This window comes from Coregonus clupeaformis, chromosome 9, assembly GCF_020615455.1.
Source record: "Coregonus clupeaformis isolate EN_2021a chromosome 9, ASM2061545v1, whole genome shotgun sequence".
Taxonomy (NCBI): domain Eukaryota; kingdom Metazoa; phylum Chordata; class Actinopteri; order Salmoniformes; family Salmonidae; genus Coregonus; species Coregonus clupeaformis.
Genome location: NC_059200.1, coordinates 41,750,054 through 42,038,411, shown reverse-complemented (window position 1 = coordinate 42,038,411; position 288,358 = coordinate 41,750,054). Strand labels below are relative to the sequence as shown.

At 43.8% G+C, this 288,358-nt stretch overlaps 8 protein-coding genes and 1 long non-coding RNA gene across 17 annotated transcripts in view; 6 read left to right on the top strand and 3 right to left on the bottom strand.

Annotated features, from left to right (window-relative positions):
* Nucleotides 1-45,891, bottom strand: part of LOC121573854 (nipped-B-like protein) — a 70,042-nt gene extending 24,151 nt beyond the window's left edge. Inside the window, exons 1-13 of one of the 3 annotated variants that reach the window (XM_041886197.2) lie at nt 45,552-45,891; nt 30,877-31,026; nt 26,384-26,549; nt 26,153-26,253; nt 5,583-5,694; nt 5,290-5,444; nt 4,933-5,022; nt 4,384-4,529; nt 4,110-4,200; nt 3,420-3,944; nt 1,968-3,278; nt 1,424-1,546; nt 1,106-1,261 (exon numbers count right to left, since the gene is read on the bottom strand). In XM_041886197.2, the coding sequence (XP_041742131.1) occupies nt 1,106-1,261; nt 1,424-1,546; nt 1,968-3,278; nt 3,420-3,944; nt 4,110-4,200; nt 4,384-4,529; nt 4,933-5,022; nt 5,290-5,444; nt 5,583-5,694; nt 26,153-26,253; nt 26,384-26,549; nt 30,877-31,026; nt 45,552-45,582 (3,157 nt within the window). In that variant the 5' untranslated portion in view covers nt 45,583-45,891. Of the gene's footprint in view, nt 1-1,105; nt 1,262-1,423; nt 1,547-1,967; nt 3,279-3,419; nt 3,945-4,109; nt 4,201-4,383; nt 4,530-4,932; nt 5,023-5,289; nt 5,445-5,582; nt 5,695-26,152; nt 26,254-26,383; nt 26,550-30,876; nt 31,027-32,159; nt 32,240-39,796; nt 40,151-45,551 lie in introns of those variants that run through there. The other 2 variants (XM_041886198.2, XM_041886199.2) reach the window with 2 other exon arrangements.
* Nucleotides 45,892-46,804: 913 nt separating this feature from the next.
* LOC121573855 (excitatory amino acid transporter 1) lies at nt 46,805-68,982 on the bottom strand. 2 transcript variants are annotated; one of them, XM_041886200.2, is made up of 10 exons: nt 68,745-68,982; nt 67,437-67,716; nt 67,018-67,155; nt 64,405-64,609; nt 64,239-64,281; nt 50,827-51,098; nt 49,888-50,121; nt 49,397-49,591; nt 48,973-49,107; nt 46,805-48,259 (listed from the first exon to the last, which is right to left on the bottom strand). In XM_041886200.2, exons 2-10 carry the CDS (start codon nt 67,621-67,623, stop codon nt 48,055-48,057), a joined length of 1,614 nt encoding a protein of 537 aa, XP_041742134.1. In that variant the 5' UTR covers nt 67,624-67,716; nt 68,745-68,982; the 3' UTR covers nt 46,805-48,054. The 2 variants fall into 2 exon arrangements, with proteins under 2 accessions (XP_041742134.1, XP_041742135.1); XM_041886201.2 differs by having other exon boundaries at nt 67,437-67,576.
* A 20,470-nt stretch (nt 68,983-89,452) lies between these two features.
* On the top strand, nt 89,453-115,944 carry LOC121573857 (ran-binding protein 3). Of its 2 annotated transcripts, none has more exons than XM_041886202.2 (14): nt 89,453-90,765; nt 96,674-96,735; nt 96,900-96,930; nt 97,060-97,131; nt 97,383-97,445; nt 98,464-98,529; nt 98,739-98,893; nt 99,404-99,501; nt 99,866-99,938; nt 101,341-101,422; nt 101,767-101,888; nt 102,153-102,273; nt 102,393-102,755; nt 114,995-115,944. In XM_041886202.2, the coding sequence occupies exons 1-14, from the start codon at nt 90,492-90,494 to the stop codon at nt 115,039-115,041; spliced, it is 1,629 nt and encodes a 542-aa protein (XP_041742136.1). In that variant the 5' UTR covers nt 89,453-90,491; the 3' UTR covers nt 115,042-115,944. The 2 variants fall into 2 exon arrangements, with proteins under 2 accessions (XP_041742136.1, XP_041742137.1); XM_041886203.2 differs by having other exon boundaries at nt 89,454-90,765; nt 98,739-98,836.
* A 710-nt stretch (nt 115,945-116,654) lies between these two features.
* Nucleotides 116,655-122,950, top strand: LOC121573858 (NAD kinase 2, mitochondrial). Its single transcript, XM_041886205.2, has 12 exons — nt 116,655-117,624; nt 117,942-118,030; nt 118,145-118,233; nt 118,447-118,528; nt 118,763-118,846; nt 119,485-119,624; nt 119,882-119,966; nt 120,167-120,262; nt 120,667-120,722; nt 120,896-120,949; nt 121,046-121,169; nt 121,264-122,950. The coding sequence occupies exons 1-12, from the start codon at nt 117,388-117,390 to the stop codon at nt 121,400-121,402; spliced, it is 1,275 nt and encodes a 424-aa protein (XP_041742139.1). The 5' UTR covers nt 116,655-117,387; the 3' UTR covers nt 121,403-122,950.
* A 35-nt stretch (nt 122,951-122,985) lies between these two features.
* On the bottom strand, nt 122,986-132,493 carry LOC121573859 (S-phase kinase-associated protein 2). Its single transcript, XM_041886206.2, has 10 exons — nt 132,357-132,493; nt 131,452-131,696; nt 131,194-131,305; nt 130,730-130,873; nt 130,467-130,601; nt 125,391-125,489; nt 125,081-125,208; nt 124,922-124,973; nt 124,680-124,787; nt 122,986-124,497 (listed from the first exon to the last, which is right to left on the bottom strand). The coding sequence occupies exons 1-10, from the start codon at nt 132,368-132,370 to the stop codon at nt 124,296-124,298; spliced, it is 1,239 nt and encodes a 412-aa protein (XP_041742140.1). The 5' UTR covers nt 132,371-132,493; the 3' UTR covers nt 122,986-124,295.
* A 6,531-nt stretch (nt 132,494-139,024) lies between these two features.
* LOC121573860 (rapamycin-insensitive companion of mTOR) lies at nt 139,025-157,439 on the top strand. 2 transcript variants are annotated; one of them, XM_041886208.1, is made up of 37 exons: nt 139,025-139,083; nt 139,218-139,265; nt 140,484-140,581; nt 141,016-141,080; nt 141,438-141,569; nt 141,661-141,724; nt 141,888-142,014; nt 142,101-142,270; nt 142,382-142,449; nt 142,573-142,640; nt 142,786-142,868; nt 143,146-143,233; nt 143,354-143,444; nt 143,537-143,603; nt 143,749-143,829; nt 143,992-144,092; nt 144,859-145,024; nt 145,116-145,217; nt 145,326-145,372; nt 145,848-145,983; nt 146,204-146,403; nt 146,648-146,774; nt 146,988-147,152; nt 147,311-147,387; nt 147,474-147,552; nt 147,663-147,860; nt 147,954-148,046; nt 148,193-148,299; nt 148,432-148,670; nt 148,801-149,905; nt 152,026-152,203; nt 152,965-153,049; nt 153,229-153,423; nt 153,579-153,737; nt 153,860-153,983; nt 154,100-154,238; nt 154,316-157,439. In XM_041886208.1, exons 1-37 carry the CDS (start codon nt 139,035-139,037, stop codon nt 154,388-154,390), a joined length of 5,196 nt encoding a protein of 1,731 aa, XP_041742142.1. In that variant the 5' UTR covers nt 139,025-139,034; the 3' UTR covers nt 154,391-157,439. The 2 variants fall into 2 exon arrangements, with proteins under 2 accessions (XP_041742142.1, XP_041742141.1); XM_041886207.1 differs by having other exon boundaries at nt 148,801-149,908.
* A 3,102-nt stretch (nt 157,440-160,541) lies between these two features.
* On the top strand, nt 160,542-168,009 carry LOC121574393. Of its 2 annotated transcripts, XR_006002185.1 has the most exons (10): nt 160,542-160,622; nt 160,753-161,005; nt 161,346-161,472; nt 162,022-162,668; nt 163,041-163,493; nt 163,590-163,691; nt 163,795-163,968; nt 164,093-164,396; nt 164,527-164,593; nt 167,411-168,009. It is a non-coding gene; the product is annotated as an uncharacterized LOC121574393 (long non-coding RNA). The 2 variants fall into 2 exon arrangements; XR_006002184.1 differs by having other exon boundaries at nt 163,590-163,968.
* Nucleotides 168,010-168,275: 266 nt separating this feature from the next.
* LOC121574394 (cilia- and flagella-associated protein 53-like) lies at nt 168,276-177,095 on the top strand. 3 transcript variants are annotated; one of them, XR_006661449.1, is made up of 4 exons: nt 168,386-168,458; nt 176,211-176,281; nt 176,399-176,602; nt 176,727-177,095. XR_006661449.1 is itself a non-coding variant. In XM_041887012.1 (3 exons), the coding sequence occupies exons 1-3, from the start codon at nt 168,384-168,386 to the stop codon at nt 176,793-176,795; spliced, it is 348 nt and encodes a 115-aa protein (XP_041742946.1). In that variant the 5' UTR covers nt 168,276-168,383; the 3' UTR covers nt 176,796-177,095. The 3 variants fall into 3 exon arrangements, 1 of the variants encoding a protein (XP_041742946.1); XR_006661450.1 differs by lacking the exon at nt 168,386-168,458 and adding an exon at nt 172,709-172,749; XM_041887012.1 differs by lacking the exon at nt 176,211-176,281 and having other exon boundaries at nt 168,276-168,458.
* A 3,922-nt stretch (nt 177,096-181,017) lies between these two features.
* LOC121573861 (unconventional myosin-Vb-like) lies at nt 181,018-270,128 on the top strand. Its single transcript, XM_045222639.1, is given in 43 exon segments — nt 181,018-181,232; nt 213,636-213,746; nt 214,394-214,565; nt 215,345-215,489; nt 216,073-216,229; nt 218,252-218,395; nt 219,088-219,169; nt 219,508-219,537; nt 219,540-219,611; nt 219,787-219,896; nt 225,022-225,170; nt 225,172-225,285; nt 226,567-226,648; nt 226,845-226,985; nt 229,367-229,489; nt 234,862-234,945; nt 237,096-237,248; nt 237,457-237,499; nt 237,502-237,553; nt 239,275-239,361; nt 243,322-243,433; nt 244,635-244,846; nt 245,128-245,284; nt 245,875-246,114; nt 246,547-246,783; nt 247,696-247,789; nt 255,345-255,478; nt 255,583-255,702; nt 255,810-255,944; nt 256,211-256,273; nt 259,368-259,610; nt 260,984-261,078; nt 262,923-263,000; nt 263,297-263,495; nt 263,678-263,786; nt 263,942-264,076; nt 264,327-264,478; nt 264,645-264,734; nt 264,975-265,125; nt 265,424-265,712; nt 266,155-266,329; nt 266,471-266,551; nt 266,657-270,128. Coding segments are annotated over 43 exon segments (5,583 nt in total). The 5' UTR covers nt 181,018-181,154; the 3' UTR covers nt 266,810-270,128.
* The last annotated feature ends 18,230 nt before the right edge of the window (nt 270,129-288,358 follow it).

Below are 288,358 nucleotides of genomic sequence, written 5' to 3'. Positions count from 1 at the left end.
GCTTTCCATAAATAACAAAGGGGTTGAATACACAATTGACTCAAGACATTTCAGCTTTCCATTTTTAATTAATTTGTAACAAATTCTTATAACCGAATTCCACTTTGACATTATGGGGTATTATGTGTAGGCCAGTGACACACAATCTCAATTTAATCCATTTAAAATGCAGGCTGTAACGCAACAAAATGTGGAAAAGGTCAAGGGGTATGAATATTGTTTGCCAAAAGGCACCTAAAGTACTCTCAGACCATGAGAAACAAGATTCTCTGGTCTGATGAAACCAAGATTGAACTCTTTGGCCTGAATGCCAAGCGTCACGTCTGGAGGAAACCTGGCACCATCCCTACGGTGAAACATGGTGGCAGCATCCGGCTGTGGGAATTATTTTCAGCGGCAGAGACCGGGAGACAAGTCAGGATTGAGGGAAAGATGAACGGAGCAAAGTACAGAAAGATCCTTAATGAAAACCTGCTCCAGAGCACTCAGGACATCAGACTGGGGCGAAGGTTCACCTTACAACAGGACAACGACCCTAAGCACACAGCCAAGACAACACAAGAGTGGCTTCAGGACAAGTCTCTGAATGTCCTTGAGTGGCCCAGCCAGAGCCCGAACGTGAACCCGATCAAACATCTCTGGAGAGACCTGAAAATAGCTGTGCAGCGATGCTCCCCATCCAACCTGACAGAGCTTGAGAAGATCTGCAGAGAAGAATGGGAGAAACTCCCCAAATACAGGTGTGCCAAGCTTGTAGCGTCATACCCAAGAAGGTATGAGGCTGTAATCGCTGCCAAAGATGCTTCAACAAAGTACTGAGTAAAGGGTCTGAATACTTTTGTAAATGTGATTTTTCAGTTGTTTCTTTTTTTATACATTTGCAAAGATTTCTAAAAACCTGTTTTTGCTTTGTCATTATGGGGTATTGTGTGTAGATTGATGAGGGAAAAAAAACAATTTTATCAATTAAGAATAAGGCTGTAAAGTAACAAAATATGGAAAAAGTCAAGGGGTCTGAATAGTTTCCGAATGCACTGTATATAGAGCGAGAGACAACCATCGATGCTCATGCTGGATGGTCAGTTAAAGACAGTGCCAGACTTACGGTCACTCATGCTGGGTGGTGGGGACTCATTGTCTGAATCCTCTGGGCTGCGTTCACGGTGACGGCTGCCGGACCCCCTGCGCCCTGAGCCTCTCCTCTCCCGCTCATCAGGCTCCCACGTCTTTTCCCGCTCCTTCTTGTGACGCTTCCGTGTAGCTGTAGGGAGAGAGAGAAGGAGCAAAAAGTTAAAGGATGAAGCTTTGATCATAAACACCAGAGGTTTGTTATTAACCATTAGCCCGCCCCCAACTACTGGGATTGGAATGAACATTGTTTTGGATATGGCTGTGCAAAAAAAGCTATATGTGTGGTACTTACACTCCGTCACAGAGTCGTCGTCATCATCATCGGAGTTGACCTCGGCGTACTTGGGCTTCTCCTTGATGGTGCTGCGCTTGCGTTTGTTCATCTTCACCCTCTCACACAGTGGCATGGTGGACTCTATCTCAGCAATCAGATGAGGAGGCAGTTCTTTCAACACTGATTCATCAAGACCTCACAGAGAGACGTCACCCAATCATCGTTTAGCCCTTGTACGAAAGGGCTAAATACACTAACAATGACACATTATGTGCCACAACTAAAACCAATAGTATCTTGTTTTCAGGATCTTTAGCTAGGCCTCATGACCAAATCAAATAATCCCCGCAATAAATCGTAATCCTTTCAAGGGGAGTAAAATACAGTACGTGATTCTGTGCTGCTAGTGGATTAATGTGCAAAGTAATTAGAACTCTCAAAGTTCTCAAAGCAATAAGTCAAAAGCACATGTCAATACAGGTTACCATAGTTAAACCTTAAGTTCACCCACACAACAAGCTGACCCAGTCTGTCATGCAGACAGCAGGATGTCTCCGCTTACCTTTCTCAGAATTCCAATGAGAGGGCCTGCTCTTGGAGGACTTGGAACTGCTTCTATCTTTCCTCTCCCTGATGATTTTCTGCACCTCATCGATGCTGAGTTTCTGCAGCACCACAACAGGTTTGGCTGCTGTCTTCATCTTCTCTACCAGCCCCAGTCGCTCCAGCTTGACCCGGGGCTCCTTCCAGCCCTCCACTACAGACCCCAGAGAAGGCTTCCTCATCTCAGCTGCCAATACATGCCCATCCTTATCCCGCTTCACCTTGGGAATCACAAAGTTCTTAAAGCCTCCAGACTTTATGCCCCCAAGCAGGTAAGCAGGGAACTCCTGTTTGTTTTCAGCAGGCTGCTGTTGCTGCTTGGAGTCCTGTCGGTTCCTGCTGCCGTCCCCACTCCTCCTCTCCTCCCCACTCCTCTTCTCCTCCCCACTCCTCCTCTCCTCTTTATTGGGAGATTTGAGGTTTGGGCCTGGCCTGTCAGTCCTCTGGCGCCCACTGGGGTCCACCCCCACTCGGCCTTCCTGCTTAACCCGCGGGCTCTCTGGCCTGGAGCGCTGCTCTGGAGATCGTCGGTCCCGTGGTTCCCCTGCCTCTGTCCTGTGTTTCCTCTCCCTGTCCTTATCCCCCCGCACCCGGTCTCTGTCCCGTCCATGTTTGGAGTCATGTTCCCCCCTGCTGGACTTGCTGGGGGTCTCTGGCCTGCGGATGCGGGATGGGTCACTGTCCCGGGACCTGTCCTCCCTGTGACCAGAGTCTGAGCGACCCTCGTGCCGTTGTCGTGGCGTGTCAGGCGTCCTGCCCTCAGAGCGGGCCTTACTGTTGTCAGGTTTGCTATCGTGTCGGTGTTTGGACGAGTCTCGTCTGTTTTCGTGCTTGTGTTTGGGGGTCTCTGGTCGGACGTCAGGGCCCAGCTTCTTGGGGGTGTCGGCACGCTGCTTGATGAACTCTGGCCGGACATCTGCAGTCTGTAGTGTGTCTCCTTCTGTCTTGGAGTTTAGCCGCAGGACTCCAGTGGAGTCGGAGCCGTCCCCAGGACCCAGGCGTTCCTCAGGCCAGCGCTGGGCCTCCAGGGCAGGGGTGGGGGTGCCTATGTTCACCTCTGGCTGCCCGTCAGCTCTGCCTGCTTGCTGCAGGTCGATGCTGACCATTAGGGCAGGCCGGCTGGCACCATTACTGGCAGCACTAGCCTCCTGGGGTGCCAGCTTGCTGCCAGCATTGCCCCCTCCCACGCCAGGCTGAGTTGCCCCTGCTGTACCTCCAGCTCCAGGCTCTTGGGGATACGAGTCCTGCTTCCGCTTCTTCAGTGGCTTGTCTGCAGTGAGGAAACCATTGCTCAGAAAATATTCTGACATAGGACTTATTTTTATCAGCAAGTTATTTCTCCTATTTCTCAGCACACTGAAAAATATTTTTTATGATAGATTTTTAAGTGCAATAGTGAATGTAAACTCACCTTTATCCTGAACCTCTTTGGAGCAGCGCTCCCTTTCTATGAGCGTCTCCCGTTCTATCCTCTCGATCTCAGCGAGCGCGTCCATCTCAGCATCGTCGTACACAGCTCCGCTGATCACCCCTCCAGCCTGCTTAGTGTTCTGGAGCACAGGGACCTGCTGGTAGCCTGACTGCTCCCCCTGGCCTGGCCCTAACCTGTGGGCAGGGTCCTGCTGCGTCCGGGAGAACTGCAGGCTGTTGTAGGCCAGGTCAGTGTCCTGGTCCTCTGCGCCAGGTAGGAGCTCTCCGGACTGGTCCATCTCGGAGGACTTCACCCGGGACAGTTTGAGCGTCAGCTTGGTAGAGTCTTTAGAGGGAGAGCTGACGATGTCGTACATAGCAGCTTTATCCAACTGCTCCTTCTCCTCTTTAGTTAGCTTCTTCTGCTTCTTCTTGCAGTCAGGAGAGTCCAGGAGGAGGTCGGGAGCGCCTTCACGGGGGGAAGCGTAAGGGTGTGGGGACTGAAGGATGAGGCTAGGTCGTGACCCTGCAGAAACCAAAAAAATTAATACAAATAAATTGTGTGTGGTTTTTTACAAATATGAACATGAATATGATCCAGGCATGAACACTTGGCATAGAATAAGTAGGTTTACTCATGATTTCCAGTCCACAGCATGATCATGCATATTAGCGGTCTCTGTTGGTATACCTTTTGGGGTCCCTTCGCTGCCAGCAGGGGAACAAACAGACTGGGGCGAACGGAGTGCGAAGGAGGCATTTCTCATGGAAGGATCACTCTCCTGGGAAAAACATGAATCAGATATATATAACTAAAGCAGCACTGGTGGATACAACTCCACACAACAAATACATTCAGGCAGTGTACCAGCAATGAGGATCCAAGAGAGGAAATTGTATTTCATGTCAAAATGGTATCTTTGCTTGGTAGTTTCATCTTGGTATGAATAATTTCTTGTGTTTACCTCATTCCCTAGTCTATGGACTATGTTCATGTAGTCTTCATTGGAGCCATGTCTGGCATTGTGATTGGCTGAGTTGCTTGAAATTTGCCCAGAGACCTTGTTGTCGTGGATGTTCCGCATGCCGCCAGGAACCATGGGACTGGCAACTGAACAGACACCAAAATAAATCCCAGATACAATCAATCAACCTTCATTCAATTACCTTGCAGCTACGCAAAAGCCATACTAAACACTGGTTCACCTGTTAATCATCTTATTCAACAGGTAGAATGAATGCAAATAAACAAGTAATAAAACAAAAACACCAAAGAAAGGAGACCTGACAAATTATGCCAATCCACAGGAATCTTGCAGCGAGCAAGTGTGCACTGCAAACCAACACTGCATCCTCTATTGTTATAAATACAGTTTGCAATTGCATAGACAGAGCATGGATATTTTGTGATGCAAATAATACGTCACAGAGACACAAGCCGATGGGTCACAGCTTTGAGGTGATGGGGCTGGAGAGTGGATATTTGATATGATGTCCCCAGGGTTTTCCCGTACCTAAGGTTGGGGTGGAGGGGTTCTGGTGGGGGGAGGCCTGGGGCTGGGTCTGCACCTCTAGGCAGGGCTGCACAGGCCTCTGGGGGCTTCCTGAAAAAGAGGATGCAGGTGAAAGGACAGGGGAAGAATGAAGCTCTACGACCACAGAACATCAACACAACACACCTGGGTAAACTGTGTTGGTTTATAATGCATGGAGCCCTTCTGTCCATATGTACAAATTCTACACGGTCTTCAGCAGAGAATCAACATCATGACATGCATAATAGTTAGTTACAGTATGGTTATTTGAGAATCAGTTGGTAGGTTCCCCATCATGTATCATGTTCCTATACAAAAGCAGAAGTGCAGCCCCACCTTGCTGGATCTGTTGGTGCTGAGAGTAGCTGGGTGGGTGAGGGTACTGCTGCATGTAAGCAGCAGGGCTTTGGGGGGCGTAGGGGCTGGGCACAGGGCTGTTCTGCTGGGGCGTGAACCTGGCACCTGACCCCATCTGTGGAGGGGCAAAGCGACTGTAGAGGAAGAGGATGAGAAGAACATGTCAATTCCAAGGGAATCTGCATCTCTCAGAAGTTGACAGAAGTATTGAATGAACTAGCAGAGGACTCACTAACATTACAGCATATTGAATGAGCAATTTATTGTCATACCTAGAAGGGCTGTGTGAAATAGTGGTTTGCTGGTAGTTTGTCGACGCCGGACTCCCATGCATGGAATTCTGGGACATCTTGTACTGCGGCATCATTGGCTGCTGCATTATATCTTTGAGAGGAAAATAAGAGACATAATTAAGGAGGAGTAGAGAAGGCCAGTGCACAGCACCAGTACTGAGGGGCAGTTCCACAGTAACAGTGGCACAGACTCAGATTCTTCACACAAAATGTATGTCAAACAAAAAACAATGATTGCAAAGTTAAACACTCCATGGGAGTCCAGCACAAACTGTCATTCTGTTACCAAACTTCAAGTAAATGTGTTTTTGGAAAAATGTTTGTGGAAATTGTTCAAAGTAGTCCTTGTTAGGGCTGGCCAGTAAAACGTATTTTACTATTGATGCACGGACCGGTTTGGATTTTTACCTTACCTTACATAACGGTATTACAATGTTTGGTTTGTTAAATGTAATAATTGAGTGATTAAACTCTAACAATGATGGAAATCATCCGTTCTTACCGCCAGTAAAAGACTGCTAACAGCGGAGATCGTCAAGAGCTTCTAGAGCGCATTCTAGGTACTTTTTTGCCATGAATCATGCCTGTGAGGCAGTGAAGGCGCCGAAAGAGCGCACATGTAGTTTTTTGTTGTGAAACTTGCCTGTGAGGCAGCGTCGGTGTCAAAATAACCTTAGATATCTGCACACTGCTACTTGTGGCGAAAGTAAAACTGCCATTAAATGCATTGAAAATACATGGTCATTAACCAGGTTTCCATCCAACCATTTCATGTGGATGAATTACATGACGCATGAAAAAAGTCACGACTGGGCTGATGGAAACAGGATATGTCGGTACAACTTTATAAATGCCGACAGACAATTAGTTTGTTCGACATGGTGGGATCTTTTTGTTTCTGTAAAATGAATTATGCAAAAAATAGCAGCGGAAGCGCCTTTATGCAGCAAATATTCATATAATAACCATAATATTGAAGTAAACTTGGAGTCACGCGATGATATGTTGTGTGGTCCTTCCACTACGACTCGGAAAACCATGCAGTTTATTAGGCTACAGATGAAATAAGTTATGACGAACTTCACAGGGTGGTGAAAGCGCACGAGCTTGATGCTCCTTTCCAATAAATATCTTATTCTGGTGACATGATGATGCTTGGCTGCCGTTTGACCAAAAAAATAAAAATTGCTCTTATCCATAATAATCTCATTATGCAGGTAGCCTACCCGCACTGTATGCACGAGATGTTGGCTAGAGCACACGTGCCAAGACCAGAGTGGGCATGTTTGCTATATAATGCAACAGTTTGTGACAAAACCATCAGTAGAGTTGAAAATGCGATGGAAACCCATTTAACTTGTATTTTTCATTCGGTACATGGGAATTTAACCTCAAACGTTATTTTTATGTGCACTACGTCACTTTTATCCGTAATGAGTCAGTTTGATGGAAACATCTCTGGAGGGAAAATGTGCATATTGTTTTATGCAGATTTTAGAATATTCGCATGGAAATCTGTCGCAAATTGGATGGAAAACTAGCTATAGAGGAGAATAGCTATTCGGATAAAGGAACACTTAAGTGCAGGAAACGCAGTAATTGATAAAAATTCTGAAAATAATTTTTGGTTGAAGTTTGAAACAATCAGAAGAGAATTAAAACAATTTAATTAAAAAAGTATATACACTGCTCAAAAAAATAAAGGGAACACTTAAACCACACAATGTAACTCCAAGTCAATCACACTTCTGTGAAATCAAACTGTCCACTTAGGAAGCAACACTGATTGACAATACATTTCACATGCTGTTGTGCAAATGGAATTGACAACAGGTGGAAATTATAGGCAATTAGCAAGACACCCCCCAATAAAGGACTGGTTTTGCAGGTGGTGACCACAGACCACTTCTCAGTTCCTATGCTTCCTGGCTGATGTTTTGGTCACTTTTGAATGCTGGCGGTGCTTTCACTCTAGTGGTAGCATGAGACGGAGTCTACAACCCACACAAGTGGCTCAGGTAGTGCAGCTCATCCAGGATGGCACATCAATGCGAGCTGTGGCAAGAAGGTTTGCTGTGTCTGTCAGCGTAGTGTCCAGAGCATGGAGGCGCTACCAGGAGACAGGCCAGTACACCAGGAGACGTGGAGGAGGCCGTAGGAGGGCAACAACCCAGCAGCAGGACTGCTACCTCCGCCTTTGTGCAAGGAGGAGCAGGAGGAGCATGCTAGAGCCCTGCAAAATGACCTCCAGCAGGCCACAAATGTGCATGTGTCTGCTCAAACGGTCAGAAACAGACTCCATGAGGGTGGTATGAGGGCCCGACGTCCACAGGTGGGGGTTGTGCTTACAGCCCAACACCGTGCAGGATGTTTGGCATTTGCCAGAGAACACCAAGATTGGCAAATTCACCACTGGTGCCCTGTGCTCTTCACAGATGAAAGCAGGTTCACACTGAGCACGTGACAGACGTGACAGAGTCTGGAGACGCCGTGGAGAACGTTCTGCTGCCTGCAACATCCACCAGCATGACCGGTTTGACGTGGGTCAGTCATGGTGTGGGGTAGCATTTCTTTGTGGGCCGCACAGCCCTCCATGTTGATGAGATCCTCAGACCCCTTGTGAGACCATATGCTGGTGCGGTTGGCCCTGGGTTCCTCCTAATGCAAGACAATGCTAGACCTCATGTGGCTGGAGTGTGTCAGCAGTTCCTGCAAGAGGAAGGCATTGATGCTATGGACTGGCCCGCCCGTTCCCCAGACCTGAATCCAATTGAGCACATCTGGGACATCATGTCTCGCTCCATCCACCAACGCCACGTTGCACCACAGACTGTCCAGGAGTTGGCGGATGCTTTAGTCCAGGTCTGGGAGGAGATCCCTCAGGAGACCATCCGCCACCTCATCAGGAGCATGCCCAGGCGTTGTAGGGAGGTCATACAGGCACGTGGAGGCCATACACACTACTGAGTCTCATTTTGACTTGTTTTAAGGACATTACATCAAAGTTGGATCAGCCTGTAGTGTGGTTTTTCACTTTAATTTTGAGGGTGACTCCAAATCCAGACCTCCATGGGTTGATACATTTGATTTCCATTGATCATTTTTGTGTGATTTTGTTGTCAGCACATTCAACTATGTAAATAAAAAAGTATTTAATAAGATTATTTGATTCATTCAGATCTAGGATGTGTTATTTTAGTGTTCCCTTAATTTTTTTGAGCAGTGTATATCCACCCTAGGGTCATGTACTACACATGAAGCATATTTATAACTTGTATTATTCAAAAACATAAAATACCATTAAAAAAATTGACAAATATTGTGATATGATATTTTGGCCATATCGCCCAACTCTAGTCCTTGGGCATAGAGTACTATGGTTTGTTTAACTTTGCAATCATTGGTTTTTGTTTGACATACATTTGAAAGTGAAAAATCGGACTATCAGCGTCACTCCGTTAGCATGGAATTGCCCTGAGGCAACCTCCAGACCAAGACAGAGGGGGGTCCTGTTTATGTCAGTAGGCGATAGAAGACATCACTCAGAACTATTAGGTAGGGATGTGCATCTTTCCTTTTCAAGACAATTCAATACGTATCTAAATACATTACATCCCTACCAATAGGCTATTCCAGCAGCGACACTGCATGAGATCCTTTCTGATCCTCACTCAATTATCTGAGTGGTTTGTGCCCGGAGACTTCCAGTCTTTGCTTTATGCTAATGCTAGTTAGAATTGGCTCACGAAACATCCTCTAACTTCCTTCGTACGGGAGGTAGAGACATAAAAATGGTATCCACGAGTTCATCCGACTCTGGGGAAGTAGGGCTTCATTGCCAAAACCCTGAAGTATCCCTTTAAGAGTTCAGGGGAATGCAGGAGGTTATAGTAACAGAACAGTTTTGCAGTGTACAAGAAAGTACAATTCACATATTGCTTGATTCATTGTTGAGTACAACTGCACAGCAGCAGGAGCACAGTGTCAGGCCATAGCTTGTGAGACTTTTCACTGGAGAAGATGCAAATGTCCTGGGTCATTCAGACAGAAGAGATGACACAGGATACAGGCACCAAGTCTGTCATCATCATAATACACTTAGCTTGCCTAATTATGGTCCTTAACCAAAAATCACACACACACAAATAACTGTTTGGAAAAACAGATCACGAGAGAGACAGTGATGAGCTATTTAAATTATCCCGATGATGACAAATGCAACAGAAGCTAGGGAACAGAGGTTATAAAACTAATACGCATGACTGTGGATGACAAACCGTCTCAGACATGATGAGGTGCCAAGATGCAGTAACGCCTTCAGAGGATTCAGTCTTGCTCTGTATCCCAATCTCAGCACAGTACAGTACAGTACAGGGGGATCCCTACTGGCACAGTGTTTTCCATAAGTACATGGAGTAGCCATCCAAATCAAAAAAGTAGCCAGCCAGGTAGTTCCGGGCTGGGTGCACTTAGGGTAAGGAAACCAGTGTCATTTTGTTATTTAGGTGAACTATCCCTGTAACATTTTGGCCTGTCAATCAATCACTGTCGGTGGGATTGTCAGGGGAGGGGCAGGATGTTTGTGAGTCACAGAGTCGGTAGGGTTTAAGACCTGTCAATCAATCACTGTGGAGGAACTTTGAGGGAAGGCTGTAGATAGGTAATCTAGTCAGAAAAACGAGTAGTCTACTCTTTCGATTTAATGTATTGTGGCAAAAATTAAATCTGAAACAATATATTTATCCTGTCTTCAATGAAAAGGTCATATTCAGCAATCTCTCAAAATAAATGTGATCTCTGACGAGAGACAGGCTCTCCTCCATCTTGCGTTACAAACACTACACTTGTCCATATATTAGCGGAGCAAGACTCTGTGAAGATGACATACGGCGGAATGAAATACGTCACAATGTGTACAGGGCATTAGTCGCATGTGAAATCTCAGAAAGCACTGGCCCGATTTTGCCGAAACTTGGGTGAATGATGCGTCTTGCCATAGCGATGTAGCATTTATGAAATTATATAGTATTCAGACCCCTTCCCCTTTTCCACATTTTGTTATGTTACAGCCTTATTCTAAAATGGATTTTTTAAAATCCTCATCAATCTACACACAATACCCCATAATGACAAAGCGAAAACAGGTCTTTAGAAATGTTTGTCTATATAAGGTCCCACGGGGTTGACAGTGCATGTCAGTGCAAAAACCAAGCCATGAGGTCGAAGAAATTGTCCGTAGAGCTCAGAGACAGGATTGTGTCGAGGCACAGATCTGGGGAAGGATACCAAAACATTTCTGCAGCATTGAAGGTCCCCAAGAATACAGTGGCCTCCATCATTCTTAAATGGAAGAAGTTTGGAACCACCAAGACTCTTCTTAGAGCTGGCTGCCTGGCCAAACTGAGCAATCGGGGGGGAAGAAGGGCCTTGGTCAGGGAGGTGACCAAGAACCCGATGGTCACTCTGACAGAGCTTCAGAGTTCCTTTGTGGAGATGGGAGAACCTTCCAGAAAGACAACCATCTCTGCAGCACTCCACCAAATCAGGCCTTTATGGTAGAGTGGCCAGACGGAAGCCACTCCTCAGTAAAAGACACATGACAGCCTGCTTGGAGTTTGCCAAAATGCACCTAAAGGACTCTCTGACCATGAGAAACAAGATTCTCTGGTCTGATGAAACCAAGATTGAACTCTTTGGCCTAATGCCAAGCGCCACGTTTGGAGGAAAGATGAACGGAGCAAAGTACAGAGAGATCCTTGCTGAAAACCTGCTCCAGAGTGCTCAGGACCTCAAACTGGGGCGAAGGTTAACCTTCCAACAGGACAACGACCCTAAGCACACAGCCAAGACAATGCAGGAGTGGCTTCAGGACAAGTCTCTGAATGTCCTTGAGTGGCCCAGCCAGAGCCCGGACTTGAACCCGATCGAACATCTCTCGAGAGACCTGAAAATAGCTGTGCAGCGACGCTCCCCATCCAACCTGACAGAGCTTGAGAGGATCTGCCGAGAAGAATGGGAGAAACTCCCCAAATACAGGTGTGCCAAGCTCGTAGTGTCATACCCAAGAAGACTCGAGGCTGTAATCGCTGCCAAATGTGCTTCAACAAAGTACTGAGTAAAGGGTCTGAATACTTATGTAAATGTGATATCAGTTTTTATTTTCAATAAATTTGCTAAAATGTCTAAAAACCAGTTTTTGCTTTGTCATTATAGGGTAGTGTGCGTAGATTGATGAGAGAAAAATTATTTAATCAATTTTAGAATAAGGCTGTAACGTAACAAAATGTGGAAAAAGTCAAGGGGTCTGAATACTTTCCGAATGCACTGTAGGTCCAAATTTGCCTCTGGGACCAATAAGGTCCGCCATGATGGATTTTCTGCTATTTTGAATTTTACGAAACACACTTAAAATGCTACACTTCTTGCACTGAATGACCGATCTGCACGAGACTTGATATGTGGCATCTATGGCCAAAGGTCTCTCTCTCTCTCAGCGCAATATTTTCCAGACTAGTACATAAAACAATATGGCCGATATTGACCAATGAACATTCACATGGGCGTGGTCTAACACATAATTGCATATAAATCAGTCAAGGACATTCGTATTGTAACAAGATTTGGTACACATTGCAAACACTGTCAAGAATCAACATATGCAAGAACAGTCATATCGACCACACGGTGGTGATATAACGGGTACATGTTTATGTCTCTTGATCTGTTTGACTCAGAGTGATTAAATTTGGCACATATACTCAGGGATGAGTATAGCTAACCCACACAATATCTCAGACACCACTGGCTCGATTTTGACGAAACTTGGGTAAATTATGAGTCTTGCCAAAGAGATCCACTGAATAGCCCAAGGGGGCGGCTGCTGCATCATTTGTGGGGAACAACATATTTACTGTTGCCTTAATTTATGAAGTGGAAAAAGTAGCTGTCTGATAATGAGTCTTATCGACAGCCGGCGCTTATGGAAAACACTGATGGCACCAGCCTCAACTGTCTGTGCAGACACCACTCCCCCCCACCCCCCACCAGCAGCAACCAGTGCAGACAACACTATTCTCCCATAGCACCAGCAACAAGACACCAGTTTGTCACCAGATTCTCTCTCGCTCTCAGGACCACTGGTATCGCTGTCTGAAATCGCTTCTTGCACTGTCCAATAGGGTTGGGCAATATTACGATAGAATCGTAAATCAACTATGCTTGTCAGCCATCGTCGATGGTGACGACATCGTGATGTGAGAGATGATAGTTTAGCCTATTTGATCTTGACTGGCACCGTGCAGTAAAGTGCGCACAACAGGGCAGCGCAGAGCCAGACGACATACCAAATGGCCTATTCCTATTTGCCATAGCCTATTTCAATAAATATGTGGTCGATAGACTATTAACATAATGCAAGAGGACAATGTAGATCGTAGACAGAAGGGAGAGCACCAAAGCTGAAGGTCAAATAGGCCTAAAGTTTTTGGGCAATTCCACGATAACGGAATTACGCTTTGACTCAGTTTTTTCCACTTTAAAATGTATGCCAAACAAAAAACATTGATTTCAAAGTTTAACAAACCATACAACTCAATGCACAAGGACTACTTAAAACAATTTCCACAGACAAATTTACAAAAACTAATTCAGTGGAAGAACTGTGCAGATGCAAACTTTGGTAACATAATTACGGTAAAATCTCCATCAGGTTTTTATGCGACCACATTTCCCAAAAACTCTTTAAATATCTGCTCCGAATTAAGATTCAAAGATGTTTGCAGAAGGAATGGGGTTTCAGCTATGACATGGCACGTTGAGTTTGAACAAATATTTTTGTTATTGAACTACAGTAAGTGAAGTGGATTTACACCCGGTAATGGAATTACAGTACATCATGGGTCTAAACCAGGGTTCTTCAATTCCGGTCCTGGAGGGCCGAAACGCTTCTGTTTTTTTATTTCTACCTGGTAGTTAATTGCACTCACCTGGTGTCCCAGGTCTGAATTAGCCCCTGATTAGAAGGAGAGGATGAAAAACAGAGGTGTTTCGGACCGGAATTGAAGATCCCTGGTCTAAACACTAAACAGAAATGCATAATTATGGATATGAATGTCATTCTCCTCATGTTTCACAAGTTTGGACATCAGAGCAGAGTACAGTAGAGCAACGATTCTCAACTGGCGGGTCGTGACCCGAGGTCTTGAATGCATCGCGGGTGTCTGAGTAAAAAAATATATAAATATACACATATAGCTCTGGAAAAAATTAAGAGACCACTGCAAAATGATCAGTTTCTCTGGTTATACTATTTATATGTATGTGTTTGTGTAAAATAAACATTTTTGTTTTATTCTATAAACTACTGACAACATTTCTCCCAAATTCCAAATAAAAATAGTCATTTAGAGCATTTATTTGCAGAAAATGACAACTGGTCAAAATTACAAAAAATATGCAGTGTTGTCAGACCTCGAATAATGCAAAGAAAATAAGTTACTGATCATTTTTAAACAACACAATACTAATGTTTAATTTAGGAAGAGTTCAGAAATCAATATTTGGTGGAATAACCCTGATTTAATCACAGCTTTCATGCGTCTTGGCATGCTCTCCACCAGTCTTTCACATTGATGTTTGGTGACTTTATGCCACTCCTGGCGCAAAAACTCAAGCAGCTCGGCTTTGTTTGATGGCTTGTGACCATCAATCTTCCTCTTGATCACATTCCAGAAATGTTCAATGGGGTTCAGGTCTGGAGATTGGGCTGGTCATGACAGGGTCTTGATCTGGTGGTCCTCCATCCACCCCTTGATTGACCTGGCTGTGTGGCATGGTGCATTGTCCTGCTGGAAAAACCAATCCTCAGAGTTGGGGAACAATGTCAGAGCAAAAGGAAGCAATTTTTCTTCCAGGACAACCTTGTACGTGGATTGATTAATGCGTCCTTCACAAAGACAAATCTGCCCGATTCCATCCTTGCTGAAGCACCCCCAGATTATCACCGATCCTCCACCAAATTTCACAGTGGGTGCGAGACTCTGTGGCTTGTAGGCCTCTCCAGGTCTCCGTCTAACCATTAGACAACCAGGTGTTGGGCAAAGCTGAAAATTGGACTCATCAGAGAAGATGACCTTACTCCAGTCCTCTACGGTCCAATCCTTATAGTCTTTTGCAAACCTCAGCCTGGCTCTTCTTTGCTTCTCATTGATGAAGGGCTTTTTTCTAGCTTTGCACGACTTCAGCCCTGCCCCTAGGAGCCTGTTTCGAACCGTCCTCGCCGTGCACTTCACCCCAGCTGCCGTTTGCCATTCTTTTTGTAGGTCACTTGATGTCATCCTACAGTTGTTGAGTGACATTCAAATGAGTTGGCGGTCATCCCGGTCAGTAGAGAGTCATTTTCGCCCTCTGCCGGTCTGTAGCTTTGTTGTCCCCAATGTCTGCTGCTTGACCTTGTTCTTATGAACCGCCGTCTTTGAAATTTTAAGGATGGAAGCAACCTGACGCTCACTGTATCCCTCTGCCAGTAAAGCCAGAATTGAACCCTTCTTTTTCTCACTTAAAACTTTCCTTTTCAACTCTTTTGGCATGGTCAATAGTTATTTTTGTATTAATATTACTTTTGAGGTACTTTTAGCACTGTTTTTGCCATCCAGCTGGTCCTATTGCAAGAGAATAGTGATGACCACAGCAGTGGTTTTTATACTTTTCCTCGTTAAATAAGATTTGGTTCAGGTGATCACCTAATCAGTACCTAATTCAGTAGAATGAGGTGTGCCTGTGTTGGAATTCAACAGACACTGGAATGGAATGTCTGTCATACATGTAGAGATGCTGATTTAATAAAAAATTGCAGTGGTCTCTTAATTTTTTCCAGAGCTGTATATATATATATTTTTTACAATGAATAAATACTCCAGCCTGGACTTAAATAACTTAAACCAGGTAGAAAGTGTGTTTAAATGATAATGAACTTACATTTTCAAATAATGTAATTTCTGGAGAAAAAAATATTCAATCACAGTATTTTCAAATCAAATCTAATTGTATTTGTCACATACACGTGTTTAGCAGATGTTATAGCGGGTGTAACTAAATGCTTGTGCTTCTAGCTCCGACAGTGCAGTAATATCTAACAATATCACAACATATACCCAATACACACAAAAAAGTAAGGAATGGGATTTAATAATATATACATATATAGACAAGCAATGGCAGAGCGGCATGGACTAAGATACAGAATCATATTTTAGAATAGAATGCAGTATATACAGTTGAAGTCGGAAGTTTACATACACCTTAGCCAAATACATTTAAACTCAGTTTTTCACAATTCCTGACATTTAATCCTAGTAAAAATTCCCTGTCTTAGGTCAGTTAGGATCACCACTTTATTTTAAGAATGTGAAATGTCAGAATAATAGTAGAGAGAATGATTTATTTCAGCTTTTATTTCTTTCATCACATTCCCAGTGGGTCAGAAGTTTACATACACTCAATTAGTATTTGGTAGCATTGCCTTCAAATTGTTTAACTTGGGTCAATCGTTTTGGGTAGCCTTCCACAAGCTTCCCACAATATGTTGGGTGAATTTAGGCCCATTCCTCCTGACAGAGCTGGTGTAACTGAGTCAAGTTTGTAGGCCTCCTTAATAAATAAATAAATAAATAAATTGGTCATTTAGCAGACGCTCTTATCCAGAGTGACTTACAGGAGCAATTAGGGTTAAGTGCCTTGCTCAAGGGCACAGACAGATTTTTCACCTAGTCGGCTTGGGGATTAGAACCAGCGACCTTTCGGTTACTGGCACAACGCTCTTAACAACTAAGCTACCCGCCGCCCCATTACAAAAAGTATCTATCCTTGCTCGCACACGCTTTTTCAGTTCTGCCCACACATTTTCTATAGGATTGAGGTCAGGGCTTTGTGGTGGCCACTCCAATACCTTGACTTTGTTGTCCTTAAGTCATTTTGCCACAACTTTGGAAGTATGCTTGGGGTCATTGTCCATTTGGAAGACCCATTTACGACCAAGCTTTAACTTCCTGACTGATGTCTTGAGATGTTGCTTCAATATATCCACATAATTTTCCTTCCTCATGATGCCATCTATTTTGTGAAGTGCACCAGTCCCTCCTGAAGCAAAGCACCCCCACAGCATGATGCTGACACCCCCGTGCATCACGGTTGGGATGGTGTTTTTCGGCTTGCAAGCTATCCCCTTTTTCCTCCAAACACAACGATGGTCATTATGGCCAAACAGTTCTATTTTTGTTTCATCAGACCAGAGGACATTCCTCCAAAAACTGCGATCTTTGTCCCCATGTGCAGTTGCAAAGCATAGTCTGGCTTTTTTATGGCGGTTTTGGAGCAGTGGCTACTTCCTTGCTGAGCGGCCTTTCAGGTTCTGTCGATATAGGACTTGTTTTACTGTGGATATACAGTGGGGAGAACAAGTATTTGATACACTGCCGATTTTGCAGGTTTTCCTACTTACAAAGCACGTAGAGGTCTTTACTTTTTATCATAGGTACACTTCAACTGTGAGAGACTGAATATAAAACAAAAATCCAGAAAATGACATTGTTTGATTTTTAAGTATTTAATTACCATTTTATTGCATGACATAAGTATTTGATCACCTACCAACCAGTAAGAATTCCGGATCTCACAGACCTGTTCGTTTTTCTTTAAGAAGCCCTCCTGTTCTCCACTCATTACCTGTATTAACTGCACCTGTTTGAACTCGTTACCTGTATAAAAGACACCTGTCCACACACTCAATCAAACAGACTCCAACCTCTCCACAATGGCCAAGACCAGAGAGCTGTGTAAGGACATCAGGGATAAAATTGTAGACCTGCACAAGGCTGGGATGGGCTACAGGACAATAGGCAAGCAGCCTGGTGAGAAGGCAACAACTGTTGGCGCAATTATTAGAAAATGGAAGAAGTTCAAGATGACGGTCAATCACCCTCAGTCTGGGGCTCCATGCAAGATCTCACCTCGTGGGGCATCAATGATCATGAGGATGGTGAGGGATCAGCCCAGAACTACACGGCAGGACCTGGTCAATGACCTGAAGAGAGCTGGGACCACAGTCTCAAAGAAAACCATTAGTAACACACTACGCCGTCATGGATTAAAATCCTGCAGCGCACGCAAGGTCCCCCTGCTCAAGCCAGCGCATGTCCAGGCCCGTCTGAAGTTTGCCAATGACCATCTTGATGATCCAGAGGAGGAATGGGAGAAGGTCATGTGGTCTGATGAGACAAAAATAGAGCTTTTTGGTCTAAACTCCACTCGCCGTGTTTGGAGGAAGAATAAGGATGAGTACAACCCCAAGAACACCATCACAACCGTGAAGCATGGAGGTGGAAACATCATTCTTTGGGGATGCTTTTCTGCAAAGGGGACAGGACGACTGCACCGTATTGAGGGGAGGATGGATGGAGCCATGTGTGGCCAACAACCTCCTTCCCTCAGTAAGAGCATTGAAGATGGGTCGTGGCTGGGTCTTCCAGCATGACAACGACCCGAAACACATAGCCAGGGCAACTAAGGAGTGGCTCCGTAAGAAGCATCTCAAGGTCCTGGAGTGGCCTAGCCAGTCTCCAGACCTGAACCCAATAGAACATCTTTGGAGGGAGCTGAAAGTCTGTATTGCCCAGCGACAGCCCCGAAACCTGAAGGATCTGGAGAAGGTCTGTATGGAGGAGTGGGCCAAAATCCCTGTTCAAGACCTACAGGAAACGTATGATCTCTGTAATTGCAAACAAAGGTTTCTGTACCAAATATTAAGTTCTGCTTTTCTGATGTATCAAATACTTATGTCATGCAATAAAATGCAAATTAATTACTTATAAATCATACAATGTGATTTTCTGGATTTTTGTTTTAGATTCCGTCTCTCACAGTTTAAGTGTACCTATGATAAAAATTACAGACCTCTACATGCTTTGTAAGTAGGAAAACCTGCAAAATCGGCAGTGTATCAAATACTTGTTCTCCCCACTGTAGATACTTTTGTACCTGTTTCCTCCAGCATCTTCACAAGGTCCTTTGCTGTTGTTCTGGGATAGATTTTCACTTTTCGCACCAAAATACGTTCATCTCTAGGAGACAGAACGCGTCTCCTTCCTGAGCGGTATGACGGCTGCGTGGTCCCATGGTGTTTATACTTGCGTACTATTGTTTGTACAGATGAACGTGGTACCTTCAGGCATTTGGAAATTGCTCCCAAGGATGAACCAGACTTGTGGAGGTCTATAATTATTTTTCTGAGGTCTTGGCTGATTTCTTTTGATTTTCCCATGATGTCAAGCAAAGAGGCACTGAGTTTGAAGGTAGGCCTTGAAATAAATCCACAGATACACTTCCAATTGACTCAAATGATGTCAATTAGCCTATCAGAAGCTTCTAAAGCCATGACATTATTTTCTGGAATTTTCCAAGCTGTTTAAAGGCACAGTCAACTTAGTGTATGTAAACTTCTGACCCACTGGAATTGTGATACAGTGAATTATAAGTGAAATAATCTGTCTGTAAACAATTGTTGGAAAAATTACCTAACCGACTTGCCAAAACTATAGTTTGTTAACAAGAAATTTGTGGAGTGGTTGAAAAACAAGTTTTAATTACTCCAACCTAAGTGTATGTAAACTTTCGACTTCAACTGTACATATGAGATGAGTAGTGCAAGATATGTAAACATTATTAAAGTGACTAGTGTTCCATTTCTTAAAGTGGCCAGTGATTTCAATAGGCAGCAGCAGCCTCTAATGTGCTAGTGATGGCTATTTAACAGTCTGATGGCCTTGAGATAGAAGCTGTTTTTCATTCTCTCGGTCCCAGCTTTGATGCACCTGTACTGAGCTCGCCTTCTGGATGATAGCGGGGTGAACAGCCAGTGGCTCGGGTGGTTGATGTCCTTGATTATCTTTTTGGCCTTCCTGTGACATCGGGTGCTGTATGTGCCTTGGAGGGCGGGAAGTTTGCCCCCAGTAATGCGTTCGGCAGACCGCACCACCCTCTGGAGAGCCCTGCGGTTATGGGCGGTGCAGTTGCCGTACCAGGCGGTGATACAGCCCGACAGGATGCTCTCAATTGTGCATCTGTAAAGGTTTGTGAGGGTTTTAGGTGATAAGCCACATTTCTTCAGCCTCCTGAGGTTGAAGAGGCTCTGTTGTGCCTTCTTCACCACACTGTCTGCGTGGGTGGACCATTTCAGTTTGTCGGTGATGTGTACACCAAGGAACTTGAAGCTTTCCACCTTCTCCACTGCGGTCACGTCGATGTGGATAGGGGGGTGCACCCTCTGCTGTTTCCTGAAGTCCACAATCATCTCCTTTGTTTTGTTGATGTTGAGTGAGAGGTTATTTTCCTGGCACCACACTCCCAGAGCCCTCACCTCCTCCCTGTAGGCGGTCTCATCATTGTTGGTAATCAAGCCTACTACTGTTGTGTCGTCTGCAAACTTGATGATTGAGTTGGAGGCGTGCTTGGCCACGCAGTCATGGGTGAACAGGGAGTACAGGAGGGGGCTGAGCACGCACCCTTGTAGGGCCCCAGTGTTGAGGATCAGCGAAGTGGAGATGTTGTTTACTACCTTCACCACCTGGGGGCGGCCCGTCAGGAAGTCCAGGACCCAGTTGCACAGGGCGGGGTTCAGACCCAGGGCCTCGAGCTTAATGATGAGCTTGGATGGTACTATGGTGTTGAATGCTGAGCTATAGTCAATGAACAGCATTCTTACATAGGTATTCCTCTTGTCCAGATGGGATAGGGCAGTGTGCAGTGTGATGGCAATTGCATCGTCTGTGGATCTATTGGGGCGGTAAGCAAATTGAAGTGGGTCTAGGGTGACAGGTAAGGTAGAGGTGATATGATCCTTGACTAGTCTCTCAAAGCACTTCATGATGACAGAGGTGAGTGCTACAGGGCGATAGACATTTAGTTCAGTTACCTTTGCTTTCTTGGGTACAGGAACAATTGTGGCCATCTTGAAGCATGTGGGGACAGCAGGTTGGGAAAGGGAGAGATTGAATATGTCCCTGAACACACCAGCCAGCTGGTCTGCGCATGGTCTGAGGATGCGGCTAGGGATGCCGTCTGGGCCGGCAGCCTTGCGGGGGTTAACATGCTTAAATGTCTTAATCACGTCGGCCATGGAGAAGAAGAGGCCACAGTCCTTGGTAGCGGGCCTCGTCAGTGGCACTGTGTTATCCTCAAAGCGGGCGAAGAAGGTGTTTCGCTTGTCTGGAAGCGAGACATCAGTGTCGGCGACGTGGCTGGTTTTCTTTTTGTAGTCCGTGATTGTCTGTAGACCCTGCCACATACGTCTCGTGTCTGAGCCGCTGAATTGCCACTCCACTTTGTCTCTATACTGATGTGTTGCCAGTTTAATTGCCTTGCGGAGTAAGTAGCTACACTGTTTGTATTCGGCCATATTCCCAGTCACCTTGCCATGGTTGAATGCAGTGGTTCGCGCTTTCAGATTTGCGCAAATGCTGGCGTCTATCCACGGTTTCTGGTTAGGGTAGGTTTTAATAGTCACAGTGGGCACAACATCACCTATACACTTCCTGATAAACTCAGTCACTGTTTCAGTGTATATGTCAAAATTATTTTCGAAAGCTACCCGGAACATATCCCAGTCCGCGTGATCAAAACAATCTTGAAGCGTGGATTCCGATTGGTCAGACCTGCGTTGAATAGTCCTTAGCACGGGTACTTCCTGTTTGAGTTTCTGCCTATAGGAAGGGAGAAGCAAAATGGAGTCGTGGTCAGATTTGCCGAAAGGAGGGCTGGGGAGTTCCTTTTAACCATCCCGGAAGTTTGAATAGCAATGGTCGAGGATTTTAGCAGCCCGAGTACAACAGTCGATATGTTGATAGAACTTCGGCAGCCTAGTCCTCAAATTTGCTTTATTAAAATCCCTGGCTACAATAAATGCAGCCTCAGGATATGTGGTTTCCAGTTTGCATAAGGTCCAGTGAAGTTCTTTGAGGGCCGTCGTGGTATCGGCTTGAGGGGGGATATACACGGCCGTGACTATAACCGAAGAAAATTCTCTTGGGAGATAATACGGTCGGCATTTGATTGTGAGATATTCTAGGTCAGGTGAACAGAAGGACTCGAGTTCCTCTATGTTACCACAATTACACCACAAGTTGTTAATCATGAAATCACACACCTCCGCCCTTCTGCTTCCCGGAGAGATATTTATTCCTGTCTGCGCAATGAACTGAGAACCCATCTGGCTGGACCGATTCCGACAGAATATCCCAAGAGAGCCATGTTTCCGTGAAACAGAGTATGTTACAGGCCTTGATGTCTCTCTGGAAAGAAATCCTTGCCCATAGTTTGTCGACTTTGTTAACCAAAGATTGAACATTAGCGAGTAGGATACTTGGAAGCGGTGGGTGGTGTGCGCGCATCCAAAGTCGGACCAGCAGGCCGCTCCGAGTGCCTCTCCTCCGCCGGCGATGTTTTGGGTCAGCCGCTGGAATCAGTTCAGTTGCCCTGGGGAGAGCAAACAAAGGATCTGCTTCGGGAAAGTCGTATTCCTGGACGTAATGCTGGTGAGTTACCGCCGCTCTGATATCCAATAGTTTTTCCCGGCTGTATGTAATGATGCAAAACACTTTGAGCTAATAATGTTAAAAAAAATACATAAAAAAACTAAATACTGCAAAGTTTCCTAAGAGCTAGTCGCGAGGCCGCCATCTTCGTCGGCGCCAGTATTGAGCTATTAGCAGTGCTATTTTTGTGGTCTCAAACCAGTGAGCTTACTAACAATTCTTCATCAAGAATATTGGCAAAATGTTATTATTGACAATGAAAGAGGTGGGAATGTTCCCTTGTCATATACAGTGGGGGAAAAAAGTATTTAGTCAGCCACCAATTGTGCAAGTTCTCCCACTTAAAAAGATGAGAGGCCTGTAATTTTCATTATAGGTACACGTCAACTATGACAGACAAATTGAGAAGAAAAAAATCCAGAAAATCACATTGTAGGATTTCTAATGAATTTATTTGCAAATTATGGTGGAAAATAAGTATTTGGTCACCTACAAACAAGCAAGATTTCTGGCTCTCACAGACCTGTAACTTCTTCTTTAAGAGGCTCCTCTGTCCTCCACTCGTTACCTGTATTAATGGCACCTGTTTGAACTTGTTATCAGTATAAAAAGACACCTGTCCACAACCTCAAACAGTCACACTCCAAACTCCACTATGGCCAAGACCAAAGAGCTGTCAAAGGACACCAGAAACAAAATTGTAGACCTGCACCAGGCTGGGAAGACTGAATCTGCAATAGGTAAGCAGCTTGGTTTGAAGAAATCAACTGTGGGAGTTAGAATCACTTAATAATTCCTAAACAAAAATGATATCAGTAATCGGTAGGTCTACCATTACTTTTTACTTCATTATCCTCCCTCCTCATGAGGGAGAGAAATTAGAAAATATCTTAAAGATAAATGAATTTGGTCGGGTCACCCAAAAAGTGACATATTGCAGCTTTAAACTTACACTTAAACAATTTCTCCAAAACTAAATATGTGTTGATATTAGTTGGCAGGGGTCTTTATGTCAACATCATTGTGTTTTGATGTATTTGTGATACCTTTTAATACATTTTCTGGTAGATGTTTTCTAAGACCCCTTTTTCATCTGTTTATCCAGAAATCAAAGCCTTTACTTATGCCAAGATGGAAAATGATTAAAACATTTATCTATGCCTTAATTTCCCCAAAATATAGACTCTTAGCTTTCATTTGACACCCAATTTGGTATGCTCCTATGAACTTCACATGTTGCTGCTCATGGGTCCTTTTCGATGGAAATGCCCTTTTTTCTCTCTCGCTCTCACCTCTCCAATGTTGGACGATGACGGGCCTTTTGCAGTGGACAGTCTGTTCTCTGGCTTGTTATTTTAAAAGCTTAATTTCCCTTTTTGTCCCAAACCCCATTTGATTTGAATTGGCCAAGGAATATAGCCTACTCTTTCATGTCTAGTAGACAGAGCAGAGAATTCCACCAAAGCAGCACAAAAAAATATTGTTTCCCTCTCTAATGTTGGATGCATGGGCCTTTGCCTATAGCGTAAAGCTAGGCTATTCATTTCTTTTTTACGGACACTCCTTAACTATCTTGTGTCTAGCTGTTTAAAAAAATCGTAGGCTGATAACCTATCCTTCTACCACAGGAGGTTGGTGGCACCTTAATTGGGGAGGACGGGCTCGTGGTAATGGCTGGAGCGGAATAGGTGGAATCGTATCAAATACATCAAACATGGTTTCCATGTGTTTGATGCCATTCCATTTACGCCGTTCCGGCCAGTATTATGAGCCGTCCTCCCATCAGCAGCCTCTACTGCCTCCTACTAGGCCTATCATAAAAGCTTTAGGACAAATGAAAGTTATGAACAGTAGCCTATTACCCAAAAATTCTAATAGCCTAAGAAGGTACTGTTGTCCTAAAGTTGCCACTTTCAAAAAGAACAAGAACGAAAGTCGGAGTCTATAGGCCTAGGCTATTCTCAATCACAGCTTTATGAGAGGTAGAACAAACAATAGCACAGAGTGTGGTCAAAGACGTAGTAACTTAGTTGTAGTCGTGATCTGGTTACCTATAACTACAAACATAGTTATGTTTTTGGGTTATTCGATTTTTATTAACTTATTTCTGGATATCTTCTGAACTACCCACAATGCACTATTTTTCAACGTCATATGTTAGTTTGTATGCTAGCTTAGTAACTAGCTCAAGCTAGCTAACATTAGCATTCTCATGCTCTTCACAGACTTTGTGCCTGTGTTATCTAGTGGGAACCCGTTAGCACGGCAGGCTCTGGTGCCTTCTTGCCGTGGGCTCAAAACAAAAGAGAAAATCATACCTGCTTGCTCTAACTGTGTATGTAGTACCTCGTCTGTTTTCCTTTTGTCAACTTTTTGACATGTTCTCTGTGAAGTAGGCTATGCAAGTTTTGTAACATTTTCCACCTTGGCCTAGTGCGCTAGCTGACATCAAATCTATTTTGGATTTTTCTCGCTATAGCTATATGATTTATAATATAATAATAATATGCCATTTAGCAGACGCTTTTATCCAAAGCGACTTACAGTCATGAGTGCATAAATTATTATTTTTTGTGTATTGGTGGTCCCGGGGATCGAACCCACTACCTTGGCGTTACAAGCGCCGTGCTCTACCAGCTGAGCTACAGAGGACCACGATTTCCCTCACTGACTCTCCCATATTACATCACACCCTGGAAAAACATTTTCCGACATGTCTTCGGAATTCTGATCGGTTTTATGTCATAACTCGATAAATTGAAAAGTGAGGTGTAACTTTGCATTGGGACTTTTGATGTGTATACAAATACAAATCCATATGTTACATGTGGTTACGTTTATGCTACCTATCCTTTAAGAGAGGAGGATGAGGCAAATAAAGCAATTATTATCTAGATCTGAAGATGGTAGACTTTGCTTCTATCCAGCCTAAGATTTATAACCTAACTCACTACGGTAAGACAGTCCGTTCCTCATCAGTTGACTGTCACTTTGCTCCATCATGTGCCTCTGCCTTTCAACAACATTATATTTCATTATGATTCTTCCAGTTGTAGTAGTGATGGGGCAAAAAAACATTATATCAATACTGTAAAAAATAATATATATATATATATATATATATATATATATATATATATAAATATAATTTGTTTTACTTGGTAGCGTTAGCTAGCGCTAGTCGGCTGTACCTGCACTAAAACTATTTTTCATCCTATAGCTTTTTCTCCATCTTCTTAAAAAATGAGCCAACATGTTTTCAGGACATTAATTTCCATGACCAAAACAAATTTTCTCATGCTCTCTCGTCTCTCTGCAGCAGACATATAGTTAACAATATGTTTGCAACATCAAATCACTATAAAACCGCAATACATATAGAATCATGAGAATTGCAATACATATTGGCATCTAAGTATCATGATAATATCGTGTCGTGAGGTCCCTGGCAATTCCCAGCCCTAAATAGTAGCATGCGATTTCACGCTATTAGCCCAATGGTGGTTTTAGCAGATGTTTCTTATATTTTATATACATTCTGGTTGGCCAATAGGGGGCCATACCATTGTGTATCACAATGTTTTATGAGTACATAATCACGATAGGATAAAGGTTGACATCGTCCAACCCTATTGTCCAACAGTGCTATATATCACAAAGCAATTAAATGTCTATCAAGTATACTCAAGGCAATCAAGATGCCAACTAAATCCACCACAAGCTCTTTTCAAGCTACAAGTACGGCGCCAACTAAAAAAATCATAAAGACAGCAAAGCTTGCCTTGCAACGCCTCAAGAAGCGGTTTTGACTCACAAAACGCATTAGACCCAGGAAATGTTTTTAGGACAACAAATCAAGGCCCTAAGAAGTAGGGACACAGTCAGCACTGTGTTAGGCCATACACTGTGCTCCAATACAGAGTCAGAGGCACTCTCTCCTTATCACCCTGAATCGGGCTAACTTACTTTTCTCCCTGAAGATGTTGGGGTTCCTAGACAGCACTGTCTGCAGCAGCACAGGCACGTCTCCCTCCGGGTCATCACTGCCCAGGTTGTCCTTCAGCTCTCTGCAATGGGAGGGGGGGGGGAATCAACTAATGCAACTGTGGCACATAATAAGAGAGAACTGTTCACACTCTCTCTTATCAGCTGTTGTGACCACTAGCGTTGAAAGGTGTGGGGTGATGAGGTACTCACATGTGCTCTGTGGAAACCTGGTTGAGGCTGTGAGCCAGCTGGGACACCAGGTTCTCATCCCGGCAGGCCAGCAGACAGTTGACCTCCTCCGCGATCCTCCCATTGTACAGCAGACTCTTAGTGGTGGTGGCGGGGAGAGGGGATGGCAGGGGCAGCTGGTTTAACACTGCAAAGAGGAAGAGCAGACCGGTTAAGTGTAATTCAGAGGCCAGAGCCTTGATAGTCCGGCAGCCCATTGTGACAAAGCTCAGAGACCACCGTCCGCGTACAGCCCCCTCCGCGCACCCCCCTAAAATTCCCAACCAATGCGGCTCCGCGTACGCGGCTCCTATTGATTTGAATGTGGCGACGGTTGGAGCAATTGCTTGAGCTGTGCTGAGAATTCGAAAAGTATGAAAGCCAATGGTCCAATATTCTAGAAAACTATTGTGCAGACGCATAGATGTTTTGGACTCTGATAAGCGCTTTAGCCTGATGGGTGGCTGGGTGACTAATAAAACACCTACAGGGTTAAATCGCTGAGATGGGAAAAATAGTGGATGGATGGATCAACATCCAAGCTGCTCCCCGATATTGGCTTGAGTGACAATAAGGAAGCCTATACTGAAAAGCCTCCTTCCAAATAAAATTTCAAACACATACATTGTATAACTTAAATGCAAAGTATTAAGTTAGGGGTAAATTCAATACTACCCATCAATGCATAAAACCATCCATATTTTTAAGCATGAACAATAATAGAGGAAATCCTGCTTCCATCTGCTAAAGACCTTACACCTGGAGAGAAATGCACCTTTTGGCAGGACAATAACCTACAAGAAGGGGTTGCGTTAACGCAGAATTATGCGTTTTTCCACGCAGAAAGAAATATATAAAAAACGCATAAGAAATATCTTGCTGTGTTTTGTAAACATAGATCTAAAATGCTTCTTATTGTAATTTCTGCTCGACATCATACTAATTTTGTGCTTCAGTTGCACTTCTCCACACGGATGAGAATTCACGAATGGGCATTTTATTGATTTCTGAACTAACGCGACCCCTGTAAAAGTGAAATGCACATCTAGGGATTGCTTAGCAGGTGGATAGGAAATGTTGAATAATAATTCCAAAGAAAATATGTTCTCACACACTGTACTTGCAAAGTCACTTGTTTATTTTGTGCCAACGTTTCAGCCTCATGGCTCTTCGTCAGAGGTCATATTTGTATTCAAGCTACCTAAGCTATTGGATAACTAAGCTTGTTTATATTTGTGAATTGTCAAGCTCAGGATACCTGCCACAAACATTTTAAACAACGCGCGGCACACGTGCACATGCACAGAACATTTGCCTGAAAATTGTAACCAAGACAAATTGCCAACACTTGGCCACTGTGTAATTTATTGCATTGAAAGTCCAGGCACTAAGGCAACAAAATGTGCACAGGTGGATACTTTCTACCAGCACTATACATCACATTACCCATGCAACTCTAAAGCAAAGGCTATAGAAAAGTACCATCAATAACAGTGTGTCCTAAATATCAAGACTGCAATATTCATGTAGAGTACATTCATGTTTTATTACAACAGGAAACACAGGAGCAATCAAACCAGCTCAATCTTGCCAATTTAGTAAATTAATAATCTAAATACCAAGAAATTAGCTTTGCGACTGGCAGCACTGACCATAAAGCAAGCCAAATGGTCCCAACTTTTTTTTTAGAGGATTGTATACATTTTGAAACCCGCTTTGTATACTATAACTTTGCATACTATACAGGGCGGGACAAGTAAAACAAATTGTCAGACAAGAAGAATATCATTTTAAGTTGTTAGAATGGACAAGTAAAAAAAAAAATCACTAAAAGCAAAGCCGCGTGTGCACGTTGATATTCTGTGATAGAAGTGAGTTATTTTCCCAGTTCTAGCTTATTTTTGGTCAGCAGACAGAGTTCGTATGATCATGAAAATCCCGGAAAAATCATGGTGTGTGAATCTGCGTATGTGCCCGTGCCGAGGAGAGAGAGAGAGAGAGAGAGAGAGAGAGACATTGTAGAAACAGGTAGCCTATATAATAATAAGACAGACTAATAACAATAGATAGCCAATTCAAAACATATCATGTAGCCTGACTAGTTATCTTGGTAGGCATATTTAACCATTTAGCTATTATTAGTATCTATTAATGTCATTTTCATCTCAGATGTCCTAAAAAACCTTTCCGCAAATTGATAGACGGGTGCGTTAATTAACCACTGATAAATACGGTTGTAAAACCGCCTCTCAAATGCTCAATATTGGTAGATGAGAAAATTCTGACTGTTGGAAAACTGGGATTCCCCTCTATTCATCATTGGCCATGTCATTCTGACAACGTTAGAAATATTGTTAGAATGGTCAAATTGACTCCCATGCTGTCAATAGATCTCCCCTGAAACCCGACTATTTTAGGTTGTAGATAAACATGCCGTAGTTACCTTTGAAGTAGTGTAAGCCATGCTATACTTAAGCAATAAGGCCCGAGATGTGGTATATGGCCAATATCCCACAGCTAAGAGCTGTTCTTAGGCATGAAGCAACGCGGAGTGTCTGGACACAGCCCTTAGCCGTGGTATATTGGCCAAAAATCACAAATCCCGAGGAGCCTTATTGCTATTATAAACTGGATACCAACGTAATTAGAGCAGTAAAAATAAATATTTTGTCATTCCCGTGGTATACGGTCTGATACCACGGACAATCAGCAGTCAGGGCTCGAACCACCCAGTTTATAAATGTACTTTGCCAATGTATCATCAAAGCTTGCAGCTGGTCTAAATGTCAGTAGACTCAGTTCTGAAAAATAGCCTGGCCCCGCTATCATCTTTTCACTTGCTTTCCAGGTATCCGTAAGAAGAGCCTTTGTTAAAAATGTATTAAATGTAGCTACAGGGCATTCGGAAAGTATTCAGACCCCTTCACCTTTTCCACATTTTGTTACGTTGCAGCCTTATTCTAAAATTTATTAAATAATTTTTTCCCCTCAATCTACACATAATACCCCATAATGACAAAGCGAAACAGGTCAATTTTTTTCTCTCAAATGTATTAAAAATAAAAAACAGAAATACCTTATTTACAAAAGTATTCAGTCCTTTTGCTATGAGACTCAAAATAGAGCTCAGGTACATCCTGCTTCCATTGATCATCCTTGAGATGTTTCTACAACTTGGAGTCCACCTGTGGTAAATTCAATTGATTGGACATGATTTGGAAAGGCACACACCGGTCTCACAGTTGACAGTGCATGTCAGAGCAAAGACCAAGCCATGAGGTCGAAGGAATTGTCCGTAGAGCTCCGAGACAGGATTGTGTCAAGGCACAGATCTGGGGAAGGGTACCAAAACATTTCTGCAGCATTGAAGGTCCCCAAGAACACAGTGGCCTCAATCATTCTTAAATGTAAGAAGTTTGGAACCACCAAGACTCTTCCTAGAGCTGGCCACCCGGCCAAACTGAGCAATCGGAGGAGAAGGGCCTTGGAAAGGGAGGTGACCAAGAACCCGATGGTCACTCTGACAGAGCTCTAGAGTTCCTCTGTGGAGATGGGAGGACCTTCCAGAAGGACAACCATCTCTGCAGCACTCCACCAATCAGGCCTTTATGGTAGAGTGACCAGACGGAAGCCACTCCTCAGTAAAAGGCACATGACACCCCGCTTGGAGTTTGCCAAAAGGCACCTAAAGGACTCAGCGACCATGAGAAACAAGATTATCTGGTCTGATGAAACCAAGATTGAACTCTTTGGCCTGAATGCCAAGTGTCACCTCTGGAGGACACCTGGCACCATCCCTACGGTGAAGCATGGTGGTGGCAGCATCATGCTGTGGGGATGTTTTTCAGCGGCAGGGACTGGGAGACTGACTAGTCAGGGTCGAGGGAAAGATTAACAGAGCAAAGTACAGAGAGATCCTTGCTGAAAACCTGCTGCAGAGTGCTCAGGACCTCAGACTGGGGCGAAGGTTAACCTTCCAACAGGACAACGACCCTAAGTACACAGCCAAGACAACGCAGGAGTGGCTTCGGGACAAGTCTCTGAATGTCCTTGAGTGGCCCAGCCAGAGCCCGGACTTGAACCCGATCGAACATCTCTGGAGAGACCTTAAAATAGCTGTGCAGTGACGCTCCCCATCCAATCTGACAGACCTTGAGAGGATCTGCAGAGAATAAATGGGAGAAACTCCCCAAATACAGGTGTGCCAAGCTTGTAGCGTCATACCCAAGAAGACTCAAAGCTGTAATCGCTGCAAAAGGTGCTTCAACAAAGTAAATTTTGCAAACATTTCTAAAGACCTGTTTTTGCTTTGTCATTATGGGGTATTGTGCGTAGATTGATGAGGGGAAAAAACAATTGAATAAATTTTAGAATAAGGCTGTAACGTAATTTTTTTTTGGAAAAGTCAGGGGGTCTGAATACTTTCCGAATGCACTGTATATCAGTGAATGTGTGAGTGGCAGTGTAATACTTACAGTCAGTAAGGCTAGCGATCCCAGCAAGAGTAGTGATGGGAACATGAGGCATATCCCCATTCATGCTGAAGATGGGGGTGTGGGGGTCGTGTCGATGCACAGGTTGCTCAATGTCGTCGCCCTCCGACTGTTCCTCACATCTCCCAACCGCTGCAGAATAGAGAGGACTTCATTAGAACAGCCACTGGCAGTGAGAGCTGGCCTATTCAGAATATCACACGACACTCCTCAATTTGCAACACTGTGCTCAAGAGGTGCAAGAGCATGTTAAAGGGATAGTTAGCATTGGCTCACTAAACTACCTCTTAACTTCCTTCATACTGGACACAGAGACATAAAAATGGTATCCACAAGTTTATCTGACTCTGGGGAAGTAGATCAAGGACTTCATTGCCAAAATCCAGAACTATCCCTTTAAACCAAAGTCTTGTTGAAAACAGAATTAAGGGGCTTTCATATCAAAAACCAAAGTGATGTTGGGGAAGAATCATCAGTAATCAGAGATGAACTAATGGGTTTACATTAATTAGGTACTATAATTCAGCCAGGGCTGAGGGGATTGCACAGAGTAGAGTAGTGCAACAGCACTAGGGTAGCAACATCTGCAGAGGGTTAAACTGGTAATTACAAGGTTATTAAGCTCATGAGCTTTATTTGAATATAGCCTAGCAATTACTGACAACTTTCACACAGGCAGCACCTTGAGGTTTTTGCATGATAAACATGACCTTGCATATTCCATTATGAAGCAGGAGCAATAGAATCATTAATTCATGAAATCTCATACTGAGTAAAAAAGGCTACTTGTTGTACACATGGGGAAAGTGGTCGATGGATGGCAGAGCAAACACACTACTAGTACAGCACTTTTGCAGACATGCATGTGCATATTACTGGTGGTGCTTGCCCTGAAAAGTTCCAGGGGTGTCATCAAAGCATCCCATACGAAATACAGTCAGCTCTTTTCCTACTAATAATGCAATGGCTTTGGGACAGTTCCGAATTAATGCGCTAAACTTAACTGAAGCATGCAGATGTATGTTTTTTATCAGGACTGAACTGCAGTCCATTTAAAGAGTATGCACTTATCTTCGTGCATTTGGACTGAACACCTCATTATCATTCCCTACTATTTTCCTTGGAGCCACTGTCAGAGGAGAAGACAACCAGAGGAGTAATTCTCCCACTATAGCATGATCAACACGAGACTGACAGTAGAGACAAGGTTCGGCAACACATAGCAATAGGTACAGCTCCGTTATCAGTGGTTACTGGGGTAGTACCTTGATAATCCTAGAATGAGGTGTGTGCCCATGCGTGTTTAAATGAAAACTGCCACCCCTTTCTGGATGCAAATGCTTATGGTCACTCTGGGGCTGTGCTGGTTGGGTAAGAGGGTGGGCGAGCAAGCAGCACAAAGGATTATCTGATGGAAAGAAAGAATGCAATTCCTCTTTTAATGTGTTTCTTTCTGGTAAATAACCATCATTCAAGCAGTAACATTCAGGCATTGCCATTGTACTTTGATAGCTACTTTCATACAAATACATTTGCCATGAATATAGCAAACCTGCAGCTTGTATGTGTAGGCTAAAATGTGTTGGTCAATGACAATCCAACACGGTAAACTAATTCAGTCATATGGGATAGCCACAACATTTTCCACAGATAAATGGGCCATTTAGCTTGCTCATGCAAGCAGAAGCTAATGTACTAGCTAGCTGAATTCAATAACATTGAAAAAGTAGCTACACTGGCCATTTAACTAGCTAAAGGCAAGTCAAGCTAGGCACTGCATCTGTGCATAAAGTGCTAGCTAGTCCTCTTCCCTGTAGATACGTGGCAGCATAACAGACGGGTGATCTTTGCCATAATTTGCAATACGCTACTTAGTAAACATGTTTCATAAATAATTAGGTTGTTAATTTAGCTAACATGTGCACGCAACCTTTATTAGCCAACTACGGGGACCAGTATGAAAACGCATGCACTCACTAACTGTAAGTCGCTCTGGATAAGAGCGTCTGCTAAATGACTAAAATGTAAATGTAATAGTTGAATGGTATTTCTGCTTTATCCCATTGCTGCTCAGCCATCTAGCCAGTTAGCTAGCTAGTTACCACCTAACCTAGTCAGGTAGCTACCTCATTCACCAGCACCAATTTCAAGGGTATTGCAAAATAGTGGCTCAATCCCCCCCAAAAAACTTTGGCATGATCCTGTGAGTCGTAGTGGTATTCCAATTCAACTTTGAGCGAGTTGTAGTGCCTTTTCAGCCCACTAATTGGCCCTCTAAACGAAGCGAATCGAGATGCAGACTTTCTATTGAGTGTTTCCCAAAACTCCCATGAAGCTCTGCGACCCAACCCTGTAGAGTTGCTGGGTTGTTCCATTTCATTTCAGCATGCCATGACACCCACCATCTCAGATTGTTCTGAAATAATTTCTGTAGTTAGAAACAGATAAGATAAGCATTCCGGAAGCATTCTTTGGTAAAAATATATATTTTTTAATTGATCTCTGAGAAATTAAGCTAATTGATTGCACCCAAATTGGCCATTTTAATTTATAGGATTCATATAATATTCAATAATTATAGTACCCAACATCCGACATGGACCAAACTTTTTTTTTAACAATGAGCAAGACATGAGGAATCCAAAGTGGTCAAAAGTAATCCACGGGCCACGACGAGTTTATAGTGTCAGTTCTGTTTGACAAGTAGTATGGAGTTGCAGCTCTGAGTATTGTTTCTTCATCCTATGTAATGTATTCTCAGTGAATTTGGTGATGTTTTTTTCCACCTGTTCAGAGAAATTAGTAATTGAAGTTGTTGGGTTTACGTCCCATCCTACATCATGATATTACCAGGTTCTGATCACTAAATGGTGCTATTCCTGCTATTAGGCGATTTTTTTTTTTTTTATAATCTCTCCCCCCCCAGCAACCCATGCTTTGGTTTAGTTTATTTGGCCACTGTTTTAAATGTTAACTTTTTTAGCATTTGTGGCACAAATCCAATGCAAGTCAATGGTACCTAGATTAGCATTTTCGCGATTCATATCCAAATCATCTGTAAGTAACATCATTGCGTTCCACAATCCATTTTTTGATACTTTAGGATGATTTGGACACTAAGAGTGAAAATTGTAATATAGACTTGCATTTGATTTGTGACACAAATGCTAAAAAGTTAGCATTTGAAACAGTGGCCAGGTAAACCAAACCAAAGTATGGGTTGCTGTCATACCAGAGGGGTATCCTACGAAACAAGCTAGATCTACTCAGGGTTTTCTAAAGCTAACCAGCCTCACATTCCAGCTCAGGCTTCATCCACACTAGAACGGTGGATATTGCTTGTCCGCCTGCCACTAATCTAGCAGGCTTGTAACTGTGCGTGCATGTCGCACATGGCTAGTCGAACGCCAAACTCTTCATTGAGACGACAGTGCCACATTTTCATTTGTTCTGAAATCAAAACGAAAGAAAAGTTATCTTGCAAATTCAGCAGGCTGTGGTGTGAAATAGTGCTGTCTTCATTTCATTACATATCGTTAATTCCAACTTTGGCGTGCTTTTCAATGCACAACCACAAGCACCTTTTTTCCCACTCTTATTGATAAAATAATTGGATTTTGTCATACAAAAGTGTTACTGTGCGTGAAGTTTAAAATGCATTCTGTCATTACTAAATTTGTAATATGATATATTATAACATGACAATTTTTTTTACACACAAAAAAACATTTGATTAATTAAATATTTGATCAGTTGTCTTCCTCAAATGAACAGGACGATGACGCAAGATGGTGGGGGGGGATCTGATTTCATTGGTCCTCAACTCGTGGCTCAGTAATTTCATTCAGGGTAAGTGGCGTAAGCCTGCCCCGGAGCAGGTTAGTTCTGAAGGATTCGTTACCATAGAAATGTTCTTCAAAAAATAATCACCTAATAACGGGAACAGCACCATCTAGGGGTCATAACCTGGTAATATCAGGATGTAGGATGGGACGTAAACCCAACAACTTCAATTACTAATTCTCTGAATGGGGGGGGAACATAAAATTCACTGAGAATACATTACATAGGATGAATACACAATACTCCGAGCCGCAGCTCCATACTACTTATGAAACATAAGAGAACTGACACTATATACTCATTATTGGGGTGGGGTGTGTATGGGTCTGTGGGTGGCTTTTGACCATTTATTTGGATTCCTCATGTCTAACCCATTGTTAGAACATTTTTGGGTCAAGATCAGATGTTAGGTACTATATTTATTAAATATGATAATAATCCTATAAATTAAAATGGCCAATTTACAGTACCAGTCAAAAGTTTGGACACACCTACTCATTCAAGGGTTTTTCTTTATTTTTACTATTTTCTACATTGTAGATTAATAGTGAAGACATCAAAACTATGAAATAACACATATGGAATCATGTAGTAACCAAAAAAGTGTTAAACAAATCAAATTGTATTTTATATTTTAGATTCTTCAAAGTAGCCACCCTTTTACCTTGATGACAACTTTGCACACTCTTGGCATTCTCTCAACTAGCTTCATGAGGTAGTCACCTGGAATGCATTTCAATTAACAGGTGTGCCTTGTTAAAAGTTAATTTGTCTAATGTCTTTCCTTCTTAATGCGTTTGAGCCAATCAGTTGTGTTGTGACAAGGTAGGGGTGGTATACAAAAGATAGCCCTATTTGGTAAAAGACCAAGTCCATATTATGGCAAGAACAGCTCAAATAAGCAAAGAGAAACAACAGTCCATCATTACTTTATGACATGAAGGTCAGTCAATCCGGAAAATGTCAAGAACTTTGAAAGTTTCTTCAAGTGCAGTCGCAAAAACCATCAAGCGCTATGATGAAACTGGCTCTCATGAGGACCGCCACAGGAAAGGAAGACCCAGAGTTACCTCTGCTGCAGAGGATAAGTTCATTAGAGTTACCAGCCTCAGAAATTGGCAATTAACTGCACCTCAGATTGCAGCCCAAATAAATGCTTCACAGAGTTCAAGTAACAGACGCATCTCAACATCAACAGTTCAGAGACTGCGTGAATCAAGCCTTCATGGTCGAATTGCTGCAAAGAAACCACTGCTAAAGGACACCAATAAGAAGAAGAGACTTGCTTGGGCCAAGAAACATGAGCAATGGACATTAGACCGGTGGAAATCTGTCCTTTGGACTTATGAGTCCAAAGTTGAGATTTTTTGGTTCCAACCGCCGTGTCTTTGTGAGACTCAGAGTAGGTGAACGGATGATCTCCGCATGTGTGGTTCCTACCGTGAAGCATGGAGGAGGAGGTGTGATTGTGTGGGGGTGCTTTGCTGGTGACACTGTCAGTGATTTACTTAGAATTCAAGGCACACTTAACCAGCATGGCTACCACAGCATTCTGCAGCGATACAACATCCCATCTGGTTTGCGCTTAGTGGGACTATCATTTGTTTTTCAACAGGACAATGACCCAAAACACACCTCCAGGCTGTGTAAGGGGCTATATGACCAAGAAGGAGAGTGATGGAGTGCTGCATCAGATGACCTGGCTTCCACAATCACCCGACCTCAACCCAATTGAGATGGTTTGGGATGAGTTGAACCGCAGAGTGAAGGAAAAGCAGCCAACAAGTGCTCAGCATATGTGGAAACTCCTTCAAGACTGTTGGAAAAGCATTCCAGGCGACTACCCTGATTTGTTTAACACTTTTTTTGGTTACTACATGATTCCATATGTGTTATTTCATAGTTTTAATGTCTTCACTATTATTCTACAATGTAGAAAATAGTAAAAATAAAGACCCTTAGATGAGTAGGAGTGTCCAAACTTTTGACTGGTACTGTAGGTGCAATCAATTAGGTTATTTTCTCAGATTAAATTATATTGCAACAAAATAATGTTGTAGGAATGCAAATCTTATCTGTTTCTAACAACAGAAACGATTTCAGAACAATCAAATGGTGGGTGTCGAAATCCTCTTCCTTGTGCTTTTTGAGGTGGAATGACCCTGCTTCACAGAATAATGGCTGACAAAAATACTAGGATGGAAGCAAATGTAAGTAATTATAACTTCATAACAAATCATGCAAAACATGTACAGTTCAGACGAATATGTTAGTTCATGTAGAGACAAATGATTATGCATTTTTGTTTGTCATAAAGTACATTTACGTTTATTGCTATTTAAAAAGCTATCTGAATAACTAACATTAGCCAGCTAGTTATACATTTAGCTTGCTATATGGCTGTTTGACATTTGTATGAATTGTAATTCGTGTTGATTAATGCTTTAGAGACTCCTGAGCAAACCAGGCTGTAATCTTGTGAAACCTAGTGGATGTAAAGAATCTAGCTAAAGCATTTAACTTCACTGCAAACTGAATAAACCATTTTGTAAGCTTGCCTTGCTGTTCATAAAAAATAATTTAAAATTCTGACGTGTCATTGTTCTTTATTGTAGTAGTAACGTTAGAGATTTAAGATATTTGTCATGCAATGCAGCTGAAGTAACGTAGCTAGCTAACTATTTTCTTGCTTACTGTGAGTGGAGGATAAAAAATACCTGTATGTCTATGGATGCGTAGCTATATAGCCGATCTGTGTATAGACCCAAAAACGATTGGTATAAATATTAGTTCAGAACATTGGTTTTAATGTTTAATTGCTTCCCCTGGTTAATTGCAGAAAATGACTGAGTGAAGGAAATGTGACTGTTACATGTCAAACTGCTATTATGGAAAGGAGCGTTAGGTAGCCTAAAGGTTAGAGAGGCGAGCCAGCAATTGAAGGGTTGCCAGTTCAAATCCCGGGTCCAACTGGAGAAATTGGGTGGGATGTGAGCTGGTAACCGAAGTGTAGCTGGTATCAAATCCTAGATGCCATTGTCTGCTGTTGTGCCCTTGAGCAAGGCACTTAACCCCCCACAAGAACAGGCGCCAAGTGTGGCAGCCGCCCGCACCTCTCCAAAAAACCTGTATGTGTGCCTTTCAGAGGGGATGGGTTAAAAGCGAAAGTAACATTTTGGTTGGACCTCGTGTGCAATTGACCAATAAAGTGATCTTAATCTTAAATCATGCTGCTTCAGTACTATTCCACATTGAACTACAGCCAGAGGAGGGGTACATTACTGGCACATTGTTGTTTTGCAGTTCTCATATGTTGCTCATATGGTAAGTACGTATTTGCGGCATGAGAAATATAAGTAAAGCTATTGCTGCCGCCAGTACAGGCATTGTGAAAAAACACAAGGCTTTTCGTCAATGAACTGCATGGTAGGCTATCCTTTGGTGGCTTCTGCTGTTCGTGATGTCCCATGCCATAGGGTTATTTCTCTCTCCCTACCACTAGTTGCTCCATTTGAGGGACACTCCCCCAACAAGGGGCACTCGAAAACGAGAGGGAGGGCTAAGGGGGGGTATTGGGATTGATCCAGTGAGGGCCTTCTAAGCATAATTTGCTAGCCAGGAGGCTAACCATTGTTAGCAACTGAGACTCACTCCTTGAGTAACATTAGCTAGCCCTGTACATAGTTATAGTTAGCTCATCTAGCTATACCTGGATGCCAATAATTTGCTATGATCACCCAGATTGGATGAGAACCGTTTGACGGCAAGCTGGTTTCATGATTACGGACTCTTGATTTTACTCTCTGCTGCTCTGGCTGACAACATTGCCGCACATCGGCCTCTCTCCCTCTCTGGCAACACAATAATGTTAATCAGTCAGATACAGTAGCGAGTAGGTTACTAATTGCACAGCCCAAAACCAATTAGGGTCCAATGTATTTCATCAACTTTCTTATCATCTACTAGGCAATAGTCTAACATAGCCCTGATTTATTACTGCCAAGGTTTTTTTTTTATACAAGAACCCAGTGTTGCACATCACTTTTCCTGAAGATCTTTTAAGATTTCCATGCAAGGTAGCTATATTTATTTGCTTTATCAAGTTAGATTAATATCTACATTGATATGTTGCTAATTTCCCTGTAAACAAATGAATCAACTTTGTTTGAAATAACCGATCCAGTGCAAAGGGAATAGCTATAGGTATATTTAACATGTCATCAACTAGAAAAGACATGTTAAATCTCTGTGGTGTATCTGATTCCATTTGATAAATTGTAACTAGATAACTTGGTGAATAAAGCTGCATCTATAATTGTATAAGTGAAGAGGTAAGTTATGCTGAATGTGTACAATTTGGTAGCCTCTAAACTGTGAAAAGGAAGCTTGCCCAGCTTGTTAGGCAAACGTTTCAACCAGTTTAGTTGCCATCGTTGCAAAAATCTACTAGCCACTACCACTAGCTTGTGTGTAACATTAGATAACTAGCTAAAGCCTATTTCTCAGCACATCTGGCTCCACCATAAACGTCAGCAAACATTAAACTAATGAGAAAATCATGTAGTTGCATTTGTTAGTTTTGTCTAAATAGCTAACAACTAGCTAGTTAGGTTACGCACCTAGCTAGCTATAATATTCCAAACCTCGCTAGATAGCTAACAAAAGTTAGCTATCTAGCTAAGGCTAGCTAACGTTAGCTAACTACGGAGACTGCAACCGAAACCATGCTTGCTTTGACTCGCCCACACAGTCGTTCCTTTGCGACGGTAAGGCCATCCCTTTTGGTTTGTTATCATGATTGTTCGTGTGGATAAGGATTTTATTTTCACCGTTTCAATGGCCTACGTCGGCCTATTAGCTTGCTAACTGAACCTCGGACTCGCCTGAGGAAGCGTAACCCCGACCCGACGCCTATGAGCGGATACAAGGCAATAAGCAAAAGAAAGGGTGCATTCCATAGCATCTAACCAGTTTCACTGAATATAAACAACACCCGTGTAGCCGATCGGAATTGTTTTTTGATGGTGCTCCTAAATCTATCTTGTACAATCATATTTACCTCTGGATGTGTTGATAAAAAGAAATGGTTGCAAAGTGGTTGGAACCGTGTCTCTAGCTCCCTCTCCGTTCTTTCACTCTAACAGCTCCTCCGAGTACCAGTAATAATATAACAACAATAATCCGGGTCGGGAGGGTTCGTTCTTCTTCCTTCTCACTGCAAACATCTATGCTTAAAGGGGGCAAACGTTCCCATAACCGGTCCTTGTACCGGTTTCTCCCCAACCCCAGCAGAAAGTGAGTGCAAATTCCGACTGGTTTCGGAAAACAATCCAATGTGAAAAACAGGAACGCTATTGACGCGGTGATAAAAGGGATCCACTCAGACTATCCCCCTTCTCTCGCAGAACAAAATGCCGACCGGAAGAACTGCTGCAGGAATAACTCCCTCCACCGGCGCCAAACCAACTAGCAGCAGCAACCATAGACAGCAACACAGTTACTTCCGCCGCTTTCTGCATTGCTACCCTTTGGTATGATTTCTACTGTACACATATACCATCCACACAGCTACAGTAAATGTTTTGGAGAGGTCGAGGTCATCCGTGAGTATGCAGCCTGTAAAACAAATGTAAGTAGTTGTAGCTAGTTAATAAAATAAGATAACTAACGTTAGCATAATGATAATTCCAATACGTACATCGTTTCCATATAGTAGTCGTGTATTCTGTTATTTACTGTACATGAACATTTGGAATTTGGACTGGCATGAAAACCTATCAGTGCTTTGAGACAATTAAATAAACAATCATCAACCAGCACTCTCTCACACACACACTTTACAAAACAGTTACTTCATGGAGGTTCTTAGAAATAGAGATATGATGACCACCATGGTAACAAAGAATTCCAGATATTTTGGTGTTATCTCCTGCTGCATGCACCCACAAGCACACACTTTCACACTTGACTTTTGATTGACAGGTAAAGTTAGTTCAAGTCAGACAAACACTGCATTCTGCCTATGATAAAGAATCAACAATACCCGAGTTAATCAAAGATGTAATCAGCATAACATTAATGGAATTAATAGAAAAGGAGTAATATGTATATAAACTCTGGATTTCTGATGCTATGAATTGGCCAATGAGAGGCTTTGAAGCCACCGGTCAGCCATATTTGCTGTAGCTCAGTTGGTAGAGCATGGCGCTTGCAACGCCAGGGTTGTGGGTTCGTTTCCCACGGGGGGCCAGTATGAAAATGTATGCACTCACTAACTGTAAGTCGCTCTGGATAAGAGCGTCTGCTAAATGACTAAAATGTTTTTAAAAAATGAGTAGTCCTCCATAGGAATGAATAGAATTCTACAGTATTTCGATTAAATGTTTCAAGGACAAAATTACATGTATTTAAGTATTTGTTGTTATTGTAGTGGGGACAGTAACATTAGTAATCTCAAAAAAATTATACTTTAAGGAATTATATGTTAAGGAAAATGTTTTTATATTTTTTTTTCCTTTTTTTATGTAGTTATTAATATACTGAACAAAAATATAAACGCAACATGTAAAGTGTTGGTCCCATGTTTCATGAGCTGAAATAAAAGATTCCAGAAATGTTCCATGCGCACAAAAAGTTCAATTTCTCTCAAATTTTGTGCACACATTTGTTTACATTACTGTTAGTGCGCATTTCTCCTTTGCCAAGGTAATCCATCCACCTGACAGGTATGGCATATGAAGAAGCTGATTAAACAGCATGATCATTACACAGGTGCACCTTGTGCTGGGGACAATAAAAGCCAACGCTATAATTTCTCACACAACACAATGCCACAGATGTCTCAAGTTTTTAGGAAGTGTGCAGTTGGCATGCTGACTGCAGGAATGTCCACCAGAGCTGTTGCAAGAGAGTTTAATGTTAATTTCTCTACCATAAGTCGTTTTAGAGAATTTAGCAGTACGTCCAACCGGCCTCACAACCACAGACCACGTGTAACCACGCCAGTCTGAGACCAGTCACCCGGACAGCTGATGAACTGAGGAGTATTTCTGTCTGTAATAAAGCCCTTTTGTGGGGAAAAACTCATTCTGACTGGCTGGGCCTGGCTCCCTTATGCCCTCCCAGGCCCACCAATGGCTGCGCCCCTGCCCAGTCATGTGGAATCCATAGATTAGTGCCTAATTAATTTCAATTGACTGATTTAATTATATGAACTGTCGCGACCCTCATGAGGGTTGAGGGAGGATTTTAAGGGGTTGCTGGATTTGTGCAAGAATATATATTTTAATAATAATAATAATAATAATAATAATAATAATAATATTTTGAAAGGTAACCGCCGCACCTATACTTTTATTTGGAAAGGATACCGCCGCACCGCTTATTGTTGCTGACTTTACACAACCTTACCTCTACACACAGGCGTGCGTGCGCTGCACTGCTTATTGTTGCTGACTTTGCATGTGCAGCTGTGATGAAATGGCAAGCTACGTTTGGACTTAGAGGGTTTTCGCGCTGCACACACTCACTGACCAATACAATAACGATCTCGCCCCACACACACACACACTGATCCAATAACAATGTCATTCTGCAACATTGTTTTGTTTTAAATGTGACACGTCCAATCAGATAATACAGATCTCCTTCTGACAGCTAGCTTGATTGACAACTAACTATGCAGATGTGTTCTGCAGGCATTGCACAATTGGATAGTTAGCTGTCATTTAACTCATGTAGGCTAGCTGTCAGAGTAAAATCATGGACAACTTTTAAAAACGTGCAGCTCCCTCTTCATCTACTGCTGCTTCCAATGTCAACAACAAGGTAGAAAACCCGGTCCCTGTCAAGAAGAGAAAATACGACCCTGACTTCATCAAATATGGTTTTACATATATAGAATTCAGGCAGGGTGAGTGTAGACCGCTGTGCGTCCTATGCAACGAGCTGTTAGCTAATGAGAGCATGAAAAAGGCATCTGGACACCAAGCATCCATGCCACAAAGATAAGACAGCTGACATTTTAAAAAGAAAATGTCAATATCTGGAGGCCTCACAAGATTCATTGAAGAACTTATGCACCTTACAAGAAAAGGCACTTTGCGCATCACACCTTGTGGCCCAGCGCATTGTTAAGTGCAAAAAATCCCACACCAGCGCAGAGGATCTCGTACTCCCTGCTGCGATTGATATGTGCACTGAAATCTTGGGAGAGTCAGCCGCCAACAAACTTAAAACCATACCCCTATCCAATGACAACATGAGGAGGAGAATCCAGGACATGTCTGAGGACATAACGCGCCAGACATCAGAGCGCATCAGTGCAAATGGCCATTACGCACTGCAGTTTGATGAATCCACAGATGTGGCTAACCATGCAATTCTAATGGTCTATGTCAGACACTTCTGATTTACCCACCAACACCACTGCAGAGGCTGTCTTTAACACAATGGATATGTACCTGGGCTCCGTGGGACTGGCCTGGGATGGATGCGTCGGTGTGACCACTGATGGGGCAGCTGCCATGAAGGGAAAACACTCCGGAGTAGTGAAGCGGATCTTGGAGAAAGCACCGAGTGCGACGTGGAACCACTGCTTCCTACACTCTCCAGGATGTGATCAAGTGTGTCAACTATATCAAAAAGAGTTCCACGAAAAGCAGGTGTTTCCAGGCCTTCTGGAGGGATATAGGGAGTGAGCACCAGCCAGTGCTTTATCATGCAGAGGTCCGCTGGATTTCCAGGGGTACATTGTTGGGTCGCTTTTATGAGCTTCAAGCGATTATGAGGAATGGCTCGTGAAGGTTGCCTAAATTCGCTCAATGTGTCAAAGCAAGGGACGGGGGCACAATCGATTTGAACAGAGGGACAAAGTGGATGCCTTCAAGATGAAGCTTACCATTTGGGAAAATCATGTTTCTAATGGGAGGATTGACATGTTTCCCAATGCTGATTTCGATATTCAGAATCTGATCAACAAAGCACAGAGCGACACACTGAAAAAAAACTGTTAAACAGCATCTTGTTAAGCTGCAGGGAAAGCTTTGTGACTACTTCCCGGAGAAGAACAGGAGACAAGACGACTGGATACAGGACCCCTTTCGAGTGGAGATGGGAAGCGTCACGTTGCCAAGCAACGAAGAGGATCAGCTGGTGGAGCTGTCATTTGATTGTGGACTGAGCATGCGCTTCCCGGAAATGGCACTGCCACAGTTCTAGTGCAGCGTAATGGGAGAGTATCCTGCTCTTGCCTGTCATGCAATCAGAATCATGCTACCGTTCAGCACTACCTATCTGTGTGAAAGTGGCTTCTCTGCTATGGCCGTGCTGAAAACTAAAAGCAGAAAGAAACTGGACAGCCAGCATGACCTCCAAGTTTCCCTGTCAACCACCCCAGACTTCAATAAACATATCAAACTGAAGAAACACCCCAGTTTTCCCACTGATAGGCCACACACACGCACACGCACACGCACACACAATAAATAAACCGGTAAATTAGTTATTGGTCAGTATGTTAATTATTATTGTTAACTAATTCTGACATCCATATTACATTTTATTGAACTGGTTAAAAACGTACACCTTTTAAAAAAACTTTTCAAGGTTGTGAAACTATTCACATGGTAATTGGTGATTACGAAATCCTAATGATTTGTTTTATTTTCTATTTTAAACACTGGTATGTGTTACTGTTCATTAGCATTATTGGACTGGTTTTGATGTCATGTTCTGAGTCTGATCATTTATTACACCCCACTCCTGAACTGGACGCCTAATTAAATAGCTTATTCTCTTGAATTGATAATAAATGTATTCTCAGTTAATATGGCTGTGTAATGACTTTCTTTAATACCATAATAGTAGCCCATTGAGACAGTCTATTTTGCAAGTGAAGCCTGCCCCAAGAAGGCACGATATCGAATGTCAAACCAAATTGACCATTGTCATTACGATCGGGACGCGTGCAGCTGCGCTCGGAATTGATGATTACTTGGGTGCTGTGGGCATGTCGGCAGGCTTTAAATAAACCCAAACCAAGGAAAACTGTTACGGTACCCTTAATTCCGGGATTTACCATTCGTAATTATCTCGCAAATCTCTGTTTTGGGACGAGACTGACTTTATGACCAAAATGTATCCTATTTACACTTTGTAGTCAATTTTGACAGTAACATAAATATTTCGGACTAATATCGATGCCACATAGGCCGTTTCCTACCAGAGAAGTTGTTTATTGCCTTCAAAGGGAAACATCTGATTCTCAACGTAATTATAATATATATATATAAAACAGGCATTCAGAATAGTGATAACGGCCCACAGTAATGACTCTGTAATGTAATCAGTAAGTGAGGTTTCAGTGGATGAGAGCAGATAGTGGACCGTCAAAGAGAGATACAGTGCATTCGGAAAGTATTCCGACCGCTTGACTTTTTCCACATTTTGTTACATAAGTATTCAGACCCTTTACTCAGTACTTTGGGCCCTGTGTAGCTCAGTTGGTAGAGCATGGCGTTTGCAACGCCAGGGTTGTGGGTTCGATTCCCACGGGGGGCCAGTATGAAAGAAAATAGGAAAAAAATGTATGCACTCACTAACTGTAAGTCGCTTAGGATAAGAGCGTCTGCTAAATGACTAAAATGTAAATGTAAGGCAGCTGCAATACAACATTAGAAAATGTAATCATCAACAGTCGGTCTCCCTCTTGTGGAATGATTTGAAAGTGCGCGAAGTGACGTCATTGACTGAACAGGTCTGATTTCAGAAAATCTATAAACAGTAGAAAAATACAGACTTTATTTCTGTCTTACTTTTTTTGTGTTTCTTCCTCTTGCTTGGCATCACATCAAAATGGATGGGCGTGTGTATACAGGTAATTAGCGAGCTGGCTAGCCGAGGTAGCTAGCAAACTACATTTTCCCTCAGTTTGTAACATACGTTACCGTGCGGGCTACTGTAACCGCTGAGCTCTAACGTTAGCTAGCTAAGTTAGAAAGCAAGCGGATCACGGGCTTTTATTTTTAACACAATCTAACAAATGTAAATACCATTTGAGAGCAAGTAATTTACCCCCAAAAAATATTTGAAAGCAGATAGCTAGGTAGCTAACTCGTTCGATACTTTTTTAGGCGCTAGCTTGCCACTGTTTGTTGTCCTCAGGATAACGGCTCACACAGGATGTTGAAAAACATATAAATATATTAATTATATTTCGCGCGCTAAGGATCGTCAAGTCACATGACATCACTCTCCCAGCCTACCTACATTTTAAGTGGAGGGTCGGTCAGGTGAAAGAACAGTGAAAAATAAAACGGCAACGGTGCATGGTAAATATGGATGTTTCATGTATGGATGGTTTTACCTGATTTTACCTTCTGCAGGTGCTTGTCAGCCATAGTATCAACCAGAGTTGGGTCAACATTTTAATAAAATACTGATGATAAAGCCCACATGCCGGTAGATACTCTTATCTTTGTTATCAGCTTGCATATAGTGCTGCTCAAGTCATACCACAAGATGGCAGCAAATGTCCACAAACGATTCAATTGCAATTCATATTAAACCAGGAAGTCACATTGAGATAAATAATATATTTGTCTTCTTACATCCATCAAAGATCTTCGCACATAACTACACAATTGTAGATTATTCAGTGTATGAAATCATTACATTATTATACATAACAATATATTACATTTGCCTTTTAAAGCCACATTCTGTACGTTTCCAGTAATTTAAACTAATGAAATATACCCCTTGATTTAGAAGAATGTGACTCGTAGCTCGTACCATAATGAGATGAATAGTACAACTATCTTTATTACCTTATCATAACCAGATAATAAAATAAAGACCTAGGCATATTAATTCATTATTATGGTTGTGTTGTCATATGAGACATTTTGAGACATTTGAAGGCATGTCTTATTGCACATGTATTACTTTTCATTGTGTGCTGTGTAGGCTAATACCTACATAATTATAATTGATATAACACATGTTATGTAACAGTTTATTACTCTATGTGTGTCATGGAAAACAAATCACCAAAATCAAACATTGATTCCTTTTTACATTTTATTCAAAATGTTATTCACCAAAGACAAATCTACCAGTTCATTGATTTCACCACAAATGTTGCCTTTACAGAAAGTGAACCATAATATCTCAAAACTTAAAGAAGAAAAAAATAACATTTATTTTCTAAATCCATTTGAGTTAGTTCACACATACTGTAATTATCACAAACTGTGTTCCTTGATTTCACTAACCAAGGTATTGGAGTGGCATTTAGGCCCTGAAAACGAATATCTTTCCGCATTGAGATTAAAGAAGACATATTCAAGTAAACAACTATCCATATTCTATAATTAATTTACACATATATCTATATACAATCACTCTACAAAGCCTTACAAATATTAAACACCTACTATGTTAAAATAATGATATACTAAATAGTGAAGGATATTTCAGAGACTAATTTGTCTTAGGGCCGGCTACAAAATAGTGAATATATAGTGATAACAATGGGATTGTTGGATACATCTCGTTTTAACAATATTGTCAGCATCACAGCACCACCTTCAAAAATTGTATCAATCAAAATAAAGTAAAAATTGGAGTTGAAGGCTCCAATGAAGGCATGAAAAAAGTTAATCAAATAGAAAGTGGTGTGTATTTTTTATTTAAATTACTGCTTATTTAACCCACGATAGGAAGTTGGTTGTTTTTCCACAGAAGCAGCTCATAGGGCCTCATTTCATTAGTCATAGCAAATTAAATGTATTTGTATTTATTTATTATGGATGCCTGCCAAGGCAGCAGCTACTCTTCCTGGGGTCCAGCAAAATTAAGGCAGTTATATACAAATGTGTTCTCTGTTGCATTTTGTGAAGGATGAAGCTTGCTCATTCAAACAAACGTTGTCCTTCTATCTTTTTACAAAATTCTTACCGACATCAACACCCTCATCACTTTCCTCATTACTTATACCATATACACATTCTAGGCCATGACTTAACTCAACACAAAAATAGCCAGACAAACCACAAAACAGGTAGCCTATCTATCTCGCAGAGAGGCTGCGGATGTAAGCAATTTGATTGGGCCACATCAGGGAAAGAAACATTTTAAAAAGAGTTGGATAGTAAATAGAAAAGTGACTTTATGAATGACAAAATAACAAAGGAAAGGAAATATGGTAGAGTGACAATAACTGGACACATATGACATAGATTGAAAACAAAAATGAACCAAAACATTCCATGTGTGTGTGTGCGTGTGCGAGCATGTGCGCTATTGAGCGTTGATCTACATCTTGCTTTCAGTGTTCGGGCATTTGGCATTTTCGTAGTCGTTTTCCTGAGAGATGAGCTGGTATGGTTTCTTCCTCTCCTCCAGCACAATGTTCCCCATCTCCACATCCTTGGCCTGCAGCTCCTGTCGAGATAGGAATTCCACAATGCCTGCTCCAATGGAGTCACCCAAGACGTTGGTTGTGGTACGCAGCCGGTCACTACAATCCAGGAATAAGGTAAGAAGAAAAAGCTTAACCAGGGTGAAGGAGTCAGAGACAGAGGTCGAGAGGAGTGGCGGGACATTCATTTTTGAAAAGAAAACCTTAGCCTATGTCCGCTTGGACGTTTGGTCATGTTATATGGAACAGCTCAAAACCTTCACCTGTTTCCTGCTGTTGATGAAAGATTAGTTTATCTTGAAATTTCTCATAGTCGAAAGAATGCAGATGGGCAATAGTCCACAGCATTATCAGCAGAGACAATTCCAATCTACCGCTAAAGAGTAGTCAGAACACTCCCTATAGGCTATCTCGTTTTCTAATCACTGTGAGAAACATCCATGTTTTCATTAAATGAAGTTTTGACTCTGTCTGCACATTCCATCCCTCCTAGTTTAAGGAGAGTGATTTTTTCTCACTACCCAATTAGCTGTGTAATTTCTGGGAAGGGAATTCTAATAGAAATTATTAATTTGGGCAACCTAATTATGTTTCTATGTTAAAACTCATTGCAAAAAATATGCAATTCAAAAAAGTGGAGCAAGACCCTAGGGATAGCACAAGTGTGTCACTAGGGTTGTAGTTGATAAAAAAGGATGTTCAACCTTTTAAATTAAGCAATAAGGCATGAGGGTGTGTGGTATATGGCCAATATACCAATGGCTAAGATGAGGCAACCCCTCTCAATCTGAAAATTTGAAAAAATTACTCACAGGAACCAATCAACTGCAATGATGAGGGTGATGTCATCAGTGGGAAGTCCGACAGAGGTCAACACAATCACCATGGTGACCAGTCCAGCCTGTGGGATTCCAGCAGCTCCAATACTTGCTGCAGTGGCTGTGATGCTGTTTTTTAACACAAATGATATATTATAAACTCTTATCTTGATAAATTTACATTTTGGTCATTTAGCAGACTCTCTTATCCAGAGCGACTTACAGTTAGTGAGTGCATACATTTTTCATACTGGCCCCCCGTGGGAATCAAACCCACAATCCTGGCGTTGCAAGCGCCATGCTCTACCAACTGAGCTACAGGAGGCCCAAATCATGTAATGTAGTTGTAAACATATCAAGACCGTTTGATTCTGTAAACATAACCCTTAGCTTATTAACCTTAGATACTCATTCTTACCTGATTGTAATGATCTGACCTAAGTTCATGTCGATGTTGTTAACCTGGGCTATGAAGATGGCTGCCAGAGCCTCGTAAAGTGCTGTTCCATCCATGTTAATGGTGGCGCCCACTGGCAACACAAACCGCGTGATGCGCTTATCCACCTTGTTGTTCACCTCCAGACACTTGAAGGTGATGGGAAGGGTCGCTGAGCTGAGATAGAGACGGAGAGAGAAACGGATGGTGTTTGAGTGGTTGTTGTTTTAGTTTCTTTTGTATTAGATCTATTCACCATATTCTCCAGGGGGTCAACTTTAGTAACTCTACTAACAGGGATGGTGATGTCTCATAGGCAGGGCCGAGAATTTTTCCTAACCACAATCTAAACAGGAAACACTCCTGACCCTACTAATAGGCTTTGATTTATCATGAGTCAGGGCCAAGTCAGGCGAGGCTACTGGTGGGGTAGTCCGAGCAGGCCAGAAGGAGATTCATGTAAGGGGACCAACCTGGAGGAGGTTCCCAGGGCTGTGATGAGAGCCTCCACCAGCCCCATGATGAAGATGAAGGGGTTCAGCCGTGTGATGGCGAAGTACAGGCCGGGGAGGATGATGAAAGCGTGGATGGACAGGCCTATGATCACCGTGATGGTGTACATGGCCAGCTGACCACCCATCTCAGTGATGTCATCCATCTCCACGATCTTCCCCGATATGAGGAACAGGATACCGATTGGGGCATACCTGTAGAGCAGAATACGGAGAAGAGGTTATGCCGGGGAAGGATATGGTTACATAGTTAAAAGGGACTTATTTTTCTATGTAATACTGTAGGCCTGAATAGTAAAATGTTTAGTCTCTCACGGACAGACATTTGAGAAACCATCAGTGCATTCTGAGACTGCAAGCACAGGCAATGAAATTACCTTTATTCATAAACAAAACTTGGTTTAAATCTGTCAAATATCTGACTGGGAATATTTTGGATTTAATTGAGTGAACATGTCACTGGTTTGGTTACAAAGCCTTGTAATTCATCTGTGGAAGCATTTAGCATCAGGAAGCTACATGCCCTGAGGCGGTTCTATGTTGGCCAATTATGAGATTGTGGTCCTGCAATTATCTCAGTAACCCTAAAGACCTATATCAGATCATGCCTGTACATAGTTACCAGATCATTCACCGCAATACCTCAGGCAAGAGGCTAAATAAAGCTACACATAGTAACTCCCAACTCTGCAGGAGACTCTATAGGTAGACTTAGCATTCCAAAGCATAGATGTGGAGATTTCTCTGTGCCTGATCTAATCATGAACCACATGCAATGCAGGGGGTTCGCATAAACACACACACTCACCTAATGAATGTGATTATTGGACCATCATCATAACACACACACACACACACACACCATCCTTATAAACACCCATGCACACACCAACTACTCACCACATGATAATTGCCACCAGTCTCATGATAGCCTCATTGAGGCTGTCGAAGAAATCCCTGAGGGGCTGGCCCTGCTCCTTCATGTTGCCGATGATGAGGCCAAAGCACATGGAGAAGACCACCAGCCCCAGGGCATTGACCCCGTTCACCGTGCCCGGGATGGGGATCACCTCCTCCCGGGTAATCTGCTCAGTCAGGTTGGTCAGGTTGAAGACAGAGTCGTTCACTGTCACCGTTACATGGACGATTCGCTTCCCGTATTTGGTTTTGAACTGGAGGGAAAGAGCCGGTTACGTGATTGATGGGTTATCATTGTCTTGTTAAAGTGATGATAGCATGTCATTTCCTTTAGTGAAAGTGGTACTGAAATAGTATTTTTTAATGTAATGTTACTGAATAATAACTCAGCCTCTTCATTTTGGCCTGTGCTCCAGTCTTCAAGCGGGATTTTGATGTGCATCTACTGAACATAGATAAGGTATCTAGGGATTGTTGTCAGACTTGTGCCCTTTTGATAGACAAGAGAGCAAAAAGTCTAAAGGCACCTGCTCCACTCATCTCAGCCTTATGAATTAATCAATGAGCCTCTGTATGGCTGGAGCAGTATTCTGTAAGGTCCAGCTGGCTCTCTGACGAACCTGTATGGGGAGAGGGTCCAGACCACAAAGTGTTTAGCTCCCCATGGACATGGTCTGCCCCCCCCAAAAAAGCCATGGAAATGTTTTGAATGACAGGAAATTAGCTGTAAAACTGAAGAAAAAAAAATCTCTCAGCCTCATGAGAAAATTTGTAGAATAGTAGGAAATTAGTTTTAAAAATGCACAATTCTCTCAGCCTCATTGCAAAATGTGTAGAATAGCATTAGATTAGCTATCAAACTGCACATTTTTCTATCTGCTCCATGGCAATGATTAGCTATAAAACTGCACATTTTTCTCTTTGCTCCATGGCAAAATGTGTAGAATTGTAGGAAGTTAGCTGTTTTCTCCAAAATAAATAATAAAAAAATATGTGGGGTTGGCGGGGCTTGCTCAGACCTTGCGGGGGCCCCGCGAAACTGCGGTACGCCACTGCTACTATTGCAACACTGTCAATGCTTCATTGCAGTTCAAACCCCACTGTGTCCATCAACCATGCCGCAACATCTCCAAAACATTCAGATTAATAATGGAAGTTGGTTCTTTCTTCTCTGCGTCTGGTAATAATGTTTTATTTACACATGGCAGCAGATTTTGTCATTTGTTCTTAGTGGTCAGAATTTTTCTTCCAGTGTAAGTAAAAGTCCCCCTCAGTCCTGGGTTTCTATGTCTCTTATGGTAATGATTTATCTTTGCTCAAAAATTCTAAAACCTGCAAGCTTCCTCTGGAAATGTCAATAATGTATCCATTTACAAAACGTATTTCGTAAAATATATCATTTTTCATTATCGTCATTATTTCAATGCAATCATTTCCTGTGGCAAATGTTTACTTAGGAGGTAAGCCAGCCCATTTTCCCTATCTGCTTATTGAATGACGAAACCTGTTCTACTTTATACCTTTCAGACTGTCAGTACAGTTGAAAGTATGAGTGAAGAAGACGTGCCCGCACAGTGTGAGAAGACGTGCCCGCGGTTCATATAAAACCATACATCAGACCACGCACTGTCTCTTATTTCTTCTCACAAAGTTATCTTATCTATATCAATCAATCAATCACATTTATTTATAAAGCCCTTTTTACATCAGCAGATGTCACAAAGTGCTATACAGAAACCCAGCCTAAAACCCCAAACAGCAAACAATGCAGATATAGAAGCACGGTGGCTAGGAAAAACTCGCTAGAAAGGCAGAAACCTAGAGAGGAACCAGGCTCTGAGGGGTGGCCAGTCCCCTTCTGGCTGTGCCGGGTGGAGATTATAACAGTACATGGTCATTAAGGACAGATTTGTCTCCAAGATGTTCAAACGTATTGCGCAAGTTGACTGCTCTGCTGCTCCCATTTTTCTAATTGCATCTTCCCAGGTCCCAGTAGGGCAGCGGTTCCCAAACTTTTTTGGCCAAAGACCCCATTTTGATATCTGCAAATTCTCGCTAGCCCAACTATGTGAAAAAAATGTAATTAACAGCCAATGTTAACTTTTTTATTTGGAGCTATGGCAGTCAATTGAAAAACATTCTAACAGTATTTCCGATTGTCTTCTCAACTCACCATCACATACAGTTGAAGTCGGAAGTTTACATACACCTTAGCCAAATACATTTAAACTCTGTTTTTCACAATTCCTGACATTTAATCCTAGTAAAAATTCCCTGTCTTAGGTCAGTTAGGATCACCACTTTATTTTAAGAATGTGAAATGTCAGAATAATAGTAGAGAGTGATTTATTTCAGCTTTTATTTCTTTCACCACATTCCCAGTGGGTCAGAAGTTTACATACACTCAATTAGTATTTGGTAGCATTGCCTTCAAATTGTTTAACTTGGGTCAAACGTTTTGGGTAGCCTTCCACAAGCTTCCCACAATAAGTTGGGTGAATTTTGGCCCATTCCTCCTGACAGAGCTGGTGTAACTGAGTCAGGTTTGTAGGCCTCCTTGCTCGCACACGCTTTTTCAGTTCTGCCCACAACTTTTCTATAGGATTGAGGTCAGGGCCACTCCAATACCTTGACTTTGTTGTCCTTAAGCCATTTTGCCACAACTTTGGAAGTATGCATGGGGTCATTGTCCATTTGGAAGACCCATTTGCAACCAAGCTTTAACTTCCTGACTGATGTCTTGAGATGTTGCTTCAATATATCCACATAATTTTCCTTCCTCATGATGCCATCTATTTTGTGAAGTGCACCAGTCCCTCCTGCAGCAAAGCACCCCCACAGCATGATGCTGCCACCCCGTGCTTCACGGTTGGGATGGTATTCTTCGGCTTGCAAGCTACCCCCTTTTTCCTCCAAACATAACGATGGTCATTATGGCCAAACAGTTAAATTTTTGTTTCATCAGACCAGAGGACATTTCTCCAAAAAGTAAGATCTTTGTCCCCATGTGCAGTTGCAAAACATAGTCTGTCTTTTTTATGGCGGTTTTGGAGCAGTGGCTTCTTCCTTGCTGAGCGGCCTTTCAGGTTATGTCGATATAGGACTCGTTTTACTGTGGATAGAGATACTTTTGTACCTGTTTCCTCCAGCATCTTCACAAGGTCCTTGTTGTTCTGGGATTGATTTACACTTTTCGCACCAAAGTACATTCATCTCTAGGAGACAGAACGCGTCTCCTTTCTGAGCAGTATGATGGCTGCGTGGTCCCATGGTGTTTATACTTGCATACTATTGTTTGTACAGATGAACGTGGTACTTTCAGGCGTTTGGAAATTTCTCCCAAGGATGAACCAAACTTTTTTTCTGAGGTCTTGGCTGATTTATTTTGATTTTCTCATGATGTCAAGCAAAGAGGCACTGAGTTTGAAGGTAGGCCTTGAAATACCTCTACAGGTACACCTCCAATTGACTCAAATGATGTCAATTAGCCTATCAGAAGCTTCTAAAGCCATGACATCATTTTCTGGAATTTTCCAAGCTGTTTAAAGACACAGTCAACTTAGTGTATGTAAACTTCTGACCCACTGGAATTGTGATACAGTGAATTATAAGTGAAATAATCTGTCTGTTAACAATTTTTGGAAAAATTACTTGTGTCATGCACAAAGTAGATGTCCTAACCGACTTGCCAAAACTATAGTTTGTTAACAAGAAATTTGTGGAGTGGTTTGAAAACGAGTTTTAATGACTCCAACCTAACTGTGTAAACTTCCAACTTCAACTGTACTTTTAATGTGGGGCTATGACAGTCAATTCCAAATTAGTCTGACATAATGTCTCTTGTCTCACCACCACTAATGAAATGGGTGTGCTTAATGCATGTTGCGTCAGAGCTTCTCAAAATCAGGGGGCGTGGTCGACAGTGCGCACCTCATCTCTGCTGTCACATCCAACCTGGATCAATATTTGGTTTTAATGCAGACGAGAGCACTGAATCCAGCTTCACACAGATATGAGCTGGTGAAGGGTACCATGATTTTTATGGTGCTTTCAAGACAACTTGGATCTCAGAAAAATACGAGGTAAAATCATAACGTCAGTGATCTTTAGGTCGGAAAGTCGGAGCTCTAGAAAGAGGCCAGAGTTCCCTAGTTGGAATTCCAAGTTGGATGACCGTTCAAAACAGTTTTTCCCAGTCTGAACTCATTTTTTCCCCGAGTTCCTAGTTGTCTTGAATGCACTGAAGTCTGAGATTTCCGAGTTCCCACTTCCGAGTTCCCAGTTGTTTTGAATGTGGCATTAATGTTCAGAGGGAGACGGCAGGGTATTCCCTTTGAGTCAGGAACCAAAACTCCTCCGTAGTGACCTGTGAATGCATTCGGTCACATGACAGCTCGATTAGTTGTTCGATTTCACTTACCGGCATGTCAACTGAGCCAGGATCACAGTAAAACGGATTGGGAAGTAGGTCCCAAAGTGCTCTTCCAAGCGTTGGAGGTGAGCAGTCATCACTCGTGTAGGACACTTACATTTCTTTCCTCTGAATCCACTTATTCGGTCACTCATCTGTAGAATGTTTTTGTATTTCCCCTGCATGCTTGTGTTCAATGTGAAAAATCGTTTGAACACTCAATAACCACCAAGCCTCGGTATGAAATAGAACATTGTCATGCCTCCACATAGTTTTGTGAACAGGCGTGCACGCAGTGGATGTGGTTTGACAAAGTTTACAATTGAAGTTACCTGCTGCAGTATACAGTGGGGAAAAAAAGTATTTAGTCAGCCACCAATTGTGCAAGTTCTCCCACTTAAAAAGATGAGAGAGGCCTGTAATTTTCATCATATGTACACGTCAACTATGACAGACAAAATGAGAATTTTTTTTCCAGAAAATCACATTGTAGGATTTTATATGAATTTATTTGCAAATTATGGTGGAAAATAAGTATCTGGTCAATAACAAAAGTTTCTCAATACTTTGTTATATACCCTTTGTTGGCAATGACACAGGTCAAACGTTTTCTGTAAGTCTTCACAAGGTTTTCACACACTGTTGCTGGTATTTTGGCCCATTCCTCCATGCAGATCTCTAGAGCAGTGATGTTTTGGGGCTGTCGCTGGGCAACACAGACTTTCAACTCCTTCCAAAGATTTTCTATGGGGTTGAGATCTGGAGACTGGCTAGGCCACTCCAGGACCTTGAAATGCTTCTTACGAAGCCACTCCTTCGTTGCCCGGGCAGTGTGTTTGGGATCATTGTCATGCTGAAAGACCCAGCCACGTTTTATCTTCAATGCCCTTGCTGATGGAAGGAGGTTTTCACTCAAAATCTCACGATACATGGCCCCATTCATTCTTTCCTTTACACGGATCAGTCGTCCTGGTCCCTTTGCAGAAAAAACAGCCCCAAAGCATGATGTTTCCACCCCCATGCTTCACAGTAGGTATGGTGTTCTTTGGATGCAACTCAGCATTCTTTGTCCTCCAAACACGACGAGTTGAGTTTTTACCAAAAAGTTCTATTTTGGTTTCATCTGACCATATGACATTCTCCCAATCCTCTTCTGGATCATCCAAATGCACTCTAGCAAACTTCAGACGGGCCTGGACATGTACTGGCTTAAGCAGGGGGACACGTCTGGCACTGCAGGATTTGAGTCCCTGGCGGCGTAGTGTGTTACTGATGGTAGGCTTTGTTACTTTGATCCCAGCTCTCTGCAGGTCATTCACTAGGTCCCCCCGTGTGGTTCTGGGATTTTTGCTCACCGTTCTTGTGATCATTTTGACCCCACGGGGTGAGATCTTGCGTGGAGCCCCAGATCGAGGGAGATTATCAGTGGTCTTGTATGTCTTCCATTTCCTAATAATTGCTCCCACAGTTGATTTCTTCAAACCAAACTGCTTACCTATTGCAGATTCAGTCTTCCCAGACTGGTGCAGGTCTACAATTTTGTTTCTGGTGTCCTTTGACAGCTCTTTGGTCTTGGCCATAGTGGAGTTTGGAGTGTGACTGTTTGAGGTTGTGGACAGGTGTCTTTTATACTGATAACAAGTTCAAACAGGTGCCATTAATACAGGTAACGAGTGGAGGACAGAGGAGCCTCTTAAAGAAGAAGTTACAGGTCTGTGAGAGCCAGAAATCTTGCTTGTTTGTAGGTGACCAAATACTTATTTTCCACCATAATTTGCAAATAAATTCATTAAAAATCCTACAATGTGATTGTCTGGATTTTTTTTCCTCAATTTGTCTGTCATAGTTGACGTGTACCTATGATGAAAATTACAGGCCTCTCTAATTTTTTTAAGTGGGAGAACTTGCACAATTGGTGGCTGACTAAATACTTTTTTTCCCCACTGTATCTCAGAGTTCTGTGCTCAGCTCTTTTGCCGCCAATTGCTCTCGGTGTATCATACAATGCGTGCATATGGCAGAGGGAGACACATTCATAACTAGAAGCAGAGGCCTGCCCGCCATAGATGGAGCCCCATCTGTGCAAAATGCATGGAATCAGTTTTTCGTCAATATAGCCACGCAGCACACTGAACATCCCATGTGCCGTTTCATGCTCGGGAATCGTGAGACAGAACAATAGGTTCTCGTGAATAGCATCCCCCGACATGTATAGAGAACAACATTTTGGTTGAATTTTCTCTTTTAGATTTGAATAATTTTCATTTAGATTTTTAAGGTTAATCCCATTACAATGATTTTGAGATACAAAGACGATATTATAATATATATATATATATATATATATATATATAATTATTATTATCATTATTATTCTTTTTTAAATCAGGATTTTGGAAATTCTCCCGCTATCCCATTTTCATATCAGGCGACCCCACATGGGGTCGCGACCCTTAGTTTGGGAACCGCTGCGGTAGGGTAAGCTAAACTCTGTGTCAGTTGTGTGTACTGACAGTATGTCATCAACAGCCTGTGACCTGTGGGTCAAGTGCGAAATTCACCCTCCAAGGCTGTGTGACAGCTCTCTCCTACCTATCCCTTTTATATCGGTGGATATCGGGCTTCCTTGTCTTGTGCTGACATTAATGGCCCACCAGCTAGTGTGTGTGTGTTGGCTACTGTACTCCGGTGCTAAACTTGTCAAGATATCCTCCACTGCCGTGCTCGTTATCGAGGCCACTGGGCACTAGTCGTCCTTCGACTATTTAAAACTCGAACGGGTCACTTTCCCTAGATAACCACGTCTCATAGCGTGCACGCTGTCTAGGAAGATTGTTAGCCTAGCCAGCTATACGACATGAGATTCGGACTGCCTCCCCAGGCATCCCTCTCCAGTGGTATTACTAGCACGCTACAAGCTAGCTAGCTTACCAACTCCACCTAGCAGCCACTGTGTGTCGTCATCTTGGCTTACCAAACGACGGCCATTCGTGCATGTTTCTCATAAATAATCCTACGTTTAAACATGGTATCTCTCCTGCTCCAGCCCTGAGGTTGTAGCTAGTCTCTGGCAGATTATTGCAGCCCTCTACCTTTACTGTGTATTGTGGTAGCTGCTCTGTAATACAGTCTCCGGTTACTATTATATTAGTTAATTTGATTAATTAGTATATTTGCATGAGAATATTTATTTATTTATTTTTTCTTCACATTCTTAGCTGAGACACTGGCTGCTCCTCATTTGAAGCTGAACTACAAGTGGAAGATGGTCATGACCTGTGCCCCGCCTGCCTAAGCATTGGCCACCTGCGAGAGGCCCTCTCTGACCCCTGCATTAACTGCTCCATCCTGCCTGTGAAGGTGAGGGAAGCGCGGCTAGCCAGAGTTGAGGGCCTGGTTTTCACAGATAATTTACCAGCGTCCGGCGTTGTTCACCAGGACCCACCCGGGGCCACCAAGAGAGGGAAAGCCCACAAAACTCTATATGCAAGCCTCAGAGCACTACAGGAAGTCAGACCAGCTGTTCCTGTGCTTCGGTGGGAAGTCAAAAGGCCTTGCATTGTCCAAGCAGAGACTTTCACACTAGGTTGTGGATGTCATCGCTCAGGCCTACAAGGGTGTAGGCTGCCTGTTCCAGAGGGTGCGATATGTCACTCTACCAGAAGTGTCACCACATCCTGGGCTCCGCTGAAATGCGTCCCCCTGAATGAGATATGTGCTGCTGCTACCTGGTCGTCGCCCTGCACATTCTTAAGATTTTACAAGGACAACGTCTTATCCTGCCACACTATGGGGTCTGCCATTCTCCCAGTGACATTGGCGCATTAATCAGAGGTTAATAGTGCTATTAATCGCGACCTTTTTGTTATGAGTCATCCATACTTTCAACCGAACTGACGGTCTGAAAGGTATGAAGTAGAACAGAAGTTACGATTGTAACTATGGTTCTACAAATACAATGGCTTGCGAAAGTATTCACCCCCCTTGGCATTCTTCCTATTTTGTTGCCTTACAACCTGGAATTAAAATGGATTTTTGGGGGGTTTGTATCATTTGATTGACACAACATGCCTACCACTTTGAAGATGCAAAATATTTTGGGGGGTGAAACTAACAAGAAATAAGACAAAATAACAGAAAACTTGAGCGTGCATAACTATTCACCTCCCCAAAGTCAATACTTTGTAGAGCCACCTTTTGCAGCAATTGCAGCTGCAAGTCTCTTGGGGTATGTCTCTATAAGCTTGGCACATCTAGCCACTGGGATTTTTTCTCATTCTTCAAGGCAAAACTGCTCCAGCTCCTTCAAGTTGGATGGGTTCCGCTGGTGTACAGCAATCTTTAAGTCATACCACAGATTCTCAATTGGATTAAGGTCTGGGCTTTGACTAGGCCATTCCAAGACATTTAAATGTTTCCCCTTAAGCCACTCGAGTGTTGCTTTAGCAGTATGCTTAGGGTCATTGTCCTGCTGGAAGGTGAACCTCCGTCCCAGTCTCAAATCTCTGGAATACTGAAACAGGTTTCCCTCAAGGATTTCCCTGTATTTAGCACCATCCGTCATTCCTTCAATTCTGACCAGTTTCCCAGTCCCTGCCGATGAAAAACATCCCACAGCATGATGCTGCCACCACCATGCTTCACTGTGGGGATGGTGTTCCCGAGGTAATGAGAGGTGTTGGGTTTGCGCCAGACATAGCGATTTTCCTTGATGGCCAAAAAGCTCAATTTTAGTCTCATCTGACCAGAGTACCTTCTTCCATATGTTTGGGGAGTCTCCCACATGCCTTTTGGCGAACACCAAACGTGTTTGCTTATTTTTTCTTTAAGCAATGGCTTTTTTTCTGGCCACTCTTCCGTAAAGCCCAGCTCTGTGGAGTGTATGGCTTAAAGTGGTCCTATGGACAGATACTCCAATCTCTGCTGTGGAGCTTTGCAGCTCCTTCAGGGTTATATTTGGTATCTTTGTTGCCTCTCTGATTAATGCCCTCCTTGCCTGGTCCGTGAGTTTTGGTGGGTGGCCCTCTCTTGGCAGGTTTGTTGTGGTGCCATATTCTTTCAATTTTTTAATAATGGATTTAATGGTGCTCCGTGGGATGTTCAAAGTTTCAGATATTATTTTATAACCCAACCCTCATCTGTACTTCTCCACAACTTGGTCCCTGACCTGTTTGGAGAGCTCCTTGGTCTTCATGGTGCAGCTTGCTTGCTTGGTGGTACCCCTTGCTTAGTTGTGTTGCAGACTCTGGGGCCTTTCAGAACAGTTGGATATATACTAAGATCATGTGACACTTAGATTGCACACAGGTGTACTTTATTTAACTAATTACAGTGAGGGAAAAAAGTATTTGATCCCCTGCTGATTTTGTACGTTTGCCCACTGACAAAGAAATGATCAGTCTATAATTGTAATGGTAGGTTTCTTTGAACAGTGAGAGACAGAATAACAACCAAAAAATCCAGAAAAACGCATGTCAAAAATGTTATAAATTGATTTGCATTTTAATGAGGGAAATAAGTATTTGACCCCCTCTCAATCAGAAAGATTTCTGGCTCCCAGGTGTCTTTTATACAGGTAACGAGCTGAGATTAGGACCACACTCTTAAAGGGAGTGCTCCTAATCTCAGCTTGTTACCTGTATAAAAGACACCTGTCCACAGAAGCAATCAATCAATCAGATTCCAAACTCTCCACCATGGCCAAGACCAAAGAGCTCTCCAAGGATGTCAGGGACAAGATTGTAGACCTAAACAAGGCTAGAATGGGCTACAAGACCATCGCCAAGCAGCTTGGTGAGAAGGTGACAACAGTTGGTGCGATTATTCGCAAATGGAAGAAACACAAAATAACTGTCAATCTCCCTCGGCCTGGGGCTCCATGCAAGATCTCACCTCGTGGAGTTGCAATGATCATGAAAACGGTGAGGAATCAGCCCAGAACTACACGGGAGGATCTTGTCAATGATCTCAAGGCAGCTGGGACCATAGTCACCAAGAAAACAATTGGTAACACACTACGCCGTGAAGGACTGAAATCCTGCAGCGCCCGCAAGGTCCCCATGCTCAAGAAAGCACATATACAGTGGGGAGAACAAGTATTTGATACACTGCCGATTTTGCAGGTTTTCCTACTTACAAAGCATGTAGAGGTCTGTAATTTTTATCATAGGTACACTTCAACTGTGAGAGACGGAATCTAAAACAAAAATCCAGAAAATCACATTGTATGATTTTTAAGTAATTAATTTGCATTTTATTGCATGACATAAGTATTTGATACATCAGAAAAGCAGAACTTAATATTTGGGATTTTGGCCCACTCCTCCATACAGACCTTCTCCAGATCCTTCAGGTTTCGGGGCTGTCGCTGGGCAATACGGACTATCAGCTCCCTCCAAAGATTTTCTATTGGGTTCAGGTCTGGAGACTGGCTAGGCCAATCCAGGACCTTGAGATGCTTCTTACGGAGCCACTCCTTAGTTGCCCTGGCTGTGTGTTTCAGGTCGTTGTCATGCTGGAAGACCCAGCCACGACCCATCTTCAATGCTCTTACTGAGGGAAGGAGGTTGTTGGCCAAGATCTCGCGATACATGGCCCCATCCATCCTCCCCTCAATACGGTGCAGTCATCCTGTCCCCTTTGCAGAAAAGCATCCCCAAAGAATGATGTTTCCACTTCCATGCTTCACGGTTGGGATGGTGTTCTTGGGGTTGTACTCATCCTTCTTCTTCCTCCAAACACGGCGAGTGGAGTTTAGACCAAAAAGCTCTATTTTTGTCTCATCAGACCACATGACCTTCTCCCATTCCTCCTCTGGATCATCCAGATGGTCATTGGCAAACTTCAGACGGGCCTGGACATGCGCTGGCTTGAGCAGGGGGACCTTGCGTGCGCTGCAGGATTTTAATCCATGACGGCGTAGTGTGTTACTAATGGTTTTCTTTGAGACTGTGGTCCCAGCTCTCTTCAGGTCATTGACCAGGTCCTGCCGTGTAGTTCTGGGCTGATCCCTCACCTTCCTCATGATCATTGATGCCCCACGAGGTGAGATCTTGCATGGACCCCAGACCAAGGGTGATTGACCATCATCTTGAACATTTTCTAATAATTGCGCCAACAGTTGATGCCTTCTCACCAAGCTGCTTGCCTATTGTCCTGTAGCCCATCCCAACCTTGTGCAGGTCTACAATTTTATCCCTGATGTCCTTACACAGCTCTCTGGTCTTGGCCATTGTGGATAGGTTGGAGTCTGTTTGATTGAGTGTGTGGACAGGTGTCTTTTATACAGGTAACGAGTTCAAACAGGTGCAGTTAATACAGGTAATGAGTGGAGAACAGGAGGGCTTCTTAAAGAAAAACTAACAGGTCTGTGAGAGCTGGAATTCTTACTGGTTGGTAGGTGATCAAATACTTATGTCATGCAATAAAATTTAAATTAATTACTTAAAAATCATACAATGTGATTTTCTGGATTTTTGCTTTAGATTCCGTCTCTCACAGTTGAAGTGTACCTATGATAAATATTACAGACCTCTACATGCTTTGTAAGTAGGAAAACCTGCAAAATCGGCAGTGTATCAAATACTTGTTCTCCCCACTGTACATGCCCGTCTGAAGTTTGCCAATGAACATCTGAATGATTAAGAGGAGAACTGGGTGAAAGTGTTGTGGTCAGATGAGACCAAAATCGAGCTCTTTGGCATCAACTCAACTCGCCGTGTTTGGAGGAGGAGGAATGCTGCCTATGACCCCAAGAACACCATCCCCACCGTCAAACATGGAGGTGGAAACATTATGCTTTGGGGGTGTTTTTCTGCTAAGGGGACAGGACAACTTCACCGCATCAAAGGGACGATGGACGGGGCCATGTACCGTCAAATCTTGGGTGAGAACCTCCTCCCCTCAGCCAGGGCATTGAAAATGGGTCGTGGATGGGTATTCCAGCATGACAATGACCCAGAACACACGGCCAAGGCAACAAAGGAGTGACTCAAGAAGAAGCACATGAAGGTCCTGGAGTGGCCTAGCCAGTCTCCAGACCTTAATCCCATAGAAAATCTGTGGAGCTGAAGGTTCGAGTTGCCAAACGTCAGCCTCGAAACCTTAATGACTTGGAGAAGATCTGCAAAGAGGAGTGGGACAAAATCCCTCCTGAGATGTGTGCAAACCTGGTGGCCAACTACAAGAAACGTCTGACCTCTGTGATTGCCAACAAGGGTTTTGCCACCAAGTACTAAGTCATGTTTTGCAGAGGGGTCAAATACTTATTTCCCTCATTAAAATGCAAATCAATTTATAACATTTTTGACATGTGTTTTTCTGGATTGTTTTGTTGTTATTCTGTCTCTCACTGTTCAAATAAACCTACCATTAAAATTATAGACTGATCATTTCTTTGTCAGTGGGCAAACGTACAAAATCAGCAGGGGATCAAATACTTTTTTCCCTCACTGTATGTGACTTCTGAAGGTAATTGGTTGCACAATATCTTATTTAGGGGCTTCATAGCAAAGGGGGTGAATACATATGTACGCACCAATTTTCCGCTATTTATTTTTTAGAATTCTTTGAAACAAGTAATTTTTTTCATTTCACTTCACCAATTTGGACTATTTTGTGTATGTCCATTACATGAAATCCAAAAAAAATCAATTTAAATTACAGGTTGTAATGCAACAAAATAGGAAAAACGCCAAGGGGGATGAATACTTTTGCAACGCACTGTACCTGGAAGACCGTCAGTACTTTCCTGTCACTCCGAATCTTTGGGCAAGAAGATTCTCCGATTTTATATGAACTGCGGGGCGCGTCCTACCACGCTGTCACGTCACCGGCGTGATTTTGTTATTATTACTCGACCTGTGCGGAGCGCGAGAGATATAATCCATAATTTCAACCGTACTGACAGTCTTCAAGGTATTCGTAGAACCATAGTTACATTCGTAGCTTACGTTTGTATTAACAAAGTCATTAGATGCTTTACCTGCTGTGTGCAGGCCTGGACCATGTTTGGTGGAAACATGTTTCTGAAATGAAAGAGCATGATCATCACAATCAAATGAACACAGGGGTACAATGGCACAAAAACAGTTCATATTTCCTCCACCAAACCCCTGACCCTCCTCCTACAGTAGTATGCAGCTAGCTACCTGATGAGATCCAAGAAGGCGTCGGCAGGGCTGATGTCCTCTATCTTCGACTGTTTCATGAACTCATCCTTAGATCCTTTCCCAGGGTGGATCATGAGCACCACAATGATGCCTATGATGACAGCGATAATGGTGGTGGTCATGTAATACACCACAGCTCGCATACCCATCTTTCCTGAAGCCTTACTGTCCAGCGCTGCCATGCCTGGTTAGGAGAGACAGAGGAGATGTTGTTTAGAAGAACAGTATTATCCCATTGTGCAACATTTCTAACATTTCTTCATAGCAGTGGCATGAAAACACTTGAAATAGCAATTGCCTGTAGCCATATTAGCCTGCATTCTGGCTAGCTCCTGAAGCTATGCTGATGTGTTGGATGGTGTTGGAGCCTGAGGGACAGAAGGGTGAGTCCTTGCTCTAGTCAAGGAAAACCCAATGCCCTGAGGCAGAGACAGGTACACTGTGAGAACTGAGGGGCCACAGAATTGTAGAGAAGTGTCTATGCCGTAACGTAGGCAATTGTTGGCTGGTATTGGAACAGCAGGGTTCTCAGATATCTCATCATCAGACAATGGGTGAAAATGAGGTTGAACTCAGTGAACTGGGACTATCAGATGGAACATCAAGAGACTAGTACATTACCTCAGTGTGAACTAGTCTACTGCCCTGGCAGTCACTCTCCTCCTCCCCATCTCTCATTATTGTAGACAAGAGATTATCTGACCTGCTGGAGAATGCAGCCTAATACAAAGAGTCAACGGGTGTCCAGATTAATGGGCTGCCTGACAGTCATCTGACAGAAGTCATAGTGCGATTGCAAACCAGGGTAGTAGCAAAACAAACAGGCGAGCAAAAATACTGACGTTCTCCATCTGAAATTAGATAACGATTATGGTTTGCTTCTGCCTACTGACATCTCTCTGTCTAAATCTTACAAAAAGACCAAGGGTAAGAGAGCCAAACAACGAGCCATTATAGAGAAAGACCTCAACCTGACAAAGCGTTGCAATAAAGTTTGCTTTGGATTTTCCAAGGTGTCAGGGTCTGTTCTGGTGTGTTATCCCCATTCAGTGGGCTGATGGAGTAAGCATTTTTTGTGTAAGCGAGATGTCTGTGCTTTAATCCTGTTAGGGGCACTGCCATTAGACTAAACCCCCTCACCCTCCATTTAACCCTCGTTCAGCTCTCAATCTCCTTCCTTCCGCCTCCCTCTCCCACAATCACCCCTCTGCTGCCCTGTGCCTCTGCTCCTTTCTGTGTCTCTCTCTGCTCTGTGCCTTTCTTTCTTTCTTTCTTTCTTTCTTTCTTTCTTTCTTTCTTTCTTTCTTTCTTTCTTTCTTTCTTTCTTTCTTTCTTTCTTTCTTTCTTTCTTTCTTTCTTTCTTTCTTTCTTTCTTTCTTTCTTTCTTTCTGCCTTTCTTTCTTTCTGCCTTTCTTTCCCTCTCTCTCTTTCTTTCTCTATCTCTCCCTGTTTCTCCCTTTCTCTTTTTTTCTGTCTCTGCCCTCAGTCCTCAGAAACTTGTCCACTTGCCATGCCCCCATAACGACTTTGCATCTCCACATCGCCATGGAAACTGCAAACAAGCCTGTGTGACCAATTTCACAGGACTAAAGAAATGACTCATGTGGGTTCTTTTCAGGGGTTACTACAAAGAGGGAAACATTTTTTAAAAATTACCCCACGCATACTTCTCCTTTTCTGCCTTTCACTCCACAATAAACGTTTTTTTAGGGTGTTTAAAGTGGTATCAGAGAAAGTATACTTAGTAAACATTCACAGCTTCTTTCAAGTGAGTGTGAACATTCACAAATTAGGTTAGTTTAAAAGGAGGTTAGTTTAAAAAGAGGTAAGTTTAAAATTAGATACAGTACAGATCAGCTCAATCTTACTTTGAGAAATGACTAGAGATTGCTGCTGCAGGTCTAGTTTCAAGGTCACAGTAAATCCCTCAGCATTAGCATAGTGATGTCATTTATACTGCACATCATACCAAGCTAGGTCATATGGATCCTAACCTTGTGGAGGACTCAGGGAGATGTCCGCTTGTGTACCCGGGCAGTGGGCCTCTTTTCTGGGATGTAACCTCTTACCCCACCATCCTCCAAACCACTTACAGTATTGTGGTGCTAGGTGGTCATGGAATGCCACAAAACAATACAGCTGTGGAGAAAGTGGGGCACATTGTGTGCTTTTATCCATGTGAAGCGAAGCAGGAGGAAGAGGTGCAAGGGGGTGCCCATCCCAAAGCTACCCTCTCAGACCCACAGGCAGTGGGTGTCTTTTCTACTGAAGCTAGCACCACTCCCTCCATCCCTCCATCCCTCCTCCCTCATTCTCTGCACCACATTTTAATAGCAAAGGAGTACAATGAAGTGACTGTCTCCATGCCAGAACCTAGAGACCAACGGGAATCTGGAGAATAATAGATTTAACACGGATTAAGCACAAGTTACAGTACCTGTGCTTGTGCCTCAAGCCCCTTTGGCATTCCCCCTTTTCCCTTGGGCCTCCACACCTGTATTTCAAACACCACTAAATCCACCCCTCATCTGCATGTTCAAAACATCTAAACTTGCCTCTGGCGCAGGGCATCCGTATAGTGACTTGGTGTACCTGTGATTAGACTGGATACCAGCAGGGGAAGCACCAGCATCTGCAGCATCCTCATCAACAGCTCTCCAGGGAAAGAGAAGTACTTCACCTCTCGGTAGGTCATCTTATAGGGACGCAGTGCAAAGCCTAGGATTATACCTGGAGAATCAGAAGAGCTGATTAGTGTGCTTGAAACATGAACATGAAACTGCATGTAGAGCAGAGGACAATGAGAGGCTCTGTGTCTCTCAATCACATCTAGAATGAGGTATGTAGGTGAGTCCTCCCTATAGGATTTTGGATTACAATAGGAGAGCATGGGTTTCAAAGTGTGTGGGTGAGTATGTAGGCCTGTTTGTGTGTACTGTGTATGTAGGCCTATGTGTGTGAGTGGAGGGGTGTGTGGCATTGCGGGAGGGGAGGGGGGGGGGTTCACTCACCTACAACGACGGCTGCTACAGTAAAGAGCACGAAGGCGTGCTTCTTGAAGAAGGCCTGGACATCTTCTTTAGAGATGTCCTCCACTTTCCGTTTGGCCTTCATGGTCCTTATGTGGATGCCCTCCCGGATCCGCTGCATCCTAGTGTGGGAATCCGAAGCCGGGAGAGTGTCCTCATTACTGGTCATGACTGCAGACAGGACTAGGGGTGTCTCACACACCTCTTAGACACCCAGAGAACCTGAACCAATGGGTCGGACCGGCCCTTACCTTGGTGATAGCTAGTGGAGAAGAGATGAAATGACACATGACAATACACGTGCAGTTGAAATGGCACATGACAATACACGTGCAGTTGAAATGGCACATGACAATACACGTGCAGTTGAAATGACACATGACAATACACGTGCAGTTGAAATGGCACATGACAATACACGTGCAGTTGAAATGGCACATGCAGATGTTCACATTGACATTGCAATGCAGTTGATAAGAGAAAAAAGGATAGCTTCTTTTTCTTATAGCAAATCTTGACCATATGGTGTGTAGTCAAAATAACAAACAACGTACATAAATGGATATTTTCATGATAAAATAGTCACACAACCTTGAGAAGAGAGCAAGTAATTTTAGTCCCAACATAAAAGCCAGCATTTTTTTCCATTATGAATCCATCCATGACAAGCGTCAAAGACCCTGAACACAGGAAGCATTGAACCCTGCAGGTGCAGATCTGCATCCATAATACACCATGGCAACTCATCAGTCTATCATGGAGGATATTTATTCATACGAAAAAACTCATGCACACCTGAAAAATGGAATAACAAAAACTATCAATTGCGCTTTCTTAAAAAAAAACATTACCCTTAGAGGAAATGTGTTTGTGCCTTCATGCATTAAAGAGATGCCCCCTCATGCATTAAAGACACTTAACAGAAAGCACCTTACACCTCTGTATGTTCTCATTGGAAAGGCATCATTTGTCAATCAATTGTTTGATTGAAAATGCCAGTTGGCAACACTCTGAACAAACTGCACATTTTGATACAAAGATTTTGTTTGCATTTCAATGAATATAAATGATGTGGGCATGTTACTTTAGATAGTGTAAAATCGGAACAAAGGATGAGACCTTTCATGCATGACCACATCAACAGTATGGAGCCCTGGCATACAGATAAAACAACACAAGTGCCACACAGACCTGGCCATTCCCTTGGACAACACTAACAACAACTCTCTCTCTGAAGCAGTTGTTAGGTGCTTCAAGAAAACTTTAAAAGTGGCAAAACAAAATGCTGACCTTTCACCAGTGTAGATGTTCCCTCTTTGAACCAACTCCTCTTCCTGACGATGCTCAGGGTTATACTCAGCCTGAGGACAGGTCAGGCAGGCAGGCAGAGAGCAGCAGTGGAGGAGGTCAGCAGTGGGTCCGTCAAGTAGGCAGAGAAGGGAGGAGAGATAGAGACTGGGAGATGGAGTGAGAGAAACGGGCACACAGAGAATGGTAGATGTGCGTATATGTTCTCTGAAGACAACTGAAGCAATCCCTCATACTCCCATTCTCTGAAGAGGGAGGAGACTTTAAAACTCAGAGAGAGAGAGGGAGGAGGAGGCAGTGGGGGGGGGAGATGGTAGCCCTTCCTATGTATTGTTTTTCTATTACTTTTACACTGTTTCAGTTGACACACTATCTCTCTATGATTTGGGGGATGTTATGTACCTAACTCATTCCAATGAAAGACTGCCCTCAGTGATGCTCAGAAAGCAGAAGTGAGTAAGAGTGGACAGTAGGCTATGCTTTATACACTCTTAGAAAGAAAGAAAAGGTGCTATCTAGAACTCAAAAGGGTTGAGGGTTCTTCGGTTGTCCCCATTAGAGAACCCTTTGAAGAATCCTTTTGGGTTCCAGGTAGAACCATTTTGAGCTCCATGTAGAACCATTTCCACAGAGGGTTCTACATGGAACCCAAAAGTGTTTTATCTGGAACCAAAAAGAGTTATACCTGGAACAAAAAGGGTTATCCTATTGGGATGGCCGAAGAACCCTTTTGGAACCCTTTTTTCTAAGAGTGTAGACTAGATGCAGGTTGACCAATTTCTGTAGAACATTCTCAGTTGCTTACTCATGCAAACTGCTGCATTTTACTCAGAAGGCATATCTTTCATCTCCACTCACCTCTCACTACTCCTCTTCTCCCTCTGCCCTGCTTTCCTCCTCCCACCTATCTTTTCCTTTCCCATCTTCCCTCCTCCCCATCCTCTCCTCTATCCTCTTCCTCTCTCTGCTGGGCTATTCATCCCTCACTGGAGTGCTTCAGAAACAGATAAAGCCTGTGGACCTGTAGGCATGCTCTGCTCCAGCCCAAGGTGGTAGGGCTCTCTCCCTCTGCTTCAGTGTAACCTCTCCCACAGTCCTGACAAACAGGAGCTTTCATTATCAGCAGCAGTGATGTTGCTGGCGAAGGAAGCCCTGGATCTGACTGTCAGTGTCTAGTGCCGTAAGATCAGCATTAGTTCCAAGACACTTTGAAGTATTGAAATATAATTCTGAGTATTTCACAAAAAAATAAGTTTGATGTGCGACAACAGTGCACCATTTCAAATGCGCAGTAAATCTCTGTCAGATATTGAGATCAATAGTAAAATCACCTCGACAACTCTCTAGAATTCTTCCAACACACAGAGCCAAGTTGGTCAAGCAGAATGTGTGTGGTTACTGTGGTAGTAGCCTTCTGAGAACACATTCTCATTTACAGGAACGACCTAAGAAATAGTTACAGGTCAGAGGAGGGAGGATGAATGAGCCAATTAGAAGCTGGGGGTGATTAGATGGCCAGATTGGGAATTTAGCCAGGACACCAGGGTTAACACCCCTACTCTTACGATAAGTGCCATGGGATCTTTAGTGACCACAGAGAGTCAGGACACCCGTTTAACATCCCAACCGAAAGACAGCACACTACACAGGGCAATGTCCCCAATCACTGCCCTGGGGCATTGGGATATTTCTTTAGACCAGAGGAAAGAGTGCCTCCTACTGGCCCTCTAACACCACTTCCAGCAGCATCTGGACTCCCATCCAGAACCAACCCTGCTTAGCTTCAGAGGTAAGCCAGCAGTGGGATGCAGGGTGGTATACTGCTGGGTTGGGCAAAAGGCTGATGGGGTACATACAAGGACATGGCTCCCAACACAGTCTAAACAAGAATATGCTTGATTCTGTGTTTCTGTCACATTACTAATCTAAAACCAGGTAAACGGATGAATAGCTACTATGCAGAACACCACTGCAAGATTAGAATAATTTGAACCAATTATCAACAACAATTGATTGTTATTGATTACTGCATTGTTGGTGTTGAGCTTGCAAGAAAGGTATTTCACTGAAACTTGATAAAGTATTTGCTTGTATGAGGCCCACTTAAATGCTGAGCGTGACATGTGTGGTTGACTCACTTGTTGGAAAACACAAAATCCAGATATTGAACACTAATCATGATAAAGACTTGCTGTGTACGTTGTTTACATTGTTCTATAAGTTCGTATCCATACACCACTGACATTCCTCCAGCCTTATGCCCTCTTCTCTGGGTCTTCAGGATTAGATAACTTCCTTTCCTTCGGTGTGTTTCCCAAATTAGAGCCTGATAATGTCTCTTTGTGTTCGGCCATGGCTTACCCTAAGGATGCAGTTAAACCAGAGGCAGCCTTTGGGGCTCACGGGCCATTGGGGCGCCCTGATTCAGGGGGGATTTCAGGGGCCTCTGGTTGGAGATGTGGCAACACGTGAGATGGGCCTGACTGCATCAGTGGGCCTGACAGCTTCAATGGTGCATTTCCCGGCAACCATTCAACAGATTAGCTGAGATTCTAGACTTTCAGGGATACCCTCATTTGCAGAAAGTTTTTTTTTCCTCATATACACACACTCACAAAATAAACAGACCCCTGTGTGATGATACAGATATGAACGCTACAAGACATTATATGGACGAGTGTGGGGGTGGTATTGCTTTAATACAGGGGTCTTTAACCTTTTCTTGCCCAGGGACCCCTGCCCAGGAAAACCGCAGACCCAGGAAGCACCATCATATATTTGTGTTGTATGTGTTGTAGATGTGTTATCATCAGGTGAATGATAATGGCAAGGAGAAGTAGTTAACATTTTTAAATGAATAGATTTGAAAGTTTGTTTTTTATTATTTTGACCTCCTCACATTATAATTGAAAGAGGAAGTGTAAACTCTAACATAGCCTATTAGCTAGAAAGGTAACTCCAAACACATTTTAGCCATGTGTTGGCAAAAATGTCCAAATCAAGAAAGCTTACCAGCAGCCAGCGCCACTTGTCAGGACTGGTAGCCTACTTGCGGTTGCTTTTATAAAGCCTATAATAATAATAATTTGGTGGATTCTTATATTTGTCCTATATCACACATGTACAACTCAAATCACATTTATTTGTCACATGCGCCGAAATACAACAGGTGTAGCCTTTACTGTGAAATGCTTGCTTACAGCCCTTCCCAACGATGCAGAGTTAAAAAATAATAATAAAAAGAGAAATAGTTACACAAGAGGAATAAAATACACAAGAATGGAGCTATATACAGGAAGTACCAGTACCAGATCAATGTGCAGCGTAAATGTCTTCACTGATATATCTGAACCCGATTACCCGAGATCCGACCCGGTATCTGAACAGGTCGGATCCAAAATTCTGTAGTTGAGCCGTGGATCCCGGGCACTATTGGCCCAGCGTCGTCCAGGTTTGGCCGGTGTAGGCCGTCATTGTAAATAAGAATTTGTTCTTAACTGACTTGCCTAGTTAAATAAAGGTTAAATAAAAAATAAAAATAAAAAACGCTCTGTAGCCTCTGACCTGGGATATGTCTGAAAATATGTGAAATACCGGCCAGATCTGAAATTATATTTGAAGAAGAAAATATCCTGATGAAAATAAATATCCTCTATGAATCACATTTTCTACGCATGGCAGTTGGTTCAGGAAATAGCATTAAATTATGTCTTCCGCCTGTCTGCCTCTTTCTCTGTCTAGCTATAGCGAACTTGCAACATTATTTCAACTGGGCCCTCACTGTTTCCCCGCCAACGAGCTCGGAATAGACACCGCTGTATTTGCGCAAGGAGAATGATTCAGGTAGCCTATTTTATTACATTTCCACTGGAGATATGGGATCAGCATGTTGCTATTTCACACCGAGGCACGGTGGTTACTTAGGCCTATAAAGAAGAAGAGTGTTGGAAAGATTTTTCAAATACAGTGAGGAACTATTGTTATTCGCAGTGGATGGAAACACTGTTGACTTTCTGTGTGAGGTGACGAGAAAAACTTTGAGAAGCTCCGCAGTTCATAAGTAATCAGAAATACTATCAGACATCCCCGAATGTGAACTTTTATAGGCCTCCATTTGCGCACAGGCCAGGTACTTCTATGCTTGCTCAATCAAAATCAAAATAAACATTAACAAAGGGCAAACATTTGACACAATGAAACAATGAATGTGCACGAATTAGCGGGAGACAGAAAGCTCATTGTTGGCAGAGACATGTCTATAGTGCATCTTCGTCACCAGGGGCGGTGTGTTCAATAGGGCAATATGGGCGACGCACTGCCAAACGGGAAAAGGAAGGGATTTTTTTTCTAATCAATTATATCACGGCAACAGTAGTTATCAGTGTTGTAATCTAGACGTCTGATCTGCCACAGTGCCACTAAATGTCCAATCAGGCTAAAGTCGTGCTTCAAATGCCCCCCCCCCCCTTTTGGGGCGATTTCAGTCAGGTTGAAAATCGCCCAGAAGTCTGTCATAGACTCCCATGTAAAATCTATTTTTTTCAAATATCAGAGCTTTCAATACAATCTCTATGGGTTTCTGAGGGCTTGCACTTACGCGCTTCGTCATACGTAACATAACCATGAACGTAACTAAGAAAAGAGCGGGTAGCCTCGTCAATCAATTCACTACTACTATCAAAATGGCTAGGCTTCAGTGCAACTCGATTGTGTCTTTGAAAGAAGTTCCTTTTTGTCGGCGAACAAATGAAGATAAATTGGCAACGAAACAATTAGGACCTCCCAGACCAAATTTAATATTTCAACAGGTTTCTACTAAAGGGGGGGAAGTCCTACACCCGAGGATTTTCCAAAAATTGGTACGAACGAAAAAACCTGGCTAGCAGGCTGCGATGTAGCTAATGCAGTCTTCTGCTACCCCCTGCTTACTCTTTCACCCTGAAGGCGGCACGGCAGACAGCACCGCTTGGACAGCGACTGGTGTGTAACGGACATGCACCATCTTTCAGGAAAGATTAAGAAACATGAGCTGTCAAAGACCCACATGGATAGCTGTTTGAGATTGTCTACTTTGGGGAGAGTGAACATTCCCACTCAACTGGATGAGGGATACAGGCTAGCTGTCCGCCGCCACAACGATGAGGTTAGTGTTGATAATCACAAGTTTACTGGAGAACTGAAACTGACAAGGCTGACAAGATAGGACCCTTTTGTCCATTGTTATTGGATAGGAACAGAACTTATAACCAGCTCCTGACCTAAATAGATCTTAGCACAACATTTTACTCAACATATCATATTCCATATTCACTATAACAAATATATTTACTACGACATTAGCAAGAACCGCCACATCCTCAGCCGGCTAATCCAGTGTGTGAAGTTTTGCGGAGTGTTTGAGTTAGCTTTGCGAGGCAAAGATGAAACTGAGGGCTCCACCAACCCTGGTAAGCCAACACTTTTGAGATCAGTCAATAAATGCTTCTGGTATTGACTTATATGCTGCCCCTGTCTTCATGTTGTTGCTGGACATATCTTTTTTAAAATGTGTGTAGGTCACCTAAATCATCAGAAAAATTGCCCCCCCTGAGAATTTTTTCAGGAGCCGCCACTGTTCGTCACACACCCCTTCCCTTCTTCTTGTGTTGACATTTTAAATTAGGCATGTCATTTATGAAAATTCTAAGCTGTAGTGTAGACCACAACTCAATTATTTTAGAATGGCCTACAACAGAAAATGCATGTGAAAAAGTTCACTGCCTGCCAGACAAGTCAAAACAATATTGCTGGCTTGCACAGCAATAAAGCTGCATTTTTAATCTTTCAGATCCATTTGGGTCTGATACAGACCTGACCCAATTTGGATCAGATTCTGCCTCATCTCTGACATATTTTGGGTCGGATCTGGTCCAGGATCTGGTCCACCTCGGATCCGAATCGGATCCGGTATTGATTTTCAAAAAAAATTACAGGACCTGTGGATGTCAGATGGGAATTTCACAGATCCAAGGGGTACGAGGTATTTGAGGTATAATGACATACTGAATACTTATTTACATAAGTATTCAGACCTTTTGATATGAGACTCAAAATTGAGCTCAGGTGCATCTTGTTTCCATTGAGCCTCCTTGAAATGTTTCTACAACTTGATTGGAGTACACCTGTGGTAAATTCAATTGATTGGACATGATTTGGAAAGGCACACACCTGTCTATATAAGGTCCCACAGTTGACAGTGCATGTCAGAGCAAAGACCAAGCCATGAGGTCGAAGGAACTGTCCGTAGAGCTCTGAGACAGGATTGTGGCACAGATCTGGGGAAGGGTACCAAAACATTTCTGCAGCATTGAAGGTCCCCAAGAACACAGAGGCCTCCATCATTCTTAAATGGAAGAAGTTTGGAACCACGAAGACTCTTCCTAGAGCTGGCCACCTGGCCAAACTGAGCAATCAGGGGAGAAGGGCCTTGGTCAGGGAGGTGACCAAGAACCAGATGATCACTCTGACAGAGCTCTAGAGTTCCTCTGTGGAGATGGGAGAATCTTCCAGAAGGACAACCATCTCTGCAGCATTCCACCAATCAGGCCTTTATGGTAGATTGGCCAGACGGAAGCCACTCGTCAGTAAAAGGCACATGACAGCCCACTTGGAGTTTGCCAAAAGGCACCTAAAGACTCTCAGACCATGAGAAACAAGATTCTCTGGTTTGATGAAACCAAGATTGAACTCTTTGGCCTGAATGCCAAGCTTCACATCTGGAGGAAACCTGGCACCATTCCTACGGTGAAACATGGTGGTGGCAGCATCATGCTGTGGGGATGTTTTTCAGAGGCAGGGACTGGGAGACTAGTCAGGATCGAGGGAAAGATGAACGGCGCAAAGTACAGAGAGATCCTTGATGAAAGCCTGCTCCAAAGCGCTCAGTACCTCAGACTGGGGCAATGGTTCACCTTCCAACAGGACAACGACCCAAATCACACAGCCAAGACAACACAGGAGTGGCTTTGGGACAAGTCTCTGAATGTCCTTGAGTGGCCCAGCCAGAGCCCCAACTTGAACCCGATCAAACTTCTCTGGAGAGACCTGAAAATAGCTGTGCAGTGACGCTCCCCATCCAACCTGACAGACCTTGAGAGGATCTGCAGAGAAGAACGGGAGAAACTCCCCAAATACAGGTGTGCCAAGCTTGTAGTGTCATACCCAAGAAGACTCAAGGATGTAATCGCTGCCAAAGGTGCTTCAACAAAGTACTGAGTAAAGGGTCTGAATACTTATGTAAATGTTATATTTCAGTTTTTTGTTTTGATTAAATTAGCAAAATAAAATTGCTTTGTCATTATGGGGTATTGTGTATAGATTGATGAGGGAAAAAACAATTGAATAAATTTTAGAATAAGGCTGTAACGTAACAAAATGTGGAAAAAGTCTTGGGGTCTGAATACTTTCAGAATGCACTGTATCTTTGCTAAATATGTTAACTTGAACCCATTTGCAGTCCACATTGTTCTAAGTAATTTTATGGCTTCAATAGCATTCACACAGATGTAGACGCTAGGCCTACTGTAAATTGCATTATGGCTGAGCATGGACATGCCAAACATTGTCAATAAGCAAGATTAAATTCATTATTGATAAAGCCTAAAAAGAGAATGAATAATTCGAATAAAATTCTAAACAAACGAAACAACAACTTATTTTAAATAGGCTATGTCACACTTTCAGGCACCATAATTTCTCCCCGTGGGCATATAATATTAAAACAATGCAGACTATGGAGGGTTTTACACACATCCAAACTTTTCACAGTAGCTGGACAAAGATATATAATGTCACACCCTGATCTGTTTCACCTGTCTTGTGCTTGTCTCCACCCTCCACCAGGTGTCTCCCATTTTCCCCATTATCCCCTGTGTATTTATACCTGCATTTTCTGTTTGTCTGTTGCCAGTTCGTCTTGTCCCGTCAAGTCTTACCAGCGTGTTTTCCCGTTTTCAAGTTTTTCTAGTTGCTGTTTTCTAGTCCTCCCGGTTCTGACCACTCTGCCTGCCCTGACCCTGAGCCTGCCTGCTGTTCTGTACCTTATTGACTCTGCCCTGGATTACTGACCTCTGCCCTTGACCTGTCGTTTGCCTGCCCCCTGTTTTCTTTTTTGTTGTTGTATTTTACCCCATTTTTCTCCCCAATTTCGTGGTATCCAATTGGTAGTTACAGTCTTGTCCCATCGCTGCAACTCCTGTACGGACACGGGAGAGGCGAAAGTCGAGAGTCGTGTGTCCCCCGAAACACAACCCAACCTAGCCGTACTGCTTCTTGACACAGTGCCCGCTTAACCCGGAAGCCAGCCGCACCAATGTGCCGAAGGAAACACTGTACACCTGGCGACCGAGTCAGCGTGCACTGCGTCTGGCCCGCCACAGGAGTCGCTAGTGCGCGATGGAACATCCCTGCCGGCCAAACCCTCCCCTACCCTGGACGACGTTGGGCCAATTGTGCGCCGCCCCATGGGTCTCCTGGTCGCGGCCGGCTGCGACAGAGCCTGGAATCGAACCAGGATCTCTAGTGGCACAGCTAGCACTGCGATGCAGTGCCCCCTGTTTTGTAATAAACATCTGTGATTCGAACTGTCTGCATCTGGGTCTTATCCTGAGTCCTGATAGAACGAACTGGCCATGACTGACACAGCAGACTCGGACCAGCTCCGCAACGTCGTCTCCTCCCACGGAGCCATCATTGGAAGACACAAGGAGTTACTTCACAACCTTATGGAAGGCTTCCAGACCTTGGCGGAACGCCACGACCGTGCTTTCCATACATTGCTGGAGCAAGTCCACAGATTGTCTATTAGGCAGCCTGCTACTGCCGTAATCCCCCAGACTCTCAGCAACCCCGCCACCAGTGGCGCTTCTTCCCAGCCTTCCCCGGTGTCCCGAGAACCTCGCTTACCTCCTCCGGAGCACTACGCTAGAGATTCTGGAACCTGCCGGGCTTTTCTCTCCCAGTGCTCCCTTAACTTCGAGCTGCAGACTTCTTCGTTCCCCTCGGACCGCTCGAAGATAGCGTACCTCATAACGCTGATGTCCGGGAGGGCATACTTGCCTGGGCTACGGCGGTGTGGGAGCAACAGTCCACCATTTGCCTCAGTCTGGAGGAGTTCGTGGCGGAGGTACGAAAAGTGTTAGATTCTCCGTTGTCCGAGAGAGAGGCTGCTCGTAAGCTGCTCCAACTATGTCAAGACTCCCGTAGTGTGGCAGACCACGCAGTGGATTTTTGCATGTTGGCGGCTGAGAGTGCCTGGAACCCGGAAGCCCTGTTCGACATGTTTCTTCACGGATTATCGGAGGTGATTAAAGACAAGCTCACAGCCCGGGAGAGGCCCATGGACCTCGACTCCCTCAGCCTTGACCATCTGGATCGATGGGTGGCTACGGGAACGTAGGAGGGAGAGGGAGTCTGTTCCCGGTCACCCTCGCTTGTCCTCGATTTCCACCTCGCCTCTGAGAAATCCCGTAAATCCCCGAAGTCTACACTTCCGAGTGAATCCGATGTCACCCGAGTTCTCTTGGAGATCACAAAGGGTTGCCGACTAGCCTCCTCCGGAGCCTATGCAACTTGGCAGAGCTAGTTTGTCTCCTGCCGAACGGTTACACAGACCAAGATGATGGAAACGTACATTGAGGACTCCCTGGCTGCAGGATGTATCCGTCCTTCTGCCTCCCCCGCTGGCGCAGGATTCTTCTTGTGGAGAAGAAGGACAAAACCCTGCGCCCATGTATCGACTACCGGGGCCTGAATGACATCACGGTTAAAAACCGTTACCCGCTTCCACTCATCGCCTTGGCTTTCAAGCCTCTCCAGGGGGCTACCATCTTCTCCAAGTTGGACCTCCGGAACGCCTACCATCTGGTACGGATACGGGAAGAGTGGAAGACCACCTTTAACATGGCTAGAGGGCACTACGAATACCTGGTGATGCCATTCCGACTGACCAACGCTCCTGCAGTGTTCCAGGCCCTGGTTAACGATGTTCTCCATGACATGTTGAACCGGTTCGTGTTCGTCTACCTCGATGACGTTCTCGTTCTTTCCAGCTCGGCTCAAGAACATGTCCTCCATGTCTCCAGCATCTTCTGGAGAACCAGTTGTTCGTCAAAGCGGAGAAATGCGAATTCCATCGCTCCACCATCTCCTTCCTTGGATACATCATCGCTGCAGGCAACTTAAAGATGGATCCTGGAAAGGTCCCGTTCATGTGGTCTCCAGCTGCAGACCGGGCGTTCTTGGACCTCAAGCACAGATTCACGACCGCCCCATCCTAATCCATCCTGATCCGTCCCGGCAGTTCGTGGTGGAGGTCGAGGCCTCGGACGTCGGAGTAGGGTCTGTCCTGTCCCAAAGTTCGACCCAAGACCAAAAGCTGCATCCCTGCGCTTTCCTCTCCCGTCGTCTCAACACCACTGAAAGGAATTACGACGTGGGTAACCGAGAACTACACGCGGTGAAGATGGCGTTGGATGAGTGGAGGCACTGGTTAGAGGGGGCGGAACACCCTTTCATAGTGTGGACGGATCACAAGAACCTGGAATATATCCGCACCGCCAAGCGCCTCAACTCCAGGCAAGCTCGATGGGCCCTGCTATTCACTCGGTTCAACTTCACCATCTTCTATCGCCTAGGGTCCAAGAATGTGAAGCCGGATGCACTTTCACGCCTCTTTCACGCTTTCACGCCCCACGGTTCTGGAATGGGCTCATTCCTCCCGACTGGCCTGCCATCATGGCTCCCGTTGGACCCTGGCCTTTGTACGACAACGTTTTTGGTGGCCCACCTTGGTTCCTGAGGTTTCCGCGTTCGTCACCGTGCACCGTGTGTGCTCAGAATAAAACTCTGTGGCAAGCTCCGGGTGGCCTCCTTCAGCCTGCCCTGACCCTGAGCCTGCCTGCCGTTCTGTACCTTATTGACTCTGCCCTGGATTACAGACCTCTGCCTGCCCTTGACCTGTCGTTTGCCTGCCCCCTGTTTTGTAATAAACATCTGTGATTCGAACTGTCTGCATCTGGGTCTTATCCTGAGTCCTGATAATACATAGAAAGGGACAATGTCCACTCACCGTTATACTGCTCCCAAAAGGCCTATGTTTTATGAACATAATCGGAACCATTTTACAGATCAGATCGCATTCACACGTCTCCAGAAGTTGTATTGCAAGCGCGCCACGGACGTTGTCACCATAATACCAGGAAGGTGAATCATTTTAATAAGTTTGGTTGTAATAAAATTAAACGAAAGACAAGCAATCATTACAGGTTTTAGATAACTTCTAAATATGAGGTTCACCGTATACACAGAGGTTCTCATCTCATCATCGTTTCATGATGGGCATGGACACGTAGCCTACATCATGGAGGGGGTTTTACCCACGTCCAAAAGGAGACCTGCATGGTTAAAATCATGTGGGCCTGCCTACAATGCATAGATAAAAAGGGAATGTCAGCTCACTGTTTTACTCTTCTCAAACTTGATATTTTAATAAAGCTTTGGTGATTAAGATTTATTTCCAAGCGGTCTCTGGAGCCAAACCCTTTATCGACAGTCTTGACTACTTGACTACATCGGGCAGACAAAAAAAAGCCTTAATTGAGAGGAGGGGGGCTATGCTTGGTTTTTAATCAAATCAAATGAAATGGGGAATTTAGTTTTTTGTTTTTTATGTTTCTAAATATGAAGTATACAAGCACCAAAAGCACATTAGGCTACTCTTGTTCCATGGGAATATGGGCAGTGTGCATCACTGCTGGAAAGGCTGTGTTTACGCGGTGAAAATTCATGCCGTAACCAACTGCATTACCGCTAAAACCTGCTTTTGGTTGGTCTTAAATATTAAATAACCCTATCAGCGCTGCTTGAAATTAGCACTTTGAATCATATTTTTAAGGACACGCCTAAAATATTTCCACCCTGCCCATCTGAGTGCAAGCGAGCTGATATAAGACAGGTAAATTGCCGAACCTGGTGTTAGAGCTGGAAAATACCAGTACGCAAGTTTTTTCATGACGAAATTGCAAACTAACGTGCGTTTGACACTAGCGCTGCCTTAACGCCAGCCGAAAATAGAGCCCATAGAGTCATCCAGCCACGTCTCTGGAAGGCATATAATATTGCAGCTTTTCAAGTCCCTCTGATAGGAGACCCTAGAAAGAAGCTTATCCATCTGATTCTCATGTGACGTTTTGGTAGTCCATGAAACGTATGTATTAATACGCATATGTGAATTGGAAATGTGTTTTTTGCATATCCCAACTCTCCCTGAGAAACCCTCGGAAAGTGGGGTCATGGCCAGGGTCTATGTCAGATACTCCAGTAAGTGTAATTAGCTCCAATGAGTGTAATTTGCTCAATATTAGGAGTTGAGAAATAAAGTTGACATCATTATGAATGAAGATATTCTCCTCTTTTCTACTGTAGGTATGTAATTCAAAAGTAGTTTACTCTGTTGTTGCTAGCGATAGTCATATAAACATGGAAAAAACAAACATACATTTTTGAAGACCCCCTGCAGTACCCCCCTCCCCTCCCCAAGTTGAACACCCCTGCTTTAATATGATGCAAAACAGCTCATTGGGAACTATTATTATAGTTTAAAGTAAATCCACAGAGTAACTGACACAAGAAAGTCAATTATACTTCTGCAGTACTGGGTGACCTCACTGTAAGAAAATATATTCCCCTGTGAAGTAGAGTATAATTAGTGAATAATACCCCTGAAATCAGGCCAAGTATCCACTTACAAATAAAACTGCCAGCAAACTGGCAGATTAATGATTGAATGAAAATGTACTCAAATGGAGAATGTGTTTTTTAGGGATCCAAAAATGCACAAATCATTCTGTGGGATGTCAGAATCTGCACTATACTGACACATATCTTCCAAATTTTTAGAAAATGTATCGAATTCAAGTGATAATTGACGTTTCATGACCTGCATGGTGACAGTAGAAGTCCAATGCCTGTAGCCAGTCCTGTAGATTTGGCCAAACTAGCAAAGTCTTTGAAGGGCACATTTCAGGGGGCCCTGCCCCCAATCACCTCCACCACCAATTACTATTGAATCTGCAAGGGAGCCTTGCTTTCATTGTTTATTCTTCAAAGTTCCAGTCCAAACAAACTCATGTTCAGGCCTAAATACCTTTGCACTGTTAAAATGCAAAGTGGGGCTGCCAATAGCTGAAGAGTGTAATTAGTATGCCAGTCACACACGATGCCTTGGCAGGAGAATCCAGGCTGGGCAGACCAGCACTGTCCAGGAGAGCAAGACAGTCACTAAGGCTTATCCTCTTTGTGATGCTCAATGTCCACGTTAGAAGATCTAACAGCCTTAAAAGCTATACCTCTATAAATCAAACAAAGACAACTCCTGCTGATATCTTAGGTGATTTTGAGCCTCTTCACACTTACTAGACTTTTCCTAAAAATACCGTCCGGCTAAAAAAAATCGCACTTGCTACGTCTCGCACTACTCTTGTGACGATCCCGGCTGTCTGAGTCGGGTCCTGTCTGGTGACTAGTGTTCCTGCTCGTAATCTCCAGTTTCCCGAGGGTTCGGGAACGCTCCGGGGAGCGCTCTGGTTTTCCGCACCTGCATCCCATCAGCAATCTGCACACCTGGTCCTGATCATCACCCTTCTTAGGCTCTGGCCCAACATCCAGTTCCTGCCGGATCGTTAGCCATGAACAGTATGTTTGTCAGCGTATCAGTCTCTGAGCCAGTAGTGTTAGTTTTGTTGTTTTGCGCCTTTTTGACTTGCTGTGTACTGACCTCCGTTTTGTTCTGTCTGCAGTCTCTCACCCGGAACCTTCACCCAACCTCTGCCTGATGGTCGGCGGCTGCCGAGCCAGTACCGGACCAACCACTGCACCCTCAACAACCCATCCACGCCACCCGCTCTGTTCCCTGGATTATTCAGCCTCACTCGGAATCTATCAATAAACACTCACCTTTGTCTCAACGTACCTTGTCCTGGTCTGCTTCTGGGTTCTGGCTTAGTTAACCGTGACAACTCTCTCCCGACAGTTTCCCACCTTGAAGCAGGGCAGTGTAAACAGAATTGTCTAATTGAGCCAACACTCCTACAGTATAAATGGTAATAGCAGAACAATGTTTTTGAAACAGCTGAAATGTATGTTTGAGACTTGTTTTATTGAGTTTATACCTGAAATTGTCGCAGTAGCTGCCGGCTGCACTGAGCCACCTAAAACGATGGAAGCCCATCCCCACCACCAAGACATGTCAAATGTAGATCATACAAATAGGATATGTTTTTTCATTTGTAACATTGTGTGGGATTTCAGAGGTGCTAGAGTGGTGGGGGGGAATTGTTTTCCTTGGGCCCAGAGTTTTTCATGATCTGGTAGTAGGCTAACCTAACCAACTCAGGACCCTAGTTGTAGCATATGACATAGTAATCAGCTGAAAAAAAAAAAAAAAACTTTTATAGGCTATGGCCTCCTGAATTCACATATACCCACGTTTTCAGTCGCAATTTGCATTTTCCATATGTAATGATTTGCCTGATATTGATACAAATGAAGCCCGGTTTGTTGTAATGTTGTAAGATAGGTCTACTGTACTTTTACAGTATATTCGTGTGAGAGGGTTAATTGTTCATTTTTGATAGGGTAATGTTACTTGATGAAGAGACATGCTGTTATAGCAACTGTGCTTTTGTTTTGAAGCTAAAATGTAATGAGTGTAGCCTACAGACAGGAAATAAACCCTTTAATTGTCTGCACATACCTGTACATGCTTGTGAATTGTTGCATTATTCAATATTGTAATATGTTTTAAAAGAAAAGTTTGTCATTGTTGAATAGTTTGTGCTTACTGGCTAGTGGCTACTGTAATATTTACGGTCAATTTGAGCTGCGGACCAAGAATGTCGCATTGCCAGCCACAATGAAAGGTAAGGTAAGGATGTCATGTGAATTGAAAAGTATCGTTTTCTTTTGCCACCCCGCTCCTCAGACTGCTTCATATCTCGTAGTGGGAATAGGGTATTAGTGTTAGTCTGTGTCAGGGGCCCAATGTGTGACTGCAAGGCCATGCGTACCACACAGCTGACCAACTTTCTTTGTAGTAAGAAAAGGGTTGTTATCTAACGATCCCTAGTGGCCTCAAGCAGGGTTCAATTCAAATTCCAGGTCAGTCTTTGAATTCAGAGATATTTCAATTCCAATTTTAGGTAAATTCCAAGAATTCAATTCCCAATTCAATATTATCCCCAACAATTCCACAAATTCGAATTCAATTCCCTCAGGCTTTCAGGCTGATCATGTCCAAGCTAAATGGAAATATATAAATACAAGTAGTGTCACGGACGTTGAAGGACGGGTCAGACCAAGGCGCAGCGTGAAATGCATCCATGTTTACTAAACCGAATAAACATACAAAACAACAACAGGCAACGAAACGTGACGTCAGAAGGCTATACACACACAAGCCAAACTCACCGAGCACAAAACAAGATCCCACAACACAGAAAACTGGCTGCCTAAGTATGATCCCCAATCAGAGACAACGAGCGACAGCTGCCTCTGATTGGGAACCACACCCGGCCAAACATAGAAATATAAACATAGAATCAACACACACATGACATTCACACCCTGACCAAACTAACTAGAGTTCTATAGGTCAGGGCGTGACAAGTATAAATTATTTAAAACAAATCCAGCAACTACTGGCTCACAGCTCGGACACCCATGCATACCCCACAAGACATTCCACCAGAGTTCTCTTCACAGTCCACAAGTCCAGAACAGGTGGCGCACAGTACTACATAGACCCATGACTACATGGAACTTTATTCCACATCAAGTAACTCATGCAAGCAGTCAAATTTGATTTAAAAAATAGATAAAAATACACCTTATGGAACAGCTGGGACTGTGAAGCAACACAAACATAGGCATAGACACATGCATACACACACTATAGCATACATACAGTGAGGGAAAAAAGTATTTGATCCCCTGCTGATTTTGTACGTTTGCCCACTGACAAAGACATGATCAGTCTATAATTTTAATGGTAGGTTTATTTGAACAGTGAGAGACAGAATAACAACAACAAAAATCCAGAAAAACGCATGTCAAAAATGTTAGAAATTGATTTGCATTTTAATGAGGGAAATAAGTATTTGACCCCTCTGCAAAACATGAGGTCAGACGTTTCTTGTAGTTGGCCACCAGGTTTGCACACATCTCAGGAGGGATTTTGTTCCACTCCTCTTTGCAGATCTTCTCCAAGTCATTAAGGTTTCGAGGCTGACGTTTGGCAACTCAAACCTTCAGCTCCCTCCACAGATTTTCTATGGGATTAAGGTCTGGAGACTGGCTAGGTCACTCCAGGACATTAATGTGCTTCTTCTTGAGCCACTCCTTTGTTGCCTTGGCCGTGTGTTTTGGGTCATTGTCATGCTGGAATACCCATCCACGAGCCATTTTCAATGCCTTGGCTGAGGGAAGGAGGTTCTCACCCAAGATTTGACGGTACATCGTCCCTTTGATGCAGTGAAGTTGTCCTGTCCCCTTAGCAGAAAAACACCCCCAAAGCATAATGTTTCCACCTCCATGTTTGACGGTGGGGATGGTGTTCTTGGGGTCATTGTCAGCATTCCTCCTCCTCCAAACACGGCGAGTTGAGTTGATGCCAAAGAGCTCGATTTTGGTCTCATCTGACCACAACACTTTCACCCAGTTCTCCCCTGAATCATTCAGATGTTCATTGGCAAACTTCAGACGGGCCTGTACATGTGCTTTCTTGAGCAGGGGGACCTTGCGGGCACTGCAGGATTTCAGTCCTTCACGGCGTAGTGTGTTACCAATTGTTTTCTTGGTGACTATGGTCCCAGCTGCGTTGAGATCATTGACAAGATCCTCCCGTGTAGTTCTGGGCTGATTCCTCACCGTTCTCATGATCATTGCAACTCCACGAGGTGAGATCTTGCATGGAGCCCCAGGCCGAGGGAGATTGACAGTTATTTTGTGTTTCTTCCATTTGCGAATAATCGCACCAACTGTTGTCACCTTCTCACCAAGCTGCTTGGCGATGGTCTTGTAGGCCATTCCAGCCTTGTGTAGGTCTACAATCTTGTCCCTGACATCCTTGGAGAGCTCTTTGGTCTTGGCCATGGTGGCGAGTTTGGAATCTGATAGATTGATTGGTTCTGTGGACAGGTGTCTTTTATACAGGTAACACGCTGAGATTAGGAGCACTCCCTTTAAGAGTGTTCTTTTTCCCTCACTGTACTATACACACACGTACACATGGATTTTGTGTTGTAGATACGTGGTAGTGGAGTAGGGGCCTGATGGCACACACTTAATGTGTTGTTAAATCTGTTGTGAATGTATTGTAATGTTTTTAAAATTGTATAACTGTATTAATTTAGCTGGACACCGGGAAGAGTAGCTGCTGCCAAGTACGAAAGTACGAAAGTCAAGAAAGTCAAGCAGGGAGTTTTGCCACCATCTGTTCAAGTTGAGGTCCTTCTTTCTTTGCAAGGATTGTTTGTGATTGTAATTTCATATATTTACTATATAATAGAAAACAGAAACAGAAAATGGTTAGCATTTTATTCTTATGGACAACTTCATGAGGCACTGTCAAACTTGAACACAAAGTCCATTGAAAGATACAAGCAGAATCCCATAGACTGATGATTGTCTATGACTTTACCTGGTTTTCCTTATGTGGGTGTGAATGAGTCTTGCCTTATTCTCAGCACTTAACACTGACCAATCTGTCAGCCCCACCTGTTGTCCAAAGGTGTGGCCCTTCCCTGGGGTTTCACTCAGTCAGATAAGGAGGGCATTGTGTGTATCTATGCGCCTGGACACCAACAGCGATAGAATACTATTATAACGGACTTTTGGGTGTGAGCGATTTGGAATGCACAGATAACAAATCTTTAAATTATATCCCTATGACTGTGGAATAACAGTTGTCTTTCAATGTACCCAGGCTTCATCTTTCTGTTCTTTAATGCTTTTCTGTTGTTGGGAGTGCCTGCTAAAGGAATAGTGAGCATGCATGAACTTGATATTGATATACTAGTGTATGACCTAAATAAGACGGGTGATTTTTTGCATGGAGTCCTTGATTATGCAGCAAGACATTGGTGTCACCATGTGGTAAGAAGGGAGTCTTGCACAACTGCATAAAAGGTACCGTATAAGAGCCTGTGCAAAACTGGGTGAAGTTAGACGTTTAAATCACTCCATAGGACACTGATATTTACGTTTATTTCAGTTTGTCGTCCTGCTAGAGAGACTATGGGAAACAAGTCCCAATTAGCATCCCAATTAATTGTAGGCTACTTTAAGCTCCCGACTCCTGTCTGGCCAAAACGACTCCACCTCTTTAGATTCTCTACTCCTTATTACAGGCTTCTTTTCAGTTTTGTTCTTCATTTTTGGCGATGGATATGTTGGCGTTCAGTTTCAAATGCCTATATGGGTGGTCAAGGAACATCTGCAAAGTATTTCAGTTTTTCTTTCCAAGTATTCAGCTGTAGGAATTCAGTTTGTCTGTGATTAGCTCTAAATGAAATAAGAGCATTGAATCAATAAGGAATAGATAGCTGTTACTGAACCATGTATTAGCTTTTAGCAAAAAGTTAAAGTAGCACAACAAAGCAAAGTACACAACATGGTGTTATTATGTATCCTGACGCCTAGTCACTTAGCCTGCATACATGTACATATCTACCTCAACTAACTTCTACCCCTGCACATTGATATTCTATTGGTACTCCCTGTATATAGCTTCATTCTTGTGTGTTTAATTTCTCTTATGTTTTTATCTTCTTACTTAACTCTGCATAGTTGGGAAAGAGCTTGTAAGCAAGCATTTCACTATAAGGTCTACACCTGTTGTATTCAGTGCATGTGACTAATACAATATTATTGTATTTTTTATTTGAAAAAGAATACTGAGAACCTTTCACCAATAGATGGCAGTGTATTAACCCAGATGTCTTGAAATATTCCACGGGCAAAATTGTCATAAACACTCCCATCCAATCCCAGGTGCATTGATTTATGAGGAGCTCGCATTTTCTCCACATGTAGTGTTTTAACTTATTTCTCCCTCATTGCATACAGGTAAATTACTATTTTTTAAAATCATTTATTACCATAATCCATATAATGTACACATTTAAAACATGACTGAATTCCCTTTCAATACTGTAATTTGATGGGACTTCAGAGGATTGTGGAAGTAGAAGGTTCAGTGACATCTGTTTTATGGGTTATAATGGTCTGGTCAGACCTGAGCATTACCAGGGTATGTTGTGGACTCACACACACACGGCTATAGTCCGTTATAGTGCTCTGTGCCAAGGTCGGTGTGTGAGAGAGAGAGAGAGAGAGAGAGAGAGAGAGACCTGCTGATTGTTATCAGCTGAGACAGATGAAGGGCAGAGAGGGTTGTGTAATGTGTAATGGACCTAAAGAGGAATACCCTCTGGCCCAGAGAGAAAGATAGTCGAGTGGGAGCCTGGCCCTGAGAGTTAAAAACAAACCATGATTGTGAAATGCTCACAGTCAGAGCAAGCACATTCAGACCACACAGACAAACACAACAAACATACACAGAACCCCTAACATCCCCCATTGACATAAAAACATATTGTGAAAAAAAGCCATGAACGAAAATAAAACATGAAAGAACACAAGAGCACATACATACTGTACTCACATAAACACATACACTCATCGTCCACAGTAGTTATACCACTACACACATGAAGTAAACATTAATGCACAGTCACACACCATAACACACTACAACATAACTCATGCACACAGGCAGACCCTCTGAACAGAGAGCCTTTGCCCCCTCTATGGCTGCTGCCTGGACACACAGTGGAAAATTCCTCCCGCTCCAACTGAGCATGCTCCGAAAACCAGCCCATTCCAGTCCTGCACCCTTCACTCAGAGCCTGTCCCTGTATAGTCAATGAATCACAATCACCAGCTGGGGGATTTCACATGACAACCAGGCAGGCACCAGCATGGTACTGTGTGTTCTAATGCTGCTTGGCATTTTAAAACGTCTCCTGATATCACAGAAATCCTTGGCTGTCTTGGGACAACTTGTAAAAGAAGCCTAATAAACAAACTTTGATTTATTTAGCTGGCAATTTAGAAACCTATTCTTAATGATAGAGCTCAAGCGGCCCACTCCACTACAGGTTATTAATAGCTATGGGCACTGGGCCACATTTACCATTCCTATCATTTACATTTTAGTCATTTAGCAGACGCTCTTATCCAGAGCGACTTACAGTTAGTGAATACATTTTTTATTTTAAAAAATTATACTGGCCCCCCATGGGAATCGAACCCACAACCCTGGCGTTGCAAACGCCATGCTCTACCAACTGAGCTACATCCCTGCCGGCCATTCCCTCCCCTACCCTGGACAACGCTAGGCCAATTGTGCACCGCCCATGAGTCTCCCGGTCGCGGCCGGCTGCGACAGAGCCTGGATTCGAACCAGGATCTCTAGTGGCACAGTTAGCACTGCGATGCAGTGCCTTAGACCACTGCGCCACTCAGGAGCTCGTCGGGTAAACTACACACTGAACAGACAAGACCAAGTTAGGATCAAGGGGAAGACAGAAATCTTTATTGTGTTAATATGTGTTATTATGCATATACTATAATAAGTAGTGCAGCTACTATGGAACTTGGGAAGAGTGGGAATGACATTGTAGCACAGGGTGAAGTTGCCACTATTGGCTCTCATTAAGCAAAGGCTACACAGAACATAGATTAATATCCTGTTTCTCCCTCATGATTTGGGGCAAGAATCCAACAACAATGGAATACAAGCAGCACTCTGGACATTTCCCAAGTTGTCTCTCATGAGTAGAACTCAAAGGTCAGGTTAAGCATTTTGCAAAAGCCCAAGCCACAATAAGGCATTGTACAGAAACAGTTGAGAAGTAGCTCAACTGCCATTCAAAAGTTTATGGAGCTGCATGTAACTCAAGTACAGTAGGCCAGACCTGTGTGACCTACTTGGATTCGGGTGATCTTTGGGCAAAGTTCCATAAATTCCATTCCAGTGGGGATGATAAGGCAATAACAGACAGAGCATCATGCCAATGTTCATCACTGTTTGTTCTAACACACAACCATTGAAATTTCCACACTGACAAATTGAAGCATTTGTTGTCAAAGGTTCATTTACACCTATTTCTAATCGTGAGCATGGTAGAGACATCCAATTTCTGTGTCTGGGCAGATTACTCTCATGTAGGACCCATCATGGCAGAATCTATGTTTCTTTATGATGTATTACCTACTAAATAGGTTACATAGTCTAGGCTATAGCGGGTAAATCTGTAGGATAGCTCAGAATAGCATTTATTTGTCTTTTTGGGAAATGTTTTCAATGGCATAAGAAAAGAGTGCATTTAGCGCTACAAACTGACTGTGTCCTGGCTAAATCACTCAAGCCTCACCACGCCCACATTTTACAAGCAGACAGGAGCCACGCTCGGTAGTAAACACGGGATATGACTGTTCATTCACACACACAGCAAAGGCTACGCGACAGACAGCTGACTGGAGAGTGCGAAAATCAACAAATCAGGAGTATCAAGCTTTTGACAGCAAAGGAGCAAATCACCACCTTTATCTGGATTCTTCTTTCTTTTCATGAGGTTGTGTTTATTTTACTACGATAGTTTATCACAGCTTCAGATCCGAAGAATGAGAGGGAATCTTTCCCCGAACGAAGATATTTCAGGGTATTACTCAATGATGCCTGTCTCGGACTTCCATACAAAGCCTCCCTGTACGATGGAGCCCGCGGACCGTATGTGTGGAGCGCGAGGAGCTGTCACCGCCAGACCGCTGATGGGGAACACCTCTCCGTGGCAGCACTCCGGGGATGGAGGATGCACGCAGGACGGATCTGAGGAGTTAAAGGGTATGGTTGTCATTGCGTCTCACTTTTTTTTAAAGTGACTTCAACAGATCTTGACTGCTAGATAATAATATGAATAGATTTGTATACCTTAATATAATCAAGGTTTTGTTTTTATATTTAGAGATTATGTTTTTTATTACCATAATGCCACACATTATTGATATTCCCCAGATATTCACTCTCAATGTGACAAGCTCTTAGTAGGCCCTACTGCAAACATGAAACTCATTCACAGAAAATAATTTGGGGAAAATACACAATTGTTTACTGTAGCACATGGACATATCATTGCTCCTCTTTGCTCTTGCAGTAGTGACATCAATATTTCATCTACACTCATAATGAACACTGTATCCTGATGCAATATCTCTAGCGTTCTTATCTTATTTAACTTCATAGAGCACACATGCACACAAGCATGGACACAGTTTCTGTGGGCTCTGGTCAGGTTCTTATCTCGGGCCTGTAAAACATGGAGGGGATGAGTAGATATGATATCGCTGAGTAGATATGATATAGCTTCCACACAACTATGGAGCAAGGAAGTTTGTTTTAGAGCAGCCCAGTTACATCTCCCTCTCTAGCTGGAAGGAGGAACACATGGCATGCTGATTTTCTGGAAAACGATGCAGCAGGATGAACGTATGGTTCAGTAAATGAACTGAATTATAATACAGTTATAGCTTGGATCTTGGTACATCTTGCTTTTGAACCAAGCCTGGGACCTTTTGCACATCCATGTCTAACCTATAGGGATGAGTTGACATTCTATGGCTGCAGGGTTGTCATCTGCAGCTCAGTGTCACCATGGTGTAACACAGTGAGATGTGTCAGGAATCAGGAATGAAGTGAGTGCATTGGAGAAGTACTGTATGTGTAAGACCTGATCAGATCTCATCTCAGGAGGAGTGGTTATTATTTACCCCCCACTTGAGGTTACAGAATCCACTAATGAAAACGAGGACCAGATCAGGCTAGCTAATTCCAGTTTCCTCCACCAAGCTACCAAACTAGCTAGCTCTGGTCATGCCCAATGACTAGGCTCTTTCTCATGTTCCAGCGTGAACCCTGAGATATCCCCCCTCCCTCCTCCATACACAAACTCCAGTCCCCCTCCTTCCTATAGTGTTATAGGCACCCACCGTCCCCTTTTAGATTTTCAATCACACGTCTGTTCATGTTTCAGACTGAAGTGACGAAACATACTAGATTATTTTATTGCTAGGTGGAGAAAAAAAAAAACATCTACAAGAGAAGCAGAGGAGTTGACCTGAAGTTCTGGATTTCAATGGTTTCACAGGTGCCTTAACTAGAGTGATTTGGCTGTATATCTCTCAATAAGTTCAGAAATGATGTGTCGTTACCGGTGCTTTCAATGGTAACCATGTTTAGCCCAGCTGTTGCTGTAGGGGAGATAATAATAATAATAAGCAGGCTGAGATAAGTGTTTAGGTCCAGTTAAGAGGCCATCGAGGTAACCAAATTATTAAAGATTAGCACAATAACCCATCAATAAATTACAAATAATTCCTGATATTCCCAGGAAAATAAAATGCTCTTCGGACATTCAATCCGGTAAGATCTTATTTTCTCCTAGTTTTGCAGTAAAAGTCTGTTTTCGTCCAGAGCTGCAGAGCTAACAGAGATATGACAAGTGATTCATGAGGCTGTGACTGAGGCCTCAGTGAGTTAGATATGCCCGTTCCCATAGTTGGAGGTTGTTGTGAGTAGCCCTACATTCCTATGGCGGTGAAGCGCCCCTTATAATAGCCTGTTAGAGGTCCAGTCTGGCATATGGGCTCAGGAGTAAGAGAGCATCCAGGGGGAGCTCCATGGGTGTGTTTGTGTTTGTGTGTGTATGTGTGTGTATGTTAGACCCTTTGTAGGGGGTCCTTGGCTGGAATCTGGGGCACCAGCAGAGTTATGGTTTTCCTTGCAGCATTTCCTGTTCTACAGAACGAGGCCCCAAACGTTTTCCTAAAATGGTATCTGTGTTCATACAGTGTGAGGTCCCTCTACACATTAGGAAAGACCTCTCTTTTATCAGAAAAAGTAAGTGGCCTTGGTACAAGTACACCCCCTGGACAGGACACTACTCTATCGCAGGGCCTTACCCCCTATCTATCTCCTTAATGCTGAGTGCCGAGCAGAGACACATCGGGTCCCATTTTTACAGTCTTTCGTACAACTCGGCCGGGGATCAAACTTTTCCAATCTCAGGGCGGACACTCTAACCACAAGGCAACTGAGTTGGTTCAGGAATAGTCACATAGTTAATTAGAAGTTAATGGTCATTCTGTCCCACAGAGCTGAATTTAACTGACATGTGTGGAGTGTTTGTGTGCAAAAACTATTAATGTGTATTGCCCTCAAACTCAACTCTTGACATCGAAGCCAGTTCTGCTTTTTTTCATTATTCCCCTCTAATCACAGACTGATTTAAGACTTGGGACACCAGGTGGGTCCAATTAAGTATCAGGTAGAACAGAAAACCAGCAGGGTTAGAGTTAAATACCCATGGTGTATTGCATTGGTGGGTGACATTTATTAGTTCAGGCTAGTGGCTGAAATTCACACTGTAAATATTGTTTTGTTGAGTTTCTGAATCCAGAACTCACATTCTTGTATTAGAAGAATAATGCTGTTTTTGTCTGACTGCTTTATATACATGTCTGTAGCCATCTGCCTGACCATAAGGCTGTGATGCAACTGTATGCTGGCCATGTGTTCTGTTTGTGGTCTTTCAAGTTGTTTTGTCCTTATGTTACCCCAGCTCCCCAAATGAAGCCCAGATGTAGTGCTAGATTGAACTATTGTTGTGTTGTTCTCGTTTGGACGATCTGAGAACAGTTACTGTAACCACTGAAACCCCACTTGGGCCCGCAGCCAGCATGTTTGTGAATAGAGGCTGTCTTCGTAACATGTGACAGTGGGTACGCTCTATTAGGGGGAAGACAGGGGGAGGCAAGATAGAGTTATGAAGGGGACGGGTGCTTGGTGGGGTCTTGGAGTAAAGCATTGTTCCCCAATGTGAGTGATGTGTGGGCAGCTGCTGCTTGTGACACTGCGGAGTGATTGTTTTTCCTGGCCCTCTGCCCCTTTAACCCCGCCCCGGAGTGACATTCTGATTGAGACCAGAGTAGCCTAGTTTGAGGCAGCTTTTAGGGGGATTGCCCCCTCCCCTTCCCACTCCTGCTCCTAACAGAGACAAGGAAATTTGAGAAACTGTGCGTGCATGCGTGTGTGTGTTTAATGGACTCTCCTCTGCGTCTCTTTCTCCGGGCAGCGGTTTGTGGAGCCCTGCCACTGCTGGCAGTGGTGTTCTGCCAGAAGAGAAGCTCAGTGCCTCTTCATAGGCCCATTAAGTTACCCCTAGCAGAGGACAGAGAGAACAAAACATACTTTAACAAACACTTCAATCTCTCCTCTGTGCCTTCCAAAACCTGAAACTAGGGAACATTAAACAATAGTATTTTATTCCAAATCTGGACAGAAAATAGATTCCAAACAAATGAAAGTATTACCATGGAAAAACGACATGATTCACTTTTAGAGTAGGCCTACTGTTGTTTTTGCACCGGCTGCTGAAAGGCTCTGTTGAGGTCTTTATACAATAAAGACTAGTTAGTTGTTCCTTCCTTATAAAGTCTGCAATAGAATGAGAGGCCTCAGGAAAGATGTATGATGCACTCCTGCAATGAGCACGGACAGGGCATGTGCATCTCTATTGATGTCAATCTTCATAGATCACCATTGTATGGTGCTCGTCTCTGAGTGATTGGGTCTTGCCTTAGTTTGCAGTGCTCCTCAGCTTTTTCTACCAGAGACAAGCATGTTAGGGTTTTTTCTCTTCGAGAAAAAGAAAACGTAAAAACTGATGAAGTAATGTTATTAATGTATAGACAGACCTTGTCAGCAATATTCCAAGGCATGCTCTTTTAAGCTCAAATGAAGCTAGCTTAATTTCTTTTTCAGTCCTTAAATTGGCAAGCATGTCTGTTCATGAAACACTGGCAGTTTTATTAGTGTTTATTTAATACTCTCCTCTCTCACTTATTTAATGACACTTGTAATCCGTGATGTGGAAAATGAGCGGCTGTCATAAAGAGTTGACATGCCTGCTCTCTGGCGCTAGCCAGACAGTGTGCATTATGTCAGGATTTTCTCATGACGTCTGTTACATATGGCCCTCAGCCGAGGTCCGGGGCTGTCTGACCTCTGGACACTCAGACCTATGGTAACTGAGACACTGTCTGCGTGGAAGAGGAGAGAGAAGGAGAGAAGAGGAGGAAAGGTTAGGAGAGATTCGGGAAAGAAGAGTTGAGATAGGGAAGATGCAATGGGTTTAATTGTTGCTGTATATTCGCGTTGTCTGGGGTGACCAAACTCAACTGTGTGTAGTACGGTACCTGACCTGTGATACGGTACCTGACCTGTGATACGGTACCTGACCTGTGATACGGTACCTGACCTGTGATACGGTACCTGACCTGTGATACGGTACCTGACCTGTGATACGGTACCTGACCTGTGAATAAGTATTTTTCCACAGCAGCGATGGCGTGCACATACATCATAACCTACAGTATGTGTCAGGGAGGATACACAGTGCTCCTATTGACACTCAGCAAAAACACTCTACCTTATGCACTGATGACCACCCTTCTATGCTGTTACATTCAGTGGAATAGGCACTTGTCTCTGGCACCTCTTGACTGTTGGAGTGTTGTGTAAACTAATTACCATTCCATTTGTTGTGCGCTGCTGTTTGTCTACTGTAGATCATGCGATTGTATGCCCTCATAGTTGGACTCTAGAGTTAGTAAGTAGTGTTTGCTCTGATTTCCCCAGGAGGTCACAGACAGGATTACTGTGGCTTGTGGTAGAAATAGCCTCCATTGACCCATTAATGTACTTTTTAGCATTCCAGGAAAGCTGAAGAACCGCATAAATGCAAGAAGCAAACCCGTTTTGATGTTAATCATCATTATATAGGACAACGTATTAATATGTTGCATCTGAACAGTCAATCGTCATTAGAACAGGCTGCTCACACTGTAGACTTGGGTGAATTCCAAGTGATCATCTGTCACTGACTGTGAAGTGTGAATGCCATCTTTCTCCGTGCCCAGAGTGAACAGTCACTGACACAACACTGGCAAATCTCAACATGTGAATTAACACACCAAAATACATTACTAATTGACTCTAAGCAGAGTTGATAGTATGAGGTCAGATCAGTGACAGAGTCCCTGTGTATTTATAGCCTCCATACAGGTCTGGACCAGTCTCAGTCAGTTTGACCCAGGGCCAAGCCTTGGTGTCTGGTGCCTAGCTGGCTCACACCTCCACTGCTATCCCATCATTCACCCCTGCTACGGTGGGCTTGTCCCCAGTGTCTAGGGCCCATTGTCAGGCTGCGTGGTTACATAAGAGGCCTTGGATGTCAAAGCCTCCATTGATTAGAATAACACATTGGGGTGGGATGACGATGGACATCTCCAGTCAGAACTGTTGGCGAGCCTAGAGATCTCACCACACTTTGGGTCCTTGTTTAACTGACTGTGTGTTTTGAGGGTTAATTGAGGAATAATAAATGTGGTGGGTAAATTACTCTTAAATTCAGAACAGTGCTACTGTTGAGTTTCCTAGCTTTGCATTTTAGAGTCTTGGCAGAACAGTGTGTACCGACAGCTCACAGTCTCAGCCATTTCCCTGGTTACGTCTTTGTGGTTTCAGTGACAACATTAAGAAAAGTGTTTTCCTATTTTAATTTAAATACATTTAAGTAAATGCTTTTAAACTCAGTTACTGTATGGTTTAGCTAAGATTGGATAATGAATCAGTCGCTGTATGAAATTTCAACAAGGAGAATTCTCTAACTGTGCTATAATCTGTCTTTTCACAGAGAAAACTGTGCTTGCCCCACCGGTGTTCGTCTTTCAGAAGTCTTTCACCCCATCCATGAAGGTAATCTGAATCATATCCTGAAGGGTAACATGTTGACAGATGATGCACATGCATTATTAAAAAGCAGTTGCTAATAAATAGGATACATTCAGAAACATGTAATGGAAGAATATGTATCATTAGTTTGCATTTCTGAACTTTCTTTCTGTAATTTATTTCTACAGAGGAGAGCAGAGAGATGGGAGGAGGGATCAGGTAAGCATTATATATGCTGCATGTCATAACAAGCAAACATTTTGCTGGATGATTACTCTCTGAATCTCTGTTACTTTCTATTGCATTGGCAGTAATATATTTATGTGTACTTGGCTTGTTCTCCAATAGTTGTGGGAATCAGTGCAAACAAACGAGTCCGATCTTTCACCTACCCTAATCCTAACAGCAGAATGAGGAAAGGTGAGTGTTCAGAAATATCAATTTGCAGAAATTGTCTGCCTACTCTATAAAAAATATGTACATACGTATTATGGTATTATTACCACCAGACATAAACCTTTGAGGGTTGAATTATAATCCCTGTTCCTCAGTGTTACTCTCCTTTGGTAAGGGTGATTTATTTGTACAATCTCTACTGACATTTCACCTACAGTATATACACAATGCTGCTGGTTAACATGATTTCTCTTATTTCTCTGTGTCTCTGACAGGCTCCTGTGACGGCAGTAGACGAGTACGAACAAATTCCCACTCTTTTCCCCAACCGCCTCCAGGTAAACAACCGCACAGTAGACAAGACCTGTCAAGACCTGTCATCTCTCTACTGTCCTCTATTATCTCTATCCTTTCATCTATCCTTTCTAAGCTGTCCCCTAGGCCATACAGCGCCCACGCAAATAAGTAGCAACTGAGTCTCGTTGCTTGATTCCTTGACTCGCCTGCATATGATTGTAGCCTTAATAAAACTGGGATCTTACTGGAATAAAATACAGTATCTCCATATCTTTTAAATGAACTGAAGCAGTGCACCATGACATAGCCGCGGGAAGAATATTTGGCGCTACAGACGGCTATATCGGTCGGCTAATACAGGACTAGTAAAGGCCCAGTGCACTACTTTTGTGAGAAAAATTAATAAATAATAATAATGATTTTTCAGGGGGTGCTGCAACACCCTCAGCACCCCTACTTCCCGCGGCTATGCATCATGATCAAACTCTCTGAAAAGGTTTCCTGTCTATATTCACTGCCAGTATTTCCTCTAGGTCCATACATTCCAGTCACACCATCCCTGTAAAGGGTTCTTCGTCTGTCCCCATAGAAGAACCCTTTGAAGAGCCCTTTTTGGTTGTAGGTAGAACCATTTTGGGTTCCATGTAGAACCCTTTCTACAGAGGGTTCTATATGGAACACAAAAGGGTTCTACCTGGAACCAAAAAGGGTTATCCTATGGGGACAGCCGAACAACCCTTTTGGAACTATTTTTTCTAGAGTGTAGATTCCCAGCAGCCACTTCACTGCAGCCCCTAGTATCTCTTTCCCCTGATCCGTTTCAGTTTCACTCTGTCACTGCAGCCCTCACCTGCTCATCACAAATCACCACCATGACCCACCATTGGCAACGTGGTACCCTCACTGCTCATTGTTGGCCAAGCATGTTGAATGTTGTCATGTGCTAAGTCTGGCGGTGACTTTGACATAAATGTGGGGAGCGTGTTTTAACTTTAACCATATATGATATGTCTGTCTGTGTGAACTCTTCTGATGGATCTCCACTCCCCTCTCTCCTAGTCTCAAGATCAAATGTCTTCATGCCCTCAAATCTGTGCAACCGGACCAACAATTCCCCAAACACAGGTAAATATCCATTCTCTGGTCTTATGTTTACCTTTTGATGTGCTAAAATATCTCTAATTATCTAAATAACTAATAAACCACACTTAATCTCTATTCTACATAGTGTATTTTTTTTTCCATACCTGATCGTAAGACTGACTTTGAAGGACAGAAATGGATTAAAGTCTCTTTATACCCCTCCTTTTCTATTCCTCTCATCTTCTGTGTAGTTACACCTCTGAACAGGGTCAGAAGGTCATTCCTTCAGCCTGCACGTCTCCTCGCCCCTCAGCCCTGGAACATCTCCTCACAGCCACACCTATCTGAGGTATTCTACAACTCTCTTCACCCCCTCACACAGAGTGAAATGAGAAAACTCTCTCAGGTAAAAAATTAAAAGAGAGTGAACTCTCTCAGACCTTAAAAGTATTTCAATAATAAAATACTTCTCAGTTGGGGTTGTGTCAAAAAGAGAGTGAACTCTCTCAGACCTTAAAAGTATTTCAATAATAAAATACTTCTCAGTTGGGGTTGTGTCATTGCCTGAGGGACCCACATGCTTTTCTCAGAGAAACATATTCACTCACTAACAGTTTATAAACCCAAACCCCAAAACCGGTTTGAATCAGTTCTTTCTATTGGAAATTATTGTGCAATGTTTTTTTTGTTAAAGTCTGTCAATGCTTAATTAGCTTTCTCTCTACTCCCGAACTTGCCAGATCAACACACTCAATTATATAATAGGTTTTGTCTGTAAAATGTATCTTATTTTCTATTTACACAAGCATTGTGTTGAATTCTTTGACTCAAGGAAGTACCAATCCAATGTAATTTCAGGAATGTAATAGGACTGTAAAATAATAATTTGCATTGTTTTTTTGTCCCACTTCCACAGGTGAGCCATGATCCTTCAGATGATGGCTGCAGCATCACAACTGACCGCTCCTCCACTGTTGGTGTATTACATCAGAAGAAACCCCCTCAAGTTCACAGGTATGCAGAGGACCTGGTTTAATGTAACAGTAAGGATGCAGGGTATCTGGTCAGGTCAAGTCTGTGCAATATTTCTGTTTTAAAGCCTCCCAGCCACTTTAAACAGTATATTTGACAGTTGACATTCTAATTGAGGGCTACCCACTCCAGGTCAAGGCATGGATTAGTTCAACCAGGGGGTTAGGGTTACAGGTTAACTTCCAGTCCAGACCCAGGACTGGACAGCCTTGCTTTAACCCAGAGACCCTGACAGAGTTGTGTTGTGTTTCCTCTGTCAGAGCTATGTGGGGTCTAGGGGTTTAGTTCCCAGCAGTGATTCTGAACCTGCTGACCTCTCTGCTGACCTCTGGTTCACCCTCCACAGATCAAAGGCAGACGGTACCACCTCAGACAGGGTCCAGTTTGTGTTTGGGGAAAACATGAGCGAAAGAGTCTTGGTGAGTTCAGGATACTTTCAGTAAAGCACACCGACATACACTACATGACCAAAAGTATGTGGACACCTGCTAGTCAAACATCTAATTCCAAAATCATGATCATTAATATGGAGTTGGTCCCCCCTTTGCTGCTATAACAGCCTCCACTCTTCTGGGAAGGCTTTCCACTAGATGTTGGAACATTGCTGTGGGGACTTGCTTCCATTCAGCCACAAGAGCATTAGTGAGGTCGGGCACTGATGTTGGGTGATTAGGCCTGGCTCGCAGTCGGCGTTCCAATTCATCCCAAAAATGTTCGATGGGGTTGAGTTCAGGGCTCTGTGCAGGCCAGTCAAGTTCCTCCACAACGATCTCGACAAACCAATTCTGTATGGACCTCGCTTTGTGCACGGGGGCATTGTCATGCTGAAACAGGAAAGGGCCTTCCCCAAACTGTTGCCATAAAGTTGGAAGCACAGAATTGTCTAGAATGTCATTGTAGGCTGTAGCGTTAAGATTTCCCTTCACTGGAACTAAGGGGCCTAGCCCGAACTATGAAAAACAGCCCCAGACCATTATTCCTCCTCCACCAAACTTTACAGTTGGCACTATGCATTGGGGCAGGTAGTGTTCTCCTGGCATTCGCCAAACCCAGATTCATCGGTCGGACTGCCAGATGGTGAAGCGTGATTCATCACTCCAGAGAACGCGTTTCCACTGATCCAGAGTCCAATGACGGCAAGCTTTACACCACTCCAACCGACGCTTGGCATTGCGCATGGTGATATTAGGCTTGTGTGCGGCTGCTCGGCCATGGAAACCCATTTCATGAAGCTCCCGGCGAACAGTTCTTGTGCTGACGTTGCTTCCAGAGGCAGTTTGGAACTCGGTAGTGAGTGTTGCAACCGAGGACAGACGATTTTTACGTGCTACGTGCTTCAGCACTCGGCGGTCCCGTTCTGTAAACTTGTGTGGCCTACTACTTCGCGGCTGAGCCGTTGTTCCTCCTAGACATTTCCACTTCACAATAACATCACTTACCGTTGACTGGGGTAGCTCTAGCAGGGCAGAAATTTGACGAACTGACTTGTTGGAAAGGTGGCATCCTATGATGGTACCACGTTGAAAGTCACTGAGCTCTTCAGTAAGTCAATTATTTTTACTGCCAATGTTTGTCTATGGAGATTTCATGGCTGTGTGCTCGATTTTATACACCTGTCAGCAACGGGTGTGGCTGAACTAGCCGAATCCACTCATTTGAAGGGGTGTCCACACACTTTTGTATATATAGTGTACTTATACAGTAGCAATTTGCATAGGATGACTATGAAATATATGATGTCATCACACTTGTATGACTTTAAATGTGTTACCAAACACGTTATATTTACAGAAATGCTCTCACTTTCTCGCCCTCATATAGAGACCACAGAAATCATCCAGCAGTGAAGATTCTGATTGCAGCTCTGATCCTGAGTCTTCCACCTCTGAGTCAAGTCATAAAGGTAAATCATTAAGTTCGTCATAGTGTATTTACATGAGTACACAACTCTGGTCCTCAAGAACCAGTACCTCAATGGCCACAGTGTCTGCTGATCCACCAAGACTGTGGTCCTAGGCTGCGTTTACACAGGCAGCCCAATTCTGATATTTTGCCCAATTATTGGGAAAAGAGCTGATCTGATTGGTCAAAAGACCAATTAGTGGAAAAAGATTAGAATTGGGCCACCTGTGTAAACACCACCATAGAGGACTAGAGCTGTGCACCTCTGTTCTATTAGTAATTGACTGCCTCTTAGTGGATGCCTTTCAGAACTGCAGCTGAAGTGCTGTCTGTGTTTGCTGATAGGTGCTGTGTGGAGCAGTCTGAGGGAGTCTGCTGCAGCTTACACAGCGTCCTGTGGGAGGCAGTGTGTGCTCAGGCAGGTTCAGCTGTTCACTGGGGAGGAGAAGGAGAGCAATGTGGTCCAGGTGAGGACCTATAGGGCACGTTCCTCTGCCCAGGCGTTGCTGACGCATGCCAGATCTTACAGTGCCTGGATAGGTATTTTACGTATCAGCTAACCACATCATTAGGTTATACCAATCTGGTGCCTGACGGCACAGTTCATAACGAGGAATGCGACCATTAGGTTGAAATAGGATCCAATAGGTCTGTGCCTTCTGATATTGCTAGAGATAGTGGTGTACCTTTTTAAATACCTTTTTAAAGCGTGCTTTCTGTTTTTATTTTAGCTAACCTGCAGACTGTTTGTCCTGGAAAAAGGAACACAGTCATGGACTGAGCGAGGGAGAGGAGTCCTGCGACTCAATGATCTAGCATCAGGGACCAAAGGAGGACTGCAGTCCAGGATAGGTGAGTTTACCATGAAGGAGATTACTATTTCCATCAATCTGACTAACATTAGCACAGCTTTCTGTTTCTCATCCTCAGTATATCTCATATATCTCTCACACATGTCGCCATCTGAACAGTGATGAGGCACCAGGGCAGTCTCAAGGTTATCCTCAACACCAAGCTCTGGCCACACACACACCTGCGTCGCCCGGCCCGCCGGAACCTCCAGGTGACGGCCACCGACGTGGAGACTCAAGCCGTCCGGGTGTTCCTCATCCAGGCCGGCGCCAGGGATGTGGCTCGCCTCTACGTGGCCATCCACCATCGGCTGGTAGCCCTACGGGCCAGTGCTGCTGGGAGGGAGGCAGAGGCTGCAGGGGGCAGGACCAGGGAGGGGCACTGCAACAGTGAGAATGAGGAGGAAGAGGAGGAGGAGGAGGAAGAGGAGAGACAACGGCAAGAAAGAGAAGAAGGGCTGCTAGTGACACGATTGCGACCTGGTAAGAGTGAATAGCAACAGGGATAGGTCTGTACTCTAGCATACAGTTGTCTGAGATGAAGTTGTCTTAGATTATCCCTTACTCTTTCACCTACACACTTTTTTGTCTACGACTAAGTCCAATGTTTAGCACATTGTTTTTCCCGTGTAAAAAAACGTGGGTTTGGAAATTGTTTAGATAGTTTGATTAAGGGACAACTCGTCCTCCTGTCCGTCTGGTGGGTAGTCACTAATCCACAGTCCACATTCCAGAGGGAGGGAGCTGTTAGCAGGTGGTAGTCTCTCTCAGACCTTCACTCTGCTGCTGGCAAACCCCCCACATAAAAACAGAGTAACAGATGGATCCCCCATCATGGTGGATTACATTCCTAAAAGTCCCAGGCCTAAAAATATATACACTGCTCAAAAAAATAAAGGGAACACTAAAACAACACAATGTAACTCCAAGTCAATCACACTTCTGTGAAATCAAACTGTCCACTTAGGAAGCAACACTGATTGACAATACATTTCACATGCTGTTGTGTAAATGGAATAGACAACAGGTGGAAATTATAGGCAATTAGCAAGACACCCCCAATAAAGAAGTGGTTCTGCAGGTGGTGACCACAGACCACTTCTCAGTTCCTATGCTTCCTGGCTGATGTTTTGGTCACTTTTGAATGCTGGCGGTGCTTTCACTCTAGTGGTAGCATGAGACGGAGTCTACAACCCACACAAGTGGCACAGGTAGTGCAGCTCATCCAGGATGGCACATCAATGCGAGCTGTGGAAAGAAGGTTTGCTGTGTCTGTCAGCGTAGTGTCCAGAGCATGGAGGCGCTACCAGCAGACAGGCCAGTACATCAGGAGACGTGGAGGAGGCCGTAGGAGGGCAACAACCCAGCAGCAGGACCGCTACCTCCGCCTTTGTGCAAGGAGGAGCAGGCGGAGCACTGCCAGAGCCCTGCAAAATGACCTCCAGCAGGCCACAATTTTTTTTTTTTTCTTTTTTTTTTCACCTTTATTTAACCAGGTAAACCAGTTGAGAACAAGTTCTCATTTACAACTGCGACCTGGCCAAGATAAAGCATAGCAGTGCGATAAAAACAAACACAGAGTTACATATGGGGTAAAACAAAACAAAGTCAAAAAATACAACAGAAATACATAAAATATACAGTGTGCAAATTTAGCAAGTTATGGAGGTAGGCAATAAAATAGGCTATAGTGCAAAAAATTACAATTAGTATTAACACTGGAATGATAGATGTGCAAGAGATGATGTGCAAATAGAGATACTGGGGTACAAATGAGCAAAATAGATAACAATATAGGGATGAGGTAGTTGGGCGGGCTAATTTCAGATGGGCTGTGTACAGGTGCAGTGATCGGTAAGGTGCTCTGACAACTGATGCTTAAAGTTAGTGAGGGAGATAAGTGTCTCCAGCTTCAGAGATTTTTGCAATTTGTTCCAGTCATTGGCAGCAGAGAACTGGAAGGAATTGCGGCCAAAGGAGGTGTTGGCTTTGGGGATGACCAGTGAGATATACCCGCTGGAGCGCAGACTACGGGTGGGTGTTGCTATGGTGACCAATGAGCTAAGATAAGGTGGGGATTTGCCTAGCAGTGATTTATAGATGGCCTGGAGCCAGTGGGTTTGGCGACGAATATGTAGTGAGGACCAGCCAACAAGAGCGTACAGGTCACAGTGGTGGGTATTATATGGGGCTTTGGAGACAAAACGGATGGCACTGTGATAGACTACATCCAATTTGCTGAGTAGAGTGTTGGAGGCTATTTTGTAAATGACATCGCCGAAGTCAAGGATCGGTAGGATAGTCAGTTTTACGAGGGCATGTTTGGCAGCATGAGTGAAGGAGGCTTTGTTGCGAAATAGGAAACCGATTCTAGATTTAACTTTGGATTGGAGATTCTTAATGTGAGTCTGGAAGGAGAGTTTACAGTCTAACCAGACACCTAGGTATTTGTAGTTGTCCACATACTCTAGGTCAGACCCGTCGAGAGTAGTGATTCTAGTCGGGTGGGCGGGTGCAAGCAGCGTCGGTTGAAGAGCATGCATTTAGTTTTACTAGTGTTTAAGAGCAGTTGGAGGCTACTGAAGGAGTGTTGTATGGAATTGAAGCTCGTTTGGAGGTTTGTTAACACAGTGTCCAATGAAGGGCCAGATGTATACAAAATGGTGTCGTCTGCGTAGAGGTGGATCTGAGAGTCACCAGCAGCAAGAGCGACGTCATTGATATACACAGAGAAAAGAGTCGTCCCAAGAATTGAACCCTGTGGCACCCCCATAGAGACTGCCATAGGTCCAGACAACAGGCCCTCCGATTTGACACATTGAACTCTATCTGAGAAGTAGTTGGTGAACCAGGCGAGGCAGTCATTTGAGAAACCAAGGCTATTTAGTCTGCCAATAAGAATGCGGTGGTTGACAGAGTCGAAAGCCTTGGCCAGGTCAATGAAAACGGCTGCACAGTACTGTCTCTTATCGATCGCGGTTATAATATCGTTTAGGACCTTGAGCGTGGCTGAAGTGCACCCATGACCAGCTCGGAAACCGGATTGCATAGCGGAGAAGGTACGGTGGGATTCGAAATGGTCGGTGATCTGTTTGTTGACTTGGCTTTCAAAAACTTTTGAAAGGCAGGGCAGGATGGATATGGGTCTGTAACAGTTTGGATCTAGAGTGTCACCCCCTTTGAAGAGGGGGATGACCGCGGCAGCTTTCCAATCTCTGGGGATCTCAGACGTTACGAAAGAGAGGTTGAACAGGCTAGTAATAGGGGTTGCGACAATTTCGGCGGCTAGTTTTAGAAAGAAAGGGTCCAGATTGTCTAGCCCAGATGATTTGTAGGGGTCCAGATTTTGCAGCTCTTTTAGAACATCAGCTGTCTGGATTTGTGTGAAGGAGAAGCGGTGGGGGCATGGGCAAGTTGCAGCGGAGGGTGCAGAGCTGGTGGCCGGGGTAGTGGTAGCCAGGTGGAAAGCATGGCCAGCCGTAGCAAAATGCTTGTTGAAATTCTCGATTATTGTAGATTTATCGGTGGTGATAGTGTTTCCTAGCCTCAGTGCAGTGGGCAGCTGGGAGGAAGTGCTCTTATTTTCCATGGACTTTACAGTGTCCCAAAACTTTTTGGAGTTAGTGCTACAGGATGCAAATTTCTGTTTGAAAAAGTTAGCCTTTGCTTTCCTAACTGCTTGTGTATATTGGTTCCTAACTTCCCTGAAAAGTTGCATATCGCGGGGGCTATTTGATGCTAATGCAGTACGCCACAGGATGTTTTTGTGCTGGTCAAGGGCAGTCAAGTCTGAGGAGAACCAGGGGCTATATCTGTTCTTAGTTCTGTATTTTTGAATGGGGCATGTCTATTTAAGATTGAGAGGAAATTACTTTAAAGAACAACCAGGCATCCTCTACTGACGGAATGAAATCTATATCCATCCAGGATACCTGGGCCAGGTCAATTAGGAAGGCCTGCTCGCTGAAGTGTTTTTGGGAGCGTTTGACAGTGATGAGGGGTGGTCGTTTGACCGCGGACCCGTTACGGACGCAGGCAATAAGGCAGTGATCGCTGAGATCCTGGTTGAAGACAGCGGAGGTGTATTTAGAGGGTAAGTTAGTCAGGATGATATCTATGAGGGTACCCATGTTTACGGATTTAGGGTTGAACCTGGTAGGTTCGTTGATAATTTGTGTGAGATTGAGGGCATCTAGTTTAGATTGTAGGATGGCCGGGGTGTTAAGCATATCCCAATTTAGGGTCACCAAGCAGTACGAACTCTGAGGATAGATGGGGGGCAATCAATTCACATATGGTGTCCAGGGCACAGCTGGGGGCTGAGGGGGGTCTGTAGCAAGCGGCAACAGTGAGAGATTTATTTTTGGAAAGGTGGATTTTTAGAAGTAGAAGCTCAAACTGTTTGGGCACAGACCTGGATAGTATGATGGAGCTCTGCAGGCTATCTCTACAGTAGATTGCAACTCCACCCCCTTTGGCAGTTCTATCTAAACAGAAAATGTTATAGTTGGGGATGGACATTTCAGAATTTTTGGTGGCCTTCCTAAACCAGGATTCAGACACTGCTAGAACATCAGGGTTGGCGGAGTGTGCTAACGCAGTGAATAACTCAAACTTAGGAAGGAGGCTTCTGATATTTATGTGCAGAAAACCAAGACTTTTACGGTTACAGAAGTCAACAAATGATAGCTCCTGGGGAGTAGGAGTGATACTGGGGGCTGCAGGGCCTGGGTTAGCCTCTACATCACCAGAGGAACAGAGGAGGACTAGAATAAGGATACGACTAAAGGCTTTAAGAACTGGTCTTCTAGTGCGTTGGGTACATAGAATAAAGGGGGCAGTTCTCCGGGCGTTGTAGAAAAGATTCAGGGCATTATGTACAGAAAAGGATATGGAAGGATATGAGTACAGTTCAGGTAACCCTAAGCGTTGGGTAACAATGAAAGAGATAGCGTCATTGGAGGCATCGATTGAGCCGGTCTCGGCGTGTATGGGGGGTGGAACAAAGAAACTATATGAGGCAGTTTGAGAGGGACTAGGGGTTCTACAGTTAAATTGTATAATAAGAACTAACCCAAACAGCAATAGGCAAGGCATAATTGACATGGGAGAGAGGCATAAAGCACTCACAGGTGTTATTAGAGAGAGCTAAGACACAACTGGAAATAGCGATAACGTTTGGGCTAAGACTAAACAGAATAAACAGGACAGGGTACCGTGTAAAGGAACAGTCCAGCAGGCATCAGCTGTGCAGCTGAGTGATCATAAGGTCCAGTGAACAGCAATATGTGAGTCCGAGAGCAGTTCAAATTGGTGCTTCAGTACAGCTAGCAGGGAGCACAGTTGTAGTTTGCGTGTGCTAGTGGGCCGGGGCTGGCAGATGGATCTTCGTGGTCGTCGCAACGGGAAGCCTGTTGAAACCACATCAGACTATTTCGTCGGCAAACCAGTCGTGTTGGATCGGCGGGGCTCCGTGTCAACACTAGGTGGTCCCGTCCGGTTGACAGAGAGGTAGATAGCCGGGAGATGGGAGATGGGCCTAGCTCAGGATGATTAGCCAGACCTCAACGTCCATTTTGTAGCAGCTAGCTGGTAGCGATGAATCCGGAGTTAAAGGTCCAGTGATTCAGTGATTCCGGCAGAAAAACTGATATGTTCTGGGTCGATAACGCGCTGTGCAGACTGGCCAAATAATAGTCCGGACTAGAGCTGGCTGGTAGGTGGTGCAGGCCACGGACAATGGTGAAAAACCGCTAACGGTAGCAAGTAGCTAGTTAGCTGGCTACTCCCGTCCGGTAGACCTAGAGGTAGATAGCCAGGATATGAGCCTGACTCTAGGCTAGCTCGAGGCTAACTGGTGCTTGCATCGGGGGCAGTGGTGATTAGCCAAACAGCAACATCCATTCGGTTGCGGCTAGCTAGTTGCGATCCGGTGATTAATGTCCAGTGATTAAATTATTCCGGCAGAAAATCCAATGATTCTGGGTGAAATAGCAACTGTGGCTAATAGCAAGTAGCTAGTTAGCTGGCTAGCTAGTTTCAACTGGAGATTCTAGATAAAAGATAAGTCAATAATAGAATCCGTTCCACGTTGAGTGAGGCGGGTTGCAGGAAAGTATATTTTGTAGGAGGATGAAAAGTCTGATAGGAAAATATGTACGAAAAATACGAAAAATACAAAAAAACAGGGTATTTACAGACACACGACAAAAACAGGACTGCACTAGTACGCCATCTTGGAAACTGAAAATGTGCATGTGTCTGCTCAAACGGTCAGAAACAGACTCCATGAGGGTGGTATGAGGGCCCGACGTCCACAGGTGGGGGTTGTGCTTACAGTTGTGCAACATCCTCCAGCATGACCGGTTTGGCGGTGGGTCAGTCATGGTGTGGGGTGGCATTTCTTTGGGGGGCCGCACAGCCCTCCATGTGCTCGCCAGAGGTAGCCTGACTGCCATTAGGTACCAAGATGAGATCCTCAGACCCCTTGTGAGACCATATGCTGGTGCGGTTGGCCCTGGGTTCCTCCTAATGCAAGACAATGCTAGACCTCATGTGGCTGGAGTGTGTCAGCAGTTCCTGCAAGAGGAAGGCATTGATGCTATGGACTGGCCCGCCCGTCCCCAGACCTGAATCCAATTGAGCACATCTGGGACATCATGTCTCGCTCCATCCACCAACGCCACGTTGCACCACAGATTGTCCAGGAGTTGGCGGATGCTTTAGTCCAGGTCTGGGAGGAGATCCCTCAGGAGACCATCCGCCACCTCATCAGGAGCATGCCCAGGCGTTGTATGGAGGTCATACAGGCACGTGGAGGCCACACACACTACTGAGCCTCATTTTGACTTGTTTTAAGGACATTACATCAAAGTTGGATCAGCCTGTAGTGTCGTTTTCCACTTTAATTTTGAGGGTGACTCCAAATCCAGACCTCAATGGGTTGATAAATTTGATTTCCATTGATAATTTTTGTGTGATTTTGTTGTCAGCACATTCAACTATGTAAAGAAAAAAGTATTTAATAAGATTATTTCATTCATTCAGATTTAGGATGTGGTGTTTAAGTGTTCCCTTTATTTTTTTGAGCAGTGTATATACAGTACCAGTCAAAAGTTTGGACACACCTACTCATTCAAGGGTTTTTCTTTATTTTACTATTTTCTACATTGTAGAATAATAGTGAAGAGACATCAAAACTATGAAATAACACATATGGATTCATGTAGCAACCAAAAAAGTGTTAAACAAATCAAATTGTATTTTATATTTGAGATTCTTCAAATAGCCACCATTTGCCTTGATGACAGCTTTGCATACCCTTGGCATTCTCTCAACCAGCTTCACCTGGAATGCTTTTCCAACAGTCTTGAAGAAGTTCCCACATATGCTGAGCACTTGTTGGCTGCTTTTCCTTCACTCTGCCGTCCGACTCATCGCAAACCATCTCAATTGGGTTGAGGTCGGGGGATTGAGGAGGCCAGGTCATCTGATGCAGCACTCCATCACGCTCCTTCTTGGTAAAATAGCCCTTACCCAGCCTGGAGGTGTGTTGGGTCATTGTCCTGTTGAAAAACAAATGATAGTCCCACTAAGCCCAAACCAGATGGGATGGCGTATCGCTGCAGAATGCTGTGGTAGCCATGCTGGTTAAGTGTGCCTTGAATTCTAAATAAATCACAGACAGTGTCACCAGCAAAGCACCCCCACACCATAACACCTCCTCCTCCATGCTTTATGGTGGGAAATACACATGCATAGATTATCAGTTTACCCACACCACGTCTCACAAAGACACGGCAGTTGGAACCAAAAATCTCACATTTGGATTCCAGACCAAAGGACACATTTCCACTGGTCTAATGTCCATTGCTCATGTTTCTTGGCCCAAGCAGGTCTCTTCTTCTTATTGGTGTCCTTTAGTAGTGGTTTCTTTGCAGCAATTCGACCATGAAGACCTGATTCACACAGTCCCCTCTGAACAGTTGATGTTGAGATGTGTCTGTTACTTGAACTCTGCAAAGCATTTATTTGGGCTGCAATTTCTGAGGCTGGTAACTCTATTGAACTTATCATCTGCAGCAGAGGTAACTCTGGGTCTTCCATTCTTGTGGGGGTCCTCATGAGAGCCAGTTTCATCATACTGCTTCATGGTTTTTGCGACTGCACTTGAAGAAACTTTAAAAGTTCTTGAAATGTTCCGTATTGACCGACCTTCATGTCTTAAAGTAATGATGGACTATCGTTTCTCTTTGCTTATTTGAGCTGTTCTTGCCATAATATGGACTTGGTCTTTTACCAAATAGGGCTACCTTCTGTATACCCCCCTTACCTTGTCACAACACAACTGATTGGCTGAAACACATTAAGAAGGAAATAAATTCCACAAATTAACTTTTAAGAAGGCACACCTGTTAATTGAAATGCATTCCAGGTGACTACCTCATGAAGCTGGTTGAGAGAATTCCAAGAGTGTGCAAAGCTGTCATCAAGGCAAAGGGTGGCTATTTGATTTGTTTAACACTTTTTGGGTTACTACATGATTCCATATGTATTATTTCATAGTTTTGATGTCTTCACTATTATTCTACATTGTAAAAAAGAGTAAAGATAAAGAAAAACCCTTGAATGAGTAGGTGTGTCCAAACTTTTGACTGGTAGTGTATATATTTTTTTAAACCATTATGAAAGAGAGAAGAGAACACTAGATTAGTGGTTTTCAACCGATGTGCTGCGGCACACTGGTGCGCCTTGAGGAACTCTCAGGTGTGCCGCAAAACTTTTCCTAATCTTGATAATTTTTTGGAACAATCACTTATAAACGAGACCTGTTGAATGCACATGGAATTTTGACTTGGGAGCACCAATGCCGCTTAGATATACACTGATCAAAAATATAAACACAACATTCAACAATTTCAGGGAATTCTACTGAGTTACAGTTAATATAAGGAAATCAGTCAATTTAAATAAATTCATTAGGCCCTAATCTATGGATTTCACATGACTGGGATTACAGACATGCATCTGTTCATCACAGATACCTTTTTTTTTTTAAGTAAAGGCGTGGATCAGTTTGTGCAGAAATTCTTCAGTTGTGCAAACCCACAGTTTCATCAGCTGTCCGGGTGGCTGGTCTCAGACAATCCCGCAGGTGAAGAAGCCGGATGTGGAGGTCGTGGGTTGGTGTGGTTACGTACTGCCAAATTCTCTTTTATTTCAACTCATGAAACATGGGACCAACACTTTACATGTTGCGTTTATATTTATTATATATATAAGTTTTGAGGGAGCATGCAATTGGCATGCTGACTGCAGGAATGTCCACCAGAGCTGTTGCCAGATAATTTAATGTTCATTTCTCTACCATAAGCCGCTTCCAACGTCGTTTTAGAGAATTTGGCAGTATGTCCAAACGGCCTCACAACCGCAGACGATGTTTAACCACACCAGCCCAGGACCTCCACATCCGGCTTCTTCACATGCGGGATCGTGGGTTTGCACAACCGAAGAATTTCTGCACAAACTGTCATAAACTGTCTCAGGGAAGCTCATCTGCGAGCTGGTGATCCTCACCAGGGTCTTGACCTGACTGCAGTTCGGTGTCCTAACCGACTTCAGTGGGCAAATGCTCACCTTCGATGGCCACTGGCACGCTGGAGTAGTGTGCTCTTCACGGATTAATCACGGTTTCAACTGTACCGGGCAGATGGCAGACAGCGTGTATGGCGTCGTGTGAGCAAGCTTTTTGCTGATGTCAACGTTGTGAACAGAGTGCCCCATGGTGGCGGTGGGGTTGTGGTATGGGCAGGTATAAGCTATGGACGACGAACACAATTGCATCTTATCGATGGCCATTTGAATGCACAGAGAAACCGTGACTAGATCCTGAGGCCCATTGTTCTGCCATTCATCTGCCGTCATCACCTCATGTTTCAGCATGATAATGCACTGCCTCATGTCGCAAGGATCTGTACACAATTACTGGAAGCTGGAAATGTCCCAGTTCTTCCATGGCCTGCATACTCACCAGACATGTCACCCATTGAGCATGTTTGGGATGCTCTGGATCGACATGTATGACAGCACGTTCCAGTTCCCGCCAATATCCAGCAACTTCGCACAGCTATTGAAGAGGAGTGGGACAACATTCCACAGGCCACAATCAATAGACTAATCAACTCTATGCGAAGGAGATTTTTTGTGCTGCATGAGACAAATGGTGGTCACACCAGATACTGACTGGTTTTCTGATCCATGCCCCTACTTTTTTTTTTTAAGGTATCTGTGACCAACATATGCATATCTGTATTCCCAGTCATGTGAAATCCATGGATTAATGCCTAATGGTCTGACAAACACTATTGTAGCTCCACCACCTTCCTCCACAGATGCTGGTACTTAGATTGACGCACGGGCGCGTCAATAGACTCTTAATTAAAGGGGTACTCACAAATTAATCATCATGTGTAAGGAACTATAAAAATAGTTCAAATAAACCCTATTTAATCTATAAAAAATGTTTGTCACAGGAAATAGATGATTTGCAGTATGGATCAGATGAGATGGAGGTCATTACCACTAAATAAATTAATAGGGAAATTGAAGGTGTGCCGGAGGATATTTTATCCCATGAAGGTGTGCCACAGTTTAAAAAAAGGTTGGGAACCACTGTACTAGAGATGAGAAAACTAGGTTTTGCTGTTTATCTAAACAATAGTCCACTTGTTATTCCTTGCAACAACCTCTCCTTCAGCCTCCTTGAACTTGTATGCCAACAAGACACCTAAAGAAGCTAAAATTAGCCGATATCACCTACCCCTGCATAAATCGCATTACAGTGGAGGGCAAGTTATGTCCTCAGGAGCCAAAACATGTGTTGTCCCTGTAAAAACTCAGTAGAGACCTACAGTGCATTCGGAAAGTATTATTCATTCTCTTTTTAGGCTTTATCAATCATTAATAAAATCTTGCTTATTGACAATGTTTGGCATGTCCATGCTCAGCCATAATGCAATTTACAGTAGGCCTAGCGCCTACATCTGTGTGAATGCTATTGAAGCCATAAAATTACTTAGAACAATGTGGACTGCAAATGGGTTCAAGTTAACATATTTAGCAAAGATACAGTGCATTCTGAAAGTATTCAGACCCCTTGACTTTTTCCAAAATATTTTACGTTACAGCCTTATTCTAAAATTGATTAAATAGTTTTTCCCCCTCATCAATCTACACACAACACCCCATAATGACAAAGCAAAAACAAGTTTAGACATTTTTGCAAATGTATAAAAAAAAATAATGAAATATCACATTTACATAAGTATTCAGACCCTTTACTGAGTACTTTGTTGAAGAACCATTGGCAGTGATTACAGCCTTGAGTCTTCTTGGGTATGACGCAGTGGTCTAAGGCACTGCATCGCAGTGCTAGCTGTGCCACTAGAGATCCTGGTTCGAATCCAGGCTCTGTCGTAGCCGGCCGCGACCGGGAGACCCATGGGGCGGCGTGCAATTGGACCAGCGTCGTCCAGGGTAGGGGAGGGAATGGCCGGCAGGGATGTAGCTCAGTTGATAGAGCATGGCGTTTGCAACGCCAGGGTTGTGGGTTCGATTCCCACAGGGGGTATGAAAAATAATAATGTATGCACTAACTGTAAGTCGCTCTGGATAAGAGCGTCTGCTAAATGACTAAAATGTAATGTAAATGTTTGGCACACCTGTATTTGGGGAGTTTCTCCCATTCTTCTCTGCAGATCCTCTCAAGCTCTGTCAGGTTGGATGGAGAGCATCGCTGCACAGCTATTTTCAGGTCTCTCCAGAGATGTTCGATCGGGTTCAAGTCCGGGCTCTGGCTGGGCCACTCATGGACATTTAGAGACTTGTGCCGAAGCCACTCCTGCGTTGTCTTGGCTGTGTGCTTAGGGTCGTTGTCCTGTTGGTAGGTAAACCTTCGCTCCAGTCTGAGGTCCTGAGCGGTCCTACCTTTTACTGAGGAGTGGCTACCAAAAGGCCTGATTGGTGGAGTGCTGTAGAGATCGTTGTCCATCTGGAAGGTTCTCCCATCTCCACAGAGGAACTCTAGAGCTCTGTCAGAGTGACCCTCGGGTTCTTGGTCACCTCCCTGACCAAGGCTCTTCTCCCCCGATTGATCAGTTTGGCTGGGCGGCCAGCTCTAGGAAGAGTCTTGGTGGTTCCAAACTTCTTCCATTTAAGAATGATGGAGGCCACTGTGTTCTTGGGGACCTTCAATGCTGCAGAAAGTTTTGGGTACCCTTCCCCAGATCTGTGCCTCGACACAATTCCTCAAGGATGATCAATGGAAACAGGATGCACCTGAGCTCAATTTCGAGTCTCATAGCAAAGGGTCTGAATACTTATCTAAATAAGGTATTCCTGTTTTTTATTTTTAATACATTTGCAAAAATTTCTAAAAACCTTTTCGCTTTGTCATTACGGGGTATTGTGTGTAGATTGTAGAGTTTTTTTTTTTTTTTTTTAATAAGGCTGTAACATAACAAAATGTGGAAAAAGGGAAGGGGTCTGAATACTTTCCGAATGCACTGTACATGACATTAGAATGCATTCTGAACAACCCTTAACATGGCCATTTTCTCATTGTGCATTTACCAGACAAAACACTGTGCAGCAAAACATAGAGCTACTGTCTACAAATATTACAATATTTACACACATAACATGTCTGTCTCTCTCCTTTGCAGTGGTTTGTGATTGGATACACAGTAAACCCAGTTTGGATTCTTGGTGACATGACATCATATTCTGACCTGGACCATGCAACAGTTTTGGGTGTCATCACATCTGAACAGAACTTTGGCCATAATGGAACAGTGGAACAAAACATCAAGAGACAGCTTGCAAGTATTTACTATCTACTGAGCTACCATGACTGCCTTAAAAAAAAAAAAAAAAAATATTATTCTATTGCTGTACTTACTTTTATATTTTACGTCATTGTGGCAGTGTGCAAAGGGGAGAGTATACTGCCACATTACGACAGAAGGAATCTAGATGTAATGACTGATTTAAAAAAACGATTGTATTTATTTGATTTTGTTAGTTTATCATCCATTTATATGTGCTATTTGTGGCTGAGGCACCCACATTAAACTTATTTGAAACATATTTGGAATATTCCCAAAGGGTTTTGTTCTTCTGTATTTCCTTTATAAGCATTGTTTTATATTTTGTGTTTTAAAAACAGCTTATGATCAACTGAATGATTTGAAACCATTTTTGTAGGTCTTTCACTACAAATAGAATAGAATATGTATCTACCTATTTCAACTGTGAAACAAACAAAATAGCTTTATTGTTAGCTGTTTCCTTTATACAGTACATTACTGACATAAACAACAATCTCAAGGTTGTGGTACACTCACCTTTTCTGCACAGTACTCAGTGCATGCTTCTGCCTAGCTCTGTAATTGCTGCGAGAAAACATTGAAATGTTTTTAATGGATTTCAAGTTCTATTACCCAGTGTATTGTCATCAGCAATTTACTTAAAAGGGTAATCCTGCATAAAAGCAAACATGACTAGCATCTAGTTCATATTTTGATTTGTATATATTATATTAATCTGTTTCTGGTCATATCACCATGTTATGTGAACAGTTATGTCATCGTGATTGATAAAAACAGATTTTCTGATACAACGTTTGAGTTTATCATAATTTTTCATGGTTGTTGTTGGGGGTACTGAGCTGATGTTACTAACAAAAAAGTAATCTTGTCCTCTAGTCTAGTAGACCTGCTTTCATCTATCCAGTTTTTTCAGATCAGTGCAGGCGAAGGAGAGAAGACAAAGGTAGCCCACTTTGGACAATGTTTGCCAAATGAATAGCCTCTCTACTGCTGATTTTCCCTACATTTTAGTCATTTAGCAGACGCTCTTATCCAGAGTGCATACGTTATTTTTTTTTTTTCATCCTTCATGAATACTGAAGGACTGGTGAGGTTCCATTCATATTGCTCTCATATTTCTAGTATTTTTCAGGTGACAAAAGGAAAGGAGTCTAGGAAAGGAAGCTATTTAGACAACAACAATGCTCTGGCTCCACCTGTTTACACTAGATAACACAGACACAAAGTCAGATTCCACAGCCACAAAGTCAAAATTGGCAACAAAAAAAAATAGCTTTTTAGTCTTAATTTAAGTTTAGGGTTAGGCATAAGGTTAGCAGTGTGGTTAAGGTGAGGGTTAATGTTAGGTTTAAAATCAGATTTTAAGAAGATAAATTGTAGAAATGGGCGGGGTTTAGTCATAATTATGACTTTGTGGATGTGGTAACTAGTGACGACAGGCTCCACCCCTGAAAAGCACGTTGTTGTTGTTGTACGTAATGAAATAAACGTGCATTCAGCAAGCCTGCGTGCTTCAAAGATGGTGTTGTAGCTACTAGGTCGGTGCAGCTGGGTACGGTTGTTCAAGAAGTCCTCTGATTATCAAACACATGCATGTATTTAGTGTCTTGAAGCTGCTTAGAGTATATAAGTATGATGAAACTAATGCTTGGATTATTAGAATATTCTTTGAAAATGTGAAAGGCTCATGTAGAGGGTCGCTGGCAAGGAACTTTGATAGCCAACGATATATGTGCTGTGTTTAGAATTGACACGTGTTGGGCTTACATTTAATTTGGATAGATTTAAAACTAGTTATCCCGTTCTACCTAGCTGGATCAGGAGTGCGCGTGACCTTCTTTCCTACCATTACATCAGATGGCAAATGTTAGTGAGACGAAACAAAAGTCGTTCATATAAACTGTCATAGCTAGCTACCTACCTTGTTAGCTCGTAAAAGTGAAACAGAGACCTGGCTAGAGTTACGGTGGTTCGTTTTTAAGCTGCTATAGTAGCTAGCTCGATAGCTAAACTTACTAGGTCGTGCTTTGTCAATTCAGAACTACACTAGCTAGGTAAGAGTTGGTGTCGCAGTATCTGGATTTGCCGATTGTAGTGCATGAAGGGACCCAGGTCAAACAGCTAGGACATCGGATTGGATTAACCGACATTGGCCAATGGGGACCAACAACGAATAACTTTTGTTTAATGAATTGTATTGTTTAATTGTATTATAATAATTTACAAGAATGACTCACCGTTCCTTTATAAACTTCCTGTGCCTTGGGAATCGAGCTGTCACTATTTTAAATGGGAGCTCAAGTCGCCTCCCTCACATTCAGATGGAGATACGAAGTATTGCATCACAGGCTGAAATAGGTTTTAAACCCGCAAAAGTTGCTGTGGTGACAAAGATGACAAGGTATGAATTCGAGCAGCAAAGATATCGCTTTTCAGAGCTCTCAGAAGAGGACCTAAAACAGCTGGTAAGGGAATGGAAAACGATGTGATATAAATGGTACTTGCTCTCAAACGCCCTCATTTGTTAATGTGTTCTTCATTGACAGTAAAACACCCCCTAAACAAGGCATCATCAGCACACACCAGTTTCACTTTCAGTTCAGACATGGAAACCCAGGTGATCTGATAGGTATATGCTGGTGATAGACAAATATTCACTGAGGATGTCAGATTCCTTTCTCAATGTTGAGTTGTATGCTAATCCTCACCACCAGAGAGCCTGGTTGAAATGACTGCTGTGATTATATAATTGTGGTCATCTGAGTTTTGGGGCTTGTTACAGCTTGCATTGAAGGGCTCCAGCTACATTGGGCTTCTGGAGAGACACAACATCCACATCCGCAATGTGGAACACATTGTGGAGAGTCTACAGTAAGATGATAGGATTTTATTCAAGGATGTTGTTGTGGTGTACTGTCTACAAAAGGTCATGAAGGTGTGGACGTGGCCACATGACCTTTGTGTGTCTCTCTGTGTTCCCTCTAGGAAAGAGCGGATTGAGGTGCGTGTGGTGAAGAGAGGGGAATATGATGAAGAAACAGTGAGATGGGCAGACGCCATTATCTCGGCAGGGGGCAAGTGTTCCCGTTTTAAGAGTTTGAGAATAGTAGCTGATCACTTACATGGTCACTTTCCCACAGAGGGGTACAATACAATTACAAATGAATTCCTATCATACTGTTGAAAGTCAGTGCTCAGAGAAGGGTCAACTCAAACCATGAATAGGCCCATTTCACCCTGAGACCTTGTTGACATTAGCTCTGACACCCTCCCGTTCCTTTTGTTAGGGGATGGGACTATGCTACTTGTCGCCAGTAAGGTTTTCAATAAAGACCAACCGGTTCTTGGGGTTAACACAGACCCTGAAAGGTAAGAACTCACAACAAAATGGGTTAGCGAGGATAAAGTGGTGAGATGGGTTGGGGCAAGTGGTAAGTTTACTTGACTGGTAAGGTTCTTAGCTAGTTCAGAACAGACAGGTTGGGGAATTCCTTGTTGTGAATTTCAGCATGTTATAGAATGAGAGAGAATAAATTACTTTATCTAGTTTGAGGGAAAAAGTGCTCATATTACAAGCATGTCTTTTTTTTTCTTTGCATGAAGGTCAGAGGGACATCTGTGCCTTCCTGTGCGTTACACACATGCCTTCCCTGAGGCACTACAGAAACTCCGCTGTGGTCAGTTCAGGTGGGTGTTTCACTTCCCTGGCCAGAAAACTGCTTTTAGGAAGGCTATGTTTATGTGTAAAGAATAGTCTGATGATGTCTTTGTCACACCTCCACAGTTTTGTTTCGCATGCCTGGGATGTATTCACTAGGAACAAAACAGGGTGGGACCTACCTGAATTTGTCTAATATAAACTCTTGTTTCCGTTGCTAAATGTTTTGGACTAATGATTATCGTTTAAGAACCAAACGGATCAAATGGAACCAAAAGGGGAGGGACAATGCTGAATTTGTCCAACAGAAACTATCGTTTGCGTTTTCAGTAAACTGTTTCTGTTGCATAACGTTTGCAACAGACTAAATGTTTTGCACCAGAATCGCAGTAATGATTACACCCCTGGTCTTACTACTCTGCCCTCTTAGTGTTACTGTTGCTGAACTGTCAGACATGAGTTTCTGATTCCAGGAATAGTAATGCCTATTAATATCATGGCATGTTTCACCACCCCCTCTTCTTTCTCTATATGTTCCTCTCCCTGTCTACTGCATATTGTACTACTTAACTCTTTTGATTCATTTACTTCCCCATCCCACCTCTCCTATCCCCCCCTCCACCATTCCCTCTCCACCCCTCCCCCCTCTCCTGTCTACCTCCTGCAGGTGGCAGTGGCGGCATAGGATCCGTCTACACCTGGAGGGCACAGGGATCAACCCCACCCCAGTGGACCTACATGAACAGCAGCTCAGTCTGGAGCAACACAACCAGGCCCACCGCATCACCCTCATGGAGGCCCAACGCAGTACGGCCCCTCAGCCTCCTATGTGTACCTGTATCAGTCTCTTTGTCTGTCTGTCTGTCTGGGCCCTTGGGACAAATCTAACACTTATTGAATGGACGGTGCACTGTATTGAATGAATAATATGTCTTCTTGTCTTACTTACAGCTGTGTGTGTTCACAGTCTCTGCCGTCATTCATTGACAATTATTTTCATGTGATTTGTCAAAAAGCCCTTTTCTACCGGTCCCTCTATGATTTCATCTGTTTCTTTGATACAGGTGAGGTTGACAGCTTATCCAAGCCCTACCTACTACCTGTCAGAGGACTGAATGAGATCTTCATTGGGGAATCTCTTTCCTCAAGGTACCCTTGTCCTCCAACCAAGCCATGGCATCATGAACCCCCCCCCCCCAAAAAAAAAAACATGCCTGTTTTGCTGTTCATCAATCCTACCCCTGCACTACTATCACGCCCACCCATCTCACTATGCACTCATTGGTGGATTTCTGTCCGCCACTCACAGGGTGAAGTATAAATCCCCATCTCACCCTCTCGCTCAATAGGGCTTCCTACTATGAGATCTCTGTGGACGACGGACCGTGGGAGAAGCAGAAGAGCTCTGGCCTCAGCATCTGCACAGGGACCGGATCTAAAGCCTGGTACACATTTTACATGTATATTTTAGTCATTTAGTAGATGCTCTTATCCAGAACGACTTAGTTAGTGCGTTCATCTTAAGATAGCTACAGGTATGTGAGACAACCACATATCCCAGTCATAGTAAGTACATTTGTTTTCCTCAACAAAGTATTTATCAGTAAAGTCAGTGCTAGTAGGAAAAGACAAGTGTTCCCTTTTTTTATACGAAGCTCCAACACACAAGCCTTTTTATTTTTTTGCCGATCCTGGAAGATCCCTGTCAATGCTGCGTCTCATTCATGCTAGTTCTAAAATAATCTCAATAAATAAAAACGATGTGATTGAAAGCACAGCCTTTAGTGGTCCTCCAGGGCTTGAATGTGCGCTTAATGAGACTCATTCTAGTTTGTGTTCTCACCTACAGGTCTTACAATATTAACAAACTGGTTGAACAGGCTGTGGAAGATGTCCTAAGGATAGGTATGTGGACTCCAACCTTTCCTCATGAACAGCAATGATCATGTGGATTTGTTATTTTCTTGTTAAATGGAATTACAGCTGGAAATTGAGACAATCAATCAATGATTTTGGAGAACCTGCATAGTACACTGATAATAAGGGTATTACAGTGATTGAGTTCTCAATCTCCCCAGGAAAGGCACAAACGGGTCTTGATATTCCACTGAGTCAGGACTTTATTGAGAAGGGTGAGTTCCAAAATATGTACAGCTGAATGTGTTGTATGGATGGATGGATGCTCAAGGAAAATTCATATATATGAATCTCGTAATGTATTTTGTCAGTGACTGATGAATACAACGAGTCTCTGGTGTTTGGTCCGGAGGAAGGCAGAATGTTCTTCAGCATCAGAGAGCCCATCGTCAACAGAGTATTCTCCAGCAGTCACCAAAGAGGTTTTGCCAACAGGTCAGTTCTATCTACAGTACCCATTCATATTGTCTTGCAGTGGGGTTTGATGTACAAGATCACACTTTGAAATCTTCTTGGTTTTGCTCTTCAGGGTGTGTGTGCGCTCGCGGTGCTGGGACGCGTGCATGGTGGTGGACGGAGGGACTTCTTTTGAGTTCAACGATGGTGCCATAGCAACAATCACCATGAACGAGGAGGACCAGCTCCGGACTGTTCTCCTTGAAAACTGACCAGCCAACCAACCATCCTTACAGAGCTCACACAAGATTGTCAGCAGCAGTGATCTATAAAGGGAGTAGGGAGACAGGACTGGTCTCTTATTAGGACCTGTGACCTCAAAATGAACTTGAAGAAACTTATCACATCCTCCCCTTGTAGCTTTCTGGATTTTCACAGACCATTTAGTCACGTGTTCTTGGCTTTTGCATTGGTTTGGCTGAATCGGTTACAGTTGGGTTTTTATTTCGCTTGACTTGGACTGAAATAGGTGCTGGTACTCATTTTGGTTGCCAGTGCTGTTTTAAATTTAGGGGCAAGAGCACCACAATACTTTTGAGCAAATATTTTATAAGAGGAACAGGAGCCCAAGCAGTAGAAAACATGAGGTGCTGTTACTCAGCTGCCAAAGTCAAGCGCTTGTCTTGATTTGATATACCCATTATTTTCACAACCTTACCGTGCCAGCAGAAATGTGTAGTTATCCAGTAGTTGTTACTTTTTCACGATACAATTACTTACAGCAGCCTGGTATTGTTCTACATCTTGCTCCATTAGACTGTTAGTTTCCCAAGTTGAGTTTGCTTAAGCATGATTTAATTTTAGGTACATGAGACTGTAAAGTAATTGTCAGGATGCTGTGAGTAGTTTCCGACCTTGCTTCTGACATTTACCGTTGCCAAACACTACCCCATCAAGATATTAGGTCAAACTGAAGGACAGAGCAAACCCACATAACAATGGTTGACTTACTGGGCTTTTTTTATTCTAGAAAAGTATCATTTTAAATTGCTGTAAATGTGTCCTTTTTCAGGTGATATGTAGTCTGTACCCTCCCTGCTGGAGTAGTGTTTAATGCCCAGGGATTTTGCCATGTGAAATGCTTACCTTTACATCTGAGGATGAGGTACATTTCTTTGTTTCTGTAACACATTACCTGACTGAAGAGGATTTTAAACAGTCTGCTCTGCCATCAGTTTCATTTGTGTAATTATATTAAAGTAGTTTTATTTTAAAACGGTGCCAATTCCTATTGGAAAGAATGTTGATAGCACAATGTGGTATTGGTGAAAAAATTACACTAAATTGTATTCCATGTTGCTGATTTTAGATTTTGTATAGCACTTTTGAGCTGCTTGGCTTCAACCACAGATTGGAGATTGAGGGCAATATGAAAAACCGAAGTCATTGTATTGCTCCCAACAGGCCAGGGCCTCATCTCAACTTTGACAAAACAAGAACAGTATGCGCCTGGGCCAATCTGACACTGACAATTTAGGAAACGGCGTAACAAAAAAAAAGTTGCTTCCAGCCTTCGCTGTGGGGTCACTTGGAAAACAACCTGGAGTTAACATGAATGGTTATTTGTAATTTACACGTTGTAATAAGATTAATATGCAGAAGGGGGCAATGTAACTGTAAATCCCTATTGTGTAGTGAATTCTGACATGTAAACTGTATATGGGATACCTTGTGGTTCTAGTTCTACAGCTGAAGTGACATAACTGATGTTTATGGTGCCAGGTCATGAAACTGTGATTATTAAATGGTATGAAATCAAAGGTTGTCAAATTTCTCTCAACCCACAACAACATGATCACATTACTAACATTTATTTACATAAAATTGGCAAGTGTCACATTTTAGTATTTTCTAACATAGTAAATGTTATTTGTAAATGCATGAATAGAAAACGTACGTTTCTCAAACATCTCACAAATGTGAGCATGAACAGGAACCAGACCAAACATTGCTCCGAGACATAACTACTGCCCCCTTGTAGCCAAGGCAACCATTTACATTATAGGTGTAGTGCACATTCTCATTTCGTACCTAATTTAGGGACAAGATTAAAATGTTAATTTCCACAAAAATGCCAACAGCTCTAGCCTTTTCTATGTTATGGCCGCCTCGGCTTTCATTCAGTCAAACGGATATAGAGATTGATTTAAAATGTAACATGAACAGCGTGACTTCATTGATTTCTTATTAATAACTCCTTCAACTTTAAAATACAAAACAGATTGATCAAGTAATTGGCACCATTGTTAAAACTGGCCCTTAAAATGCAGATTGAATTTTTTTTTATAAAACACTGAAGAGGGAATTCTAAATCATTGCATCACGAGACACAGATTTAAACTGCTGCAATGGTAGAGCACCCATGCATTAGTCTAACAGACCAATCTTCCTAGCTTGTCTTTCTGGCAAACCCCGATTCCAGTTGATAGGCATGAACTGGAATTAATGTTCCTATATCCAGCTAGTGAAACATTACAGAACGAACCAACGTTATCAAGATATTTTTTTTTTGTTTGCCAAGTTTTACTAGACCTTTTTTCAAACAGATCCATCTTTGGAATGTTTGAAAGTCAACATATTGGACAGATCATAGGATCCTGATAATGTATCCTATAATCAGAATGTATTATTATATCAAGAAAAAAAAGAAAAATGGCATTTCCCTTACAACTACAAGATGTCTTCAACATTATCAGGGTTAAAATGTCTAAAACAGCTACCCTTTTAAAATCTTAAGAATTCAGTTGCATGTTATTCAAGCAGCATTACTGTGGAGAAATGCAATTTACCAGCATATCCAATTCCCACTACTGTGCATCCGAAGGCCATGTCCTATTACTGAGCTTATTACTAGAGTAACTTAGAACCAATGCCTACCATTATAAAACCAAAATAAGTGTTGACAAAAGCACAACAAAACAGAAATCTTCATCAGCAGTTAGAACAATTGGTGTCAGTGTACCACAAATTGTGTACGGCTCAATGCAATATGCATACACACAATGGCTGACACAAAAAAATAGCTTATATTCCTCCAATAGAATGACTGCATCAGACAGAAATAAGTTATGACATGTTAATGACAGCATTAGGAAGGCGTTGTGACTAGGACCTGAACACCAGGCGACAGGTCATACCCCACATGGTGCGGTCCCGCCGGTTGGCCTCGGTGGGACGGGCCACGCCTGAGAACGGCCGGGTGTTTATTTGGAGACGGGGCAAACTTTTACTCAAGATTGGCAGGTAGGTGTCCTGGACCAGCCCGTACACCTCCAACGTCTGCAGCTCCGGAAACTTCTCAAAGTCACTGAAATAAACAACAGGTTTAGTCAGTACTGCACAATGGATAAGGAGGAAAATTGGCATATAAGAAGAGAAACAAGGCTAAAGCATTCCTGTTATCACATCTTTATATATATATATATATATATATATATATATATATATATATATATATATATATATATATATATATAAAAAGTAACGTACGCTAAGGCAGCAGGGTGGATCTGGTAGCAACGGCTCAATGCTAAGTGTCTAAGAGACTGCAGCTGCTGGAGGATGGGGAAACTGGAGGTCGTCATCAGAACACTGTCACTGTAACACAAATACAGTCAGTTATCATAAAGAGATTATGGGATAGAAAAACACAGTAGTTGCACAGTATCCATGTCAAATCACATCACAATCATCTGGATCCACATTTCAGCCCAGCGTTAGGAATTCCTCACCTTAAATCCAGATTTACGAGGTGAGGACATCTCTCCACAAAGTCTTTCACATCTGAAAAGAGGCCATTGTTAAGTTTAACTCATCATCAATAGAGATATTTAAACATTCAAAACAAATATGGGCTGAGGGAAAATGTTAAATGCCACAGGCTTCCTCACCTTCCATAGTAAGGTTCTGTCTGTAGCCACTAAGGTTGAGCTGGGTGATATTGGAGGGGATGTTCCTGACAACAGCCTTCACATGATCAGTACTGAAGTCACACCATGACAAGTTCAGCTCTTCAAGCCTTGGTGTAGGAATGGAAAAAAGGGAAAGTTCTGCATTAGTTTACCAATGCACAGGTGGTTTAAACAGTGAATTAAATAAATTGATTATGCGGTCATTCAGAAATACTTAGACATAGGGCTTCAAACACATTCAAAAGAATCAAACAAAACAGAAATACAAATTGACAGACTCCAAGCTTACCGTGAGCAGGATTTCAGCATCTCACCAAGCGAGTCAGGTGAGAAGCCAGAGCAGCCACACAGGTTGAGCCGTACCAGCTCAGTATTCTGGGATAGGGACCTGTAGAGTAACAATGTTGAGAATCATGCCAAATGTTGTTTAAAATGGCTGGTAACATGTACATTACAGTCGTGGTCAAAAGTTTTGAGAATGACACAAGTATTGGTCTTCACAAAGTTCGCTGCTTCAGTGTCATTAGTTATTTTTGTCAGATGTTACTATGGTATACTGAAGTATAATTACAAGCATTCCATAAGTGTCAAAGGCTTTTATTGACAATTACATTAAGTTTACGCAAAGAGTCAATATTTGCAGTGTTGACCCTTCTTTTTGAAGGCCTCTGCAATCCGCCCTGGCATGCTGTCAATTAACTTCTGGGCCACATCCTGACTGATGGCAGCCCATTCTTGCATAATCAATGCTTGGAGTTTGTCAGAATGTGGGTTTTTGTTTGTCCACCCGCCTCTTGAGGATCGACCACAAGTTCTCAATGGGATTAAGGTTTGGGGAGTTTCCTGGACATGGACCCAAAATGTCGATGTTTTGTTCCCCAAGCCACTTACGAAGATTCCATCCATCTGCTAGCCCCTGGCCCGCTAGCACACGCTATCCGTGGCCTCTTACTCACTAAACTGAACTAGCTACTGAACTAGCTACTTGCTATTAGCCACAGCCAGCGGTGTTTCACCCAGAACATTGGATTTTTTCCCGCGGGATTAATTTTAATCACTGGACATTGATCACCGGATATTCGGCCAGTCTGCACAGCGCGTTATCGACCCAGAACATATCAGTTTTTCCGCCGGAATCACTGAATCACTGGACCTTTAACTCCGGATTCATCGCTACCAGCTGGCTACAACAAAACGGACGCTGTGGTCTGGCTAATCATCCTGAGCTAGGCCCATCTCCCGGCTATCTACCTCTTTGTCAACCGGACGGGACCACCTAGTGTTGACACGAAGCCCCGCCGATCCTACACGACTGGTCTGCCGACGAAATCGTCTGATGTGGTTACGACGTTAACCACGAAGATTCCATCCATCTGCTAGCCCTTACTAGCCCCTGCTAACCCTCTTACTCACTAGCGCTTCACCACCGGACCTTATGATAACTCAGCTATACAGCTGATATCTGCTGGACTGTTCCTTTTTACGGTACTACATCCTGTTTATGTTTAGCCTCAGCCCAAACATGGTTAGTTTATTGTTGTTTCGGTTATTTCTAATTGTACTATATCACTGTAGACCCCCAGCCTAGCTAAACCTGCCTTAGATAGCTATTTTGTCCCTCCCCCATACACTCAGAGACCGACTCAATTGATGCCTCTAGAGATACTATCTCTTTCATTGTTACCCAACGCTTAGGTTTACCTCCACTTTACTCATATCCTTCCATATCCTTGTCTGTACATAATGCCCTGAATCTTTTCTATAACACCCGGAAATCTGCCCCCTTTATTCTATGTACCCAACGCACTAGAAGACCAGTTCTTAAAGCCTTTAGCCGTATCCTTATTCTAGTCCTCCTCTGTTCCTCTGGTGATGTAGAGGCTAACCCAGGCCCTGCAGCCCTCAGTATCACTCCTACTCCCCAGGCGCTATCATTTGATGACTTCTGTAATCGCAAAAGTCTTGGTTTCTTGCACATAAATATCAGAAGTCTACTTCCTAAGTTTGAGTTATTCACTGCGTTAGCACACTCTGCCAACCCTGATGTTCTAGCAGTGTCTGAATCCTGGCTCAGGAAGGCCACCAAAAATTCTGAAATTTCCATCCCCAACTATAACATTTTCCGTCTAGATAGAACTGCCAAAGGGGGTGGAGTTGCAATCTACTGTAGAGATAGCCTGCAGAGCTCTATCATACTATCCAGGTCTGTGCCCAAACAGTTTGAGCTTCTACTTCTAAAAATCCACCTTTCCAGAAATAAGTCTCTCACTGTTGCCGCTTGCTACAGACCCCCTCAGCCCCCAGCTGTGCCCTGGACACCATATGTGAATTGATTGCCCCCCATTTATCCTCAGAGTTTGTACTGCTTGGTGACCTAAATTGGGATATGCTTAATACCCCAGCCATCCTACAATCCAAGCTAGATGCCCTCAACCTCACGCAAATTATCAACGAACCTACCAGGTACAACCCTAAATCCATAAACATGGGTACCCTCATAGATATCATCCTGACTAACACACCCTCTAAATACACCTCAGCTGTCTTCAACCAGGATCTCAGCGATCACTGCCTTATTGCCTGCGTCCGTAACGGGTCCGCGGTCAAACGACCACCCCTCATCACTGTCAAACGCTCCCTAAAACACTTTAGCGAGGAGGCCTTCCTAATTGACCTGGCCCAGGTATCCTGGATGGATATAGATCTCATTCCGTCAGTAGAGGATGCCTGGTTGTTCCTTAAAAGTAATTTCCTCTCAATCTTAAATAAACATGCCCCATTCAAAAAATACAGAACTAAGAACCGATATAGCCCCTGGTTCTCCTCAGACTTGACTGCCCTTGACCAGCACAAAAACATCCTGTGGCGTACAGCATTAGCATCAAATAGCCCCGCGATATGCAACTTTTCAGGGAAGTTAGGAACCAATATACACAAGCAGTCAGGAAAGCAAAGGCTAACTTTTTCAAACAGAAATTTGCTTCCTGTAGCACTAACTCCAAAAAGTTTTGGGACACTGTAAAGTCCATGGAGAATAAGAGCACTTCCTCCCAGCTGCCCACTGCACTGAGGCTAGGAAACACTATCACCACCGATAAATCTACAATAATCGAGAATTTCAACAAGCATTTTGCTACAGCTGGCCATGCTTTCCATCTGGCTACCACTAACCCGGCCACCAACTCTGCACCCTCTGCTGCAACTTGCCCATGCCCCCCCGCTTCTCCTTCACACAAATTCAGACAGCTGATGTTTTGAAAGCGCTGCAAAATCTGGACCCCTACAAATCAGCTGGGCTAGACAATCTGGACCCTTTCTTTCTAAAACTAGCCGCCGAAATTGTCGCAACCCCTATTACTAGTCTGTTCAACCTCTCTTTCATAATGTCTGAGATCCCCAGAGATTGGAAAGCTGCCGCGGTCATCCCCCTCTTCAAAGGGGGTGACACTCTAGATCCAAACTGCTACAGACCTATATCCATCCTGCCCTGCCTTTCGAAAGTATTCGAAAGCCAAGTTAACAAACAGATCATCGACCATTTCGAATACCACCGTACCTTCTCCGCTATGCAATCCGGTTTCCGAGCTGGTCACGGGTGCACTTCAGCCACGCTCAAGGTCCTAAACGATATTATAACCGCGATTGATAATAGACAGTACTGTGCAGCCGTCTTCATCGACCTGGCCAAGGCTTTCGACTCTGTCAACCACCGCATTCTTATTGGCAGACTAAATAGCCTTGGTTTCTCAAATGACTGCCTCGCCTGGTTCACCAACTACTTCTCAGATAGAGTTCAGTGTGTCAAATCGGAGGGCCTGTTGTCTGGACCTATGGCAGTCTCTATGGGGGGTGCCACAGGGTTCAATTCTTGGGCCGACACTTTTCTCCGTGTATATCAATGATGTCGCTCTTGCTGCTGGTGACTCTCAGATCCACCTCTACGCAGACGACACCATTTTGTATACATCTGGCCCTTCATTGGACACTGTGTTAACAAACCTCCAAACGAGCTTCAATGCCATACAACAATCCTTCAGTAGCCTTCAACTGCTCTTAAACACTAGTAAAACTAAATGCATGCTTTTCAATCGAACGCTGCTAGCACCCGCCCACCCGACTAGAATCACCACTCTCGACGGGTCTGACCTAGAGTATGTGGACAACTACAAATATCTAGGTGTCTGGTTAGACTGTAAACTCAACTTCCAGACTCACATAAAGAATCTCCAATCCAAAGTTAAATCTAGAATCGGCTTCCTATTTCGCAACAAAGCCTCCTTCACTCATGCTGCCAAACATGCCCTCGTAAACTGACTATCCTACCGATCCTTGACTTCGGCGATGTCATTTACAAAATAGCCTCCAACACTCTACTCAGCAAATTGGATGTAGTCTATCACAGTGCCATCCGTTTTGTCTCCAAAGCCCCATACACTACCCACCACTGTGACCTGTACGCTCTTGTTGGCTGGTCCTCACTACATGTCCGTCGTCAAACCCACTGGCTCCAGGCCATCTATAAATCACTGCTAGGCAAATCCCCGCCTTATCTTAGCTCATTGGTCACCATAGCAGCACCCACCCGTAGTCTGCGCTCCAGCAGGTATATCTCACTGGTCATTCCCAAAGCCAACACCTCCTTTGGCCGCCATTCCTTCCAGTTCTCTGCTGCCAATGACTGGAACGAATTGCAAAAATCTCTGAAGCTGGAGACTCTTATCTCCCTCAATAACTTTAAGCATCAGTTGTCAGAGCACCTTACCGATCACTGCACCTGTACACAGCCCATCTGAAATTAGCCCACCCAACTACCTCATCCCTATATTGTTATTTATTTTGCTCTTTTGCACCCCAGTATCTCTATTTGCACATAATCTCTTGCACATCTAGCATTCCAGTGTTAATACTATTGTAATTATTCTGCACTATAGCCTATTTATTGCCTTACCTCCATAACTTGCTACATTTGCACACACTGTATATATATTTTCTGTTGTATTTCTGACTTTATGTTTTTTTTTACCCCATATGTAACTCTGTGTTGTTTTTATTGCACTACTTTGCTTTATCTTGGCCAGGTCGCAGTTGTAAATGAGAACCTGTTCTCAACTGGCTTACCTGGTTAAATAAAGGTGAAATAAAATAAATAAATAAAATTCATGGCAAAGAGGGACTTTGCAATTAATTGCAATTCATCTGATCACTCTTCATGACATTCTGGAGTATATGCAAACTGCCATCATCAAAACTGAGGCAGCAGACTTTGTGAAAATTAGTATTTGTGTCATTCTCAAAACTTTTGACCACGACTGTACATCATTTGACAGATTATCATTGCAACAGAGTATTTGTCTTCTTTACTCACTGAATGATGCAGTCAGAGAGCTCCAGTCCCTCCAAGCTTAGATTCTCTAGCCGCCTGCAGCGGGAGATAATGTCATCTAGAAACTGGGTTGAGACAGTGCAGCTGGAGAGATCCATGTGCTGGACACGCAGGTGTCTGAAATAAAAGAGGGAACGGCATGACATACAGCACCACAACATATAGGTTGTCTGGGTTCACCTTCAACAGTTGGAAAAGAAAGCTCTGTATCCCCATAATAGGCATGAGTATGTATGAGGACTCACTGTGTATGGGTGAAATGTGGTTCTCCAATGCAGGTACGGGGGCAGCGCAGTCCCAGTACTCCAGCCATAAGCACCTGCCCAAGAGCTTGATCCAGCTGGGGGTTCCCTACAAGATCCACACTATGCCACAAAGACTCATCAAACCTGCCAGGCACAAAGACATGCAGAGACTTAATTACAGGTTTTGTTGATCCATTTGACTGCGTTAGGAAAGCGCTAGTGTGATATCTAAGATTTATCATGCAGAAATAATGCAATGTAGTATTACATTTTAGTAATTTAGCAGTTGCTCTTATCCAGAGTGACATACAGCAGTGAGTGCATCATTTTTTTTTACTTTTCAATACTGGTCCCCCGTGGGAATCGAACCCACAACCCTGGCATTGCAAGCACCATGTTCTACCAACTGAGCCACATGGGACTGTAAGTAGTTTACAAGCATGATTGAGTGGTCCCAGACTTACGCCAAGCGATGCCAGCGCTTGCAGACTCTGGACATCCTGAGGAGGTCCTGCAGGGGAAGGCAGGAAAGGATCCCCAACAGTAACTCATCTGGGAGACTGTCCCAGGACACACCTGTCATAGAAACAACATCAATTATTAACTTTTTTTAAATGGACTTCTCTGAAACATAATAATTCCATGTCTATTTCTACAAGTAGCTAGCTAGTGTTCTTCTGAGCTTATTGTATTCCTCCCAACACATGTACATCTATACACACCTGAGAACTCCCTCCTTTTCCTTGGTCGTCTGGCAAGCACAAACTGGTTCTCCTCGTTCTCTTTGCCCTTGCAGACCACCCGCTGCTTGTGAGGTGGTGACCACTGCTGAATGAGTTCGTGAGGGGTGTTCTCCGTGTCCAGACCGTCTCCGAAGCACTGTCTCTTTTTCCGTTTGCTCTTCTGGGATAGGGACAGCATAGATCCCTCCAAATAGTCATTCAGGCAGGGCAACTCCTGCAGAGGCCTGATACAAAAAAAAGGGGGACAATGAGACAAACGGACAATCATTGTGTGTGTGTGTATGTATGCTGTATTACCCGGGATGTAACGACTGATGTAGTAACTAAAACATGCACAGCTTTTAATTCCCATCGTTACATGATTAACTAGCCAAGTTAGTTAACGTTAGTTAGCTACAATGGATGCCCCGCCATAATGTTTGCGGGCGTTCCATTTGAGTAATCTCCAAAAAGATCGCGCCATATCACACCAACAAAGACACGTTTAAATAGATAGGTATGTATGCAATACAACTAATACATTAGCTAGTGTTCCTACTTCCTAGCAATAAAAGTGTTTTATTATGTATAAATTATCGAATGCTGACGTGCTAGACACCTCCCTGTGTTGAACGCGCGCGGTTTCGATTCCTCGGCTGCAAATGCATTTGTGGTATTATTTGCTCGAACTGTACTTGTACCCTCATCATGGTAATTAAAATAAATAATTACTATTTTAATTTTAGGCTTGCATAGCACGATAAATCGACCAAATATGCCTAGTAAGGATATGTTGGGGAAGTGCAATCTGGAACGATTCGCACTGCATTCTAGAAGGCGCCCACCCACACAATGCAATCAATAGCTCCAAAATCAAAAAATGGTTGTGAATTTTTAAAACATACCTGTCGTGTGACATCTCCCCGGGTATTTGCTGAAATAGACAACCTAAAAAAATCAGTGTTATAAATCTATAGAAAAAAGTAACCGGCCAACTTTACTCCTCTGAACCAAAACCGGACTGTTTAAACATCCCGCGTGATCACCCGCCCTTAGCTCTGCAGCGTTCTGTGATTGGCTCAAAATCTTCGCGCAAGAGGAAGTGACGCAAACTTCCTCTTGGACAAATCTTCTTATTAACATTAGGAGATCCGTTTACCTGGCCCGGGTTGCCGCTGTGGTAAGAGTTTACATTGGGTGAAAAATGATAGCATTCGTTTTGGAACATTGGGCTGCCTCCCGGGCGTGAGCCAGAGTCGGCTCAAAACAAAAGTAACGTACTTTAAGCACATGGAGTAATGAGTAGGATTCTGTGTTTTCAAATGCAAAAGTGATTGCTTTTTATAAAAACGCTTTATCTGCCTTCCCAATGAAAACTAGTTTGAAAAGTCGAACATATAATTGTACTGAAAAGATATGTATGTTTCTGAACGATGCACCATATTGCCTTGTTGACAACATTACCAAGCGGCGCAGATTAAAGTTCGATTTGAGAAGTGCGCTCCTCCCCTCACCGCTTTTGCCGTACACGTCACGGGCCATAGACCGGTCCACCGCGTTTCCTTTTAATCGAAAAACTCAATTCTTTAATGAGACGACTAAAGGATCAAGAGCTCACCACGTTCAAATCATAGAGATAGATAGAAATGTCTTTATTCTTCTGAAACTTTTATTAGTGTAATGTTTACTGTTCATTTTTGTATTGTTTATTTCACTTTGGTTTATCTATTTCACTTGCTATAACAATGTAAACATATGTTTCCCATGCCAATAAAGCCCTTAAATTGAATTGATAGAGGACTCTGGTGCCCAAAAGCCAATTTTAGCATGGACAGCGCCATTGAGGGCTTTCACCATTTTGAAGTAGCATTTTTTTTTACATTTTAGACATTTAGCAGAAGCTCTTATCCAGAGCGATTTACAGTTAGTGAGAGCACTGCTCAAAAAAATAAAGGGAACACTAAAATAACACATCCTAGATCTGAATGAATGAAATAATCTTATTAAATACTTTTTTCTTTACATAGTTGAATGTGCTGACAACAAAATCACACAAAAATTATCAATGGAAATCAAATTTATCAACCCATGGAGGTCTGGATTTGGAGTCACCCTCAAAATTAAAGTGGAAAACCACACTACAGGCTGATCCAACTTTGATGTAATGTCCTTTAAACAAGTCAAAATGAGGCTCAGTAGTGTGTGTGGCCTCCACGTGCCTGTATGACCTCCCTACAATGCCTGGGCATGCTCCTGATGAGGTGGCGGATGGTCTCCTGAGGGATCTCCTCCCAGACCTGGACTAAAGCATCCGCCAACTCCTGGGCGTTGGTGGATGGAGCGAGACACGATGTCCCAGATGTGCTCAATTGGATTCAGGTCTGGGGAACGGGCGGGCCAGTCCATAGCATCAATGCCTTCCTCTTGCAGGAACTGCTGACACACTCCAGCCACATGAGGTCTAGCATTGTCTTGCATTAGGAGGAACCCAGGGCCAACCGCACCAGCATATGGTCTCACAAGGGGTCTGAGGATCTCATCTCGGTACCTAATGGCAGTCAGGCTACCTCTGGCGAGCACATGGAGGGCTGTGCGGCCCCCTAAAGAAATGCCACCCCACACCATGACTGACCCACCGCCAAACCGGTCATGCTGGAGGATGTTGCAGGCAGCAGAACGTTCTCCACGGCGTCTCCAGACTCTGTCACGTCTGTCACGTGCTCAGTATGAACCTGCTTTCATCTGTGAAGAGCACAGGGCGCCAGTGGCGAATTTGCCAATCTTGGTGTTCTCTGGCAAATGCCAAACATCCTGCACGGTGTTGGGCTGTAAGCACAACCCCCACCTGTGGACGTCGGGCCCTCATACCACCCTCATGGAGTCTGTTTCTGACCGTTTGAGCAGACACATGCACATTTGTGGCCTGCTGGAGGTCATTTTGCAGGGCTCTGGCAGTGCTCCTCCTGCTCCTCCTTGCACAAAGGCGGAGGTAGCAGTCCTGCTGCTGGGTTGTTGCCCTCCTACGGCCTCCTCCACGTCTCCTGATGTACTGGCCTGTCTCTTGGTAGCGCCTCCATTCTCTGGACACTACGCTGACAGACACAGCAAACCTTCTTGCCACAGCTCGCATTGATGTGCCATCCTGGATGAGCTGCACTACCTGAGCCACTTGTGTGGGTTGTAGACTCTGTCTCATGCTACCACTAGAGAGAAAGCACCGCCAGCATTCAAAAGTGACCAAAACATCAGCCAGGAAGCATAGGAACTGTGGTCACCACATGCAAAACCAGTCCTTTATTGGGGGTGTCTTGCTAATTGCCTATAATTTCCACCTGTTGTCTATTCCATTTGCACAACAGCATGTGAAATGTATTGTCAATCAGTGTTGCTTCCTAAGTGGACAGTTTGATTTCACAGAAGTGTGATTGACTTGGAGTTACATTGTGTTGTTTAAGTGTTCCCTTTATTTTTTTGAGCAGTGTATATCTTTTTTAGGCCTGGGACTTTTAGGAATGTAATCCACCATATGATGGGGGATCCATCTGTTACTCTGTTTTTATGTGGGGGGTTTGCCAGCAGCAGAGTGAAGGTCTGTGAGAGACTACCACCTGCTAACAGCTCCCTCCCTCTGGAATGGCAGGTCAACATTCACAAGGCCGCAGGGCCAGACGGATTACCAGGACGTGTACTCCGAGCATGTGCTGACCAACTGGCAAGTGTCTTCACCGACATTTTCAACATGTCCCTGACTGAGTCTGTAATACCAACATGTTTCAAGCAGACCACCATAGTCCCCGTGCCCAAGGACACTAAGATAACCTGCCTAAATGACTACTGACCCGTAGCACTCACGTCTGTAGCCATGAAGTGCTTTGAAAGGCTGGTCATAGCTCACATCAACACCATTATCGCAGAAACCCTAGACCCACTCTAATTTGCATACCACCCCAACAGATCCACAGATGATGCAATCTCTATTGCACTCCAGACTGCCCTTTCCCACCTGGACAAGAGGAACACCTACGTGAGAATGCTATTCATTGACTACAGCTCAGCGTTCAACACCATAGTGCCCTCAAAGCTCATCACTAAGTTAAGGACCCTGAGACTAAACACCTCCCTCTGCAACTGGATCCTGGACTTCCTGATGGGCCGCCCCCAGGTGGTAAGGGTAGGTAACAACACATCTGCCACACTGATCCTCAACACGGGTGGCCCTCAGGGGTGTGTGCTCAGTCTCCTCCTGTACTCCCTGTTCACCCATGACTGCATGGCCAGGCATGACTCCAACACCATCATTAAGTTTGCCGACGACACAACAGTGGTAGGCCTGATCACAGACAACGATGAGACAGCCTATAGGGAGGAGGTCAGAGACCTGGCCATGAGGTGCCAGGATAACAACCTCTCCCTCAACGTGATCAAGACTAAGGAGATGATTGTGGACTAAAGGAAAAAAAAGAGGACTGAGCACGCCCCCATTCTCATCGACGGGGCTGTAGTGGAACAGGTTGAGAGCTTCAAGTTCCTTAGTGTCCACATCACCAACAAACTATCATGGTCCAAACACACCAAGACAGTCGTGAAGAGAGCATGACAAAATCTATTCCCCCTCAGCAGACTGAAAATATTTGGCATGGGTCCTCAGATCCTCAAAAAGTTATACAGCTGCACCATCGAGAGCATCCTGACTGGTTGCATAACCGCCTGGTATGGCAACTGCTCGGCCTCCGACCGCAAGGCACTACAGAGGGTAGTGGGTACGGCCCAGTACATCACTGGGGCCAAGCTTCCTGCCATCCAGGACCTCTATACCAGGCGGTGTCAGAGGAAGGACCTAAAAATTGTCAAATACTCCAGCCACCCTAGTCATAGACTGTTCTCTCTGCTACCGCACAGCAAGCAGTACCGGAGCACCAAGTCTAGGTCCAAAAGGCTTCTTAACAGCTTCTACCCCCAAGCCAAAAGACTCCTGAACAGCTAATCATGGCTACCCGGACTATTTGCATTGCCATATCTCAGACTGCCCATCTTAATCTTTTATTTTTATTGGCCAGTCTGAGATATGGCTTTTTCTTTGCAACTCTGCCTAGAAGGTCAGCATCCCGGAGTCGCCTCTTCACTGTTAACGTTGAGACTGGTGTTTTGCGGGTACTATTTAATGAAGCTGCCAGTTGAGGACCTGTGAGGCGCCTGTTTCTCAAACTAGACACTCTAATGTATTTGTCCTCTTGCTCAGTTGTGCACCGGGGCCTCCTGCTCCTCTTTCTATTCTGGTTAGAGGCAGTTTGCGCTGTTCTGTGAAGGGAGTAGTACACAGCATTGTACGAGATCTTCAGTTTCTTGGCAATTTCTCGCATGGAATAGCCTTCATTTCTCAGAACAAGAATAGACTGATGAGTTTCAGAAGAAAGTTTTTTGTTTCTGGCCATTTTGATCCTGTAATCGAACCCACAATTGCTGATGCTACAGATACTCAACTAGTCTCAAGAAGGCCAGTTTTATTGCTTCTTTAATCAGCACAACAGTTTTCAGCTGTGCTAACATAATTGCAAAAGGGTTTTCTAATGATCAATTAGCCTTTTAAAATGATAAACTTGGATTAGCAAACACAATGTGCCATTGGAACACAGGACTGATGGTTGCTGATAATGGGCCTCTGTACGCCTATGTAGATATTCCATAAAAAATCTGCAGTTTCCAGCTACAATAGCCATTTACAACATTAACAATGTCTACTGTGCCATTAAACCCCTACAACTCATCCAGAATGCCGCAGCCCGTCTGGTGTTCAACCTTCCCAAGTTCTCTCACGTCACCCCGCTCCTCCGCACACTACACTGGCTTCCAGTTGAAGCTCGCATCTGCTACAAGACCATGATGCTTGCCTACAGAGCTGTGAGGGGAACGGCACCTCCGTACCTTCAGGCTCTGATCAGTCCCTACACCCAAACGAGGGCATTGCGTTCATCCACTTCTGGCCTGCTGGCTCCCCTACCTCTACGGAAGCACAGTTTCCGCTCAGCCCAGTCAAAACTGTTCGCTGCTCTGGCATCCCAATGGTGGAACAAGCTCCCTCACGACGCCAGGACAGCGGAGTCACTCACCACCTTCCGGAGACATTTGAAACCCCACCTATTTTAAGGAACACCTGGGATAGGATAAAGTAATCCTTCTAACCCCCCCCTTACCCCACCCCCCCCCAAAAAAAATGTGTAAAGTGGTTATCCCACTGGCTATAAGGTGAATGCACCAATTTGTAAGTCGCTCTGGATAAGAGCGTCTTCTAAATGACGTAAATGTAAATGTACACTGTATTTCTGATCAATTTGATGTTATTTTAATGGACAAAAAAAAGGATTTTCTTTTGAAAACAAGGACATTTCTAAGTGACCCCAAACTTTTGAACGGTAGTGTACATATTACCTAAATTACCTCGACTAACCGGTGCCCCCGCACATTGACTCTGTACCGGTACCCTCTGTATATAGCCTCCCTACAGTTATTTTATTTTGCTGCTGCTCTTTAATAATTTGATTTTTTTTTTTTTTTACTTATCTTTTTTTTTTTTTAACACTTCTTCTTTTCTTAAATCTGTATTGTTGGTTAAGGGCTTGTAAGTAAGCATTTCACTGTAAGGTCTACACCTGTTGTATTTGGCGCATGTGGCAAATAACATTTGATTGGATTTGATTTCAGATCCTATTTGGCACATTTTAGCATTATTTGCATATTTCTGTTAGAGAATGCCTTCTCTGTGAAGTGCCTGTATGTAATCACGCAACTCACCCTTGTATTCATTCTAAACAACACTATATATATTTTTTTTGTTGGCAAAGGGTCAAGTCAAAAAAAAAAAGTGTGCACTCTGTTCATAACATATTTTAGTTTTGGGAACAGAGACATTTGCAGAACTTCGGCCAAGTTTCATCTAGCTCCATCTTCTCACACTGCCTGCCACTGGACTTCCTCTCACCACCATATTTGGTGGTGAGTGGAAGTTCTAAATGAATGCTTCAGATGTATACATCCTGTGAGACTCATAAAAGTAGTAAAATAATCACATGTATTACTTCAAAATGGAGATGGCGCTGCCCTGCTCTCACAGACGCCATAATGCGACAGATACAATGATGCGATATCTATCTAAGTCTATGGTTAATATACCTCAGTGGCGCAACGTCGCCTCACACTGTGGAAGTAGGGAAGTACTCCTAACAATTTCCAAACGTAAACTTGCTTCTTTGGCTGTACGTAGGACAGGAGACACATTTCCAGATACCAAAATCATACAAGAAATTTGAGAGAATTATGGGCCAGACAGAAACACAAGCAAAACTTGCCGAATTCCGGCTGTCATAAATCGACACTGTCCTCAAATAATGAATACATTAAATGTCTGGATTGCAAGGTGCAGACAGAGAGCACAGATGCAAAACACATAGATGTATACATTTGCTGCAAAAATCTATTATCCTTCATGAGACAACTGTGGTTGGGCGAGAGAGGGGCAATGAGTGCGGAATCTCTCGCGATAATCCCTGTTCATTCCGATCCGGTCGGTGTTGAATGATTCTGGAAAGATGGCGGTCAGCATCCGAGGCCGTCCGAGCCGAAGCATTCGGATGCGAGGTGAGACGAGATATTTCAATCTGGACCAGAGATTAGCAACCCTCCAAAACACAAAGCTGAACTTTCCTTGTGCCTGTTAGTTGCTTTCTCCTTGCTATCCTTTATTGATTGTTGTGTCTGCTTTGCTTTGACAGGTCGGAATGACAGTGGGGAGGAACATGTACCACTCGATCTTTCCAGAGGTGGGTGAATCAGATTGGAACATGGATTGTCAGCATCCCATTTATTGAATCGTAGATAGTTATCCTATGATTAAAATGCTGCTAGCTAGCTACTAAATGGCCGAAAATCCTAATGTATCTGCATACAAAATCCTTGTTACTAACATGGTTTCCCCTTTATTTACATTTAGCTAGTTAGCATAGTTAGCAGTAATTCATAACATGATCATCACATTGTTGTTTTGATGCATCTGATTTGCAGCAATAGCTAACAGTGAATGCGAAATAGATAGCATTCTAGCTAATGTCATTCATTGTTTCTATCTTACTGAATATGGCTTGTATAGCTACAATTCAATGCTAATTCAATGCCATTGGCATTGGTTTTCAACTAGAGAAATGTGTCCCAGTCCCTTCCTTGATTTTTGTAGAATAGGCCCATGCCTTGTATTGAAGCTTAATGCCAGCAGTTAGGACTATCCTACCTTATCATCATGATCCAAATACTAAGGATCTTTATTGCATTGTTTATGTTTTTGCATCATGGGAGAAAATGTAACTGGCCTTTTTACAGGAATACTCTGTCCCTGTGATATCCTATATTTCCTCAGGGACACTTCACACTAATTCACTTCATGCTCCAAAGTTGAAGTCACTTGTCTGAAGCATAGAATAGCACATTCTGACCATTGAAGAATAGTCATGTTTTAATCATGTATAGCTCTAATTTGTCTATTGCTATGCTCAGTCTAGTGAAGAATTGTTTCACTTCAGGATAGAATAAACATGGCATGGTTGTTTTCAAACAGACAAACATTGTGCATTTTAGTTGAATAGATTTGCCTCAAACGCATGTTTTGCAGTTATCCCAAGTAGTTTTGTTGAAATAACAACATGCTACAATTTGTTGAATCATCACAGGGACCTACAAATAACATCCTACCATGGATATAGAACCTGTGGGTACTTTTATTTACACCAGACTTTACAGTCGTGTGCTGTTACAAACTCTTCTTTCGGTGGGGGTACCTTTTATTTAGGTGTGCCCTGATCCCAAATGTGTTTCTGTTTCCAGTTTATTGCTGGTCACATTCACTAATGAGGCTTTGTCACACTCATGCAGGTCTCACCTGAACACAGTGTGTTTTGTTACTGGAATGTATTGGAACAGAGTTGAGCCTGGTGAATAAACTTACTGACCACTTATTGACCTTGATTGACCTTGATGTATCATTTCAGATCCTTCAGACAACCTTCGGGAAATCCTTCAGAATGTTGCCAAGCAACAAGGAGTCTCCAACATGCGCAAACTCGGTCACCTGAACAACTTCATAAAGGTTTGTGGGGCAACATCTCAGCAGACATTAAGGGATACTTCAGGATTTTGGCAATTAGTCCCTTTATCTACTTCTCCAGAGTCAGATGAACTTGCGGATACCATTTTTATGTCTCTGTGTGAAGTTTGAAGGAAGTTACTAACGAGCGCTAGCGCAATTGCTAACTAGCGTCAGCGCAATGACTGGAAGTCTATGGTATCTGCTAACATGCTAGCAGATGCCCATAGACTTCCAGTCATTGAGTTAACGCTAGTTAGTATTGGCTCGCGAAACTACCTCCATCTTCCTTCATACTGGACACAGAGACCTAACAATGGTATCCACAAGTGAATCTGACTAAATCCCGAAGTATCCCTTTAAGTGTATGTAACGTTTGATTCTTTGTGTTTGGATGTGATCTTATGAGTTTTTTTTCTTTTCTACATCTGTTACAGCTTCTCTGCAATGTAGGCCACTCAGAGGAGAAGCTTGGGTTTACACATGAAGAGATCATCATTTGGTGAGTCTTTTGAGAAATTAATCTCCACCAGTGCTACATGTACAGTACTAGTTTCTCTGGGTTGATTTTGTGATGTTTCTACTATACCATGATACAAAAAATCAAGTGCAGATTCATTGTTCCTCATTCTACTTTACCTCTCTCTCTCTCTCTCTCTCTCTCTCTCGCTCTCGTCTCTCTCTCTCTCTCTCTCTCTCTCTCTCTCTCTCTCTCTCTCTGTTCTCTCTCTCTCTCTCTCTCTCTCTCTCTCTCTCTCTCTCGCTCTCGCTCTCGTCTCTCGTCTCTCTCTCTCTCTCTCTCTCTCTCTCTCTGTCTCTCTTGCTTTCTCTCTCTCTCCACTTCCTTCCCCTCTTCTAGTCTCCGGTTAGCACTGTTGAATGAGGCTAAGGAGGTGCGAGCTGCAGGCCTGAGGGCTCTCCGCTACCTGATCAGAGACAGCGCTATTCTCCAGAAGGTCCTCCGGCTTCAGGTAGACTACCTGATCGCCAGGTGAGTGCTACATCTATGCTGTGTGTGTGTTTTATGCCAATGTTGAGCCCACTTAACCTTTCAACCACTAATTGTGTATTTTCCTCTCCAGGTGCATAGACATCCAGCAAAGCAATGAGGTGGAGAGGACACAGGCTCTCAGGCTGGTGCGAAAGGTGAGACACCCCAACCTCTCCCTAACTAAATTCAGTAAGATGTTGAGGTATGACCAGTTATATGTCTATTTGTTAAACAATAAAGATCCCTCTGTCACCGGAGTACTACAATGTGAGATGAGTGTGAGACACTGATCTGTCCCCTCTCTGCTGCCCCCTACAGATGATCACTGTGAATGCACTGCTCTTCCCCTCGTCTGTCACCAACTCCCTCATTGCCGTGGGCAACGATGGGCTACAGGAGCGAGACCGCATGGTACGCGCCTGTATCGCCATCATCTGTGAACTTGGTGGGTGAGAGAGCAAACACACACAAACGTATCTATACCATACGTGATGTTCTGGTTAAACCCTGTGTGATTCCTTTGTTCTGCAGCTCTGAAGAACCCTGTGGTGGTAGCCCAGAGGGGTGGTCTCAGCACCATTCTGAAGAACGTGATCGACTGTCAGCTGAGCCGCATGAACGAGGCACTCATCACTACCATCCTACACCTCCTCAACCACCCACACACACGCCAGTATGTGCGCTCGGATGTGGAGCTCGAGGTACTGACAACACACACACACTCTCGCACACAAAGAGCAGCATTCATAAACAGGAATTTGATTATTTCCTCATTGAATGCGATTGTTCTTCTTCTTCTGTTTCTCTAACAGCAAATCCTGGCCCCTTACACTGACTTCCACTACAGACACAATGCAGACACGCCAGAGGGGCAGCTCAAGTGAGTGTGGATGATAGTGCAATATATTTAATGATGTACTATGCACTGTATTTTATGGAGTGTTGTATTGACTGTTGGAATCATTTTGGGGATTTGAATCATGCATTCTGATGTCCACCCCAGGGAAGACAGGGAGGCTCGATTCTTGGCCAGTAAAATGTCCATAGTTGCTTCCTTTCGCTCCTGGTCAGGTAAACTTTACCCCTTCATATTCAATAATATCTGAGTTTGAGTGTGTATATACCCTGATGGCTCTTACGTGATATTAGTGGTGTGGTATAAACATAGGATGAAGATGTCCCTATCTGATCCTACTCTGTCTACTTCTCACTCCAGGCATCATTAACCTGTGCAAGTCAGGCAACTCTGGAATCCAGTCTCTTATTGGCCTGCTCTGTATACCAAATATGGAAGTAAGGGTAAGTACAACATCAAATAGACATTATCAGCACCTGACAACTGAGGTGAAAGGGAATGCAGTGTCCTCAAGTTTACCTCAAGATTGCTTTATGGTTGTGCTCAATAACGCAGATAACAATGTCACTCAGTTTAATGTAGGAATAATGTAGAGCACACCCTAAAACTATCATTATTTTCTGACTTCTCATCAAAATGTTATACATTTTTTATTAGTGATTAATAAAGTCTCTATTAAGAGTGTGTGGTGTAAACCTGGTTCCTCTCGACCTCCCACAGAAAGGCTTATTAGAGGTGATATATGATATCTTCCGGCTCCCCATGCCGGTTGCGACTGCAGACTTTATGGAAGCACTTGTCAGTGTGGGTGGGTACAATGTCACTTTTTGTGTCTTTTCAAGTTAATAGCCTTTATTTTCTTATCATATATCTCATGTACCATGTATTATTAGGTAACAAAGTATACTTGTCTATATTCCACCTGTAGACCCTAGTAGGTTCCAAGACAATTGGAGGTTATCAGATGGCTTTGTGGCTTCCGAAGCAAAAGTTATCCTTCCACATCGAGCTCGGTCAAGGTAAGAACAATCACTTATTTGAACTCTCTTTAACTCATGATTGATTTAGACATTGTCTGCATAAACTCAATTTGTTCTCTTACTGCCCTCAGGCCTGACTTAATGGATAACTACCTAGCGTTGGTACTGTCTGCCTTCATCAAGAGTGGACTTCTTGAGGTATGGTCATCAATATCAGAGGATCAATACGTTTGTGTATATTCAACCAAATAGGGCAGTTGCATATCTGTCAATATTGGTACCTAAAGATCCCACACACAAACTACTATTGTCTGTCGTGTAAAGCCTGTGTACCTCTCAACAGGGTCTCGTTGAGGTTATCACAAGCACTGATGACACCATCTCTGTGCGAGCCACCATTCTACTGGGAGAACTGCTTCACATGGTAACTCAACTCACTGTTCGCTCAGCTGTTAACATTATGTGAGGTCAATGAACTGGACCAGAGGAGGATATGCTGTAGGAATTTTTGACACATTTGTTTTTAATGAGTTTTGATGGTCCCAGGTGTTATTGTTGTAACTGTTTATTTTTGTTTCCCTCCCAGGCCAACACCATCCTGCCCCACTCCCACAGCCACCACCTGCACTGTCTGCCCACACTCATCAACAAGGCAGCCTCCTTCGACATCGCTCAGGAGAAGAGACTGTGAGTGACAGCTACTTACCATAGAGTACTGAGGACATTCCTTGGGGTCACTGTAGACGGGGACCATTGTGAGGAATTGACTCTGTCGCAGACAGGAGAAAAGACTATGACTAGTTACATGAAACTCTCTAACCTAATCCTCATTAAACAATGTACACTGAGTGTACAAACATTAGAAACACATGCTCTTTCCATGACATAGACTGACCAGGTGAAAGCTATGATCCCTTATTGATGTCACTTTAATCAGTGTAGATGAATGGGAAGAAACAGGTTAAAGAAGGATTTTTAAGTCTTGAGACAATTGAGACATGGATTGTGTATGTGTGCCATTCAGAGGGTGAATGGGCAAGACAAAAGATTTAAGTGCCTTTGAACGGGGTATGGTAGTAGGTGCCAGGCGCACCGCTTTGAGTGTGTAAACAACTTAAATGTTGCTGGGTTTTTCACGCTCAACAGTTTCCCATTTGTATCAAGAATGGTCCACCACCCAAAGGACATCCAGCCAACTTGACACAACTGTGGGAAGCATTGGAGTCAACATGGGCCAGCATCCCTGTGGAACGCTTTCGACCCCTTGTAGAGTCCATGCCCTGACGAATTTAGGCTGTTCTAAGGGCAAAAGGGGTGCAACTCAATATTAGGAAGGTGTTCCTAATGTTTTGTACACCCAATGTATATGCTACGAGAGAGTCCCATAAAATACATTGGATTTTGTATTATTAACACGGACACTGACACAACAGCTGTTTTTTTTAAAATTCAGACGGGCGAGTGCAGCGGTCAACTACCTGAAACATTTCCATGAGAAGAAGAAGAGAGGACCCAAACCCAACAGCCTGTACCTGGACCACATCATCTGCAAATCGAAGGCTTCTCACTACTGTAGAGACCAGCACTTTAGAACACAGAGAGATATCTTTGTCATTAAGGTACATATCAAACCATGCCACTGTGTTGCAACACAAGCTTCTTGGATTTGTTGTAGTGGTATTTGTAATGCTGTCCTTGTTTGCATTGCAGGACACTGAGGATGCTCTCATGATGAACCTGAGAGACAGCCACATCCTCAACCACAAAGAAAACCTGGACTGGAATTGGGTTCTCATCGCAACAATATTGAAGGTGAGTGGACCAGGACTGCAATAAATACTTATTCCAGTCAGTATCTTTTACAGTACTGTCTTTTGTTCAAAGGAGTAAAAAAAAAACTTCATTTTTACCCGTCTGTAGTGGCCAAATGTTAACCTGCGGAGCAATAAAGATGAACAAATGCACAAGTAAGTACAATGTTCACCTCCTGTTTGTAACTATAGCAAACCAAAGGTTCTCTCTCTGTCTGACCCTGGGTTCTCTCTCTGTCTGACCCTGGGTTCTCTCTCTGTCTGACCCTGGGTTCTCTCTCTGTCTGATCCTGGGTTCTCTCTCTGTCTGACCCTGGGTTCTCTCTCTGTCTGACCCTGGGTTCTCTCTCTGTCTGACCCTGGGTTCTCTCTCTGTCTGACCCTGGGTTCTCTCTCTGTCTGACCCTGGGTTCTCTCTCTGTCTGACCTTGGGTTCTCTCTCTGTCTGACCTTGGGTTCTCTCTCTGTCTGACCCTGGGTTCTCTCTCTGTCTGACCTTGGGTTCTCTCTCTGTCTGACCCTGGGTTCTCTCTCTGTCTGACCCTGGGTTCTCTCTCTGTCTGACTCTGGGTTCTCTCTCTGTCTGACCCTGGGTTCTCTCTCTGTCTGACCCTGGGTTCTGTTTCTGCAGGTTTGTGCGCAGGCTGCTGTTCTTCTATAAGCCCAGCAGTAAGCTGTACGGCAGCCTGGAGCTGGACCACAGTAAGGCCAGGCAGCTCACTGTGGTGGGATGTCAGTTCATCAAGTTCCTCCTGGAGTCTGAGGAGGTGAGAGGGTTTACTATGAGGCAAAACTCTATTAGACTACTGATATTTACACACAACAGTGGATAATTTCACTATCCAGACTTATTAATGATCAGTACACAAAGTTAAACAACTTTTGATTGAAACTCGTTTGATAATCAAATATTGAATTACATGACTTTACGTGACCTCTCTATCAATGTCCAACAGTTCTTCAACATTACCTTTGTCTGTGTGTCAGGATGGGCAGGCGTACCTGGAGGACCTAATAAAGGACATAGTTCAGTGGCTCTCCTCTTCCTCAGGGCTCAAGCCTGACCGCAGTCTCCAGAGCAACGGCTTGCTCACCACTCTCAGCCAGCACTACTTCCTGTTCCTGGGCACTCTCTCCTCACACCCGCACGGGATCAAGATGCTGGAGAAGTGCAGTGTCTTCCAGTGGTCAGTCTCACCGTCCACTAGTCTGTTTTTCCAAACATGTACTCTGATCATACCTCTTGGGAGATCCCTAATGTCTTGGAATCTGTCCCATTTAAAGGTGCCCGATGCCTTTTTAAGCTGCTGCAGAGAGAATTTCCTTTGTCCTCTTTCACTCTCACTTCATCTTCACTCAAATCATTGTGTTGGAGTGTGTATGGTACTTGAGCAGTACATTGATTCTCTGTATCCTGTGCTCTCCTACTAGCCTGTTGAACATCTGTACTCTGAAGAATCAGGACCACCTGCTGAAACTCACTGTCTCCATACTGGACTACAGCCGTGACGGGCTGTCCAGGGTCATTCTGTCCAAGATCCTCACTGCTGCCACTGACGTAAGAACACCACCACTAACACTGAGAAAACACACAGATGGAATTCGCACACAAATTGATAAATCTTGGTTTCATAGGGGTGGTCGGAGGAGCTTGCACAGGTGTTTGGAAAGCAAACTTATGAGCAACTTGGTTTGTTGTGTTTTCAATGGAGCATATGTTAGTGTTTTTGAGTGACAGCCTGTCCTCTTCTGCCCTCTTGGTGTACCACAGAACTGCAGGTTGTATGCCACTAAACACCTGCGGGTGCTGCTTCGTGCCAACGTGGAGTTCTTCAGTAACTGGGGCATCGAGCTTCTGGTCACCCAGCTCCACGACCGCAACAAGACCATCTCCATGGAGGCGCTGGACACACTGGACGAGGCCTGTGAGGACAAGGTGAGGGATGAGGGGCCTGAGTGTCTGTTGTGGTGCCTTGCTATGTGCTGTTCCCTGGGAACTGTTATACCTTACAGTCTGTACTTTAGTTTAGTCCAGCAGCTTTTGACTCCAGAAGTGTATTAGCTGACGTGTCTCTGTGGTGTTTTTTCCTCCAGGCAAACCTCCATGCTCTGATCCAGATGAAGCCAGCTCTCACTCACCTGGGGGACAAGGGGGTCCTGCTGCTGCTACGGTAAGCTGCTGGGAGAAAACTCAGCTATTTTTTGCTTTTCTGTATTAGGTCCCTTTGTCTCTGACCTCTGGGATTCTTATCTCCAGGTTCTTGTCCATTCCAAAGGGCTTCTCCTACCTCAATGAGAGGGGTTACGTCACCAAGCAGCTAGAGAAATGGCAGAAGGTACATTTATACTCAACCAAACAATGGCATGAATTATGATTTGCATCTTTTTGCTGTCACATGAAAGCATAGAAAACTCTTGAGTTTTTATATCATTCTGTGTTTTGCAGGACTATAACCTGAAGTATGTGGACATGATAGAGGAGCAGCTTAACGAGGCTCTAACCACGTACCGCAAGCCTGTCGACGGAGACAACTATGTACGCCGAAGCAACCAAAGGTTACAGAGGCCAAATGTTTATCTTCCTGTGCATCTGTATGGCCAGCTTGTCCATGATAAGACAGGCTGCCATCTACTGGAAGTCCAGGTAACTGCAGCTACTTGAACCACTCACTATTACACTAGTCAAGTAGCATATACAAGCACAATGGGTTTAAACTCTTTTCCTCCTTCTCTTCAGAATGTGGTTCCTGACCTAAGCTACACTGTCCGTTCCCCAATGCTGGACAAGTGGGAGGGCATCAAACAGCTAAAAGCAGCACTTTGGGCCTTGGTCAGTATAATGGAGAATGACTAACTACCACATCTGTTGTCATCATCAGAGTTCCACAGTTATGTGCCAATTATTGATAAGATTCACACATTAAATAGTTTTCATAATAACATGAGTATGAATGTTTTTCAACTGTTTGTTTCCAGGGTAACATAGGGTCGTCAAACTGGGGGTTGAACCTCTTGCAGGAGGAGGGGGTGATCCCTGACATAGTGGTTCTGGCCCTGCACTGTGAGGTCCTCTCCATCAGGGGGTAAGACACATTGATATTTGAAACTCATATTCAAGGTGCTTCTAATGAAGCAGCATGCTTGTGCTGTCCCATAAGAAAACTATATCTCTGTCCAGGATCTCTCTGTAATGTCTGTTTGCTGTCTCTGTGTAGGACGTGTCTGTACGTGTTGGGGCTGATCTCGAAGACACGTCAGGGCTGTGACATGCTGAAGCAGCACGGCTGGGATGCTGTAAGACACAGCCGCCGGACGCTGTGGCCCGTTGTCCCAGACGACATGGAGCCCCCCCCCAACCCTCCCAGCCTGCTGTCCTCTGTCCCCTCCAGCCTCAGCCTGGCCTCTGACTCCACCAGCTCTAGACACAACAGCGAGAGTGACTCCACACAGCCCAGTAAGTCTCAGCCCAGTTTCAGTCTGTAGTCATCATAATACAACTGGTATTCATTTATTTTTAACCTGTACAGTATCGCCAAATGTTTACTCCATACTACGAAGAGTTAACCTTGAGTGGTCATTTCCAGGTATGTACATCATGGATGATGAGAGGCTGGAGAACTGTGACCTGTCGGACGATCCTCCCATGTACATGAGACCCAAGTACAAGGACCGCAGCCCCTTCACCCTCCTGGCCTCCAGCCGCTTCCGCAACCACCTCCTCCACTCCCTGTCGCTCTCCGGGAAGATGCTGCGCAGCACCAGTGACCCCAAGGGCACCACCAGGGACCACGGAGGAGGGATGGAAGGGGAACAGGGGCGCAAACGCACCGTCACTGAACCCAGCTACACCTTTGGATCTTCAGATGTCTTCCCAATCTATAATGACGGCCACCTGCCCAAAAGCCCCTCTGCCAACCTAGAAACTTCCATTGTGGGCAGCAAGGCCTCTGAGAACCAGGACAGCACCCCCAGCTTTGGGGAGGGCGAGGAAGATGGGGAGGGGGAGGGGAGGCTGCCAGGCCGGTCAGTGGGGGTAGGAGGGTCAGGGGTGGGGGAGAACCAGAGAGAGCAGACTAGCCGGGAACGCCTGGCCGGGGATGGCCCGTCCGGTGGGGGCGGGGGAGCTCCGTTTAAATCGCGCAGTCAGAGCTTCAACACGGACACGACCACCAGCGGCATCAGCTCTATGAGCTCCAGCCCCTCCAGGGAGACCCTGCCCTCCACCATCGACACGGACGGTGTCAGCCTCAACAGTGTGATCAGCGCTAAGACCATCCAGACCCTGACCTCCCTCACGCCCCAGCCCCACACCACCCACCTCTCCTCCCTGTCCAAGTCCAGCTCTGCCTCCCTGGTGCCCCCCGGCTCCTCCCACACCCTCCCCCGCCGCGCCCAGTCAATCAAGTCGCCCTCATTGACCACCCTGAGCGGCCTGACAGACTGCAGCCTCATGTACTCCAACTCCCGCGACGCGCTGGGCTACGCCACTCTGAAGTACGCCACTTCCTGTGACACGTACGCCAGTCAGCGTGATGCACTGGGATACGCTACTCTGAAGAGGCTGCAGCAGCAGAGGATCCACTCGTCCCTGTCCCACAGCGAGGCTCTGGCCTCCCCAGCCAAAGACGTGCTCTTCACTGATACCATCACCATGAAGACTGGCAGCCTGGACTCCAGACTCACCCCACGGTGGTAACATGAACACACACACACATTGAAACATATGCCTCCACTCACTCTGTCCCCCTTGACTCGTACCTGTCCACACACACACTCCCTTAAGAACTCCTTTTCTAGAATCTCCCATGACTACAGTACTACTTCTCTGAATACTCTTTCTAAGCCCGTTGTTTTACTTCCTGTTCTTGCTCCACTCTTCTCTTTAGATGCTCCTCATTCTTTGATGACAAGATCAACTGAGTTTGACCTCTGCTCTGGCTTGAATTCAAATTGCAATTAGGTTTTGTTCTGTAATCTGCTGAAATATTGAGTGTTAAACGTACCAGGAACTTTGTTGAAACCAAAAAGCATTACTCATTCCATTTGTAAACATAGCAACATTTCTGTCGTCCACTCTCTCAGTAGGCTTATCATCCCATCCCCGGAATCATGTTCTTAAAAACGTCTATTGATGCACCAGAGCATTAATCTAAGTAACGTAATAAAAAAATCCCCATGAAAGTCTGTCAGTTTAAACTACATTTACATTTACATTTACGTCATTTAGCTGACGCTCTTATACAGAGCGACTTACATTATTATTTTCATACTGGCCCCCCGTGGGAAACGAACCCACAACCCTGGCGTTGCAAACACCATGCTCTATCAACTGAGCTACCTCCCTGCCTGCCATTCCCTCCCCTACCCTGGACGACGCTGGTCCAATTGTGCGCCGCCCCATTGGTCTCCCGGTTGCGGCCGGCTACAGCAGAGCCTGGATTCGAACCAGGATCTCTAGTGGCACAGCTAGCACTGCGATGCAGTGCCTTAGACCACTGCGCCACTCGGGAGAAACTAGAGACACTATATGACCAAAAGTATGTGGACACCTGCTTGTCGAACATCTCATTCCAAAATCATGGGCATTAATATGGAGTTGGTCCCCCATTTGCTGCTATAACAGCCTCCACTCTTCTGGGAAGGCTTTCCACTAGATGTTGGAACGTTGAGCGGGGACTTGCTTCCATTCAGCCACAAGAGCATTTGGAAAGGGCCTTCACCAAACTGTTGTCACAAAGTTGGAAGCACAGAATCGTCTAGAATGTCATTGTATGCTGTAGCGTTAAGATTTCCCTTCACTGGAACTAAGGGGCCTAGCCCGAACCATGAAAAACAGCCCCAGACCATTATTCCTTCTCCATCAAACTTTATAGTTGGCACTCTGTATTGGGGCAAGTAGCGTTCTCCTGGCATCCGCCAAACTCAGATTTGTCCGTCGGACTGCCAGATGGTGAAGCGTGATTCATCACTCCAGAGAACGCGTTTCCACTGCTCCAGAGTCCAATGACGGCGAGCTTTACACCACTCCAGCCAACGCTTGGCATAGCACATGGTGATCTTAGGCTTGTGTGCAGCTGCTCGGCCATGGAAACCCATTTCATGAAGCTCCAGACGAACAGTTCTTGTGCTGACGTTGCTTCCAAAGGTAGTTTGGAACTCGGTAGTGAGTGTTGCAACCGAGGACAGACAATTTTTACACGCTTCAGCACTCGGCGGTCTCGTTCTGTGAGCTTGTGTGGCCTACCACTTCGCGGCTGAGCCGTTGTTGCCCCTAGATGTTTCCACTTCACAATAACAGCACTCACAGTTGACCGGGGCAGCTTTAGCAGGGCAGAAATTTGACAAACTGACTTGTTGGAAAGGTGCCATCCTATGACGGTGCCACGTTGAAAGTCACTGTGCTCTTCAGTAAGGCCATTCTACTGCCAATGTTTGTCTGTGGAGATTGCATGGCTGTGTGCTTGATTTTATACACCTGTCAGCAACGGTCTGGCTGAAATAGCCAAATCCACTAATTTGAAGGGGTGTCCACATACTTTTGTATATATAGTGTATCTGTTTTTTTGCATGGGCTGCGTCTCAATCCACTGCATCTGCCTATGTCAGCCTAGCGCATAGCGGTGAAAGGTGGCCGAGCTACAACAGTGTTTATCAGAACATGAGACACCGGAAAATTGGTGTTCTCACGAAAACGTCTGTAGCGTCCGAATGATTTGACCTACAAACTAATATGATTTTGGAATGAGGTGTTCGACGAGCAGGTGTACCTTTCCTGCCTGCTAACTCACTGCATGTCTTTTTATCTCCAGGTTCCTGAAGGCTCTGAGTTTTGCCTCCCTGGACAAGGAGGATCTGCTGAGCCCCATCAGCCAGAGCACTCTGCAGCGGTGCTCCTCAGTGAGATCCATGCTGTCCAGCGCCACCTACGGCAGCTCTGATGACTTCATCGGCCTGGCGCTGCCTGTGGACATCAACAACATGTTCCAGGTACTGACCATCGTATGACCCCTCTCTCTGAACCCAGATGCACTGAGCCCTCTTTCCCCCCTCATCCCTCTTTCCCCCTCATCCCTCTTCCCCCCATCCCTCTTTCCCCCCTCATCCCTCTTTCCCCCCCCCATCCCTCTTTCCCCCCCCCATCCCTCTTTCCCCCCCTCATCCCTCTTTCCCCCCCCATCCCTCTTTCCCCCCTCATCCCTCTTCCCCCCATCCCTCTTTCCCCCCCTCATCCCTCTTTCCCCCCTCATCCCTCTTTCCCCCCATCCCTCTTTCCCCCTCATCCCTCTTTTCCCCCCATCCCTCTTTCCCCCTCATCCCTCTTTTCCCCCCATCCCTCTTTCCCCCATCCCTCTTTCCCCCTCATCCCTCTTTCCCCCTCATCCCTCTTTCCCCCATCCCTCTTTCCCCCTCATCCCTCTTTCCCCCCCCATCCCTCTTTCCCCCCTCATCCCTCTTTCCCCCCTCATCCCTCTTTCCCCCTCATCACTCTTTCCCCCTCATCCCTCTTTCCCCCTCATCCCTCTTTCCCCCTCATCCCTCTTTCCCTCTCATCACTCTTTCCCCCCCTCATCCCTCTTTCCCCCCCTCTATCCATTTATTTTACTTCTACTCTACACTCTACTAAGGAAATAGAGGTTGTTTACCAATATGATCTATTTAAGACCTCTATTTAAACTTGTGTCATAACTCCATCATAATATTTGGATAAAGCTGTTGAGTGTTACTGCAATGTGTTATTTTGTTCCTAGATAAAAGAAACACCATATTTCCAGAAGAGGACCAGCCCGCCCTCTGAGGACAGATCTGCCAAATTCTTCTCTGGAGACTCAGATGGTAAGAAACAGGCCGGGGCCAACACAATCTGTTTTCTTCAGTAAGAAGTTGTATAACACTGAGTTTAGCACAGGGGTAATGATGACTCTGCTACTGATAAAGGAGGCCCGCTCAGGACCAACCGGTTTGAATAAAAAGGGGAAATGCATGATCATGTGGATATGTGCCCCTTCTCCCAGGCCCCAGCCCTCACTCCCGGCATGCTGTGCTTCGCTCCCAGCTGAGCATCACCGAGCTGATGGGGGTGAGCCGGGCGGAGCAGCAGAAGCTGCTGGGATCAGAGGAGACTGGTCTACAGGAACACAACGATGACAACTGTCTCTACTGCACCGGGCTTTCTGTGCTCGGCTTCAGCGCTTCCAACAGCAGCCCAGGTAAGTGGCAGATACAAACACCATACAACACAAAACAGAACATTGTGCTGTTTATCAATTCGTGCCCTTTGCGTCATTGTACTTCCTTGTATGTTTATATTATTAGCAGTCAGCAACCAATAAACCACTTAATTAAACTCACCTTTCTCCATCAGACTTGACGGAGGAACCCCCTTTCTCAGAGTGGTGCGATCCGCCTGTGCAGAACCACCTGGAGGTCATGGGCCAAACCAAACTGTCAGGAGTGTCCGGGTGCAGTGATGCTGTGTCCCAGGGCTCCCCAGGAAGCATCCGCAGCACTGAACTGGTTTTGGGTAAATGTCATGTTTTCATTTTCTCTCATACAATGCTTTTCTCCAAGCGAAGGGTTTTCTTTTGTTGTTGAGGAGGGATGGACTAACCCTACTGGCTCTCTGTGGTCTCTCTCCCCCCTCAGGAGTGAAGTCCATCCCAGAGGAATCTCCGGCCGGCAGGGTTCTCCTCAGGAAGGAGGTCCTGCGTCTCGTGGTCAACCTCAGCTCCTCTGTGGGGACCAAAGGCCATGAGACGAACCTGCTAACGTAAGACACACACACACACACACACACACACACACACACACACACACACACACATACACATATAGACACACTCAAACTGAGGTTGATATCCCTGGCTGTGTGTGTTGTCTTGACAGGATCAAGGAGAAGTTCCCCTATGCATTCGATGACATCTGTCTCTACTCTGAGGTGTCTTACCTGCTGGCCCACTGCATGTTCCGTCTGTCCGCACGCCGCTTCATCCAGGAGCTCTTCCAAGACGTGCCATTCATTCCGGTAAACAACACACACATTCATAAATAATAAACAATGCATGTTGGCTGTTCTTCTATTAACTTCTGTCTCTTCCTCAGATGTACGAAGAGGCAGAGAGCATCCTCTCCAAGCTGCCAAAGAACGGACCAGCCGACCCTCCACCTGAGCCCTGAGTCATCCCTACTGCCCTTCCCTTCCATCTCTCAGCCAGTCAAACCCTGAGTCACCACTACTGATCTTCCAGTCAACCACAACCCCTAAAGCCTGAATCAAACCCCAACCCCACCCCCGGGACCTGCACTTAACCCTTCAAACCTCAACCCCCGGAACCTTCAGTTAACCCTCAAACCTCAACCCCCACCCCTGGAACCTTCAGTTAACCCTCAACCTCCACCCACGGAACCTTCAGTTAACCATCAAACCTCAACCCCCAACCCCCTGAACCTTGGACTTTATACCCCTCAAACTTCACTCAACCCCCACCCCTGACCCCTGACCCCTGACTTGTGAGACAACCCTAACCCCTGAACCACAGACCCTTGAGTCACTACCAACCACAGCTCTGTAGGGCCTGAGTCACCTTCCACCCCATGTACTCCCTTACCTCTCCGTACCAGAGTGCACTCACTGTATGTCCTCCTGGGATTTGGACAAAGAATAGAGAAAATATGGAGAAGGAGGGAATAAATAGGTTCTTCCTATTGACTTAGTTTGAGATATGATGGATGGATAACGCAGGATTAACAAATATTCCATTTTCTATCTGATCAAATGATGACAGCCAGCTGTGAGCGTTTTTAACAAAGCTCATTTTGGGAAATTCATCACAAACTGAACTTGGATCACAATCACATCCAAATGGCATAAAACAAAAGCTTAAAACAGTCCATTCCTGAGGGCTTCCTCAGTTTTTCTTAGTATATGACTGCATCCCAACCACTGGTGTGAAATACCACAGCATGTTGTTTTTAGCTTGGCTTCTCCCAAAGTGGATCCATTGACTTTGACTAAAACACTAAAGAGGAGGGTTCCTCTGCGTAACACTAAAACCTCTCTGCATCTGGAGAGAGGTCCATGCCATTATGAAAATCCATATGTCTAATCATTACACCTGAACAAAGAACAGTGAAGGAGAATAGTGATGAAAAGGCTTTTGGTATTGCTCTATTTAATGACGGCAGATACAGGTAAGCCAAACGATCATCAGTCACTGATGCAGTTTGGTGGTTGTCTCTGTTGTTTGTTGACGTGCTAAAGAGGAAATGTTCCTCCTTGCCCTTTGCTGGATTTTGTTTTGTTGTTATGTTTAGGTTTTTGTTTGTCTGTGTTTTTAAGCATATATATTAAGAACTGAACAACTACATGTAGGAGTGAAATTTACCAAATCATTTCCATTGAACATCTGTCTGTGTGTTTCAGCACAGAGGAGTTATTAACGGTCAGTTACTGAACTGATGTTTGAAACTACGGCTGCATTTATTATTGTTTTATTTTTGTTTACGACCTAGCAATTTAAACCCTAAAGTAAAAGCGCAGGGTTGAAACAAGATTTGGTGCTCATCACGGTGGAAGAAGACATGTATGGTACCGTTTGTTAGGTATTCATGTTAACACATGCTTGACTGCAACCCTTTCTGCCATGAATTTCTTCAGAACATGGTTCATGAAAACAGTCACTATTTGATGGCCAAGGAGTGTTGCTGCTTCAGTAATGGGCAGAAGTCAGTTGCCATTCCACAGTCAGTAGCCATTCCTGTCAGTTTCCATTTCTCAGTCAGTTGCCATTCATTCCTGTGTTAGTTGCCTTCCTTAGACGGCGTCCTTGGGAGTCGCTGTCTGCTTGTTCTCAATCCGGTAAAACTGGGGACTAATGAAACTGGAGCAAACGTTTTGAAGTGGAGCTCAGGTACTGCCTAAACATGTCCAATAAGAACACTCATTTCATTTGAAAACTCTCATCCAACAACAGCCACTTCTGGGGTCGTAATCTAGAAATCTAGCTACATGTTTATAAAATGACTGTTTTAAACAGTCTTAAAAATGTCATTATGGGATTGTACTGGGGGTTTTTGCTATGCAAGATGCCTGTTAATTGTGAGCCCAAATTTACATGTATAGGTTAACTGATTTGATACTTTTTCAGCTTTTGTTTGAATTTTGTTTAGGCTGCTGGAATGACATTGTCTTTTCAATTTGTATTAGAAGCAAATCCTTCTGGCCCTAATTATAGATCTAAGACAAATTAACTGATAAATAGGATGTGAAATAATAAGCAAACAATGTTAAGACCACAATCTATCTATTGTAGAGGGAAGAGCCTGCCAATAGCACCTGCTTGGTTTTGGAGTGCTGAGGGGAGCTTGGCTGGTTTCGGGAATTAGTTGTAGACATTTTATTTCATTAATGTTTTAAAGAAGTGGTGGTTTACATTGTGTGGTCATTTCCAAACTGCTGTGAGAACATGATTCACTTTGAATGAAGATGGTACTTGCTGCACTGAATCCTTCAACAACAACATGCACTTATGACTATTATGACACAATGGAAATGTTTAGGCCTACTGTTGAAAATGGCCTTGGTTAAGTGATGAATTGGTTAGAGGAATGGACTGGTGAAAAGAGGATTGGGGTGCACTGCAATTGCACTGAGCAATCAACCTTAACTAAGTATACATTTACTACAGAAAATAGTCCTCTGTATAAATGTGTAATGTTGAAAAGATAAGTCCTCTGCGAGCAGAGAATTGTATAGTTGCAGCCCACAATGTGCATGGTGGATCACTATACTAAATAAAAAAGAAATGGGGATATTTAATATTGCAGATTCCACTATTCCTTCATATAACCTTATTTTGCACTTTTGCATTCTAAGAGGACTCAGCTCACCTTTTCAACAAACTGCAAACTTCTAAATAGTGGTAGAATTTTAGTTTTTTATCAAGTCTACATTTCATAGTAGACCCATTTACATAATACTGATGTTTCAGATATATATTGAATAAGGTAAATTATTTGGGAACATAATTGTACTACTTTCTGTTGGAAAAGCCAAACTGAAAAGCCAATAAAGATTTGTTATCTAGCAATTGTTTGAAACAACAGGAAGTAGTAACTTAAATATTTAACTTTTGTGTACATTTGAGTGATTTGAAGTGGACTTATGCTGATAAATCACTGTATGGGGATGTGAAAACAAAGCCTTTATTATGTACCTGGACCGTTTAGGAACAGAGAGACAAAGATAAGAGAAGTGTTATTTATATTTTTCCTCAAGATAAAACATTTTCATGAAGCTGTATATAAGTCTGTGTTTTTTTCCCCCAATTTGTGGATTTCCTTGTACAGAACCCTGTATGTTTTTGGCATTATATTGGCCATTAGAATCAATCTTATTAAAGGGATGCATTGATAATAAAAACATATCATCTACCGTACTCACCTATATGTCACTGTATTTTATTGTATCAATGTGTCTTCAACTGAGTTTTGATTTTGGTACAGAGTTGATCGATTGTCCAAAACCAGTGTGTGGGAGTAAACTTGTGGGTGGTTTATGTGTAATAGATGCAGTCTGGCCCATGACTCTCGGCTGTTTTCATGTATTGCATAATGTTTTCACTAAACTACTCACCAGGAAAAATGTCCTCTGTTGCATGGAAATCAGCCTGGAGAAAAACCTCCTCTAGCAACACCTCCCCTCTCCAGTTCCAAAAGCATTACCAAGATGTATCTTTGTAAGGCAGTATTCTATCTTGGCCAGCCTAAATGAACCACGCTTTAATTTAGATTTTAATTCTGAGGTTACAAAACTCAGTATGGGCAAACCAAAGTTATAATGACCAGAGACTACTGAGGCTGACTCTATAAACCAATACCTCACCAAAATATATCTTATTGGAGTAACATGTTGGATTTCCTGCTATGGGCTTCACTCTTCCTCTCAAACATCCAAGAACAAAACTGTCAGGATGGTGAGTCTGAAACTTGATCATTTTATCATTACAATACTTTTGACTGATACAGTACTGTATGTCATGTTGAATTGCATTTTGAGACTACACCTACAGTTGAAGTCAGAAGTTTACATTTACATTTTAGTCATTTAGCAGACGCTCTTATCCAGAGCGACTTACAGTTAGTGAGTACATACATATTTGTATTTATTTTTCATACTGGCCCCCCGCGGGAATCGAACCCACAACCCTGGCGTTGCAAACACCATGCTCTACCAACATCCCTGCCGGCCATTCCCTCCCCTACCCTGGACGACGCTGGGCCAATTGTGCGCCGCCCCATGGGTCTCCCGGTCACGGCCGGCTACGTTACATACACTTAGGTTGGAGTCATTAAAACTCGTTTTTCAACCACTCCACAAATTTCTTGTTAACAAACTATAGTTTTGGCAAGTCGGTTAGGACATCTACTTTGTGCATGACACAAGTAATTTTTCCAACAATTGTTTACAGACAGATTATGTCACTTATAATTCACTGTATCACAATTCCAGTGGGTCAGAAGTTTACATTCACTAAGTTGACTGTGCCTTTAAACAGCTTGGAAAATTCCAGAAAATGATGTCATGGCTTTAGAAGCTTCTGATTGGCTAATTGACATCATTTGAGTCAATTGGAGGTGTACCTGTGGATGTATTTCAAGGCCTACCTTCAAACTCAGTGCCTCTTTGCTTGACATCATGGGAAAATCAAAAGAAATCAGCCAAGACCTCAGAAAAAATATTGTAGACCTCCACAAGTCTGGTTCATCCTTGGGAGCAATTTCCAAACGCCTGAAGGTACCACGTTCATCTGTACAAACAATAGTACGCAAGTATAAACACCATTGGGACCACGCAGCCGTCATACCGCTCAGGAAGGAGACGCGTTCTGTCTCCTAGAGATGAACGTATTTTGGTGCGAAAAGTGTAAATCAATCCCAGAACAACAGCAAAGGACCTTGTGAAGATGCTGGAGGAAACAGGTACAAAAGTATCTATATCCACAGTAAAACGAGTCCTATATCAACATAACCTAAAAGGCCGCTCAGCAAGGAAGAAGCCACTGCTCCAAAACTGACATTAAAAAAGCCAGACTACGCTTTGCAACTGCACATGGGGACAAAGATCGTACTTTTTGGAGAAATGTCCTCTGGTCTGATGAAACAAAAACAGAACTGTTTGGCCATAATGACCATCGTTATGTTAGAAGGAAAAAAGGGGTACCTTGCAAGCTGAAGAACACCATCCCAACCGTGAAGCACGGGGGTGGCAGCATCATGCTGTGGTGGTGCTTTGCTGCAGGAGGGACTGGTGCACTTCACAAAATAGATGCCATCATGAGGAAGGAAAATTATGTGGATATATTGAAGCAACATCTCAAGACATCAGTCAGGAAGTTAAAGCTTGGTTGCAAATGGGTCTTCCAAATGGACAATGACCCCAAGCATACTTCCAAAGTTGTGGAAAAATGGCTTAAGGACAACAAAGTCAAGGTATTGGAGTGGCCATCACAAAGCCCTGACCTCAATCCTATAGAAAATGTGTGGGCAGAACTGAAAAAGTGTGTGCGAGCAAGGAGGCCTACAAACCTGACTCAGTTACACCAGCTCTGTCAGGAGGAATGGGCCAAGATTTACCCAACTTATTGTGGGAAGCTTGTGGAAGGCTTGTTTGACCCAAGTTAAACAATTTAAAGGCAATGCTACCAAATACTAATTGAGTGTATGTAAACTTCTGACCCACTGGGAATGTGATGAAAGAAATAAAAGCTGAAATAAATCATTCTCTCTACTATTATTCGGACATTTCACATTCTTAAAATAAAGTGGTGATCCTAACTGACCTAAGACAGGGAATTTTTACTAGGATTAAATGTCAGGAATTGTGAAAAACAGAGTTTAAATGTATTTGGCTAAGGTATATGTAAACTTCCGACTTCAACTGTATGTAGCTCCAGGGGTCCTGCTGTCTGGACCTATGAATGTGAGGGTGGATTACGACCTAAAAGACCAGAGGATCTCTGTAACGTGGGAAGATGACCCTTCTTCCTCCAGAGTAGCGGACAAACTGATTTATGATGTGGAGGTTCTCATAACACACAATATGAAAGAAGTACACAATGTGAGTGTTTGTTATATCAAGGAATAATATGCACATTACAACAATGGACCTTCTTATTACAACTGGATGCTATTGCAAGGTTATTATATAGTAGTAAGTATAGTACCAGTGACTGGTTGTGGGTGTGGGTGTCCTCAGGAAGCTGTGGATGTCACACCAGACCAGGTTGGCAGTAAACATCACTCTAATTGGACCTCTGCTTTACCCCTAGAGTGCACCGCCCACTCAGTCAGGCTCCGCTCCTGATACCAGAACTACACCAGTCAATGGAGCCCCTACAGAACATCACTGGTTAGTGTTTGTATTTCACGTCACACACACACACACACGCACACAGACACGCACACAGACACACACACAGACACACACACAGACACACAATGTTGGTCATTCAAATCAGTAACCTTGTTATTTTCTACAGGGATAGCCTCATCATCACATCCACAGGTTTACCCAAAGAGCAGAGTGGTTCAAGTCGATAGCAACTTCACCTTCTGCTGTATTCTTGGGACAGAGACTTGAATACATGAAATACAACAGCATTGTAATGAACACCACTCACATCAGTGACCAGAGCTATGCCATGGTTGTGCACATGAAGTCTCCCTCTCCACCCAGTTGCTTCAATGTCTACTGTAATTCAATTATGTATGGCACCTGTGTTCACGTGGGATGTAAGTATTAACTGCTTGTAAGCCACCCTCTTACCAATCTAAGATAATCTAACAGCTGAACAACTCTCTAGTCCCTTGCGTTACTGTGCAGTTAACTTCATCATTTGAGTGTAATCATCAAGGAAATGACACGTGTTTAAAACTAGAGATCTATAATTAAATTCACTTCACAATTGAATTATAGGATCTATATGGCTGCATTCACACAGGCAGCCCAATTCTGACTTTTTGCCCAATTATTACTATTATTAATATTATATATCTGATTGTGAAAGAAATATCTGAATTGGGCTGCATGTGTAAACGAAGCCTTTGTGTTCAAACCTCATCCTCTCTGCAGACCCCCCTGGTGACAGGAACCTTGTGTGTGAGACCCGGGACCTGGAGTCAGTGGAGTGTCACTGGGACACAGGAAGGGCAACCAATCTGACTAAACAGAGGAATACTTGTTATCACCTGAATGGAAGGTACAGGACAGTACAGTACTGTAACAGATACAATCATTTATTCACCAACGTTTTGACAGCAAGCTGTCTTCATTAGGGTACAGCACTACCCAGGCCATGCTATCATTGATATCTGTCACGACTTCCGCCAAGGCTGCCTCCCCTCCTTGTTCGGGCAGGCTTCAGCGCTCGTCGTCACCGGCTTACTAACCACTGCCGCTCCTATATTCATCATTCCATATGTCTTGTCTTGTCATTACACACACCTGGTTCTTATCCCCTCGTTAGTCTGTGTATAAGTGTTCCCTCTGCCCCCTTGTCCTTGTGGGTGATTGTTTAATTGTGAGAGTAGTGTAGTTCGGTGGAGCTACTCGTAACATTTTGTTGCCAGGGATGATAGTTTCCCCTGTGCCTGTTTCGTTTGTCACTATTCCAGCGCATTTGTGTGTAAAGACGGAATAAACTCTGTATTCGGTGAATACCCTCCTGCGCTTGACTCCTTCCATCACACTCACCACAATATCATTGTGTAATAATCACTGGAGGTGACATTGTAAATGTACTTTTCAGAGCTTGTCCAAACGATACAGTCTCAAACTGCTACCAAACACTACGTGTGGATCAGGGGGAGAGGAATTGGATATTGACTGCCAGAAACCCGCTCGGCACACTGGAGCTCAAAGACACAGCTGACCTGAAGAGAAGAGGTAGAGTAGTGTGATAGCTACTCCTCACACACTGCATACAAATCTATTCCTTACTCTCTGTCTTGATTTACAAGGCCATTGAATGTTGTGTGGTTCAACATTCCAGTGCGTTTAATGGCTCCCATGGAAGTGGTAGCTTCAGATGTGAATGCCAGAAATGCCTGTGTTCAGTGGGACTGGGATAGGCAGCAGTACAATATAGTATTAATTGTTTGCCAAATACAGCTGGACCACAGTGGACACATACGCATGGTGAGTTACAGTAGGACACCTACAGTAGAATGGTTCACCCATTCACAAAGTCTGAACAATAGAGTTATTAACTAGGCATTACTAATGCCACACCCATTTACATTCTATTCACAGAGGAAATATTCTGGTATAGGTCTTGCATCAGTAGTTTACATGGCCTAGCACCTGCCCAGACATACATAGTGCAGGTGCGTTGTGGATTAAAACAGCACTTCTGGAAATGGGGCAACTGGAGTACCTTACAAACCAAAGAGGACAGTGAGTATCCTATCCCTACACAACTACATACACACACCTTTTCAAATATGAGTAAATAGGAAGACAGATTACACACACACAGTCTGTGTAAAGATTTCAGTGTGCATTGTATTTGATCACATAAAGTTCACAATTTCTATGTCATTGTGTGTTTTTATGTCCCAGTTCCTGAAGTGTTAGATGTATGGATGCAGATTGAGGGGAACCAAACCATTATAATATGGAAAGTATGTTTTGAAGATTGTGTGGACACTATATGTACTATTGGTCATGCTTCAGTACAGCACATTATGGAACTGGGCTGATAATCAAGACTTTAATTAGACATTGATAATATCAAACCGATTATGATTTTCATTCTTCCTCTTTTAGCCACTTACAGTGAAACAGAGTCATGGGCAGATCAAGGACTATGAGGTGACCTGGGGAAGGCAGAAGACCATTGTCCATCCACCTCAGCATGACTTTCTCCTCAGTGATCAATTCACCAATGAGGGACAAAGAGTCACAGTTACAGCCCGAAACTCTGCTGGCAGCTCCTCCCCCTCTATCATCACTATTCCCAGGCTCCCTCACAGAATGAAACGCTCCATGAAAATTGTTGGCCGTGATGGTGGGTTTGACCTATCCTGGTCTGCTAGCCCCAATGCTAGCTGTTACTTCGTGGTGGACTGGTGTCCCACATACAGTGAATGCAGACTGGAGTGGAAGAAGGTACCAACTGATATAACCAGCGCCAGAATCCAATCAGATAAGAAGGCACATCTTTGATTAACCTTAGTAAGGGGATGGTGTGTTGAAATTGCTTAAACAGCATGTCACAAGGTAAAAGCTTTTTATTTATTATTGTAATATCTTTGGAGTTTGGTTTGTGAAAAATTTGTAAACCTTCTTGCCCTCGTCCCGGTTCCTCAATCCCAGCTAGCTTTGAAGAGGGGGTGAGATACACACTCTCCCTCTATGCCTGTACTCCACGGGTCCCAGAGCTACTGGAGAAATGGGACGGCTATGTGAAAGAGTTAGGTAAGGATCCACTCTTCTGACTTAATAATTCAATCCAGAATTCTTCATGCACTTTCCTCTTGCTACAGTATTTGACCCGTCCCTCTCCATCTTTGCTCATTAGTTCCAAATGGACAGATTCGGGGTTTGGCTGCAGAACAGCATGGTTCAGACACTGTTCTGATCTCCTGGACTGGTATTCCCCCTGAGAATCAGACTGCGTTAATTTGTGGTTACATCATATACTACTCTGATATCTCCCATCCTTCCAGCATGAGAGCTTTCAATGTCACTATAGGTATGATGACACACATACCCAGAGAGAGGATGTATGGTATTCAATAGTAAATTGAATACATTGAAACATCTTGTTGCGCTTTCTTTTTATTTTTTTATTTTTTTTTGTCTTCTCTGATGGCCAGATGAGGCTAAGGCCAATAACCTGACAGGCCTACCTATCAGCTCCTACAGATTCATAGTGAAGGCCCTCACATCAGTAGGGGAGGGTGGAGAGTCTTCACCAGTCTTCGTCCAAATGGTCCCACAGAGTATGTCCTGACCTATTCAGTTGATGTGTATTTGTATTGCTGCTGCTTTGTAAAAGGCTGTAACTTTCTGACTACATTCCACAGCTGATCAGTTGATCACAGTGATCATCATTTCCTTGGGTTCGGCTGCCTGTCTCCTCACGCTGGTCACCATCTTATGCTACAAATACTGGAAATGGTAGGAATACGTTTACTGTCATGTTGTCAAATGCTGTTGCAAAGACAGCTCCCACTCCATTGTTGGCTATTATTTCCAGGACATGTCCATGTTACTGTTTTATCATCTATTTATGTTATTGTGTCAACAGTTTGAAAGAGAAGCTGTATCCTAAAATTCCAAAGCCAGTGTGGAAGTAGGAATGGTTGACACCACTGGTAGGTCCTCAGTCCCACCCAATCGTATTTTTGCGTATACAGTGCCTTTGGAAAGTACTCAGACTTTTTCCACATTTTGTTTGCCTTATTCTAAAATTGATTAAATAAATACAAATCCTCAGCAATCTACACACAATACCCCATAATGACAAAGCGAAAACAGATGTTTTGAAACTTTTGCAAATTTATAAAAAATAAAAAACTGAAATACCTTATTTACATAAGTATTCAGACCCTTTGCTATGAGACTCGAAATTGAGCTCCAATGCATCCTGTTTCCATTGATCATCCTTAAGATATTTCTACAACTTGATTGGAGTCCACCTGTAGTAAATTCAATTGGCAATATAAGGTCCCACGGTTGACAGTGCATGTCAGAGCAAAGACCAAGCCATGAGGTCAAAGGAATTGTCCGTAGAGCTCCGAGACAGGATTGTGTCGAGGCACAGATCTGGGGAAGGGTACCAAAAAATTTCTGCAGCATTGAAGGTCCCCAAGAACACAGTGGCCTCCATCATTCTTAAATGGAAGAAGTTTGGAACCACCTAGACTCTTCCTAGAGCTGGCCGCCCGGCCAAACTGAGCAATCGGGGGAGAAGGGCCTTGGTCAGGGAGGTGACCAAGAACCCGATGATCACTCTGACAGAGCTCTAGAGTTCCTCTGTGGAGATGGGAGAACCTTCCAGAAGGACAACCATCTCTGCAGCATTCCACCAATCAGGCCTTTATGGTAGAGTGACCAGACGGAAGCCACTCCTCAGTAAAAGGCACATGACAGCCCGCTTGGAGTTTGCCAAAAGGCACCTAAAGACACTCAGACCATGAGAAACAAGATTCTCTGGTCTGATGAAACCAAGATTGAACTCTTTGGCCTGAATGCCAAGCGTCACGTCTGGAGGAAACCTGGCACCATCCCTACGGTGAAGCATGGTGGTGGCAGCATCATGCTGTGGGGATGTTTTTCAGCTGCAGGGACTGGGTGAGTAGTCAGGATCGAGGCAAAGATTAACGGAGCAAAGTACAGAAAGATCCTTCATGAAAACCTGCTCCAGAGCGCTCAGGACCTCAGACTGGGGCGAAGGTTCACCTTCCAACAGGACAACGACCCTAAGCACACAGCCAAGGAGTGGCTTCGGGACAAGTCTCTGAATGTCCTTGAGTGGCCCAGCCAGAGCCCAGTCTTTGGACCCGATCGAACATCTCTGGGGAGACCTGAAAATAGCTGTGCAGCAACGCTCCGCATCCAACCTGGCAGAGCTTGAGAGGATCTGCAGAGAAGAATGGGAGAAAATCCCCAAGTACAGGTGTGCCAAGCTTGTAGCGTCATACCCAAGAAGACTCGAGGCTGTAATCACTGCCAAAGGTGCTTCAACAAAGTACTGAGTAAACGGTCTGAATACTTATGTGATATTTCCATTTTTTTATTTTTTATACATTTTCAAAAAGGTCTAAAAACCCGTTTTTGCTTTGTCATTATGAGGTATTGTGTGTAGTTTGATGAGGGATTTATTATTTTTTTAAATCAATTTTAGAATAAGGCTGTAACTTAACAAAATTTTTAAAAAGTCAAGGGGTCTGAATACTTTCCGAATGCACTGTCACTACACTGAAAAAAAATATAAACGCAACATGTAAAGTGTTGGTCCCATGTTTCATGAACTGAAATAAAAGATCCCAGAATTGTTCCATACGCACAAAAGGCTTATGTCTCAAATTTTGTGCACAAATTTGTTTACATCCCTGTTAGTGTTGCCAAGATAATCCATCCACCTGACAGGTGTGGCATATCAAGAAGCTGATTAAACAGCATGATCATTATTACACAGGTGCACCTTGTGCTGGGGACAATAAAAGGTCACTCTAAAATGTGCAGTTTGGTCACACAACACAATGCCACAGATGTCTCAAGTTTTGAGGGAGCATGCAATTGGCATGTTGACTGCAGGAATGTCCACCATAGCTGTTGCCAGATAATTAAATGTTAATTTCTCTACCATAAGCTGCCTCCAATGTCGTTTTAGAGAATTTGGCAGTATGTCCAACAGGCCTCACAACCACAGACAGTATGGCGTCGTGTGGGACAGCAGTTTGCTGATGTCAACGTTGTGAACAGAGTGCCCCATGGTGGTGGTGGGGTTATGTTATGGGCATGCATAAGCTACAGACAAATAACACAATTGCATTTTATCGATGCCAATACCGTGACGAGATCCTGAGGCCCATTGTTATGCCATTCATCCGCTGCCATCACCTCATGTTTCAGCATCATAATGCACGGCCCATGTCGCAAGAATCTGTAGACAATTCTGAAAACGTCACAGTTCTTCCATGGCCTGCATACTTACCAGACATGTCACCCATTGAGCGTGTTCCAGTTCCCGCCAATATCCAGCAACTTTGCACAGCCATTGAAGAGGAGTGGGATAACATTCCACAAGCCACAATCAACAGCCTGATCAACTCTCGCGCTGCATGAGGCAAATGGTGGTCACACCAGATACTGACTGGTTTTCTGATCCACGGCCCTACTTTTTTTTTTAAAGGTATCTGTGACCAACAGATGCATATCTGTATTCCCAGTCATGTAAAATCCATAGCATGTTGCGTTTATATTTTTGTTCAGTATAGAACCCTACACTAGAAAGCAGTACTTGCTGCAGGTATATCCTGATTAGGGTTGCAAAATTAGGGTTGCAAAATCCTCCTTATTTCCTCTTAATTCCAGGAATCTTCCAAGCAGGAGTTCCTGGAAAACCGGGGAATTTTGGGAAAGTTACCGGAATTTTGCAACCCTGTCTTTCTTTACCTGTTTTCCAGGAGGACCATGGCTGCCATATCCTCTATGTGGATCCATGTCATCCCAGTGAGATTGATATAGTGGATGACCCAGAGCAGTCTTGTGAAGCTGCACCAGAGAATGAAGCTGGAAACAAGATGGAGGAGGGTGCCAGAACCAGCATATACTCAGATGTCCCAGCTCCTCATGTATACTACAACCAGCGCCTGAGCAAGACCCCTCCAGGACACTCCACCATCTCCTTTCCTCACACAACGGGGTCTCCATCCTCTCCAAGCTCAGGCACAGCAATCCAGAACCCCTCATACAACCTAGCAGTACAGACTGTTTTAGATATGTGACAGCCTGTGGGCTAAGATGAGCTGTATATTAACTGTCCGTCCTGGCCAAACCCTGTACCACACAATGTCACATCTTATGCGCCTTGTGAGATAAACTTCAGGGGTTTCAGTGTCACATAGAAACCAGCTCTCCAGGCAGTCCCATTTCCATCAGCTTCACTCACTTCTTGCTATCAGATTCATGAACTTAGTACATAGTCAATGCACATTTTGTTCCAACCGAGCACTAACACACCTAAGAGGACAACACGATTTTGATTGGGCCATGATTGCACTGTTCCCTGAAATAAAATTGGCTTATTAAACCGAAATAATAAACTACTGCACTTTAATTTATTTAAATGCACCTCTCTCTGCTGATTTGATATGTTGCCATTATGTGAAATATTTAGATGACAGAGAAAATGTTTTGATAGATAATATACAACATGAGAAAATGCCTAAGCAGTAAGCCTCCAGTAGAGGTCTCTCGAGATCAGATAATATTCTCCTAGCATGTTTTGTAGTTGTCATGGTAACATTTGACTAGTTCCGTCAACAAACTCGACCGAGACTTCTCGTCAAGGTCCATGTGAAACAATTCCCGAAACTTCAAGGGATGCAAGTCAAATAGAAGTATCTAGCTGGGAAGAAGCTTATTTTGTATCGAAATATGTTGATCAGTCAGACTAGAAATAAGGCGCAATGTCGCGAATTCACGGGACCAACACCTCATTCAGTGGCTGTGGTAAGTTCAATACTGTACTGTACAAACTCTGTGGCTAGTTTATTAACCTTGCTTGCTAGATAGCTAATCAGCCAAACAATATGTTGTACAAAGCTAAACAAAGAAAAAACCGTTGTAAACTTAGAAAGACCAACCATATCTAGCAATGATTGTAGTTGTAGCTGGAGGGATTCCCTTCTGTACCATTTGAGAACAAGTTCTCATTTACAGCTGCGACCTGGCCAAGATAAAGCAAAGCAGTGCGATAAAAACAACAACAACACAGAGTTACATATGGAATAAACAAAACGTACAGTCAATAACACAATAGAAAATCTATATACAGTGTGTGCAAATGTAGTACGTTATGGAGGTAAGGCAATACATAGGCCATAGTGCAAAATAGTTACAATTTAGTATTAACACTGGAGTGATAGATGTGCAGAAGATGATGTGCAAATAGAGATACTGGGGTGCAAATGAGCAAAATAAATAACAATGTAAATAACAATATGGGGATGAGGTAGTTGGGTGGGCTAATTACAGATGGGCTGTGTACAGGTGCAGTGATCGGTAAGCTGCTCTGACAACTGATGCTTAAAGTTAGTGAGGGGGATAAGTGTCTCCAGCTTCAGAGATTTTTGCAGTTCGTTCCAGTCATTTGCAGCAGAGAACTGGAAGGAATGGCGGCCAAAGGAGGTGTTGGCTTTGAGGATGACCAGTGAGATATACCTGCTGGAGCGCATACTACGGGTGGGTGTTGCTATGGTGACCAATGATCTAAGATAAGGCGGGGATTTGCCTAGAAGTGATTTATGACATGGAGCCAGTGGGTTTGGCGACGAAATGTAGTGAGGGCCAGCCAACGAGAGCATACAGGTCACAATGGTGGGTAGTATATGGGGCTTTGGTGACAAAACAGATGGCACTGTGATAGACTACATCCAATTTGCTGAGTAGAGTATTGGAAGCTATTTTTGCCGAAGTCAAGGATCGGTAGGATAGTCAGTTTTACGAGGGCATGTTTAGCAGCATGAGTGAAGGAGGCTTTGTTGCGAAATAGGAAGCCGATTCTAGATTTAACTTTGGATTGGAGATGCTTAATGTGAGTTTGGAAGGAGAGTTTACGGTCTAACCAGACACCTAGGTATTTGTAGTTATCCACATATTCTAAGTCAGACCCGGCGAGAGTAGTGATTCTAGTCGGGCGGGCGGGTGCAAGCAGCATTCGATTGAAGAGCATGCATTTAGTTTTACTAGCTTTTAAGAGCAGTTGGAGGCCACGGAAGGAGTGTTGTATGGCATTGAAGCTCGTTTGGAGGTTTGTTAACACAGTGTCCAATGAAGGGCCAGATGTATACAAAATGGTGTCGTCTGCGTAGAGGTGGATCTGAGAGTCACCAGCAGCAAGAGCGACATCATTGTTATACACAGAGAATAGAGTCGGCCCGAGAATTGAACCCTGTATCACCCCCATAGAGACTGCCAGAGGTCCAGACAACAGGCCCTCCAATTTGACACATTGAACTCTATCTGAGAAGTAGTTGGTGAACCAGGCGAGGCAGTCATTTGAGAAACCAAGGCTATTTAGTCTGCCAATAAGAATGCGGTGATTGACAGAGTCAAAAGCCTTGGCCAGGTCGATGAAGACGGCTGCACAGTACTGTCTTTTATTGATCGCGGTTATTATATCGTTTAGGACCTTGAGCGTGGCTGAGGTGCACCCATGACCAGCTCGGAAACCGGATTGCATAGCGGAGAAGGTACGGTGGGATTCGAAATGGTCGGTGATGTGTTTGTTAACTTGGCTTTCAAATACTTTCGAAAGGCAGGGCAGGATGGATATAGGTCTGTAACAGTTTGGATCTAGACTGTCACCCCCTTTGAAGAGGAGGATGACCGCGGCAGCTTTCCAATCTCTGGGGATCTCAGACGATACGAAAGAGAGGTTGAACAGGCTAGTAATAGGGGTTGCAACAATTTCGGCAGCTAATTTTAGAAAGAAAGGGTCCAGATTGTCTAGCCCAGCTGATTTGTAGGGGTTCAGATTTAGCAGCTCTTTCAGGACATCAGCTATCTGAATTTGGGTTAAGGAGAAGCGGGGGGGGGGGGCATGGGCAAGTTGCAGCGGAGGGTGCAGAGCTGGTGGCCGGGGTAGGTGTCACGATCGTCGACAGATGCGGACCAAGGCGCAGCGTGATAAGCGTACATTCTTTATTCAGTACTTACAACACGAACCAAAACAATAAACCAAACGATACGTGAAGTCCTAGGTTATACACAAAACCTTACGGAACAAGATCCCACCAAACTAACATGCCAAAAGGCTGCCTAAGTATGGTCCCCAATCAGAGACAACGAGCTACAGCTGTCTCTGATTGGGAACCACCCTGGCCAACATAGATATAAACGATCTAGAATGAAAAACATAGAAAACTAAACAATGAAAATCCACACCCTGGCTCAACATTTAAGAGTCCCCAGAGCCAGGGCGTGACAGTAGGGGTAGCTAGGTGGAAAGCATGGCCAGCCGTAGCAAAATGCTTATTGAAATTATCGATTATCGCAGATTTATCGGTGGTGACAGTGTTTCCTAGCCTCAGTGAAGTGGGTAGCTGGGAGGAGGTGCTCTTATTCTCCATGGACTTTACAGTGTCCCAAAACTTTTTGGAGTTAGTGCTACAGGATGCAAATTTCTGTTTGAAAAAGATAGCCTTTGCTTTCCTAACTGATTGTGTATATTGGTTCCTGACTTCCCTGAAAAGTTGCATATTGCGGGGACTGTTCGATGCTAATGCAGTACGCCACAGGATGTTTTTGTGCTGGTCAAGGGCAGTCAAGTCTGGGGTGAACCAGGGGTTAAAGCAAATAACTAAGGCTTGGAGGTTTCCTTGGCAAGGTCACTTGTTCAGGAGAAGCAGCTGGCCCACATAACCATTATTACTAAACCCTCACTACATGTTCCAGAGGGCGAGGTTCCCGTCATCCAGGCCTCCAGACTACCTCATCCTGGAGAGAAGGAAACAGGAGGCGGCCCGGGACAAGGTGTTGGAGTTCACCAAGTACCAGAACACCTGTGACCTGAAGAGCACTGGGAGAATAACTCTGAAAGTTGCATTGTGTTAGGAACCATTGAGAGATGGGTCAAAGATGCCATGGGAAAGTATCAGATGGGCATTGATGAGAGGAGATAGAGGTCTGTGACAAATCTTTTGGTTAAGTTACCATAACAGCGGATCTTTTTTTAAATAGAGGTAGCTACTGAATATATATTGCTCCATGTCTGTCTATCACCCATGTCTCCCTTAGATTGTATGATACACTACATGACCAAAAGTATGTGAACACCTGCTCGTCGAACATCTCATTCCAAAATCATGGGCATTAATATGGAGTTGGTCCCCCTTTTGCTGCTATAACAGCCTCCACTCTTCTGGGAAGGCTTTTCACTAGATGTTGGAACATTGCTGCAGGTACTTGCTTCCATTCAGCCACAAGAGCATTAGTGAGGTTGGGCACTGATGTTGGGCGATTAGGCCTGGTTCGCAGTCTGCGTTCCAATTCATCCCAAAGGTGTTTGATGGGGTTGAGGTCAGGGCTCTGTGCAGGCCAGTCAAGTTCTTCCACACCGATCTCAACAAACCATTTCTGTATGGACCTCGCTTTGTGCACAGGGGCATTGGCATGCTGAAACAGGAAAGGGCCTTCCCCAAACTGTTGCAATAAAGTTGGAAGCACAGAATCGTCTAGAATGTCATTGTATGCTATAGCGTTAAGATTTCCCTTCACTGGAACTAAGGGGCCTAGCCCGAACCATGAAAAACAGCCCCAGACCATTATTCCTCATCCACCATGGCTGCCGTTTTACGGGCTCCTAACCAACTGTGCTATTTTGTACATAATGTTGCTGCTACCGTCTCTTATGACCGAAAAGAGCTTCTGGATATCAGAACAGCGATTACTCACCTCGAACTAGACAAATATTTTTTCTTTAATGAGTCTGACGCAAAGGATATACTGTTTCCCAGAGACCAGGCCCAAATCCCCATCATTTGTGTGAAGAAAATACGGAAATACAGGGGGTGGAGATTGGGGTGCCTTGTGGGTAACCCGCCTCTACCATCCGTTCTATTGGCCAACGTGCAATCACTGGAAAATAAACTGGATGATCTCCGTTCGAGATTATCCTACCAACGGGACATTAAAAACTCTAATATCTTATGTTTCACAGAGTCGTGGCTGAACGACGACACGGATAATATAGAGCTGGCTGGGTTTTCCATGCATCGGCAGGACAGAACAGCTACGTCTGGTAAGACGAGGGGTGGGGGTGTGTGTCTATTTGTCAATAACATCTGGTGCGTGATGTCTAATGAGGTAGAGTACCTCATGATAAGCTGTAGACCACACTATCTACCAAGAGAGTTTTCATCTATATTAATCGTAGCCATCTATTTAACACCACAAACCAATGCTGGCACTAAGACCGCACTCAACGAGCTGTATAAGGCCATAAGCAAACAAGAAAATGCTCATCCAGAAGCGGCGCTCCTAGTGGCCGGGGACTTTAAAGCAGGCAAACTTAAATCAGTTTGACCTAATTTCTACCAGCATGTCACATGTGCAACCAGAGGAAAAAAAACTCTAGACAACCTTTACTCCACACAAAGAGATGCATACAAAGCTCTCCCTCGCCCTCCATTTGGCAAATCTGACCATAATTCTATCCTCCTGATTCCTGCTTACAAGCAAAAACGAAAGCAGGAAGTACCATTGACTCGCTCAATAGGAAGTGGTCAGATGACGCGGATGCTAAGCTACAGGGCTCTTCTGCTAGCACAGACTGGAATATGTTCCGGGATTCATCCAATGGCATTGAGGAGTATACCACCTCAGTCACCGGCTTCATCAATAAGTGCATCAACGATGTCGTCCCCACAGTGACCGTGCGTACATATCCCAACCAGAAGCCATGGATTACAGGAAACATCCACACCGAGCTAAAGGCTAGAGCTGCCGCTTTCAAGGAGCGGGACACTAATCCAGACGCTTATAAGAAATCCTGCAATGCCCTCAGACGAACCATCAAACAGGCAAAGCGTCAATACAGGACTAAGATTGAATCCTACTACACCGGCTCTGACGCTCGTCGGATGTGGCAGGGCTTGCAAACTATTACGAGCTTCAGCACTCGGCGGTCCCGTTCAGTGAGTTTGTGTGGCCTACCACTTCACGGCTGAGCCGTTGTTGCTCCTAGACGTTTCTACTTCACAATAACAGCACTTACAGTTGACCGGGGCAACTCTAGCAGGGCAGAAATTTGACGAACTGACTTGTTGGAAAGGTGGCATTTTATGACGGTGCCATGTTGAAAGTCACTGAGCCCTTCAGTAAGGCCATTCTACTGCCAACGTTTGTCTATGGAGGTTGCATGGCTGTGTGCTCGATTTGATACACCTGTCAGCAACGGGTGTGGCCGAAATAGCCGAATCCACTAATTTGAAGGGGTGACCACATACTTTTGTTTATATAGTGTATGTTGGAGGCAGTTGAGAAGGAACTCCTGAGAGTGCTGGAGAGACAAGCCAAGATGCGTGAGAGAGCCAAGTTACTGCAATAGAGGACGGAGAGTGTAAGGCAGAGAGTGGTTGAAAACAAGCTTGAACAGCTATTCAGGTAGAGAGAACACCTTAAGGGTGTTTCTAGTTGCCAATGTTTCAGTTTTTTTCATCCGTGTAAATACCTCCATACCGATAGGTTATATTTTTTAAATGGAAAATGTTGAGAGAGAAGAGTGAGGAGCTGCTGGCTGAACAGACTCGACGCAGACAGGACGAGGTTTGTACAGAGCGGGCTGTGCAGCTACATACACGACAGGAGGCGCAGCAGCAGAAAGAGGAGGTGGAGGTGGGGCAGCTCTTTGCTCAGCTGTGGGAGAGCGACTGGTGAACCAAGGAGGAGCGGGAGTGCCAGGAGGCGCAGAGGCAGCGCCAGAGTAACCTGCAGCAGCTGGCCAACCTGCGTGTTCAGATGGAGGCGGCCAAGCAGCTCAAAGAGGAGGAAGCCCAGCTACTGGTAGCAGTGGCGATTTTAGCATGTAAATCTTGGTGGGGCAAGAAATAAAAATGTGGGATGCATGCCAGCAAAGCCACTACACTACACAACACAACACTGAACAATACATTAATTGCACTATAACGGTGACAAACGGTGCCCACAAACTGTTAGAGCCTACATAAAGCTGTCCAACAGCAGAGTCTGGCAGCGAAACAGTTCATTCAGCCTCATTTACTGCATAAAAAAAAAAAAACTGCTGATATGGCTGACTTGCTTAAACAAATGTGGTTTCTACTGACAATTGAGATGTACAAACTATGGCATTAGGGGACGACACGCGGATAAGAAGCAATCCGTAATTTCGATGAATACATTAATGAGCGAGCTAGGACGGACGTAGTCAATATAACTATTTGTTCAGCACTTTTGAAATGTACAGCGACAGAATTCAGAACATGGGCCGTTCTTACAGTGTTCTCCCTGTACACCAAGTCAGAACCGTAGGATAAATAAAGGGGGCATATAAGCAGACAATGAAAGCTCTTACAATATTCAATGATTACATTTCTCAAAAACAGGTTATAGGCTACATGTGCACCACCAAGTCAGAACAGTAAGCGAAATTAAAAGGTGAAAATATACCAAATTATTAAGGTGAGGCACATGGGCTACTAACAGCTTACTACACAACATACACTTAGTATTACTTTCTTAGCTACAGTATGCATATATCCCTGGAATATTGCATAATTTATGCAGCAGCATACAAGACATTTTTGGACTCACCTTGTTGTGCTGTGCTGACTTGAACAGGAAGGTGGCGCGGCGGTCCTTTGTGGGAAAATTTTGTCATCAAACTTTGTCATCAAAGTCTGGCATTCTCTGGATTTATGGTGCTTTCAAGATAACTGGGAACTGGAAGAAAAGGTAGAATCATGATGACGTCAGTGATCTTCAGGTCATAGCTCTAGAAAGAGGCCCGAGTTCCGGATTTACAATTCCGAGGTGGATTAAAGTTCAAAACGTATTTTCCCAGTCGTAGCTCGTTTCTCCCGAGTTCCCAGTTGTCTTGAACTCACTAAAGTCAGATTTTGCAGTTCCGAGTTAACAGTTGTTTTGAGCGCGGCACAAATCATGCTTCATTGACAGCATGGCCAATGTTGAATGTTTATCATTTTAAACTAGGAAAAGAGACCCTATAATTTCTCTTCCTGATTTCTCTTCATATGACAAGGACTAAAAGGATTTGCCAGTAGATTGTCGACTTGATTCATGATAATGTCTGCTAGCTAAGATTTTGAAAGTATGATGTTGACATGATCAGTCCAATCAAAGCTACTGTAGATATAACGTGATTTGACGTCATTTTATCTGTGGCCAATGACCTTGAGCCTTCATGGATGGGCACTTCTAATGTAACTATGGCAGCATCCAATGGGCTTGAATTTTCTAGATCTACCCTTAGACTTGGCGGTGATGTAGTGTCCCCATGAGTGACAGAACACTGAGCCAATCACGGCACAACGCTCCGTATTTTCTGCTGGCTTGCCCGACCACCACAGAAAGCACTGAGCTAGGCTGAAACACCTGCATTTTGGTGCTGCCTTACTCAAGAAAAGTATTAACTAAATTATATATATATTTTTTACATTGTTTGCAAACTGATATGTGACACGTATTAATGTGCAAAATGTTTTCTTTTTCTTTATTTTTTAGCAAAAAATGTGGGGCTCAAAACAGGTGGGGCTCTGCCCCACTTGCACTAACGGACGGGTCGCCACTGACTGGTAGGCTAATTCAGCCTGTAGCTGAGATGTTTCTCTCTGAGTCTATGTGTGTTTCTGCTCTGTGATCACTAATTGAGCCCTCTGTGTCTTTCTCTGTGTGTGTGCCATGGGGAGCAGAGAGAGATGCTGCGTCTGGAGGAGCAAAGAGAGTGCCATCAGAAGCTCCAGGTTCAGGAGAGCAGGCTGCTGAACCACTATCTGAGGCTGAAGATGAAGCGCCTGGCCAGGGAGCAGGAGGACGAGCTGGCCTTGGACATGAGCATCCTGGAGCAGCTGCTGACGGAGGAGAGGGATGAGAAACAGGGCGAGGTCATGAGGAAGGTGGGAATGTCGAGTCGTATTATCATATTAAATTACCACATTGTCAGTCTGTTTGGCACGCAAAAGGAAATCTTATGAAACTAAACGAGGCAGAGGACAACTGACTGAGCGTGTGTTTTTACAGCTTGAGCTGCGAGTGGGGCAGAGTAGCTTGAGGAGCAGAAGGGACAGGAGGCGGAGACAAAGCAGCTGATAGAGCTGAAGCAGACCTTGGTCCAGAGGCCAGGGATAGGCTGATGAAGGACGTGATGGACACGCCGCCTGCAGATCCAGGAGAAATGGAAGGAAGGGGAGGAAAGGAGAGCTTAAAGTTTGAAGTTTTAATGTCACATGCACAAGTACAGTGAAATGCCTTTCTTGCAAACTCAAAACATAACAATGTAATAATCAATTATAATGTATTACTAGAAAAATAACCACAACAAATAAGAATTAGGCCCTGTGAGTGTGCAAATATTGAAATAAAAGGTCAATAAAGATACAAGGTAAACAAGGACCGTGTAACTATTTTGTTAGCTATTTATCAGCCGTATTGCTTGGAGATAGAAGCTGTTCAAGAGCCTGTTGGTGTCAGACTTGATGCACCGGTACCTCTTGCCGTGCGGCAGCAGAGAGAATAGTCTATGGCTTGGGTGGTTGGGGTCTTTGATGTTTTTCCGGGCCTTCTTTTCACACCGCCTGATATAGAGGTCCTGGATGGCAGGGAGGTCGGCCCCAGTGATGTACTGGGCTGTCTGCACAACCCTCTGTAGCACCATGTGATCGAGGGCGGTGCTATTGCCATACCAAGCAGTGATGCAGCCAGTCAATATGCTCTCAGTGTTACAGCTGTAGAACCTTTTCAGGATTTGAGGGCCCATGCCAAACTTTTTCAACCTCCTGAGGGGGAAGGGGCACTGCCGCACCTTCTTCACGACTGTGCGTGTGTGTTTGGACCATTTGAAGTCTTTAGGGAATTGGACACAGAGGAACTTGAAGCTGTCTACCTGTTCCACTGCCACCCCGTCGATGTGGATGGGGGCGTGCTCACCCCCTCGTTTCCTGTAGTCCACGATCAGCTCCTTGGTCTTACTGATGTTGAGGGAGAGGTTGTTGCTCTGGCACCACACTGCCAGGTCACTGACCTGCTCCCTGTAGGCTGACTCATCATCGACGGTGATCAGGCCTACCACCGTTGTGTCGTCAGTGAACTTGATAATGGTGTTGGAGTCGTGTGGCCACACAGTCATGGGTGAACAGGGAGTACAGGGGGCGTTAAGCACCCGTGTTAAGCATCAGCATGGTGGAGGTGATGTTGCCTACCCTCACCACCTGGGGTCAGCCTATCAGGAAGTCCAGGATTCAGTTGCAGAGGAAGGTGTTCAGTCCCAGGGTCCTAAGCTTGGTGTCGAGCTTAGAGGAGACAATGGTGTTGAACGCTGAGCTGTAGTCAATGAACAGCATTCTCACATAGATATTCCTCTTATCTAGGTGGGTGAGGGCAGTGTGTAGAGTAATTGAGATTGCGTTGTCTATGGATCTGTTGGGGCGGTATGCAAATTGGAGTGGGTCTATGGTGGAGTGAATGTGTGCCATAACCAGCCTCTCAAAACACTTCATGATTACAGAAGTGAACGCTACATGGCGGTAGTCATTGTGGCATGAAGCCTTGGAGTTCTTAGGAACAGGAATGATTGTGGTCCTCTTAAAACATGTGGGTAATACAGACTGGGACAAGGAGAGGTTGAAAATTACCGTGAATATGCCTGCCAGCTGTTCTGCACATGCTCTGAGAATGTGACCTGGAATACCGTCGGGGTCCGCGGCCTTTCGGGTGTTGACCTGATTAGAGATCCTTCTCACGTCCGCCTCGGAGAGCGAGATCACCCAGTCCTCTGGGTCGGTGACGGCCCTCACACCCGGCTCGATGTTGTTGTCAAAACGTGCATATTCAGTACCAGCAGTAGTTGCACTTGAGCATGATATACTGTTATCCTCTGTGACACAGTGTTGATTCACAATGACTTGTTTATACCTGTAATCTTATATATTGGATGTGGTATCATGGTGTGTGTGCTTGTGTGTTTGTGCTTCTACCTTAGTGGATCTGAACATGCAGAAACTAGCCCAGCTAGCCAAGGTGAGAGTAGAGCTGAACAAAACCATACATTAGAACAAACTGCTGGATGAGGAAGATCAATTATTCTGACAGGCGTCCTCTCACAGCAATACACATACAATTTTTTCTCCATATCTCCAGCCCTCTTTTACACACAGCAAAAGTATTCGCAATGAATCCATATCTCTGCTTTCCTCTCCCAGTCTGAGATGGGGCTGTCAGGAGTTCCAGGCAGACCTGCTGGCCTAGCTGCAGTTGCGTGATGAGGGAAGGGTTCAGACAGAGCAGGAGCACCAGCAGGGCCTGGTCTACCAGGACCAGTAGAACAGGAAGATGCAGGAGATCTTCTCCAGGCTTACCTCACACACCAGGGCTGTCCACCCCTTCAGGAGAACCTCTTCCACCAGCCCACAGGGACAGTTTAGCTTGGAGCAACCTGTGAAGTAAAGCAAATGCATTTATGGCCTGGCTCGGCAGGGGACACGTACTCAGATACACATCGCGTGCACACACACCATTCGTGACTCAGCTAACATACACAAACACTCATCTTTAACTATCACACACCCACATGAACACACACCTGTCCTGTTGAACGATGTCTAACCTCATAAAAACACATCTCCGGCCAATTTATCACGCCGTAATCCTCTAAATAGAAATGGGAAATTACCTGTCCATGTTTCTCCGAAAATGGCATAGTGATATTAAATGCAAATAAAATAAGTTTGCTCATGATGCTTACTCATGAGTTCAGGAAATATATTTTCTATTTTGCTCATTGGCAGGGTGCTATTGTATTAATTGATGGAGGATTTGCCCAGGAATTAAGCTGTTTATGTTTTGTCCAGTAAGTAGAGCTGTAAATAAAAGATGTCAATGTTACATTTGAGAAACTCCTATTTGAGCACATTGTTGGTATATTAAATTGACCTATTTGAGGATAAATGAGTTTGCAATGGCATAATATTACTGTGGAGGCGGAGGCCTGCCCGCATGTACATGAATAAAGGAGTGTCTGGATTTCATTGCACTGTAATGTCATCTCACGTGATGGTGGCAAGAAAAACATTGTGGGGTAATACAGGGATAAAGTGTGTGAAATACATTGTGTCATGAGCTTAAGGGCTCTTGTGTTTAATTAAGTTGCATTCTCTGGATATAGCAACAGCGAGTGAAAGCAGAGAAATAAAATTGTGTAGAGTGTGTGAGAGAGTGAGTGCGTGTGTGTGTGTGACATTTAAGATAATTTACATTTACATTTTAGTCATTTAGCAGACGCTCTTATCCAGAGCGACTTACAGTTAGTGAGTGCATACATTTTCATACTGGATCATGTGCTGTATAAATCGGCCAAACAAAAATCAGATGTGCCTGTAATTAGCATGTTAAATAAGGCGTGAAACAGCGGTGCCAGAAATAAGAGTTGGACTATTATTGTGTCACCCAACTCGACTGACTTGATTTTAGTGCCATAACTGCCATTGAGTCTATTGTTGTTCTTAGACTCATCACATGACACATACCTTTTATGAAATACCAGTAGGCAGTTGAGCAGATAAAGGGACTTCAGTGGTCAGTCTGACCTATCAGAACATGCTGTTAGTGGCATGATCAGGAAACACCCTTTCAAAGCATTGAGTCATACTAATTATCGGTGCCGTTTCCCAAAGCAACCCATGGTGTTAGCCCCAACATTAGGATTACCTGCTGTTGCTGTGGAACGAGGCATGTATACACACCTCTCCAAATGGAAGTACTGACTGAGTAATGTCTATCCATCTTGGTAACCAACTGTTTTAGGTCTATTTTATAATAAAACAAACCCTTTTCCTTATGTGTACGAGTTATGAACACTAGTTCAATGTGAACTTCAGTAGAATGTATATAAATTGTAGAATGTTAAAAAAATAAAGATGTATTCTGTTACAAGACTGTTACAGTATGAAAAATGTATGCACTCACTAAAACTGTAAGTCGCTCTGGATAAGAGCGTCTGCTAAATGACTAAAATCTAAAATGTAAATGTAAGACATGGATTGACATTTGGAAACCACATTAACAAATAACACACGTTGTCCTTGTGACCTGTTCCATCTGTGATCTCATCTGTTCTCTTGAATGATTTTAATTCCTGGAATGTATTTTGTCTGCCTGCCTGTGTGTCAGATTCCATATAGCACCTTGGAAGGTGAAGCCAGTCAACACCCCATACCTGCAGAAGGAGTGGTTTGGGAGTGGAGGAGTCATGGCCTGCTATTGGAACAGAGTGTTTTGTTCTGTCTTCTGCTCAGGCAGACTTGAATTATTGCTCAAGCGAAGCGTCGACTCCCAAATAGCCTACTGGCAAGAATGTATTGAGAACTGTATGATCTGGAACATGGAATAATCACAGCTACCTCTGAATAGAGTAGCAGAATCTTCTACTACATATCTAAGGAATATAACACCATCATGAAAAGGCAACAGAAAGAACCTAACACCATAGTGAAAAAACAAGAGGAGAAGATTGACTATGAACTTTACTGCCAGGTAACATACTGCTTTAGTGGGACTAAATGCGGGAGAGGAGGTATCAATTATGCTGTGTTTTATAATGTCCCCAAATGTGTGTAATCTTTCAGCTGTCACCAATATCAATGTTCAAGCATGACATTTTAATAGGCTTCAGGAATCAGCCTAGTTCAAGTCACAGATTGTAGTACAATCAATTAGATAACACTTAGGACTTGTTAATGCTTGCCTTGAACTAAGTTACTGTCCACTGAGTTCAGGAAATCATAAAAAAAGTATTATCCATACCATGGCTATTCAGAAAATATCTAATTAGATTAAATTATGGCACGAACTAAGGCTATTTGAAGATGTTTCATTATTAGTTACCCCTCTCCAACATAACTATAGGCACATCATGTCTATTAAGATTTTGTGGGGGGAAAGGTTCAATTTAATAAAGATTCCAGAAATGTTTGAAGATAAACCCTATAATAGCCATACATTTAGGCCTATGTTAGAAGTTGTCAATTTATATACTAAAGCCATAATTTGATGATCATTATATACTAAAAAGAATAAAATTACCCCCAGAGGAGGTCTCGTGCGGACTCTGAACGTGAATGCGGCTTTGTAAATTGCCAGTCAACATGACTGAGTCCATGGATACGACGGCGAGGAACTAAAGGGAAGCTGTTATTAAACTTATAGCCTAACCAAATCAAGCAGTAATTCGTTGCCGTTTTTCATTTTTGAGGAATATGAGGGTGATCAAGCAAAACTGAGTTGTTCGACAACTCTTCCACGGGAAGACACCTGGCGTCACCAGGAAAGGGGTCGGAAGTGGCAAACAAATTTAGCTCAACTCTGGAATACGAGATTGTATGGGAATATGACTATTCTAATTAGATGAAAAAACGTTGAGATGATCAACAATTATGAGACATTATCATTCATAAACAGTGCGGTACTTCTTCATGCTCCCGTAGTTTCGGTGATAGTGTTAGGGAGTGCTCTTGTTGTTGGACCATGTCCGTAAACGAGTTATATTCAAAGGTGAGTGATTTGTACAGTAATTGATTCTCTATACATTTGTTATCCTATAGCTATAGCTACAGTTCCATTTCTTGTTACATCATTGTTACATAATTGTAACCTTTTGGGCCATCACATCTATAGTGACAATAGGTTTGAATTGTAGAATTCGCCATTGTAGCGAATTTCCCGCTGCGATGTCATGTATTTCAATGCAAGTGAAATGACAAATGTTTAGAAAGAAATCGAGGCTCGAGTGCAATCCCAGTGCGTCTTTCTTTGCTCGGATGTGTGGTTGCAGCTTGTTTGACAGGTGCACGAGAAAGTTTCGATCTGGTATGGGCAGTAGTCATTAGCCGAACAGGTTTGCACCTAAAACGAGCGTTTCTATTGGACGGGGAGGTAGGTCCCTCCCTGTTTCGTCCGTATGCTTCCGTTTAAGAAACGTTTTGCAACAGTATTGGCGTAATGAATACGCCCCTGTTGTACTGTCTTGTCTACAAGCCCAGTGGACAACTGCAGGACCTAGTTGTGTACATAATAGTAAAATAAATATTTTTAAATACTGACATCTTTAACTAGAATAACTACATTGTATTATTTTATGAAAGGAAAATGAGTGAGCCAAAGCATTCATCATCTGTGATTTAATCTCTCAGGCAACAGTGAGTTTTGAACATCGGGATAATTGCAATTTTTGCTGAAGTTGCTTTGTGAAGAAATTGGGTTGTGGTAATCATGGATTGTGTGAATATGCTATTTCTGGAGGTAGCATACTTTATGTAGTAACACATTATGCGACACTGGTTAGCCAAACATGGGGGCTCCACAGTTGAATGAACATGCAACAATAACTTGAGCTGACACCAATACACAAATGTGGTCCTTTCAGATTCCCGCTTTTCACTCCTAGTATTTACCCATTTTATGCATCTCTGACTGTCCTTGATTTTCATTGAGATTGAATCTCCCGTTGAGTTACTCAAAAGCATAGACCCTGTAGGACAAATGCTGACTGAAAACTGCTGATACCCTTTGTGGAATTTGTGATGTTTACAGTACAGACAATAGATAGGCTACCTGCCTACTCTCTGACTTTGATTGATGGGTGTAAAATAAGTATTTTGAATATTAGGCCTAACCAAAGAAATTGTATTTTGTTACCATTGTTATAAAATATGATAATTCCTTGTGGTGTAGGCCTATGCATTAATTAACCTAGGAGATTTGTGTTCAGCATCACCGGAATGACTCGTTTCAGGTAGAAACCTAGCCAAACTGTTGAAAAAGAGATGTCTTTGAAGTGAAGTGAAGAGTCATACATTGCATGTTATTGGATTGAGAAGAACAGAATCAGGTTACACACATTATTTGTCACTAATCCTCTACATCAGTGTTTCCCAAACTCGGTCCTTGGGACCCCAAGGGGTGCACGTTTTGGTTTTTACTCCAGCACTACACAGCTTATTCAAATAATCAACTAATCATCAAGCTTAAATTATTTGAATCATCTGTGTAGTGTTAGGGCAAAAAACAAAACGTGCACCCCTTGGGGTCCCAAGGAATGAGTTTGGGAAACACTGCTCTACATTACTCAAAATCCAGTTCCACATTCCTCTGCAGACATTACAAAAATAGCTGCATTGTTGTTGTTTTCTTTAGAACTCTTGGATTTAGTGAGTGTTCCTTTTAGACTAAACGTTTTACTTGTTGAGTAAATGGCGTTTTCAGTTACGTCTATTGTCTAAACATGCAGGTTCCACCTTTCCCTCAATATTATTCAACTTATGTAGTAGTTACTTCCAATGTTCCCTTTCCGGGACTGCCGTGCAGAATAAATATCAGCTCGCACAGATAAGCACAATTTTGAACTTCACTCAACTTACTAGTTTTCCCTTTTAGTTAACACTATCAACGTTTCCCTTTACTGTGGGAATTGTTATCGAATCAACGCAATATTACATTTACATTTACATTTACGTCATTTAGCAGACGCTCTTATCCAGAGCGACTTACAGGAGCAATTAGGGTTAAGTGCCTTGCTTAAGGGCACATCGACAGATTTTTCACCTAGTCGGCTCTGGGATTAGAACCAGCGACCTTTCGGTTACTGGCACAACTTAGCCACTTTCAATGCAACATAACGAAACAAAACGAACTATGCAAGATATTTTCTTGTAGGCAGAGAGCATTGGAGTAGGATTCTATTGCATTGACAGGCACGACTCAGGCCCATACTCTACACAGACCGGTGTGCCATAACCAATCAGAGCTGCAGTACTGTAGGCCAATATACAAATAGACCATTGCCATATATGGATCTGTGCCACTCACTTTGAACTGGACTGTGTTTACAGCATGAGTGGTCACTAGTAGATGCGCTTGTTTTGAGATCAAAACGAGAGCTGCATGTAGCCACGTGTGCACATTTGTTCATATTCTGTGCTAGTAAGTAAGTTATTAGCCCAGTTATAGCTAATTTCTAGTCAGCAATGGGGGAGTGGTTGCTTCCTACAAGAGCACAAAACTTGTGCATCTAGCCATTTTTTAAAAACAAGCAGGGGCGGTGTGTTCAATAGGGCGATATGGGCGACGCACTGCCAAACGGGAAAAGGAAGGGATTTTTTTTCTAATCAATTATATCACGGCAACAGTAGTTATCAGTGTTGTAATCTAGACGTCTGATCTGCCACAGTGCCACTAAATGTCCAATCAGGCTAAAGTCGTGCTTCAAATGGCCCCCCCCCCCTTTTGGGGCGATTTCAGTCAGGTTGAAAATCGCCCAGAAGTCTGTCATAGACTCCCATGTAAAATCTATTTTTTTCAAATATCAGAGCTTTCAATACAATCTCTATGGGTTTCTGAGGGCTTGCACTTACGCGCTTTCGTCATACGTAACATATAACCATGAACGTAACTAAGAAAAGAGCGGGTAGCAGCGTCAATCAATTCACTACTTCTATCAAAATGGCTAGGCTTCAGTGCAACTCGATTGTGTCTTTGAAAGAAGTTCCCTTTTTGTCGGCGAACAAATGAAGATAAATTGGCAACGAAACAATTAGGACCTCCCAGACCAAATGTAATAATTCAACAGGTTTCTACTAAAGGGGGGGAAGTCCTACACCCGAGGATTTTCCAAAAATTGGTACGAACGAAAAACCTGGCTAGCAGGCTGCGATGTAGCTAATGCAGTCTTCTGCTACCCCCCTGCTTACTCTTTCACCCTGAAGGCGGCACGGCAGACAGCACCGCTTGGACAGCGACTGGTGTGTAACGGACATGCACCATCTTTCAGGAAAGATTAAGAAACATGAGCTGTCAAAGACCCACATGGATAGCTGTTTGAGATTGTCTGCTTTGGGGAGAGTGAACATTCCCACTCAACTGGATGAGGGATACAGGCTAGCTGTCCGCCGCCACAACGATGAGGTTAGTGTTGATAATCACAAGTTTACTGGAGAACTGAAACTGACAAGGCTGACAAGATAGGACCCTTTTGTCCATTGTTATTGGATAGGAACAGAACTTATAACCAGCTCCTGACCTAAATAGATCTTAGCACAACATTTTACTCAACATATCATATTCCATATTCACTATAACAAATATATTTACTACGACATTAGCAAGAACCGCCACATCCTCAGCCGGCTAATCCAGTGTGTGAAGTTTTGCGGAGTGTTTGAGTTAGCTTTGCGAGGCAAAGATGAAACTGAGGGCTCCACCAACCCTGGTAAGCCAACACTTTTGAGATCAGTCAATAAATGCTTCTGGTATTGACTTATATGCTGCCCCTGTCTTCATGTTGTTGCTGGACATATCTTTTTTAAAATGTGTGTAGGTCACCTAAATCATCAGAAAAATTGCCCCCCCTGAGAATTTTTTCAGGAGCCGCCACTGAAAACAAGTCAGGTAAATAGCTTTTTTATTTCTTAAAGGGCCAGTTGTATTTTGAGACGGGCTTGAATAAGCTAAGTAGCCAATAAATAGGCAGAGGGTAGTATAATTTGTCTGATTCTCTGTAATAATGGTATGGGAATAATAATGAATTGTATTTTGATGCAAGAAACCACTTTACAAACAATACAACATTTTCAGTCACCTCCTTGTCTGAAGGACAAGTGGATAAACAGGTTAATGTCAAGCACTGCATGTTTCTTTCAAAAGTCTCATGGAATGTAGGCCTACATTGAACACCACACATTGGCTGCTACTGTAGGCTGAATGATAGAACAGCTATTTCCAAGTTAAAATGTTATGGGATGCATTTTCTCCATTGTTTTGTATGGTAAGCCACTCTGATAGGCTTACATTATGATCAAATAACCACAGTAGTACTTGGCCACTATTACAACTGTAACTTAAAGCAGGTACAGCCTCAGTGTTCACAGTAAACGCTCGTCAGATGTTGCACAGAATTTTCACAACGTTCAAGTTTGCTCTCAACAGACCTGAAATTTGCTCAGTGCTGAAAACAATTAGAGGGAACATTGGTTACTTCCCTCTGTGTCTCATTTGTGTACTCCGGGAAAGACCAGTTAAGCTTTGTCCTGTGAATAATTAACTAAATATTTTCTTAACATTTTCCCTTTGTGGATTGGTAGTAAAAATAGGACTGTGACATTGTAAAACACTAAAGACACACCTGTATGCATTGTCATCAGAGTATCTCTCCTCTCTAGTCTCTAATTGTGTGTTCTCAAATTGCACTCCTCAGTTAATAAGCTATAGTGCTGAGCGATTATGTTGGTTATGTTGGTTATTTTTCAGTTTTTTAAACAACCAATTGACCAACGTCGGTCCAATTATTTGAATTCCATTTCTTTCGTGGAGCCCGAACTGTGCGATGTAGAAGGGAGTTGTAGTTTACCTAGTTTAGCACAGAAAATGTGGTAATTAACTACAATGACCATAATCCATAAGCTTACTTGTCCGGTCTCGGTCTGTGTGGAGCAGACACAGAGACCTCTTTGACAGAGACTTGCGGGGCATTATCTACCTGAAAATACATGATCTAAGTGATTAATAGTTGGTATTCAGCAGTCAGCTGTTGCCTTATTTACTTTGAAGAACTACTAAAATTGTGATTTTTGTCACACAGCATAGGAAGCAGCTCTATAGAGATGAGACGATGACTTGGAATGAAATAATAAAGTCATCAAATGAAATAAATATTTTATTAAAGTAATGTGAATAAATTATGGTTAAGAAGTAATGGGCAGTCACTACCATCATGGGACTTTTAATTAATTGTTTTATTCTGTTTTGTTACAGCATTCAACCCACATAATGCATAGTGCATTTAATGTAAAAAATAATAATCAAAAACATGATTATTTTTTTATAATCGAACCGAAACCGAACCGACCTCAAAAAGCACTAATCACTCAGCACTAATAAACTGTTATCCTCCAGGCCCTGGGTCATCCCACTCACACTCTCTGCAGCCCCACAACATGAATCCCAGTAATCCAGTAAGAAGGCAAATCCTACTATTCCATCTGTTTTGTGATCAAAGGCTGAAACCAGCTGTCCCACAGATTATTTTAAACTTAATATCAAAACACAGACGACACATGCTGAATCTATCCACCTTGCATTATGTACATAATCTGTAGATTTTGTGATAGTATTACAGACCTATAATAATTAGCCCCTGTTTGTTTGGCCTGCTGATGGAATGTTGTTTCTGTGTGTTAAATCAGGCTGTGGGCCTTGTAGAGTCGCCACTAACCCCCTACAGTTTGTGTTAGGGGAGGGTGTCTTGGAGTGAATTTAGACTAAACCTGCTCTCTGTTCAGTTTTCAATGGATTCCCAAATCCATGACATGAATCCCTATGCGTTAATGTGGGCCTCAGAAGAATGTTACGCTGTCTTGACCTTTCTTTACCTTGAGGCAATGATGGCAAGAAGACAATGTAGGGTCCATCACTTATTTCTAATAGACTTGCTTCCCAGCCTTTTGGTAGGCCTATGTTTTTGCAATTTATCATTGTGAGTACTGAATTTGAACTTGTTTGAACTCTTACCTCTCACTTAATCTACCAGTACAGTATGGACAAATGCACCTTTGCACTTACAATGCTTGTTGCTAAATGGCAGCTGTCAGCTAATGTTAAACATCACATTTGACTTTTTTTTTTTTTCATTTAGCAGATGTCTTTTATCCAGAGCGGGTTACAGTAGCAATATGTCGAAAGCTATGAGGTAATGCTTTAATGCTACTCCATACATTGTTTATTAGACATGCCCGCAGTACTTTCTTGTCATAACAGGTAATATGGTGGCTGTCAGTGAGCCGCTTACTTTCAGAGCCAACATAGAGACTTGTATATTCTAAAGGCGATTTCATACTCCCACACAGACATTTCATTGTAGACCCCAGAAGACAGTGTTTTGGTCCCATTGTATCGTAGCTGAAGGGAAGTTAACAAAAAAATGTTTTACAGTAAGCCACACATTAAAAAAGCAGTGGAGAATTGTGCCATGAAGCAGACACTTAAATAATAATTAGGTGGGTGCTTACAGTTGTCCTATGTCACACATGTACAAATACTTTTTTTTGCATATCCCACTCCCCCTCAGAGAGGGGTCAGCCATTATTGATGGCTACCCTGGAGCAATTAGGGTTATGTGCCTTGCTCAAGGGCAAAGCGACAGATCTTTCACCTACTCTGCTTGGGGATTTGAACCAGCAACCTTTCGGTTACTGGCTGAACGCTCCTAACCGCTAGCCTACCTGCCGCCACTTGCTGGGAGCCTCAGGAGTACAGCTGTAGAGAGGCTGGTGAACAACAACCTCTTGGTTCTTCAGTTGGGCTTAAAGCTCAAGCTAGGTGTGTGTCTGTGGGTCTTGTGTGTGTGTGCTCATGTGTGCTCCTCTCCTCGGGGCTCCATTGTCCCTCAGAGGGCTCGTATATTACTCTGGAGTTGGAGAAGGACTCCTCAGTGATTAAGTGAGAGTGATGCTGAGTGGAGTGAGTAGCAATGCCATTCGTTGATAGCACATTAGACTCGCTTACCAGCCCACAAATGTCTGTCGTCGAGATACTATTTCCGTTGCATATAGCCTCGATGTCCTTTGTAGGCTATTCTAAAAGTGATTTGCATTTTGTTTAGTGGTTGAATGCTACTAAAAAGTGTGTCACATTTTTCACACCACATCCTTTGCATCATTAAGGCATATCTATTGTTCAATAATTCTCTGCAGCATGTCTGTTGCTTGGGGAAATTATGCAAGTCCTTTGCACAATGCACTCCGGACGACCTTTATTCCACCTGCCTCATCATCACAAGCTAGCTAGAAGTGTCTGCATTTTGCTTCTGACAGAGCTCTCTCCTTTTTCCGATAAACAGTCAACATTCCTGCGGGTAGGGATAGGGAAGTGATTTATTGGCCACACCTAGGCAGCAGACTTCACCTGGGGCTGTAGTACTAGCAGAGAGGAAGCAGCGAAGAGAAAGGGTTTACTCCTCAATCTGTCCACGTTAAGCAGATTATTAATTATTAGGCAAGTGAGGAGTTTTTGTATGGGGGGCAATAAGAGTGTCGAATTTAGTCCAGATGAAAATTAATTTATATTTTTAGGCTTATTTGATCTACTAGAAGTTTCGTAATGCTTAGGTTGTTATGAGTGTACTGATATAAGTGTGATGCATGTGACATCCCGGCAACTGAGAAAAAAACACTTTATATCGGAGTTGTCCCTGTTGAAATTTTAGATGGTATATGCATATTCATGAGGCTAGCATAGCATCTCACTCTCCATTGAATACAGGTGGTTGATGTCAACACCTCTCATTGAATATGCAAAAAAGTGTTAAAATAGCGAGATGTATCCAGTATCCACCAATCCAAAAAGAGGAATAGGCGGGAGCTTGACAGCCTGCCACTTCGCTCTGTGGACAACAAATCCCATTGGTAGGGCGGAGATACAAGCAGTTTGTCATTATATCTGTATCTCTGGTACTAGCACAGATTATCCATTATATTGACCAGATACTCTAGTGGCTGCTTTAACAATGAAAATAAATGTATTCTAAAATGGAAGGCAGTCGGGAGGAGGCAAGATCAGGTGGGACCATTCTAGCCAATGAGAGAGCAGATACACGTGTGAACAACAACTCTGATATATAGTACCAGTCAAAGGTTTGGACACACCTACTCATTCAAGGGTTTTTCTTTATTTTTACTATTTTCTACATTGTAGAATAATAGTGAAGACATCAAAACTATGAAATAACACATATGGAATCATGTAGTAAACAAAAAAGTGTTAAACAAATTGAAATATATTTTATATTTGAGATTCTTCAAATAGCCACCCTTTGCCTTGATGACAGCTTTGCACACTCTTGGCATTCTCTCAACCAGCTTCACCTGGAATGCTTTTCCAACAGTCTTGAAGGAGTTCCCACATATGCTGAGCACTTGTTGGCAGCTTTTCCTTCACTCTGCCGTCCGATTCATCCCAAACCATCTCAATTGGGTTGAGTTCGGGGGATTGTGGAGGCCAGGTCATCTGATGCAGCACTCCATCACTCTCCTTCTTGGTAAAATAGCCTTTACACAGCATGGAGGTGTGTTGGGTCATTGTCCTGTTGAAAAACAAATGATAGTCCCACTAAGCCCAAACCAGATAGGATGGCATATCACTGTAGAATACTGTGGCAGCCATGCTGGTTAAGTGTGCCTTGAATTCTAAATAAATCACAGACAGTGTCACCAGCAAAGCACCCCCACACCATAACACCTCCTCCTCTGTGCTTTACGGTGGGAAATACACATGCGGAGATCATCCGTTCACCCACACCGCATCTCACAAAGACACGGCGGTTGGAACCAAAAATCTCAAATTTGGACTCCAGATCAAAGGACACATTTCCACCGGTCTAATGTCCATTGTTCGTGTTTCTTGGCCCAAACAGGTCTCTTCTTCATATTGGTGTCCTTTAGTAGTGGTTTCTTTGCAGCAATTCGACCATGAAGGCCTGATTCACACAGTCCCCTCTGAACAGTTGATGTTGAGATGTGTCTGTTACTTGAACTCTGTGAAGCATTTATTTGGGCTACAATTTCTGAGGCTTGTAACTCTAATGAACTTATCCTCTGCAGCAGAGGTAACACTGGGTCTTCCATTCCTGTGGCGGTCCTCATGAGAGCCAGTTTCATCATAGCGCTTGATGGTTTTTGCGACTGCACTTGAAGAAACGTTAAACATTCTTGAAGTGTTCCGTATTGACTGACCTTCATGTCTTAAAGTAATGATGGACTGTCGTTTCTCTTTGCTTATTTGAGCTGTTCTTGCCATAATATGGACTTGGTCTTTTACCAAATAGGGCTATCTTCTGTATACCTTATCACAACACAACTGATTGGCTCAAACGCATTAAGAAGGAAAGAAATTCCACAAACTAACTTTTAAGAAGGCACACCTGTTAATTGAAATGCATTCCAGGTGACTACCTCATGAAGCTGGTTGAGAGAATGCCTAGAGTGTGCAAAGCTGTCATCAAGGCAAAGGGTGGCTATTTGAAGAATCTCAAATATATTTTGATTTGTTTAACACTCCTTTGGTTACTACATGATTCCATATGTGTTTCATAGTTTTGATTTCTTCACTACATTTTAGTCATTTAGCAGACACTCTTATCCAGAGTGACTTACAGTTAGTGAGTACATACATTTTTCATACTGGCCCCCCGTGGGAATCGAACCCACAACCCTGGCGTTGCAAGCGCCATGCTCTACCAACTGAGCTACAGGAGGCCTACAATGTAGAAAATAGTAAAAATAAAGGAAAACCCTGGAATGAGTAGGTGTGTCCAAACTTTTGACTGGTACTGTAAGTGGCCATTCCATTTTCTGTTGACCAATACCAAATCCATACAAAAACCCCTTGCTTGGTAAGCAGAAAAAAATAAGGAAAAACGCCACCTGCTGGAGAAGACAGATTTTGGGCTCAGTTATCGTCTCTGGTACTAGTCATTGTGCTGACACACATCATAGCAGGGCGGGACGTTAGCAGCACTGGAACGGAAGGATAGAACACTGTAGCTCCATTCTCAGTGTTTTCATCTTACCTGTGTGTATTTACTTCACCAGTTATAAACAGTATTTTACTGAACCCTGAGCGTAGTCTGTTCAGGTTAACCTCCTGTCTCTCTCTACTCACGTCTGATTTTCATTACTAGTTTTCTAATTTACTGCCCTCAGAGTCCAACTTATCCCATAGATAAGAGGATGACTTTCACCTACTGTGCTTTAACAACCATTCATAATTCACAGAAATGGCATAATGAAAAAATATTCTCAGCCTCAAGTGTTCTGTTTCAGCAAGAAAGTTTGAGTCCCAATTTTTGTCGACAGCCTAAAGGTTAGCTGTAATGTAAAAAAATAAAAATAATCACAAGTGACATGTTTGTAATAATATGACCGGCAAACTATCCAGTGTTATATTCACTGGTGTATTGGAGGGTAAACACACGTAAGCGGCGTTTACGCACCATTTTTATTTTGATCGAGCATTTACCCACCTTTTGCAGAAAAATGTGTTGAAAGTATAGGTAGCGTTACTTTACTCACCACGAACGGCGATGAGCGTTGACCTTTTTTTTTTTTTACCACTACATCACTGGTTATAGTAGTGTTATAATCTCTCGATCTCATGAGTTGAATCAGTGTTGCTGTTGAAGTCCAGGTTGGTTGGCTGACATGGATACCGGTAGCATCAAAAAGGCAACACCATTTTAAAACACTAATTGTCAGACGTTACACAAAAAAATTACCGGTAGTGCAACTTTTTCCTTCCCCCTCCCTCCCCTCCATCTCTCCACACACCCACCCACCCATACAGGTGGTGCCTACTTCCACAAATTTACCACCTATCTGGCTGTTGTTTTAAAGGTTGTTTTATGTCTCTCTTTAGATTAGCTGTATTGGTTGGAGTAGGCTGGCTGAATTGGCGCGGTAACGATAAATGGAACAATACGTTTTAAACGTTAATGTGCACGATATCATTTAAACTACTACTACTATTTTGATGGTTGTAGCCATCAATTTTTCCATTAACAATCACCCAAACTTATTTCATTTCAAACTTCACATTTCTTTAGTATAGGCTACTTATTGTTCTGAACGATATCGGCAAAATGCCTGCGATAAGTGATCGGTATGGTCGGTGTTTTTCGGTTTATCGTCCCAGCTCTATTGCCTGTTCTCACTGTTATGAATCAGATACCTGAAGTTCATCTCTGATCTATGTCTATGTGTTAGTTTTTCTGTCTCTTCTGTTAAGCATATTTAGCACAGCATAAGGTACCATCCTGATTACAATTCTGTCAGTCCATGTCCATGTGAGAGCGCGCACACACACACACTCACACACTCACACTCATTAGAATAATGAAGTTCAAATAAAGACAGATCATACATTTTTCCTTGTGGAGATCATAAACATCCTTGTGTATCTCTTATGTGTTTTCCACCATCTACAAAGTAAGCAGGACCAACTCTTGCCTGATTGTATCGACCCAGTGCAGCAGCCGATGGTAATAAAAAATAGCAATTTCATTAAGTCTGCTGGAAGTGTGATAGAGTGATCAGAAGGAGAGGGGGAGAAAGAGAGAGGGAGGGAGAGAAGGAGAGAGTAGGGCTCAGTTAATTAGTAGTCAAAGCCATTACTAAGTGAATGGATGCAGGGTTATAGTCTTATTCTATCCTTATACTGTGTTTTGTACTCAACAATAAGCAATCACTCTTTCATGACCATGGGCTACATTGTCAGTCTGCTAAATAGCACTGATTGCATGTATTGCTCATAACAACAGCTGTCAGTGGATAGCAAATGTCACCCGTTGTGTCTTAATGTGCTAATCATGTCCAATCACTTAGGGCCGGGACGATACCAGTATCGCAAAAATGTTCCATGCCAAAAATGAAAACACGAAGCAGACCAAACCCTTTGGTCCTTTAAAAACCTGCTGTATGTAAAATATTGTGTGCTATAGCTTGGAAAATAAATACATGTGATTCTGGATGACAACATAATGATGTTTGTTTGCAACATGGCTGTTTTCCTAAATAACTAAAATCTGTTTTGTTTCTTTGCCACGATACTAACGAGTATCGCAATACTGCTATCGTCCAGGCCCTACAACCACTCCAGGTAATGATTACCCTCTCTGTCCGTAATGTCATGACAAGATGAGCTCTTAGCTATTGTATCTCTACCAGGAAGAATCATGGTGGCACTATGTCCTTGTAATGTTGATGTCTCCTATTATTTAGGCTGATGTCTGAGTGCAGAATCCCTTCTTTTTTGCTGAGCGAACTGCTTCTTTGTGATAAAAAATTCTGATGAACTGTAGTACTGTGGCCTGTGATGCAGTCATGGCAGTTCTATTACCATATATGGTCTTATTTGATCAAAATTGGGAACAATATTTCTAGGATAATGAGGAAATAACTTATTTCCGCCCAATATGCAATTGAGTTTCTTTTTGTTTCACAGTGGAAAAGGAAGGACTGGGAGAGAGGAGAGTAGAGGTACACATACTCAGCTGAGTGTAATTTAAAAACGTGTCATTCAGAGACATGCTTGGGGCTCATTACAATCAGTCTTCGCTAAAGTGTCAACACAGTAGCGTTTGACATAGCAGAACAGACCAAATTCAAACAATGGTCTCCAAAATGAAATTCTCCCCAAATATGGTCACGGTCACGATCGTTGATGAACGGGTCAGACCAAGATCCACACATACTAGATCGACAACATAGATAAAGCACAACAAGGAATATACACACCCTGACTCAACATATAAGCGTCCCCTGAGTCAGGGCGTGACAGTACCCCCCCCAAAGGTGCGGACTCCGACCGCACAACATAAACATAACAGGGTAGGGGCCGGGTGGGCATTCCGCCTCGGAGGCGGATCCGGCTCAGGGCGTGACGACCTCTCACTCTCCGCCTCCCTGTTGCGCCCCTGGTCTGGTCTAGACCTCGGCGCGCTGCTTCCCCTCTCCTTCCTCCCACAATACGCCAGGCCCTGTCTGGACCCTGGTGTGGGAGACCCCGAACCTGGTGAGGGGCTGACGTCATGGTCTGGACTGGAGCCACTGACCGGAGCCGGACTAGGCACCGGTGGAGCGGACTGCTTTGGCTCCGAAGTGGAGCCGCTGACCGGAGCTGGATCAGGCACCGGTGGAGCGGACTGCTCTGGCTCCGGAGTGGAACGGCTGACCGAAACTGGATCAGGCACCGGTGGAGCGGACTGCTCTGGCTCCGGAGTGGAACGGCTGACCGAAACTGGATCAGGCACCGGTGGAGCGGACTACTCTGGCTCCGGAGTGGAGCAGCTGACCGGTGGAACGGGAACGGGCCGTGCCGGACTGGACAAACGCACCACTGGCATGGTGCGAGGAGCAGGAACAGGCCGGGCCAGACTGGCGACGTGCACCACTGACTTGGTGCGAGGAGCAGGAACAGGCCGGGCCGGACTGGCGACGCGCACCACTGGCTTGGTGCGAGGAGCAGGAACAGGCCAGGACGGACTGGCGACGCGCACCACAGGCTTGGTGCGAGGAGCAGGAACAGGCCGGGCCGGGCTGGCGACGCGCACCACTGGCTTGGTGCGAGGAGCAGGAACAGGCCGGGCCAGACTGGCGACGTGCACCACTGACTTGGTGCGAGGAGCAGGAACAGGCCGGGCCGGACTGGCGACGCGCACCACTGGCTTGGTGCGAGGAGCAGGAACAGGCCAGGACGGACTGGCGACGCGCACCACAGGCTTGGTGCGAGGAGCAGGAACAGGCCGGGCCAGACTGGCGACGTGCACCACTGACTTGGTGCGAGGAGCAGGAACAGGCCGGGCCGGACTGGCGACGCGCACCACTGGCTTGGTGCGAGGAGCAGGAACAGGCCAGGACGGACTGGCGACGCGCACCACAGGCTTGGTGCGAGGAGCAGGAACAGGCCAGGACGGACTGGCGACGCGCACCACAGGCTTGGTGCGAGGAGCAGGAACAGGCCGGGCCGGGCTGGCGACGCGCACCACTGGCTTGGTGCGAGGAGCAGGAATAGGCCGGGCAGGGCTGGCGACGCGCACCACTGGCTTGGTGCGAGGAGCAGGAACAGGCCGGGCCGGACTGGCGACGCGCACCACTGGCTTGGTGCGAGGAGCAGGAACAGGCCGGGCCGGACTGGCGACGCGCACCACTGGCTTGGTGCGAGGAGCAGGAACGGGCCGGACTGGCGACGCGCACCACAGGCTTGGTGCAAGGGGGCAGGAACGGGCCGGGCCGTACTGGCGACACGCACCACTTGCCTCGTGTGAGGAGCAGGACTGGGTTCCTTTATGAACCCCCGCTCCTTCTGCTGCTTAACCAGCTCCTCTCGCCGTGCCTCTACTCTTTCCTTCTCCCTTTTAGCCTCCTGTAGCGCCTCCCTCTGACCGAATAACTCCTGCTCCCTCTGAACCAATAGCCCCCGTAGCATGGTGGCCTCCTCTCCTAACCTGCAGATCCGCCCTTTAACGGCCTCCTGCTGCCTCGTTGTCCACACCGTGTGCCCCCCAAAATTGTCTTGGGGTTGCCTCTCCGGTCTCCGTCGTCGGCACTGTTGGCGCCGTTTCTCCTCTCCTACCTGGGCATCCTCCTTCATCGCCCTCCGATAACGGACGGCCTCCTCCTCCGTAATTCTCCCCCAACCGAGGAGGACATCTACTAACGTAACCTCCTGTTGAGTCCCAGGCGTTTGCTCCTTCTCGGCACGCTGCTTGGTCCTTGTTTGTTGGGATCTTCTGTCACGATCGTTGATGAACGGGTCAGACCAAGGCACAGCGTGATATGCGTACATGTTTATTAAACTTTAAACACACGACAAAACAACAAAGGAAACAAAACGTGAAGTCCAAGGTAGAGCACACAACATACCTTACAAGGAACAAGATCCCACAACTAGACAGTGCCAATAGGCTGCCTAAGTATGGACCCCAATCAGAGACAACGAGCGACAGCTGCCTCTGATTGGGAACCACACCGGCCAACATAGATCCACACATACTAGATCGACAACATAGAAAAAGCACAACAAGGAATATACACAATTATAAAGTTCTTCTTTTTGCATTTCAACTCATTTGTTGAAGTTTGAAATCTGGAGAATGGTTAATCATCTCCATGTTTAACCAGAGGCACAGATACTAACTAATCCCAGTTTAATCAGTGTGGAAATGGATCTGATGTAGGCCGTCTTTTGCTTACATTGGCAGAGGAGCTTGGCTTTCAACCTACTGTGTTTGGGCTATCAGTGTTGGTCCGTAATTAAAGATGGTTTGATCAGGACCTAGCAAGGACACTGCCCTCAAATGCCTCAGCACACCATCTGAGAGACATGATTCGGAGAGAACCAACTGCAGAGAGAACACCTGCTATTCAGTGCCCTCACTGCTCTGGCATCAAAATAGATTTTTCGCCAAGTGATCTCCCCTTAGGCTTTTATATAAGTCAGGGAAGAAATGATTACTTGCATAAATATGTTCTAACAGAATCCCTAATGTTCAATATCTCCCTAAATGCCTTAGCTTATGAAACAAACTCATAATTCAAATTTGAGTGTCAGCTCATAACTCCAGTGTGTCTTAGCTCTGGGCTAAGCACCAGGCTTCTTAATAAAGGCATACACGACAGTACTACTACTACTACAGTACTCAGTGAGCCTACTGTATGTCAGGCATAACTTACATACCATAAGTACTGTATGTTTTGCTTGCTTTGTTTGTTGTTTTTTCTAAGCCATTCCGTGGGCCGTGGGACATGTAGAGGTCCATTGTGACGCTAATTGAATGAGACAGGGGGCCAGTCCCCCCCCTCCCAACACCACCCCCAAAAAATCTACAAATGTACTAATCAGGAGGAGTGTCAGCCCCCAGGGTCGTTGCGTTTGCATCAGACAACGAGGAGGTTGTTGTTATTGTTGTTGCCTGTAATTGCTCATTTTTAACTATTTACTCTTTAACTCCGTGTTTAGTAGGGAAAACTTAACTTAACTCTACCTCCATGTACATTTTTTACAAACATATTCTCTAAGTCAGATAACTCTTCAAAGTACTTTGTGTTCTCTGTGTGTGTTATGAGGGGAGTTTTCGGGACTTTCTTAGTGTCCTAATTACACTCTGGTATCATCCCACGCTGGGCTGTTCTGCATTCAGGGGATGGCAGTGCTCTATTCTGTACACTGAATCACTGATCATCTTGGAGAGGTTCAGTGGCCCAGATAAACCCAGAAAACAGGGATGGGTGTGATGAGTGTGATAGAAGGAGTCAGGTGCAGGAGGGTAATCACAGAGTGCAGAGTTTATTCCGTCGTACACAAATAACGCTGGATAGCGATAAACGAAACAGGGACAGGGGAAAATCTACACTACTCTCACAAATAACAATCACCCACAAGGACAAGGGGGGCAGAGGGAACACTTATACACGGACTAATGAGTGGATAAGAACCAGGTGTGTGTAATTAACAAGACAAGACAAATGGAATGATAATATATGGAGTGGCAGTGGCTAGTAAGTCGGTGACGACGAACGCCGAAGCCTGCCCGAACAATGTCTAAAATGACATTGGAGGCAGCTTATGGTAGAGAAATGAACATGAAATTCTCTGGCAACAGCTCTGGTGGCCATTCCTGCAGTCAGCAAGCCAATTGCACGCTTCCTCAAAACCTGAGACATCTGTGGCATTGTGTTGTATGACAAAACTGCACATTTTAGAGTGGCCCTTTATTGTCCCCAGCACAAGGTGCACCTGTGTAATGATCATGCTGTTTAATCAGCTTCATGATATGCCACACCTGTCAGGTGGATGGATTATCTTGGCAAAAGAGAAATGCTCACTAACAGGGATGTAAACAAATTTGTGCACAAAATTTGAGGGAAATAAGCGTATGGAAAATTTCTGGGATCTTTTATTTAAGCTCATGAAACATGGGACCAACACTTTACATGTTGCGTTTATATTTTTGTTTAGTATATTTCAAATGTATTAAAATGTCCAGGCCTGCAAGAAGAAAAAATGTCTACTGCGGCATGTGCTCAAATGGGCACAGGGAGGAGTTGATTTAGGATGACCCTGTTGCCCCCTTAAACTATTTCTCAGCCCAATGTTCCATCTATGACATTTGAGAGGCTATTGTGAATATTGTCACGATTAGGAAGAGAAACAACAATTCCACATTACATCTAACCAAGGTATGCTGTGATAACTGTGAACATTCCATCTCACTGTGGTACAGTATGTGCTTGTCCTTCTCTAAAAGGATTTTGGCTACTTGATTAATGATGTTTGTCCAAACTTGCAACAAACATTTGGAAATGACGGGTTGTGATGGACTGTTTGAAAAGATAGACTAATGGTCCAGTTTGACACAAAAGCTGCACGCATACTGTTGTTGCCTCTGTAGAAGATGATTTATGCCATGTTACAGGGCTTTCATCTTGTTTGTTGTTATTCTCTAAATGCTTTCGGCATGAAGAAAATCACATAGCAAAGTGCGGAGCGAAGGAAAGAAAATTCCGGAATGCCAGTACCAGAAATAGTATATACAGTGGGGAAAAAAAGTATTTAGTCAGCCACCAATTGTGCAAGTTCTCCTACTTAAAAAGATGAGAGAGGCCTGTAATTTTCATCACAGGTACACGTCAACTATGACAGACAAAATGAGAAAGAAAAATCCAGAAAATCACATTGTAGGATTTTTAATGAATTTATTAGCAAATTATGGTGGAAAATAAGTATTTGGTCAATAACAAAAGTTTCTCAATACTTTGTTATATACCCTTTGTTGGCAATGACACAGGTCAAACGTTTTCTGTAAGTCTTCACAAGGTTTTCACACACTGTTGCTGGTATTTTGGCCCATTCCTCCATGCAGATCTCCTCTAGAGCAGTGATGTTTTGGGGCTGTCGCTGGGCAACACAGACTTTCAACTCCCCTCCAAATATTTTCTATGGGGTTGAGATCTGGAGACTGGCTAGGCCACTCCAGGACCTTGAAATGCTTCTTACGAAGCCACTCCTTCGTTGCCCGGGCGGTGTGTTTGGGATCATTGTCATGCTGAAAGACCCAGCCACGTTTCATCTTCAATACCCTTGCTGATGGAAGGAGGTTTTCACTCAAAATCTCACGATACATGGCCCCATTCATTCTTTCCTTTACACGGATCAGTCGTCCTGGTCCCTTTGCAGAAAAACAGCCCCAAAGCATGATGTTTCCACCCCCATGCTTCACAGTAGGTATAGTGTTCTTTGGATGCAACTCAGCATTCTTTGTCCTCCAAACACGACGAGTTGAGTTTTTACCAAAAAGTTCTATTTTGGTTTCATCTGACCATATGACATTCTCCCAATCCTCTTCTGGATCATCCAAATGCACTCTAGCAAACTTCAGACGGGCCTGGACATGTACTGGCTTAAGCAGGGGGGACACGTCTGGCACTGCAGGATTTGAGTCCCTGGCGGCGTAGTGTGTTACTGATGGTAGGCTTTGTTACTTTGGTCCCAGCTCTCTGCAGGTCATTCACTAGGTCCCCCCGTGTGGTTCTGGGATTTTTGCTCACCGTTCTTGTGATCATTTTGACCCCACAGGGTGAGATCTTGCGTGGAGCCCCAGATCGAGGGAGATTATCAGTGGTCTTGTATGTCTTCCATTTCCTAATAATTGCTCCCACAGTTGATTTCTTCAAACCAAGCTGCTTACCTATTGCAGATTCAGTCTTCCCAGCCTGGTGCAGGTCTACAATTTTGTTTCTGGTGTCCTTTGACAGCTCTTTGGTCTTGGCCATAGTGGAGTTTGGAGTGTGACTGTTTGAGGTTGTGGACAGGTGTCTTTTATACTGATAACAAGTTCAAACAGGTGCCATTAATACAGGTAACAAGTGGAGGACAGAGGAGCCTCTTAAAGAAGAAGTTACAGGTCTGTGAGAGCCAGAAATCTTGCTTGTTTGTAGGTGACCAAATACTTATTTTCCAACATAATTTGCAAATAAATTCATAAAAAATCCTACAATGTGATTTTCTGGATTTTTTTTCCTCAATTTGTCTGTCATAGTTGACGTGTACCTATGATGAAAATTACAGGCCTCTCTCATCTTTTTAAGTGGGAGAACATGCACAATTGGTGGCTGACTAAATACTTTTTTTCCCCACTGTAACGAGTGCGAGAAAGAGGAGGAGTAGAGGGTAAAGGGAGTTTTACAGTACAAATCAATGTTGCCCTGTCTGGGTAAAGGCAAAGACCACTGAGAGAGACTGACTGGGCTGCTGCAGCGCTAGAACTGTTTGCCATCAAACCAGATTATGTGACACTGGTCTGACACTGCTGCTGTGTGAATGGCCCTAGCAGCCAGGGGTCGAGGGAGGTGAAAAGGGCCGCCAGCAAGGTTGATGTTTTGATCATTTATATTATGTGTTGCCATAATTCCATGCAGACAGCTGACTAATGGATTGGTTGTGGTGGAAGGATGTACTGATAAAGGCAGAGTAGATAGCTGATGGGTGATTATACTGTACATTCACAGTCAAATGACTATATACAGGAAGGGAGGTGATTTCAGAGCTGTCTTTTACAGTAGGTGACAGTGTTCCCGCAATTACTGTAAGGTCTAACCATGATGACAGAGCAGGCATCGAGACAGTTACCTGATAAATCGATCTCCCCTCTAAAGTAACTATGTTCCCAAGACACTGTGGCTTGAAGACTGAAATGGATGGACCAAGCATTGATTTTGTCGAGTCAGAGTTGTTTCCTTGAACTCCGTTAGTCAGTGTCATGACAATTTATAGAGCTCTATGACATAGCTTCCAAACCTTCCATTGTGGCTCGTCATTCACCAACCTATCCCATACACAACTGACTTTGAGGTTTGAACAGCAAATTGTTAAACGTTGATCAAATAGTAACGTCAGTAGGCTGGGTTGTGCTTGGAAAAATGTTTAGAATTTGAAGCCATCAGTGATGCAGTAGTAGTCTCTCAAGACAGACTGGTTGCCTCTGTCATGACTTGCCCTCATGGGTTGAGGATCAAACATTCCTGCTAGGCAAAGGTTTGAACACCCCCGGTTTTATGACTTTTATGACTTAACAGCCGGTCATAAATAGTTTGCAGAAAAGTACTCCTTTTGGTCTCTAGTATGAGAAGAAAGAATTTTCCTGTGAGACAAAGGAAGTCTTCCCGCCAAGACTCCAACATCCAAAAGTGGATAATGAAACAATATTCCTTAAAATAATGTGGGAAATGGTCAGTGGTGATCTAAAGAATATTCATGTCATATTGTTTATTATTTTGTGATGTCATTAAGGATGGTATCAAGTAATAACTGTAACTCGGAAAGTTTACATATTCTATCTATCAAGTTTACATCTAAATGTTGTATAAAATATATGATTAAGTATGAGAGTATTTTGGTGAAGATAGGAATGTGATTTTAGTCTTCTAATGAGATAATAGTTTTTCATATAAACTATGCACAGTGACTAGCCACGCCCCGAGTGACATCAGAGATTGTGTAAACATGATGGAACGCCCATTTTACTCCGAGTGCATAAAAAGCCTTGAAAAACAAATCAACCTTTAGACCAACAGACGTGAAGTGTGAGCTAAACGTTGCAAATGGTTGACACTCTACAAGACCAGCAGACGTGAAGCGTGAGCTAAACGTTGCAAATGGTTGAATTTCTACCAGACCAGCAAGCCCCACGGCTTAAAATGGTTGAAACTGTTTAGACCAGCAGACGTGAAGCGTGAGCTAAATGTTACAAAATGGTTTAAAACTACAACTCCATTATCAAAGGAAGACCAGCAAGCCCCACAGCTTAAAATGGTTGACACTCTACAAGACCAAGAAGCGTGAAGCTGAAGCTACACGTTACAAAATGGTTAGACTAGAAAGACCAGAAAACGTGAGACGTTAGTCCACACGTTTGAAATGGAGAAACTCTGAAACTCTCAACCTCTACACGAGGTGAAGAAGAAGACAATGCACTAGATCTTATCATCTCAGTCTGCAGCTGGCATGTATAGTCGTCTAGAGAACTTTCACTAAAGACACGAGTTGGAAAGGACAATTCCTCTCCGACAACCGCTGGTACATCTGAAGTATCCATTCTAACCAGCACTACGACCAGAAACTCTACCAAGGACATTGGGATCTCTGGTGGGCAAACCAGAGTCCTACATCATCAACTCAACTATCGAGGACAGCTACACGTAAATACATGTTGCATTTCTAATCCGAATGAGCGTTATTAGGGTGCATAAGTATTATGATTACTGTGAGCATAGTCTCCAAAGTAACCACGATAGTTTGAATCTCTCTCTCCCTTCCACTCTGTCCCTCCTTCTACCCAAGCATTCATGCTATTGTTAGTCCACTAGGGACCTTTTTTCATTGTATTATGTTAGTAATCAATAACCTATGTGTTTTTGTATTGTGTTGTTATTTAGTTAGTTAGTAAATAAATAATTAAGCCCATTTTTGTATTGCTGATTCATCAATAAGGTTAGGGTTCTTGCAGGTACAAGGATTATGAGACGTTCAGAATGAGACTGATAAGAGGTAATTATTTAATAAGTGACTTACCGATATATATAACATATATCTTCTAAGAGTTTAATAGGGAGATGGTAACTCGTTAAACAACTTCTTCCGTGGTGCCCCAAATTCCTAATGAGTTAATTGTTACATGATTAATTTAATCGAGTGACAATTAAACATAGTTAGGTGATTCGATAAATAACAGTCATACATTAAAGTAAGTCACGTCACGAGACCTCCCATATTGTGCCAATGTGGTCTGGGATTTCAGAGAATAATGCAGTAGTTGAAGGAAGCCACTGAAGCGGAGCGTTAAAAGCCTCTTGTCAGGATCAAAGTGAAATGACTCAGGTGTGTCCCTGAAATACCTTGTTGTCTTTAAAAGGGTCTGTAACCTGGAGCTCGGGCCTGATGATGACTCTCCTCCGGGCAGATCCATCCTCTAGTCTACACCATCCAATAGTGGGCTGAGAGAGGCTCTGAACTCTGACTCACGTCCTCATTGTGTCAGTCTGAATCTCACACACGCTCCCGGTGATGGGCTGAGTGGAGCATTCGGCTGTCTCGACCCAAACCCACAGAGGCAGAGCCAGGAATAACTGCAGAAACCACTGTTGACTGTATGTGTCTTGTGATGTCACGAGAGGCTGTGTCCTGGAGGGACGTTACATCCCCCTGAGGTGGCTGCAAACCCAGACAGCTATGGCTCCATCTGCTGGTATGGTCGGGAACTCCACCCCTCTATGGCCAATCTTCCCACGCAGCTGAAACAAATGAGGAGCTGATGAGCTGAAGGTTTGGGAAGGGAAGAGACACAGTCTCCAACCTGGGCTCTCTGGAGGACAAGAGTGCTGCACGTCCACTTCCATGAGGAATGTAAGGATTTGGAGATACTTACCTTTGGGAAATACTCACCTTTGGATATATGCACCTGTGGAAATACGTGAGAGACATTTGGAAGGACTTTTTGCTGGGTTGGCCACTAGCTGCAACGTGGACTACAGTAAGGCTGGGGAAAAGTTATCTGAGCGAGTGAGAATTATGATTTTGGATGTGGAAGAGACATCCCTGAACTGTTAACCCTTAAAGAGCCACAAGAGAACAGAATTTTTGTTATATTTTCGTTAATTTCCCAAGACCTATAATAAAATCCTTGTTTTGTTTTGAACCTTGTCTCCTTGCACTACTTGAGCAATCCCGCTGAAAGCTGTGTAGCCTCTCGTGACGTCACAGATGGTGGTGAATACGGGCACGCTCAAGCGTTAATAGTGCATGTCAGAGGAGGATACCGAAGGTTTGATCACCCAGTTTTCCAAGTTGGACGTAGGCTCCCCGCCCGACTGAAATGGAGGACATATTGAAAGCCCTTGTTGCTGGCCAGCAAGCCCAGATGCAAGCAAACGTGGCTCTCTTGGAGGAGCAAAAGAAAGCCAACCTTCTGAAGGCAGAGGAATTGCAGTTGCAGAGACAGAGGGTGGTCCAAAATACCCGCCCAATAAAGGCAAGTGACTTTATATCTAAGATGGGAGCTACCGATGACATTGAGGCATACCTGCATGCATTTGAGGCCACGGCCACTAGGGAAGCCTGGCCCAAGCAACAGTGGGTTGGTCTGTTAGCCCCCTTTCTAACCGGGGAATCGCTGAATGTTGTCCGGGACCTGGGCCCTGACCAGGTTACTGACTATGATGCCCTGAAGTCTGAGATCCTCAGCAGATATGGACTCACAAAGTTTGGTATGGCCCAGCGCTTTCACAGCTGGACCTTCCAACCAGACCAACCTCCTCGGGCGCAGATGCATGAACTTGTCCGAATCGCAAGGAAATGGCTGGATCCGCAGAGGAATACAGCAGCGGCGGTGGTGGAGGCCGTTGTGGTGGATCGTTACCTACGCGCCCTGCCTTATGAGGCAAAACGGTTCATCAGTCAACAGGCCTTGACCACGGCTGATCTGACCGTGGAAGCTGTGGAAAAGTACCAGGCCACAGCGGAGATGCTGAATGCTTCCCGAAAAGACCCCAGGAGTGCGGCCCCACCACAAATGGGAAGAACCCGTCCAAAGGACCCCAAGGTCTCGAACCCAGCCACGTCAGGACTTATCCCGGATCCAGGGGGAGCCAGAAACCAGACGGGTCCAAGAAGAGTACACCAGGAGGGGGAAACTCGACAGTGTTACCGGTGTGGGGAGATGGGACATATCTCCTGGCAGTGTGGGAAACCAGCCGATGAACCTATGCCCACTGCGGAGTCCTCCAGCTCAGCACCCACACACCGTTTGCCTCGCTCTTGGGAGTCGTAGATGGCGGCCCAGATCGACCCCCACCTGCCCGGTAACTGTGAATCACCATGATGTGGAGGCCTTACTGGATTCTGGTAGCCGGGCCACCCTGGTGCGTAAGGATTTGGTGGGCCCAACGTGTCTGACCCCCGGGAAAGTCCTCCCAGTTTCCTGTGTCCATGGGGACACCAGAGAATACCCCATTACTGAACTTACAATGACCAGCACACGGGGAACCATACACACGACGGCGGGGGTGGTTGATTCCCTCCCCGTCCCTGTCCTAATTGGACGAGACTGCCCAGCCTTTTACCCACTCTGGAGAGAGTCTCAGGAGAGGATAACCCGAGTACCTCGGAAACGGAGAGGCAAGACTCATCCTGGGAAGGCTCCGGTGCAATCCTCCGAGTTACTCACTCCCGCCCGGGCTCTGATAGGGATGGCAGGTGCCCAGACCGACACAGAGACGGAGCTACAGAATCTGGACAAAGAACTGTCTGGTCTGAAGGGGACCGCTGAGAGGTATCGTTTGTTAAAGCAACAGTTAGACATGAAGACAGAAGAGTTAGATATCCTCCAGGCTAAACTCCAACAGAGCTCCTTCCCTAAGCAACAGGAGGAGCTGGAGAGGCTGCGCAGGACCATCGAGGAGTGTGAGGAGACCCTGCGCAGGAGTAAGGAGGTCCAGAAGAAGGCAGAGGAGAAGTACAAGGTGTTGGAGAACAAGATGAAGAATGCGGAGGCGGAGGAGAACTGAAAGCTGCTCAACAGAAGCTAAACTTGAAACCAAGGCTGATGCGTTCAGTAAGAAACTCAAGGAGAGACAACAGGAGGCTGAGTCCCTGGTCCTAGAGTTGGAGGAGTTGAAGAGAGAGCAGTCTGGCAAGCACCACGGCAATGCGGACGCCCTCTCCCGGCGTGATGCCTTCTTCGCTGCCTTTACCCGACGAGACGTCGGTCCCGAGGAGGGGGATGTGTGATGTCACGAGAGGCTGTGTCCTGGAGGGACGTTACATCCCCCTGAGGTGGCTGCAAACCCAGACAGCTATGGCTCCATCTGCTGGTATGGTCGGGAACTCCACCCCCTCTATGGCCAATCTTCCCACGCAGCTGAAACAAATGAGGAGCTGATGAGCTGAAGGTTTGGGAAGGGAAGAGACACAGTCTCCAACCTGGGCTCTCTGGAGGACAAGAGTGCTGCACGTCCACTTCCATGAGGAATATAAGGATTTGGAGATACTTACCTTTGGGAAATACTCACCTTTGGATATATGCACCTGTGGAAATACGTGAGAGACATTTGGAAGGACTTTTTGCTGGGTTGGCCACTAGCTGCAACGTGGACTACAGTAAGGCTGGGGAAAAGTTATCTGAGCGAGTGAGAATTATGATTTTGGATGTGGAAGAGACATCCCTGAACTGTTAACCCTTAAAGAGCCACAAGAGAACAGAATTTTGTTATATTTTCGTTAATTTCCCAAGACCTATAATAAAATCCTTGTTTTGTTTGAACCTTGTCTCCTTGCACTACTTGAGCAATCCCGCTGAAAGCTGTGTAGCCTCTCGTGACGTCACAGTCTGCTTTGTTTTACAATCACATGGTCCAAACGTTCAGGTCTTCATCCAATCTATAGGATAATGAAATTGACAGTTCATTGGCACTTTGTCAAAATCCAGAGAGGGACTGAGCCTTTTCGCTCATCCTTTCACTTAGCATCATCGTGCTATTTATGAATTATTCTATTTTTGAAATTCACATGTAGATAGTCTATTGTGTAGGGCCCCTGTAGCCACTCAAGACTGTGTAGTGGTGGATTCTTGTTTTTCAGTGACATACAAGTGTGATTTGGATTAGGAGATTCATATGCACAGTAATGCTGAAGTAAGTTATTTGCATCAATGAGTGACTTTGAGATGGGGTGCTTCAGTAGCGCTTTGTAATTATTTATCTACTTAGATATTGTTTATCCAATTTCATGGAAAATTGTCTTACTTTCACTACATGGTGTTTTGGAAAGAGGCTTTCAGACAACAAAGGCCTAGTAAGGAGGAGCACTTAGTGAAAGTTTGCCGCCAGCTTCAGTTCAATTCTTTGTTGCCATGGGATTCGAAATATGGGACTACAGTGGGGAGAACAAGTATTTGATACACTGCCGATTTTGCAGGTTTTCCTACTTACAAAGCATGTAGAGGTCTGTAATTTTTATCATAGGTACACTTTAACTGTGAGAGACGGAATCTAAAACAAAAATCCAGAAAATCACACTGTATGATTTTTAAGTAATTAATTTGCATTTTATTGCATGACATAAGTATTTGATCACCTACCAACCAGTAAGAATTCCGGCTCTCACAGACCTGTTAGTTTTTCTTTAAGAAGCCCTCCTGTTCTCCACTCATTACCTGTATTAACTGCACCTGTTTGAACTCGTTACCTGTATAAAAGACACCTGTCCACACACTCAATCAAACAGACTCCAACCTCTCCACAATGGCCAAGACCAGAGAGCTGTGTAAGGACATCAGGGATAAAATTGTAGCCCTGCACAAGGCTGGGATGGGCTACAGGACAATAGGCAAGCAGCTTGGTGAGAAGGCAACAACTGTTGGCGCAATTATTAGAAAATGGAAGAAGTTCAAGATGACGGTCAATCATCCTCAGTCTGGGGCTCCATGCAAGATCTCACCTCATGGGGCATCAATGATCATGAGGAAGGTGAGGGATCAGCCCAGAACTACACGGCAGGACCTGGTCAATGACCTGAAGAGAGCTGGGACCACAGTCTCAAAGAAAAACATTAGTAACACACTACGCCGTCATGGATTAAAATCCTGCAGCGCACGCAAGGTCCCCCTGCTCAAGCCAGCGCATGTCCAGGCCCGTCTGAAGTTTGCCAATGACCATCTGGATGATCCAGAGGAGGAATGGGAGAAGGTAATGTGGTCTGATGAGACAAAAATATAGCTTTTTGGTCTAAACTCCACTCGCCGTGTTTGGATGAGTACAACCCCAAGAACACCATCCCAACCGTGAAGCATGGAGGTGGAAACATCATTCTTTGGGGATGCTTTTCTGCAAAGGGGACAGGACGACTGCACCATATTGAGGGGAGGATGGATGGGGCCATGTATCGCGAGATCTTGGCCAATAACCTCCTTCCCTCAGTAAGAGCATTGAAGATGAGTCGTGGCTGGGTCTTCCAGCATGACAACGAACCGAAACACACAGCCAGGGCAACTAAGGAGTGGCTCCGTAAGAAGCATCTCAAGGTCCTGGAGTGGCCTAGCCAGTCTCCAGACCTGAACCCAATAGAAAATCTTTGGAGGGAGCTGAAAGTCCGTATTGCCCAGCGACAGCCCCGAAACCTGAAGGATCTGGAGAAGGTCTGTATGGAGGAGTGGGCCAAAATCCCTGCTGCAGTGTGTGCAAACCTGGTCAAGACCTACAGGAAACGTATAATCTCTGTAATTGCAGACAAAGGTTTCTGTACCAAATATTAAGTTCTGCTTTTCTGATGTATCAGATACTTATGTCATGCAATAAAATGCAAATTAATTACTTAAAAATCATACAGTGTGATTTTCTGGATTTTTGTTTTAGATTGCGTCTCTCACAGTTGAAGTGTACCTATGATAAAAATTACAGACCTCTACATGCTTTGTAAGTAGGAAAACCTGCAAAATCGGCAGTGTATCAAATACTTGTTCTCCCCACTGTATATCTCTAGCTACTTTGCTCTTTTTTAAAGAAATAACTTAATGGCGATCTAGCTTTTTATTCAACCGTATCAGAGCAGGACTTAGGCTACTGCATAGTCATTCAATTTTGCAAATAAGTCATGCTGCCATTTGAAACCCAACCTATCGAAATGGCACAGCACAGTTACCCTTTCCCGTTCCAAATCCTTTATTTTCTTGATCAATTAGTGTAATAGCCTCTCATATGAAGAAACAGTGTATGAAAAGAGTAGGCTAGTAAGAATTCCTCTTGCAGTATATGCCTACAGTGGTGGCAAAAAAAGCTTGCAATCAGGAGAAAAAAAGAAAGCACCTTTGTGACCTGTCATCGATCTCTATAAAAGTCAAGGTGTGTGAATCTGTTTTTATGTCCCAACACACAGCTAAATGGTTGCTGTCTCTATTGGGCTATTATTGGGCTACTATCTATGTAGCCTAATTGCTTAGTAATAAAAAGGTATTGATCAAGTCACATAAGCTAAAATATTTCCTACTACTGGATGCTGCAAAATAGTACTCACAGTAGAATAAGATATTCCCTAGGGTTGTGTGAGAAGGTTTCAGACTTTCAAACAAACCTTCACGTATGCCTAGAGTCAAAACCCATGTGACCCTTGCTGACACGCAGGTAATATTAGTGATGGCAATGTCAATTGCAGCACTATACAAGGTTATTTTATATCGCTACATCTCCACCCCAGTTATCTTCCCGCCCACCACCTCCTTATTAAAGCGGATTAAAAAGCGCTGTTGTCAGCTCGCCTGCCGTGATACGCTGTGACTCTGTGTTGCCTGGGGGGAAGACAGCCAGCACTCAAAGTTTAATCTGTCAGCCTCCCAGTCAGAGCATGGCTAACATCAGTAGGTGTCTTATCTATAATGCATTCCTACAGGGGAGTCGGTCCACCATTTGGTTAGGGGGTGTGACACCTATGCTTACTGCTGTTTAAACATGAATGGGCCCTCTGTGACTGAGTCTAAATGCCAGGTTTAACCTCATGGGGAGAGTGTCCTCTGACTCCTCACTGTGTTGATATCAGGCTGAGAGATATTCTAGTGTGAAGAGCACAGACACATGATGACACCAATCTGAGATAAATGGGCCCTCCAGTAACAGTAAACACAGACAACTTGTTAAGAAGTTTCCTATGAAGTTGTGAAGGTCGTACAGAGAGTTTGTTCTCCATTTTGAGACACGCAGAGCTCAGCTGTTGAAAATCCACTTGACTTGCACACAGAGTACACAGCTCCATAGGGCTGATAACACTGTATAAACTGTAACCCCCTGACAAACTGCTTTTATTCAGTCTACTGCTGAAATGTGAACCATAGCCTACACATTATTCCATCCTCTCACCTTTTCAAATGAACTTAATGCCAGTGTTGCCCAATGGAGGGAAGATGGTGAGTCAGAGCATTCATTAACATTTTGGATGTAGTTATTTTTCCCACCCTTCCCCCTCTCTCCCTCTGTAGTGTTTTCTCTGGGGTGATGTAAAGGAGATGGGATGTTGCTGATTAGCCTAAATCCTGTGCTGAGTCAGCTGCTTTATAACTCGCAGCCCTCTGCCCTTCTCTTCCGTCAGCACCTCCTGCTTTGTTTTGGCTCTCTTCCTCTGCTAGCAGCAAATTGACATGAATCAACCTGCTATCTGATGTACTTATGTATGTACACATCAATCTTTCTTGGTGGTCAGTCACCAACAGTGAACCCTATGTAGTTTAGCTGTCTGAGGTTGGCCTACTCTACTCTACTGTGTTTCTATGGTCTGTAGTTTTAGTCTGGCCTGTCTCGTAGATTTCAGAGAAAAGATAGTCATGTTTTTGATGAGCTGATACATCTCAACATTAAGTTTCCTTTATAGCTTTGTATATCTCTTTTGTCTGCTATTTCACCCACTTACTCCCTATTACCTTGTAGCAGTGCATTGTAAGGCTGCTTCGTATCTGTGGAGGAATGGGAGGTCTGGAGGACTGTGTTCGGATAATTTGTTGAGCAGACCATGGCTTCAAGGACACAGAAAAATAAACTGTTTTTCCTTTGTTCTGTGGTGCAGTCTTTTGCATCTCCGGTATAGGCCTAAGCGTCAGTGAAGTGAAACCTATGTGCTGAGAGTGGAAGTGCAATAGTCAATTAATTGAATAAAGTGAATAAAACTCCTGCAATTAACTCCATAAAATAGTATGCTTTCTCAATGTTCTGCAGGGATTTTTTGTAAACAAAAAATATTGTTCTGATCGTGAATGAAATTGATAATGCCTCATTTCATGTGATTTTACAAATGTTCTGAAACGAATAGTTGTATTTTCAGAATGCAATTAGCAGCAGAGTGGAAGCCTAATGGTGTGTATAATTAATCTGTTTCTTTCTTGTAAGCATTTTCCCATCCTGGAGTCTGATACCTTGTGGGAATCTGTGGTAGAGAAGAATAATCTATGACAATTTAGCATAGACCCTAGTTATCATCATCATGCATTCTATAGTTTAGGCATTTAGCTAGCAAAGCATAGCTAGCTAGTTGTTGTGTTATCCAGCTAACAATAATAGTGCTTGTGTTGACACAGCTATCTCGTTAACTAACGTTAACATCCTGGGTGTGTCTCACGTAATACCCTTGGGGTATGGATACCCTGAGAACAAGGTTCAGGGAAGATAAGACCATCGACCCCAGCTAACGTTACTGTAGTTAGCTAGCTAGCGATTAGCGACCATAGCATATTTTCCAGCTTTAGGTAGCTAGCTAGTTAGTCAAGGTTAGGAAACTAGCTAGTTAGCTTGCAAGCTAATCCCCAAAAAACTACAGATTGCATGGAAAGTCTATTCTGTAGATGGTAACTAGCTAACTAGCCTAGTTGGTACCCCCAACAAAAATGCCAGCTAGCGTTTACTAGGCTAGCTAACTACCTATGCTAAATCGTCCAGCAGAATTCATGTATCCAATAAAGAAAAACAAATTGCATGGAAAACATACTTTCTCTCTCCTGTATTGACTTTTTTGACCTACAACACTTTCTTTCGCGGCAATCTTTCATGTCTGGATTTTGCACACTGACTTTGACCTTGTTCTTTGCACACTGTTACATGATGTCAGAGTGGTAGCCTAATGGTGTATATAATTCATCACAGGGAGTTATCACTCCCACCATCCTGATAATGGGTAGAAAAATGAAAGCTTTATCTACAACAGCAGGCCAAACTTCTCTCATAGTAATGTGTTATATTAATTCCATAAAGTTACTAATTGATTTTTAAAAAATTGTTAGAAAGTTGGAATTAATCATTTTAGTAGATGGAATAAATTGCTGACTGTCTCTTCAGGATAGGACTTGGGATCCCATTATAGTGAATGTCATTAACGCTAAAATAATCTTGAAGTAAATTTGGATGTGATCCTAAGTTTTGTAATCAAAAAGGTAGGCCTAAATTAGAATTACGAAAAGTAAACATGTGCCCTGGGAAATTATCTGTCAGCATTTTCACCTCAATATAGGCATATCTGGGATATCTCAAGGCGGGATGTAACCTCAACACTGCCACTGTGCCACATCAACCTATTGATGCTGCATTTCTTAATTTAAGCTTTTGTTGAAACAATTACTACTTGTGCTGTCACATCATTTGAGTATTCAGCAATTTACAGTCTCTTTTCTTCAATTGACAATAAGTTACACAACATCATCAATGAACTTGGGCAAGTGGGGGAGGAATGTTATCTAAATGTGCAAACAATAATCAGAGCAATTGATGAGTTGAATGAGTTGAATTAAATCTATTTGTATGTGTTCTTGTGTTCCAGTACACTCGGGTGTGGATCCCAGACCCAGAGGATGTGTGGAAAGCTGCAGAGATCATCAAAGACTACACAGAGGGAGAGCCCATACTGCACCTCAAACTTGAAGATGAATCGGTAATATACCACCCACTGGATCAGGCCACAGTTATTAGATCCATATTATTTTTTGGAGAATATAGCCCTTGCCTAAAGACTCAATATGCTTTGGTCTATTTTGCTGTGCTGTTGTACATTTAGCATTTTACATCATGCTGTATTGAAGCAGTTAATGTGTGTGGGCGCCCATGCACATTCATAAACTTTGGTGCCATAAATCATTAATCATGTTTTTGAAGGGAAAACTGCAAGCTCTGAGAGTAAAATATACAGCTATTAAATTACAATGCACTATGCCAAGAGTAGTTTGAATATTTCAGCATATGATGAGATTATCATATCACCTTATGTAGCAGCAGTATATTGCTGTACATACCTACTCACCCTATTTAATACTCCCTGCAGGGTGGGATTGTCAGGTATGATTCATACACACCTAGATGCCATCATATCAATATCCTTTAACATATAAAAATGCTTATTTCTCTTCTCAATAAGCTGTGTGGATTGTAATATTTGTACTATTCTTATGGACGGTGCTGCAATATGATTTAAACTGATAAAGGGAAAAGGGTCTTACCCTTAAAACAGGTACACATGTGCAAACACTTGGCTTTAATTATTTTTTTGTGACATTTTTGCTTGAACAACTTCTCCTGTTCCAGCCGTTGGAATACCGCATTGGACCCAAAGACAACGCTCTTCCCTTCCTCCGGAACCCTGATATCCTGGTGGGGGAGAATGACCTCACAGCCCTCAGCTACCTGCACGAGCCTGCTGTCCTGCACAACCTCAAAGTGCGCTTTACCGAGTCCAATCACATCTACACATACTGTGGTGAGTCTCTATAACACATCTCTAAACAGGCTACATATGATGGGGTGAATCTATCCAAGTTTATATCTCTTCAAATCTTATCTTGCCATCTATTGCTCTGGTTTATACAGTGCCAACTAACATCAATTAGATTTGTCCAATGTGGCTTGTGTTGCTTCTCTTCCAAAAGCCCTTGGCCTGACCTTTTGCTACAAAGTCCTCCATGTTTACTAGTGTAGCTGGTCTATTATACACCATGTAGGGTTGAGGCTTTTATTGACCTTACTGGTTGTCTTGTCCCAACTTTTACAAACCTGTCCTCCCAATCCCCAATCAGCTAGGGTTCCATTGACTAAAGCAACCAATGATTGCGCTGTAGCCATGTGTGGAATTCATCCTAAACAAAGCAGACAAAAGGACATTAGTATTCACTGGCCATAGATATCACCAGCATGTTTTATTAGGGAGATCTTTCCCCATAATATCAATGTGTTTTTAATTACAATAGTATGTTGTACTGTACGTACAGTATGATAGGATTAACTAAATAAGAAGAATAGTTTGTCTGTTGTCACAGGACAAACATAGATTTGTCTTTTTGCTTTATCCCAACCCCCAAAGACACGCAAATACACACACACACATGGATATATGAGATATATTACTAAATATAGGTTTAAGTTACTACCGGTTACAGTATCACTGTGAGTTATAGTGATTTTAGAGAGTTGATCATTTTAGTTGACTGGCTATACTATTCTCTCTCTTCTCCCTTCCCTCACTCCATCCCTCCTCCATAGGCATTGTGCTGGTGGCCATCAACCCCTACGAGCAGCTGCAGATCTATGGAGAGGAGGTCATCAATGCCTACAGTGGGCAGAACATGGGAGACATGGACCCACACATCTTTGCTGTGGCAGAGGAGGCATACAAGCAGATGGCCAGGTACTGTATGAGCCTCTGGGTACAGCTAAATGGTTATAACACAGGATTGGGATACTGTTACTGTATCAGACCTGGTACAGTTGCCAATTTCATAAGCAAATTATATGTATTAGTCTGCTTTGGGAAGCTATTGAGTTGTTACTGTGTGGCACATAGCTGCATATCAAGCACTTGATTAGACTCCTAATTCAGTTTGATATGTAATTTGATCGTGTTGGTGTGGGACTGAGGGCCTAAATAAGCAGTTGAGACAGAGAGAGTGTCTTCAATGGAAGGTGTGGGTGGATAATAACAGTGCTCAGGTCCACATTAACTGTCACCCTCCTCAATGCTGTTTTCTCTGACAAGCAAAATACAATACCATGTCCACATTAAGCTGTAATCACTGCCTACGTAAATGCCCACTGCTGTATTGTCCTGGCAACTCCAGTCATGCAGAGTCGATTAGCATTGTTGGAGTGATCCATTGTATTACTGTAGCGTTATTGCAATATCTGATATGGTCCGATGGTCAGTTACCTTTTTAACTGTAAATAGCTTACAAAATGTCTCCAATGTCTTTCTCTCTCCCTTCTTCCTGTAGAGATGAGAGGAACCAATCCATCATAGTAAGTGGGGAGTCGGGGGCAGGGAAGACCGTCTCTGCTAAGTACGCCATGCGGTTCTTCGCCACTGTGGGAGGGTCGGCCAACGACACCAATGTGGAGGAGAAGGTGCTGGCCTCCAGCCCCATCATGGAGGTGAGGATGGACTGATCATCCCATACTGTAGACCAGCCCAGGCCAGCAATATGGCATACTAGTAAGGGAAATCGATGGCAAACGCAAAGTAGTCTAAATAATATATAAAGTTAGGTTGTCATGATCTCCCGAGTGGCGCAGCGGTCTAAGGCACTACAGACCCAGGTCACTACAGACCCGGGTTCGATCCTGGGCTGTGTCACAGCCGGCCGCGACCGGGAGACCCATGAGGAGCTGCACAATTGGCCCAGCGTCGTCTGGGTTAGGGGAGGGTTTGGCCGGCCGGGATGTCCTTGTCCCATCATGCTTTCGCGACTCCTTGTGGCCGGCCGGGCGCATGCGCGCTGACTTCGGTCGCCAGCTGTACAGCGTTTCCTCCGACACATTGGTGCAGCTGGCTTCCGGGTTAGGCGAGCAGTGTGTCAAGAAGCAGTGCGGCTTGGCAGGGTCGTGTTTCGGAGGGCATGGCTCTCGACCTTCGCCTCTCCCAAGGCCGTACGGGAGTTGCAGGATGGCACAACACTGTAACTACCAATTGGATACCATAAATAAAAAATACACAAATGTTAGGTTGTCACTAGTTACCACAGCCACAAAGTCATAAACCCCGCCTATTTCTACAATTTATCTTCTTAAAATGTATTTTTAAACTTAACTCTAACCCTAACCACACTGCTAACCTTATGCCTAACCCTAACCTTAAATGAAGACCAAAAAACTAATTTTTGTTTTCATGCATTTTTAGGATAATATTGCCAATGTTTGAAAACCGTCACTTTGTATGAGTTCATTTCACATTACTTTTGGGTTGTAATTCTATTATAATGCTCACATGAATGTCATGCTGAATATATGTTAATATCATTGTCACAAAAAAATTACTCAAATTTAGTTGCTAGTAGAATAACGTTACAATGCCAATATCATGTGTAAAACAGTTTTTTATGTTGTTTTGGAACTAAACGTCCCTTACACTGCACTGCTTTGTAGCACATTTTGCTTAGTTGTTTCGGTGGGCTGGCCCTAACCTGCTCTCTAAGCGAATTATTTCCATAGTTCGCTTCTGCAGACAGTTTTGTCAACAAGCTGCGGGCGTGGAGGTGTGATGTTTCTTTAGAAGAAGCCTTGCTGTCGGCATTTGCTGTCTCTCCTCTCGCTGGCTTATCGAAAGGGGTTCGTGCTGGGTCATCTGCAAGCGCAAGTAGCCTGGCTAGCTACGGCTCCCCTGAGAAGATTCAGAAAAATGACTTGACAGACTCGGTCCTCTCAATTCGTATATAACGTGAGACACATTTGATAGAAGTACCGAAAGTTTAAAAAAAAAGTATAGTACCGAACCGTTTTTCATGTTCTAGTATCGAAAAAGTAGCGAAGTTTCGGTATAGCATGCAACACTATTAGGTGGGTTCTTGTCAAAATGTAATCGTGTTAACTTTCTCGGCACACAAAAAGTATAATGAACTCCACATCTTCAGCTGTAACTTTGTGGAGAGTTCAGGCTACACCAAACTATCATTTTGAAAACTGTAAGTGAAGAAGCAAGCACAGCAGGAGTCCATTACCCTCTCTCGCATTCTGAATCAGCAGAAACCTTTTTAAACAGCAAAGTCCCTCAGCCTGTGTGGAACGACAAGACCAGGAAAGGCTGCTAGCTAGAAAGATCTCAGTCTGTCCTTCAGGAAGTTCAGGAGAAGGGCAGTCAGACATCTCTGAGTCCATTACCAGCCTCACGTCAGCTAGATCAGTCAGGGTGAAGAAACCGAAACAGGACAGATCTGTATGCAAGGACAGTATGGCTCAAGCCCCATCTTGGCAGGTGTCACAGCTCAGAATTAGGAGCATTACGACTGTCAAGGTATATTACAAGCAGTAAGAAGACTAAAGGTTTTTTGTGTGGTATGAATTACAATATGAGAGGATAGAAATATATATTTTACAGTGGTTATGATTTTCTTTTGATCTCTTTTAAAGATTTTATTTTGAAACTCTCACACTTCTTCTGCCCCCTGCTTCTCTTTACAGGCTATTGGAAATGCGAAAACCACTCGCAATGACAACAGCAGTCGTTTTGGGAAGTACATCCAGATTGGTTTTGACAGGAGTTATCACATCATTGGAGCCAACATGCGCACGTATCTGCTGGAGAAGTCAAGGGTAGTCTTTCAGGTACGTGTAACTCCATGCTGTTCAGTCTGGGAAGAAATTGATTAAGCCCTAACTTGACATATTTATTCCAGACAATCAAATATCATAATGAATTTATCTAAGTACTTTAAAGAAATTAATAGGCCTACAAGATTAAATTGCAGCGTGGGGGAACTCCTGATCTTACAAAACTACCCAAGTATTTCATTCACTCAAAATATATGATTGATAAACAGTTAGAGGCAGTGCAGGCAAAAATGTGACTTTCCTGTGTATTATATATATTTCCACACTATGAGGTTGAAATAATAGTGTGAAAATTATGATAATGCCCTTTTATTGTAAGAGCTGTTGGAAAAGACTGAAATGTCAGCTTGTTTTGCAAGGTTGCTGTTTTGGACTCCCTGGTGACATCACCAGGCAGTATAAGTTAATAGACCAATAACAAAGAGATTTTGCCCTCCTCTCTGCCAATAACAGCTAGTTTTTAGGTTATATGTCCCTCCCATTAGGCTCCTCCAATTAGGACCCTCACTCAGACTACTCCCAGACAGTCCTAGCAAAATTCTTGCTTGAGAAATTGCTTTTTGACCATTTAATTGAAAACAATCACAGTAAGGTACTTAATTGTTACCCAGAAATGATTATATATTGAGGTAAAATGGCTGTATTGGTCCTTTAAGTGATTTCTGTAGTATATTTCTGCGTTTTAGGCTGAGGATGAGAGGAATTACCACATCTTCTACCAGCTGTGTGCCTCGGCTAGCTTGCCAGAGTTCGAAGACCTAGCCTTGAGTAAGTGTCACAGATGAATAGCCCTCCTGTAGCTCAGTTGGTAGAGCATGGCACTTGCAACACCAAGGTTGTGGGTTCGATTCCCACGGGGGGCCAGTATGAAAAATGTATGCACTCACTAACTGTAAGTCGCTCTGGATAAGAGTGTCTGCTAAATGACTAAAATGTAATGAAGTCTATATTCAACTATGTTTCGTAAGCAATTAATTCTCTTTATGTCATGTTTACTAGAGGCAATGATTTCTCAAACCTATCATGCCTGTCAGGGCCTCCTAATAAGAACACTGATCTTATACATTAATTTCTATCGCTACTTACCCCCTGCTTTCATCCTGAAGCCAGTGCAGAGGATTTCATCTTCACATCACAGAGAACATCTTCATTGAGGGAGTTAATGATGCTGAGGACTTTTGCGAAGGCAGAGAAGCCTTTGCGTTACTGGGTAAGTGTCTGACTGCATGGGTACATTCTAAGCTAGTAACACATCTACATTAGAACAGCGTAAAGACTGACTGGGATTTTGTTCTAATCACACAAAAGAGAAATAGAAACATGTTATTTTTCAATCTCCCGATGGAACAACTGTTAACATGCACCTTACTCTGGTTATTTGGCAGGTGTTAACGACAGCAATCAAAGCAGCATCTTCAGAATCATAGCTTCCATCCTGCATCTGGGAAACGTGGAGATCTGCTCTGAGAGAGACGGAGACTCCTGCCACATATTAGTATGTCACTATCCAGTCTTATCCATCTTAATTCTGTTTGAGTTTCTAGTTCCACATCACAGCCCCAAACCATGTGTCAGGGTGACGTGTATGCGGTGAGCGAAGTCAAGCGCAGGACACCGAGCTACTGGCAGACGAACTTTACTAGCACAGTAATATAAATACAAACAAACCTCCAAACAGGGAGGAAACAAAATACGCATACACCCGAGACTGCCGACCTCACGGAAAACAATCACACACAATAACCAATGAGAGACAGGGGGTTATAAAGGGAATACAATATAACATAATGGGAAACAAGTGAAAACAATCAGGAAAACTAGACAACCACCGAAACATAGATCGGTGGCAGCTAGTACTCCGGGGACGACGAACGCCGAAGCCTGCCCGAGCAAGGAGGAGGGGCAGCCTCGGCTGATTCCGTGACAGTACCCCCCCTTGAGCCGCGCGCCGACCCCGGCCATGGGGACGGCCAGGAGGACGCGGAGCAGGGAGATTCGGATGACTCCAGTTGAAGTCCCTCAACATGGAGGGATCTAGGATGTCCCTCCTAGGGACCCAGCACCGTTCCTCCGGACCGGCCCTCCCACTCCACGAGATACTGCAGGCCCCCATCCGACTCTCGAATCCAAGATGGAACGGACTGAGTACGCCGGAGCCCCCTCGATGTCCAACGGGGCGGAGGAGCCTCTCGTATCTCACTCTCCTGGAGTGGACCAGCCACCACCGGCCTGAGGAGAGACACATGGAACGAGGGGTTAATGCGGTAATTAATGGGCAGTTGTAACCTATAGCATACCTCGTTCAATCTCCTCAGGACTTTAAATGGCCCCACAAACCGCCGACCCAGCTTCCGGCAGGGCAGGCGAAGGGGCAGGTTTCGGAGTCGAGCCAGACCCGATCTCCCGGTGCATACACCGGAGCCTCACTGCGGTGGCGATCGGCGCTCGCCTTTTGCCGCCTGATAGCCCGCTGCAGATGGACATGCGCAGCGTTCCAGGTTTCTTCCGAGCGCCGAAACCACTCGTCCACCGCAGGGGCTTCGATCTGGCTCTGATGCCAAGGTGCCAGGACCGGCTGATAACCTAGCACACACTGGAAAGGCGTAAGGTTAGTGGAGGAGTGGCGGAGTGAGTTTTGGGCTATCTCTGCCCAGGGAATATATCCTGACCACTCCTCCTGCCGGACCTGGCAATAGGACCTCAGAAACCTACCCACATCCTGGTTCACTCTCTCCACCTGCCCGTTACTCTCGGGGGTGAAAGCCTGAGGCAAGGCTAATCGAGACCCCCAGACGTTCCATAAACGCCACTCCAGACCCTAGAGGTGAACTGGGGACCCCGATCAGACACTATATCCTCAGGCACCCCGTAGTGCCGGAAAAAGCGTGTGTGAACAGGGTGTCAGCAGTTTGTAGGGCAGTAGGGAGACCTGGCATAGGAATGAGATGCCAGGCCTTGAGAACGATCCACACACCAAGATCGTCGTGTTCCCCTGGGAGGGGGAAGGTCTGTGACAAAATCCACCGATAGGTGAGACCACGGCCGTTGTGGAACGGGTAGGGATTGTAACTTCCCTCTGGGCAGGTGTCTAGGCGCCTTACACTGGGCGCACACCGAGCAGGAGGAAACATAAACCCTCACGTCCTTAGCTAAAGTGGGCCACCAGTACTTCCCACTAAGGCAGTGCACTGTCCGACCAATACCAGGATGACCAGAGGAGGGTGACATGTGAGCCCAATATATCAGTCGATCGCGAACCTCGAGCGACACATGCCTCCGACCCTCTGGACACTGTGGGGAGTAGTATCGTGCATGAACGCCCGCTCGTGTCCGCATCAACCTCCCACACCACCGGTGCCACCAGACAAGACTCCGGGAGTATGGGAGTGGGCTCAATGGACCTCTCCTCTGTGTCATATAGTCGGGACAGGCGTCTGCCTTAGCGTTCTGTGACCCTGGTCTATAGGTGAGCTTAAATACAAATCGGGAGAGAAACATAGACCACCTTGCCTGGCGAGGGTTCAGCCTCCTCGCTGCCCGGATGTACTCCAGGTTACGATGGTCAGTCAGAATGAGAAAAGGGTGTTTAGCCCCCCTCAAGCCAATGCCTCCACACCTTCAGGGCTTGAACCACAGCCAACAGCTCCCTGTCCCCCACGTCATAATTGCACTCCGACGGACTGAGCTTCTTAGAATAGAAAGCACAGGGCAGAGTTTTGTGTGGCGTACCCGAGCGCTGAGACAGCACAGCGCCGATCCCAGCCTCGGACACATCCACCTCAACTTGGGCGCAAGAGGATCCGGATGTGCCAGCACCGGGCGAGTAAACAGGTCCTTCAGATGTCTAAACGCCCTGTCCGCCTCAGCCGACCACTGCAGACGCACCGGACCCCCCTTTAGCAGGGAGGTAATGGGAGCTGCTACCTGTCCAAAGCCCCGGATAAACCTCCGGTAGTAATTGGCAAAACCCAAGAACCGCTGCACTTCCTTCACCGTGGTGGGAGTCTGCCAAATACGCACGGCAGAAACGCGGTCAATCACCATCTCCACCCCTGACGCGTACAACCGATGTCCCAGGAAGGAGATGGACTCCTGGAAGAACAGACATTTCTCCGCCTTCGCATACAGGTCATGCTCTAACAGTCTACCAAGCACTCGACGCACCAGGGACACATGCTCGGCTCGTGTAGCGGAGTATATTAGAATGTCATCAATATACACCACTACACCCTGTCCATGCAAGTCCCGGAAAATCTCATCCACAAATGATTGGAAGACTGAAGGAGCATTCATTAAACCGTATGGCATGACAGAGGTACTCATAGTGACCGAGGTGGTACTGAATGCTGTCTTCCACTCATCTCCCTCCCTAATGCGCACCAGGTTGTACGGCGCTCCTGAGATCCAATTTTGTGAAGAATCGCGCCCCGTGCTAATGACTCCGTCATACTAGCAATCAGAGGGGAGAGGATAGCTGTATTTGATTGTGATCTGATTGAGACCACGGTAATCAATACACGGGCGTAAACCCCATCCTTCTTCTTCACAAAAGAAACTCGAGGACGCAGGGGAAGTGGACGGCCGTATGTATCCCTATCTCAGAGATTCGGTGACGTATGTCTCCATAGCCACCGTCTCCTCCTGAGACAGAGGATACACATGACTATGCGTTAGCGCAGCGCTTACTTGGAGGTCTATCGCACAATCCCCCTGTCGATGAGGTGGTAATTGAGTCGCCTTCTTTTACAGAAGGCGAGTGCAAATCGGCATACTCAGGTGGAATGTGCATGGTGGGAAACTTGGTTCGGGCTTTCCACCGTCGTTGCTCGGAAACACCTACACACCTTGAAACACTGATCAGACCATCCCTTGAGAGCCCTCTGTTGCCATGAAATGTTGGGGTCATGAGATGTTAACCAGGGAAGCCCCAACTCCCACCGGAAACGCAGGAGAATCAATAAAATACAAACTTAGTATCTCCTCATGGCCCTCCTGCGTTTTCATCCTGAGCGGCGCTGTGACTTCCCTAATCAATCCTGACCCCCAAGGGGCGGCTATCTAGGGCATGGATGGGAAGGGCATCAACAGGTACAATAGGAATCCCTAACTTATAGGTGAATTGGCGATCGATAAAATTCCCAGCTGCGCCTGAATCTACTAGCGCCTTATGCTGGGAGTGAGGAGAAACCTCGGGAAACACAACTTTAATACACATATGCACAACAGAGAGAGCTCTGGGTGAGTTGGGTGCCTACTCACCTGGAATGACTCATCAGTGCGCTGCTTACCGCCTCGATTCCTAGGAGGCCCTCCCCAGCACCGACCAGCCTTGTGTCCTCTGCGGCCACAGTTGGCGCAGGGGCGGCCTCCCTCTGGTCTCTCTCCTGGTCCCTAGCACAGCACCTCCGAGCTCCATAGGGTCGGCTCGGAAGTGCTGGGGGATGGAATGACGGCCCTGAATCCGGACGTCCGCGGGTAGCCAACAGGGTATCCAGACGAATGGACATGTCCACCAGTTGGTCGAAGCTGAGGTTGGTGTCCCTGCAGGCCAATTCCCGACGACGTCCTCCCTCAGGCTACATCTATAGTGGTCGATGAGGCCCTCTCATTCCATCCCGTTGGCAGCCAGCGTCCGGAAGTCCAGCGCGAACTCCTGTGCGCTCCTCCTCCCCTGTCTAAAGTGGAATAGACAGCTCACCCGCCGCTTTACCCTCGGGTGGATGATCGAATACTGTCCTGAAGCGGCGGGTGAACTCCGCATAGTTGACAGTAGCGGCGTCTATTCCCCCCACTCGGCATTGCCCACTCCAGCGCCTTGCCGGACAGACAGGAGATGAGGCGGACACGCTCGTATCCCGAGGCACCGGGTGGATGGTTGCTAGGTAGAGTTCAACCTGGAGCAGGAAACCCTGACACCCGGCCGCTGTACCATCATAAGCCCTCGGGAGCGAGAGCCGAATCCCACTGGACCCCGGAGGTGAAGCGATGGGCATCGCCGATGGTGGTGGTATCGTTGGAGAAGGCGTAGGCAGACCCTCTCTTTCCCATCGCCCAATAGTGCTCACCAACCGTTCCATGGCGGTGCCGAGAGCCTGGATCATGGCAGCTTGGTGTTCGACGCGTTCCTCCATTGAGCCAGCTGGCACTGCGCTCCTGCTGACTCCATGAATGGTGTGTGATTCTGTCAGGGTGACGTGTATGCGGTGAGCGAAAGTCAGCGCAGGACACCGAGCTACTGGCAGACGAACTTTACTAGCACAGTAATATAAATACAAACAAACCTCCAAACAGGGAGGAAACAAAATACGCCATACACCGAGACTGCCGACCTCACGGAAAACAATCCCACACAATAACCAATGAGAGACAGAGGGGTTATGAAAGGGAATACAATATAACATAATGGGAAACAGGTGAAAACAATCAGGACAAACTAGACAACCACCGAAACATAGATCGGTGGCAGCTAGTACTCCGGGGACGACGAACGCCGAAGCCTGCCCGAGCAAGGAGGAGAGGCAGCCTCGGCTGATTCCGTGACACCATGTATCTTCTCTATACCTCATACCTAATTTGTTTATTACATTTGTGTGTGTGTGTGTGTGTGTGTGTGTTTTTAGAAGAACGACCCTCACTTGACACATTTTTGCCAGTTGCTGGGGGTGGAGCTGGAGCAGATGGAGCACTGGCTATGTCACAGGAAGCTGGTTACCACGTCAGAGACCTATGTCAAGAACATGTCCCGCAAACAGGCGGCTAACGACGTGACGCTACGCCAAACACATCTATGCGCACATGTTTGACTGGATTGTGGAGTATGTGAACAAGTCCCTGCACACCTCCTCCAAACAACACTCTTTCATTGGTGTTCTGGACATCTACGGGTAAGACTGTCCACCTGTGCTCCCCAAAACCTCTAAAAACAAAGCTCAACAGTGGGTTGGTTTGAATTGTGAGAGAAACTTTTTTTGTTGTTATTTTTTATTTTTTTGGGGTCATTTAGCAGACGCTCTTATCCAGAGCGACTTACAGGAGCAATTAGGGTTAAGTGCCTTGCTCAAGGGCACATCGACAGATTTTTCACCTAGTTGGCTCAGGGATTAGAACCAGCGACCTTTCGGTTACTGGCACAACGCTCTTAACCACTAAGCTACCTGCCGCCCCACTAACTTGACTGTGTGGTGAGAACCGATTTTCTAGCCAGCACCAGAAGTCTTCTTTAAGGAGTGAAATCTCAGCCATGGTGAATGTTAAAATAATCCCAGGCTTGTAGTTAATTAACACACTGTGACAGCAGGCACACAGAACAACATCCCAATCCCACATTCTTAATTTTGCCTTGCAGTTCTGTCACACCATGTTATTTGTACCAGGGTACGAAGAAGCTTGATATTTGATGAGTAGATTTCATAACTACTCAGTGTGTGTGTGCCCTCGAGTCTGCAGATGTGCCTCTGTGTCGACGCGAATGTGTGTGTGAGGGCTATGCGTCTCTCCAGCTAAATATGTCCATCCACTGTGTTTTAAGTGCATCTTCTCATTACAGTAGACTAGAGTATGGAACCATATTGACTGGGGGTGCTGTGCTCTTCCTCTGCTTGACCCTGTCTGACTGAAGGCCTAATTGGTTCCCTGCTGTGGGTTATATTATTGATAAGGCTAGCTGCTGGGGCAGGGAGGGGAGAGATACTGAGCTACAGTGGAAACCTCTCCCCAAATAAGACATTCAGCAGACACAGCAGCCTGGTTACTTTTACATGCTTTGCACGAGCAGTGACTCTGAAGACCAGTTTTCCATGGCCTCTGTCTGTCTATTCAGCATTGTATTTTCAGCTATCACGTCAGGCATACATTTACGTTTACATTTTAGTAATTTAGCAGACACTTTTATACAGAGAGACTTACAGGAGCAGTTAGGGTTAAGTGCCTTGCTCAAGGGCACATCGACATATTTTTCACCTACCTACATCAGTGGGATCAATCAACATCTCAGTCCTGAAGTCCTGGGTTTTATTGACAACTGTAACCTTAAATGAGTGATGATTGTTTGGTGCAGTTTTCCTCTAGGCCCGTGATTTAGAATCACTGTGTGTTTACAACAGGATGACGAGACCAGAGACTTCTGACTCACTAAACACTTTAATGTTTTATTTTCATCTGAACAGATTTGAGACCTTTGAGATAAACAGCTTTGAGCAGTTCTGCATCAACTACGCCAATGAGAAACTTCAGCAGCAGTTCAACCAGGTGAGTTTGAGACTAGATTGTAATCTAGCTACCTTTACCTTAGTTTCCAAGGTTCTGTAGAGGAGACGTGACAACTTGTCGCTGTTAACCTCATGACTCAACATGTATTTATTCAAGTGAAATAATTCATTACTTAGTCTAACTGATAACCTGCTGTGCTGTAGCTCACTGTGTGGCTGTCTCTCTGTGTCCTCAGCATGTGTTCAAGCTGGAGCAGGAGGAGTACATGAAAGAGCAGATCCCCTGGACGCTCATCGACTTCTATGACAACCAGCCTTGTATCGACCTCATAGAGGCCAAGCTGGGCATCCTGGACCTGCTGGATGAGGAGTGCAAGGTGGAGCACCCTGTCTTACATATCATGTCTTAGTCCAGAGCTCCAGAGTACATAGTTCGTAACTCATTAGTGGGCAAGTTTATAGGGACGATTGGCCATAGGAGGACTTATAGTGCTGGATGCACTTGAGCAGTCTCAGGTGTTGAACAGTCTTTAGTGTTCAGGGCTGGGGGGAGCGGAGCAGAGCAGAGCGTACTGCTGATCCCAGCATTTATAAACCTCTTGTCTCAGTTAATGGGACTCCTCCTTTTTTTTTATTTTTTTTATTTCACCTTTATTTAACCAGGTAAACCAGTTGAGAACAAGTTCTCATTTACAACTGCGACCTGGCCAAGATAAAGCAAAGCAGTGCGATAAAAAACAACAACACAGAGTTACATATGGGGTAAAACAAAACAAAGTCAAAAATACAACAGAAATACATATAATATACAGTGTGCAAATTTAGCAAGTTATGGAGGTAAGGCAATAAAATAGGCTATAGTGCAAAATAATTACAATTAGTATTGTAATTATCACGATAAGTATCCTGCTTTCATACAGTGGGGAAAAAAAGTATTTAGTCAGCCACCAATTGTGCAAGTTCTCCCACTTAAAAAGATGAGAGAAGCCTGTAATTTTCATCATAGGTACACGTCAACTATGACAGACAAATTGAGGAAAAAAATCCAGAAAATCACATTGTAGGATTTTTTAATGAATTTATTTGCAAATTATGTTGGAAAATAAGTATTCTGGCTCTCACAGACCTGTAACTTCTTCTTTAAGAGGTTCCTCTGTCCTCCACTCGTTACCTGTATTAATGGCACCTGTTTGAACTTGTTGTCAGTATAAAAGACACCTGTCCACAACCTCAAACAGTCACACTCCAAACTCCACTATGGCCAAGACCAAAGAGCTGTCAAAGGACACCAGAAACAAAATTGTAGACCTGCACCAGGCTGGGGAAGACTGAATCTGCAATAGGTAAGCAGCTTGGTTTGAAGAAATCAACTGTGGGAGCAATTATTAGGGAAATGGAAGACATACAAGACCACTGATAATCTCCCTCGATCTGGGGCTCCACGCAAGATCTCACCCCGTGGGGTCAAAATGATCACAAGAACGGTGAGCAAAAATCCCAGAACCACACGGGGGGACCTAGTGAATGACCTGCAGAGAGCTGGGACCAAAGTAACAAAGCCTACCATCAGTAAACACTACGCCGCCAGGGACTCAAATCCTGCAGTGCCAGACGTGTCCCCTGCTTAAGCCAGTACATGTCCAGGCCCGTCTGAAGTTTGCTAGAGTGCATTTGGATGATCCAGAAGAGGATTGGGAGAATGTCATATGGTCAGATGAAACCAAAATATAACTTTTGGTAAAAACTCAACTTCGTCATGTTTGGAGGACAAAGAATGCTGAGTTGCATCCAAAGAACACCATACCTACTGTGAAGCATGGGGATGGAAACATCATGCTTTGGGGCTGTTTTTCTGCAAAGGGACCAGGACGACTGATCCGTGTAAAGAAAAGAATGAATGGGGCCATGTATCGTGAGATTCTGAGTGAAAACCTCCTTCCATCAGCAAGGGCATTGAAGATGAAACGTGGCTGGGTCTTTCAGCATGACAATGATCCCAAACACACCGCCCGGGCAACGAAGGAGTGGCTTCGTAGAAGCATTTCAAGGTCCTGGAGTGGCCTAGCCAGTCTCCAGATCTCAACCCCATAGAAAATCTTTGGAGGGAGTTGAAAGTCCGTGTTGCCCAGCGACAGCCCCAAAACATCAGCTCTAGAGGAGATCTGCATGGAGGAATGGGCCAAAATACCAGCAACAGTGTGTGGAAACCTTGTGAAGACTTACAGAAAAGCGTTTGACCTGTGTCATTGCCAACAAAGGGTATATAACAAAGTATTGAGAAACTTTTGTTATTGACCAAATACTTATTTTCCACCATAATTTGCAAATAAATTCATTAAAAATCCTACAATGTGATTTTCTGGAATATTTTTTCTCATTTTGTCTGTCATAGTTGACCTATGATGAAAATTACAGGCCTCTCTCATCTTTTTAAGTGGGAGAACTTGCACAATTGGTGGCTGACTAAATACTTTTTTCCCCCACTGTATGTACACAGCGTGGCCTGCGTCTGTTTCACCTGCCTGCATCCAGATCTTTATCTGAGTTAAGGCCTTTGGAACAAAACAGATTACTTATTTATTTCACTCATCCTGTCTCATCCCGCATCCCTTTGAAGTTAATGACAATAATTTGGAACAACCTCAAATACTTAGTATTCTGAGCACAGGTAACGTGGGTAGAACGTTTTGGTTTTCTCCATGGTTGTATATAATCTCTCTCCTCTTTCCTTCTTTCCCTCCACCTACTGCTGCTACAGGTGCCAAAAGGGACAGATCAGAACTGGTGCCAGAAGCTGTACGATCGCCTTTCAATCAGCGTCCATTTCCAGAAACCACGGATGTCCAACACATCTTTCATTGTCATTCACTTTGCTGATAAGGTGGGTAGACCCAGCGTAGAGACAAAATGTATCACATGAAAAGCACCTGTACGTATGGCTCTTCAGTTAGGTGAACATTTGATGACCCCAAGGTTGATGGTTGAAATTTCGTTTGAGAGAAAAAATAATTGTTACAGGCCTCAAAGGGTCAATCTGCGATTGCTACATCAATTTCTTGACATTTAAATTCATGATATATACCCATTGATTCTTGAAGAGTATAACTTCTACATGCCTCATGAGGTTAGTCCAACTGTCGTACCCCATCAGAACCCTTTGTTTGTAAACAACGCAATTGTAAACACTCTATAGCCTCAAAACATGGTTAAAACTAGAACATTGAATCTCATGGATGGTCAGTCCTTCCATCAATAGCTCTTCCTATGAATTTGAGAGTGATTACATTTTCTCAGCCCCATCCCTTAGTTATTTACCAAATCAGTGGCGGGGTGACAGTTTATTGTTTCAAATGCAGATTGACCCTTTAAGCAAGGTAACGTATTTAAACCAAACTGCTTCAATATACCTGGCTGAATAATTCGGACAATCTACAAGTTGTGCTATTCAAAGGACTTTTAAAGGACATGACATGAATCTCCCTCATTGCAGGGGCTTTGCCTGAAAATAATAAATGTGAATAGCCCATGATGACTAAACTCATCAGAGAGGCGCTGTGTGTTAGTGTAACCTCGTCCCTACCGCTTATAAGCCTGGGATATCAACCACTCAACAGTTGGTCTTACTGGGAGTGACCATAGAATTCTATGGGAGTGACCTACTGAGTAAAGTATTTGTCATCATTTAATTTTAGCAAATCACAGGACTGCGGCGTGGCTCTGTGCTTGTAGTGTGCTAGCGTATGGGGGGAGGGTTAGGGGGAAGGTTTTGTGGGAGATGATTGGGTGGTAAATTAGTCAATTAAGCCAATGCCTATTGGCTACAAAAGCGCCAAGTTTGACGCGTTGGTCCACCAGACTCTTTACGCATTTGGGCGGAATTGTCTGAGAATGAGATTAGTATGAGTATAGTTTTGGTGTGAGTTGGGTGTTGGTGTGAGTATAGTGTTGGTGTGAGTAGAGTGTTGGTGTGAGTGAGTGTTGGTGTGAGTAGAGGTGTTGGTGTGAGTAGAGTGTTGGTGGGAGTAGAGTGTTGGTGTGAGAGAGTGTTGGTGTGAGTAGAGTGTTGGTGTGAGTGAGAGTGTTGGTGTGAGTTGGGTGTTGGTGTGAGTATAGTGTTGGTGTGAGTAGAGTGTTGGTGTGAGTTGGGTGTTGGTGTGAGTATAGTGTTGGTGTGAGGTAGAGTGTTGGTGTGAGTAGAGTGTTGGTGTGAGTAGAGTGTTGGTGTGAGTTGGGTGTTGGTGTGAGTTGGGTGTTGGTGTGGTATAGTGTTGGTGTGAGTAGAGTGTTGGTGTGAGTATAGTGTTGGTGTGAGTTGGGTGTTGGTGTGAGTATAGTGTTGGTGTGAGTAGAGTGTTGGTGTGAGTAGAGTGTTGGTGTGAGTAGAGTGTTGGTGTGAGTTGGGTGTTGGTGTGAGTTGGGTGTTGGTGTGAGTATAGTGTTGGTGTGAGTAGAGTGTTGGTGTGAGTATAGTGTTGGTGTGAGTATAGTGTTGGTGTGAGTATAGTGTTGGTGTGAGTTGGGTGTTGGTGTGAGTATAGTGTTGGTGTGAGTATAGTGTTGGTGTGAGTTGGGTGTTGGTGTGAGTAGAGTGTTGGTGTGAGTAGAGGTGTTGGTGTGAGTACAGTGTTGGTGTGAGTAGAGTGTTGGTGTGAGTAGAGTGTTGGTGTGAGTAGAGTGTTGGTGTGAGTATAGTGTTGGTGTGAGTTGGGTGTTGGTGTGAGTTGGGTGTTGGTGTGAGTATAGTGTTGGTGTGAGTAGAGTGTTGGTGTGGGTAGAGTGTTGGTGTGAGTATAGTGTTGGTGTGAGTAGAGTGTTGGTGTGAGTAGAGTGTTGGTGTGAGTAGAGTGTTGGTGTGAGTTGGGTGTTGGTGTGAGTATAGTGTTGGTGAGAGTAGAGTGTTGGTGTGAGTAGAGTGTTGGTGTGAGTAGAGTGTTGGTGTGAGTAGAGTGTTGGTGTGAGTTGGGTGTTGGTGTGAGTTGGGTGTTGGTGTGAGTATAGTGTTGGTGTGAGTAGAGTGTTGGTGTGAGTAGAGTGTTGGTGTGAGTAGAGTGTTGGTGTGAGTATAGTGTTGGTGTGAGTAGAGTGTTGGTGTGAGTAGAGTGTTGGTGTGAGTAGAGTGTTGGTGTGAGTAGAGTGTTGGTGTGAGTATAGTGTTGGTGTGAGTAGAGTGTTGGTGTGAGTAGAGTGTTGGTGTGAGTAGAGTGTTGGTGTGAGTAGAGTGTTGGTGTGAGTTGGGTGTTGGTGTGAGTTGGGTGTTGGTGTGAGTTGGGTGTTGGTGTGAGTATAGTGTTGGTGTGAGTAGAGTGTTGGTGTGAGTATAGTGTTGGTGTGAGTTGGGTGTTGGTGTGAGTAGAGTGTTGGTGTGAGTATAGTGTTGGTGTGAGTAGAGTGTTGGTGTGAGTATAGTGTTGGTGTGAGTATAGTGTTGGTGTGAGTAGAGTGTTGGTGTGAGTAGACGTGTAGACGTGTACCTATGATGAAAATTACAGGCCTCTCTCATCTTTTTAAGTGGGAGAACTTGCACAATTGGTGGCTGACTAAATACTTTTTTCCTCCACTGTAAATAAGTTCAGGAGTAAAAATGTGCTTCACAAGTCACATAATAAGTTGCATGGACTCACTCTGTGTGCAATAATAGTGTTTTCCAATGCCTCGCCAAGAAGAGCACCTATTGGTAGATGGGTATAAAATTCAAAAGCAGACATTGAATATCCCTTTGAGCATGGTGAAGTTATTAATTACACTTCGGATGGTGTATCAGTACACCAAAACATGCATCCTGTTTGCAATAAGGCACTAAAGTAAAACTGCAAAAAATGTGGCAAAGAAATGCATTTTTATGTCCTGAATATGTTTGGGGCAAATCCAACACAACACATCACTGAGTACCACGCTTCATATTTTCAAGTATGGTGGTGGCTGCATCATGTTATGGGTATGCTTGTTATCGGCAAGGACTAGGGAGTTTTTGGGGATAAAAATAAGCAGAATAGAGCTAAGCACAGGCAAAATCCTAGAGGAAAACCTGGTTCAGTCTGCTTTTCATCAGACACTGAGAGACAAATTCACCTTTCTGCAGGATAATAACCTAAAACACAAGGCCAAATATACACTGGAGTTGCTTACCAAGACGACATTTTATGTTCCTGAGTGGCCTAGTTATAGTTTTGACTTAAATCGGCTTGAAAATCTATGGCAAGACTTGAAAGTGGCTGTCCAGCAATTATCAACAACCAACTTGACAGAGCTTGAAGAATTTTTTTAATAATAATGTGCAAATATTGTACAATCCAGGTGTTCAAAACTCTTAGAGACTTACCCAGAAAGACTCAGAGCTGTAATCTCTGCCAAGGGTTATTCTAACATGTATTGACTCAGGGGTGTGAATACTTCTATGAATTAGATATTTCTGTATTTAATTATTAATACATTTGCAAACATTTCTAAAAACATGTTTTTACATTGTCATTATGGGGTATTGCGTGTAGATGGGTGAAGAAAAAATAAATGTAATCCATTTTGAATTGAGGCTGTAACGCAACAAAATGTGGAATAAGTCAAGGGTATGAATACTTTCTGAAGGAACTGTAATTACCGTAGTTGATTAAATGTTTGCTTATTTAGTTGTCAGTGTATTTAGATGTACTGTATATTTCTATAAGTGCAGTCCATTACATCTACATGACCAGTCAAAAGTTTGGACACACCTACTCATTCCAGGGTTTTTCTTTATTTTTACTATTTTCTACATTGTAGAATAATAGTGAAGACATCAAAACTATGAAATAACACATGGAATCATGTAGTAACCAAAACAGTGTTAAACAAATCAAAATATATTTTCTATTTGAGATTCTTCAAAGTAGCCACCCTTTGCGTGATGACAGCTTTGCAAACTCTTGGCATTCTCTCAATCAGCTTCATGAGGTAGTCACCTGGAATGCATTTCAATTAACAGGTGTGCCTTGTTAAAAGTTAATTTGTGGAATTTCTTTCCTTCTTAATGCGTTTGAGCCGATCAGTTGTGTTGTGACAAGGTAGGGGGGGTATACAGAAGATAGGCCTATTTGGTGAAAGATCAAGTTCATATTATGGCAAGAACAGCTCAAATAAGCAAAGAGAAACGACAGTGAAGGTCAGTCAATGCAGAACATTTCAAGAACCTTTAACGTTCTTCAAGTGCAGTCGCAAAAACCATAGAGCTATGATGAAACTGGCTCTCATGAGGACTGCCACAGGAAAGGAAGACCCAGAGTTACCTCTGCTGCAGAGGAGAAGTTAATTAGAATTACCAGCCTCAGAAATTGCAGCCCAAATAAATGCTTCACAGTGTTTAAGTCACAGACATAGCTCAACATCAACTGTTCAGAAGAGACTGCGTGAGTCAGGCCTTCATGGTCGAATTGCTGCAAAGAAACCACTACTAAAGGAGACCAATAATAAGAAGAGACTTGCTTGGGCCAAGAAACACGAGCAATCGACATTAGACTGGTGGAAATCTGTCCTTTGGTCTATGAGTCCAAATTTGAGATTCTTGGTTCCAACCAATGTGTCTTTGTGAGATGCAGAGTAAGTGAACGGATGATCTCCGCATGTGTGGTTCCCACCGTGAAGCATGGAGAAGGAGGCGTGGGGGTGCTTTGCTGGTGACACTGTCTGTGATTTATTTAGAATTCAAGGCACACTTAACCAGCATGGCTACCACAGCATTCTGCAGCGATACGCCATCCCATCTGGTTTGCGCTTAGTGGGTCTATAATTTGTTTTTCAACAGAACAATGACCCAACACACCAGGCTGTGTAAGGGCTATTTGACCAAGAAGGAGAGTGATGGAGTGCTGCATCAGATGACCTGGCCTCCACAATCACCCGACCTCAACCCAACTGAGATGGTTTGGGATGAGTTGGACCGCAGAGTGAAGGAAATGCAGCCAACAAGTGCTCAGCATATGTGGGAACTCCTTCAAGACTGTTGGAAACGCATTCCAGGTGAAGCTGGTTGAGAGAATGCCAAGAGTGTGCAAAGCTGTCATCAAGGCAAAGGGTGGCTATTTGAAGAATCTCAAATATAAAATATATTTTGATTTGTTTAACACTTTTTTGGTTACTATAAGATTCCATATGTGTTTTTTCATAGTTTTGATGTCTTCACTATTATTCTACATTGTAGAAAATAGTAAAAATATAGAAAAACCCTTGAATGAGTAGGTGTGTCCAAACCTTTGACTGGTACTGTACCTCTGTCCCTGGCAGGTTGAGTACCAGTGTGACGGGTTCCTGGAGAAGAACAGAGACACTGTCTACGAGGAACAGATTAACATTCTGAAGGCCAGCAAGGTGAGAGCGAATAATATCATTAAACCACCAGCACAACGTCACAGCCATAATAATACTCCTGCTTATTTTCCTATATCATATAGGGGACACTTCCTCCCAAGCTAAACACACTGCCCACGTAACTGGAGAACGCAGGTCACAAAGAAGTCTATTTTTAAGCTCTAACTGATTTAATATCCAACCCTTTGTCCTTTACTGCTTTTATGGACTTCTTTCTTGGAAAAGCAGCACTGTTTGAAGCCTCTTTAAGCAGAAAACTGATTTGGTACAAGCTTTACTTTTACCAAATTAGTTTACTGCTTAAAGAGGCTTCAGTTTTGGGACAGAGTGAAACTACGCAAAACAAGTTACATGATTTAGAAAGTGGCAAGTTGAAAGCATTTCACAGGTTCCTATGCTGGCAAGTATAGCTTCTATCAGATAGTTGTTGTTTAAAGCCAGGCTGACAACTTGACAACACTTAACATGAACCCTACATTTTAAATCCTACTTTACATTCTAATTTGAAATACATTGAAGGTCAATTAAGCAGTCATATCAACATTCTACTATATTGCAGATGAACTGTCACAATCACAACACACATACACACACACACACACACACACACACACACACACACACACACACACACACACACACACACACACACACTCTTTCTGGAGGTCCCCTGACTCCTGCCTCTCCAAGCCAAACTCAAACTGTTTGATAGGAACCTAACTTCAGCTCATGTTCTCTGCATGACCTTTGTGATATAAGCGAAATTGGCTTTCTCAGTAATTTGAATTCAGTTCATTTCAACTTTCACACCCCCACTGCCACTCACTCTCTTTGGGACAAATACCAACTTTAGTTGACTTTGTCTCGTGTTAGTATTCAGCCATTTCTTTTTCTTCCATCTTTTCTCCCTCGCTCCTAATGTCTCTTCAGCATTACTAATGCAACAGGCATTAAGAGCGTGGAAATGAGAGAGAATATTGAGAGGAGAGATTTCATATTTCATGTTCTGTCTAAAAGCATCTCGTCAGTGGAAAGAAATCCATTTTCCATCAGAAAGACACCAAGCTCCATTGAACAGCATGGATAAGTATCAGAAGGATTGAATAGAACAAATACATTTCAGATGCAGTCAAGGTTTCCTGAACAAAAGCAGTGATGAAGACATAGCAGGTCCACCCCTGGGGATTGCAGTCTCAATATTGTAAAATATCATGTACTGCATTTCTGTCTCTCTACCTGTCATTTCAATTCCCTTTCTAGTGTGAGTTTTGCACCGTAGTTGTCTCTGAGGCCCTAGCTCATTAAACCCTCATATCTAGCTGAGGATGACAGTGACAGAGAAACCTGTCAGCAGTGGGGAGCCTTGGAGGACTCGTGAGGGTCAGGAAACTTCCTCCAGCTGATAATACTTTCCTCAATGGACCATTACTGTAATATATCACAGCCTGAGAGGAGAAGGAGGATGGAGCAAGGAATCTCCTCCATGAATCTTCATAAAATGACCATAAATCCAATCCTACTCACGGAGAGCTTATTTTCTTTGCAAGGTTATGAAGGAAATATTTTCCTAAAAACTTTAATGTTCATGTCAGAATGAAACACTCTTGGCAAGTTTGGCAGAGAGAAGTATGAGATAATAGTTATCAGTATGGATAGTGGGACTGGACTGGACCTTATCATTAGTCTCATCACACCAGCCTTATCTGTGACAGGAATATTAATGTGCCATCATCAGTATTCCCTCTGCATCCATCTCTCTCTCTGCCATGATCAGATGTGATGCTGCTGCTTGATTGTTACCCTTCACTGGTTCTGCTGAGGAGATGTGCTTACAGAATGCTCCTTACTGAAGCCTGAACGCTGGTTTGTTGACGTCCCGTCCAGCCGTGCTCTTCGTTACTGTAGTCTCTTCTTTAACACACACAGCTATTTCACTGGATCCTACAGTATAGCACTATACAGTATGTATCTTATGAAAAATATGTTAATAAAGATTTCCCGCCACTTTTGGTGTGGTTTGGGGATTTGATGTTGTTATCCAGCTGTAAAATGGGTTATAATATAATCTGTTTTATGATAAATTGTTTGGATGAAACCCGCTGCTAAACATATGAATGATTAATGTGGTTAACTTGTCCCCCATCTCCCAGTTCCAGCTCGTGGCAGATCTGTTCCAGGACACTAATAAAGACAGCAGCATTTCCACGTCTTCCTCCAGCAAGTCCTCCAGGGTCAACGTGCGGGCGGCCAAACCAACACCCAAAGTCCCCAACAAGGAGCACAGGAAAACTGTGGGCCACCAGGTTAGCATCCCCTCTGACACTATGAGGCCTGAGTTCAATCAACGTGCCTTTGGGCAGGAGTCTGTCTGTGCCATTGTCATAGTCCATTTCTAAAGAGTGTATTCAACCTTTCTATAGAAAGCATTAAGAAAACTTTCTCCATCGTAGATGTGTTTAACTTTGCCTTTGTGGTACTTCTCATCCCCTTCTGTCTGTTTGTTTACTGTAGTTCCGTAGCTCCCTGCAGCTTCTCATGGAGACCCTGAATGCCACCACCCCCACTATGTGCGTTGCATCAAGCCTAATGATGAGAAGGAGGCATTCTCGTGAGTAAATATTCTTACCTCGACTGTCTTCCCTAATCAGATCTATAAGCCTGTGGTCTCCCACAGCTTAAGAAACATGTGGTACGGTCATAGTGAGGTCATATCTGCTTATATAAAAGAAAGACAATCAGGAGAGAGTACTGTGTGGGAGAGACAGAGAGACATCACCTGGGTGTACATGCTGTGTTTATTCTTTGGTTGCCTTGGCCCTTGTGTAGCCTGAGGTACGGATTCTGTCTCTCTTGTTGAGTAACTCTCAAGTCCCCTTCAGCACTGTGCAAACTCTGGGGTGGCAGGTAGCCTAACAGTTAGAGAGTTAAGCCAGTAAACGGAGGGTTGTTAGTTTGAATCCCGGGTCCGACGGGAAAAATCTGGCGGTAAGTGAGCTAGCAACCAGAGGGTAGCTGGTATCAAATCCTAGGTGCCATTGCCTGCCGTTCTGCCCTTGAGCAAGGCAATAAACCCCCCATAACAACTGCTCCATGGGCACCCAGTGTGTCAGCCCCCTTCTCCAACCTATGTATGTGTGTCTTTCGGAGGGGTTGGGATAAATCTGAAGTTACATTTTGGTTGGACCTTTGTACAATTGACGAATAAAGTGATCTTAATCTTAATTGTAGACTAGGCTAAATAATATTACCACGAGTAGAACCGCTTCATGCTGTTCACAGCGTGGTAGCCACTGGACCAAAACAGCAGAGAAGTTGAGCGTCATGCTTCAATGCTCTTAGTTGTTGCGGAAATTGACCCACTGCTGTTTTCTTTCTGCATCTATGTCAAATCGCTGAGTCTACCTTAATCTTAATCATAAATATTTATCTTGCTCACACTGGCACAACCATGTTGACTATTACCGGAAACTCTCATCCAAAATAAAAACTATATTTCTCAATAAACAAGAATGGGACATTTAAACCAGCACACTAGATATTTGAGAACTACTTTTTGAAGTAGAGAACTACTACATTTGAAACTAAATTGAACAAATGCAATGACCAATGCAAGATGGGATGTTGTCAATTCAGATTCTCACAGGCTTTTGTTTTTAAAGGTTGATTTAGGAAGTGTATCTGTCTTACACAGCACACATTGTAGATGTAGAGTGTTTACTTCAGAAAAACAGGAAAGAAGCAGAGGTCAGGTTATGTTGGCATCGTCTTGACGCATTCTTTAGCATTTACATTTTAGCACAAGGGCCTCTTCAAGGGCCTCTAAATCGAATGGTGTGCCTGCGTGAGTCACATGCTGTGGCTGGACTGTAGCAAACGTACTGAAGGCTGTATGTAAGGACACACAGTCAGTCTGCCCAGGCAGCACATAGCCGACTAACATTCACATCCTCTCATGTCTACCTAATGGAGATGTGCACAATGCTGAAAGAGAAGTTTAAGCTCAGGTAGGAAGAGAGAAACAGCCTTTACTTGTCTGTGTATTGTAACTAACCCTCTTCCCAGAATGCAAGTGGGTTTTCATTGTGATGGGGGAACAATCTAGAAACTTTGTATAAGTGTTTGCTGCCATACTGTGTAAAACCGTGTTGCCGATCTTGCCAAGCCATCTTGTCATGAGGACCACAATGGAAATAAGTCTGACTTTATTGTGTTATCCTCCATGATTTTACTCATTTACGTCTATGTATTTTTCAAGTTTGTTTTTAAAATGGTTGAATGAATAAACCTAAACTGAAAACAAAACTTATTTTGTCCCTGTCTTTGTTGCAGGTTTGAGTCTAGGAGAGCTGTGCAGCAACTGAGAGCATGTGGAGTCCTAGAGACCATCCGCATCAGTGCTGCTGGGTACCCATCAAGGTAAGATGCTTCTCATACACTACTGTTATATGGGAGGGCACGCTCTCTGCTGTGTGCAATAGGTTGTGGAATCACAGAAATTAGATGTAGTCCTGTGTGGGTCAGTTGGTAGAGCATGGCGCTTGCAACACCAAGACGTGTGGGTTTGATTCCCGCTGGGGCCACCCCCAAAAAATATGCACGCAAGGCTGTAAGTCGATTTGGATAAAAGTGTCTGCTAAATGGCATATATTATTATGATTATTATGATTATTATTATTATTATTATTATTATATTATATATTACAATAGAATAGAATGTGATTGTTAAGGGACTCCACTGTGATGTAATGGGCTTTCTCGATCTCCTAAGCAGAGGTGAAATTGAATTCCTTCTCTCCTGAGATGCATGCTGAGGGAGAACAGGAGGAGAGCAATTTTACTAAGCTAGCATATGGAGTTGTTTTAAGATGGTCATACCATGGATCATTTAGATATTTGATTTGGAATTTTAGGACACGCATAGGTATCAAAGATACATATTGAAAAATGATTAGATAAAATATTGAATTTGGCCTTTACTACTATAGCCTATAGAAACGCATTGACTGGGTGATCTGAAAAGTCATAGACAATCGATCAATAATATAATAATACTTTTAGCAAAAATGTTTATTTTCAATTTACAATCTGTAGAAACAATGAGAAAAGGTTCAGAACTTTTGTAAAACATCAATGTACAGTTGAAAAATATATGGCAAATAGAAATCCAATATGGATGGTGTTAAGAGATAGATGGGTGGTGTTGAATGGAGTTGAAGGATGGGACTAATAACAACTAATAACAACAAGTTAACTAATGTGAAGCATACTGTGTCCATAATAAGTATATAGGTTATAGGTTTTTGTGAAAGAGCACAGTTAGAAAGATATGGCATATAGAAGCAAACCGGATGGACATCATGAAAATGATCGGATAGGTTGAGGGTAGAGGAAGTTCAGGAGTAAAAACAAACAAAATAGAATTATTGTAAAATTGACTGTGTCCATAAAATGTATATAGTATGCATGGGCTGGAAGTAGAGGCCTAAGCATTGTTGTTCACTAGTTTACTCCAATTAGGGAAGGGGTGGTGGGGTTGGAAAGTAATAAAGGGATTTTTTTTTTTTTTAAGGATATGTATATATATTATTATTATTATTATTTTTTTTTTGTCATTTAGCAGATGCTCTTATCCAGAGCGACTTACAGGAGCAATTAGGGTTAAGTGCCTTGCTCAAGGGCACATCAACAGATTTTTCACCTAGTCAGCTCGGGGATTAGAACCTGCGACCTTTCGGTTACTGGCACAACGCTCTTAACCACTAAGCTACCTGCCCGTGTGTGTGTGTGTGTGTGTGTGTGTGTGTGTGTGTGTGTGTGTGTGTGTGTGTGTGTGTGTGTGTGTGTGTGTGTGTGTGTGTGTGTGTGTGTGTGTGTGTGTGTGTGTGTGTGTGTGTGTGTGTGTGTGTGTGTGTGTGTGTGTGTGTGTGTGTGTGTGTGTGTGTGTGTGTGTGTGTGTGTGTGTGTGTGTGTGTGTGTGTGTGTGTGTGTGTGTGTGTGTGTGTGTGTGTGTGTGTGTGTGTGTGTGCATACATACAGTGGGGAGAACAAGTATTTGATACACTGCCGATTTTGCAGGTTTTCCTACTTACAAAGCATGTAGAGGTCTGTAATTTTTATCATAGGTACACTTCAACTGTGAGAGACGGAAAAACAAAAATCCAGAAAATCACATTGTATGATTTTTAAGTAATTAATTTGCATTTTATTGCATGACATAAGTATTTGATACATCAGAAAAGCAGAACTTAATATTTGGTACAGAAACCTTTGTTTGCAATTACAGAGATCATAAGTTTCCTGTAGGTCTTGACCAGGTTTGCACACACTGCAGCAGGGATTTTGGCCCACTCCTCCATACAGACCTTCTCCAGATCCTTCAGGTTTCGGGGCTGTCGCTGGGCAATACGGACTTTCAGCTCCCTCCAAAGATTTTCTATTGGGTTCAGGTCTGGAGACTGGCTAGGCCACTCCAGGACCTTGAGATGCTTCTTACGGAGCCAATCCTTAGTTGCCCTGGCTGTGTGTTTCGGGTCGTTGTCATGCTGGAAGACCCAGCCACGACCCATCTTCAATGCTCTTACTGAGGGAAGGAGGTTGTTGGCCAAGATCTCGCGATACATGGCCCCATCCATTCTCCCCTCAATACGGTGCAGTCGTCCTGTCCCCTTTGAAGAAAAGCATCCCCAAAGAATGATGTTTCCACCTCCATGCTTCACGGTTGGGATGGTGTTCTTGGGGTTGTACTCATCCTTCTTCTCCCTCCAAACACGGCAAGTGGAGATTAGACCAAAAAGCTCTATTTTTGTCTCATCAGACCACATGACCTTCTCCCATTCCTCCTCTGGATCATCCAGATGGTCATTGGCAAACTTCAGACGGGCCTGGACATGCGCTGGCTTGAGCAGGGGGACCTTGCGTGCGCTGCAGGATTTTAATCCATGACGGCATAGTGTGTTGCTAATGGTTTTCTTTGAGACTGTGGTCCCAGCTCTCTTCAGGTCATTGACCAGGTCCTGCCTTGTAGTTCTGGGCTGATCCCTCACCTTCCTCATGATCATTGATGCCCCACGAGGTGAGATCTTGCATGGAGCCCCAGACCGAGGGTGATTGACCGTCATCTTGAACTTCTTCCATTTTATAATAATTGCGCCAACAGTTTTTGCCTTCTCACCAAGCTGCTTGCCTATTGTCCTGTAGCCCATCCCAGCCTTGTGCAGGGCTACAATTTGATCCCTGATGTCCTTACACAGCTCTCTGGTCTTGGCCATTGTGGAGAGATTGGAGTATGTTTGATTGAGTGTGTGGACAGGTGTCTTTTATACAGGTAACGAGTTCAAACAGGTGCAGTTAATACAGGTAATGAGTGGAGAACAGGAGGGCTTCTTAAAGAAAAACGAACAGGTCTGTGAGAGCCGGAATTCTTACTGGTTGGTAGGTGATCAAATACTTATGTCATGCAATAAAATGCAAATTCATTACTTAAAAATCATACAATGTGATTTTCTGGATTTTTGTTTTAGATTTTGTCTCTCACAAGTGTACCTATGATAAAAATTACAGACCTCTACATGCTTTGTAAGTAGGAAAACCTGCAAAATCGGCAGTGTATCAAATACTTGTTCTCCCCACTGTATATATATATGGGGGATTGGAAGTGATGCAGACAATTACATTGATGGAAGTTACAATCTATCTGCAAAATTAAAGCTGATCTACCTCCTAAAAAAAAAGAGAAAAAAAGACGTTCATAAATGGCAAAACAGACAGTGACAAAATAAATCATAAGGAATAAGGTTTTGAAGTGTCTGTCCTATTTCTAGAAGTTATAAGAAAGCTCAGGAAATATATACATTTTTTGGACACACATTTAACCCCTTTTTTTGTTGGTACAAAACTACTTCCATACTTTCATTAATTATTTTAACCAGTACCGGGTTACCTTCAGATGAGTCCCGTGACACTTGTGGGGGGTTGTAGATCAAAACGGGGAACACCCTCATGTTGGTGAGAGTCTCATCTTTCCATAGAGTGGTCACATAGTTTTATAGTTTGTAGGCCAAACCGTTCTGACGTTTTTGGGAGAAGACCGATTTTCAGGATGTTTCCTGGTCTGACAAACAGTGCTGTAGCTCTGCCACTTTCCACAGCAGATGAGGAAGGCAGACACAGACGGATGCGGTGGATTGAGACGCAGCCCATACAAAAAAAAAACATCTCTATCTTAGACAGATTTTGATGGTGTTTTTATTATGTTAATTCGATTTTGACACACAGGTGCGTCAATCGACTCCTAAGGATTTTAAAACAGATATTTTTCGGATATATTTGTGGTTTGTTTCTTTGACCTGATTCTCACCCAGTCCTATGTGATTCCAGGTGGACGTACCCAGACTTCTTCAACAGATACAGAGTCCTCATGAAGAAATCAGATATGACCATAGGAGACAAGAAGCTGGTGTGTAGGAACCTGCTGGAGACCCTGGTCAAGGTAAGAAAGAGTTGTTTCAGCCCTAAAGCCCCAAGCAAGATGGGAGAGGAAATGTACGAATAGATAGGAACTTGTTTTTCGTCGGAAGGGTTCTCTTTTGGATTACTTTTGTTCCTCCCCTGGTTGAAGGATGTTGTTATTTTCAACAGAGCTGCCTAACTCCTTCAGGAGCCGTCCATTGTTACATTATTGAACCTACTGCATGTCTGTTCTGATACAGTACATGTTAACTTTTCCATTGTTGGGAGGAAACAGCCTTGAATGTATAACCTGGGGAGTAACAGAGCTGTGGTCTCTAGGAATGGTGGAGAATTCAGTATGCACAGTCTGGGAGGTTTTCTCCAGTGGTGGAAAAAGTACCCAATTGTCTTACTTGAGTAAAAGTAAAGATACCTTAATAGAAAGTTACTCAAGTAAAAGTGAAAGCCAGCCAGTAAAATACTACTTGAGTAAAAGTCAAAAAGTATTTGGTTTTAAATATACTTAAGTATGAAAAGTAAATGTAATTGCTAAGAAATACTTAAGTATCAAAAGTAAAAGTATAAATCATTTAGAATTCCTATTATTTAGCAAAGCAGACAGCACAATTGTCTTGTTTTTTTAATTTTCAGATAGCCAGGGGCACACTCCAACACTCAGACATTATTTACAAAAGATGCATGTGTGTTTAGTGAGTCCGCCAGACCAGAGGCAGTAGGGATGACCACGTGTTCTCTTGATAAGTGTGTGAATCGGACTATTTTCCTGTCCTGCTAAGCATTAAAAATGTAACGAGTACTTTGGTTGTCAGGGAAAATGTATGGAGTAAAAAGAACAATAATTTCTTTAGGAATGTAGTGAAGTTAAAGTTGTCAAAAATATAAATAGTGAAGTACAGATACCCAAAAAAACTACTTAAAAGTACTTTTACTTAAGTACTTTACACCACTGGTTTTCTCTTGGTTTCTTGCTTCTCTCCATCTCTGTACATGAGCAAGAGTATATGGAGTTTATTCATGTTAATACATTATTACTGGAATATAATTTTTAGAAGCTTTGGACAGTATTTAATGGATTTCTTAGCGGGGTGGAAACGAATTAACCTCGTGTTTGATCATGCCCACTGAAGTAACTGCCTTGATGCTCAATTGATCGAACTGAAGTTCCATTTAACCAAATGAATTAATAGAAACAAAATGGACATGTCTTTCTCTCTCACCAGGACCCAGACAAGTTCCAGTTTGGTAAGACCAAGATCTTCTTTAGAGCGGGCCAAGTGGCCTACCTGGAGAAGCTGAGGGCAGACAAGTTCCGCTCCGCCTGCATCAAGATCCAGAAGACGGTGCGAGGCTGGCTGCAGAGGGTCCGCTACCAGAAGATCCGGAAGTCTGCCATCAACCTGCAGAGATATGGCCGTGGTTACATGGCCCGCAGGTGAGAGGAGAAACACTACGTTCTGTTACACTAACAAAGCAGCCGGTCAATTCAATTCAAATAATTGTATTTTTCTTGATAAATCAGTTCTTGATAAATCAGTTGACAAATCAGTTCTTGATAAATGAGTTATTGATAAATCAGCTCTTGATAAATCAGTTCTTGATAAATCAGTTCCTGATAAATCACCCAGTGTCATGAATCACTTATCCCAAATCGTTTAGTCAGTATCAGTGGCAGTGTTGTAAATTCTTTCCTCCTCTTTTTGCCGTCTGTCTCAGGTATGCGGAGCAGCTGCGTCTAACCCGCGCTACTCTAATCTGCCAGAAGCAGTATCGTATGGTCAGAGAGCGGAGGGACTATCTGAGAGTGAGACAGGCTGTTGTCACCATCCAGGCCTTTACCAGGGGCATGTTAACGCGCAGGATCTTCCAGGAGGTACTACAACCACAACACTACCTGTCATGTAACTGGCTCACCTTTTCATCTTCTCTTTCCTGGGTTTTGTATAGGGCAATTCCACGGTAACAGATTTTTCACTTTAAAATGTATACCAAACAAAAACCTATGATTGCAAAGTTAAACTAATCATACAACTCTTTGCACAAGGACTACTTTAAAAAAGTGTCGACTGACAATTTTACCAAAACAGATTTTCTTGAAGAACAGTGCAGATGCACAGTTTGGTAACAGAATGACAGTTTGTTGAAATGTATTATCTCTATCAGGAGTAAAGAGTTCCCTGAGAAGATGCCTCAGTGTTGGACTTGTTGTCCTGTTTGTGTGTCTGGAACATTGGAGACTAAGTGCCTCCGATTTGAAATGGAATGTGATCAGGCGGACCTTGCATAAATGCTGCCTTCTATGGTGCCTTCTCAGATACACTAGATTCCCTTTGGATTGAGATCTCTAGAATTTCCCCGACTGGGAATTCTGGAGTTACCTACATATTTCCCATCACATTGATTGTACGGGATAATAAATGGTTCCTTGTCTCTGATATCTACCTCCCTTCTCCACCTCCCCAGTTCCTTCTGCACCACAAAGCCAAGATCATCCAGAAGCATGTCCGAGGCTGGCTCACCAAGAGGAAGTTCAGGCGGGCACGGAACGCCGCCATCACCATCCAGTGTGCCTACCGCCGCATGCGTGCCAAGCGTGAGCTGAAACAGCTGAAGATTGAAGCGAGGTCCGCACAACATCTGAAGAAGCTCAACTCGGGCATGGAGAACAAGATCGTCCAGCTGCAGAGGAAGATGGATGACCAGGTACAGTCAAAGTCACATGGTTCTGACCCATGACACTTTATAGGAGTACACTGTTCTGTAAGGCTAGACAATGAGTGCCATTACATTTACATTTTAGTCATTTAGCAGACGCTCTTATCCAGAGCGACTTACAGTTAGTAAGTGCATACATTTTTTCATACTGGCCCCCCCGTGGGAATCGAACCCACAACCCTGGCGTTGCAAACGCCATGCTCTACCAACTGAGCTACACGGGACTGCCATAATGCAAAGACGGGTCAATGAAAGGACAATATTTTGACACGATATTCATTTCCATTTGCAGTCATATTTTGGCACAGCTAAAACGTTTAGCTAGACTAAACGCTCTGTAAATTATGTTAAAAAGTGATTGATTTGAAATTGATGTCCCATAGTAGTAACCAGAGCTCTCTCTCCTGTCTCACTGTTTAGACCAATGATCTGAAGACTCAGAATGAGCAGCTGGTTGTGGCCAAAGCCTCCCTGGGCTCAGAGGTGAACAAGCTGCAGAAGGAGCTGGAGATTATGCGCAGTCGCCAGGGAGACGGCAGTCAGCTGACCTCTCTTCAAGAGGAGCTGGAGAAGCTGAGGGCGGAGCTCCAGGAAGCACACACCCACAGGAAGAAGCTGGAGGAGGAGCACAGCAGCGAGAAGATGGGACTGGAACAGGTGAGCTGTCAATCACTAAAGGGGCAAAAGTTAATTTTCCTTTTACAAGGCTGTCACTTGGGATTTTGTATGCTGTTAAAAAATAGTTGAGAGCAATCCTCTGCATCCATATGAACTAGGATGAATGGCGGCTGGACAGTACCTCAAGCTAGGACAGACTTTTTTATATTTAGCAGACAGGTTGCCATATTTCTCTGTCCATTTACATCATTCAGAGTTATTGGAGTACTGAACCTTGTATGTTTTTCAACGTCCTTCTTTTGAATGAATAAAATATTGTCTGAAATGCGTTGGTGAAAACAGCCGTTAAGTGCCTGAGTAACTACAGAAAATGCTTGTAGCAGCGTTTTTACTGAATGTAAAACACCTGATTCTCAAGGGATTTCCTCTAACAATCTCACAATGGATTTAACTGGACTGTATCAGTGTTCTCCTACTGACCTGAAAGTGATACAATGCATATATTTTTGTATTGTTTTGGCCTCCTGACAGGAATTAGGAAAGTCATTGTTATGTACATTGGGTGTGGGCTTTTGCAGTGCCCCAGTGGTAATAGATACCCCTCTTTGGCCCTTTGATTCTCTCCAAGTCGGCCATTTTGTCACAATGCAGGGGCTGTCCCTGGCTCTCTAGCTCTGTCTGACATCACTATGAGAGCCTCACATACAGTAACTACCGATTTTTATAGTCACTTAAAGAGAAACGAAATAGACCTTTAGCTCACCTGTAGAGGGCCTTTAAAGTATGGAGCATCTATCGTGTTTCAAGGTTCCACACGGATTGAAGAAGCAAATGAAAATAGATCAAACAAAATAAATTGCTCTTGAACTTGTGCTCACGGCCACCCAGCTCCTTCTAATGTCTCTATTTCTTTATTTTATTCCTGCTCTTGTTCTTTTTTCTTTTTCTTAGAGAGTGGTGGAGCTGGAGAGGGAGAATTCTATGCTGAAGAGTGAAAAGGAGGAGATGAACCGAAGGATTCTGCGCCACTCCAAGAGCACAGAAGGTGAGTGCTTTTTAGATCTCCTACACTCTTCAAACCCCTAAAAGGGAAACGATAGCACTACAGTGATTTACAGGAGTGGTTGAAGGTAAAACGGTAGACTCACAGTTAGCCCTGCAGTCTGCTAACCCTGCCCTGTGGGGAGGGACGGCTTGCTTCCCCACACAAGAGGGGTTTCTGTTTGGAAGTAGGATGAGAGAAGCAGAAACTGCATCAAGTTACGCAGCAGCAATGTGAGACATTACTTTTAGTCAGCCATTGTTTAGCACTGGGTGCACGTGGGGAAGTGTCACCTATTATCTTTGAACTATGTATCTGTATATGTGCTAAATCTAAAGTCAGGATGTATAGGTAGACTATTGGTTATTAATTTTAAATCATTTTGTCAATGGGCTTATTTTTGTCAATAAGAAGTCACTTATGGTTTACAGCATCATCATTTCTGAACATTACCACTGCTCTGTTATCTGAAGGCCATGTGCAATACTTCAACCAGGAGGTTTCATCACTGAGCAGTTAATAAAAGGAGATCATTTTACATAATAATGTCACCAGCCACCAGCCAGTCTTCTCTGGTGAAATTGAAATAGCTAGCCAGAGGCAGAGTAGAGTTATTGGTATTATCTGCTCTCTTTATCTGCAGTGTTACTATAGGGTTCTCTGGGGTCCCCTTGGGATGAGCGCTAGCACTGTGTACTTCAACATTATTGTGATTTTTCTTTTCTACTGCCAGAAAGAGCAACATGTTGTCCAGGCTGGTGTAATAATATGGAGCTAGGGATGTCTGGGCGCCAGGTAGCCTAGCGGTTAAGAGCGCTGTGCCAGTAAAGCTTATTTCTCTCAAATTGTGTGCACAAATTTGTTTACATCCCTGTTTGTGAGCATTTCTCCTTTGCCAAGATAATCCATCCACCTGACAGGTGTGGCATATCAAGAAGCTAATTAAACAGCATGATCATTACACAGGTGCACCTTGTGCTGAGGACAATAAAAGGCCATTCTAAAATGTGCAGTTTCAAATCAAATCAAATTTTATTGGTCACATACACATATTTAGCAGATGTTATTGCGGGTGTAGCGAAATGCTTGTGTTCCTAGCTCCAACAGTGCAGTAGTATCTAACAATTCACAGCAATACACACAAATCTAAAAGTAAAAGAATGGAATTAAGAAATATAGAAATATTAGGACGAGCAATGTCGGAGTGGCATTGACTAAAATACAGTAGAAAAGAATACAGTATATACATATGAGATGAGATTAGTAAACAGTGACTAGTGTTCCATTATTAAAGTGGCCAGTGATTCCATGTCTATGTATATACAGTGAGGGAAAAAAGTATTTGATCCCCTGCTGATTTTGTACGTTTGCCCACTGACAAAGAAATTATCAATCTATAATTTTAATGGTAGGTTTATTTGAACAGTAAGAGACAGAATAACAACAAAAAAATCCAGAAAAACGCATGTCAAAAATGTTTTTAATGTTAATGAGGGAAATAAGTATTTGACCCCTCTCCAAAACATGACTTAGTACTTGGTGGCAAAACCCTTGTTGGCAATCACAGAGGTCAGACGTTTCTTGTAGTTGGCCACCAGGTTTGCACACATCTCAGGAGGGATTTTGTCCCACTCCTCTTTGCAGATCTTCTCCAAGTCATTAAGGTTTTGAGGCTGACGTTTGGCAACTCGAACCTTCAGCTCCCTCCACAGATTTTCCATGGGATTAAGGTCTGGAGACTGGCTAGGCCACTCCAGGACCTTAATGTGCTTCTTCTTGAGCCACTCCTTTGTTGCCTTGGCCATGTGTTTTGGGTCATTGTCATGCTGGAATACCCATCCACGACCCATTTTCAATGCCCTGGCTGAGGGAAGGAGGTTCTCACCCAAGATTTGACGGTACATGGCCCCGTCCATCGTCCCTTTGATGCGGTGAAGTTGTCCTGTCCCCTTAGCAGAAAAATATCCCCAAAGCATAATGTTTCCACCTCCATGTTTGACGGTGGGGATGGTGTTCTTGGGGTCATAGGCAGCATTTCTCCTCCTCCTGGTCTCATCTGACCACAACACTTTCACCCAGTTCTCCTCTGAATCATTCAGATGTTTATTGGCAAACTTCAGATGGGCATGTATATGTGCTTTCTTGAGCAGGGGGACCTTGCGGGCGCTGCAGGATTTCAGTCCTTCACGGCATGGTGTGTTACCAATTATTTTCTTGGTGACTATGGTCCCAGCTGCCTTGAGATCATTGACAAGATCCTCCCGTGTAGTTCTGGGCTGATTCCTCACCGTTCTCATGATCATTGCAACTCCACGAGGTGAGATCTTGCATGGAGCCCCAGGCCGAGGGAGATTGACAGTTATTTTGTGTTTCTTCCATTTGCAAATAATCGCACCAACTGTTGTCACCTTCTCACCAAGCTGCTTGGCGATGGTCTTGTAGCCCATTCCAGCCTTGTGTAGGTCTACAATCTTGTCCCTGACATCCTTGGAGAGCTTTTTGGTCTTGGCCATTGTGGAGAGTTTGGAATCTGATTGATTGATTGCTTCTGTGGACAGGTGTCTTTTATACAGGTAACAAACTGAGATTAGGAGCACTCCCTTTAAGAGTGTGGTCCTAATCTCAGCTCGTTACCTGTATAAAAGACACGTGGGAGACAGAAATCTTTCTGATTGAGAGGGGGTCAAATACGTATTTCCCTCATTAAAATGCAAATCAATTTATAAAAATGTTCACATGCGTTTTTCTGGATTTTTTTGTTGTTATTTTGTCTCTCACTGTTCAAATAAACCTACCATTAAAATTATAGACTGATCATTTCGTTGTCAGTGGGCAAATGTACAAAATCAGCAGGGGATCAAATACTTTTTTCCCTCACTGTGCAGCCTCTAAGGTGCAGGGTTGAGTAACGTGGTGGTAGCCGGCTAGTAATGACTATTTAACAGTCTGATGGCCTTGAGATAGAAGCTGTTTTTCAGTCTCTCTGTCCCAGTTTTGATGCACCTGTACTGACCTCGCTTCTGGATGATAGCGGGGTAAACAGGTCGTGGCTCGGGTGGTTGATGTCCTTGATGATATTTTTGCCCTTCCTGTGACATTGGGTGCTGTAGTTGTCCTGGAGGGCAGGCAGTGTGCCCCCAGTGATGCGTTGGGCAGACCGCACCACCCTCTGGAGAGCCCTGCGGTTGCGGGCGGTGCAGTTGCCATACCAGGCGGTGATACAGCCTGACCAGATGCTCTCAATTGTGCATCTGTAAAGGTTTGTGAGGGTTGAATTTCTTCAGCCTCCTGAGGTTGAAGAGGCGCTGTTGCGCTTTCTTCACCACACTGTTTGTAGCCATGAAGTGTTTTGAAACGCTGGTCATGGCTCACATCAACACCATTATCCCAGAAACCCTAGACCCACTCCAATTTGCATACCACCCCAAGAAATCCACAGATGATGCAATCTCTATTGCACTCCACACTGCCCTATCCCACCTGGACAAGAGGAACACCTACATGAGAATGCTATTCATTGACTACAGCTCAGCTTTCAACACCATAGTGCCCTAAAAGCTCATCACTAAGCTAAGGACCCTGGGACTAAACACCTCCCTCTGCAACTGGATCCTGGACTTCCTGACGGGCCGCCCCTCGGTGGTAAGGGTAGGTAACAACACATCTGCCACGCTGATCCTCAACACGGGGGCCCCTCAGGGGTACGTGCTCAATCCCCTCCTGTACTCCCTGTTCACCCATGACTGTATGGCCAGGCACGACTCCAACACCATCATTAAGTTTGCCGATGACACAACAGTGGTAGGCCTGATCACCAACAACGATGAGACAGCCTATAGGGAGGAGGTCAGCGACCTGGCCGTGTGGTGCTAGGACAACAACCTCTCCCTTCACGTGATCAAGACAAAGGAGATGATTGTGGACTACAGGGGAAAAAAAGAGGACTGAGCACGCCCCCATTCTCATCGACAGGTTGAGAGCTTCAAGTTCCTTGGTGTCCACATCACCAACAAACTATCATGGTCCAAACACACCAAGACATTTGTGAAGAGGGCACGACAAAGTCTATTCCCCCTCAGGAGACTGAAAAGATTTGGTATGGGTCCTCAGATCCTCAAAAAGTTATGCAGCTGCACCATCGAGAGCATCCTGACTGGTTGCATCACTGCCTGGTATGGCAACTGCTCGGCCTCCGACCGCAAGGCACTACAGAGGGTAGTGCATATGGCCCAGTACATCACTGGAGCCAAGCTTCCTGCCATCCAGGACCTCTATACCAGACAGTGTCAGAGGAAGGCCCTAACAATTGTCAAACACTCCAGACACTCTAGTCATAGACTGTTCTCTCTGCTACCGCACGGCAAGCGGTACCGGAGCGCCAAGTCTAGGTCCAAAAGGCTTCTTAACAGCTTTTACCCCCAAGCCATAAGACTCCTGAACAGCTAATCAAATGGCTACCCAGACTATTTGCATTGTCCCCCCCCACCCCACCCCCTCTTTTACGCTGCTGCTACTCTCTGTTTATTATCTATGCATAGTCACTTTAACTGTACCCACATGTACATATTACCTCAATTACCTCAACTAACCGGTGCTCCCGCACATGGACTCGGTACCGGTACCCCCTGTATATAGCCTCCCTACTGTTATTTTATTTTACTGCTGCTCTTTAATTATTTGTTATTTTTATTTTTTACTTATCTATTTTTTTACTTAACACTGCATTGTTGGCTAAGGGCTTGTAAGTAAGCATTGTAAGGTCTACACCTGTTGTATTCGGCGCATGTGGCAAATAACATTTGATTTGAATTGGACCATTTCAGATTGTCAGTGACGTGTACGCCGAGGAACTTGAAGCTTTCCACCTTCTCCACTGCAGTCCCGTCGATGTGGATAGGGGGTGCACGCTCTGCTGTTTCCTGAAGTCCACGATCAGCTCCTTTTTTTTCTTGACATTGAGGGAGAGCTTATTTTCCTGGCACCACTCCGCCAGGGCCCTCACCTCCTCCCTGTAGGCTGTCTCGTCATTGTTGGTAATCAGGCCTACTACTGTTGTGTCATCTGCAAACTTGATGATTGAGTTGGAGGCATGCATAGCCACGCAGTCATTGGTGAACAGGGAGTACAGGAGGGGGCTGAGCAGGCACCCTTGTGGGGCCCCAATGTTGAGGATCAGTGAAGTGGAGGTGGTGTTTCCTACCTTCACCACCTGGGGGCGGCCCGTCAGCAAGTCCAGGACCTAGTTGCACAGGGCGAGTTTCAGACCCAGGGCCCCGAGCTTAATGATGAGCTTGGAGGGTACTATGGTGTTGAAGGCTGAGCTATAGTCAATTTTGTCACAGAACACAATGCCACAGATGTCTCAAGTTTTGAGTGAGCATGCGATTGACATGCTGACTGCAGGAATGTCCACCAGAGCTGTTGCCAGAGAATTGAATGTTAATTCTCTACCAATGTTGTTTTAGAGAATTTGGCAGTACGTCCAACCCGCCTCACAACTGCAGACCACATGTAACCACGCCAGCCCAGGAGCTCCACATCCGGCTTCTTCACCTGCGGGATCGTCTGAGACCAGCCACCCGGACAGCTGATGAAACTGTGTGTTTGCACAACCGAAGAATTTCTGCACAAACTGTCATAAACTGTCTCAGGGAAGCTCATCTGCGTGTTCTTCATCCTCACCAGGGTCTTGACCTGACTGCGGTTCGGGGTCGTAACCGATTTCAGTGGGCAAATCCTCACCTTCGATGGCCACTGGCACGCTGGAGAAGTGTGCTCTTCACGGATGAATGCCGGTTTTAACTGTACCGGGCAGATGGCAGACAGCGTGTATTGCGTCGTGTGGGCGAGTGGTTTGCTGATGTTGACGAACAGAGTGCCCCATGGTGGCGGTGGGGCTATGGTATGGGCAGGCATAAGCTAAAGGATAACAAACACAATTGCATTTGATCAATGGCAATTTGAATGCACAGAGATACCGTGACGAGATCCTGAGGCCCATTGTCGTGCCATTCATCCGCCGACATCACCTCATGTTTCAGCATGATAATGCACGGCCCCATGTTGCAAGGATCTGTACACAATTCCTGGAAGCAGAAAATGTCCCAGTTCTTCCATGGCCTGCAAACTCACCAGACATGTCACCCATTGCACATGTTTGGGACGCTCTGGATCGACGTGTATGACAGTGTGTTCCAATTCCCGCCAATATCCAACAACTTTACACAGCCATTGAAGAGGAGTGGGACAACGTTCCACAGGCCACAATCAAGAGCCTGATCAACTCTATGCGAAGGATGTTGCGCTGCATGAGGCAAATAAATGGTGGTCACACCAGATACTGACTGGTTTTCTGATCCACACCCCTACCTTTTGTTTAAGGTACACTATATATACAAAGTATGTGGACACCCCTTCAAATTAGTGGATTCGGCTATTTCAGCCGCTACTATTGCTGACAGGTATATAAAATCGAGCACACAGCCATGCAATCTCCATCAACAAACATTGGCAGTAGAATGGCCTTAATGAAGAGCTCAGCGACTTTCAACTTGGCATCGGCCACCTTTCCAACAAGTCAGTTCATAAAATTTCTGCCCTGCTAGAGCTACCCCGGTCAACTGTAAGTGCTATTATTGTTAAGTGGAAATGTCTAGAAGCAACAACGGCTCAGCCACGAATGGTAGGCTACACAAGCTCACAGAATGTGACCGCCGAGTGCTGAAGCGTGTAGCTTGTAAAATTAGTCTGTCCTCGGTTGCAACACTCACTACCGAGTTCCAAACTGCTTCTGGAAGCAATGTCAGCACAATAACTGTTCGTTCGTCGGGAGCTTCATGAAATGGGTTTCCATGTATTGTATTTGTATTTATTATGGATCCCCATTAGCTGCTGCCGAACAGCCGCACAAAAGTGCTATTCTTGTGTGTGTACGCCTGTGTGTGAAGGCCTTTTCCTGTTTCAGCATAACAATGCCCCCGTGCACAAAGCGAGGTCCATTCAGAAATGGTTTGTCAAGATCGGTGTGGAAGAACTTGACTGGCCTGCACAGAGCCCTGAGCTCAACCCCATCGAACACCTTTGGGATGAAATGGAACGCTTACTGCGAGCCAGGCCTAATCGCCCAACATCAGTGCCCAACCTCACTAATGCTCTTGTGGTTGAATGGAAGCAAGTCCCCGCAGCAATGTTCCAACATCTAGTTGAAAGCCTTCCCAGAAGAGTGGAGGCTGTTATAGCAGCAAAGGGGGGACCAACTCCATATTAATGCCCATGATTTTGGAATTAGATGTTTGACTAGCAGGTGTCCACATTGTTTTGGTCATGTAGTGTATCTGTGACCAACAGATGCATGTCTCTATTCCCAGTCATGTGAAATCCATAGTTTAGGGCCTAATGAATGTATTTCAGTTGACTGATTTCCTTATATGAACTGTAACTCAATAAAATTGTTGAAATTGTTGCATGTTTATATTTTTGTTCAGTGTGTAAGTAGAGACTAAGTTGGAAGTGAATGAAAATGATTGATGTGGACTGGTCCTTTGTGTCTGTGTTTCAGACCAGGAGAGCAGTGCATCCCAGAGTGTGGGTCGGGTCCAGGCAGAGCTGGATGAGGAGAGGCAGCGCTACCAGAACCTGCTCAGGGAGTTCTCCAGACTGGAGCAGAGATATGACAACCTACAGGAGGCCAAGGTAACTGTGTGCGTGCGCCTGTGTGTGCATCCGTGCACATGTGCATGTAAGTGTCCTATGCCAAGATAATGTCCAATGGTTCTCTGTCTCCTTCTACCCTTCAGTTCCAACCTGGCCACAGGAGAAACAATTCTACTCAGAGCAGCCTGGAGTCTGACTCCAACTATCCTTCCATTTCTACCTCGGAGGTGGGAGACGCTGACGATGCCATCCAGCTCGTAGAGGTAAGACCCTCTTAACCAGTATGAACCAGTATAATCCAGTCTTATACAGTCTGTACATAGTTGCTTGTGCTAGGTTTTTGTTGTGACCTGACATTGTCACCCTGCAGGAGATGGGAGTGGAGAAGGCAGCAATGGACATTGGTGTGTTCATGAAGCTGCAGAAGCGTGTTAGAGAGTTGGAACAGGAGAGGAAGAGACTGCAAGTCAACCTGGAAAAGATGGAGGACCAGGCTAAGGGCAAGGTGGGCCCATGTCTCAGTCTAGTGTAGTGTTCTTTTCTAGCTTGTTTTTGTATGCTTCTAAAAGATTTACACAGAAGTTTCTCCCATTACTGCAGGTTGAGCTTTTGATCTTAAAAATATTTTGTCTTGAATACCTTTAAGTTTAAGATCAGGATCGTGATTGTGATCCTCAAGCTTGGTGCTTGGGTAATAACATTGCATAATAGCTGCCTGCCTCCACCTTATCAACCCGAAGTGGAATAAATACTTTTTACTATCTTGCTTAGGGAATTGATCCAAAGACCACGTCAGAGCAAGAGAGTGAGGACCTGGCCTACAACAGTCTCAAGGTACAGATCCATCCACTGCCACACATATACACACACTAACATACATACATACATACACACATGCACGGACAGTGTGCGGTACTAGTCTGCAGTGGGATGTCTCTATTTGTGGTGTTCGATTTCTTCTTCACTCTGGCTGTTCTGCTGCCTTTGGCCGTACTGCCTCTGAAACTGTGGGTGAGTAGAACTTCCAGAGGATAGAGAGAGATACTGGCAGGCAGGGCATGGGTACATGGTAGGATAGAGAGAGATACTGGCAGGCAGGCAGGCAGGGCATGGGTACATGGTAGGATAGAGAGAGATACTGGCAGGCAGGCAGGCAGGCAGGGCATGGGTACATGGTAGGATAGAGAGAGATACTGGCAGGCAGGCACGGCATGGGTACATGGTATAATTTAGGCAAAAGAGAGCGGTTTGTGGAGAGAGTTGGGTAGAGATGCCGGTGGGACAGGCAGGATTTGGGTGAGAGCGAGAGAGAGGTGGGTGGGAATAGAGTGACGGGGTTGCAGCAGGGATGCTCTGATGGGAGGGTGCCATGTAGAGAGAGAGACCACACTGATGGGCACCCCTGGGGCAGAATTTGATGTTCAGGTAATGTGTAAAGGGAAAGAACACGCAAACACAGAGACCATTTTCTTTTATGTGCCTTGGTGAGAGAGAACCACTCTCTCTTGCTTTTGGCATGGATAATAAATCATTAACTTCTATGGCATAGTAGAGCTAAACAGTGTGATTAAGACGGATGCATTACAAGATTATCAGAAGAGTCCGTCTCAAAGTGCTCTTTGAATTGAGTCAAGTGAGAGTTCAAAGTACAAGAGAATACAATTTTAACATTTTGCTGTGGAATACTTACTTCACTTACACTAAAAATAGCTAAAACGACACTATTGTATTGTGAGAGTAAATAGGTTTTGTTCTTTGCATTCTGTGACATGAATGATGACTGCTACAGTACTGTAAATCATCAACTTTGTAATATGAGCAAAATTTGAATATTTGTTTTATGTTACAACAGAAATAGATATATGGAAAATAATAAATGAAAATGTGATATGAACTGAATATATGAAAAGATTTGTACCTGTAACCCCAAAAAATTGGCCCATCTCTACAGGGGGCTTGCTTTTTGCATCTCGGTCAATAGCACCATAATAGCACAAGCCACATGGTTTAGATTTGATATGGTTTGAGCCATTAGTCCTACTGTAGCTGAGCAAAATGTCACTGCAGAGAGAGAGTTGAGCACTATAAGTCACTGGTACGGTATCTTAGAATATTAATCATCTTGTCAGTCTATCCATTTATCAACTGCAGTAGTCTGAAAGCCAAGGGTGGCTTTTACCTACATTCCTTAGCTCAGGGCCTGCAAGTGATTTTTATTTGGGCCCCCAAACGTTTTTGTTTTGGTCTCCCCAACATTTCCATTAATCACTAGGAATTCAGCTAAAAATCTGTTTAATTTAGGAAATCTGTTTCCAAGTATTCCCACAAATAAAAAAGACGTGATCGTGTCTCAATGTAATCACGGTATGAAATGATTTGTTATTTTCAAATACAATCTCTTTTTGGGCTTAGTTGTGGTCACTTTGCAGTGTACAAGTTATTATAATTATTTTCCGGTCCTTCGACCATTCGCTCCGACAATAATCGGCTCAGGTTGCCTACCCCTGCCATACTGTAGCTAAATAGCTACTTGCTATAGCTAAAATGAATATCAACTACAAAAGGTTTTGATGTCTCTAAAAATATTTACTTACTAAGCTACTCACAATGAGCACGGTTACATACACACAAAAATACTATTATTATGGATAGTCAGATTACTATAATAGATTGTTTAAAACGTTTACATGCTTTGCAAGAAAAATGATTTCCCTAATAATCCTGTTTCCATGGACACATCTGAAATCAGGCTTCCTGATTGTAAATGACTCTGATAAATGCAGAAAATCGGTATTCAAAATAAACATTCTATCACGGTGACCATGTTGTTTTTGTGACGCCAATTTGATTCTGAGTTTGGATATATAAAGTCTGTTTGCCAAAATTATTTGTAAGATGTATTCTTTCAGTTTTTCCGAACTCACTTCACTCGCGCATAAGAGGGAGGCTTGCACTACCGGTGCTGTCACATGCCTAGATAAAATACACTGCTGGAACGCCGACTAAGCTGTTTACATGTCCTAATAATTCAAAAGATTGCTCAGAAAACCAGGTGGTTTAATCAGCGTATGCTTACATCGATTATGACCGTACACCGTTTAAGATAAGCAGAGTAAGGCGTTTACATGACTATTTCCATACTCGGCCTACTGCCATAATCAGTTTAATATAAAATTATTAGTGTGCATGTAAACATACTCAATGTGGCAGCAATCACATATTATTCTGCTCTACAGTGAGTGTACAAAACATTAAGAACACCTTCCTAATATTGAGTTGCACCCCCCCTTTGCCCTCAGAACAGCTTCAATTTGTCGGGGCATGGACTCTACAAAGTGTCTAAAGCGTTCCACAGGGATGCTGGCCCATGTTGACTCCAATGCTTCCCACAGTGGTGAAGGTGGCTGGATGTCCTTTGGGTGGTGGACCTTTCTTGATACACACGGGAAACTGTTGAGCATGAAAAACTCAGCAGCGTTGTAGTTCTTGACACAAACAGGTGTGCCTGGCACCTACTACCATAACCCGTTCAAAGGCACTAAAATATTTTGTCTTTGCCCATTCACCCTCTGAATGGCACACATACACAATCCATGTCTCAGTTGTCTCGAGGCTTAAAAATCCTTATTTAACCTGTCTCCTCCCCTTCATCTACACTGATTGAAGTGAATTTAACAAGTGACATCAATAAGGGATCATAGCTTTCACCTGGATTCACCTGGTCAGTCTATGTCATGGAAAGAGCAGGTGTTCTTAATGTTTTGTACACTCATTGTATATTACTTTATTACTTTTATTGTTATCAATCACTGTCATTCTTTCCCACATTGAGCCTTGGTATTTAATCACTTTTATAACCAATGATTACCTAAGCTCAATTTTAGATTGCCAATAAATCTCTTTGTACTTTGGCCGTGTGTTTCCACAGAGGCAGGAGCTGGAGTCTGAGAACAAAAAGCTGAAGAACGACCTGAACGAACTGAGGAAGGCCATCGCTGACCACGCCTCCCAGAACAGCTCCTCCAATGAGCTGCAGGACGGCTACAACCTGCTGCTTGGCCAGCTCAAAGCAGCCAATGAGGAGCTGGAAGTGCGCAAGGAGGAGGTCCTCATCCTCAGGACTCAGATTGTCAGTGCAGCCCATCAGAAAGAGGAGACAACCAATCACATCGTAAGTTGACAAACTGGGAGTTAAGTTGACATGGCTTTGGTTGCCTGTACTTGGGAAATGCAGCATTGATTGTCCAGTTTATATGTCCCTGTTTGCTTATCAAAAGGTTATCTACAGACACATTAAGGACGGCTGATATACTTTTCTTGTTTGTGACTCTGGTTTGATGGGCAACATGATTATAATGTGGTGAAATTTTATTGGGTCAAATCAGCCATATGATGAAAAGCACATGATAGTCAGTCCTGTATATTATGGACTTCAGTGACTAGCTTCTTACACAAAACAAAAAAGTTGAATAAGACATTTGATCAAATGTTACATTCTAGTTGGGTTCAGACAAAGGTACATTTTAGTCATTTAGCAGACGCTCTTATACAGAGCTACTTACTGTAGTGAGTGCATACATTTTCATACTTTTTCGTACTGCTCTCCCGTGGTAATCGAACCCACAACCCTGGCGTTGATACCAGAGAAACTTGTCATAACAGCCATGCTCTACCAACTGAGCCACATGGGACCATTAATATGTATAGACTAGTATGTAACTAGAGAGTCTCATTATGAGACTTTTGACAGAGACTGGCCTCCAAGTCAGACCTCCAACTGAGATGGGACTAGGAGTGTAAAAGACTGGGAGTCGATGGCAGATCAGTCCTAACATGGTAATGTTCCTACAGTGTATTCATCTGAAGTTATGTCCTGATGAAGAGCGTAACGTTTGGTTTGGGAGCTCAGACTCAAGGACAGGAGACTAGAAAGGACGATGGTGTGGAAAGCAGAAGAACAAACAGCTTTTAATCACAGAGGCGTATCTCTCCAATTCTCATTCCCCCTCACGCCTCACAAAGACATTTCCCTAACAGAGAGAGAGAGATGTGGCAGAAGGAGGAGGAGATCACTGTCAGTATCATGACTCTCTTTATGTGGCTGTCTAGTTAATATATCAGACTACTGAGCTGCTCTCTCCCAGTCCCACCTTCTAGGTTAGTGGAGGATATGCTTGGCATGTCATACTCCTTAGAAGGATGTGATTATGATTGACATGTTTTGCCCTCAAAGATGATGGCCTGTCTCTCTGATTATTCCTTCCCCAATTGTTTAAGCTGATTGGTTCAGATGCTGAGCTAGACTGGTATGAAAGTGTGTTGAGGACAGTTTTACTACAATATACTGTATGACTGAGGTTTATCAGTGAGTATTAAACACTGATTGAGTTTGATCTAAAGAGGAAAAAAGATTAATCGATAAATGTCTGCATGATTCATTACCTTATAAAGCAGTTGTATCCACCAACTCTCTCCCAATGTCTTTACTACCTCCACGATGCCGTCACAAATTGACCTGTATGTCTCGCCCTCTCCTCTTCATAGGAAACCAATAACGAGGCTGAATGGACCAACAGCAAGAAGCCCATAGACAAGGAGGAGGCTGTGAGGGCCTACCATGGACTCTGTGAGTCTAAGAAGTACGTTTGTCTTTCTTTACCTCCTATTGTGAGTGCAGTAATAGAAAACAAACAGGCCTGTGATGAATATGGGCATTTCTGGTTTTTCTCTCATACCCACTAGTGCACAGAATGGGCAGCAATGTTTTTCAATGTAAATATCACATTGTTACTTATGGATTGACAGGGTGAAATGGAAATGGGTTAATTTGTCACACTGGTGGTTCAGCTTTCATTCTATGTGACTACATACAATTCCGTAAGTGTTGCCTACTGTAGTTTTGTCCAACTGGAGATTGCCTAGAGACGTTCACTACTGTACCTCTATGCCCAGCTTTCAGTTCTACTGCCAACATCAGTCAGTTGTAGTCCAACAGACACCGTTTAGCTACAGTATGTTCAACGTAAGAGAAGATAACAGAATGACTTTATTGTCCCCATGGGGACATGCGGCTCTGTGCATACATAAAAACACATAATCAGGGATTGACAGAGGACACACACAGACAATAAAAAGTTCAGTTCATGAGCGATTTAACGATCATCTGCACACTACAGTATATACACTATACACAATAGAACGCTCTGTCAACTTCAATGTTAGCTGTAGGCCAGTCCGCTGGTCCTACTGGTGGTTTTCAACGTTCAGGAGCCTTACTACCGCTGGGATCGTTTGGCTCAAACTCCTGCTAAAGAGGATGTCTGAGGTCCATCAGTACCTGACAGACAGACAGACAAACAAACCAAAAAGCTATTTTAGTGCAGATTTTTCCAAATGAAAATTTTAACTAGGCTAGCCCCGAGAGGCAGTTCAGAAATATCACAGAGGGTTGGAATTTTCCTTTCAGGGTAACATCAGGTCACCTTTCTGATCAAAACTGGCCCCATCATTCTGAAGTTCTGGTGACATATTGATGGCAAACTGCAATGCTTTTGATTCCACCCCATTGTCGTTGCCCCCCTCCCCCCTCTCAGATTACCAGGGAGGGAAGACATTTGTGTTGCTCATGATGAGCCACTCGAAGCACACAGATTCATCTCGACTCAGAGCAATCTTCCATTCCCTCGTGATCTATTCCTGTCCTTTTTATTTATCTTTCATTCTCTGTGTCCCGGCCCGGCTAGAGGAATCTAGCCTAGACACCATGCTGATTTAACATCTCTGTTGTGTCTGGAGAGCAGAACCTTTTAACCTTTAGGGAAGTGTTAGACATTGTCGTTATGGCAACATGACCCTGCAGATAGATGGCAGTAATGAGAGGCAGGTGGCCATATAATGACACCCTCTCACCCTGCAGAAATGATCTGGTTTTAAAAGGGTGAACATCCCTGTGGGTCTAGGTGCATATGGAAGCTTTTGCCTAGAGAGAGGTCCATCACTGTGCTTTAGAGGAGATGGTAGTCTGTGTCTGTCTCTGTCTGTCTGTCTGTGCCAGTTCGCGCGTGTGTGTGAGGGCTTTTTGCTATGTCAGCTATAAGATTTTAACTGCAAAATCTCTGGTTCCTCTTGAGGTTTCTGCTCTACCTCTCTGTGGTGCTAACTCCTCTTGCTCTGTTCTGTTTTCTCATGTCAATTTTTTTTCACTTCCATTTCTCTCCCTTCCACTCTTCCTTCCTCTCTCTTTCTTTCTTCCTTCCTCTCTCTTTCTTCTTCCTTCCTCTCTCTTTCTTCCTTCCTTCTCTCTCTTTCTTCCTTCCTTCCTCTCTCTTTCTTTCTTCCTTCCTCTCTTTCTTCCTCTCTCTCTCTCTCTCTCTCTCTCTCTCTCTCTCTCTCTCTCTCTCTCTCTCTCTCTCTCTCTCTCTCTCTCTCTCTCTCTCTCTCTCTCTCTCTCTCTCTCTCCCCCCTCCTGCCTTGCCGGCGACAGCAGAGCTTCAGACTGGGGTTATTTGAATGAAGATGGCGAGCTGGGCCTGGCATACCAGGGTCTAAAGCAAGTGGCCAGGTTGTCGTCTTCTGCTTTCCTTCTCTACTTACTGCCTTCATGCTTAATCTCCTACCCTCTTCCTATGTCTGTGGTAAAATGGAAATAATTTAATGGGACAAAAAGAAGCTCAAACTGTGGCGGTTATGATGTAAATGACATATGAAACCATATTGAATACAGTAAGTCTCCACACTATGGTACAGGAATTCTACAAGGTAGAAGTTTGTGAAGGTTTGGTCAGCTTTAGACGTATTGTAACCAGCCCCTCTCTCTTTCGTCTTCTCCCTGTCTGCCCCTCACCTCCTCTCTCCCAGGCTGCTGGAGGCCCAGCTTCAGTCTCAGGCCAGGAAGCACGAGGATGAGCTGGCGGCGTTCAACACCCAGATTGAGCTGCTGAAGGATGACATAGAGAAGAAACAGGAGATGCTGAACCACACCATGTCTCTGTCTCCTGAGGCCCAGGTGGAGTACAGCATCCAGCAGGAGATCACCCGCCTCACCAACGACAACCTAGTGAGTACAATATCTACCCCCCCCACTCCATCCATATAATCTTATTCATAATGAGCTAAAAGGTTAAACTAATCCTATATCAGCACTCCTCCTCTGAGACTCTTTGTGAATACGGGCCCAAGGACACCTATTGGCCCAGAGCTCTGTTGTGTTGACTGTCTTGAATGTTTCTGCTACTACAGGACTTAAAAGAGCTTGTGGAGAAACTGGAGAAGAACGAGAGGAAGCTGAAGAAGCAGCTGAGGATTTACATGAAGAAAGTACCAGAGGTGGAAGGTGAGAGAGCTGGAGGTACTAATGAATATTGTCTGTATTGGTCTCACTGAGCTGTAATAAAGGCCTAATGATGGACCTACAGTATGATGGTTAATATGCATTACTATGACTGTTATTGCAATATTAGTGACCACTTTGTCTTCTTCCCTGTCTGGTGTCTGTGACTGCAGCATCATCCCAGTCCACCAAGGCCAAGCCACAGCTGACCCGCCAGGTGACTGTCCAGCGCAGAGAGAAGGACTTTGAGGGCATGCTGGAGTACTACAAGGAGGATGAGGCCCTGCTGGTCAAAACACTCATCACTGGTACGATGTGGCAACTCAAATCAGCTATGATAGGACAGCATCACAAGTACAACACCTGTCCAGTCCAGAACATATCATTATATTCTCAAATCCACACGATGACTACAATGATCACTGGAATAGTGGATGAACTTGTTCCAATGTTATTGAAATGTAATATTATTGTAATAACTGCATGTTATTGAAATGTAATGTTATTGTAATAACTGTATGTTATTGTGACCGAAAATGTGCTGTTTGGTGTTTCCAGAAATGAAGCCCCAGGCTGTATCAGCCACAGTTCCCTGTCTACCTGCCTACATCCTCTTCATGTGCATCCGCCATGCAGACTACATCAACGATGACCAGAAGGTCCACTCTCTGCTCACCTCCTCCATCAACGCCATCAAGAAGGTCCTCAAGGTATAGATACAGAGTTCTATTCACACATATGGATGGAGACTTCACACATACTTTAATATCTGTTTGCAATGGATCTTTGGAAGTCAATTGCGAGGAAAGATTGGTCAGAAATACAGTACAGCGATTCTGGTATTTAACACACTTTCATTTTACAATTCCACTGCAGAAAAACAATAATGACTTTGAGATGACCTCCTTCTGGCTGGCCAACACGAGTCGTCTGCTGCACTGTCTCAAACAGTACAGTGGAGATGAGGTGAGACTTATTGATCTTTCAGAGATTATTGTGCTCATTATAAACTGTGAAGAGATGCTAGATGTTCAGTACTTGAGCTCATTGAAATATACAATCGGATTACTCCTTGATCTCTCTACATACACAATGCATTTTAAAGATTACAGACTTTTCTAGAGCAACATAAATACACTTGTTGTAAACACTCTACAAATTGTAACTCTCTACAACTGTCATCCCTGTCTTGTTGTGTGTTCCCAGGCCTTTATGACTCAGAACACAGCCAAGCAGAATGAGCACTGTCTGAAGAACTTTGACCTGGCAGAGTACCGCCAGGTGCTGAGTGATCTCTCCATTCAGATCTACCAGCAGCTCATCAAGGTGGCAGAGCACATGATGCAGCCCATGATCGGTGAGGAGCTGGGGGAGCTAAGGGCCACGAGCTGTATGGTCCAGAAGTTAGGGACAATGGAATTGGAAATGGACCAACTTATTCTTCATTCTGGGTTGATTGTACCGCTGTTTTCACATTGAAGAATTACTTACATGATATTAGACTTTTATACTGTATTCCCTTATATTACTGATCTACATATAGTTCAGTACTTAGGTTTCCTAAATTGAGAAAAGTTAACCAATGAAACCTATAGAAATGTATGAATGAATGAATACGTTGCATGAAAGACTATCTCCTTCCTTCCCCCGGGCAGTGTCGGCCATGTTGGAGAGTGAGAGCATCCCCAGCCTGGCGGGAGTAAAGCCCATGGGTTACAGGAACCGCTCCTCCAGTATGGACGGGGAGGGCCCAGGGAGCTACACCCTGGAGGCCCTGATCAAACAGCTGGGCCAGTTCCACGGTGTGATGGGCGAGCATGGCCTGGACCCAGAGATAGCAAGCCAGGTGGTCCGGCAACTGTTCTACAGCATCAACGCTATCACCCTCAACAACCTGCTGCTCAGGAAAGACGTCTGCTCCTGGAGCACTGGCATGCAGCTCAGGTATGTTTACATATATACAGAACCTTGCTGGGGATGTTCTATATTACTAGGGCCTGACCAGGAAAAACTCCAGGTTCTTAAAGGGAAACTCTACCCAAAAGCTAAATTTTGGTATTTGTTTCATTAGTCCACTGTTGATACAGTCCCAAAATGTTTTGCATGTCAGCAATTTAGTTTTCAAGATATTGGACTTTCAAGAACGAAAGTGTCACTGGCCACATCATCATGATGATGCAAAATGGGACTATGAACAGTGGACTAATGAAAAAAATACCAAAAGAGTTTCCCTTTAACGGTACATACAGTATTGCTGAGAGGAGAGGAGCACTGGTACAGAGAGGGAAAATAACTGTAGCTCATTACAGTAGCATAAGGGGTTTGATGAAGGCTATTCACTGAAGAGGTGGGTCTATACTAAGTGTGTTTCACTGTGATTGGGCAGGTACAACATCAGTCAGATGGAGGAGTGGCTGAGGGGGAAGAACCTTCACCAGAGCGGGGCGGTGGTTAACATAGAGCCCGTTATCCAGGCCGCCCAGCTGCTGCAGGTCAAGAAGAAGACGTCCCAGGACGCCGAGGCCATCTGCTCCCTGTGCACTGTTCTCACAATGCAACAGGTACACTTAAACACCTGTTACACAAACCTGTCACACATCATCAATCCTACAGCATCCAGCACACAGAGCTCCACTCACAACTCTGACTATGCCTCAACGTTCACAGGAAGAGTATTAACCAGTGTCTTATTTGTGGTACAGATCGTGAAAATTCTCAACCTCTACACCCCGCTCAACGAGTTTGAGGAAAGAGTCACTGTGTCCTTTATCCGAAACATCCAGGTAACGATACTTCATCTATTTAATCAGTTATTTTCGGTCAATTTTTATATTTATTCTTTTATATAATATTTTTCCACCAAATGTTGTCTATCTTGTTGTCCTCAGAATCGTCTGCAGGAGAGGAATGATGTCCCAAGGCTCCTGGTGGACACCAAGCACACCTTCCCTGTCCTGTTCCCCTACACCCCTTCCGCCCTCAGCCTGGAGACCCTGCACATCCCTGCCAACCTAAGCCTAGACTTCCTCACTCGAGTCTGAGGCTTCAGCGAGGCCTACCACAGGCCTGGTTCTTAGCAAAGAAGAGTAGAGCCCAACAGAGGGCCCTCTAACCTGGGTAACTTACTTCCAGCTGTTGATCTCAACAGCAGAGGGCGACAAGACTACAGCACTCAATGGAAGACAAAGAACCTTCCAACTGACCAACAATGGAGGCTGTCAAGTCTCTGTCTGTGTACATACAGCAGAATGTGTCTGTTATCAAGTCATCCTTTATACCTGTCCATAACTGCAGCTTCCCTTGGTGTCTTCTCCATTGGACTATTGAGATGCTGTGCTTCAATGATTAACCATCAGCTCTGTCCCATCCAGTCATTTATTTTATTCACTGTAAGAGGTCTTTATGGTGAGCCCACTGTAATTAATTCCTCTCACAGATTAATTGAATCTTTGTAAATGTGTGCTCTCACACTTCCATTGACAAAGCATTCATTCCCAGTTAGCCACTCTGCCTTGTTCTACCGTGTCAGCCTCTGTCTTCCTCATGATGAGTTAAATCTCTATGTTCTCAGCCTTACTCCTCTCTAGGAGCAGACAGGAGCAGCACTGCATTGCAGTGGCTCTGTTTGCACAGCCCTGTAGCTCTTCTGCTCTCTATCCTTCCTACGCCTTGAGGAATCCTCAGTCTTCTGAGGCTCAACTTTTATTTGGTATCTCACATAATAGCTGTTTCTTCTGTGTTCAGATAAGAGCACACAGTCTCCTGCTACACTACATGGTCCAGGAAGTCCGAAGCGCTCAACAGAGAGATGTGTTGTTTGTTTTTACTCTGAATTAAATTTAACTGACTCTGCCATCTCATTGAAATGTTCGGTATCATCTCAGAATAAGGAGAAACAAAGCCAAGCTTTATGTAAGTGAGGATTAAGTCCGATAGATGCATGTGTCGGTGAAGTTGAGTAGAGAGAAAGTGCATTTTAAAATGGGACTAGAGAGGTGCAATACATGAGACACTGAGTGTCCTGTGCAGAGTAAGGTAACAGCAATTCCAGCAGGACAGTCTTAGCCTGGTTCCAGATCTGTTTGTGCTGTCTTGCCAACTCCTTCATGGCATGGCGATGACTGGCAGGAGATGGTAAAACGGCACCAACAGATCTGTGGCCATGCTAGGACAGTCTGCTGCAGGACAGAGGGATTCAATGGAAGTGAGAGACTGTTTGTTAGTAAGTGAGACCAGAGAAAATGAGAACTGCCACCAGACGGGTAGAGGAAGAGCCACCCAGCTATCAAACACTACTGATGAGAGAGGACCAATGAAAGTTCACAGTACATTTTGATCCTAAGTAATCGAGAGCGGCATTTGTCTGATTTCTCAAAGGAAGTCTTCTTTGTTGCCATTTCCTTGGACTGCCGTTACAGTTGTGAAGAAAAGAGTATGTGGAAGGTAACTTCATTATGATACTCCGATAGCACTTTATCTAATAAAAGATAATGTCTGCAACTCCACTGTGTTGCCGCTCCGTTCTGCCAATCCTATTGGATAGAAAACACTAATACTGATGTTGCTCCTCTGTGTAGTTGTACGCTCCTTTTCAAATCACAGAACCATTAGCGAGCATTTCCCCTAGCCTACGTTCAGAGATATCAGAGCAGCTTTTACTAGAGCAAAGCCTGTGTGTGAAAGGTCTCTAGCTACTAACAATGCCAATAATGTGTACAGGAGCATCCCTGATTCACCTTGTGTTTTGTTTGGAATATGTTAATGTGGTCTGTTTCGTTTTGAATACAGTTGAGTTTTTTATGGTAAAGCAGGACAGAGTTTATGGTAAAGCAGGACAGAGTTTATGGTAAAGCAGGACAGAGTTTATGGTAAAGCAGGACAGAGTTTATGGTAAAGCAGGACAGAGTTTTTCTAACGCTACTACTCGCCCATTTTGAGTGTAATTCCTTTTCAGACTCTCTTGTGGGACATTATAGCAGAGTTTCAGAGACTGTTGTGGGACATTATAGCAGAGTTTCAGAGACTCTTGTGGAACATTATAGCAGAGTTTCAGAGACTGTTGTGGGACATTATAGCAGAGTTTCAGACTCTCTTGTGGGACATTATAGCAGAGTTTCAGAGACTGTTGTGGGACATTATAGCAGAGTTTCAGAGACTCTTGTGGGACATTATAGCAGAGTTTCAGAGACTGTTGTGGGACATTAGCAGAATTTCAGAGACTCTTGTGGGACATTATAGCAGAGTTTCAGAGACTCTTGTGGGACATTATAGCAGAGAGTTTCAGAGACTCTTGTGGGACATTATAGCAGAGAGTTTCAGAGACTCTTGTGGGACATTATAGCAGAGAGTTTCAGAGACTCTTGTGGGACATTGTAGAGAGTTTCAGACGCAGGTTCCGATAACACCCTCTCTGCTGCTCTCTTCTGTCAGTTATAAAGAATTTGGTATTGCTTATGTTAAGACTGGAAGAGTAATGCCGAAACGTTGGTGGTTTACCCACAACATTACTGGGAGCTTGTATATAGAGTACAACTCACTTTATTTTCATAGCCTACAGCTTACTCGCCGTTCGTCAGCACCTCTACACAACATTTTTCTGGGTATGCGCCAACTCATGCTTTTTTATACGACTGGAAGTTCACCACTTTTCACTGCATTTCACTTTATGTCAAAACTCACGATCATATACCCATTATATCATGACGCCATACACAGAATAATATATTTCACAGGGGCCACACCCCCAGAGAGGCCTTTAGTCTACAGTTTGAGAAATGTATACATTGTTTGTGTTTTGTATGTCATAAGTTTCATTGCTGAAATAGAACAGGAGTAAAGGAACTGGTGTGTGATTAGAGTATGGTTGCCAGCGTTCATCAATTGATATGTTGTCCTTAATTGAAGCGCTTTCTAAAGCAGTGGTCTTACTTGTCCTAAAGTTTATTGTTGATATGTTTTATGGAAGTGTGTTGGTTGTATGCAGAATAGTACATCTTGTACAATATCAATTTGGTGACATGGACACATTTATTATGCCAACATCTCGTTGAATGATCGAGGATTGCGAATGATGTTTTTATGTACTTAAATGAATAGATTTTAGATTAAGCATTGAAAGCGCACAATGATCTGGTTTTGTGGATGAGTAAATAATAAGTAAATCCATCAGCCAATGGTTTGTATGGTCGGGGTGAGGTACAGTTTTCCTCTTATATCTCTATAATTGCTAAACATATTTAGTCAATGGGTAAAAATAATATACAGTTGAAAATACAGTGTATTGACTCAGTTTGAACAAAATGTAACCTCACAATCTTTCTTAGAAAAATTGTTGTACAAAAGGTCAAATAAAAAAGAGAACATGTTGAATACATGTTTTGTGTTGTGAATTATGTACTGAAAATACTTTGGGGGTTTTGATATAATACCAAAAACCAACATCAGATGTGATGACAGAATTGCATTAGCAGCTGTGTGGAGTTCCCCTGGGGAAGTTTTAAACTACTCAGAAGGACAGCTCACTCTGTCCTAAAGACCTGTGAGTATACTTTAATAGCACTGTATAGGCACGGCAGCATGGTGCTCCTGCATCTACTCTTAGCTAATAGCACAACTACAGATGGGGAAGGTGAACCACAGCAGTACCCTGCCTCTACATCCTTCCATTTATTACCCTCACCACCACCCACAGCCCTGCAACCACCTGGCATCTGTGGGTATTGGTAGAATGGTTCCTTCCCGGTTTCTCTCTCTCCTCCTCTCTCACACACACCTTCATTACACGCAAACATGGATACACACACACACACACACACACACACACACAGAGCGGTGTGTGGAAGGCTTTGTGAATGTGGCTCTTGGTTGTTTCCCATGGTAGCAGACTGTTGGTTGTTTCCCATGGTAACAGACTGTTGGTTGTGTCTCTACTGTACCTGAGCAGCTGCCACTGAATGGCTGTCTCTCTATCTCAGGTGTCCGTGGTTACCCTTCAGTCTCAGGTCGTTGGTAACTGTTCTCAGAACAGGCTGATCAGTGAGGAAATGATAGCTAGTGTTGCATGGCTTTATTTGGTTTAGTTTTTAAATATATATATTTTAAGTATTTTGTATGTTTAGTGGATAGAGAGCGATAGACGTGAGAGTTAGGAGAGAGAATGTACCGTTCCCAAGCTGGGAACGGTACATCGTACATGTACTCCAGAGGCAGTGGCTTGACCGCTAGAACACACCAGGCAAGTTTACATTTTTGTTTGACAGTAAGGCTGACACAGACAGGTTGATCTTTATTGAAAGAACCAGCAACATTTTCTCTGTCTAATATCTGGCACTCTTATCACAAACTACAGTTCCACAGATTCCGGGTTTTAGATAGATGAAAGTGTCTTACACGATTATGTTGCCAAATTGGCCTTTACAAACCACGCATGGTTCCTCTTTGACTCTCAGGGGATGACCCAGTATCTCGATGCTCAGCCTGCACCAAAAACCTCAAGAGAACACCATCTCATCTGATTAAGATTAGAACAGGCTAGAAACGTTGTGAGATGACGACATTCACTCTACATTCTGAATGTTGAACACGTTTACAGAGTGACGTAAGGAAGGGGATTTCTTGACCAACTAGTCAAAAGATATGCAGGTGATGCAAGATTATGTGCCATGGAAAGTGTGGACCTACAGATGTAGGATATTAATTTGACCACCCTGTTGCAAAATAACTTTCCTGCAATGCAGTAAATGTAAAACTTGTAGAGTATTTGAGGTGTAGCCTTTTACACTCGTACCCGTATACGGTTGAAAATGGAAGATTTGGGCACTAATAAGCACCTAAATTGGAGCGTAGTGGCTATACAATAACATGCTGTACACGACGTCATAGCTCTGGCTCTGCGCTTCACAGCGCTGTATGGGTTTTGACTGACAGCTGTTCTGAACTTGAGCACCGTGCGCGACCCGAAGTTGCCCCCATCCCTCCCGCTAATTGGGCAACTTTTGCAAATGTTTTGTTGTCTGAATGAGGGCAATGCTGTCAATTAAGAGGACTCTGTATTTTAAAAGATGAGATGTTTAGGATTATAATAAATACTGCTTTGATGTCATACAAGCAAAGCCAAACACCCGTGAGTCCAAATGAGCACTTCAGGGTAAGAGCGTTGTGCCAGTAACCGAAAGGTCGCTGGTTCTAATCCCCGAGCCGACTAGGTGAAAAATCTGTCGATGTGCCCTTGAGCAAGGCACTTAACCCTAATTGCTCCTGTAAGTCGCTCTGGATAAGAGCGTCTGCTAAATGACAAAAAAAAAAAAAAAAAAAATAATTCATATACAGTGTCAACGTTTATGATCAATATATTTGATGTACAGTTACAAGATGACATATCATCATACCCTGGGTTGTTCTGAACAGAATGAAAGAAAATTTGCCGTGGCACACGCACCTGAATGCACTCATGACTCCAAAATTATGATCTGTTTCTCTGAATTGACATGTGAAAGCCTAACACTGTAAGATCGTATTTTATAACTGAGCTAGTCATGTTGTAGCTCAGTTGGTAGAGCATGGCGCTTGCAACGGCAGGGTTGTGGGTTTGATTCCTACGGGGGGCCAGTATGAAAAAAAGATGTATGCACTCACTAACTGTAAGTCGCTCTGGATAAGACCGTCTGCGATAGACTAAAATGTTTTAAAAAATTGGCAATAGAACAAGCTTTCAATTCATGCCCACCTGATCCAGATTGTGATTTATAATGGACTGTTTTTGTATTGTGTAAACAACAACAGTAATTGTGTGATGGCGGGGGATGCAGGGTTGTGTTCCAAACAAAGCAAAAGTGTGATTGCGCCTCAACAGCACAGCAAAGGGAGCTCAAAAAAGTACCTTATAGTTGAAGACTCTTCTTTGAGACATAAAAGTGCATTGAAATTGCTTAGGAATTGTTCCGACCTTGGAGAGGTGATTGGCCACTTGGAGACACCAGTTAGTCCTCTCACTCAAACCCTTGTCATTTTTTTGTCTTATTTTTCACCTACCCCACATTTTCCAGGAATAGTCTTATCATGTTAATGAATGTATCCAGAGTATTTTCACATTTCGTTATCAACAAATGTGGTGAAAAATACAGTACATGTAAAATGCACATAAAATCTACAGTGTAGTGTTTGGATTCAGTCTTGTGTCAGGTAAACTGTTGTGTATGTGTACTCACCTTTGGTCTAATAATTTCCTCATTATCTCTAAACGGTTCCCTTTCAATTGCTACCATGGTTATGCATATGCATTTCATATTTCTTCTGAAGAAACATTTCAACAATTTAGCCCTGTCCATATAGGCCAATTCCCTCAAGTGTAAAGGGTTAAAAAGGCTTCTGAAGTTTGTAATTGTCACTTTGACATTTCAGACTTGAAAAATGTATTAACCCCTACAAAAATGTCCATTAATTATAATCCACATAATAATTCACAATACTTATTTTCCTGCTGTAGCAAACTGGCTCGAATTTAGATCCTACATGTGTAGCTTAGCAGAGATGACCTGGGATGTATTGAGATATTCAATTTTTCTAACTATTATTGTGCAACAGATTTTTGAAAGCCATTCAGTTATATTTTGTAGGCAAAAACACAATCGGTTACCTCTGCAACCAGGTCTACAGTGCCTATAGAAAGTCTACAACCCCTTGGATTTCTTCACATTTTATTGTGTTACAAAGTGTGATCAAATTGGATTTAATTGTCATTTTTTGTCAATGGTCTACACAAAATACTCTGTAATGTCAAAGAGGAAGAAACATTCTAACATTTTTTTAAGATTAATACAAAATAAAACACTAATATACCTTGATTAGATAAGGATTCACCCTAATCCTCAGTTTTCTCCCATCACAGCCATTGAACTGAGTGGTTTAATACATTTATCAGACGCTCTTATCCAGAGTGACTTACAGGAGCAATTTAGGGTTAAGTGCCTTGCTCAAGGGCACATCGACAGATTTTTCACCTAGTCGGCTCGGGGATTAGAACCAGCAACCTTGCAGTTACTGGCACAACGCTCTTAACCACTAAGCTACCTGCCATCCACAGTATAATTATTAACTTGACCATGCTTAAAGATATATTCAATGTCTGATTTTGTTATTGTTACCCATCTACCAATCACTGCCCTTCTTTATGAGGCTTTCAAAAAGCTCCCTGGTCTTTGTAGTTGAATCTGTGTTTTAAATTCAATACTTTACTGAGGGACCTTACAGATAGATATTGTATGTATGGGGGACAGAGGAACGGGTAGCCATTCAAACATCATGTCAATCCCTATTATGTCACACAGATTGAGTCCATATAACTTATTATGTGATTTGTTAAGCCACATGTTACTTCTGAACTAATTTAGGCTTGCCTAAACAAAAGGGGAAATACTTATGCAACAACTATATTTTAGTTATAAAAATTGTATTAAGTTGTAGAACTTTGTAGAATTTATTTTCACATTATGGAGTATTTTGTGTAGAACAATGACAAAACATTTCAAGTAAATCTATTTCAATCCCACTTTGTAACACAACATGTGAAGAAAGTTCAAGACTTTCTATAGGCACTTTCTATAGGCACTGTACCTGTTATAGAATATTGCAAAACTGATGATGTAGAGTGCAACCTTGGTTAGATAAACAAGTCAAAGGAAGCAGGAAGTTCACAGAGTTGCTGTGCAGCGGAGAGATTCATGTGGCTGCCAGAGACATAGGTTCAAAGAGTTGCTTATTTTGGTGTGGCTTCACTGGAAATGAGCCCTTCAATAGTAGTAAGAGCTCACCGTGTAGCTTCACTGGAAATTAGCCCTGGAAATAAGCCCTTCGATAGTAGTAAGAGCTCAGCATGTAGCTTCACTGGAAATAAGCCCTTCGATAGTAGTAAGAGCTCACCGTGTAGCTTCACTGGAAATGAGCCCTGGAAATAAGCCCTTCGATAGTAGTAAGAGCTCAGCATGTAGCTTCACTGGAAATAAGCCCTTCGATAGTAGTAAGAGCTCAGCATGTAGCTTCACTGGAAATGAGCCTTTCAATAGTAATAAGAGCTCACCGTGAAGATTCACTGGAAATGAGCCCTTCAATAGTAATAAGAGCTCACCGTGAAGATTCACTGGAAATGAGCCCTTCAATAGTAATAAGAGCTTCATAGTAGTGGCTTCATAGTGGGGGTGGAGGATATATCTGAAGGATGAGGTCAGAGGTCAGAGGTGGCATAAGCAGCACTTACTATACCAGTCTGTTTACATGGCTGATGGAGATGTGTTTTTATTGTTTTTGGTTAATGATGTCATGTTGTTATTGTTGTGTTTGAGGTTTTTGCTGTTGTTTTTCACTACATCAATACAGTTTTACCATTTTCACCAGAACACAGCGACCATGCATCATCCTTTACACACAAGCACTTTGCTAAATAGTCATTACACACAGTCAAAGGATGAGGATCTAGACCACAATGAGAGAGTGCAAAACAGACTAGAGAACAGACTCCCAGGGCTGTGTGAAGTGCTGCAGAGCAGAGAGAGGAGGCATGAGGTAAGAAACCACAGCAGATGATGTTTATGAGATGAGTGCAGAGATAAGGCTGCCAGCGTGTGGTTTCATGGGGGGAGGCGGGAAGGCTGGTTGGTTCCTTCATAACTCTGTAGAGTGAGGTGTGTGCCAACCAGGCTTTACAGAGCATTGCAGAGAATGGTATACTGCTAGGCAAGTGTTGACTAACCTTTCACCCTTCTCATAACCATCTCCCCTCCCCTCACTCAGGCATCAGTGTACATTTACATTTACATTTACATCATTTAGCAGACGCTCTTATCCAGAGCGACTTACATTTTTGTTTCATTCAACTTATGACCAGTGGGACAACCACTTTTTTTTGGGGGGGGGGTAGAAGGATTACTTTATACTATTCCAGGTATTCCTTAAAGAGGTAGGGTTTCAAGTGTCTCCGGAAGGTGGTCAGTGACTCCGCTGTCCTGGCGTCGTGAGGGAGCTTGTTCCACCATTGGGGTGCCAGAGCAGCTAATAGCTTTGACTGGGCTGAGCGGGAACTGTGCTTCCGTAGAGGTAGGGGAGCTAGCAGGCCAGAGGTGGATGAACGTAGTGCCCTCGTTTGGGTGTAGGGTCTGATCAGAGCCTGAAGGTAAGGAGGTGCCGTCCCCTCACAGCTCCGTAGGCAAGCACCATGGTCTTATAGTAGATGCAAGCCTCAACTGGAAGCTAGTGGAGTGTGCGGAGGAGTGGGGTGACATGAGAGAACTTGGGAAGGTCGAACACCAGACGGGCTGCGGCGTTCTGGATAAGTTGTAGGGGTTTAATGGCACAGGCAGGGAGCCCAGCCAACAGCGAGTTGCAGTAATCCAGACGGGAGATGACAAGTGCCTGGATTAGGACCTGTGCCGCTTTCTGTGTAAGGTAGGGTCGTACTCTGTGAATGTTGTAGAGCATGAACCTGCAGGATCGGGTCACTGCTTTGATGTTAGCGGAGAACAACAGGGTGTTGTCCAGGGTCACGCCAAGGTTCTTTGCACTCTGGGAGGAGGACACAATGGAGTTGTCAACCGTGATGGCGAGATCATGGAGCGGGCAGTTCAGCTTGAGGTGGTGATCCTACATCCACACTGATATGTCTGCCAGACATGCAGAGATGCAATTCGCCACCTGGTTATCAGAAGGGGGAAAGGAGAAAATTAATTGTGTGTCGTCTGCGTAGCAATGATAGGAGAGACCATGTGAGGATATGACAGAGCCAAGTGACTTGGTGTATAAAGAGAATAGGAGAGGGCCTAGAACTGAGCCCTGGGGGACACCAGTGGTGTGCGGAGACAGATTCTCGCCACGCCACCTGGTAGGAGCGACCTGTCAGGTAGGACGCAATCCAAGAGTGAGCAGCGCCGGAGATGCCCAACTCGGAGAGGGTGGATAGGAGGATCTGATGGTTCACAGTATCAAAGGCAGCGGATAGGTCTAGAAGGATAAGAGCAGAGGAGAGAGAGAAAGTTAGTTTTAGCAGTGCAGAGAGCCTCCGTGACACAGAGAAGAGCAGTCTCAGTTGAATGACCAGTCTTGAAACCTGACTGGTTTGGATCAAGAAGGTCATTCTGAGAGAGATAGAAGGAGAGTTGGCTAGAGACGGCACGCTCAAGAGTTTTGGAGAGAAAAGAAAGAAGGGATACTGGTCTGTAGTTGTTGACATCGGATGGATCGAGTGTAGGTTTTTTGAGGAGGGGTGCAACTCTCGCTCTCTTGAAGACGGAAGGGACATGGCCAGCGGTCAAGGATGAGTTGATGAGCGAGGTGAGGTAAGGGAGAAGGTCTCCGGAATGGTCTGGAGAAGAGAGGAGGGGATAGGGTAAAGCGGGCAGGTTGTTGGGCGGCCGGCCGTCACAATTCGCAATGATGACAGGTCCGCAGGGAGTCTAGTTTTCCTCCATTTCCGCTCGGCTGCCCGGAGCCCTCTTCTGTGAGCTCGCAATGAGTTGTCAAGCCACGGAGCAGGAGGGGAGGACCGAGCCGGCCGGGAGGGAGGGTAGGGGACATAGAGAGTCAAAAGATGCAGAAAGGGAGGAGAGGAGGGTTGAGGAGGCAGAATCAGGAGATCGGAGGGAGAAGGATTTAGCAGAGGGAAGAGATGATAGGATGGAAGAGGCGAGAGTAGCGGGAGAGATAGAGCAAAGGTTGCGACGGCACATTACCATCTGAGTAGGGGCAGAGTGAGTAGTGTTGGAGGAGAGCAAGAGAGAAAAGGATACAAAGTAGTGGTCGGAGACTTGGAGGGGAGTTGCAGTGAGATTAGTAGAAGAACAGCATCTATAAATGATAAGGATGTTAAGCTTGAATGGGCTAGTGACTGTGACAGCATGGAATTCAAATGAGGAGATAGACAGATAGGTCAGGGGAAAAAGAGAGAATGTCCACTTGGGAGAGATGAGGATTCCTGTGCCACTGCCACGCTGACCAGATGCTCTCGAGGTATGCGAGAACACATGGTTAGACGAGGAAAGAGCAGTAAGAGTAGCAGTGTTTTCTGTGGTAATCCATGTTTCCGTCAGCGCCAAGAAGTCGAGTGTCGCGCGACGTGTATGCGGTAGCGAAGTCAAAAGCAGGACACAGAGTGGCTGGCAACGTTATTTACTGTACACAGTAAAAATCAACGTACAAAACAACAAACCTCCAAACAGGGAGGAAAGCACAAAGACCCGTACATACAGAACTGCCGGAATGACAACAAACAATAACACACAAAGTACCAATGAGAGACAGGGGTTAATATAGGGAATACAATCCAACATAATGGGAAACAGGTGTAAACAATAAAGACCAAACAAGACAAACACCGAAACATCGATCGGCCGCAGCTAGTACTCCGGGGACGACGAACGCCGAAGCCTGCCCGAGCAAGGAGCAGCCTCGGCAGAAACCGTGACATTGAGGGACTGGAGGGTAGCATAGGCTGAGATGAACTCTGCCTTGTTGGCCGCAGAACGGCAGTTCCAGAGGCTGCCAGAGACCTGGAACTCCACGTGGGTCGTGCGCGCAGGGACCACCAGATTAGAGTGGCAACAGCCACGTGGTGTGAAGCGTTTGTATGGCCTGTGCAGAGAGGAGAGAACAGGGATAGACAGACACATAGTTGACAGGCTACAGAAAAAGGCTACAATAATGCAAAGGAGATCGGAATGAAATGCGCTAAACATCTGGGAAAGCGAGAGAGTGGGCCTCCCTCACTTACGTTTCACTGAAACACTCAAATATAACTCCCAACTTCCACTATAGAAATTATAATTGTTGTAAACTACAGCGGTTCAATGTTTCTAGGAATAGACTAACTTAGTTTATTCAGCTAGCTAACTTGGTACAGTATTCTTCCGTGAAAACTGTCCAGGGCACCGAATCCTATGACGCCAAAGCCAACTAGCATGCCAGCCTCCAATAACACGGTTTAGCACCAATACTCGGTTACAACAAACCACCAGTGTGTTAACACGCCAAGCAGATCATTCGTGTCCGTGTCTAACGTTTTGTAACGTTTTTGGGTTAGTTTTGACAGTTTGAGTGAGTACGTCGTCAACTTATTCAGCCAGTTAGTTAGCTAGAATAGTTAGCATACTAGCTAGCCATTGCTCTCTGCCAACGAGCTAACCCCTCCTCCCACGGCACGAACACACAGAGAGCCAAGCTAACGTTAACTAGTCACCCATGTCCCGAATTCCCTTGAATAGGGGTATACTACAAAGTAGATAGTTAGTTATAGCCAGCTTACTATGATAAACAGCCAGAAACAATTGTACATTTTTGGTTGTTGAGTAAATTAGACCATGTCCATTTAAAGATCATAATTTTTTTTTAAGCTGAAAAAAACAAGTTATTTCAGAACATTTAGGGAAGTTAGCTGGTCAACTCCTTGATCCTGCTTTGTAGTATCCCCCTTAGTAATCTCTCATGAACTGCTTTGTAGTATACCCCTTAGTAATCTCTCATGAACTGCTTTGTAGTATACCCCTTAGTAATCTCTCATGAACTGCTTTGTAGTATACCCCTTAGTAAGGCACTTAACCCTAATTGCTCCTGTAAGTCGCTCTGGATAAGAGCGTCTGCTAAATGACTAAAATGTAAATGTAAATGTAATCTCTCATGAACTGCTTTGTAGTATACCCCTTAGTATTCTCTCATGAACTGCTTTGCAGTTTACCCCTTAGTAATCTCTCATGGTGATATTTGAGTTCTGAGTTAACATCTCAGAGGTGGCCCCTCAATATAAACAGTGCAAGAGCCAGTGTGTGTAGAGAGAAATAGGATTATTTCCCTTCGCCCACATGTGTTTCTCCTTTCTTCTACACCAAAGCCAGCATCACAACCACAGCTGCCACCCACAGATGCATTTGAGAGCTCACACCAACATTTACCCTCCTCCCACGAGCACCCGCACGTACCAACACCTCCACACAAACACACACAAACACATACACACACAAATACACACGCATACACACACACACACACACACACACACACACTGGTCCCTCACCTTCCCTCCAATCCTGCTTCACTCTATTGTTTATTTATTTATTTTACTTTTTTCTCTGCTGTTAAATCACTATAAACATGTTAGTCAAAATATTTATTTTAATCAGTGCGGTTTGGTTCTACTGTACATTAAAGTTTTAAAGTTGTAAGTTTAATGTTAGACAAGAAGCCATTTGAGTGTTGCTTACATCACCTACTGTTTAATGTCAGGGAAATGTGAGGCATTTTAATTAATACATTTCTACATTGTCCTTAAGCACCTCCGTGTACACAGTGAAGCCCAATAGACCACAGGTCTGACTAGCTTGTGCTGGACTCTTGGTTAGGAACTTCTAAGAACTTGCAATGGGTCAGTAGGATAAATAGTGAATAGAAACTATATGGGGCATTCCAAATCAAATTAAAACTGAATTGAAAGACAGAATACGAATACAAATGAAGAGTTTATTTCCAAAATACTATATCCACAAATGTTTCACATGTTTTTTCATCAGAAATGTTTGCTTATGGGTACTTTTGTGTGTGTAAAATATTACTGTTCTCAGATTTTTAATTCATAGATGTTTTTCGCAAAAAGCTACAGTGCCTTGCAAAAGCATTCATCCCCCTTGGCGTTTTTACTATTTTGTTGCATTACAACCTGTAATTTAAATTGATTTTTATTTGGATTTCATGTAATGGACATACACAAAATAGTCCAAATTGGTGAAATGAAATGAAAAAAATTACTAGTTAAAAAAAAATAAGTAATGGAAAAGTGGTGCATGCATATGTATTCACCCCCTTTGCTATGAAGCCCCTAAATAAGATCTAGTGCAACCAATTACCTTCAGAAGTCACATAATTAATTAAGTAAAGTCCACCTGTGTGCAATCTAAGTGTCACATGATCTGTCACATGATCTCAGTATATATACACCTGTTCTGAAAGGCCCCAGAGTCTGCAACACCACTAAGCAAGGGGCACCACCAAGCATGCGGCACCATGAAGACCAAGGAGCTCTCCAAACAGGTCAGGGACAAAGTTGTGGAGAAGTAAAGATCAGGGTTGGGTTATAAAAAAAAATCTGAAACTTTGAACATCCCACAGAGCACCATTAAATCCATTATTAAAAATTGAAAGAATATGGCACCACATCAAACCTAACAAGAGAGGGCCGCCCACCAAAACCCACGGACCAGGCAAGGAGGGCATTAATCAGAGAGGCAACAAAGAGACCAAAGATAACCCTGAAGGAGCTGCAAAGCTCCACAGCAGAGATTGGAGTATCTGTCCATAAGACCATTTTAAGCCGTACACTCCACAGAACTGGGCTTTACAGAAGAGTGGCCAGAAAAAAGCCATTGCTTCAAGAAAAAAATAAGCAAACACGTTTGGTGTTCGCCAAAAGGCATGTGGGAAACTCCCCAAACATATGGAAGAAGGTACTCTGGTTCACCTTCCAGCAGGACAATGACCCTAAGCATACTACTAAAGCAAAATTTAAATGTCTTGGAATGGCCTAGTCAAAGCCCAGACCTCAATCCAATTGAGAATATGTGGTGTGACTTAAAGATTGCTGTACACCAGCGGAACCCAACCAACTTGAAGGAGCTGGAGCAGTTTTGCCTTGAAGAAGGGGCAAAAATACCAGTGGCTAGATATTCCAAGCTTATAGAGACATACCCCAATAGACTTGCAGCTGTAATTTCTGCAAAAGGTGGCTCTACAAAGTATTGACTTTGGGGGGGTGAATAGTTATGAATAGTTATGCTTCTGTTTTTTTGTCTTATGTCTTGTTTGTTTGACAAAAAAAAATATTTTGTATCTTCAAAGTGGTAGGCATGTTGTGTAAATGAAATGATACAAACCCCCCAAAAATCCATTTTAATTCCAGGTTGTAAGGCAACAAAATAGGAAAAATGCCAAGGGGGGTGAAGACTTTCGCAAGCCACTGTATATAGCCTATCCATTGTTTAGCTGGAATGGAATGTTCATATCCTGTATATCTGACTGTGATATGTAGTTGTCACTCTGGATAAGAGCATCTCCTAAATGACTAAAATGTAAAATGTAAATGTTTACATACAGATCTCATATTACTGTATTTTCATTTTAGAATCACATTGATGTCACAAATGTATCATTTGTACATTTCTTTATTAAAATTGTAGTTATTTGTTACATTTGGCTGTGTAAAACCTAGCAGTACTACTTATTTCTCTGAGAGTGAGGCAGATATACAGCATTTTGCAAAAATAACATAATTATTTGTCTCTCTGAAATGAAACCATCAAGTGATAGATTTTAAACAAATACAGTGCATTCGGAAAGTATTCAGACTTTTTCCACATTTTGTTACGTTACAGCCTAATTCTAAAATTGATTAAATAAATAAAAATCCTAATCAATCTACACACATACAGTGGGGAAAAAAAGTATTTAGTCAGCCACCAATTGTGCAAGTTCTCCCATTTTTTTCCAGAAAATCACATTGTAGGATTTTTTATGAATTTATTTGCAAATTATGGTGGAAAATAAGTATTTGGTCACCTACAAACAAGCAAGATTTCTGGCTCTCACAGACCTGTAACTTCTTCTTTAAGAGGCTCCTCTGTCCTCCACTCGTTACCTGTATTAATGGCACCTGTTTGAACTTGTTATCAGTATAAAAGACACCTGTCCACAACCTCAAACAGTCACACTCAAACTCCACTATGGCCAAGACCAAAGAGCTGTCAAAGGACACCAGAAACAAAATTGTAGACCTGCACCAGGCTGGGAAGACTGAATCTGCAATAGGTAAGTAGCTTGGTTTGAAGAAATAAACTGTGGGAGCAATTATTAGGAAATGGAAGACATACAAGACCACTGATAATCTCCCTCGATCTGGGGCTCCACGCAAGATCTCACCCCGTGGGGTCAAAATGATCACAAGAACGGTGAGCAAAAATCCCAGAACCACACGGGGGGACCTAGTGAATGACCTGCAGAGAGCTGGGACCAAAGTAACAAAGCCTACCATCAGTAACACACTACGCCGCCAGGGACTCAAATCCTGCAGTGCCAGACGTGTCCCCCTGCTTAAGCCAGTACATGTCCAGGCCCATCTGAAGTTTGCTAGAGTGCATTTGGATGATCCAGAAGAGGATTGGGAGAATGCCATATGGTCAGATGAAACCAAAATAGAACTTCTTGGTAAAAACTAAACTCGTCGTGTTTGGAGGACAAAGAATGCTGAGTTGCATCCAAAGAACACCATACCTACTGTGAAGCATGGGGGTGGAAACATCATGCTTTGGGGCTGTTTTTCTGCAAAGGGACCAGGACGACTGATCCGTGTAAAGAAAAGAATGAATGGGGCCATGTATCGTGAGATTTTGAGTGAAAACCTCCTTCCATCAGCAAGGGCATTGAAGATGAAACGTGGCTGGGTCTTTCAGCATGACAATGATCCCAAACACACCGCCCGGGCAATGAAGGAGTGGCTTCGTAAGAAGCATTTCAAGGTCCTGGAGTGGCCTAGCCAGTCTCCAGATCTCAACCCCATAGAAAATCTTTGGAGGGAGTTGAAAGTCTGTGTTGCCCAGCGACAGCCCCAAAACATCACTGCTCTAGAGGAGATCTGCATGGAGGAATGGGCCAAAATACCAGCAACAGTGTGTGAAAACCTTGTGAAGACTTACAGAAAACGTTTGACCTGTGTCATTGCCAACAAAGGGTATATAACAAAGTATTGAGAAATTTTTGTTATTGACCAAATACTTATTTTCCACCATAATTTGCAAATTAATTAATTAAAAATCCTACAATGTGATTTTCTGGATTTTTTTTCCTCATTTTGTCTGTCATAGTTGACGTGTACCTATGATGAAAATTACAGGCCTCTCTCATCTTTTTAAGTGGGAGAACTTGCACAATTGGTGGCTGACTAAATACTTTTTCCCCCACTGTAACCCCATAATGACAAAGCAAGAATAGGTTTTTAGAAATACCTTATTTACATAAGTATTCAGACCCTTCGCTATGAGACTCGAAATGACCTCAGCTGCATCCTGTTTCCATTGATCATCCTTGAAATGTTTCTACAATTTAATTGGAGTCCACCTGGGGTAAATTCAATTGATTGGACATTTGGAAAGGAACACATCTGTCTATATAATGTCCCACAGTTGACAGTGCAAGTCAGAGCAAAAACCAAGCCATGAGGACAAAGAAATTGTCCGTAGAGCTCTGAGACAGGATTGTGTCAAGGCACAGATCTGGGGAAGGGTACCAAAAAATGTCTGCGTCATTGAAGGTCCCCAAGAACACAGTGGCCTCCATCATACTTAAATGGAAGAAGTTTGGAACCACCAAGACTCTTCCTAGAGCTGGCCGCCCAGCCAAACTGAGCAATCAGGGGAGAAGGGCCTTGGTCAGGGAGGTGACCAAGAACCTGATGGTCACTCTGACAGCTTCAGAGTTCCTCTGTGGAGGTGGGAGAACGGTCCAGAAGGACAACCATCTCTGCAGCACTCTAACAATCAGGCCTTTATGGTAGAGTGGCCATACGGAAGCCACTTCTCAGTAAAATGCACATGATAGTCCGCTTGGAGTTTTCCAAAAGGCAGCTAAAGGACTCTCAGACCATAAGAAACAAGATTCTCTTGTCTGATGAAACCAAGATTGAACTCTTTGGCCTGAATGCCAAACGTCACGTCTGGAGGAAACCTGGCACCATCCCTACGGTGAAGCATGGTGGTGCCAGTATCATGCTGTGGGGATGTTTTTCAGCGGCAGGGACTGGGAGACTAGTCAGGTTTGAGGGAAAGATGAACGGAGCAAATTACAGAGAGATCCTTGATGAAAACCTGCTCCAGAGTGCTCAGGACCTCAGATTGGGGCGAAGGTTTACATTCTAACAGGACAACGGCCCTAAGCACACAGCCAAGACAACACAGGAGTGGCTTCGGGACAAGTCTCTGAATGTTCTTGAGTGGCGCAGCCAGAGCCCGGACTTGAAACCGATCGAACATCTCTGGAGAGACCTGACAATAGCTGTGCAGCGACGCTCCCCATCCAACCTGACAGAGCTTGCGAGGATCTGCAGAGAAGAAGTAAGTAAGCATTTCACTGTAATGTCTGCACCTGTTGTATTCGGCGCATGTGACCAATAAAATTTGATTTGATTTGAAGAATGGGAGAAACTCCTCAAATACAGGTGTGCCAAGCTTGTAGCGTCATACCCCAAAAGACCCGAGGCTGTAATCGCTGCCAAAGGTGCTTCAACAAAGTACTGAGTAAAGGGTCTGAATACTTATGTAAATGTGATATTTATGTTTCTTATTTTTAATACATTCTAAAAAATAAAATCTAAAAACCTGTTTTTGCTTTGTCATTCTGGGTTATTGTGTGTAGAAAAAAACGATTTAATTCATTTTAGAATAGGCTGTAACATAACAAAATGTGGAAAAAGTTAATGGGTCTGAATACTTTCTGAATGCACTGTACATGTCACACTGATCTCTATAAAAGCTAATTTACCAACATTTCAGAAAGTTAATATATAGCGTTTCGGAATTAAACTCTTCAATTTGAAGTGTAAAAGCGCAGGAAAAAACGTGCTGAATTCAGTATACCCCAAATGTTTTCCTAGTGGTTAAGTTGGTCTCTAGACACAATAGGGAAATGTGCAACACAGTAAGGGGTTTTCCTTTCCTGTCAAGTTACAGGACACATTGGTCATATCACAAATGCAATGGAACCTTATCACTGTAATACTGAAACCTGTTGAAACAAGCACAAATGTTAAGTCATTCTTACAACATCCTGTAATGGGAAAGGGTTTGAACATTTCTACAAACTTTGTGATAAATGCAACTTTTTCAGATTTTCTATTTTTATATGTAAGCCATGGAGGATATTTCGATTGTGAAGAATTATTCAAACTCAAACTCTTGTTCAATGATAAGGTTAGTGTTGAGTAAGATGAGTACGATCTGGCTACATTTGAAACCAAAACAGTTCATTTGAGTAAACAGGAAGTGGTTTTTATAGGTTACTGGTTTGTTTTTCTCTTCATGGTTCTTGGTACAATAGCAGGAAGAATATCTTCTTGTTAAATGCACGCACGACTCAGGTTGTTTCACAACAGCAAAGAAAGCTGAACATTATTCCAATGTTCAAATGACCAGATCCGTACTCTATTAAAAAAGTGTTTGAAAGTAAAAAGATGATCTATTCTTCTGTCTGTGTAAATATACAATGGGGGAAAAAAGTATTTAGTCAGCCAACAATTGTGCAAGTTCTCCCACTTAAAAAGATGAGAGAGGCCTGTAATTTTCATCATAGGTACACGTCAACTATGACAGACAAATTGAGGAAAAAAAATCCAGAAAATCACATTGTAGGATTTTTTATGAATTTATTTGCAAATTATGGTGGAAAATAAGTATTTGGTCACCTACAAACAAGCAAGATTTCTGGCTCTCACAGACCTGTAACTTCTTCTTTAAGAGGCTCCCCTGTCCTCCACTCGTTACCTGTATTAATGGCACCTGTTTGAACTTGTTATCAGTATAAAAGACACCTGTCCACAACCTCAAACAGTCACACTCCAAACTCCACTATGGCCAAGACCAAAGAGCTGTCAAAGGAACCAGAAACAAAATTGTAGACCTGCACCAGGCTGGGAAGACTGAATCTGCAATAGGTAAGCAGCTTGGTTTGAAGAAATCAACTGTGGGAGCAATTATTATGAAATGGAAGACATACAAGACCACTGATAATCTCCCTCGATCTGGGGCTCCACGCAAGATCTCACCCTGTGGGGTCAAAATGATCACAAGAACGGTGACCAAAAATCCCAGAACCACACGGGGGGACCTAGTGAATGACCTGCAGAGAGCTGGGACCAAAGTAACAAAGCCTACCATCAGTAACACACTACGCCGCCAGGGACTCAAATCCTGCAGTGCCAGACGTGTCCCCCTGCTTAAGCCAGTACATGTCCAGGCCCGTCTGAAGTTTGCTAGAGTGCATTTGGATGATCCAGAAGAGGATTGGGAGAATGTCATATGGTCAGATGACACCAAAATATAACTTTTGGTAAAAACTCAACTTGTCGTGTTTGGAGGACAAAGAATGCTGAGTTGCATCCAAAGAACACCATACCTACTGTGAAGCATGGGGGTGGAAACATCATGCTTTGGGGCTGTTTTTCTGCAAAGGGACCAGGACGACTGATCCGTGTAAAGGAAAGAATGAATGGGGCCATGTATCGTGATATTTTGAGTGAAAACCTCCTTCCATCAGCAAGGGCATTGAAGATGAAACGTGGCTGGGTCTTTCAGCATGACAATGATCCCAAACACACCGCCGGGCAACGAAGGAGTGCTTCGTAAGAAGCATTTCAAGGTCCTGGAGTGGCCTAGCCAGTCTCCAGATCTCAACCCCATAGAAAATCTTTGGAGGGAGTTGAAAGTCTGTGTTGCCCAGCGACAGCCCCAAAACATCACTGCTCTAGAGGAGATCTGCATGGAGGAATGGGCCAAAATACCAGCAACAGTGTGTGAAAACCTTGTGAAGACTTACAGAAAACGTTTGACCTGTGTCATTGCCAACAAAGGGTATATAACAAAGTATTGAGAAACTTTTGTTATTGACCAAATACTTATTTTCCACCATAATTTGCAAATTAATTCATAAAAAATCCTACAATGTGATTTGTCTGTCATAGTTGACGTGTACCTATGATGAAAATTACAGGCCTCTCTCATCTTTTTAAGTGGGAGAACTTGCACAATTGGTGGCTGACTAAATACTTTTTTCCCCACTGTACAAGATGTCCATAACAGCAAGCCTTGCTCATAGTGTAATGCTTGGAGCACTGCTTGAGCTGGCAACCCCCTGCTCCACATTCCCCTTTCCTTACAAAGTTCTCATACAAGCAATTCTCTGAAATTCTCTCATAAGAATGTGACCTGGAGCCACGCCACAAAACCAGATAAAACTTGAAAGGCTGAGCCCCGTTATATCCCTGAGAATAGTGTGCTCATAATATGATAATAATAATCTTCAAGTTAGGGCTAGAGTTATCCTGCCCATTGCTGAAACATTTACCCAACAATTGTTACAGAGGCACAAAGAGCATACCCCCAAGACATGCTATACCTCTCACCATTACCAATAACAATGGAAGTTAACATTCTTTGGGGGGTATGATATTTATGCCTCTGTAACTTTCTCACTCATTAATATTCATGAGTTATTCATGATTATCCATAATCATGGTAGCATCCATGATAGAAGTGTTCTAAAACATATTATATTCTTGGGCACAACATAATCTGAAACACAACCAAAACAAACTGCAAATGCATCCAACAAATTTGTAGATTCACAAGCTTGGTGTAGTCATTGTGTGCTATGAATATGGTACCAAATACTAAACATTTGACTACTTTAATACACATATAAGGGAATTTGTCCAAATACTTATGACTAGATACATAAAGTCCTTTCATTCCTGAACAGCTTTTCATTTCTAAACAGCTTTGGTTGTAGCTAATGGGGATCCTAAT

Coding starts and splice junctions, on each gene's coding strand:
- LOC121573859 (XM_041886206.2), bottom strand. Junction 125,490..130,466: donor CTCTCTGACTGCATCATTCA/GTGAGTAAAGAA, acceptor GTTACTCTACAG/GTCCCTATCCCAGAATACTG. Junction 125,209..125,390: donor ATGCTGAAATCCTGCTCACG/GTAAGCTTGGAG, acceptor TCCTACACCAAG/GCTTGAAGAGCTGAACTTGT.
- LOC121573855 (XM_041886200.2), bottom strand. CDS start 67,623: ATGACCAGTAATGAGGACACTCTCCCGGCTTCGGATTCCCACACTAGG. Junction 64,282..64,404: donor GCCTTCTTGGATCTCATCAG/GTAGCTAGCTGC, acceptor CTTTCATTTCAG/AAACATGTTTCCACCAAACA. Junction 51,099..64,238: donor TCCAGGCCTGCACACAGCAG/GTAAAGCATCTA, acceptor CTTTCCCTCCAG/TTCAAAACCAAATACGGGAA.
- LOC121573857 (XM_041886202.2), top strand. CDS start 90,492: ATGAGGTTGTGTTTATTTTACTACGATAGTTTATCACAGCTTCAGATC. Junction 96,736..96,899: donor CTTTCACCCCATCCATGAAG/GTAATCTGAATC, acceptor TTATTTCTACAG/AGGAGAGCAGAGAGATGGGA. Junction 97,132..97,382: donor TAACAGCAGAATGAGGAAAG/GTGAGTGTTCAG, acceptor TGTCTCTGACAG/GCTCCTGTGACGGCAGTAGA.
- LOC121573860 (XM_041886207.1), top strand. CDS start 139,035: ATGGCGGTCAGCATCCGAGGCCGTCCGAGCCGAAGCATTCGGATGCGA. Junction 147,553..147,662: donor AGCTAGAGAAATGGCAGAAG/GTACATTTATAC, acceptor TGTGTTTTGCAG/GACTATAACCTGAAGTATGT. Junction 148,300..148,431: donor GAGGTCCTCTCCATCAGGGG/GTAAGACACATT, acceptor GTCTCTGTGTAG/GACGTGTCTGTACGTGTTGG.
- LOC121573858 (XM_041886205.2), top strand. CDS start 117,388: ATGACTCACCGTTCCTTTATAAACTTCCTGTGCCTTGGGAATCGAGCT. Junction 120,263..120,666: donor GGGACCGGATCTAAAGCCTG/GTACACATTTTA, acceptor TCTCACCTACAG/GTCTTACAATATTAACAAAC. Junction 121,170..121,263: donor CAAAGAGGTTTTGCCAACAG/GTCAGTTCTATC, acceptor TTTGCTCTTCAG/GGTGTGTGTGCGCTCGCGGT.
- LOC121574394 (XM_041887012.1), top strand. CDS start 168,384: ATGTTGATCAGTCAGACTAGAAATAAGGCGCAATGTCGCGAATTCACG. Junction 168,459..176,398: donor CACCTCATTCAGTGGCTGTG/GTAAGTTCAATA, acceptor CATGGGGAGCAG/AGAGAGATGCTGCGTCTGGA. Junction 176,603..176,726: donor AGGGCGAGGTCATGAGGAAG/GTGGGAATGTCG, acceptor GTGTTTTTACAG/CTTGAGCTGCGAGTGGGGCA.